Genomic DNA, 248,126 nt, shown 5'->3' with positions numbered 1-248,126 from the left:
TTCTTTCTTCTGCAGTGTTCAAACTCTGTTAATAACATTCAAGTGAATTTATTTCAGATAATGGAATTTTCAGTTCTAAAATTTCCTTTTGGTTCTTGTTTTATAGTTATCACTTCTATGCTGAGATATCCTATATTCCATTCATTTTAATAATATTTTCTATAAACCAAACATATATTTTAAAGCTCCCTAAAAGAGACTCTATTATGAATTAGAGTTAAGAACCACATAAATTTTACCTGGAAAGAAGAGATATGTAATGGGAAGTATCAGTAGCAGACAATGTGAAAATGTTTTTTAGCCCTGCATACTTAATTTTATAACTATTTATTGAGCATTGATTATGTACCAGACATAATGCATACAAAGATTAAAGTATGCAGTACCTCCTCCAAGAGACTTGCAATCTAGTAAGGAGACAGTAAAACAACTGTAATAAAGTGTGGTATTGACAGGACATATTAAAAATGTTCACATCACCAAGGACTTGTATTTTCACTTTGGAGGGAAAAAACCTTGGGATAATCAGGAGAAAGAAGGTAGAGGAGGAGAAGAGAAAGGAAGAAAAATGAATAGAGAAGGTATCACACCTTATTTACAAGGAAGGCTTAAGGGAAACCCAAAGATGACAGAGAATAGATAAACAAGCACAACAGACGAAATTTTAGCCTCTGACACCAACAGCTATGGCAAATAGTAAACACATTCTAACTCCTAGCCAGACAAAAATACAACCTCACACTAAAGGCCTACTTAGCTCAGTTCTTTTAACAGGTACATCATGCCCAGCTTTCAACAAAAAATTACATGGCATACTAAAAGAAAAAAAAAACAAAAAAAAACCCCATAGAGTTTTAAGAGATAGAGCCAGCACCAGAATGAGACACGGATATGGTGGAGATGTTGGAATTATCACACCAGGAATTTAAAACAACTATGAATAATATACTAATGATTCTAATAGAAAAGTGGACAACATGCAAGAACAGATAGGAAATATAAGCAAGGAGATGGAAACTTCAGGAAAAAATTAAAAAGCAATGCTAGAAACAAACAAACAAAAAACCCCACTATAACAGAAATGAAGAATGCTTTCCATGTGCTCATGAATAGACTGGGCATGACCAAGGAAAGAATCAGTGAGCTTGAATCAATGTCAACAGAAAGTTAGAAAACCAAAGTGCAAAGAGGAAAAAAAAGAATGAAAAGGGCAGAAGAGAATATTCAACAACAGTGGGACAATTAAAAAAAGGAGTAACATATACATAAGGGGAATACCGAAAGGAAAAGAAAAGGAAAAGGAAAAGAAGAAATATTTGAAGCAATAATGACTTCAAATTTCCCAAAATTAATGACAGACACCAAACTAGCAGAACACCGAGCAGGATAAATACCCCAAAAATTCTATACATAGGCATATCATACTCAAGCTGCAGAATACCAAAGAAAAATAGAAAACCTTAAAAGAGGCCTGAGGGAAAAAGTGCCTTACCTATAGAGGAGGAAGAATAAGAATTATATTGAGCTTTTCTTCAGTAACCATGAAAGCAAGAAGGAAGTGGGGTAAAATATTTAAAGTGTGAAAGGAAAAAACCCCACCAACCTAGATTTCTGTATCGAGCAAAATTATCCTTCAAAAGTAAAAGAGAAATAACAACTTTCTCAGACAAAAAAAAATTGAGGAAACTTGTTGCTAGTAGACCTGCCTTGCAATATATGTTTTAAAAAAGTTTTTTTTTTCAGAAAGAAGGAAAATGATATAGGTCAGAAACTCAGATTTGCATAAAGAGCTTTAGAGAAGGAATAAAAAAAGGCAAATTGAAATCTTTTCTTTTACTTCTTTTTTTGTATAAATACCTTTCAATTTATTTAGATCTTTGTTATTGTTTTAATATTTATTTATTTATTTGGTTGCTCTGGGTCTTAGTTGCAGCTCACGGGCTCCTTAGTTGTGGCATGTGAACTCTTAGTTGCGGCATACATGTGGGATCTAGTTCCCTGACCAGGGATCGAACCCAGGCCCCTGCCACTGGGAGCACGGAGTCTTAACCACTGTGCCACCAGGGAAGTCCCTACTTCTTATTTTTTTTTGAAAGAAAGTTCTACATTCAACTGTTCTTTATTGAACACTGACTATGGACCAGTAACTATTTAGACTCTGGACACCCAGGGCAAACAACAACAACAACAAAAGACTGTCATCATGCAGCTTACCCACTAGTAAATATAATCATAATACACTTTCTGATTCTGCAGTGACAACTGTTTTTTTTTTTTTTTAATTTTATTTATTTATTTATTTATTTTTGGCTGTGTTGGGTCTTCGTTTCTGTGCAAGGGCTCTCTCTAGTTGTGGCAAGCGGGGGCCACTCTTCATCGCGGTGCGCAGGCTTCTCACTATTGCGGCCTCTCTTGCTGCGGAGCACAGGCTCCAGACGCGCAGGCCCAGCAATTGTGGCTCATGGGCCTAGTCGCTCCGCGGCATGTGGGATCTTCCCAGGCCAGGGCTCGAACCCGTGTCCCCTGCATTGGCAGGCAGACTCTCAACCACTGCGCCACCAGGGACGCCCACAACTGTTTTTTAGTTATATTGCTATAAAATTTAATTGTCTCATTCAGATTAGAGACAAACTATATTCTAAGGTTACTTATTCTTATTTGATCTAACAGATAACAGTTTGTTCAAAATAATTCTAGCAAAAATGTATCTAGTGATTATAACTTCTTGATAAGTGAAATGAATGAAAGCAGTGTTATAAGGGATGGGAGGAAGGAATTGGGATGACACTGCTATAGTGTACTTGCACTACCTGTGAAGTGATATAGTGTTATTAGGAAAAGGACTTGGATTAGGTTTTTTTTTAAATTTTTACTGCATTGGGTCTTCGTTGCTGTGCTCGGGCTTTCTCTGGTTGCGGTGAGCGGGGGCTACTCTTCATTGTGGTGTGCGGGCTTCTCATTGCGGTGGCTTCTCTTGTTGCAAAGCATGGGTTCTAGGCCCACGGGCTTCAGTAGTTGCGGCGCTCAGGCTCAGTAGTTGTGGCTCGCGGGCTCTAGAGCGCAGGCTCAGTAGTTGTGGCGCACGGGCTTAGTTGCTCTGTGGCATGTGGGATCTTCCTGGACCAGGGCTTGAACCCGTGTCCCCTGCATTGGCAGGCGGATTCTTAACCACTGTGCCACCAGGGAAGTCCGGCTGGATTAGTTTTAAGTGCATATTGTAAACCAACAGACAACTACTCAGAAAGTTTAAAAAAAAAAAAAAAGAAGTAAAACTTATATGCTAACAGAGGTTAAAAATGAAATCATATAAAATGTTCAATTAAACCCATAGAAGCCAGAAAAAGTGGAAGTCAATACAAGAAACAAAGAACAAGGCAATGAATAGAGAATAGTAACAAATCTCATAGATATATAATTCAACTATATAAATAATAATTAAAAACATCAGTGGTCTAAATACCCCAACTAAAAGACAGAGACTGACAGAGTGGATAAAAACAAACAACACTCAACTGTATGATGTCTACAAAAAAAGAAAAGAAAAGAAAAAAAGCGATGCAGACACAGATAGACAAAAAGTAAAGCTGTAGAGAAAAATATACTAACACTAAAACTAGAACGGTGGAATGCCTATATTAATTTCAGACAAAGCAGACTTCAGAGGAAGGAAAATCATCAGGGATAAAGAGGGGTAACATGCAATGAAAAAAAAAAAGGTCAATTCTCCAAGAAAACTTCGCAATCCTTAATGTGAATGCACCTAACAACAGAGTGTCAAAATATACGTGAGGCAAAAATTGACAGAAATGCAAGGAGAAATAAATGAATCTACTATTAAAGCTGAAGACTTCAGCAGCCTCTATCAGTAATGGGCAGATCCATCAGGCAGAGAATCAGTAAGGACCTAGCTGAGCTCAACAACACCATTAATCAACTGCATCTAATTGACATCTATAGTCTACTTTATCCAACAGTAGCAGAATACACATTCTTATCAAGCTGACATGGAACATTCACCAAGATAGATCACATTCTGGACCATAAAACACCCCTTACCAAGTTTTAAGGAATAAAAATCCTACAATGTCTGCTCTCAAACCACAATGGAATAAAACTATAGAAATCTATAACAGAAACATCTAGAAAATCCCCAGATACTTGGAAATTAAACAATAATTGCTAAACCACACATGGTCGAATGAAAAAGGATTGAGAGAAATTAAATATTTTGAACTAAATGGAAATAAAAATAAAATTTATTAAACTTTGTGGGCTGCAGCACAAGCAGTGCATGGAAGGAAATTTATAGTAATGAATGCACATATCAGAAAAGAAGGAAGATCTAAAATCAATAATCTAAGATTCCACCTTAGAAAACTAGAAAAAAAAAAGAGCAAGTTAAATTCAAAGTAAGAGGAAGAAAAGAACAAATAAAAATTAGAGCAAAAATCAATACAACTGAAAACAGGAAATTAGTAAAGAATACCAACCAGACCAAGCTGTCTCTTTGAAAAGATCAGTAAAATTGAGAAATCTCTCGTGAGGTTGAGGGGACGGGGTGGGGGGGAAGAGAGAGAAACAGAGACCATAACTATTGATCCCAGGGATGCTGACAGAATAATAAAGGAATATTCTGAACAAGTCTATGCCTATAAATTTGATAACCCAGATAAAATGGACAAATTCCTTGAAAGAAACAATCTACAAAAACTTACACAAGAAGAAATAGACAATCTAAATTGGCCTATATCTATTAAAGAAATCAAATCAGTAATTAATAAACTACCCAAACAGGAAGCACCAAGCCCAGATGGGTTCACAGGTGAGTTCTACCAACCATTTAAAGAAGAAATTATTCCAATTCTCCATAATCTCTTCCAGAAGATAGAAGCAGAGAGAATACTTCCTAACTCATTCTATGAGGCCAGCATTACCCTAATATCAAAACCAGACAAAGACATTACAAGAAAAGACAACTACAGACCAATATCTCTCAAATATAGATGAAAAATCCCCAACAAAATATTAGCAAATCTAGCCAAGCATAAGAAGAATTATACACCATGACCAAGTGGGATTTATCCCAGGTATGCAAGGCTGGTTCAGTATTTGAAAATCATTCAATGTAATCCACCACATCAACAAGCTAAAGAAAAAAACTGTATGTTTATATCAAAAGATGCAGAAAAGCATTTGATAAGATCCAGCACCCATTCATGATAAAAACTCTCAGCAAACTAGGAAGAGCGGGGAAGTTCATCAACTTGATAAAGAACATCAACCAAAAAACATACAGCTAACATCATACTAAATGGTGAGAAACTAGAAGCTTTCCCCCTAAGATCAGGAACAAAACAAGCATGTCCCCTCTCACCACTCTTTTTCAACACCATGCTGGAAGTCATAGCTAATGCATTAAGAAATAAAAGGTATACAGATTGGGATGGAAGAAATAAAACTGTCTTTGTTTGCAGATGACATGATTGTTTATGTAGGAAATCCAGAAGACTCAAAAAAAAAAAAAAAACCCAAAAAACCCTCAATGGAACTAATGAGCATTTGTAGCAAGGTTGCAGGATACAACGTTAATGTATAAAAGTTAATTGCCTTCTTACATACCAGTAATGAACAAGTGGATTTTGAAATGGAAAACACAATACAATTTACATTAGCACCCCCAAAATTGAAATTCTTAGGCATAAATCTAACAAAATATATTCAAATCTGCATGAGGAAGACTACAAAGCACTGATGAAAGAAGAGCTAAATAAATGGAGAGATGTTCTATTTTCATGGATAGGAAGACTCAATATTGTCAAGATGTCAATTCTTCCCAAGTTGATCTACAGATTCAACATAATCCCAGTCAAAATCTTATTTTGTGGATATCAATTAACTGATTCTAAGGTTTATATCTTGGTATTTACCCCAAATGAGTTAAAAATGTATGTCCACACAAAAACATGCACATGGATGTTTACAGCAGCTTTATTCATAATTGCCAAAACCTGGAAGCAACCAAGATGTCCTTCAGTAGGTGAATGGGTAAATAAACCGTGGTACATTCAGATAAGAGAATGTTATTCAGCAATATGAAGAAATGAGCTGTCAAGACATGAAAAGACCCTGCTGATGAGACTCCCCCTCCCCCCCCCCCCCCCCAGTTCTCACATATCCAAAGACTGTACCGGCCAGTGTCATTTTATTTTTGCCTCTTGACAAATATTCTAGAGGCTGAGGTAGGACTGTATAGGTAGATCCATACTGGATGATATTATTTTAGGGGCTAAAGGGGAGAAACTAAAAGTGTTCTACTCTTTTTTCTACAGTGTTGACGTCTTTCTAATGTATCTATTTTTCTTGTTGCATCTTTTCTACTTCCGTACACTTGGTGCACTGGGTTAAATGGCTAGTACTGTTTTGGCTCTGTGAAAACACATTTGTGAGAAGAGTAAGTAGTGACTTCTTTCAAACTGTTAGATGCCGAAACTTTTAAATCCCAATTTTGTCCAGATCTTACCAGATGCTATTGTACTTGAATGGTTAATAAAACTGCATAGTGCTGGTGAAAAGAAAAAGTTTCTCTTGAAGGCAGGCCTTTAGAAAAATCTAACATTACTTCAAAATGATACTTTCCCCCTTTCCCTGCAGAAAGCAAGAGGTTTTTGTTTTTGTTTTTGTTTTTGTTTTAATCTTCACTGTGAGAACCTGGTAGAGCTCCTGGAAGTAAAACACAATAGTCTGGGGATTCCCTCTAAGACTGGCCTTCCCTGGTGTCTTTAATTTTCAGATTTATCCACACATACACTACTGGTTTTCCTACTTTGATACTGGTTCCCAAGGAGGATTTTGCCTGTAGGTTTCTGCTCTAGTAAGTTGTGATTCTCTGTATCTGCCTGTCTTTCTCTCCAATTTTTGTAGTAGAAGTTTGCCCTTTGATCTCAATTCTCTGATGGATCTAAGAGTTGTTAATTTATTGTTTTTTCAGCTCTTTTCTTGTTTGGACAAAGTGATGACTTCCAAGTTACTTACGTTCTGGACTGGAAATATAGAACAATTTAGAAGGAAAGAGTGGAAGAGAAGACAGTGAGATTAAAAAGGGATAATTTCTTTGGAGTAAAACTGAATAGTTTCACAAATGGTCACTGAGGCATTCTAGAAGATCATAGTTGTTAATGGGTAGATAGCAACAACCTCCTGTGGTTTGCAAGTTTTGAAGAAAGAAGAAAGGGGATTTCCCACATCTGTGATTGCTCTAACCCCTCTGTCTGAACATGCAGGCAATTAAATTTAGAGGCATTTCAGCCCCAAACAGCTAAGAAACAAATAGTCGTTCAAATAAATAAAAGATACAATTACTGTATTAGTACATTATATTTGGATAAATATTCTTATGCTGTAAAGGATAGGCCTTGATGAAATTGTTTCTTTACTCATAGTTTGATCAATTAAATTCATTCATTTATTCATTCAACAAACTGAGTCCTTAGGATGTGCCAGGCACTGTGCTCGAAACAAACATAATTAAGAACACAGTCCCTACCAGGAAGGCACTTAAGCTAGTCAGAGAGACAGGCACACAAACAGAAATTTAGAAAACAATGTGGCACATTAAATAATAGAGAGGTACACAGGTTATAGAAAAATAAGGAGGGACACCCAATCCAGCCTGGAGCAAGAAGGAAGGAAGAGGAAAGAAAGATCAGGGAAGTCTCCCATAACACAGCGGTGCCTGGCTTCTTCCCCTATAAACCTTGTAGGCTAAGAATAATGTATTTTCCTTCTCAGTCCTCTTTTAGCCAAGTCCTAATGGCTGTAAATCGTAGAGATAAGAACTAGAAATAACTGGATAATGCAACAGGGCATGCATATTTCTACAAGAATGATGAAGCATCCCCAATAAGCAGGTGAGATGACACGGAGCATCGTGCAGCACGGAGGCACTGTAGTAGCGTCTGCAGAGTTTGTGCTTTATGGCTGAAGTGAGGCTGCTTCGGTGTCCGGCCAAAAACATATTGGAGCATCAGTATCACTGCCATGATACGCTGATGTCTAGGTGGCATTTTGTTCTTCAGACTCCGCAGAACTAAAGAACTTCTGCAATCACACATCTACAGTAGATACTACATTTAGAAGCAGGAGGTGGGCGCTAGAAAAAAACTCAAGATCGTAACATAAAAACCTTTAATTCACAGAGGAGGAATCTGAGAGGAAACCTGCTTGTCTGAGGCCATGCAGCTCTTTACTAATAGAGATGAAACAAGAATGCAGGTCTAGGTGATTTATTTTTTTTAAAATTGAATAATATCTAAGTGTCGAGCAATGTGCTGCGTACAAAATATGAAATTTATACTCACTGATACTTCTCTACTGTCCTCCACTCAACCTCCTGCCACAAGTATCATACAGTCTCTCTCATAAATACTTTAGATGTATCTATAAGATATACTTTTAATAAAACATAATCACCATATCATTGCACTCAATTTGCTAATATCATCAAATACGCAGTTTAATACTGAAAGTATCTAATGATCATAGATGGGTTTTTATGATTGTTTGTGTAAATTGGACCCAAATCAGATCTAATAACAGTGCCCATTAAAACTCTCGTTGTTGCCATTATTTTTTTGAAAAAACAAGGTCATTATCTAGAATACCCCAGTCTGGATTTTGCTAATTGCAACCTCAGTTTTCACTAACATGTTCCTCTACCTTCTGAGTTTTTTTTTTTTTAACCTCCATCAACTAGTACTTAGATCTAATGCCTTGATCAGATTAAGGTTCAATTTTTTGACAAAAATACTTCATAGGTGGTTCTGTGTACTTTCCATCACATTACTTCGGGAGGCAAGTAATGTTGGGTTGTCTTTCCTTTTGTGATGTTAAGATTAACCAGCAGGTGTTGTCAAACTGACCCATCCATCCTAAAATGCCAAGGGTGCTATGTTAGATGGGGTGTTCAGACAAGGCCTTTCTGGTGAAGTGACCTTTAGGCTGTGACCTAAGGATGAAAAAGAGCCAGTCCTGCAGAGCAGAGGAAGAGTGTAGCAGTTGGAAGCCCGGCAGAGTGAAAGAGCTTGCCATATACCCAGCCGCCCCTCTCAGGATCAGCAGAGCTTTCTTTCCATTCTCCACCACTCCCAGTAGCTCTTCCAATCTCCAACAGGTGGAAGCAGAGAACTCTGCACCCAGAGGTGTCAGGAACCCAGTGGCACTTTGAGATACAGGTGGTCACAGGTATACAACTTTGCTCTCCTGAAAACGCTTAGGAGCAGGACTATTTTATCAGACTCAGAGACCTAAGGGAGAAAACAACCTGGTCTCTCTCATGACACAAACCAACCGGCCATTTTATAGGACATGAGAGCATGGTCAAAATATGGTTCTCAGGGCACAACTCATTTGCTCACATTACATACTATTCTTCGTTTCTGGAATGTTCTCCACCGGACTCAAAATAGTCGTGGTTCAAGTTTCTCTTCTGAAAAATGGAAAAAGTGCCAGAACATCTCACAGTGTTGTGTCAAAGTCTGGTCTTTGTTTACAAAGCCAAACACCAGTTAAAGTGCTCAGGATAGATTTTAATCAGTAATATACTATTGCAATAGAGAAAAGAGCCCAGGGTGATACTCAACTTTCATTTGTACAGAGGTGACTGGGCTCTTTAAAGGGAGAACAAGGGAATAGGGAAGAGGGTGAGGGTGTCTCAGTAGGGTCAGGGCAGTGAAAAATTACAAACCACTGTAAGGGAAGGTTGAGCCCTGTAAAACTCATTTGGGTTTGCTCACTAGGGCTTATCAAAGTAAGACTCCTCCCCTCCCACAGAGGCCAGGAGACAGGAGCTCTGTCTTCAGGTGTTGGCTGGAACATACAGTAAATTTTTTGACAACCTTGAGTTTTCTCAGGTAGCCATGTTAAGGGGGGCTAGGGTCATCCAAAGAATATGGCTTGAGCTGCCAGAAACCATGTTAGTGTTTGTTCATGTCTTTATGGGCCAAGGTGGGCAGGTATAGTTAAGAAGAGCCTTCAGAGGAACCTGTCCAGAGCGGGGTCGAGGAAAATTTCTGTCAGTTGTTACAAGTATTAAATGAGATACTGACTGTGAAAGTACTTGTAAGACTATAACACAACACATTAGTATCGATGGACACATTCATTCATGTAACCAATCATATCCCTTCCCTTCCTTCAAAATGCTTATTAAAATTCTTCCTTACACTGAGTCCCAACTACTAAACATCCTGCCACTCAGTGATAGCACCTACTACATTATGTGCTAGGTATTTTACATACATCATAACATTTCCTTCAAACAGCCCTATTAGGAAATATTATTTTACAGAAGAGACTCAGAAAGTTTAGGTACTTGATCAAGGTCACACAGCCAGTGAGAGGCAGAAGCCAAATTTACATTCAACTCTGATGATTGTTACCTGGTTCCATTAAACAAGAAACTCCTTTCACTCTTTTTTTTTTTTTTTTTTTTTGCATTTCATTACTTATTTAATGTTTAAGCTCTCACACTAGATTTTTACAAGCTGGTGAACAATGACAAATTATTTCTCCCACAGAACTATAACCACGTTCCCAGACAGTATAAATATATGGTTGAGCTAATGTTAATACACATCACCATTTTATCCATTACATAATAAAACAAATGGTCAAGTATCCAAATATTAAGTCACACAGCTCAAAAAGCGTATAAAATATTAAATGTCTGCTCAATTCATTAGCAGAGACCCACTTCTTTTTTTTTTTTTAGCAAGAGAGGTTGGGAATCACACTTCAAACAAAAATAAGTTGGTAAACAACTTCAGGTAAGTATGAAAAAAAATTACAAGAATTTCAGAAATTTTGCGATTAAGAATTGTTTTCGCTACAATAACAAAGTATTTCTACCCCCAAAGTGCAAACATTAAAATTAACTATAAGGCTTTTTTGCCTGGAGACCTTAAAAAACATGTGCTTCTGTACAGGCAGATTTTCAAAATGGAGGTGTTCTATAACAGCACAAAATGAGATTTATAGACAGACATTAAATAATCACTGTTTCTAACCACTCTTATGGGGGCATCTTTGTGGAGTATAATGAATTTCTACAGTTCACTTGTCTGCATAGAGGTCGTGCTGTGCCTGGCAGTAATCTCCACTGCCCTTCAGAAACTCCATACACGTGTGACCAAGAACACCACAGATCTGAGGAATACGTCTACTCATTGAAGACTGTGGCCTAATCATACCGCTGGTCCCGAGGCGGCGGCGGCAGGGCAGGGGCGGCGGTGGTCGTCGCGGGGCGGCGGCGGCTTCGCGGGCTTGGGCTGGGGCACCGGACTCGCTCCTGCAGCGAGCGGCTCCGAGAAGAGCGCGCAGCCTCGCCGCCCCACAGTCCCGAGAGCCAGTATGCGTGCGGAGGCCTCCTTTCGCCTTTTAAATGGTTCAGTTAAAAAGAAAACCAATTTATTCTTAACACACTGGACGTGTTTCTTGCTGAGATTTTTTTTTGTGAGACTCGAACAAGATCCTAAGATATTAGAAAGGCAAGACTCAAGTTACTCACCTTTCAGTTTATGAAATATTTCTACGGAACCACTATGCGTGGTAGATATTTAAGCCATTGCTTAAATATCAGGACACAGACTAGTAAATGCTAAATTGTTCAGTCCAGGAAAGAGATCATCAGGACAGTCGGAAACGGTTCCAAGGAAGATTGGGAGGGGGGGAGGGGGAGCGCCGCGAGGTATGTGGGATCTTAGTTCCCTCACCAGGGATGGAACCCATGCCCCCTGCAGTGGAATCGCGGAGTCTTAACCACTGGACCGCCAGGGAAGTCCCTCAAGGACGATCAGAATTGAGCTGGATCTTAAGGGATCCACAGGATACTGATTCTGAGAAGGAAACAGAGGGACACTCCAGAAGGTGGGGAGCAAGTAGAAGCTTATATATCCCTGAAATTCGGCGTATACACTGTCACAGAGCTTGAGTGACCAACAGTTTCGTTTATCCGCTGATATTACGGTAAACGGAAGCTAACTTGGAAGTTTAAATTAAACGTCCGAAGTAAGAACGCCTGGTCTAGGAGCACTAAACGGTGATCCACGCGGGCGATCCTGGTACCTCTGGCGCCCCTTAGCGGGACTCTCCAGTCCTACTACCTGAAACCACCGCAAGTCTGAGCATAATCGTTTGCCTCTCTACAACACTATGCCAAACTCCACGATTACCGAGAGGTCGCGACACGCACTTACCCGCCGCGCAAGCGCTACGTCCTCCTTTCCGCACAAAGGCTGCGGGAGGAGGGGTCGGCGCAAGCGCTCCGAGTTTCTCGGAAAATAGGGTCATCATCCCGCCTCCTGGCGCAAGCCGGTAGAGACACGCATGCGCTGTGAGGAAGCACGGGACTTATTTCACGCGGCGGTGACGTAATGACAGGGGAGGAGGCGGCCCAGGAACGGAAGCCGGGAAGGAACCAGGGCGGAAGAGGATCAGGGTCAGTGCTGTGTTCGGAGCCTCGGCTGGGCTGGGGTTCCAATGTGGTCCCCGGAGCGGGACGCCGAGGCCCCGGCCGGGGGAGACCCGGCGGGCCTACTGCCCCCCGAGTGGGAGGAGGATGAGGAGCGCTTGTCCTTCCTGTTCTCCGCTTTCAAAAGGAGTCGCGAAGTGAACAGCACCGACTGGGACAGCAAGATGGGCTTCTGGGCGCCGTTGGTGCTGAGCCACAGCCGCCGCCAGGGGGTGGTGCGCCTGCGTCTGCGGGACTTGCAGGAGGCCTTTCAGCGCAAGGGCAGCGTCCCGCTGGGGCTGGCCACCGTGCTGCAGGACCTGATGCGGTGAGGGCGGGCCCGTTCCGGGGGCGGGGCAGCTCCCCGCGGGCAGGGACCCAGGTCGTTCGCCCAGCCCGGGGTCTGGCCTCCAGGAGCCGTCTGTGTTTGCTCAGTGGGCGAAGAAGGAGGCCGGGTTAGGGGTGTTTGGAGGGAGAGGGAGGCGGGGTATGGGGGGAGATTGAGGGGCCAGGATAGCCTGATTAGATGAGATCCAGACGGTAAGAGGAGAAGCCAGCCTGGCGGAGGTGACAGTGATTTGTCTGGACTGGAATCCCGTTATGTAGTTATTTCATAGTGGCTTCCACATTTGAATAACCCCGGAACAGAAGGTCTGTGAGACAGGATTTATTGAACTAAGGAAGGGCAGAGCTAAGAAGAAGGTAGTGGTGGGGAAGAGGCCTGTACGGGTCTTGCCAGCAGCCTCCACCCCATCCGCGCCACAGGTCATGTGTCTGGCCTCTCTTGGTGACCCGAGAAGGTCCTGTAGGTGCTACCTGTGCGACAGGTGCAGGGTTTTGGAGGTTCCTGAGGCGGTAGCATGCACATCAAACAGACGTACTGCACTTTGTAGCGGGCAGGTATTATGCATACACCATCTGGCTCCCTCAGCAGTCCTGTGGGTGAGGTGACAGAATTATCCTCAGCAGACAGAAGAGGAAGCTGAGCCACAGAGAGATCGAGCGACTTGCTGGGGGTTACACAGCTGGATAGAGGTCATGCCGGGGCTGGACCCCTGGTCTTCTGATTCTAAAGCATTTGCACTTCACGTTGTATATGTCATACCCAGAGCAGCCTCGCTAGCACAGTGACTCCCTCCGTGACTGAAGACGAAAGTCAACTTTGATATGTTGCTTTTAGCTCTCTGCTCTTCCTGATTAAGAGATCTCCCTTCTCCCCAGCCCCCTTCCCTTGGCTGACATTGATGGGGCAAGCCATTTCTGGAACTTCACCTTTCTAGGAAAGTGTACTGTGGGCAGTTTCAGTTCATGCCCAACGTGGGGAGACAGTAGCTGAAAAAGTCAGTGAGGGGCAGGAAGAGTCTGGGCTTCCGTATTACAACAGGACCATCCTCTGCCACTTCCCACCCAGAGACCTTTAGTACCTCGATTTCTCCTCTCCTGACTGCTGGCACTCCACTGATGCCTCTTGGGGTTTGATGGGGTCTGGGACCTGAAGAATTTCTCAGGGAGATATTTTTCCATAGAAGCAGCATAGCAGAGTGGGTAACAGCTTTGCGTGAGGGCCAGATGGCCTGGGTGCAAATCTTGGCTCTGCCATGTGCTAAATTATGTGACAGAGGAAAAATTATATGCCCCTCCATAAGCCTCAGTTTGATCAGTTATAAAATGTGATGATAATTATACTTAGGTTTATTGAGTATTTGAAGAGATACTCCTTATGTAGCCCTTAGCATATTGACTGGCCCATGGGAAGCATTCAGTAAATTTAGCTACTTAACCCTAGTACCATGAAATGCTTATGTCTTATCTCCACCCAATTTAGGAATAGCAGAAAACCCTTTCTCTGAATGCCTTGGTATTCTTCGTCATGTCTTGCTCTTGATGTTAATCCATTATTGTTGTTTTCATTTTATCGTTTTGAGCTCCGTTTGTAACGGGAAGTCTCAGCATAGGCTGTGTGGCCTCCTGTGCCTCTCTGTAGTCTTAGTGGAGAGCTTGCATTTTGGAGCCAAATTATAGTTTAGCTTTGGCCTCTGTCATCTTCTCAGTCCCTCAGTTTTTTCTTGCAGAAAATTGTGAGGCTTAGAGCTGGAGCATAAACCGTACTGCTCCCAGTAGGTGGCACGGAGTAGGTGCCTGGTAAATGGTGTTTATGAGGATGATCAAGTTCCTCTTTGCGGGTAAGGAGGGAGGTGGGGACATTGCAGTAAGCCTACTACATGTCTTTTTCTTTCTTTGCCTGCAGTCGAGGGCAGCTGCAGCGGGAGTCAGACTTCATGGCCAGTGTAGACAGCAGCTGGATCTCCTGGGGGGTCGGAGTCTTCCTGCTGAAGCCCCTCAAGTGGACTCTTTCCAATATGCTAGGGGATAATAAGGTTCCTGCCGAGGAGGTGCTCGTGGCCCTGGAGCTTCTTAAGGTGGGTGTTCAGAAGCAAGAGGTCTGGGTGTCTTCTGGAGTGATGGCAGGACCCTCCACGTTCCTTGGGTTGCTTGGGTGAATGGTTAGAAAAAGAACAGATCTTTTTTACACAGTGACAGAGTTGATAACTGAGTTTATCTAACCTCCCTTTCGCTGTACTTTGTAGTATTTAGTTGTTAGTTGGACCTGTCCATTTCAAGGGTGAGCCTCTGTCTAGGAATTGTCAGTTAACACACAGTTGATTCTTTTCTGTATTTGTAGGGATTAATGATAAAAAGTTTAGAAAATGCTTTGCCTTCTGTAGTTTATGTGCAAAAATTTCTTTCTGAGGACCTTAGACTTTCAGCTTTGCCTTCCCCTAAATCAGGGAACTAGGCTCAGATGTCCTTCTTTTGTGCTTACTTACCTCCATCAAAGAAGCCACCAGGCCCTTGATCCCTTCATGCTCTCCTGGTCGGTCGGCTTCCTCCTGGCCTGCCTTCTGTCCGCAGCCCAGAGCATGCAGCTGATGCTTGACTGCTTCCCTTATCAACACCCTCGGGCGCCTCTGCAGCTCTCTCGGGCCACACCAGAGACACCAGCAAATCAGCCACCTTAGATCAGCCCCATGGTCCACCATCCCTGCCAGAGAACATCGCTGTATCGCCAAGCCTGGGGCCCCTTTCAAGGTCCCCAGCTTTAGGAGGGCCCTGGGAGCCACTCCGCAGGCCAGTGTTCTTGTCCCCTCCCCGGCCCTCCCACACACCTTGCATTCTCTGTAGTCTCCGCACTGAGAAGGTAGAACCCCTTAGTCGTGCCTTCGGCTGTCTGTCCGCCCACCTCCAGTTTGACTTCCTCTGAGCCCTGCTTTCTCCCCAAGCTCAGAGGATGAAGTGTCCTTCCTGTGTTCCACGTGTGCTCTCGAGTCTGTCCCTACCCTTTGTGGCGTCTGTGACCCTGCAGATCTGTATATTCCTTCCCCCTCTCTGTCGGTGCTCTCCTTCTTCAGCCTCTAAACCCACTCTGGTTCTCCCATCTCAGGATGACTCCTTGCGGGACCTGGGGCCCCTCCTAGTCACCGCTCTGTCTCTCCTTGTTGTCCCCACGTCCTCACCTCCACACACCCTTTAACCCAGGGCAGACCTGCTTCACCCCCATCATTCCACCCGATTGCTGTGGGCGAGGTTATAGTAGCCTTAAGTGTGTGCATGTGTGTGTTTATAAAGTTGACTGAACACCAGGTGGCAGAAGTAGACTCGGAGACTGGTTATTTTTGAAACTCACAGACCAAGCCCAACCTCAGGGCCCTTGCATAGCCCTGGAGGCTTCCACACCGCTGGACACAGGTCGGAATCCCCCGCCCCTGCCCCGTGAGAAGCTCCAGTTTCTCCTCACCTCCACAGACGTCCCCCCAGCACCACCCTTTGGCTTGGGGAGCAGGTCTCCAAAATCTACCAACTCTCTCTGTCCCCCCGGGAGTTTTGACTGAGCAGCATGCATTTTCTTCAGGGGAACACCTCTCCCCCTTTGCGCTGCACCCCCTCCCCGCCCAGGGCCCTGACCTCCAGGACCTCCGGGGCTCAACCAGGACCCCACAGAAACTGTGGGGTGTTTTAGGTGGTTCTGGGCCAGCTCCATCCCTCCTTGTGGTCTTTTACCTCCGGGGTCCTCCAGTCTGGAGCAAAGAGAGGTAGATCCATTTATCCCCACAGATGTGATTTTGGACTCAGTCTTTTGAGAGCAAACGCAGAGATGGGGGTGGGAGTGGAATTACATAGGTCTTCTAAGAACAAACAATACTTTTTGACAGCAAAGTAGTCTAATCCTATTTAGGTAGAAAAATAAATTTAGCTCTTCAGGGGCATGGACTGTTAAATCTGTACCCAGCTTACATCACTAAATAGAACACTTCACACTTATTCTCTTTCGGTGATATCTGCTATCAAATATATGGTGACCTCAAAGATGCAGTTTTCTCCTGGGTTAGAGACTTGTTTTCATGTGCGAAAATAAAGGGTCTTATCTGGATACTTTTATAAAGCAAAAAAGCCCGTTTCTGTGGTAAATTGATTTTCCCAAGTCTAAACACAGAAAGCAGCCAGCAACTTTTAATTTTATTTGAAAAAAATACCAAAAAGTAAAAATTGCCCATAGATTTTGCTATTTAAAAATTTAAAGAAAGAAGTTAAAGTTTCCATTCTATTCGTCCCATTTCCATCTCTTTGGGTCCATTCCCTTCCTGCTTGTGTCTGTAAAAACACATGCATCTTTTCTTATTGAGCCTATTATATTACTTTCCATTGTATCTTCTTGTTGGCATTTAATACTTCCTGGAAATCTTATTTACTTGTTTACTTATCTACTATATAAGCTGTCTCCCCTACCAGAAGGAGAAGTTCCATGGGTTCTGGGAACAGTGCCTGGTACATAGTAGAGAGTCAGTAAATATTAGTTAAGTAAATAAATGAATATACACATACATACATATCTATGTACATACACTCCATTTTTTTTCCAGAAATGGAATCTGCTTTCACCTAGTGGTCTGCAACCTCCTTTTTTTTTACTTTTCACCTTAGTATATCATGAGCATCTTTCCAGGTCCCTACTCAATATAGATCTACTTCATTCTTTTGGATGGCTGCAGAATAATCTATAAACACGCCACAATTTATGCAATAGTTACCAAATGGATATTTGAGTCATTCCAATTTCTCCCTACTACAAAAAGATACTTCTTTGACAGCCTTGTGCCTACATGTATGTACTTCTACTTTTATTTTTATGGAATTGATTTCTAGAAATGCATATGTACATTTTAAATTTTAACAGAAATTGCCAAATTACTTTTCAAAAGTTTGTATAAATTTACACTTTCATGAAGATTGCATTAAAGTGTCCAGTCTCTTCATATCCTTGCCAGCACTGGATACCAGCAATCTTTCAAATTTTGCCCATTTGATGAACAAAAATGATACTTCCTATTTGTGATTTGAGCATCTTTTCACCTATCTACCGGCCATTTACATATTCCTTTCTGTGAATTGCCTCTTTATATCCTTTGCCTGTTTTTATTTTGGATTCTTTGTCTTTTATATTAATTTGTAGGAGTTCTTTATTAGGGATAGATAGATATATAATATATTTAGTATTAGGGATGTTAATATTGTTTCCCAGTCTCTTGTTTGCTTTTTATTTTTATTTATGATGTCTTTTACTATATAAACGTTTTTATATTTCTGCAGTCAGAGTTCTCACATTTTCCTTTATGGCTCTTGAATTTCTGCTCTTGCTTAGGAAGGCATCCTCTACTTCAAGGTTACCAGATTTTTAAAATATTTTCTTTGAATTATTTTATACTTTCATTTTCTCAATTTAAGTTTTAGTAATTCGGTATGTATTTTTGTATATGTGGTAGAGAAAAACTGTTTTCTTCTAAATGGGTAGCCAGTTGTCTTAACATCATTTGTTACTTTTGTGTACCATTAATGTATGTGTGTGTGGACAGCACACCGTTCTTACTACAGTAGCTTTGTAGTAAATGTTTTTATCTGACAGCACAGTCAGATCTAATGAAAGCTCTAGTTTCTGTCTTATTAGACTCTTCTGCTGCCTTGGATACTGTTGACCACTCACTGCTTAAAATTTTCCATTACCTTGACTTTGTTGTCACTGCAACGCAGGTTCTCCTTGGTTCTCCCCAAGCAGTTTCTGCATCGCTTTTGTGAGTTCCTTCATCTCCTGAACGTTTTGAACGTTGGTCTTCCTTCAGCTTATTACTTTGCTCTCTGCATTTCCTTGGGTAACTCATTTATACTTGCGATTTTAACTACCTTCTGTATGCTGAGGACTTTCAGATTAATATATCTCCTGTCCTGGCGTCTCCTTCGAGCTTCAGATTTTTATATCCAATTATCTCTTGTACAATCTCAAGCACCCCAAACCAACATGTCCAAAATGGAATGTTTTGTCTTGCCTTTAAAGTATGCTTTTCCTCCTGAATTCTTCCTGTCAATCCACCCAGTCACTCAAGCCAGAGGCCAGGAGTCATCGTAGATTCCTCTTTCGCCTTTCCCCCCAGACCCAGTCACCATGGACTGCCAGTTTTATCTTTTAACTTTTGCTTGAATCCCTCCCTCTTTGTCCCTATTCCCATTGCCCTGTTAAGTCCCTCGTATTCTCTTGCATCAGTGGTCTCCCTGCCTCTGAGCCTAACTCCCACAATCCATCCTTTCCCCGTTGTCAGCTACATCTCTGTTAATCTAGCCATGGCCTTCCCTTCAGGGACTACCCACCATCTGCAGAGTAAAGGACAGCATAGAAGATACATTACACTTTGTATGAGGTAGAAGGGCTTCTGCTTTCTCAGCCCTTCCCACCCGCATCCATAAACACCACACTGACTCAGACTCCCTGCCGTTGAGGGACTCATGACCATCCCTCTTCCCACGATGCCCTTCTCACTGACTTCACCTAATGACTTATTCACCCTACAGGATTCTGCTCAACAATCTTTTTTTGTGTGTGAGCAATTTATGAACTCCTTGGGTATTCCTTCCCTGTATTTTCATAGCATTCTGTGCATACTTCAGTAAATATTTCTTGTTTACAGGAGACCGAGAGAGTAATTTCCATGAAAGAGGAAGACAGTGGCATTGTTTTTTGGAACTTGTATTTCTTAGACTTCTCACAAAAATCCTATCCCACCCATTTGTCACATAAGACTCTTTATAGACTCAATAATGTTCCAGTTTACAGGGTTGCCATTTGGCATAAAAATGGAGAGACCAGGATTGGCAGGGAATTTAAATATCATCTCATCCACCTTCTCCAGTTGGTGAGTGGGATGCTGAGGACCAGTGAGACTGACTGGTCCAGGGTCACACGGGCTAGGCCAGCCACCGGGCCTTGGCTCTCATTCCTGGCCATTGCACCCCACCACACCACCTCATTCTCCCCTTGGGGGACCACGGGCCAGGGAGCTGCAGAGACATGAAGTCCTAGATGGAAGGGCAAGCACACATCTGTCTCCCAATATATTACGTACCTCATTTCATCCGTGTTCCCCAGACTTTCCTCCGAGGTTTAAAAAAACACAAATCCTTTTTCCTTTTCCAAAGCTGAAGACAGGGTCGGTGCTCCCCTGCTCTTGCTTTGTGTGATCGTGGATCTGAAGCATGGGGTCAGGGCTCTCCGGGTTCCGTGGGCAGCGATCAGGGCCCGCAAGCACCTTTCACTTTCCCTGCAGGAGAAGGCTGAGGAGGTGTATCGTCTGTATCAGAACTCCCCTCTCTCCTCCCACCCCGTGGTGGCCCTGTCGGAGCTGAGCACCCTCTGTGCGGGCTCCTGTCTGGACGAGAGGACCTTCTACTTGGTGTTGCTGCAGCTGCAGAAAGAGAAGCGAGTCACCGTCCTTGAGCAGAATGGGGAGAAGGTATGGAAACTCGCTGCTCCTTCCCTGAGTCACCGAGGACTTGTTCAGTGTGTACTGACATGCCCGCCAGCACCCCTGCCTGGTGATTTCTCAGCATTTGGGGTCGGGGCAGCAGTAATTTGTCCCTGTCCCTCAGATTGTGAAGTTTGCCCGGGGCCCACACGCCAAGGTCTCTCCTGTCAACGACGTAGACGTCGGGGTTTACCAGCTGATGCAGAGCGAACAGCTGCTGTCGCGCAAGGTGGAGTCCTTATCCCAGGAAGCAGAGAGGTAACTCCCCCTGAGCTGAGCACCCTTGACCCCCACCCTGGCCCTTAGAGCTGGTGTCCGTGGGCGCTTAAAAAAAAAAGGTTTTTGTTTTTTTTTTTTTACTAATTGTGAAAGTACTGACTGTTCGGTGCAGCCATCATGGAAAGCACAGACTATCACAAAGGAGAAAAAAATGAATTCCTCCCCCAAAGAGTACAGCTTTTAACACTACGTTTATGCTCTTCCGTGCCAGTATCCATTTAACCAGTGTTTATTGAGCTAGGCCTTGTCTTGGGGACTTGGGGATACGGTGGTGAACGAGACAGGTCTCTGCCTTCCAGGGGTCTTGCTGAGGGACCTCTGCTCTTCCCCTCCAATGACTGTGCAAGGCGTCCCTGCTAAAGGCACATTACCACTTCTCCAAAAAGTAGGGTATGTAGACATGGAATTAGAATGTGCTTGTTCACGCCCTCTTACAGTGGGAGAAACCCCATGTTGTGGGAAGGCCAGCGTCATTGGTGGTGTTAGGAAGTCACTCCCTACCTCCTGGCTCCCAGGATGGGCATTTGTCTTCAGGGTGCCTCGTTCAGCATGTTTGCACACCCCCGCCCACCCGCCCCGCCCCCGCTGTGGGTTGAAACAGCTTTTCCTTGGTCCTTTGCCTTTCCCACGGGCAGACCCGCCCAGCCCGCATCTCAGCTTGCTGCAGGGGTTTGGCGGTGGGCTGTTGGGCATCGTTTTTCTGGCCATTGGGTGGAATGAATTTGATCTTCAGATCTGAAAGTACCTTCACTAAAAGTGCTACTCTTGGGGACACTTCAGGACCCTGCCACCCGCATCCTCTGGCCTCGTCGTCTTGAGCTGTCCCTTTGTTCGTAGGTATAAAGAAGAAGCCCGCCGGGCATGCCGAGCAGGAAAGAAGCAGCTGGTGAGTTCTCTCTCTTCCCCCCACAGCTGTGTACCTGTGCCCACAGCAAGAGGAGGCCCGGTTCAGGGAGCGACCTTCTCGGGGGGAACAGTCTGCGGGTGGCCCAGGCACCACAGCCTGTTTTACAAACCCGGGGTGGTCTTATCATCTGGGAAGTGCTCTCTTCCTCTAGCCCTTTGGCCTGCCCGGTCTGACCCTGACCATGACCATGTCTCCACACCCCCCCCCCCCCCAGGCCCTGAGGTCTCTCAAGGCCAAGCAGCGGACGGAGAAGCGCATCGAAGCCCTGCATGCCAAGCTGGACACTGTTCAAGGCATCCTGGACCGGATCTATGCCTCGCAGACAGATCAGATGGTAGCCACTGCCCCTCTGCCCCAGTGCTTGGCTGGTCTCTGCGGTGTCCACCGCTCGTCCCCTCCGCTGTGGCTGGCTTTGCTGTTTGGAGGAGGCCTGGGTTCTTTCAGGATATGCCTGGGACTGCCTTTGCCTCTCCCATTGGGCAGTTTTGGCCTCAGTGGACATGGGGTGAATCATGCATGGGTGGGGAAAAAAAAACACAAAGCTTTCTTTTGGAGATGAAACAATATTGTCTGTATTTTTCCCAGTGTTCTTTATCTGCACTGATAACTTTGCTTTCTCTTCAGGTTTTCAATGCGTATCAGGCCGGGGTAGGAGCACTGAAACTCTCCATGAAGGATGTCACAGTGGAGAAGGCAGAGAGCCTTGTGGATCAGATCCAAGAGGTACAGGAGGGGGTGGGAGGACACACCTACACAAGGCAGTTCCTGAGAACAGAAGTGACTTTGTCGTACCTCCTTCTTTCCCAAACTGCTTACCTTGTGAACTTGAGGGCGCTTTCCTTGATTCTCCAATGGGGCAGCATTACTTTGTAACCCTGAACACTGAGACCCAAAGACCATTCAGAGTTCAAGGCCTTGTGCTTTTCTCTTACAGCTGTGTGACACCCAGGACGAAGTTTCTCAGACTCTGGCTGGTGGGGTGACCAATGGCTTAGGTGAGTTGACATGGTGATTCCGTCTTCTTTCCTCTCTAAGATGACTTCAGCTCCTTGTGCTGTGATAGGTGCGGCCGTGGATCTGGTTTTTTTGGTGCAGGCAGGGCTGGCCCACCCTCCCCTCTCTGTGGGGCTTCTCCACAGGAGTAAGGAGAAGGAATTGGCATTTCCTCCTTGACAGGCTGTGCTAACGACCCCCTGGTGCTCCGGCGTCCCTTACTCCCTAGGCCTCTTCAAGGGCAAGGAGAAGCAGGGTCCATTCCGTGGTGTTAGCAAAATACACCTCCTTGATGACTCAGCTCTGTGTATGGAAAAAGCGTATCTGCTTGAAGGTGTCCTCTGCCTCCCAACTCACATGATTTTTTTAATAAACCTTCAAGGAGGCCTGGGCATCTTTTGTAAAGCCGAGCTGGGTTTGCAGTCCTCAATCCTTGACTCATTAATGCATTTCCTCCCTGGACTTTACGTGTCCTTATGTCGTCTTTTCTTTCCAGACTTTGACAGTGAGGAACTGGAGAAGGAATTGGACATCCTCCTTCAGGACACCACCAAAGAACCTTTGGATCTGCCCGACAACCCCCAGGAGATGTTTCATACCAACAGTGTGCCTACCCCTAGGATCTCGGACGCTGAACTTGAAGCTGAACTTGAGAAACTGTCCTTATCAGAGGGAGGTACGGAGCTGTATTCCCAGGGCTGCTGGTGGGCTTGTGGTCCTCTGGCTGACAGTAGCGAGGCTCGAGGTTAACGTTTCCCAGCCCCGTTGCCCAATCTGCCAGGGTACCGAAGTCGGGTGAGGGAGTTGTGGGCTTATTATTCAGACTCGGTCCCTTAAACACTGGGATGCTTTCATCTCAAAGATCTACCTGGTATAGAGTTCAGTCATTTCTTCTCCTTGCAGGTTTGGTCCCAAGCAGTAAATCTCCAAAAAGACAATTGGAACCGACTCTCTAAAGCCATTGTAGGACCCTCAAGTGAAGGACCCTCATGTCAAAGAGAGACCAGGCTTGTGTGTGTGTACATAGTTATTTAAACGAGAAACTCTCGGAATGTGTTGGAAAGAGGAGGAAGGACAACCATTCTGATGTATCTGGATACTACCACTTACTACGGGATAGAATTTCCGGAAGCGTGCTCCCGAGGCGTGCTGCCAGCTGGGCTCATGGCCCTGCCTTCTCGTCTTTATAGTGCCGCAGTTTATACAGTTCTGTGTTTGCCCTGTCGTCTCTCATAGCCTGCGGCTCCTGCCACGGGCTCAGTTAGGTTTGTCTTCCCCCACCAGCTTTGTTCCGGCCAGCGAAGGCGAAAGATTGGTGCAGCTTTGCCAAATCAAAATCTGTCCTCGTCCCCCACCCTCACTGTGTTTAGAGGAGTTTATTCTGTCGGTAGGTCCGTTACACAGCTCTTCCCAGCCCCACTCTGTTTCCATTGGTAGCGAGAAGAAGGAGAATCAAACAGCTGCCACGTTATGGAGAAACACGCAGTGTGAGAGGTTCTCCCCTGGGGTTCAGATTCTCCAGGTGTTCAGAAAGAGAGGTAACCCCTGAGTGGCTCAGAGTCGTGACAGTTGGAGAGGGGGCTTGTGGGGTTGGTGGCCACTGCCGCCTCTTCCATCTTATGCAAAAGAAGATCTGCTGACTGGAGAGATGGTTACTCTTGGTCTTTTGAACTTGACGAGGAGAAGCCCAGGTGACTACAGGGCCCCGGGTGTCCAAACCCCATATGCTTTCTTAAAAAGGCATCATCTTTGCCTTGCCCCCGTGGTGAATAAATTAAATATAACTTAAATACGTAAATCAGAAGAAGCCACACAACAGCACACCTCCCCTTCTTGAGCCTGGCAGACAACAGCAGGTTGTTTGAATTTCAGAAGCATTTTACGTTGTAGCCCACCACTCGGGGCAGGGGATCCGAGCCAGGATGTGCAATAGAAGCAGAGGACAGTGGCCTCGGCCACGTCTGCTGTGTGCTCCCCCGGTCCTGCTCTGCGCCCGGCCCCGCCTCCTGAAGGCCCGTCTTCCTACTTCCTTTGACGCGTGGGAGAGGATGGCGGAGGGGGACAGGCAGGAGGGGGCCTGAGTGCGCTGGCAGCAGGGAGAAGAAAAGACACCAGCCACACTGCCGCTCTGCCACGCAGTCCCAGACGCCTGCCTGGCGCTCGGCCCTGCCCTTCCTGCTTAGGGTGACGGAGAACAGAGGGGAGGAATGTGCTCCAGGCCAGGAGCACAAATCACTGTTCAACAAGTTTCTCTCCCACTCGGCCTTGGGAAACTGAAATGTTGGGGGTGAAGAGAAACAATCACTATTTTTTTCTTTTTTTATCTGGTAAATAATTAAAAGAAAAACCCTGAGCGCCTCGTCCTCGTCTCTTTTTTAGGTTGTACACAGTGCCTTGGTCCTTCCTGCATCCCCACCCTCACCTCCAGCATGCACACACGGGTTCTTTCACTGACGCCACAGGAGAAGGCTGACTGGCTTCCTAGCGGGAGTCCCCAGCTGCTGGGAAAGTGGTCAGCCTACCTGATGGCTCTCACGCCGACGCTGTTATTAAATGGCCTCTTTTGTTTAAGAACGTGTCATCATTTTCCTTACTCTTTTCCTTTCCCTCTTCCCTCTAAATGACCCACTTTCCTCGGCCCGTGTGATCGTACCATATTTTAGTCTGGCACCAGTATTTACTCAGCGCCTGTTACATGCGTGGGGTTTGCCATCCATGGCGGGAGACAGGTTTTGAGCCTGCGAGCAGAGCTAGAACAGGCTAGAAGATCTGCTGCAGCACTTGGTACGTTAGCAGGTGAACCAACCAGGAAAAGGCGTCCGGAGGAGCCAAGAGCAGAGACGGTTTGAACAGAACAGAGTGAAGACAGGCTGGGGGGGCGGCAGGGGGAGGGGCGGATGTAGTAGGGAACCCTCTCCGCCCCCAAAAGTGTAAGTGCCTAGACTTTGAGTCTCTTGTCTGCTCTCCTGTTACTCTTTCTCTTGCTGACCTGAGCCGATAAGGAGTCCTTGCTTCAATGTTTCATCCTGGTTCTTTGCTGTGCAACAGGAAGTTAAGAGAAGAGGTTGAGCCTGGGCTTGGGTCAGAGGGAAGACAAGGAGCCGCCGTCTGGTCGTGGCTGCATTTTCGGCATTGGATTCCCGTGGGGGGCCTGGGTCTGGCCTCAGGATTCTCTCCTCTTGAAGGAGTTGACTCGGTTTAATAAGGGAGCTGGTGAGTTTTCTTCTATGTGGAGAGAGATCAGGTCCAGATGAATCAGGTTCAGATGCTGTCCTATTGGGAGTGAAGTTCCCTATGGGGTCCAGATACACAGCAAGGACATTCAGGGAACAACTATTTCAAGTTAAGGGCTCGGGGGGGGGGGCCCAAGCTCTCATTTCCCTTGACTATTTCCTTGCGTTTTTAAAATCTTGTCAAGCAATCTACAAGTTTTAGAATATCATACATCCTTAATTCCACTGAGATCAAGTAGGGAGAGAAAATGTAGCTAATCAGGTAGGGACTGGTCCTGATGCGGATCGGGAAACTTGGCTCCAGTTCTCAACTCCGCCACTAACTGGTGGCTTTGGAAACACGGGGCCTCTCATTTCTCATTCATAAAGAGACGCAGACAGACAAGGTGATCCGGAAATTCTGATGGTCTTAGGGTCCTCTGAGCAGTCTGCTTCTCCCTTCTCTTGAATCCTTGCTGCCTCGTGACGAGAGTCAGGGCAGTGCCACAGCAAAGCCATGCCTGGAAAGGTGGCCGGAGAGTCCCCAGTCCCTGCCAGCTGGGGACATGAATGTGGTGTGCGGAGGGCAGGTGGGGGTGGGAGGAATGGGAAGGGCTCAGCCTCAGCGTCTGCTGGGCCTCCCAGAAAGCGGCTCTTAGCCAGAGCCCTGCGGCTGCGTGGGCTCCGAGGTCGGGCACCCTGTTGTGAGAGGGCCCAGGAAGGGTGAAACTGCTGTGATTATCGCTGCCTGCCCAAAGGGCAGAGAGAGTGTCCAAGGTTGAGCAGACCCCGGGAAGAGGAGGTCAGGATATTCCGGTTCAATCTGCTGGCAATGTCATCAAGGCCATCGGAAAAGAGAGAGAGCTACCAAAGCTGTTCAGAAGGACGAGGCCACTGACAGAGCTGCTGACGCACAGGAATCCAAAAGCAGCCTGGCTTTGGGGTTGACGGGGTAGCTTGGCAACTCTCTTTTCTTTTGAAGTATTTCACTGTTTTCTCCGCCAACATCTCATTTTACTCAAGTTGCAGCTACGCTTTGGGGAAAGCGTGGTTCCTTTTCTCCTGCACAGAAACAATAGACACCCGAGCATGAGCGCTGGAAGGGGTCTCAGCAACTGGTGGCAAAGCCTCCGTTCCACAGATGAAGACACGGAAGCTTTGGTGACTTGCCCAAGGCACAGAGTTCACAGGGGAACTTAGGACTGCTGACTTCCGGGTTGGTAGTCTCTCGGTACCCCAGGCTCCTCTTAAGGCAGGCTCTCAAAAACCATTTAACTCCAAAGTACGATACTTCCCGTGGTCGGTGGTGGGTGGGTGGTAGTCAGGTGTGTTAGTGCTTTGAGCTGGCAGCTCAGCTTCCTCTGGCTGTCAGTGCTGTGATTACACAGACTTCTGTGGGTAGAAAACCACCTCCTAAGTGGCTGGCCAGTTTCCAGTTTTTAGGGAAACCAGGACAGTCTTCACACTGTTCCTTTGCTGATATGCACCATAATGGTAATCGTTCTTGACTGGTATTTTGTAGCAGGCACATCAACTGTGCAGAAAAAATTTGCAGCTCTGGGCTGCCTTGCACTTCCTGAAGGAGCCAGACTTAGGGCCCTTGTGAGATAACCAGTGCTGTGATTAGATGACATGATACCCCCAAGGTACCCCCAAAGCATGTTGTGAACTGCAGAGCGGATCAAACCTCAGCTAGTGGATTCCCATCCCTCTGCACAGTGTAATGAGTGTAGGCCTGCTTATTGGGCTAGCCTAGGATAATAATGGTCTAGCTTAGGATAATAGAAATGTATTTAGATTATACATGTTGGAAGAGAATTCAGCCACACAAAAATACCATGCTGCAGTTCTCGACCCAGGAAAATTAAAAATTAATAAACTCAAGGGACTTGCGTGGTGGTGCAGTGGTTAAGACTCCTAGCTCCCAATGCAGGGGGCCCGGGTTCAATCCCTGGTCAGGGAACTAGATCCCACATGCATGCTGCAACTGAGAGTTCACATGCCACAACTAAGGAGCTGGTGAGCCGCAACTAAGGAGCCCGCCTGCTGCAACGTAAGACCAGCACAACCAAATAAATAAATAAATAAAATTTAAAAACAAAACACAAACTCAAGTGGTGTGCCTATTACATGTGAGCTAAGAAATCAGTGGAGGAAAGAAGGAAGCTTTAGTTTGGAGCCCTGCCTTTCAGGAACTTAAAGTCAGAGGAAGGGTGTCTTAGTCAGTGCAGGCTGCTATAACAAAATGCCATAGACTGAGTGACTTATAAGCAACAGCAATTTATTTCTTATAGTTCTGGACGCTGGAAGTCGGATATCAGAGTGCCAGCATGGTCTGGTTCTGGTGAGGGCCAGCCCTCTTGTGGGTTGCAAATGGCCCCCTTCTCATATCCTCACATGATGGAAAGAGGGCAAGGGAGCTGTCTGGCATCTCCTTTATAAGGGCACTAAGCCCATTCATGAGGGCTCTACCCTAACGGCCTGATTACTGCCCCCCAAAGGCCTTACCTCCTAATACCATTACACTGGGGGTTAGGATTTCAACATATGAATTTGGGGAAGACACAAACGTTCAGTCTATAGCAAAGGGTAATTCCAAGGTATTAGCACAATGAAGGATTAGTATAGCACTAGGAATTTGTAGAGCAGGGGTTGGATGGGTTGGGAAGAGAATGCCCAGTCTTGGACTCTGGTTCCTATTTTAATGCAATAATAAAAAAAAATGAACAGTGGCTAACATTTATCGGGTGCTTACTGTCTGCTGGACACTACAGGTTGGGCTCTTCAGAAGCAGGCCTGGAGACAGAGTTTGGGGTATCAGGGACACCACCTGTGAAGGAAAAGGGGAAGAAGCACGATTAGGGAGAAGAGGTCAAACTACCATGCAGGCCCCCTAAACTCTTGGTCACACTGGTGGAAAATTCTAGAGCAAGTATTGTCCATTAATGTCCCGTATCAAGCAGAAACAGCTAGGCCTTTATTCATCCCTACCCTTCTCCCTCAATCATCAGATACTCCTGGCAAGGGCGTGACCTCAGCTTGGTGGCTCTCTGCAGCTGGGGCAGCCTAGAAGGAGCTGACAGCTGGCTGGGAGGCTGTTGACCACACTCCCTGCAGCTGGGCAGCAAATCCTTGAAGGGCGCCCTAGACAGCGCATCTCCATGACTCTCTGGCTGTGCTAAGATCTTTGAATGTATTTAATCTTCCCAATGAGACAGGGACTGTTACTTCACAAATGAGTTAACAGAGGCTTAGAAATGGTAAATAATTTGTCCAGGGTTACCAGTGGATGATTGTGATTGTGATTTATAATACGAAATATATATGTGGTCTTTGTCCCTGTTTCTGGCACAGAGCTCCTAAAACCCTTGGAATTTCCTAAGCGATGAGAACAAAAAAGATGTCTTGATGTTTGTAAAAACTTCTTTCAACCATACCTGAGTTTATGTTAATGAGGTGACCAACCACGTGATAAGAGGTTGGAACATTCAGTCTCCCCCACCCCCGCCCCAACCCCCAGAGAAGGGAGAGGGGCCAGAGGTTGAGTTCAATCAGCAATGGCCAATGATCTAATCAATACTGCCTAGGTAATGAAGCCTCCATAAAATCCCAAAAAGATTCAGAGAGCTTCCAGGTTGGGTAACCAAAATGCTTTCACATGCCACCACATGGGGCCCCAAATTCCACAGGGATAGAAGCGCCTTTGTTTGAGACCTCACCCTATGTATCTCTCCATCTGGCTGTTGATTCATATTCTTTAATAGCCTTTTGTAATAAACCAGAGCAGGTTTCCTGAGTTCTGTGAGCTGCCCTAGCAAATTAATTGAACCCAAAGAGGGGGTGTGGGAATCTCTGATTTATAGCCAGTCTGTCAGAAGTATAGGTAACAACCTGGACTTGTGATTGGCATCTGAAGCTGGGTAGGGGAGGTCATTCTTGTGGGACTGAGCCCTTAACCTCTGGGATCTGATGCTATCTCCCAGTAGATACTATTAGCACAGAGTTGAATTGTAGGACACCCAGCAGGTGTCCAAGAATTGCTTGATGGTGTGGGGAAAACTCCCCACATCCCTACACAGTGCAGTTGGGTAAAGAACCCCTTCTAATGATGGAGAGAGGCTTTAGCTGGGTGAATCTAATTTTTGCATTCTTCTTCTCCTTTCCTCTTTTTCTGCTCTAGTCCCAATTAGGGCAAGAGTTGGCTGTGATTCTGATCATCCTACCAGATTTATGAAGCGCACACACGTACCATGTTGTTTCTTGAAAACTGCAGCTTTTCTGCAAGTTTCATATTAATAATTCCCTTTGATTGTAGGAGAGGACTGGAAGAGAAACTTCCAGAAACCAGAACCGAATTTGTTTTTGTTTTTGTTTACCAGGAGCACGAACTAGAGCTTCTGGGGGTGGGGCCCTTTATAGAATGGACCGAAATCTCAGCTGTCTTTACCAGTTTCCAGGATTAGAAGCGAGCTGCAGGCATCGTCCTGGGCATTAATGAGAGGATGACGGGGGAAGAGGTGAGATTTCTTAGCGCCCTGTTCTGATTCTCTGTCACTGATACTGCATACGGGGTTCTCTGGCGTCAGGTTCCCCGGGCCCCTCCCTCGTCTCCAAACACCGCTATAGCAAGAGGACATTTCTTCTGGTCCTCCGGAGTCCAGCGAGGAGCCATGGTGGGAAGAGGTGACCCTTCTAGAAAAAAAGCCTCCAAAGTCGGAGTTCATGTTCAGAGTCGCTCTTGTCCAGTCTCTACTCGGTGGGGTGCCCGTGAAGCTGGTAGGGGGCGGGCACTCGGGGAGGCGGGAAAGGGGCGGGGACTCGGGGAGGGGTCGCGGAGGGGCCTGGAGTGCGTGCCGTTCGACTTCTGGGAGAGCCGCTCCCGTCCCTACTGGCGCTTCTTCTGCGACGCAGGCTCGGCGCAGGAGCGGAGCGCAGCTCTGGGTCACCGGACCCCCGGGGAAGGAGGTGCGAGCGACTCCTGCGCTCCAGAGGAAGCGGGCGTGTGGGTACCCGGCCGCGGGGCTCTGGAGCGGGGCGCGTGTCTCGTTTTGCTGCGAACGGTGGGCGCCAGACGCGGGAAACCATCGGTCGGAAAAGTCTCCGGAGTCGGGTCTCCGGAGTCGGGTCCTCGGGGGAAGGCGGCCGAGCAAGACGGAAAGTCCGCTCTTATCGGATCCGTGCGCCCCCGGTCGGGCCCTGCCTGTCCCACATAACGCTTCCCTCTCCAGCCGTTTCTTGCGCCCAGGCCTTTCATGTCCCCACGTCGGCCCCTGGCGCAGACTCTGGGCCCTTACTGGGCCCGTAGTGGCGTCTTCCTCGACGTTGGGAGGAGTCCGGGAACCACGGACCAAGACCTCCCTGCTCCCTTCACCGGGTAAAATCCAGGACGTCCTATTCTTTGCGCTGTGCAAGGACCTCCTTCAACAGCGGGATCCTGCCAGGGGCACCTCTTCAGCACAGGGAGAAGGACCCCGCAGGAAGCCAGGGGTGCGTTTGGTTGATTTTAAGGGAGAAGGCTGGTGCCTCCGTCCTGGCCTCACGACCTGGCCTTTGTTCCAAATCTCGGCCCTGCTCGGAAGCCTCCAGAACTCCCAGCCAGGAGGCCTTCACGGCCGAACCGGAGGTGACCAAGGCCCTGGTCCAGAAGAGGGCAGAGCAGGGGTGAGGCAGGCCCGCTAGGCGTTGGCGTCAGTGCGGGGCTCCTCTGATTTCTCACCTGTACGCTGCTGAGAAAAGTGCTGGTGTGAGCTGGCGTCTTGCACTTTTGCCACCAGCGTGCACAAAAGGTCGTCTTGGACCTCCTGGTGGCTCTGCTGGTGATGCCTTGGAAAGTGGCAACCCAGGCATCTGGCTGCTAGCCCTTTGGGGACTTATGTGACATCTGAGTGGCCTTTGGCATCATGTGCTCCACTGCCTTTATCCTGCACTTGTGCCTCAGCAGACCAGCCCCTTCAACTACCAGCAGCATGTGACCCCCAGGGCTGCTTTGGTGGTCGTTGCGGTGACTGAAGGTGACACTTCAGTTTTCCTATCCTTCATCCCTGGCAAATGGAGCAGCTGGCATAGGGCTGAGCCCAGCCTAACAGTACAGAGCTCCTTATCTGGCTTCAAAGATGCACCCCCAGCCTCAGCTGCACCTGTGCAGTAGCCTGCTCAAGGGTGGTCATAGTGGTAGCAGGCTGAGGGCCCTCGGAGCCAGGCTGTGTGTGGACAGTGGGGGCCCATGCTCAGCGAGGACCCACGGTCACTTGATTAACATTGTGACATCCTCCCTTCCCCTCATAGGGTAGGGGTTGGGCAAGCAGGATGGAGTGGCCCTTTCTGATTTTGTCTGCAAATTGTGTTGGGTGGTAGAGAAAGGTCACCACCTAAGGCCGGCAGCAGGACCTGTGATTTTGTGGCCGTGGACCCTGGGGTCCGTGGCTAGAGGAGATCAGGAGAGCCTTTGATCTGGTTCTTTTGGAGCTGGAGTTCCTAGAATGCCTCACCTGTGTGCAGGGGGTCCCATCTCCACCAGCCTTATACGGTGCTAGGTGCTTTACATGGGTTACCTCATTATGGATTAATTCATCTTTGAGGCCTCAGTGAGGCCAGAGCTCTTATCCCCATTTCACAGATGAAGATACTAAAACAGATAGATGGTTAACCAATTTGCTCAGAGTCACACAGCTAACAAGTAGTCAAACCAGTATTCGAGTGGATAGTCTGACCCCAGTACTTGCCCTGATAAGCACTATGCTATATGCTAGGCTAATGGGAGGAGGGAGAGTTTGGGATGGAATGCCTATCTTTTTGGCTGTTTTAATAAATTACTTAGGACTTGCTTCCTTCTTACGTGTTTATGGAGGCATTTGCTCATTCTGTACAATAGACAGTCGTATGTGTCCTCAGTCTGGCTTTTCTGTTGTTCCACGGGCAGAGGTGCATGTTTGCTGTCACTGCGGTGGGTGGGTGTTTGGAGCCACCGTCATTCTCACTGGGGACAACTGTGGGCTGGCTTTCTGTGTGTGCAGGGATGGGCCAGCGTGACCCAGTGCAGGCAGGAGACGAGAGATCTGAGTTCTGGCTCCATCACTGCAGGGAGGTGTGACGTAAGGGAAGATCCAATGGAATAATTATTTCTGTTTAGCCTGCCTCAAAGGGAGGTGTTGCAAAGAAATGGGAACTTTGTAAATGCTTTTTGAAAGTATCAAGTGCTACATAAATGAAGGGTATCATGAAGGTGGGGTTCTCCAGACTTCCTCCTCTGGAATCAGGGCCACTTCCCCCAGGTGGCTGAGCCATTGTCTTACGAAACCTCAGTCTCAAACGCAAATCAGGCATCCGCCCTGCTGTGGCCTGACCCCCTCCCTACTTGGGCCTTTGAGCTGGGCTCTGGAAGGGGAGGAAAGGTTGAACTGGCTCTGCCATTTATTAGCTGTTTGAGCTTGGGCAAGTCACTTAACCTGTCTGTACTTTAATGTCTTCATCTATAAAATGAGGGTGACAGTTGTACCACCAATAGCACTGTTGTGAGCAATGAGTTAAATTATGCAAAGGGCATAGAGGGTACCTGGTACAGAGTAAGCCAATTCAACATGTGTTAGCTCTCAGACCCTTGTATAGGCCTTGTTGTCCTCCAGACAGGTCCATCCAGGGACCTTCTGAGTTCATTGTGGAGCTCTCCTCTCTTGCCGGTGGGCGACTGTGTGGGATGTCCTAAAAGATGTGTAAAGCAGAGTTTGTATGTTGTTTTGTTTTACGTAGTGCTTGTATCTGGATAAACCGTCACATGCTTTTCTATACCTCTCCGTGTCTGTGCCCCTCTGCAGTGTTTTGCTGATATACATTAGATTAAAAATAAACACTAAGATCCTCATAGTCAAATATTGACTAATAAATTATGTAAAGACATTTTAAAGAATTAAGCAAATAAGAGTCAGGATTTTCATTAGAAATTCTTAATTTTCACCCAGTTCTCTTAGGACAGATCATCTGCAATCTATTGCAAATTCACTTGTAAGGGTGGGTTGGGCTGGATCATGTGATTGTCCTTTAAAAAAATATTATACATTTTTCCTGTCTTTTTTTCCTTTTCTTTTTTTGCTTTATATCTTTATTAAGGCAAAAGAGACACAATTTTTCTTTTGCTATCCTTTACCTCTTTTTCTTTGTTTGTACTTTATGTTGGATAGAGTTTTCATATTATTATTATTTTCCTGTGATGATTTGAAAGCTACAGATTATATTTCTAGTCTTTCAGTGGTTACCTTCAAATTTTTAGCATATGGATTTAACTATACATTTTTCTAACAAATTCTAAAATTCTTCCTTATCTCTCTCTTTTCCCTTTCAAGAATTTGAAGATGTTCTAGCTATGCATTGAATACCACCCCCTGCCCATCTTTTTATTGTTGGCTTCAGTTTGGCTTGAGAAAAACAAATGTTTTATTATGGCAGATTTCAACCATACACAATAATGAGGAGAATAGTGTACCTATCACCCAGTTTCAAAAATGATCAGCATTTTGCCAATCTTGTTTCACCTGTAATTCCTCACTTCTCCCCTCCCCAACATATTTTAAAGCAAATCTAAGACATCATACCATTTCATCCATACACACTTTAGTATGAAAAAACAGATGAAAAACGTTAACTACAGTAACAATAAACACACCGGAAAAGTAAGAACAGTCCTTCATGTCGTCTAGTACCCAGCCTGTATTCAGATTTCCCTGACTTTATCAAACATGTCCAATAGTAGATTGGTTTGTCCGAATCTGGCTCTACAAAGGCCCATCTCTTGTATTTGATTGACAAGTCTTTTCTTAGCATTAGTAGTTCTTTTGTTTTCTTGGGGTTTTTTTTTTCCATGTATTAGAGTTTTGGTTTGTAAAGTTCTTTTGTGGGTGGTTTTTCCTCTTTCTTTGAGCTCACTCATCCTTGCCTGGTGTTTCTGTGCTTGCCTCCACCCCTGCCCCAGGACACCCAGTTAAGAACCAGGTTTTTTCTTGGCAGCTAAAAGCCATGTCGTTACTGGGGATACCATTGACCCAGTTGGCTAGCAGGTGGCTTGCGCAAGGAATTCTTCACAAGGCAACATCTTTGGTCTTTTACCTTCCGGAAAAAGCCATAGATAGCTCCTTGGGGTGGTCAAATGTAGCTTTATTCTGTGTAACTGCATAAATGGGGACACTCCCCCTCTATCCCTGGCTTTAAGCGGTTGGGTGGCTTTGATCGCCTCCTCGCATGGGGCGCTTTTATTCCTTTTTAATCCACATGGACTGGAGGCCTCTGCTGGTTTCTAGACCAGAGCCCAGCTGGCTCGCAGCCTCAGCCACGAGCACGAGCATTCGAGCATTCACTGCACGGTGTTTCCCAGGCACAGTGACCGTTTTTTGAGCACAGCTACGTCTTTTCCCATCTACATGCTTTTATAAAACAATACCAAGTTGCTTGGAAGTCCGCTCACGTGATGTTCCACCTTAGGGAACATCAGGTACTGGGAGATCTTTTTACTCATTCATTCATTCAGCAAATGATTATTGAATGCCCACCAGGTGCCAAGCATTGTGCTTCTCTTCCTGTACCTCCTCCTGGCTTCTGCCTCTCCACGAAGCTGCAAGCGCTTTTGTGCTCCTTGGCCTCAGGGAGGTTGGTCTTTCAAAGCCTGGGCAGATGTTGCCTGCTAATCACTGAGCTTCCTGAATTCTGTTCTCCTAGAGTTTGAGCGCCTTTAGAAGTTTCTACTAGGAGTCCTGGAGAGGAGAGGGGATCGTATTTGCAGGAGAAAGAGTAGAGGAAATCTGGGGACACAGAAAAGAGATGGGGTCTGTGGATCCTAGCATCAGTGAGGACCCATCCCCCAAGTCGTTGGCAAGACTTCAAAGGAAATGGGCTGTGTGTTTCACCGGGGGAGGCTGGATGCAGGCCCCAGGTCTCTAGTCTCAGCATAGATTCCTATGCCCCGTCCATGACACAGAAGCAGAGAGCCACCCAGAATCCACAGGACCACTATGGGCTTAGACAGTGAGGGTCTTAGAGGCAACCACTTCCAGTAGCTTCCATGTGAAAGTAACCAGAGTGAAAAATCTCAACTGGTTTTAGTTCTTAAACACAGACAAGACAGAGCAGCCAGAAAAGAGCCAGAGGAAGAGCATCGTAGGCAGAGGGAACAGCCATTGCCAAGCTCTTGAGTCAGGAAAGAACTTGTAATGGAGGAACAGAAAGGAGGCCAGCATGGCTGGGATGTAACGGACAAGGAGGAGGGTACCCGGTAGTGAGATGGAGTTATGCTAAGGTGAGACAGTTCAAGCACCCAGGGCACAAAGCTTAAGGAGGCACTTGCTCTCAGGTTCATGGCTCCCTGCCTCACCCTAGCCCAGGCCTGGAGAAGGCCAGATCACTTAGAGCCTGGTAATAAGTTATTGTAATACATTGGGGAGCCATTAAAGGATTTTATGCGGTGGAGAGGGTGATGTGATTGGGTTCACCTTTTGACGGATCGCTCTGGTAACTTGTTATGGGAGAGCTTCAAGACAATCCCACAGAAGGGGACTGAGGACCATGGCCCTGTCATTACCAAGTCTTAATATCCATTTTTCCTCCTGTCCCTCAGACCCCATTGTGGCAACAGGCTCTGATGTGTGGTGGTGCTTGGGCCTGGGGAAGAGAGATCTGGCTTTGGAGGTGGGTGTGTAAACATCTGCAAAGTCACGTCAGGTGAGGAGTCCCTGGCAGGAGCTTGGGGGCTGAGATGAGGACAGGCCTGAGCCCCGCAGCTCACGGGCCAGACTCCCCCACAATCCCAAACCCCATCTGGATTCCTGTTACTCTGGCCCTTTAAGAAAGGAGCTAGAACTCAGGCTAGCCTGAGGCTATGGTCTCCTGGGAACCAAAGGACAACAAAGGTATCAGAGATTTTGGGGGGTAGGGACAGATGCCAATCTGGTAGAGCAAGGACTGGGGGTGGATTTCTCACTTCTGTCTTCCTCTGGCCCCGCCATCACCTCTTCCAGCCCTGGCTCTTCTCCACACACTCTTGCTTACAGGAGTTTCTTAGTTGATTCTCTTGAATTTTTAGGTGAAAAAAAAAATCAAATATTCTGCAAACAATGATACTTCGGTCTCATCAAATTTCCAAACTTTCCAGTTTTTCTTTCATTCTTTCACCAAGTTGCTTTTGCTAGTCCCTCTAGAAAAGAGGGGGGGAAACAGGTATTAGTACATATCCCTGCCCTGTCCTGAAATTGATGTGGTATCTTTCCTGCCTCCCCAGTAAGTTGGATTTGGTGTTTTGACTATTTCATTCAGACCCTTAAATGAACTTGCATAGAGTTGTTCTAGGTGTAAATCTGTTAGAGTACATAATGATATTTTGCTTTTTGAATCAATTTTAATGTTTGTAATATAGTTGAGTCTATCCCATTTATGGTTTTGCTACAAAAGCTTTATTTAGTGTTACTTCCTTCGCCTCTTTTTTGTCTATTTTAAGCTTTTCCCCCCTGTATTATATTTTACTATATAGTCAGTGTTTCTTTATTAATCATTGTCCCCGGCCTCTGCCAGTTATTTGGAAAAATAGTTCTTACTGACTTTGCCGCAGGTATATGCCCTTCCTGCACACTTTATTATTTTTTAAAATTATTTTTTAAATTTATTTATTTTTGGCTGCGCTGCGTGGCTTGTGGGATCTTAGGTCCCTGACCAGGGATCGAAGCTGGGCCCCCGGCAGCGGAAGCTCGGAGTCCTAACCACTGGACCACCAGGAAATTTCCCTGCACATGTTAGAATGCATTCTGGGGTTCCTGTCCTAAGCTATAGTGATTTAAAAAATGCTTTTATTTTTACATTCCATAGCCCTCCTTTCAAGAATTATATTTGTATACCATTTTGTTGCTGGGATTATTTCAATTAATTGAATAGTTAAGCAAATTAAATATTCATCACAGAGTTTTTTTCTTAGGACATCCCAGTGTGTGAGTCAGTCATTTTAATTCATCCCTTGGTTGTCTGGATTATGCCTTCCAGTAGCTTCCCAAGAAGGATAATGAATGTCAAAGCATAACTTAGAAAGTTAGTGAGTTGAATAACTAACTCACCAGTACACCAAGGAGACAGTCATCAGATTCTTGTCAATGAACAAAGTAAAAAAAAAAAAGGGGGGGATGGTGAGGGAAGGAATTACATGAGAAAATGGGGAGAGGGGAAGAAGGAAAAAAAGGTGCCAGTCTAGGAAGAGTGAATTTTGTTTTTCTAATTCAGGCGATTAGCCGGAGGCTGTCAAAGACCCAGTCTGGGCAATCTGTTCTGGAATAGATTGACTAGGTCATTAGAGAAAACAATTTAATTTATTTGTGGATTTTCCAAAAAGTCTTGAGATTTAAGTTGTGGAGCTCAATGGGACAGGTTGTCTGTAAACACTGTCTGCCAGTGGCCTCTGGCATCTCCACTTGAGACAGGCCAGGATGGCTCCACCTCCCTCAGCAGAATTTCTATGAGAGACTCCAGAGTCATTGCAGGTTTAAAAACACCTTCCTGTTTCTGTCACAGTTTGTAGAATTTTCTGGTCTTAATATTTTCCCATTAAAAGTCTACAGGTAATGGGACTTCCCTGGCGGTACAGTGGTTAAGACTCCGCACTTCCACTGCAGGGGGAGTGGGTTCGACCCCTGGTCAGAGAACTAAGATCCCGCATGCCACGCAGCAGGTCCAAAAAAAAAAAGGTTTACAGGTATTGTTCCATTTTCTTCTAGCACATGAGTTGCTAGGGAAATCTGCAAGCCACTTGAATTTTTTCTTTGTATTCTACCTAAATAGAGTTTTTTTTTTCAATGCCCAGAGAAAATAATTTTACCACCAATAGTATCAGGCATCTAGCTATCTATCTATTTCTGGAATTCAGTAAACTAATCTGTAGATTCACATTTTCTTTGTTTCAACAAAATATTGTTGCATTTTTTTTTTCTTTTCCAATAGCTTTGTTTCCTTCCTCAGGTTTATTAATTAGCCATGTGTTGGATCTACAATGTAGGTTTCTGTATTTATATTTTCTGTAACTGTTTTAATCTCTCTGGTTTTTCTTGGAATTCCATGTAGTTTTGTGTAGAGTTTTCTATGTCTGAGACTGGCTTTTTATTCACAAAAGATTTCTTATAGTTATTTAGATTTTAAGTTATATTAGTTTATGAAAGTAACACATTTAAATATCTAGTTTTCATTAAGTTTTAAAATTTAATTTATAAATATTGTAATGTTATTAATGTATCTAATATACTTTATAGAAAATGAAAACAACTTTGATAAGCTCAAAATGACAGAACAAATTTATTTCTCTTATATATCTGGTTCCAGTTTTACTCATATTTATTAAGTTATTAAAAATTTAATTTGCATTTTCTAAATTTGATATATTTGATTTTCCTTTTTCATTAGTTGCAAACATCTTTTTAAATTTAAATTTTTATATTTTTTGGCCATGCCACGTGGCTTGCGGGATCTTAATTCCCTGACCAGGGATTGAACCCAGGCCCCGGCAGTGAAAGACCCGAGTCCTAACCACTGGACTGCCAGGGAATTCCCTAATTACAAATGCTTACTGAGCAAGTTGTAGAGTCACCTGCAATTATAAGAAATAATACAGGGAGGTCCCATGTACCCTTTGTCTAGTTTCATTCAATGGCAACAATTATAGTACAATATCACAACCAGAATACTGACATTGATAAAATCTACCTATCTTATTCATATTTTCTCAATTTTACTTATACTGGTGTGTGTGTACTTAGTTGTATATAACGGTATTATATGTGTGGGTTCCCATATCCAACACCACAGTCAAGATATAGAACACAAGGATTTCTCTTACAGTTCTTTTTAGTTACACTCATCTCCCTCCCACCTCCTCTCCCCTCCTCACCTTTTGTTCCCCACTTCAACTGCTAATCTGTTCTCTGTTTCTAAAATTGTGTCATTTCAAAAAGTTTATATAAATGAAATAGACTAAGTAACTTTTTAGGATTGGATTTTTTCACTAAGTTGTCAAGTATATGTGTGCAAAGTTGTTTATTGTATTTCTTTATTATATTCTTGATGTCTGTAGTGTCTGTAGTGATATCCTCTGTTTCATTTCTGATTTTAATAATTTGTGTTTTCTCTCTTTTGCTATATAATTTTTGTTAGAGGTTTATCAATTTTATTGATCTTTGTATTATTGATTTTCTCTATTTTTCTGTTTTCAATTTCATGGTGCTTATACGTTTAGGATTATTATGTCTTCTTGGTGAACTGACCCTTTTATCATTATATAATATTCCTCTCTGTCACAGGTAATTTTCTTTGCTCTGAAGTCTACCTGATCTGAAAATAATAAAGCCATACCTGCTTTCCTTTGAAGCATGATAGATCTTTTTTGACTTTTTTACTTTTAACCTGCCTATATTTTTATATTTGAAGTAAGCTGCTTGCAAATAGCATATAGTTGAGTCATGTTTTGAAACTGACATCTCTGTCTTTTAATTGGTATGTCTAGAACATTTACATTTAAGTATAATTATTGATATGTTAGTGTCTAAGTCTGCTGTTTTATTTTCTGTTTGTTCTCTCTGCTTTTCATTTCCCTGTTTTCTTTTTCCTGCCTACATGAGGGTTACCTGAACATTTTCTTTAGAATTCTATTTTGCTCTATCTGTAGTATTTTTTTTTTAAGACTCTCAATACAGCTATTTTTAGTGGTTGCTCTGGGTATTACATAACCCATGACAGTCTTCTGTTGTTATCATTTTACCATTTTGAGTGAAGCATAGAAACCTCACCTTCCTTTACATCTTTTTACCCTCCTCCATTTATAATTGTCTTAAATATTTTCTCTACATACGTTTAGAACATATCGGATAGTATTAGAGTTTGCTTCAGCCATCAAACATAATATAAAGGATTCAAGAGAAGAAAAGTCTATTGTGTTACTTACATCTTTGCTTACTGTATTCTTTCTTCCTTCCTGATGTTCCAAAATTCTTTCTTTCATTGTTTCCTCTCTGTGTAGAGAACTTCTTTTGGCCATTCTTTCAGGCTAGGTCTCCTGGCAACCAATCTCTTAATCTTCCTTCATCTGAGAGTGTCTTGATTTCTTCTTTATTCCTGAAGTATTTTTTCACTGGATATGTGATTCTGGATTCACAATTCTTTTCTTTCAGCACTTAAAAAAAGTTTTTTGTCCTTCTGTTTTCTGACAAGAAATCCACTGTCATTCAAATAATTTTCCCCCTTTAGGTAAGATAAAATTTTTCTTTTTTTCTGGCTGCTTTCAAAATTTCCTTTGTTTTTAGTTTTCAGAAATTTAATAATGTTATGTCTTGGCTTGGATTTCTGTGGTTTTGTTCTTTTTTTGTTGTTGTTGTTCCTTGGAACTGGAGGTCCATAGCTTGTCTCCTTCTTTTCTCCACCTTTCAGAATCTCCTCATGTTTGTTTTATATATAATGTCTAGGGATTTTAGTTGTATTTAGTGGAAGGAATTAGAAAAGTGTGTTTACTCTATCTTCCCGGAAGTCCTGATTTTCTTCTTACATATATCAAATGGGTGCTTCAGCAGGCTATGAAGCAAAACCTTCCTATGTGCTGTATCTAAACAACTCTTGTTGATCTTCAAATATTGTGACTCCAGTTCTCTTTAATATTATAATACTGTTTACAAACTTAGTTAAATACTCTTACATCTGCCCATTGAAAATTGTAAGTCTGAGATCCATTTCATTTTTTAAATTGGAATCACCACCTAATGTATTAGATTCTCTAATACATATGTCAAAACTATGTAAACATTACAAGGACTTTTGATAACAAACATAAACGGGATATTCTTAAACTTAACCTTAAACGTGGAGAGAATAGTTGGCTAGCTCATGCAAGCTGAGGTTACTGGTAGACAGTTTAATACCATCAAATACATTACACAGATGTAATACCATCTCAGGTTGCTTAGAGTGAGGAGATGTGAAATTGGGACGTAGACTCCAGAGCTGTGGGTGACCCCGGTGATCCTACCCATAGCAAGGAAAGGCGCACTGGATGGTAATTTAGGGTCACTATGGTAGCAGGGGACTCTAGGTCCTTCCCTTCAGATGGGACTGTTTGCAACCCCCTGTCCCCTGCATGCAGTCCTTTCATCATCACTCAATCATTCCTCCTGTTTGAGGTAAAACTCTACAGCACACACATAGCATGCTTTTCTAACTGATTGGATTCGTCTAGTTTGTTTAATGCCTGACTTCTGTGTCTGGCTATTGGCCACAGCATCAATTCTCATGACATTCTAAAGATGGAAGATCTTAGTCAGGGGGTGTTAAGGAGCATGGACGTGACAGTCAGGCTAGATCTGGATTAGAGTGAGTTCCAACTCTGCGCGTAGTAGCTGGTTCCTTGGCTAAACCTCAGGTTATTCCCCTGCAATAAGGGTAACAATCTCCATCTGAAGGGGCTGCTGCAAAGATTAAATTCATGCCATTTATATGGCAAACTTTGTGTAAATAGTCATTACCTTCATTTTCATAAGGCTTTACTCTTTGTCACTGATTTGTTTTCAACTTTGTTGACTCCAGTTTTTGCTGCTTCTGTGATGAACATGATTGCCTCTTTTATGTCTTTCCATGCCTCTGACAGTTCACTTTCATGTCATTGTTGGTTTATCCATTGTGACATGGAAATCAGACTTTCTTTGATTTCCTTGAGAATGTGAAGTAGTTATTAACTGAAATTTCTTCTCTTTTCTCAAGAGAACTTTCCAATATACCCTTGTCCTCTTTTTCCTATTATGCTTTCTTTGTTGTTGTTTGTTTTTGCTGTAGAAATTCTGCATATCCTGCTGCTTTTTGTTCTGCTTGTTTATCTCGGACTGGGCCCATTCAACGCTCACCTGGTATTTGTCCCCAAAGTGTGTGGGTAGATGTGCCTTGATTTCCTTCCCCATTTATCTTGGCATCTCTTGGTAACCTCCACCCACAAGTGGAGGCCTTCGTGCTGATACTTTTTTTTCTGTTCAGCCTCCAAGTTACCTGAAGAGGGTGTGGTGGAAACTGGGTTCATGGGCAGCCTTCCTCTGAGAGCTTTGTTTCTGAGCCTCTCTGAATGTGCTGAAGTCCTCTCTCACGGACCAGCAGCTCTCAAGAGGTGGAGGTATGGCTTGTGTCCTGGGTTTTTGGTTGGTTCCTTCATTTTGGGGAGAGATGGCCACTCTGCTGAGAAAGTTGGGCCTTTGTTTTCTAAGTAGCAAGCATATCCTTCCAGGTCGTGTGTGGTCCATAGCTGCTAGGTGGTCTTGCCTCTCAGCCTCACCCTAACCCTAACCGCCCATCATGGAAGCCTGGTCAGAGAAATGGTACCATTGTGTGGCCCCTAAGCGTTCTCTCGGGCCTAATTCCACTTCAGTTAAGCCAGTGTGGAGTGTGGGTGGGGCTGGTGGAGTCAGAATCCAAATGGGTGTCCCTATTCTTCCTGCTGCCTTTTGCCCTCTACATCCCCAGGGGCCGGATGCCCCGCCAGGCCGGAGGCTGGGGCAGGGGACCTGTTAGGCCTTCAGAATCTCTTCTTAACAACCAGGGCTGAAAAGGAGACCCATGACTCACCTCCCTGAGTTCTCTTTGCACTTGGTGCTGTCTTTATTCTAGATCCTTTTTGTTCTTGAAAAACTATCCAGAAAGATAGTTTTTGTAAATGTGATATAATACCACCATCCTTTTAAAGAAATACTCTGGAAGAAACTGCAAGAGAGCAAAATGCATCTTAATTTTTCTTCATTTTTCTGTTCCCAGCTTTTCCTACCTGGCCTTTTGAGGGACACTCTCCCTGTGACCTTGCCCATAGCCTACTGCAGGGCCCACTCAGACTGTCCTACCCCTGTACTAAAACCTGGGTCTTCAATGCTGTTAACTCAGGGGCCCGCTTGATTCAGAATGATCAAAGGCTTACATTTCAGCACCTTTCAGGGAAGAGGAGGATTTCAACCCTGGTCTCCTAGATTATAATAGCTCATCCTACACTGTCCGATGGGAAGAATTTCAAACCCTATTTAAGGTGGGTGCTGGAGTTATTTTTAGATGTAGCAAGATAGTATAATTTGATGGCCTGCAAATCACCATTCTAGTGTCTACCCCGCCCTGTTACCCAAAGGCTAGTACACCTTGTCAGTGGCCTTTTGGTGTGAGTTGGACCTCTTTGCAGGTTCCATCAGTAAGGGTCAAGGAAGGGCAGCGGTGGTCAAAGGGTGATGAAATTCTTGGTGTCCAGAAACTTCCTATTTATTCCTCTTTTACGTTCCTAGGGAGGGGAACAATGAACCGGAAAATCTGGTATCCCCACGACCTAGCATATAGGAGCCACCTCAAAGTATTTGCCAAACATAATTGATCCTAGGAGACAGTGTGCTCTCAGGGTCAAAACAATCAAGAACACGCCTCTGCCGTTGCTGCCATGCCTCCTCCGGGCCGCATGGTGGCGCTGCGGCTCCGCCGAGGCCCGGGTGGTTCTCGGGCTCCTAGGCGCGCAGGCTTCTGGGAACCCTCAGAGCTGCGGCGGCGACGCGCGGGGCGGCTGCGGTGAGTGCGGCGGGCGGGCCTAGGGGTGGGTCGCCCCGCTCGCTGGCTCGCGGCAGGCTTCGCGCTCCCCCCGGACCTCTCGCTTCCGGGCCGGGGAGTGTCGGTCGAGCCGGCTGAGCAGGCCCGAGGCGGCGGCGCGCGAGCCCGGGGACAGCGAAAGCGAGCGCAGCAGGGGCCGGGAGACCCCTTGCTGCCCCGCTACTGCCCTGCCTGGCGACCCTGGCCACGTCCCTTCCCCGCCTCGGAGCCCGGCTCCTCTCCGATCGGAGGAGAGACCTTGGCCTTGGTCGAGGGTGGGCCCGGGGCGCGTTCTGATCGCGGCCGTGTCCGTTGCCCCGCAGGTTCTCCCACCTGTCACCCTGGCCCTTCTCTGCTTGGACGGCGTCTTCCTCTCCTCAGCCGAGAATGACTTCGTGCACCGCATCCAGGAGGAGCTGGACCGCTTCCTGCTGCAGAAGCAGCTGTCAAAGTAAGCTGGTGTGATGGTGGCGTCGGGCCCTGGGCTGCCTGCGCCCACTCTGCTGCTGAAAAGGCCAGGGTTCGCCCGGAGCCTCTTGTGCCCCTTTGCCCAGTGGTGCATCCAAAGTAACGGGCTCGCAGCTGGTTCTGACCTTGGCCTTTAGGTTTAATAATCTGCTCTCAGGCCTCTCCCAGCTGCATCTTTCTTTTTCTTAAATTTTTTATTTATTTATTTTGTACATATTAGTGTATATATGTTAATCCCAATCTCCCAGTTCGTATCCCGCACCCCCCTCCCCCCTTGGTGTCCATACGTTTGTTCTCTACATCTGTGTCTCTATTTCTGCCTTGTAAACCGGTTCATCTGTACCATTTTTCTAGATTACACATATATACGTTAATATACGATATTTGTTTTTCTCTTTCTGACTTACTTAACTCTGTATGACAGTCTCTAGATCCATCCACGTCTCTACAAATGACCCAATTTCATTCCTTTTTATGGCTGAGTAATATTCCATTGCATATATGTACCACATCTTCTTTATACATTCGTCTGTCGATGGGCATTTAGGTTGCTTCCATGACCTGGTAAATGGTGCTGCAGTGAACGTTGGGGTGTACGTGTCTTTTTGAATTATGGTTTTCTCAGGGTATATGCCCAGTAGTGGGATTGCTGGGTCAAATGGTAATTCTATTTGTAGTTTTTTAAGGACCTTCCATACCGTTCTCCATAGTGGCTGTATCAATTTACATTCCCACCAACAGTGCAAGAGGGTTCCCTTTTCTCCACACCCTCTCCAGCATTTGCTGTTTGTAGATTTTCTGATGATGCCCATTCTAACTGGTGTGAGGTGATACCTCGTTGTAGTTTTGATTTGCATTTCTCTAATAATTAGTGATGTTGAGCAGCTTTTCATGTGTTTTTTGGGCATTTGTATGTCTTCTTTGGAGAAATGCCTGTTTAGGTCTTCTGCCCATTTTTTGATTGGGTTGTTTGTTTTTTTAATACTGAGCTGCATGAGCTGTTTATATATTTTGGAGATTAATCCTTTGTCAGTTGCTTCATTTGCAAATATTTTCTCCCATTCTGAGGGTTGTCTTTTCGTCTTGTTTATAGTTTCCTTTGCTTTGCAAAAGCTTTTAAGTTTCATTAGGTCCCATATGTATATTATTGTTCTTATTTCCATTACTCTAGGAGATGGGTCAAAAAAGATCTTGCTGTAATTTATGTCAAAGAGTGATCTGCCTATGTTTTCCTCTAAGAGTTTTATAGTGTCTGGTGTTACATTTAGGTCTTTAATCCATTTTGAGTTTATTTTTGTGTATGGTGTTAGGGAGTGTTCTAATTTCATTCTTTTACATGTAGCTGTCCAGTTTTCCCAGCACCACTTATTGAAGAGAGTGTCTTTTCTCCATTGTATATCCTTGCCTCCTTTGTCATAGATTAGTTGACCATAGGTGTGTGGATTTATGTCTGGGCTTCCTCTCCTGTTCCATTGATTTATATTTCTGTTTTTGTGCCAAGACACCAATATTGTCTGGATTACTGTAGCTTTGTAGTATAGTCTGAAGCCAGCTGCACCTTTCACTTGTAACCCTGAGCATCACCCGAGACCGAAGGGGCCCAGCACTGGAAGGGGAGTGGGGCCAGTAGCTCCCTGTCGTAACCTCTATTGGCAGGTCCTTTGCAGTCAGCCTGGGACCCGAGGGGGCAGAGGGAGCCTAGTGTTTAAGCCACCGTTAAACTGGGAGTGGACTCGGTGGGGCTCAGGCCTGGGGGCTGCACCTGGAGCCCCTGCTCAGCACCCCTTCCCGTTGCTCCCCAGGGTCCTTCTCTTCCCCCCACTCTCCAGTCGCCTCCGGTACTTGATTCACAGGACAGCAGAGAATTTTGATCTTTTGAGCAGCTTCTCTGTTGGGGAGGGCTGGAGGAGGAGGACAGTCATCTGTCACCTGGACATCAGGTGTGTATCCTGCCGCCTTGGAGGCCCCTCAGCAGTTCTTTGAGCGGGGGGCGGGGGGTTGGGGAGTGGTCGGGCGAGCTGGTCAGTGTCTGAGAGGGAACCAGGGCCGGGAGCCCCCAGGCCGCCACCTCTATCCCCAGCTGCAGTTGCTTAGAGTCAGTGCTGCTTTCTGCTCCAGCAGCGGAGTAGATGTGCCTTGTTTGTGGAATTCCTTTAGCAAATTCAGCTTATGCACGTCGGGCCAAAAGAGAGAAAGAGAGAGTGGTTTAAACAGTGAAGGTGTCTGCCCAGCCGTGCTCTCAGTGAGCTTGTGCCCCGCAGAGGCCACGGAACGCGAGAGTACATCTGGGCTTTCACTCACCTGTTTCCACGTGCATCTTGCAGGATCGTATCATGATGACTATGATCCTAGCTTTTAAAGTTACATATTTTTTTAATAACGCAGTTCCTAAGTGCTAGTACCCACCTTACCTGTGAGTAAGCGAAGACTCGGCGGTCTCACATTCGGTTTACAACGCTGGAGGGAGAGCTGACGGCTTTGGTCTTGTTCAGCGCATCCAGCCTCCACTCTGATGCCTCGTTAAGGTGTTTCGGAGGGTCATTTTGGCTTTGGTTTTTGCCCAAGGCCGACTTGAGAGCCTCATGCCTGAATGGCAGGTCGCTCCAGTAAACCATTTTCCTTGGGGCCCAGACACCACCCTGATGACCGCCTGCTCCTGCTCCAGGTTACCCGGTTCAGATGGGCCCTCTGGCCCCTGCCGCCCTCCTGCTTCCCACCCTAGCAAGTACCGCGGTCCGAGGTCCACCTCAAGCCAGGGAGCGGCTTCTGGTCCCCGAGGAGCGCGGGCCGGCTGGTGGCATCGTGGACGCAAGCCGGACCAGGCTTTGTATGTGCCCCGGGCGCTGCGCAGGCGAGAAGAATGGGCGCCCCTCCCGGCCCCAGGGCTTCAGGGAGGTGCTCCAGCTGGCGGGCTCCCAGAAGAGCCCGATGATATCCGTGCTGGGGACCCCACCTCCGATCAGGAACTTCCTGTGTTGGCGACGCAGGCAGCAGAGGTCCGAAAAGGCCGTAGCAAAAGTGAGAAAGAGTCACTGCCAGACCCAGTGGCCACTGAGTCCCCAGGGCCAGAGGATCACTCAGGGACGGGAGACAGGTCGGAGTCAGCCACACGGCCGGGGCCCGGTCTGCAGCCAGACTTGGAAGACGGGAGTGGGAGTGAGCTGGAGAGGAGCCTGGCGGCAGAGAAGGAAGAGGACGAGGTGGAAGAGGAGGGGCCGGGCAGCTGCTCCGAGGAGGACGATTACAGTGAGCTGCTGCAGGAGGTGATGAGGCTCTTAAGCCCGGAAAAGGGAGGGCGGAAGTGAGGTGGGTGTAGTCGAGGGTGGATGGGGGCCGAGGGTCATGGTGTGGAGGGGTGGGGGGCGGGTGCTGGCTGAGCAGGCCTGGGTGTTGGGTGATAGGGATCCCTTAGCAGATGTGCGGGGAGGGACACAGGGGCCTTGCCCCCAGGAGTCAGGACTGACACTGCAGAGGGCAGGAGGCTCAGGGTCTGGGATCAGGGGTGTGGATTTGGGTCCCAGCTCAATCATGTAGGAGCTGTTCGACTGTGGGCAAGTCATTTTCTTAGTCTCAGTTTCCTCATCTGAAAAAATAGCAGGTAATGATACGCACTGCCCAAGGTAACATAGATGTGCACATGCTTCAGAATGCACTGCAGATGTTGGTCATGAAAATCACTCTTCTGCCTGAAGCTTTGTCTTACAGATCTTGTACCCTTGGAACTGTGTGTCATGTGTCCGCCCCTGAGCCTGGCCGCAGTGTCAGTTGGGAGAGCGGGCATCCTGTATCGCTATTTTACAGATGAAGGATGGACGCCAGAAAGCCTTGCTTATTATCACATCATTAATGAGAGAAGGAAAGATCCTGGGCCTGCCCAGCTCTGTGACTTATTGATGGCAACTTGGGGCAAAATTACTTAATTCTTTTGACTGTTTACCCATCTGTAAAGTGGGCCTATAGAATAGGGTTTTCGGGATTCTGTGAAACATAATGTGTGTCCATGCCAGTCACCCAGTGGGGACTCCCCTAAAACTCATGCTTCTCCATCTTCTGGCCCAGTCCGCCATCCTGCTGTCTTTCCCAGACTCCTGCCCGGGATGCTCACCTCCCTATCTACCCAGAAGCCTGCAGGACTCTCAGCGTGTGATTTTGAGGGCAGTCATTTGGAGTCATGTGTGTCAGAGCTCCCCTCGCTAAAGGGTCTGATCTCTCCCAGATAACGGACAACCTGACCGAGAAGGAGATTCAGGTAGAGAAGATCCACGTGGACACATCCTCCTTCACAGAGGAGCTGCCTGGAGAGAAGGATTTTGCGCACGTGGTGGAGATCTACGACTTTGAGCCGGCGCTCAAGACCGAGGACCTGCTGGCAGCCTTTTCCGAGTTCCAGTGAGAGGCTTCGGGGAGGTGGGGAGGAGGGGGTGCCCAACTTCTGGAGAGGAGCTAGGACACCCCTTTGTTGTGGGGGACAGTTGCCTGCCCCTCCCCCGGTGCCCAGCGATCTAGAAAGAAAGGCAGAAAGTAGATGTGGTTGCTCTGGGCTCCATCCTCCTGGGCAGTTGGCTTGCTGGCTGTGACTTTGTGGAGGCGGAGAGCTGAGGTTTCGGTTGCAGACACTCTCCAGAGGCCCGAGACCTGGTCCTGCTGGCACCGGGCAGCAGATCTCCGTCCCGGCCCCCACACACCCACATGGTGGCCAGGACCCGGCGGGGCCCCTGCCTCCCCTGCTCCACGAGCAGCCACCCGTCGGTCAGTCAGCAGAATGGGGCCGTTTCCAAGCAGGAACTATTTCTGGGGTGAACTGGGCTTGAGTGGCCCTGGGGCAGGGTCTGGTGGAGATAGGAGATGGGGATTTAGTGAGAGAAAGATTTCTCTTGTTTCCCCAAATTCCTTGGATCCAAATCCAATCTTTTCTCCTTTTTTCTTTTTCTTTTTCCAAATGCTCATTTTCTTCTCTCCAGTCCCCCTTCTCTTTTCCTGCTTAGGCTTTGAAAACATCCCTTTCTTCAGGGCCCCCTTTCTGACCGCTTCCCGAGCAGCCTCCCCTTCCCTCCCCGAGCCTGAGCTGGTGGAAAGCTCGAGGGGCTCATTAGCTCTCCACCCGTGCGGGCGGAGCCAGACCGGGGCCACTGGTGGCTTCCTTGGCCGGCGTGGCAGTGCCACGGAGAAGCCGTGGGCCCCGGGACTGCTCTGGCTTCCCATGGGGCCCAGACTCGGAGTGCTTTCCTGAGCAGCAGAAAGAAAGTCGAACAGGGGCAGTTGCATTGACACGCTTGTATTAGGTCCTGTGCCCACCACACAAACCCTTTGCCTCCAGCCTCAGACCCCACGCCCTTGGCCTGGCGTGACGGCACCTGTGAGGAGCCCCCTTCGCCCTTGGCATCGTGTGCTACGAGCTTTGTGTCCTGGCTTCCTCAGTTCTAGGAGTGGGGGGCCCATCCAGCCACGGGGGTGGTGTCTCTTTCTGAGGCTGACTGGTCTTCAGAGAAAGTCTGCGCCCGATGGTCGTCTCCTTCCCAGAGGAGACGGAACTAGTCTTGGGCTCAGTGTTTGAGGGTTGGCGGTGGGAGGGGACTTCCTGTAGCAGGAGGGGTTTTGCCCATTTGCTCGCCTCGTCACTCTGTCTCTTCCCCGGCAGAGAGAAGGGGTTCAAGATCCAGTGGGTGGACGACACGCACGCGCTCGGGGTCTTTCCCTGCCTGGCTTCAGGTGAGGCGGCTGCACGGTGGGCTCGGCCCCCCCTCTGATCGCCGTTGGGGAGGGCGGGAGCCTAGGGTTCCCTGGGCGGGGGTCCCCCAGGTCAGGGTGCAGGCTACCTTGAGCCGGCGGACTGGCAGGGTGTCTCCCAGCCCCTCCAGAAGTCCTGGGGGTGCAGAGCAGGAGCCGGGCCAGGAAGCTCACGGCCTCGCCTGTTCATCTTCGTGCCTTCAGTTCAGAGGTTTCAGATTCAGGTGACCTTTACTGAGCACGTAGGGCCAAGCCCTACGGACTTCCACATACTAAATGAAAACATATGAAGGCACCATTTTTGTTTTATAAATTTATTTATTTTATTTATTTTATTTTTGGCTGTGTTGGGTCTTCGTTGCTGCGTGTGGGCTTTCTCTGGTTGCGGTGAGCGGGGGCTACTCTTTGTTGCGGTGCGTGGGCTTCTCACTGCGGTGGCTTCTCTTGTTGCGGAGCACGGGCTCTAGGCGCGTGGGCTTCAGTAGTTGTGGCGAGCGGGCTCAGTAGTTGTGGCTCGTGGGCTCTAGAGCGCAGGCTCAGTAGTTGTGGCGCACGGGCTTAGTTGCTCTGCGGCATGTGGGATCTTCCCGGACCAGGGCTCGAACCCATGTCCACTGCATTGGCAGGCGGATTCTTAACCACTGTGCCACCAGGGAAGTCCCGAAGGTGCCATTTTTATAGGTCAAAAGCATTCAAATACTGGCAGTTTCATACAGTTTGAGCAGATGCATCTCATTCTGTTTTCATTACAGTGCCAAGAAGTAGGTCAGGTGACCCCTATTTTACAGATGGGGAGACTGAGTTCCCTGGATGTCAGTGTCTGGTCAGGATTACTAAGACTCTTGGCGTCAGAGCTGGGGAGGCCAGCCAGCCTCCTGGCTGTAGCTCTGGACGGTGCCCATCCTCCATCTCGGCCACTTTCCTGAGCTGCCCCTGCCACCCCACTGCTCAGTTTGGGTGTATTTGTAAAGAGTTGGTACCCGGCTGCCCTTGGCTGGGCTTCTCACAACAAGAGCTTCTGAACACAGAGCTGGGAGTGACCGTGGCCGGGGTGGGCCCAGTTCTCAGGAGAGCCTGGGGTTTCAGGGACGGGGGGCAGTGTCTAGGCAGCAAGAGGACTGGGGCGAGGTAGGGGCTTCAACCCCAGGGAGGGAGCCACTGAAAGAGAGGCGGGGGCAGGGGGAGGCCCAGAGGCTTTCTGGTCCTCGGAAAGGAGGAACAGTGGGCTAGGCGTGGCCATGGCTGCCTTCCGGGCTCCACCTAGCTGTGTGGCACGGGCAGGCCACGTCCTGGCCCCAGTTTCCTCATCCGTACAGTGGCTTGGACCCGAAGCCCCTCCCAGCTCTGACGTGCCATGTCTGTTAAGTGGCCTGAGTGCTCCATGGCCTGGCACAGCTTGGGGCAGTGAGGGCACGTGCCCTGGGAGGGTCTTGAGTTGGGGAAGGGTGGCGTTTGTTTTAAGCTCCCGGGCTTTGGAAGGCGGGGGCCTGCCTCTCCTGACGTCAGAACCGTAGGCTCACGTGGCTCCCGACCAGCCCGGGGCAGGAACGTGGAAGCTGGGCTCTGAGCGGGCTCTGCATCTGAGAGCATGGGTGGCCCCGTGCAGGACTGCGGGCTCTGGGGGTGAGGCAAGCTCATGGGGCAGCCCTGTCCCTGAGCTCTGAATGGGAGTAAAAAGCAGCTGCGTGGGCCTCGGGGTGACACTCGTGCTCCTGGGTCCTGCGGAGGCCTCAGCAGGAGGAAGAGGGCATGGCTCCAGATCTGTTGTCTTTCCATAGCTGCTGAGGCCCTGACCAGGGATTTCTCCACGCTCAAGATCCGGCCCCTGACGCAGGGAACCAAGCAGTCCAAGCTGAAGGCCCTGCAGAGGCCAAGTAAGGGAGCCGGGGGTCTGGGTGGGAGGGCTGTGTGAGTGTTCGGTTGGGCGGGGCGGGGCCTTCCCTCCGATTCCCTCCCCTCTTCAGTTCTCTGCTTTAGGGCTCCTGGGCTGCTGCGGCCAGTGGGGTGCTTCTCCCCACCCCAGGGGGGCCCATCAGCAGTGCTGTCTGCCAGCTGCTACGGCCCAGGCTTGCCCTCCGCTCACACCTCTTGCGGTGTGGCTCAGGGGGAAGCTTGGTCTTTCTGTACGGCCGTGGAAGCCATGTTTTGCTGTAGGGTAAAAAGCTTGGGCTTCGGTGTGATCCTGGCTCTGGCACTTATTTAAGTTGGCCTTGAGCAAGTCACCTAACGTCTGTGAGTTGGTCTCTTTCTCTGTGAGATAAGCACTGGAGTGAATAAGAAAGCCTGGCACACATGCCCACAGCGGTGAGGGGCACACAAAAGATGCCGTATAAATGACATCTCCTCCCCTTTCCTCTCCTCCTTCCAGAAGGCACGAGGGGGGCTTTTAGAGGCCAGTTTTCCATGGCTGCAAAGCAGCGGCTGGCAAAACTGGCCTGGGAGAAGCCTGCTGAGGCGGTCCACATTCTTGTGGATTACGTGGTCTTTGTCCCAGACTTCTTGGGGACAATAAACATCCTGTCTGTTGATCCAAGAGCTCCAGGTGTCCCATCCTGATTTGCTTTTCCCTCTCAAAGGGCCCTACAAAGCAGGGGGTAGACAGGATTAACACTGCCGCCACAGAGAAACAGGGAGGGCGCAGAGGGGTGATAGGGTTAGTCAGGACCCCACGAGGGGCCTGGAGCCCTAGGTGGCCCCCTCTCACCAGCATCTGGCCGTGCGCTAATGGCCTCTGAGGCCGCTGTGTTGCTGGGAGGAGAGGCCATAGCCTTGAATTCAAGTCCCCACCCCATGGGGCTTTCCTTTTAGAGCTTCTGCGCCTGGCAAAGGAGAGGCCACAGACAAACACAGCCGTGGCCCGGAGGCTGGTGGCCCGGGCCCTGGGGCTCCAACACAGAAAGAAAGAGCGGCCTGCAGTGGAGCCTCCCCCGACCCTGGGGCCCTGAGAGGCCCAGGCGGCCTGGATCGGCGCCCCCCCCCCCCCCGACCCCGTCCTCAGCTGGGGCCCCAACACCGCAAGCCTTTACACACACCAGAGCAGCCCTGAGCCATCCTTGGAGCGTCACTGTGGGGCATGGGGGCTTTACCTTGGTCTAGTTCCAGAAGTTGAGAAAAAATAAAAATGTAAGAATTGTTAACGTGATTGCGTCAAAATGGGATGGTCTGCCGCGGGACACTAGGGGGCGCTGTTCGCCTCCCATTTGAGACCTGGGGCTGCTGAAGAAGCTCCCGTCACTCTAGTTGACTGGGCTCGAGGATCCAGCTGGGCCTCGGAGGCATTTCTGCGCAGAGCCTGCCGGTTTGGGGGTGCAGGGTACACCTGTTGTGTGACACCTGCCCAGTCTCCCGCAGAGCAGCTGGGGGCTGTTGGCAGTGCTGCAGGCCCCCCTCTTTGGACTGGTCCCAGTGTTACCAGTGGTGCGGGTTACACGGGGGGGTCCTTGCGGAAATAAACATGAACAAGCCAAGAGGCGAAATCTGAAATGCCCGCCGAGTTCTCCCCCCTCACAGGAACGGCGGGGAGGGCAGCTTTGTGCGGACAAGGTCCCAGCGCACTCATCTTTACGGTTTGGGCGGAGTTGGTGCCGAGTGGTCCTGCCTCGCGCTCTGAGGTCATCGTGGACCCCTCGATTTGCTGGGCCACAGTGTGCTGTGACACAGAGGGAGTCCCGCGCCTGTGGGGAGACTGGCTGGCTCGGGGTCCACCCTCACTGCACCCCGGGGACCCATGATCTTCACTGCCCTCCCCCAGAGCCTGAGACTTAAGTCTAGATGTCCCAATCTGGTCCTCACACAACCACTGTGCCCCTGGCACATTTCACTAAAAAACAAGAGCTGAAGAAAGGCTGAGGCCTGTGTTTCTGTTGATTTTCCTGACCTCCTTAGACTGCGGCTCTCGGCAGGAGTCGCCCCTCCTCTGTGGTGTGCGTTGAAGGAGGCCCCCGTGGCCACGCCGGACGGGAGGGGCCCAGGAGCTCACGTCTCTGCAGGAAAGCACATGTAAGGGTGCCAAGCTCCCTGACTGCCCACTAGGGAAAGGAGCCCTGCTGCTCAGGGGCTGCGTGCAGAGGCCCAAATGAAACACACATGCAGGTCATAAATCTTTTATTCCAAGTTTCAAGTATGTGTAAGTGTCCGTGGTGACACATGGCGATCGGTAAGTGTCCTCATCACCCAGGACCCTGGTTATAGCACCGTTGAATCAGTTACAGAACTGGAAGGACAGAAAGAGGAGTCACTTACACAGCGGGGCTGGTTTTTCTTTTCGAGCTATACTTTCAAAGGCCCAGATGCCCAATATGAAATGCCACTAAATTTGTGTTTCAAAGTCTATGAAAATAGAATATAATAATAGTATCTTGAAAAATAAGAGGACACGGGGGTGTGGGGGGGAGAGAAGCACCAGCTCTGAGCTCACTGAATCAGAAGACGTGTGGCAGCATTATTTATATGTGTGGATAGAAGAGGGTGGAGGCAGTTTGTTTAACTGGAAGAGAAGTCTAGATACTCCAGTTGGCTGGAAACGACCCAAGAGGAGGAGAAATGGGATTCAGCCAGACCTCCTCGGGTTGATCACTCACGTTGCCAGCATGTAACTTGAGAAGAAAATGGCCCCGTGTTATCTGTGCTGAGCCGAGCAGGTGGTGAGACTCGGACCGGACTGTGCTTGGGGTGGGACAAGCTGGTGACAACCTGTGCGCTGGGGTCCTGGTCAGGGTGGCTCTCTGTTGGAACTGCTCCCACAGCCCCGTGGACGAGCCCCAGCCCCAGAGGCCTTCCCAGCCTGCAGGTGTCAGGAACGTGCCTTCCTCGCCTTCCTCCTGAGCTTGGCCGGGGCTGCAGGGCATTGAGACAGGCGGGGCCAGGCTGGATGAGGGGGAGCAGGGCGATCCGATCGGTCGTTGGGGAAGACGCGCTGTGGCCCGAAGGCAGGAGGTGACCATGTCACTGCTTTACCGCGTGGAGAGCTGGTTATTTATGAGTCCGCTGAAGTGTTCAAACTTCTTTTCTGTCTCTTCACTGAAGGAACCACCTGAGGGGTGGGCATCAGGGAGACAGGGTTTGGCAAACCAGATGCACAGGTCACAGGGTCCCTGGAGCCACCACCCTCCTCAGGCGGCCACCTCTATGTGACACCCCCGGGGCAGCGACAGGTGCCGGCCATCTCTAGGGCCAGGCCCATGTCAGCTGCTCTGTTCAAAGTCGAGTGAAGGAGCGACTAAATCTAGTGCTTTTCGTTTTCTCCTCCACCGAGAGCGAGGCCATCACTTTTCCTGCGGAAGAGAAAGCTCAGCCTCCCCTTTTGGAACCCGGGTTGTATAACGCAAGGAAAAGCTTCTTTACTGGCAACCAGTAGCCACAGTGGTTGACTAGCTTCTAGCTCTCGACAGGAAAACGATACACAGAGCCCGCAAATTGCTGACGCCCCCATTTTTGAGGTCTCATGCGTAATGAGGTCGTGGCCTCAGCTCCGGCCCTGAAATAGCTTTGGGGTCTACGCTGGGCTGGCCCGGTTTCTGTCCCGTCCTTTCTCCTTAGCCAGAGCTGGCTGTGAAAACCCGGTCTCCATCCAGGCCTGTGGTGTCTACAGTGTCCTTCCTGTGTGTGGAAACGCGAGGCTGGCCCCATTCCCTGAAGTCTTTACCCAAGTTAGGAAGCTGCTCTGGTTCCTCGAGAAAGTGGGGCAGCTCTTGCCTGTCTCCTGGAGTTGGGCTGCGGCGTGGGGGGACCTGGCAGGCCTGAGGCGCTGTGCTCCCCAGGAGGGCCCGGGGGCCTTACCTATGTGGCAGTTGTACATCCAGATGCGGTGGCCGTCATAGCGGGTCCTGCACTTCATGACGTTATTGGTGTAGTCAGACTCTGCCACCTCGTAGTTGGGGTTGATGACGACCTGCGGGAGAGTCAGGTCGGAGGGGGTCCCGCCTCGGCCACCCTCCGTCCCAGGCCCAGCTGAGATGCTGAGACCAGGCCTGCCCCCAGAGCCGGGCTGACCTCACGAAAGGGAGCAAGCATGGCCGGTGCTGTGTTCCAAGAGCAGCTGGGTGGGCGCAGAGCTGGTCGGAGATGAGGTCGGGGAGGCAGAGGGGGGTGAGGCCTGGAGGAATGAGACCTCCGCGCACTCTGTCTCGGTGTAATTCACACACACACACACACACACAGGCACACACACACAATCGTACCCTCTCCTGGGTGCGCTGGGGGTTTGGTACAGAGGCAGGAGCTGGGGCCTGGGGAGGCCACGGAACGGCTGTTGAGGGCGCCAGAAGGGAGCCGGGGAGCAGGATGTGCTGGGAGGGGTGGGGGCAAGGCCCGGGCGCTGTGGGGAGTTGGAGGGGGGCTGCCCTGGGTGCTGGAGACGACACTGCTCCCGGCGGTGTGACATTGGACATGTCCCTTCCACTCTCCAGGCCTTGGTTTGCTCTAGGGGATCCCGAAGCCTTTCCTGCTCACCAGTGCAGGGCCTGGGCTCTGGGGGAGACTGGGCCCGCCTTGCACCCCTTTCCTCTGCATCATCCCAGGTAAGAGGGCATAGCCCAAAGGAGCAGGGGCAGGAAGACCATCATTCTGAGGGGGCTTCTGAGAGCGGACAGAAAAGGGAGATTTGGGGTGAGGAACCCAGAGGAGAAAGGGGAGGGAGGGGGAGGGGGAAGGGACAGAAGCTGGGCCTGGGGCTGTGGGCGAAGGTATGGAGGACACAAACGAGACTTTTCCCGAGGGCCCTGCCACATGTGGAAGGGCTGAGAGCCCAGGGAGACAAGGGGGGCAGAGCTGCCCTAGGTCAGTGTGATGGGGGAGGGGTAGCCTGCTAGTTAAGGCACATTCTGTAGGTTTGGGGCCCTCAGGACCTTTCCCTCCAGAAGGGCCTGGGCGTGACCCTTTAGTAGGCTGGTTGGGCCCTGCCAGAGCTGCTGTGGCAAACGGGCCAGTGGGGCCCCCAGCCCTGCATCCTGGCCAGTGCAGGCCATTCTGGGGGCCCTAGGCTACCACCGTGACTCTGTGTCTCTAGGTAAGGCAGGTCGATGTCCCACTCTGGGGTGACCTTACTTTTCTTTGATCTCTTTTCTACCCGACAACCTTAGCTGTCCCCTGCCCCAGCCCATGCATGGCTCATAGACCAGGACAGACAAACCCCCTGTACCAAGGCCCGGGCAGCCCCTTGCCCATGGACAGCCGTGCCCCGAGGGAGCCCACCCAGGTGTCCCTGCGGGGTGACCGTGTGGGCAGTAGGGGCTATCAGGGCCTGCTTGACCCACTTGGGTGCAGGGGTGGGGACTGAAAAGAATGGTCTCCACAATCCCATCAGACTCTCAGATGTATGGTTTCCAATCTCGTGAGGATCAGTGGGCAGTAGCTTTAGTTCCTTAGACAAAAGATCTGCTGTGGTTTACAACAGCGAAGATGTGGAAGCAACCTAAGTGTTCATCAACAGATGACTGGATAGAGATGCGATACATATATACACAATGGAATACTACTCTGCCAGAAAAAAGAATGAAATTTTGCAACTTTCAACAACATGGGTGGAGTTGGTGGGTATTATGCTTAGCGAAATAAGTCAGAGAAAGAAAAATACTGCATGTTATCACTTATACGTGGAATCTAAAAAAATGAAACAAACTAGTGAATGTAACAAAAAAGAAACAGACTCACAGATACAGACAGCAAGCTAGTGGTTACCAATAGGGAGAGGGAAAGGGAAAGATAGGGGTACAAACTACCATGTATGAAATAAATAAGCTACAAGGAAGGATACATTGTACAGCATGGGGAATCGAGCCAATATTTTCTAATAACTATAAATGGAGTATAAGCTAGAAAAATACTGAATCACTATGTTGGACACCTGAAACTAATATAATACGGTAAATCAACTATACCTCAATTTTTAAAAACTTGAAAAAAAAACCCACAAACAAACGAAAAATAAATAAATTGGCAGTGGCAGTGGCAGTGGCAACCTTGTGTTGAAAAAAAGTAAAAAGATCTGCTGTGGATCCAGGAACCTAGTAACGCAGTGAGCCCTGCCTCTGAGCCTCTGTGCACAGGCCCCTCCGGATGGGATGCCACCTCCTCCTCGGCCTGGCTTTCTCCCGCTGGTGCAGCATTACTGGTGCCTGAACTTGGGTCCACATGGGAATGGAGAGAACCGTTGACACAGGCCGGGGCTCTCACACATCTAAAGCTCCACGTCTATCACAAGGGACAGTCTTTTCCATGAACATGCCCCTAATGAGTTAATTTGCTACGTGTATAGTTTAGGAGTCGAGAACACAGAATATGGAGTCAATGTGACCTGGGTTGGCCTGGCTGTGAAATGCGGGTAATGGTAACACCCATCCCTGGGGGATTACATGAGACCATGGGTTCACAGGGCGTAGGCAGGTTCTGGCCCATCGCTGATCTTCAAGGAGCCGCAGTTATTAAATAGACATTGTCAGAATACACGATGCTACCCGTCCCCCAGGCAAAGGGATAGCAGACCTCAAACCTACACCACCACGCATGGAGTACGTGCCCAGAGACATGGATATTCAAGTTTTTAAATAAAGAGCTCTCTGCTCTTCGGTTGGTCCTCTCCAAGTCTGCGGTTCTGGGCTTGTGGGTGGAAAAGCGCTTGGCTGTCTGATTTTCAGTCTCTGAAATTGACCAGGGAAACTTTCAAAACCCCTCTGCGGTCACTTCCCTGCAGGTGTCGGTTCCTCCCAGGACTGTCTATAGGGTGGGGACCGTGACTGGGCCCTGCGCTGGCTGAACGCCCCCTCAGGAAAGCTTTCAGCACAGAATGACACATTTCTGGTCGCCCACCTGCCACCCAACCATCAAGCTTGAAAGCAAGACGGGTGGGGATGTGGGAAAAATGAGAAGGCGAAAGGAAGCCTCCACAGGCAGGAGTGCACCTGTGCACCAGAAGGGGAGACGGTGGGGATACAGTGCCCCTTGGCTCCTCCAGCAGTCAGGGCCCTGGCTGGAGCACGCAGCTATTTGCGGGAAGGTGGGAGGCCAAGCCCTCTTAGTTCCTCCTCAGGGCGGGCCTTCCCCCTGGACAGCGTATGTGGAAGTCCTGGGAAGTCTCCACACAATCAGTCACCGGAAAGGCTGTCTCTAGTCCCTAACAGCCTACCATTATAGATTCATTTCTTCACATTGAAAATTGCCCCCTCTGCAGATCCTCTTCTATGAGGCAAACGTTTCTGGGAGAGGCAAGTCACAAACACTTGGGAGTGAATGGCTCTTTGTGGGATTGCTTTTAGCCTTGACAGCACAGAGCAAGGCAGGGTGACGGCACTGGGAGAGATGGGGTGGAGGTGAAAGTATAGCTCCAAAGGACACAAGAGGTGTAGGTCGCCTTAGAGTCTGTGCACAAATTCCTGGCCTGAGGACCAAATCTGGCCTTCAGATGCATCTTGATTTGCAAGCACCAGGTGTTAACTGAATTGATGTCTCAGGAGGTCTGCAGTTCCCCAGGGGCCTGCATGTCTCACATACCTAGGTTATCTGGGTGACAGTGACAGCCTCCGGGTGTAGGACTCTGTGCACTTCAGGTGGCCTGGCCTCCATGCGTTTTCTGCCTGGGCACCATCAGAAGGAGGCTACCCACCCACTTGCTAAGGCAGAGACACCCACTCCCATCAGCGGGGGCCTGGAGCCCCTTCTCATGCCCCTCACCTGGAACAGGTAGTCTCCAGGGGGCACGTCGGTGATGTCAACCCACTGGCAGTCGATATCATGGCGGTACATGTCCCAGCAGCCCATGGTGATGCCCTGCTCGCCGAAGTTGGCACACTCATAACTCTTCTGAATGTCTGAAGGCAGGGGCAGAGGGAAGCCCAGTCACCACGCACCCACGACCCCTCTGCCGGAAGAGGCTTCCTCTGCCATCTGTGCCACCCTGCCCACAAAGGGCCCCGAGCAGCCCTGCTGGGTGCGTGACATCCCCAGACCCCACCCTCAGCATCTCTCCGTTCTCCCAAGCCGACAACCTTGGCTTCATCTGGGCTCGGCAGCCCATCCCTTCTGTGCTCTCCTTTTGATGGAATCCCTCCCTCTTTCCCTACCCACAACCCATTGCTCCCTCCTCCACGAAGCCTTCCCTGGCCACTCTGGCCCACCTTGGCCTTTCCAAGGAGTATCAGCCTAGGAATGAAGCGTGTGCTTATCTGGGTAAGTTTTTGGTGTTTATTGTTGAGCTTGATGCTGGGGTCACCTTGTCTCCCTCTGGGGAATCTGTACTTGGATGTGGACTCAGGTCTGGCTTGTTTCTCTGACCCTTCCTGGGTCGGTCCATTGTCTGGCATATGGTAGGTGCTCAAAACCCATCTGCTGTGTGATTTCCTGGCATGTCAGGGGCCACGTCAACCACTGACAATTCGCACCCATTTATCAAGAGGCTGCCTCGTCTGGGCGCTACTCTGAGCTCCGGCCATGCTGACAAGGGTCATCGAGTCTCCCCTGGGAGAGCCTGGTCGGGCCAGGATGGCAGGTGCGCGCACAGGTGGTCACGGTGCAGGTGTGGCAGCTGACTAGGGGTGTGAGCGCGGTGCTGCCTCTGCCTGGGGCAGTCGAGAGGGTCTGGGAACCTCCGAGTGAGGGTTTAACTTGAACCTGGAGGTAAGAACCAGTGTGGCGGGGGCACTTGTGTTGGGACCCAGGGAGAAGAGGCTGTGGCAGCCAGCGTGGGAGGGGACTGCGTGTCAGGTTCAAGGCTTTGGGCCTTACCCGGGAGGCCACGTGGACCCAGCCGTGCCCGTCAGCATAACTCTGGGGACCCAGGTGCCTCTATAGCCAGGCTTTGCCTACCCCCCAGCCCCAGGCTATAGTCATGGGATCCCCAGTGAGGACGGTCACGGGGAGAGTCAGCAGTGGCCGGGGTGACACAGAGACCTGCGCCAGGCCTGGGCTTCCAGCCGGGTGGGCGCACACGGGAGCACCTGAGTCCCTCCGGAGCTCCCCAGCACCACCTGCCCCGCCAGAGATACCTCCTTCACATTCCGTGTCCTCCAAGCAGAAGCTGGCCTTGTGGCCCTCTGCCACCTTGGTGCCATTGAGGTTCAGCAGGTCGTAGTGGGTGAACACCTCCATGCTGTGGTAGTGCCTGGGGGCGAGAGAGGGGGCCTGGATGTCAGTCTCTGGAGTGACGGCCGCCTGCCAGCGATGGCCCAGCTGGCGCTTTCCCACTGGGGACACCATGAGCAGAGCAGCGTGGTCCAAAGTGGTGGCCAGTGGGAGAGGAGTGGGCAGCGACAGGGCCTTAGGAACGGGGGGATGGAGCCAGTAACCGTGGTGCTTACGTGGGCTCCGGAGGGGCACAGCCCGCTCACCTCCCCAGGCCTCAGTTCTCCCATCACCTGAATGGGAATAATGATGCACATAATGCACAGGATGTTGTGGGGACGAGTAAGATAAACTGATGAGCAGAGGGCCCGGCGTCAATGATAAGCTCAGTACATTAGGACATTTTTAGTAAATGTGTGTAACATCTTCCTGGGTGCTAAAGTGGCTATCACAGCCCATGCCTACTTGACACATTTTCTGCAGACAAATGCAAGTCACTCTTCCATGTCTTTTGAAAACTTTTAAGGTGGGAGTGTGGTCGGGAGGGAGAGAGACCGCAGAGGGGGAGGAGGGGTGGGAAGGGCAGGCGCTGATGAGTGGGACCCACGCGTGTCCCGAACCAGGTGACGGAGGCAGAAGTCTGTGCTCCTGGCATGGAGTAAATAAAAAAGGAGGCGAAAAGAGGGCCCTTAGGCCCTGTGGGAGGGAGAGGATGGCAGGCACATCCTGAGGGCCCTGCAAAGGAGTAGAGGGGGAGAGAGCTTGTACACCCCCGTGGCTCTTCCCTCAGCTGAGTGTTTACCTAATGGTGTGCCATCCGGTCACTTGGGAGGAATTGAGAACAGATGCAGATTCTTGGAAAGGCCTGCGTTAGGTGCAGAATAAACAAGGGAAACACGACTGCCACGTGTTGCCGTGGGGCCTTCCTATAGCTCTTGGTGGCCAGGCCCGTCCTAAGCTGCTACACATGTATCACAAGCGGCTGCAACGCACTTATCTCTGTCATTACAGGGACATTTGGAAAATGGGGAAAAACTGAGGAACAAGGTACCAAGGCTTGGGGAACAGAATCACATGTTTCGTTGCCATGCGAGCTGAGTTCCCCCTGCAGGAAAGAGGGCATGATAGCATGACCCCCCTGTCAGGGGTTCTGTAAGGATGCAGTAGGAGAAATCAGAGAAATACCTAACGTGGGGCTTGGAACAGAGCAGCACTTAGTACCTGTCAACTCTCTGCTTACTGCTACTACTCCCAGGAGTGATGGAGTCGTGTTTTATTACTGCCACCACCACTACCATTGCTACGGTTATTCCCAGGCCCGGACAGCAGCTCCCCCGCCTCCCGGGCCTCAGGTGGTTGGCCTCAGGCTCCCTCCGCTGGATCAGGAGCAGAAGAGGGGAATTAAAAGGACAGGTTTTCAGAGAGGAAATCAGAGGCTCTTTTCCCTTCTTCCTGTGTTGGGCTTGTGCTAAAAAAAATGTCAGAAGTTCCTAAGTTGGGCTTTTCCCAGGTCACTCATGTTTCTGGGTAAAAGAATGCTGAGCCAGGGGCCCACAGGGAACAGTCACAAGGATGCATTCTGTGGCAGTTGAAGGGATGACTTTGAAAGAGTCTATTTTGGCTTCTTGAAGGAGCAAGATGAGACAGGAGGTCTGACTCATTGCCTAAAACATGTCTGCCTCTTTCAGAGCCGGGTTTATGTTGTCATGTTTACCGGCTGGAAAGACTGAAGAGGGATAGGTTTATGTTCCGTTGTCTAAACAAAATTCAGACAGAGTCCCCAGATGGACTCTTGTAAGGCTGACCTTCTCCCGCTCCCCCTGCTTCCTGCAGACTCGAGTTAAGAGTCTTTCTCAGTTTTTCCCCTGTGGATATCAGGAGGGAAGCAGCTGGTTGGAGCCTCCCAATGTTAGCTAGCTGAGGGCCGGGAGCCTCTGTGCTTTACCGCTGGGGCATACGTGGACATCAGCCCCGGGGCCACGTTTCCCTCTCAGCGGGTTGGCCGTGGAGCCCAGGGGCACCCACCTTCCACCACCCACACACGCATCCCAGGGGATATGGATCGTGGCTGCTGGGAAGGCCCCTGGTGATCAGGGGAAATTTCCTCTTTTCAGGCTGAGTGTCCTGAACTTTGGAAGTCTAAGAGGGGGCCTGATCCATGGGATAAAGATAGGGAAACTCCGATTCGCAAAGAAATTCCGGAAGTCTAAGGCGGGTACCTGACACTAGAGGGAGGTCACTGTAATCTGGATGAGAGGAAGGACAGTCTCCTACCGTGAGACTCCAGATCACAGTATTCTAGGACACGGTACTAGCCGAGGCAGGAGGTGCTGGGTGAACACGTGGATGACAGACAAAGCTAGTCCAGAGCAAGAAGGGAGGTTTGGGTATATTCTCTGTTACCCTAGGTCATCTCGGGCCCAGATAAAACTTTTGATCTAGCATCAGTGTGCGTTGTAGAGATGTTTCACTCTTTTTCGTTTCCCACACCAGCCACGAGTCCTCCGGTGCCTCCAGGATGGAGAGTCCTGGCCGGCACTCAGTCGTGGTTGGGAAAAGGCTCCCATCCCCATTTCAGAGAATTTGGGGGTGTGTTCCAGCCTCAGGAGGTGCGACCACAAAGGGCAGGGTCCCTCCTCCTTGCTCTTCCCTGCCCTCCTCATGTTCTAGGCAGCCCCTGGCTGGAACAAAGCCCCACGGATAGGATGAGGGCCTACAATTGGCTCACAGAGGCCGCACTGAATCTGTGGGGCTTTGACCTGATACGGGGGCTGCTCCGCACATGGTAGGGGCTGGGGCGGAATGAAGGAAAGTCCCCCCTTTGTACCCGGGCCATCCCTGACTGGAGGGCTGGCACCTGTGCTGGATGTAACCTCCCTGCCGCCCCAGCTCCCAGCTCTTCTCCCGGGCTTCCCCAAGGTGTGAGGGGCAGGGAGGCTGAGCCCTGGGACAGAGCAGGGGCTGAGAACCGGGAGAGGCCGGGTTGCTCTGTGCCCAGCCGTCAAAGCTGTGACATCACGTGCCAGGGGAGCAGGTGTGGTCCCACTCCCTGGGACACAAGAAGCAGGAGGGGGACCCCCATCAAGATCGTCAGCCAAGGGCCATGTACATGAGAGAGAATGGTGCAGGCCGTTTCCCTCTAGGGCTGGCTGGAGAGGAGACTCCTAAGGGGCCCGTTCTTCGTTTCATCTTAGGGCTTTCAAAGAACATACCTCTGTTCCTCATCATAGCATCAACTACACTGGGAGCTGTAGTTTCCCCCATACACACTGATCTGAGCCAGGGTTCTCAATTTTGGCTCCACAGATGGGCTTCAGTGTCTGTAAATCTGCTGAAATAGGACGTTAAATCTAGAAATAATTTTTTTGAGTGGAGGACGGGCCAGCTTTCATCACACTCCCAAAGGGACCCAGTGGAGATTCAGGCCAGGATTCCTGTTGAAAGGTCCTCCCACAGAGCCTGGAGAACGCCCCTGGAGCTCTGGAGGCCAGGGGTGGGGAGTTTCTTATACTCTCTGGGGTCTTATGGTCAGAGGTTCTCAGCCATGGTCCAGGAGGTCGAGGCCTGAAGGAACATATGCTTAGCCAGTATGTTCTTTCCCACCCATCCCTCCCAAACCATTGATTGCAACATCTATAAACAAAGAAAGAAAATAGAACACAGGAAAAGCTGGGGTAGGGGTGGGGAGGAGGGGGCCAGGGTCACTGGAACACCAGATCAGAAGAAACACTTCCATGATGTCGTCACGTGTATTCTTAGGAAAAAGACCATTCCTTCGAGGGCAAGCCTAGGTCACAGGGAGACTCCTACCGTGTGATGTCTGGGTGAAGTGCCACATGCAGGGCAGAGATGCAATTACCTTCTACTTGTAGGCCCACAGGGCACCACTTCCTCCATGTATTCTCCGAAGGAAATCAGGCACCCATATGTCATGGCTTTAATTTTACTCTCTGACTTCCTCCCTGCAGAAGACCTCCATGCTTCTATATAAAGACCAAAACTTCTTTGGCTAATTAGGGCTTTTAGGACATACGGATAGTAATTACAGTTGACCTTTGAACAATGGGGCACGGACCCCCGTGAAGCTGAAAATCCAAGTACTGCTATCGATGCCTCAGAAACAAAGGAGTTGATAAATGACTCACCCGAGGGCAGGAAGCGGAAACCGTTTGGGTAGATTTGGGACTCAAACTCTAATTCTTTTGATTCCACGTATTGTAATCTCTAATCAGACATAAACTTTTCCCCACACTGAGTTAATTTAAAAGCTGTATAGGACTTCCCTGGTGGCGCAGTGGTTAAGAACCTGCTTGCCAGCTCTGGGGACATGGGTTTGAGCCCGGTTCGGCAAGATCCCACATGTCGTGGAGCAACTAAGCCCATGCACCGCAACTACCGAGCCTGCGTTCTAGAGCCTGCAAGCCACAACTACTGAGCCCGCGTGCCACAACTACTGAAGCCCGCATGCCTAGAGCCCATGCTCTGCAATAAGAGAAGCCACCGCAGTGAGAAGCCTGCGCACCGCAACGAAGAGTAGCCCCTGCTCGCCGCAACTAGAGAAAGCCTGCGTGCAGCAATGAAGACCCAACGCAGCCAAAAATAAATAAATTAAATAAATTCTTTTAAAAAGCTGTAAAATGAAAATGCATATAGTGAGGTACAATATGTATTGAAAAAAATCCACGTATAAGTGGACCCGTGCAGTTCAAACCCATGTTGTTCAAGGGTCAAATATAAAGGAATATCAGCACCCCTGAGTTCTACCATACTCCTTTTATTTATTTATTTATTTGGCTGCACCTGGTCTTAGTTGCAGCGTGCGGGATCTTTAGTTGTGACATGCATGTGGGATCTTCCCCGACCAGGGATTGAACCCGGGCCCCCAGCATTGGGAGCACAGAGTCTTGGCCACTGGACCACCAGGGAAGTCCTCCACAGTCCTTTCTTTTGAAATGGGTTAAACAACTCTATCCCCAGACTTGAATGTGACTAGGCCGTAAGTTATGACATGAAAAAGCAGCACAACACAGATTTCTGATGAAGACTGGGCGGAGGTACCAGGAAGAAGGCACGCTTGGGAGTCAGAGAGGCCCCCAGTCGGGGTCCCTGCTCCACGACTTCACCTTGGGCTAGTCCCGTGAACGCAGAGCCGCTGTTTCCAGACTCAGGAAAACGAGGGTTCCCCGCTCTGGCACTTAGAAGGGGGTCAGTAAATGTTAGTTCATATGCCCCTAACTGTGATCATCACATTTTAGAGCTGGAAGGATGCCTGGTGGTCAGCCAGACTGGGGCCTCTCAGACTGCTGTGCACACAGTGTCCTGGTGACCTGTTAACACGCACATTCTGCTGTGAATCTGCCAAGGACCCTGGATTCAGCGCTAACTGCAGATGCTGCCAGCCCGTCGGCCCCTCTCTGAGAAGCAGGGACCTGGTGCAAAAGCTCCTGTGCGGATGGGATTCTGAGCATAGAGACCACACTCCCCGTGCCCAGGTCTGTGGCCCCTCACGGTGGGGGGTGGGGGGGGACTGCCGGGTTGAATGGCAGGGGTCTCCCTCCCTTCATTTGCAAAATTGTGCTCCCTCTACCTGCCCAGCTCAGGTCTGAGCAGGAAAATGAGAACCATCAGTGGCAGCCGGTTCAGGATTAGGGTAGGAATCAAGGCAAAGGGACAGAAAGAAGGGAGATGAACAGGGAGGCTTGTGTTGGCTCCAGCTAGGGCTGGCTCTGGGATTGCACTCTGTCCTTGTCCGTGATTTACACAGCACTGGGAACAGAGCCACAGACTGAGGGCTGGAAGGGGTATTAGCAGTCCTGGCTGATGTGGCCCAGCTGGTCTGACATCATGCAACTGGTTAGAGGCACAGCTGGGTCGAGAGACCAGGCCTCATGACTCCCGGGCCTTGAACTCTTGTCTCCACACCCACCGCCTTCGTAGAGATGTTTAAAACTTATACTGGTATTTAAAGTACATTCCTAAACGAACTCAGAATCCAACAACTGCAAAACCCCAAGCACCCTGCAGAGCACGAACTTGCTGTGGACACACTTGAAAACTGTCGACTGAAGGTCAATGGAAGGGCACTGGGTTCTCAAAACAAAGTTTGTCGACGTTGGAGCCAAGAAAGAGAATGGGCTCGGGGAAGAGAAGGTGGACCAGGGCCCCCTGGGAAGAGAGAATGGCGTCTGCAAATGTGGGAGGCCAGTGGGCCGTCCCTCCAGCTGGGGAGAACCCCGCCCCCGGGACCGTGTGGCCTCTCAGCTATCCCTAAGTGACCCTGCAATCCTGGACCCCATCTGGGTGCCTAGGGCTGGTGCAGCCTATGGCGCTGGCAGGGAGGGTTCACCTGTGGCAGTCATGCCAGATCCACGCGTGGCGGCCGTTCTTGGGTCGGAAGTCAGACTGGCCATTGTTGTGGATCTGGGAGGAGAAGCGCAAGAGCCGCCGGTAGCCCGTGGTGGGGTTGGTGTTGGCAGCCGAGGCCGCGAGGCAGTTCTCCTCCATGGCGCACTGAAGCATGAACATGGGTCGGTCCTCCAGGTAGGTGCTCTGCTGCACGATCTCTGCGTTGAGGACCAGGTCGGGGGCAGCTGGGAAGGCAGACACAGGATTCAGACAAGGCCAGAGACCCCTCACCCTTTCCCGAGTAGGTTCCTTCTGATTCCTGAGCTGGCACTAGCCTCCATCCCTGCCGAGCCTCACTGTCTAGAACCGGCTTGTGGTGTCCCCCCTCCAGGTCACCTTCCTTGTGGATCGCTGCCCCCAATTCCTCTCCCCCTTCTCTGAGAGTCCTCCTGGAGGCCTCTGCAGATCCCAGTGCATGTGCGCAAAATATTGACAGTTGTTCAACGTGGGTAATGGGTGCACGAGGCTTCGTTATATTATTTTCTCTCCTTTTGAGTGGCTTGAGATTTTCCATAATAAAAAGCATACAAAAACAATGAAATTGTGCTATGCAGAGAGAGAACACTCTTAATACCTTGGTCTTATTCTTCCGGGAATGATACAAATGTATTTTCCACCATGTGTAATATTGTACGTAGATTTATAGTCTGCTAATACTGTTTCCTTTAAAACATAACTTGACATATTCCTTTGTTAATAAATATCCATCACAACATCCATTTCATGGCTCCATAATATTTAATTCATAACCCTATCCCATACTTTTAGATACAAGGGTTGCCTGGAACCTTTCAGTTAAAGATGAAGCTGTGATAAACATCCTCTAGTAAATCTGTGTATGTAACTTTAATTATTTCTTTAGAATATATTTCTATAAATGAAACTGCTGGGGGGCAGGGTGCATACTTTCAAGGCTCTGATGTATATCAGGTTCTACCAGTTTCCACTCGCACTGTTGCTCTACATGAGAGTTCTCGCCCAGGTACCTCTTTTAAAACAAGCTGGGGACTTCCCTGGTGGCACAGTGGTTAAGAATCCACCTGCCAATGCAGGGGACACGGCTTTGATCCCTGGTCCGGGAACATCCCACACACCGCAGAGCAACTAAGCCCGTGTGCCACGACTACTGAGCCTGAGCTCTAGAGCCTGCGAGCCACAACTACTGAGCCCGTGCACCACAACTACTGAAGCCTGCGCGCCTAGAGCCTGTGCTCCGCAACAAGAGAAGCCACTGCAATGAGAAGCCCACGCACCGCAACGAACAGTAGCCCCCGCTCGCCGCAACTAGAGAAAGCCCGTGTGCAGCAACGAAGACCCAACGCAGCCAAAAATAAATAAATTAAATAAATAAATTTAAAAACAAAACAAAACAAGCCTGACTTACTCAATTAGTGCATTGCACATAGCAGGTGTTAAAAAAAAAATCACCAATGGCTATAATCTATGTTTGCTAAACAATTGTATTAGAAGGATTAGCTTCTTTACCAAAGGATTAACTGTAAATTTCCCTTTAAAAGTGAGACTGTATTGACCAAAGGATTAACTGTAAATTTCCCTTTAAAAGTGAGATTGCATTGAACATTTCTAGTGTACTTCAATTCACAAAAATGTTGTATGTGCATCATTTACAAGACCCATCCATCTTTTATTTCCTGACAGGTTGCTTGTAAATTTCTGAAGTGGGTGCCATCTGTGAGCTTTGCTTCGCTCAAGTTCACCAATGCCCGGAGCACTCCTTGCTTGTCTGCATCTCCTTCCCACGGTCCCCAGGCTGCACGTGGAGCCCAGTAGATTTTCAGTGATGGGGCCCCGCCGCCTCTAGAGAGCAAATCCACCTGCAGGGACTGGGTGTGGAACCGCAGGGGAGTGAAAGGGCACTCAAATGGGATGAGGGGTAGGGAGGCTCCCATCTGCTGAGAACGATTTCCTCTTGGAGAGCACAGACCGGGATGCAGCACTGCTGGCACTGAGCGTCCTGGGCACACCTTTTTTGAGGGTGCTGTGGTCTCTTATTCATTGTCTGTACACCAGTCAGTACTCACTGGACAGCCCCTCAGCTTCCCTCTGAGCTGGGCAGAGGGGTCTCCACCGGACCCTCCTCTTTCCGAGAGGAGGCCAGCCCTCCCTCCAGCTCAGGAGTCTTAAGGTAACACGGCCTGACTTAGCCGGTAGCTCGCCTTCAGCACCTGCCATGGAATGGGGCCTTGACCTCCCTAACATCCAAAACATCCCCCAGAATCTCATCCGAGGCACGCACTCATCCACCCGTCTATCAAGTATTACAATGAGCACCGCGCTAGCCTCTCTGGACAGTGCTAACAAGGAAGGTCCTATATTACGGCAGGAGAGACAGATAGAGCACATATTCATTACTTAATTATAATTGTGACCAGAGCTTGAGGGAGAAATATGCGGTGTTTTGGGAATTATAACAGGGGACCCAGTCTGGGGAGAGGGGTCAGGAAAGACTTCCTTGGAGGCAGTTGCATTTTAGTTGTTCCATGGAGGACGAGCAGAGGTTAGAGGGAACTGCTCTAAGATGCTAATCTCAGTGGCACATGCCGGGCCCCTGAGGCATGAAGGAGGACCAAGGCCTGCGTGTACTGAGGAGGGGTGGGCAGGGAAGGCGGCCTGATATGAGGCCGGACAACACGTGCCTGTGCAAGACCCTGCGTTCACTTAAGTCGGTGGGAAAGCTTGGACGGGATTGGAACATGAGGCAGCACAAGCGGGGCACCAGCACTGACCCTGGCTTCAGGGAAGGGAAGCAATGGGAGGTCCCAGGGAGGAGGCTCTGTGGTAACACGGTGTAGAGGATGGACGGTGGGATGGAAGAAGGTAAAGGGAGTTGAGAAGCTATGGAAAGGTAAAAATCCAGACGGCTTGACTCTGGGGGGTATGATGAGGAAGACAGAGTGATATCAGGGAGAACCTCCAGGTTTAGGATGTAATTGGTTGGATGAGAAAAAGTAATTACAAAGGGTTGCCTGAAGAATATACTTTCTCTTTCTGAATAAAGTATTAAGCCAGATCAGTGTTCCTGGCCCCAGTAAACTTTGCCCCCCTGCAGACTCTGACTGATACCTTCAGTCCAAGCTGAGGGGTTCTCTGAGCAATAGCCCCATGAAGGTCAAATTTTGTCTGCCGTGAGGGTATGACGGGCATTGTTGATCTCATAACTCTCAGTCCTCAAAATGAGAAGTTCCTTTTGATCTCAGTATCTAGAATAGTGGACTTCTCTTTGACTCATGGGTTTGTGTCTATTGCATACTGTGAATTATATTAATGACCAGGTTTCCCTCTTCCCTTTGGCTGCTAGGAAGCTCACTGTATGATTACAATAGTAAATGTATATGAGTCTATAGCAGTAAATGTATAGGACTGTATAGTACATATTTTTTATTAACCTCTCTTGGCTCCATTTTGAGCCACTACCTTTTTGCCAATACCTACTTTTTTTTTAATCTGCTTTAATCTTATGCTACCTTGAATTTTATTTAGGTTTACATTACCTTAATTTCCTTTTGGAAAAAATGATATATTATAAATATAAATAAATTATTAAGCTAAGAAAAGTCTCCTGATGAGGGTGAGACCACTTTGCTTGGATGCTCTCCCCTTGGAGGGCTGGTCATCTCGCTCTCTCCTCTCAGGCAGGATACGATAGCTTGTGATGTCTGCCCAGAGAAGCTCGCACTGGAGTTGAGAGTCCTGCCTTACAAGGGTTAGGAGATGCTGAGTGGGTCTAAAAGGGGTTGGTGGGAGAAGTGACTGAGTTCAAGTTTAATCTTCTCCCTAGTTCTCTGTGATGGTAAACAACAGTGCATCACTGTTTCTTAAGTGCTTGTGTGTATTTGTTGTCACATCTAATTTCCAGTTTCTAGGAAAAACAACAAAGGCTGTGGATTACAGCAGTTAACTAACTTTGCCAAGATCAGCTAATAGTGGCAGGCAGGGTCTGGTCTGGAGTTCTCTGGCCAGACTCCAGGCCTCTCCTACCTCCCAGGTTCACAAGGGAATCATATGATAAGGCAAGGACAGGGGGATCCAGAGAATAACACGCCTGCAGTGCTGTCAATGGGTCCTCTCAGCATGGAAGGGAACATACTGAGATGGTCATTCTGAATCCTGGCTGGGGTGGGGGAGGGGTGGGATGGGATTCCCTTCTATATTGTCAAGCTCTCTAGGATTCCCAGGGAGTCACCAGGAGGCTAAATCACCCCCAGGGTGTGAAAACAGACAGGAAATGATCTTTCTTTTTCTTTTTCTGTTTTTTTGGCCACACCGCACACAGCATGCGGGATCTTAGTTCCCCGACCAGGGATCGAACCCGTGCCCCTTGCATTGGGAGCATGGAGTCTTAACCACTGAACCGCCAGGGAAGTCCCAGGAAATGATGTATGGAGCAGGGCGGAAGGAAGGAAGCTGACACTCACCAAGCACTTAGCGTGTGCTTCACCTGTTAACCCAGAAGCATGCTCCCCAGAAGAACAAGTTCTTAGTCACTAAATTCGCCCTACGGCCACTTAAATAATCTACAGTGACCCGGCCTTTGAACCCAAGGCTCCCAGACTCCCAAGTCCTCCCTTCTGCCTTCCTCTCCACTGTCATCGGGCAAGATTCCAGGCTGCGGGTGCGGGTAGTTCCTCTTGCCCCCGACTCTTCCACTTAACACGAATCCATCTCTGCTTTCCTCTTTTGCTCGGCTCATAGCAGATGCCTCAGAGCCTTGCAAAGAATCATCAGTGAGACTCTGATCCCCTACTGGAGCCTGGCAGGGAGGGTGGGCTATGACACCCAGGAGCTCTCACTTTCTGAGCAGGCAACTCCAGCCCCGTGCTGCACCCCGCCCTCGGGGCAGGCCAAGTCCTCTCCGTCGTGGCGGCAGTGCGCCAGGGACAGCTCTGTTCCTGAGCACTTCACTCCGCTCATGACCACCTTGTTGGCGTTGATATTTCCGTGCCAATACCAGGTCTCCTGGATGAATCAACAACAGCAACAAAATGGGCAGTACGTCACCTAGAATCGTCATTTTCCCATAGTCTATCAAATTTCAGCCTCACAAAAGTCCCAAGCCTTTATGATCCCATTATTCAGATGGAGACAGCCAAGGCACAAAGAGTCACTTACCCAAGTCATGCAGTTTGTTGGTGGCAGTGCGAGTGAGACCCTCACGCTGGATTCTGCCCCTCCCCCTTCTGGAAAGCACAGCTAAGGGTGTGTTCAATGCTGTGTGTCGGGAATGGCAGCTAATACTGCCCACTCCCTCCCCGTGAGCCCAGGGCAGACATTACTAATCAATCACAGCACTCTCCTCTAAGCCTGACTGTGCTCTCGGAATCCTTCTCAACACAGTGCTCCAGGAATACACTGCCAATTGATCAGAACTGGCAGGAGAGAAGAAATCTATTCACATATGTCAATAGTTAGTTCCATGTTCATAAATCTCATTGGTTCTGTTTCTCTAAAGAACCTGACTACACACCCTGATCCTCTAGAGAGAAAACTGGGGCCTCGGGAAGGGATAGGGCTTGCAATCAGGGGCGGATTTGGGACTGATATCAGGGGCAGGCCCGTTCACAGCCTCAGCTGTGAGGCCCAGGTGTCTTAGGAACGAGCTGACGGGGAACAGAAATAGCCAAACAGCCACTCTGTTGTAATGAGCACTGTTTTTCGACTCTTCTTGAAGAACCAGAGAGCACCCTGGCTTGTCATAAGCAGTATTAGCAGAAACATTACATGGCCCTGCGAAGCCAGGCTCCCAGAGGGCCCCGGGTACCGGAGGCCTGCCCCTTCTGGATGCTGGGGGGGGGCGGGGAGCCACAGGGCAGTCCCTGCTCAGGACTCAGCACCTACCCTGGGCCCTGGGCGGCCCGCAGCCGGCAGTCAGGCTCAGCGAGGCTGCCTGAGTTCTCCCACGTCCGTTCCTAAGAAACCCCTTCCCCGAGCAGGCCACCTGGGCACAGGGGCTGAAGTCAGGGTTAGCAAAGCAAGATGGGGGAGCTTCAGACATTTTCTGGTTCTGGGAGAAGCTGAAGGAAAGCGTTTAGAGCCAGGATATTGAGGACCTGGGACTATTCATTCCACGTCATGGGGAGGCGTAGAAGGGTGGCTGCTTTGCCCCAGATCATTGGGCAGCCGGCTGGTAGGGCTCTGGTTGGGAATAGACCCGGAGCCTCCGGGCTCCCTCTCCTCCGGCTCCCAGCCTCTCTCTGACAATGTTCCCTCGTAGGATGGGGTCCAGAAAGCAATGACTTTTGAAGCCGAAGCGCTACTTGTCTTTCTTCTGACAGGGGCAGGAGCTTAACTGCCCTCAGCTGAGTCCCTCTCTTTAGGGAAGGGCCTGCGGGGAGGAGGGTGCAGCGGCTGTGAAGGGGCCCCGGACGAGGCTTGGGGATTTACCAGCCAACCAAGGAGAGGATGCGTGGATGTGGTCACCGTGGGGAAGCATGTTCTGGGTGAGCTAAGGCGTCTGGGGGGTTGGGCTGGGTGGGCTCCCCTGCCCCACAGGACTGAGTGGCTTCTGTCTGCAAGAGGCACATCAGGACGGCCCGGGAGGAGCCCTTGGCACAGTGCGAATCCCAGCGCGCAGAGCTGAGACCGTGAAACCAGCGTCCAGAGAGCACGTGACCCACCCAAGGACTCGGGGCTGTGGAGAGCGGCGTGGGAGCCAGGATGAGGCTCTTCCTCCGAGCCCATGGCTCTCTGTCTCCTGGGGTTCGTGGAAGATGGGGACTGACGAGAGATGGGCAGGATCAGACTGGATGGAGGGTTCAAGGCCCTCGGGGATTTCTCACCTGGAAGGCGTTGCTGGCAAACCCCAGGCCCAGCTGCCGGCAGACCACCATGGCCTCCACGATGCCCCAGTTCTCGCCGCACACTGTCCCCCACACGAGGGACCCGTTCCTCTCCACCAGCACCTCCACTCGGCCCTCGTAGGGGTTTCGGCCCCCGTTCAGGCGCAGCTGCGGAGAGAAAGGAAGGCAAGATCGCCACGAGGGGAAGGCAGGTTGACGCCCCGCCGTACTGCCCTCAGTCCCAGTTTCCCCAAGGCAGGGGGTCCTGCCTGCGACACAGATCCCGCAGCATCGCTGAGAGCCTACTGTGTGCCGCAGGCATCGTGCCCAGCGTGGTCTTCTGTATTCGGTCCCCCGCCCCCGCCCCACTGCAGGCATCCTGGGGCCCTAGAAGCCTGTGCAGCTGGGGAGGCCCACTCACCCCTCTGAGCAGCCAGCAGAGTCTGCTTCTGCTGCCCATGCGCCCACCAGGGGGGCTGCTCTTAGATCAGACACTTGGAAGGATGCAGCAAGAGGCCTTAAAATGGTAGAATCCCCTGACTCTTTCCTGGACCCTTTTCTCCTCGCCACACCTCCTGCCCCCAGGTTCCAGCTCCTGATCCCGTCTCCTCCCACAGCGTCCCCTGCTGTCCTCTCCCGCAGAACTCTCTTCTGAGACCCATACAGCCAACTGCCTGTCCCACCCGGCACCACGGAGACCCCAAATCTAACTTGTCCTCTTTTCTCTCTCCACCTAAAGCTGTGCTCTACCTCCCCCTCGTTCCCTATTTCAGCTAAAGCCACTACCATCTGTCCCAGGGGCAGCAAACCGTGTAGCGTGAAAGCAGGCATCACAATATGTAAATGATGGGGCACAGCTGTGTGTCCATAAACCCATATATACAAAAATAGGCAGAGGGATGGGTTTGGACTGCAAGCTGTAGTTTGCCGATCCCGAATCTATTCTGTTAGACAAGCCAGAAATCTGGGTGCAATCCTCAGCATCGTCTTCTCTCTCATCCCCCCACATCCCATCAAAATCTTCCTCCGTAGATTTTATCTCCCAAGTCTCTCTCCGACGCACCCTCCTCCCTCCAGCTCCATCCTTACCCTCTCGTCCCAGGCACCATCACCTCTTACCTGAACCAGCCCTCCTCACCTCCTGTTGCCTCTCCTCTTGCCTTCACTGACCCATTCTCCACGCAGAAGCCAGAGTCACATTTGAAAAACACCCAACCGCATTCCTCACCTAGAACAGGTCCATGGTTTCCCATTGCTCCACTACTCCCCTCCTCATCCTAATCACATGTCTCTCTCCTCCCTGTTCTCTGACCTCCAAGTGCATGGCCTTCTTTCAGTTTCCATGGCTACCTAACTTTCTTGACCATGTCACACAGTAAGTCTCATTTCACACTGAAGCCTATTATATACAGAGGCCCTTTTGCCTGGCTGGTCCCACTCATCTTTCCAATCCTATACCCAATGGCACTTCCCTGCGATGGGGGTCAGTGCCCACTTACACAGTCTATCACTCCCTCTACATCTCCTTCTTAGCATTCTTGACAATTATAATTAAGCTAATTCACAATTTAACATCTGTCTCCTCTGCTAGATTATAAGTGCCAAAGAGCAGAGCTGTATTTGTCTGGTTTACTGGATGATCAATAACTAAGACAGTGCCTCCCACATGTTAGGTATATGCCAAGACTATTTTTGGAATGAATGAATACACGATCAGTCTTACGGAATGAAAGCGTGGACCAACTTAAGTGAGCCCAAGCAGGGAGATCTGGAATTTGGGGAAGGGTTCTGAAACTGCAGCTTTAATCCAGATACCTTACCCTGCTTTCCTTTATGCTTCTCACAATTCATTCCTTTGAGATAAGGCATAACACTTCCAGGAATCCTCAGCTGTTTGTTTGCCAGTCCTTAGCAATGGCACGACCCCTAAGTCACAGGTCTTAATTCTTATGGACTTAGGGGCTGGGAGGGTCACTGAGGTCAGCCGACAAACAGACAAGCCGAGGGCAGACATGATGCTCGATCTACCTGCCACGGTTGTTGAGCGGATGCATAAATGAGGTAGTTCATGTAAAGTGTTCAAACAGGGCCTGGCACCAAGTGAGTGCCGAGAACTATCAGACATCCTCACAGCAATGATCATCGTTAGGGTGGGAGTCCCAGCAGAAAGCAAACCTCTCTTCAGAGGAGCTAGAAGAGGTCAGAGCAGGCAGGAAGAGGGCTGGCCTTCGGGAGGCTGACATTTGTCTTCCTGGGTGTCTCTGGGCTGAAGGAAACCCCGATGAAGCTGGACACTGGACACTGGATATGCATTGTACATCAGCCATGACTAACATATCTTTGGATCTATGTAAAAACACAAATAGATAAGATGGGCAGAGCCATCAAGAAAGTCCTAGAAGGGCCTGAACCTCAGCAGGAGGCGAGTCACCCAGCTCCAACATGCAGGGGAAGGCCAGCAGCCCTTGGGCAGGGTGCGCCTTCAACGCATCTGGGATGTCTCTAGAGGTAACTTCAAGCCATCCCCTCTGCTTATTTGAGACCTAATAAAGGCCTGTATTTTACCATATACTTCCTTTATGTGCTTACTGAACTCTGCCGGTAATGCTGGCACCTCCCGAGAGATGAAATGAATTGTGCATAATTCACAGGATCCATTCATTCATCCGGTATTTATTGAGCTTTTACTATATGACAGGCCCAATGCTCAGTGCTGGGAAATTCACAGGCAGACTTTCAGAGCACTTAACGTGTCTCAGGCCCTGCGCAAGCCCTTTATGGACATTCGTTCCTCACAGCACCCCTAGGAGGCAGCAGTACCATGTCATCCAAATTTCACAGATGAGAAAGTAGAGTCTCAGATACAGTAAGTGTCTCTTAACTACCATGCTAGACCACCTCCAAACCATGCACGTAAGCCCCCTTCTCCAGGGATGCTTTTGTCCCAAAGCAGGGACCACCAAGCCAGAACTGAGGACCGACTCACACTCAGGTTAGAGGATGGAGCACTCCTGCTGGGAGGTTGGGGGCCTGGAGCCTGGGCTTATGTTCTGAGGCTTTTCCTGTCCACTGGGGTCAGACTGAGCCCTAAGGTTTAGGATACTCACTAAGGCACCTAATTTTGTGCCTTGTGAAAACCAACTCCGGTCACCTCTGAGCGGCTACAGCCTTGGCAAGGAGCGGTCTGCCAGCCCCCCACGCATGTCCCCTCTCCCGACCCGCCTGGACCCCTGAGTCTCCAGCCTTCTGGCCCGAGGACACTCTGTGTCCTGGATAGACAGACAGTGGGGACGTGATGGCGACCGCAGGCCTCTCCTCTAGGCCTCGGGCTGAGCCCTCTAACAGCTTGTATCCTGATTTAGGAGCCTGGAGCCTCCCTTCTCTTTGGGAGGTCCAAGTCCTTTCCCCTTCCCCTCGGTGTGGTTTCTAGAATCTCACCGCAGAGCCTGGTGGAGCTGCAGGCCGGCACAGGGGCGCACCCTGGGGAGGTGGAGGCCGTGAGTGAGGACCCTTCCCGTGGGCCAGGTTGGCACTGAAGTTTGGAATGCCAGTGGGCGGTGATGATTAAAAGCAGAATGGCGATCGATTCAAGATGGCAGAGTAGAAGGACGTGCTCTCACTCCCTCTTCTGAGAGCACCGGAATCACAACTAACTGCTGAACAATCATCGACAGGAAGACGCTGTATCTCACCAAAAAAGATACCCCACATCCAAAGACAAAGGAGAAGCCCCATTGAGATGGTAGGAGGGGCGCAATCACAATAAAATCAAATCCCATAACTGCTGGATGGGTGACCACAAACTTGCGAACAATTATACCACAGAAGTCCACCCACTGGAGTTAAGGTTCTGAGCCCCACATCAGGCTTCCCAACCCGGGGGTCCGGTAACGGGAGGAGGAATTCTTAGGGATTCAGACTTCAAAGTCTAGCGGGACTTGATTGCAGGACTTTGACAGGACTGGGGGAAACAGAGACTTCACTCTTGGAGGGCACACACAAAGTAGTGTGCGCATCGGGACCCAGGGAAAGGAGCGGTGACCCCATAGGAGACTGAACCAGACCTAACTGCTAGAGTTAGAGGGTCTCCTGCAGAGGCAGGGGGGTGGCTGTGTCTCACTCTGAGGACAAGGACACTGGCAGCAGAAGTTCTGGGAAGTACTCCTTGGTGTAAGCCCTCCCAGAGTCCACCATTAGCCCCACCAAAGAGCTGTGTAGGCTCCAGTGTTGGGTCGCCTCAGGCCAAACAACAAACAGGGAGGGAACCCAGCCCCACGCATTAGCAGACAAGCAGATTAAAGTTTTACTGAGCTCTTCCCACCAGAGCAACAGTCAGCTCTACCCACCGCCAGTCCCTCCCATCAGCAAACTTGCACAAGCCTCTTAGATAGCCTCATCCACCAGAGGGCAGACAGCAGAAGCAAGAAGAACTACAATCCTGCAGACTGTGGAACAAAAACCACAACCACAGAAAGACAGACAAGATGAAAAGGCAGAGGGCTATGTACCAAATGAAGGAACAAGATAAAACCCCAGAAAAACAACTAAATGAAGCAGAGACAGGAAACCTTACAGAAAAAGAATTCAGAATAATGGTAGTGAAGATGATCCAGGACCTTGGAAAAAGCATGGAGGCAAAGATCGAGAAGATGCAAGAAATGTTTAACAAAGACCTAGAAGAATTAAAAAAACAAACACCTAGAAGAATTAAAGAACAAACAGAGATGAACAATACAATAACTGAAATGAAAAATACACTAGAAGGAATCAACAGCAGAATAACTGAGGCAGAAGAACGGATAAGTGACCTGGAGACAGAATGGTGGAATTCACTGCCGCGGAACAGAATAAAAAAAAAAAAGAATGAAAAGAAATGAAGACAGCCTAAGAGACCTCTGGGACAACATTAAACGCAACAACATTCACATTATAGGGGTCCCTTAAGGAGAAGAGAGAGAGAAAGGACGTGAGAAAATATTTGAAGAGATGATAGTCGAAAACTTCCCTAACATGGGAAAGGAAATAGCCACCCAAGTCCAGGAAGCGCAGAGAGTCCCATACAGAATAAACCCAAGGAGAAACACGCCGAGACACATAGTAATCAAATTGGCAAAAATTAAAGACAAAGAAAAATTATTGAAAGCAACAAGGGAAAAACAACAAATAACATACAAGGTAACTCCCTTAAGGTTAACAGCTGATTTCTCAGCAGAAACTCTACAAGCCAGAAGGGAGTGGCATGATATATTTAAAGTGATGAAAGGGAAGAACCTACAACCAAGATTACTCTACCCCACAAGGATCTCATTTAGATTCCACGGAGAAATCAAAAGCTTTACAGACAAGCAAAAGCTAAGAGAATTCAGCACCACCAAACGAGCTCTTCAACAAATGCAAAAGGAACTTCACCAAGTGGGAAACACAAGAGAACAAAAGGAGCGACAAAAACAAACCCATAACAATTAAGAAAACGGTAATAGGAACATACATATCGATAATTACCTTAAACGTGAATGGATTCAATGCTCCAACCAAAAGACACAGGCTCACTCAATGGATACAAAAACAAGACCCATCTATATGCTATCTACAAGAGACCCACTTCAGACCTAGGGGCACATAGTGTCTGAAAGTGAGGGGATGGAAAAAGATATTCCATGCAAATGGAAATCAAAAGAAAGCTGGAGTAGCAATACTCATATCAGATAAAATAGACTTTAAAATAAAGAATGTTACAAGAGACAAGGAAGGACACTACATAATGATCAAGGGATCAATCCAAGAAGAAGATATAACAATTATAAATATATATGCACCCAACATCGGAGCACCACAATACATAAGGCAAGTGCTAACAGCCATAAAAGGGGAAATCGACAGTAACACAATAATAGTGGGGGACTGTAACACCTCACTTACACCAATGGACAGATCATCCAGACAGAAAATTAATAAGAAAAAACAAGCTTTAAATGACACAATAGACCAGACAGATGTAATTGATATTTATAGGACATTCCATCCAAAAACAGCAGATTACACTTTCTTCTCAAGTGCGAATGGAACATTCTCCAGGATAGATCACATCTTGGGTCACAAATCAAGCCTCAGTAAATTTAAGAAAATTGAAATCATATCAAGCATCTTCTCTGACCACAATGCTATGAGATTAGAAATGAATTATAGGGAAAAATACGTAAAAAACATAAACACATGGAGGCTAAACAATACGTTACTAAATAACCAAGAGATCACTGAAGAAATCAAAGAGGAAATCAAAAAATACCTAGAGGGGCCTTCCCTGGTGGCGCAGTGGTTGGGAGTCTGCCTGCTAGTGCAGGGGACACGGGTTCGGGCCCTGGTCTGGGAAGATCCCACGTGCCGTGGAGTGGCTGGGCCCGTGAGCCACAATTGCTGAGCCTGCGCGTCTGGAGCCTGTGCTCCGCAATAAGAGAGGCCGCGATAGTGAGAGCCCCACGCACCGCGATGAGGAGTGGCCCCCGCTTGCCATGGCTAGAGAGAGCCCTCGCACGGAAACGAAGACCCAACACAGCCATAAATAAATAAATAAACAGAGCAGCCCTAAACTGTGGGGTGCCTGTGTCTTAAAAAAAAAAAACAAAAAAACCTAGAGACAAATGACAATGAAAACACGATGATCCAAAACCTATGGGATGCAGCAAAAGCAGTTCTAAGGGGAAGTTTACAGCAATACAAGCCTATCTCAAGAAACAAGAAAAATCTCAAATAAACAATCTAACCTTACACCTAAAGGAACTAGAGAAAGAAGAACAAACAAAACCCAAAGTTAGTAGAGGAAAAGTAATCATAAATATCAGAGCAGAAATAAATGAAATAAAAACAAAGAAAACAATAGCAAAGATCAATAAAACTAAAAGCTGGTTCTTTGAGAAGGTAAACAAAATTGATAAACCATTAGCCAGACTCATCAAGAAAAAGAGGGAGAGGACTCAAATCAATAAAATTAGAAATGAAAAAGGAGAAGTTAAAACAGACACTGCAGAAATACAAAGCATCCTAAGAGACTGCTACAAGCAACTCTATGCCAATAAAATCGACATCCTGGAAGAAACAGCAAATTCTTAGAAAGGTATAACCTTCCAAGACTGAACCAGGAAGAAACAGAAAATATGAACTGACCAATCACAAGTAATGAAATTGAAGCTGTGATTAAAAATCTTCCAGCAAACAAAACTCCAGGATCGGATGGCTTCACAGGTGAATTCTATCAAACGTTTAGAGAAGAGCTAACACCCATCCTTCTCAAATGCTTCCAAAAAATTGCAGAGGAAGGAAAACTCCCACACTCACTGTATGAGGCCACCATCACCCTGATACCAAAACCAGACAAAGATACTACAAAAAAAGAAAATTACAGACCAGTATCACTGATTAACAAAGATGCAAAAATCCTCACCAAAATACTAGCAAACAGGATCCAACAACACATTAAAAGGATCATACACCATGATCAAGTGGGATTTATCCCAGGGATGCAAGGATTCTTCAATATATGCAAATCAATCAATGTGATATACCATATTAACAAATGGAAGAATAAAACCCATATGATCATCTCAGTAGATGCAGAAAAAGCTTTTGACAAAATTCAACACCCATTTATGATAAAAACTCTCCAGAAAGTGGGCATAGAGGGAACCTACCTCAACATAATAAAGGCCATATATGACAAACCCACAGCAAACACCATTCTCAGTGGTGAAAAACTGGAAGCATTTCCTCGAAGCTCAGGAACCAGACAAGGATATCCATTCTAGCCACTATTATTCAACATAGTTTTGGAAGTCCTAGCCATGGCAATCAGAGAAGGAAAGAAATAAAAGGAATACAATTTGGAAAAGAAGAAGTAGAACTGTCACTGTGTGCAGATGACATGATACTATGTACAGAGAATCCTAAAGATGCCACCAGAAAACTACTAGAGCTAATCAATGAATTTGGTAAAGTTGCAGGATACAAAATTAATGCACAGAAATCTCTTGCATTCCTATACACTAATGATGAAAAATCTGAAAGAGAAATTAAGGAAACACTCCCACACTGCAACAAAAAGAATAAAATACCTAGGAATAAACCTACCTAGGGAGACAAAAGACTTGTATGCAGAAAACTATAAGACACTGATGAAAGAAATTAAAGATGATATAAACAGATGGAGAGATATACCATGTTCCTGGATTGGAAGAATCAATATTGTGAAAATGACTATACTATCCAAAGCAATCTACACATTCAATGCAATCCTTATCAAATTACCAATGACATTTTTTACAGAACTAGAACAAAAAATCTTGAAATTTGTATGGAGACACAAAAGACCCCAAATAGCCAAAGCAGCCTTGAGGGAAAAAAACGGAGCTGGAGGAATCAGACTCCCTGACTTCAGACTATACTACAAAACTACAGTAATCAAGACAATATGGTACTGGCACAAAAACAGAAATATAGATCAATGGAACAGGATAGAAAGCCCAGAGATAAACCCACACACCTATGGTCAACTAATCTATGACAAAGGAGGCAAGGATATACAATGGAGAAAAGACAGTCTCTTCAATAAGTGGTGCTGGGAAAACTGGACAGCTACATGTAAAAGAATGAAATTAGAACACTCCTTAACACCATACACAGAAATAAACTCAAAATGGATTAGAGACCTAAATGTAAGACTGGACACTATAAAACTCTTAGAGGAAAACATAGGAAGAACATTCTTTGACATAAATCACAGTAAGATCTTTTTTGATCCACCTCCTAGAGTAATGGAAGTAAAAACAAAAATAAACAAATGGGACCTAATGAAACTTAAAAGCTTTTGAAAAGCAAAGGAAACCGTAAAGAAGGCGAAAAGACAACCCTCAGAATGGGAGAAAATATTTGCAAACAAATCAACGGACAAAGGATTAATCTCCAAAATACATAAACAGCTCATGCAGCTCAATATTAAAAAACCAAACAACCCAATCCAAAAATGGGCAGAAGACCTAAATAGACATTTCTCTAAAGAAGACATACAGATGGCCAAGAAGCACATGAAAAGATGCTCAACATCACTAATTATTAGAGAAATACAAATCAAAACTACAATGAGGTATCACCTCACACCAGTTATTATGGGCATCGTTAGAAAATCTACAAACAACAAATGCTGGAGAGGATGTGGAGAAAAGGGAACCCTCTTGCACTGTTGGTGCAAATGTAAATTGATACAGCCACTATGGAGAACACTATGGAGGTTCCTTAAAAAACTAAAAATAGAACTACCATATGACCCAGCAATCCCATTACTGGGCATATACCCAGAGAAAACCATAATTCAAAAAGACACGTGCACCCCAATGTTCATTGCAGCACTATTTACAATAGCCAGGTCATGGAAGCAACCTAAATGCCCATCAACAGATGAATGGATAAAGAAGATGTGGTATATATATACAATGGAATATTACACAGCCATAAAAAGGAACGAAATTGGGTCATTTGTAGAGACGTGGATGGATCTAGAGACTGCCATACAGAATGAAGTAAGTCAGAAAGAGAAAAACAAATATCGTATACTAACGCATATATGTGGAACTCAGAAAAATGGTACAGATGAACCGGTTTGCAGGGCAGAAATAGAGGCACAGATGTAGAAAACAAACGTATGGACACCAAGGTGGGGGAATGGTGGGGCGGGGTGAGGAGATTGGGACTGACATATATACACTAATATGTATAAAATGGGTAACTAATAAGAACGTGCTGTCCAAAAAATAAAATAAAATTCAAAAATTCAAAAAAAAAAAAAAGAAGAATGACTTTTAATTGGGTTTATCTTTATTTTTTATCTCCCTATGGACTGTGCCCTGTCTTACTGACTGCACTGGGGGCTGATAGCTACCTCCGCTACCCCCTTCATAGGCCACTGCCCCCCAAAACTGACTTCATTTTGTTGCCCCAAGGTCAGTGAAAGATGAAGATGGGGGAGCCTAAAGAACCCACAGTTCACACTTTGTCCCACTACCAGAGAGCAGTGGGGCCCCAAGATTAAGTCTCAATGTGAAGGCTCCTGTCTCAAGTGCTCTCTCTGGGAGGGTCCCTGTCCTTTGTCCACCACTGCCTGTGCAGCCAAAGTGTGTTGGCCATGTGTTCCTGTCCTAGGTTCTAGAGCCAACACAAGTCTGAGAGGCTCTGGCTGAAGAATGTGCCTGCACACTGGCTCCGGGGCAAGGAAAACTGGGGGTCACCAGTGGGGAGCTGGGGCTTCTCCTTGAAGCACTTCCCAAAGCTCCAAGCTGTGGCCGTGCGTCCAAGGCTAAGCAAGCCTGGAGCAGCCTCCGTAACAGGGAGCAGGGTTCCATCACCCCGGGAGGAATCCAGGCACCTCAAGATGCATTGGGGGCCTTTTCTCATCTTCTAGAAAACTCTGGAGGGAACAAAAGAGGCCAACCATGAAGTTCAAACTCAGCCCAGGACATAGCTCTCTATTTCCAGGACCCCCCTCCTGGGTGTCTCATTCTGGAAGTCAGGCTCAATGCTCTGACTCTACCAGCATTGGTGGAACCCCAAGAGGCCTCGGGGTCAACCAGGAGCCTCTGGCCTGCACCCTCTCCACCTCATTACCCTTCAAGGATGCCAGGAGAGGTCAATCCTCCTCCGCTGTTTTTTTTAAAACAACCCAAGGCATTTCTTTTTTCCTATTCCTTTGATTCTCGGTGGCAGCAGTATGGGGTTTGAAAGAAGGGAGTGAAGTGCAGGCAGCTGAAGTTTTCTGAGCATGAATAGGGAAAACAAAACACCCACTTCCAGCCAGTGGAGCATGGCGAGGCCGCCCTGTGTTTTGATAACGTTGTGGTTCACCAATCCCACACCTATTTTTGGAGGTGGCGGGTAGGAAGCGAGGTAACACAACCCAGGTGTTAACATGAAAGCAAGCACGGGCATTCTCCAACTCACATTCCACATGTGGGCTTGGTCCTGGTACCCAGTCAGGGCCAGGCTCACAGTTCAGAGGGGAGCTAGAGGTCAGCAAAGGTGCCAGGGCCCCTGCATGGATTAGCTCGCTTGGTAAACCCACCTGCCAGTCCCAGAGCCTCCCTGCCTTGGCGTCTCACCCCAGCAATGTAAGAAACGCAGCTCTGCTGTGGCTGGATGGACAAAACCACCCGGTTCCAAGTCTCTGAGTTTTATTAGTCATTCAATAGAGAAGTCAATTTCCTAATGAACTGCGGGCTGGAAGGGAAGCTAGGAATCACCTCTCTCACCTCTTTATTTTCTAAGGAGTAACTGAAACCTTAAAGAGATTAATTAAGGAATCAGCTAGTGCATGATTGTTATGAACTGACTTGTGTCCCCCCAGAAATTCATATGCTGAAGCCCTAACCCCCATGTTAGTTCAAATGTGACTCACTTGGAGATAGGGCCTTTCAAGAGGTAGCTAAGGTGAAATGAGATCATATGGATGGGTCCTAATCCAATAGAACTGGTTTCCTTAGAAGAGAAAGAGACACCAGGGATGTGTGTGTACAGAGGAAAGGCCATGTGAGGACACAGTGAGAAGGCGGCCATCTGCAAGCCAAGGGGAGAGGCCTCAAGAGAAAACAACCCTGCCGACACCTTGATCTTGGACTTCCAGCCTCCAGACTATGAGAACATAAATTTTTATTGTTTAAGCCACCCAGTCTGTGGTATTTTGCTATGGCAGCCCCAGCAAACTAACACAGTGATAAAGCTTGGGAGTCTTGATTTTTCTGCTCAGCGGTGTTACCAATGCCCTTGGGAGCCCCAAGGCAGGCCCTGCAGAAGCCTGGCCCACTGCCATGGGAGACGGCTCATACAGCCCACAGGGATTTCTTTCAGAGGTGACATCCTTCTTTTCCTTCCCGGGGGATAGAAATGGCAGATCCAGGCGTAAAACTCTCCCACGCCCTATGCTTGAGCAAGGGCTCATCTTTTAGAGCCTAGAGGGCCCATGAAAGGGTGAGGGCTGTTTGTGCTGGGAGTGTGGTGCCCCCACTGGCATGACTGGGCACATGGGCAAGCTCAGCTCCACCCACCATAAAACCCTTCTGGAAAACTTCACTTTCTTTGGTGTAGGTCTTTCCTTTGGGTTGAAAACCCCATTCCACCCAAGTCCAATCTGTCTGAAGAGAATGGTGCCCCAGCATACTGGGACTCTTGGCACGTCAGCTTTGATAGCTCTGTTATGGCTTTCTTGGAAGGCTGCTCAGCAATTACAGATGGCAAGCCCTCCCTGCAGCTGTGGGGCTGTGGCCCACGCTCCTGCTCACCCCCAAGCAAATGCCTGGCTTGGCTGAGGGCTGTTGGGTTCACATTTTTGGCCCCATTGGGCGGTGAACTGTTGTGGCTGACCAGTTCAGTAGTGCCTTTGACATGCTGGTGCCAAGGTCAAGAATCACTGTCAGAGCAGGCACCTGGCTGGGGAGCCATTCTGTACCCTGATGTGTCTGCATTTGCTCATTTTAAAAATAAGCCTTCAAGAAGTTCTTCCAATGTGCCAGCCCTGTACCAAATTCACGGTTTAGTGAAGAGCATTAAATAGGGTTTACTGGGCCTTTTTGTAGGATTGGATAGATGACCTCCTGGCAAAGAGAAGTTCATCCTGTTGGCTACCCCGTGGGAAAGGTCACCCACACGAGGGGACACGATGCAGGTTTTTAGAGACCCCATCTCAGGAAGGGAGGGATGTGTCTCGGACATAACCCTGTAAAGGTTCCCTTTTCTTTCCCTCTGGAAGCCAAAATACAGTCTTCAGTCCCCAGATATTACCTGTATTGTGCTTAGATCTGTGTGATTTGCAGACCTGCTGTAATGTGGTTCCTCTGAGTTCTTGGAAAGGGCTTTTGCCAAGGGCACCACAGATGCTGTAGACTTTGAATCCCTCGCAGGAAGGATTGAGTTACAATCACCCTGTATGTCCAGCCCCAGTGCAGGGCGTGGCGCACAGTGGATCCCCAACATCTGCCAGTAAGGCCAGTAGAGCTTATCCATGTGTCTTTTCATTTGGCTCCTCCACCAAGGCCAGGTGACGGTCACCAACAGTGAGAGCAGCAGAGCCTGACAACTTTCTGAGCTCATCATCAGAGCACCCTACGACCACCTGTTGGAAAGCTTTAGCCTGAGGCCACCTGGTCTACATTTTCTGGGGCTTCAGTGACCAAAATAGAACACAGTTCCCTCTGGGCGTCCGGGCTCCTTACCCTTTTCTGGAAGCCCATGGCAGGGATGTTACATCTCACACCAGCATCTTCTTCATGGTTGCAGCCCTGAGACTCAGCATTGAACTTGCAATCTATGATGGACTTCTCGTTCCCGGTGCACTCGATTTCATTGAGGTGGATGGGTCCTATCCCTGGGGATGGAAAATGCACACAGGCTATGAAAGCTTCTCGGATGGGAAAGAAAGTTCCAGACAATAAGAACATGCCTCTCCCATCCTCAAAACCCTCCCAACCACCTCCTATAATCAGCTCGATGACCCAGGCCTCTTCTACCTGGAGAGAATTTTTTCTTGTCTTGGGAATCATTTCTTCCATGAGAAGAAACAAAAGTTGCTACTAACTTGTGTGACCTTGACCAACTCACTCAGCCTCTCTGAATATCGTTTTCTCACTGAAATAAAGGGGTTGGACTACAGGACAACATTCCAGGCACTGATGAATCTGAAAGGGGTGACTGTCGCTGTGTGGTCAGGCTCCCTGCAGGAAAGAGATGGCATTCTCAAATTGGATGATCTGAGTTAGAGAAAGAGATTTTAAAAATAAAGGTATGGACAGAGCGTGGGGAAATCACAAAATCACAGTGGACAGTCCAGTACTTGTGGGCTGATAACCCTGGGGCACAGAGGCCACGCCCAGACCTGCAGGCGTAAAGGGAGGGTGCCAATATCTGGCCCAGGAGAGCAAAAAAGCCATGTGGGGAGGCCACCTTTGAAGAGCCGTTACCCTCGGTGGAGGGACACAGTGGCCCACAAGGAGAATAAAGACCTGGCCCCTCCACTCTCCCCACCTCCAGTCTCCCCCAGGGCTCTCAGCTGGCCACACCCAAGCCTGCCTCCCAGGACCCTGGACCATGTGGGCAAGGTGGAGAGTGGAGCTGTAAGGGCAGACGGAAGACGTTCAGCAAGGACCTCTAGGGTGCATGCGGGAAGCTTCCCTTACAGGCACCGGGATGACAAGGGGGGAACCTCCCACTGCTGGGGAGAGGGAATTCCGTCTGTCCAGCATTCAGCTCAGCTCAGCTCACAGACCCACCTCTCCTCTGTCTTGCCCATCAAGATGGACCCAAGTCCAGTTCTTTCCGGGAGCTCCTGACTGCCTCGAAGCCCGCCTTGGACCCTGTCTTGCCCTGCGTTCCCCTTTCTCTCCTGATTCTCACCATCCCCCTCCGGTTCCGGTCGGTCCCTCAGCACCCAAACATGCTAAAATCTCCCATCTTTACAACGACCCTCCCCTGACCCTACACCTCCCTCTGGCCTGTCACTTTCCTCCCCTTCAGGGCAAACTTCTTGAAAGACTCATCTGCTTTTGTCCTTTCTAATTCCAGCAGGAGGGCCTTCTCCAATCTGTTTTTCCGCCCGCACCGCCCCATCTCAGGGAGTGGCACCTCCATCCACCTGGCTGTTCTCACCAGAACCTGGAAGCACCACCTCCTCCTCCTTTATCACAGGCAAGCAATCCTTCACCATGTTCTGTTCGCTCCCCCCAAATCTCAGTGCTTTTCACTTCTGCCACCACGACACTAGTCCAACCCTGTCATCTCCCAGTAGGACAAATGGAATAGTCTCTAGTCTCCCTCCGGCTTTCTTAGTCCAAAATATTTGCCACGCACAGCCCAAGAGATTTTTTAATGCACATTGAATCACGTCACCCCCTGTCTTAAATCCCTGTGATGGCTTCTCACTGCACTTCAGGGTAAAATCCACAGTCCCCAGATGGTCCAACCAGGGATAGGCCTCCACTTAGCGTTCCAGCTCTGCCTGCACCTCCCCAGCTCGGCCACACCAGTCTCCCTTTGGCTGTTCCACTGAGCCAAGCATTTCCCTCTGCCTGGACTTTCTTCCTCCCTCTCCTCAGCAGCGAACTCCTGCTCATCCTTCAGGGCTCAGCTTTGATGGCACAACCTTTCTGAGCCGCATCTAAGCTGGGTCCCCTCGGGTAGCCTCCACTGAGCGCTTTGCTTCACACTGCACTCAAGTGCCTCCCTGTTCAACGTCTGTCTGCTTCCCCACTGGGTTGGAGGTCCCATGAGGGCAGGCACTATGTCTGTGTGCCTTGTGAATTCCCAACAAGAGCCTGGCAAATAGGAAGTGTTGCAAGCAGCATCTGGATGGATGTCCTTGACTTCACTAAGTGCCTGCTGATGTCAGCCTCTGTGCCAGGTGTTGGGGACTCACAGAGGAATCAAGGCAGGCCCTGCCATGACAAGCTCACAGTTAGTGCCTGGGGGAGGCAGACACTTACTTACACAAAGACTTGTAATATCATGTGGTAAATGAGAAAGATGGAGGTGACTTCCTGTGCTTTGGAGTCCAAAGGAGGGACCCTTGGCTCTTGGTTTCTGGAGACACCTGGTATCTAGGCTCACTGAGCCCAAAAATTAACTTCCAGGAGCAACCCACTGTAATAGGTAAGAGCCAAGTTTCCGTTTCCTTGGAAATTCATAAATGATGAAGCTTCCAATTCCTTGGAATTTTATAAAACTTATAAAAACACATCAGTCACTATGGCTGGAAATATCCAAGGACTCAGAGCGGAAAGGCTATGCAAAATACAGATCCCAAACAGAGACTCTGAAGCAAGCAGGGCCACAGCTCATGAATTAAGATGGGCTCAGAAACACAGAGCAACCTTGGATTTGAGTATCCAGTTAGAGCAGTGGCTTGTTTGATGATTGTGAGAATAGTGATGATGGCGATAATGGCAATGATGACAGTGATGATGGTACTGGTGGTAAAGATGATGGTGTTGGTGGTGGTGGTGATGATGATGGTGGTGGTGATGATGATGATGATGATGATGATGGCAATGATGGTGATGATGGTGATAATGGCAATGATGACAGTGATGGTGGTACTGGTGGTAATGATGATGGTGTTGGTGGTGGTGGTGATGATGGTGGTGATGGTGATGGTGATAATGGCAATGATGATGGTACTGGTGGTAATGATGATGGTGTTGGTGGTGGTGGTGATGGTGATGATGATGATGATGATGATGGTGATGATGATGATTACGATGATTATGGTGGTGGAGATGGTACCTAATATTTATTGAGCACTCACTATGTGTTGGATTCTGTCCTAAACACATTGTTTATATTAACTCATTTAATCACCCCAACAAAATGGTCCCCACAGGGGACCAAAGATGAAGTAACTGGGCTGATGGAGGAACCAGTATTCAAACCAGACAGTCTGACCCCACAGCATGATCTTCCTGAGTTTCTGAAGCTCATTCAGGAGAGTCAGGAGGAAACCCTAGGCTGGAAAAGAGCAGAAGTTTGCTCTGGGAAAGAGCTGAGCTGTTGGAAGCACCTATGTTCCCCTTCATCTAGGGGTGCTGCCTCTGCCTCCTGCCCCCTGAAACCCCTCCTCCTTTCTGCCCATTTAGCAGAGGCCTGCCTTCAAGGATCACTGTGAGTCCTTCCTCCTTTGTGGCTCAGCTTGAACAACCTCACCCTCGTCTGCAGCATTTACTTTTTACGCCCCTCCCTGGCTCACAAGGCAATGGAGCTGGGCGCTCAGCCTGAGAGTGGATGCAGCCTGTGTCTCCTTGGGCAGTGATGGAACCTTTAGGAACTCCACTTTCCTCATCTGTAAAGGGCAATGACAATATCTATCTTGCACGGTTGGGATTATTAGGACTGAATGAGACCAAGTATGTCAAGTTACCAGGGACTCAGTAAATAGTAAGAATTATTATCAGGATTATTTCTTATATACCATCACCTACTTGTTAGTGTAAAAGTGCTTTGATTGGGGTTATTTCTTATTTCTCTCACTTGATGTGACCTCCTGGAGAGCAGAAACCATTACTATAAATGTTTGTGGAATAAATGAATTCTCTGTTCCAGGCTCCAGCCCAAACAGTACTCAATGAACGCGTACGGATTGCTAGACTACAGGACTGGACAGGAGAAAAAAGATTCACGCAAGAGCCTAACACGCTTTAGACTCCAACTAACAACTGGTTAGTCTCCTTCTGGCCTAACTTATGTAAACCAACATCTGTGGCTGTCTCAGACATCTGGGGATGAGGCCCCAGAGGGCAGGGCCCACTTTCCTGAAGCATGCACATTCGTGGCACACCAGGGCAGAGCACAGAGGTGGGAGGACCAGGGTTTCTTACCCTCTTCCCCACACCACCCAGTTCTGCGGTGGGTTGGGCAGGGTGTGAGGTGTCGCTGAAGGACACTGGCCTGGGTGTCCAGCCCAGCCCTCGTCCAGTGGTGTCTCTGGGCTCTTGGCTCCTTTTGTCAAGCTGGGTTTGACCTGCTGCATCCTGACTCCAGCTTTCCCCTCCTCCTGGGTTCTGTACTGTCCTCTGAATTCCTCCCAGTCATGATGCCTCCCCCACCTTCACCTTGGCCTTGCTCTTCCCTCATGTGCAAACCCTGGCCCTGGTGACCACAGGCCTGGGGCAGGAGCAGGATGTTGGGGAGAAGCCCAATGCTAGAACAATGTTATGGACTTGGGACCCACAAACAACTCTGCAGGTTGCCATCAGATTTTGAAGATCACAGTAGAATAGACTAGGACAACGCACAGTGTTTTGCATGTTATAAAGGTAAGCATTGTTTCCAGAGACTTATGTTTCGGCTTTACTTGCATGTGCTGTCAGTATTTCTGATGGGCGGTTTCAAGCAAAAGGGTCTGAAAGGCACTGCTCTGGAGCTGCCCCATCCAGCGCAGCAGCTGCCACCTCGCCGAGCACTTGGCATGTGGCCAGTCCAGACCCAGATGGGCTGTAAGTGCAAAACGCATCCTGCATTTCAGAGAGTCAGTACCCTACCTGTGAACTATCTCATCAAGAGCATTTATATTGATTACATGTTGAAATCATAATATTTTGGAAATATTATATATAATATTAAGGAAAATAGATTATTAAAATGAAGTTCACCTGTTTCTTTTTATTTGTTCTTTACGTGGCTACTAGAAAATGTTAACATTACATATGTGGCTCACATTATATGTCTGTTGGACAGCGTGGGTCTGGAGTGCTGGCACTTCTTTACCAAGTGTTTGTTCAGCTCACACTACTTATGCAACTGGAACTAATTCATTCATTCATTCCTTTTTTTTGTTGTTGGCCACACCGCGAGGCTTGTGGGATCTTTTAGTTCCCCGACCAGGGATCCAACCCGTGCCCCCTGCAGTGGAAGCGTGGAGTCCTAACCCCTGGACTGCCAGGGAAGTCCCTCATTCATTCATTCTTGATAAAACGAATGTCTCCAGAGCACTATGAGGCAGGCGTGGTGGGAGCCAGGTGTGTGGACAGCTGGAGTTCAGATGTGTACAGGGGATCTCAGCACACAAAGCACAGTGCCTGACTCTGACCTAACATCCATGCTGGTGATAAGAGCAGGTCTCAGAATCCCAGGAGGCTGGACAGACAGAACCTCAGACACCGTGAATCCAGTGAAGGATCTGAGACCCAGAAGGTTGGTTGCTCAAGCTCACCGAGCATGTAGGTGGCAGGGCCAGGGCCAGGACGCAGACTGCCCGCCCCTCAGCCCTTGCCCTTTCACTACCCTCGCTGTGGGTGTGGTCACTTGGTCCACCAGCTAGAGGCAGGGCTGAGGATGGACCCTGGCTGCTCGGTGGCTTGACAGCAAATGTGGACTTTTCCCTTTCTGCCTACCAGAGTTGACCTGGCCAACGTGGCAGAAGATGATAAATCATCCAATGGTTCTTTCAAGGACAGCACTGAAAATGCCAAATGTCTCTTTCTCCCAGAGTCCCGTGGGCCCTGGGAAAACTTTGGCTGCTCTGGGCAGTGAAATAATTAGGTCAAATAGCACACGCCCATGATAAATGGAATGTTTATGTCATCCAGTGCTTGTTTCTTCCTCAGGATGAGTGGTCTTTGTCCTGTAGGCCTGGGGAGACCACAAGCCAACACATTAGCCAATTAGTACAATGGACTGTGGGAATATTCGAGATCCAAGGGAACCGCAAAGAGCTCACCACAACAGGGGAGGAGAAAGATCGTCACTGGGGTCACTGACAGCTGGCACGAAGCAACGTTCTAGCCCACGCTAGGCCCTCAAACTTCAGGAGACCCCAGGACGCTTGCAGGGATTGGAGGTCGAGATACTCTGAATGTGAGCGGGCTGAGACGGGTGGGTAGAAGGGAGAAGCCCACAGCTGAGAGTTAGAAGAATTGAGTTTCAATCTTTCTCTGCCACTAACTATAGGTGTGACCTCCGGATCGCTCTCCAGAGCCTCAGATTCCTCATCTGTTGGACGAGATGACCTCTGAGTTCTTCTGTAGCAGCGCCATCTATGATTCCAAGACTGTCTCTCGGGTCCACTGGGCTATTATTCCCTCCAGGTTGTGGCCAATGACCTCACCACACTCCTTTCTGTGGGGCGGTGGTGTTATTTCTGACAGTGTGGAAGCATCCTCTCCTCATGGGATAGGACAGCCCACCCTCGTCTGCAGCCCACTCTCCTCCCTCCCCACCCCTCCCCACCACGGCAGCCCCCGGTCTGCAGCAGCCTCCCCGGGGGTCGACACTGAAAAGATTCCTGCAGATGACTGGTTTCCTTTGCTCAACACACAAAGTCCCCCTGGGGCGGGGGGGCTGGACGCTCGCTGGGCTGCAGAGTCTGTTTGGGGCAAAGACTCCACCCTCTGCAGGACCAGGGCTGGCCCAGAGCAGTGGTCTTCATGGGGGTCAGGAGGGGAAGTTATCTGTTGTGTTGCCATGTCATGTTTACAACACTCCTCTCAACAGGGTGACCTGCTTGAAAGCCTCCTATACTCTTGTGCTTTGCTCAAAGGAAAGATTTGTTTGAGACACTTAATAAAAACCAGGCCTCTTCTTTTGTTAGCATCTCATGACACTGGGAGCAGCGCATCCTGTTCCCAGTCTCCGGCGGCAGGGACAGAATGTTTGTGGTGCTAACTCAGGGTGGAAAAGTAAGATGACATTCAGGATTCTTTTGTGCCCGGGGTGGTCCATAGCCTCATGAATTCTGAGGTCTTCTCCTGGGGGAAGGACCTGGAAATTCCAGTTTTCTCAGTGGGGCTGTGGGAAGCACTGGGTTAGGAGTTGGGTAGACCTCCATTAGAATATCCATTGGGTGCTAATATGTTGTCTCATCTTGGTCGTTTACTTCCTTCTCTGGGTCTCAGCTTCCAAATCCATAAAATGGGCACTCAGTATTCCCTAAGGCCCTTCCAGCTCCAACTGCCTGGGGAGAGGCCTGGGATTGTCTAATAGAGCAGCAGCTGCTGGAGGGAGGAGGCAAAGCAAGAAGAGCCTGGAAAGGATGAGGCCAGCCAGCCCCGGCTGGGCTCCCTTATGTGACACTTTCCGTGAAGAGAGGCCACAGAACCTCCTCCCCATGCCTTACCTTGCCCCAGCCGGGAGCCTGTGATGGCCTCTTTGGCGCTCCCGAAGCCCAGCTCTCTGCAGACCACGCTGGCGGACACCAGGTCCCACTTGTCGTCGCAGACGGTACCCCATTCTCCGTTCTTGAGCACCTCCACGCGGCCCTCCCCGACGTTGGCACCTCCTCTCAACCGCACCAGGGGTTGCTGAAGAGACACATGGTCCTGCTGAGTGCAGCTCACTCCCCTCCTTTCCCAACCCCTCCCCGCTCCAAACCCGGGCACCAAGCTAGGAGCTGACAGCGCTTGATCTGTGCGTGCGCCCCCCGAGGGGTGGGGAGGCACGCATGCTCACTCTGCATGGTCGGCTCTGCCGCGCGCTCCCTTTGCAGCCTTCTCGTGGACCTTTCGTCCTGGACCACTGGGGAGCCCATCAGGGACCCTCATCAGCCCAGCACCCCACCCCATACTTGCTCGAGGGCCTTAACGCCAACACTTCCCTCCACCCCCTCACTCCAGAACCTCAAGCTTCAGAGCTACAGAAAGAAGCTCCTACCCCCAAAGTCTGCAGATTCCAAATGGATCATAATTCTATCCTGCTCGTAACAGAGTGCTGTGGTCTAGCCCCGGGGGAGATTCCAGGGCGCTAAACGGACCACACCGCAAGGATCCTGCTCCGCAGGCAGATGAGAGGCAGGAGAGAGAAGACAGAGTGAGAGGGCGGGGACCCCCTGAGGCGGCCAAGACTTGGAGATCGGCCGTGGCAAGGGGATGGGGAGCCTCCCACTGGTTATGTCCGACATCGGTCCTGCAGCTGGGCTCATGACCAGTCACCACTCCAGCTCCTGCCACCCCGATTCTACTCCACGTCCAGATCAGCCCAACTCTTCAGAAGACGCAGCCCCACCAGATATGCAGAGAGAGTAGGTGGTTATAGTTTAGTTACGCCTACTTGCTCACTGACAGCCTGGAAGCCTTAATCACCTTATGGGGCTTATTTAATTGCACAGGAGTAAGACCTACTCTCCACCAGGATCTTAATCCCGTTGGATTACACCTTTCAAGATGGGAGACGGGTCGTTTGACTCCATCTGCCCACATACCCTGCTTTGCATCCGTTTCTGTGCATGTGTGTGTGTGTGCGTGCGTGTGTGTATGTGTGTGTGTGTGTGTGTGCTGGGGTGGGGAACTCAGAAGGCTGTGAGGCTCTGAGTTATTGCTGATGCCATTTGATTCAACACAGAAGGAGTAAGGGGTGACTGTGCAGCCCTTCTATGTGTGCTGGATCAGACCAGAGTCATTGTTCTACTCTGGCCTGTGCAGTCCTCAGCCCCGGACTCCCTTCCTCCCACCCACTGATGGTCTGAACGAGGTAGCTCTGGTTGGAGGTGGTGTTTTTCAAGCATTAACATACAGCAGTCATCTCGGGGGCCAAGGCATCCAACAAGAGCTTGTGTCTCCATCCTCCAGCCAAGGTCCCCACCCAGATTTACAGACCTCAGGGACAGACCCTGGCATGAGAGGGAGAAGAAAAGAGGGACAGGGAGGGGTGCAAAACCCACACTGGCTTCAAGAAACTTTAGTCTAGGTTTAGAAAACATGACAAATACAACTGCTGGCCCCAGCCCCTGACAGTTGTAGAACCGTGACCTCTCCCTTCCCCCATTTCCTTTCCCAAGCTCTCTAGCTGGATGTCAGGGTCCCCTTCCCATGGAGCGGACCATCCGTGACTCAAGCGTAAGGCAGAGTCCCAGATAACCCTACCCTATCTGGCAGAGGCCAGGCAGAGTCAGCTGGCCCTGGAGGAAAGAAAGAAACCAAGGGAAAATGTGATGTAAGCCTTGCTTGCTCTTTTTTTTTGAATTGGTTTGGTATGAACTTGATTCCTTTGCTTTCAACCACACAGAGGAATTCCAGAACAGTAGGACCTGGTATTCTGGATGACACATGAGGAAAGCTCAGAGGCTCAGGCTGAGGCTGTAGAAAGGATGTGGCTGTCAAGTCACGCGGCAGAGGCGGGGAGTGAGGGGCTGCAGGCGTGCCTGTGTGGCCTTGCTGCACACGTGTGATGTGCGGTCAGGTCTGTGCAGCTTGGTGGCCCTGGTGGGGATGGAGGGGGACAGGGCTGGCTGCCAGCCGGAAGTGCCAGGAAGACACCCCAAAGAGTTCCCACACCCTCCGGTTGATGCCTGGGCTTGCTGTGTTCACTTCACTCCTTTTGTTTAAGGGTTCTTCTTTTGTCCAAATATGCCACCCCAGCCTGGGAGGGGGCACCCAGTGTGGCTTATCGGCTCCTGCCCAGGTTTCTCGTTTCCAGTGGATGAGTGTTATCAGCCCCTGTCCAAGAGCAGGTCATTAGATGTTGACGGAGAGGAGAGATTGGAGAGGGCAGAGGGGGTAGATAGGGGGAGAGACATGGAGAAGGGACAGTAGACACAGAATGAGGCTGCCTCAGCTTGGGGAGGGGTTGCGACTCCTGCCCTCCACTTCACCCCCCCCACCCGGACCCGCCTGACACACCATCTGCCCCCATCAGAGTTTACTCTCTCGTCTTACCCCTAATGCGATCAGAGCTGACTTGGAACCTGTCCTGGCCCAGGGGACCGATTCCCAAGTAATTAGGTTTCATCTGATACAGGGAATCAATCCCTACTAAGTGATTAGCTCTCTTTCCTACCCATCCCTCTCCTCTTCCCAGGCGCTCTTCCCACCCACCGGGCCCGTATTAGCAGTTTCCAGAGTATGCAAATCACAGAGACCTTTTGTGGATATATGAAAAGAGGAGCGTAGGAAATAGAAACGCTGCCTAATGATTTTCAAGGGAAGACAGAAGAGTGCACTTTCTCGTCTTCAGAGGAAGTGTCAAGCCTGCCAATGGTTGGGATAGTTCGCTTGTCCTAAGGAATCAGTCAGTTGAAGTGGGGATGTAATTGACGTGAACAGACGTACATTGACATCTCTTGAATACACCCACACGCACACACACTGGCTGGTTCACAAACGTATAACGTGATAACGGGTACAGATAACACAGACGTGGTGATGGCACGTTTCCATTTACTATCACGGTGACAGCTTTTAAAAATTGTTACCCTTTCTGTTGCAGAATAAACCAAAACTTGTTGGAAAGTTGCTGATCTCACGTGCTTTTGATGGTTGGATTGTGTTTCCAAAGGGTCCAGGATGCTTGATTCCTCTAGGAATTGTGCAGGAGCCCCAGGTGGCCACTCCCACCCTTCATACTGGTCCACAGATAGCACACGGAGCCTGTGACGTCAGTAATGAGGCATGTTCCTCTCCAGTGTATCTGTCCCCCGCAAAGGGGACACTGGCCTCAGAACAGAGCAGCAGTGGAAGGACAGGTAGGGGTGCTAATGATTAGGGGCAGGGGCTCAGCTTCTTGTCACACCCTAGAGGTGGCATCTATCGGAGAGGCTGGCCCTGACAGGTGTCCTCTGCCTTCCTGCCCTCTAGAAAAGTGGTCTGCGTTTCCTTGCTTTCTCTTGGGGGTCCCTCTCTGCTCCCTTAACCACCAGCCCTCCCCCTCAGGTGCCAAGTGGCCAAATCACCTGCCCCATCCTCACCTCTGGCTTGTAGGCTTTCCGGAATCTTGAAGGTCCATCAGGGCTGAAGACCTGGCCAGGCACGCAACTCACCACGGCCGGCAGCCCATTCTCACAGGTGACATTCTTTACGGGGTCCAGCGACACCTGAGGGCCCAGCTTGCAGCTGGAGATGTGGGCCTCCATGCCTGTGCACTCCATGGAGAATGGCCAATAGCGCTGCTTCTTGCGGGCGGCAAACATTCTGCAGAAGGTAAGACGGGGCAGGTGACCAAGGCATCATGGTGCCCACCCCTCCCTCTTCCACAAGTGGGCATTGGACCCCTGCCCGGGGTCAGCCATTGTGCCAGCTGCTGGGGATCTGGTGGTGGAACCAGAGAGGCACGGTCCCTGCTCTTAGGGTTCAGTCCTACTCCAGACAGAGCTCTGCAGGGTGCATCTGCCAGCACTCACTGAGCCCTTGGTCATGCTGGGCCTGTGATGGGCACTGGGGAGCAGGACCCGGAAGGGCAGTGGTGGCCTCCTGCCCCCAGGAAGCTCACATTCTAGAAGACAAGGGACTAACTGAGTGTAGTGAGATAATACTAAAGCCTACAAATACAAAATGCAGAAAGGGATCTAAGAGAGACAAATACAATGGAATATGAGCCATAAAAAAAGAATGAAATATTGCCATTTGCAGCAACATGGATGGACCTAGAGATTATCACACTAAGTGAAGTAAGTCAGACAGAAAAAGACAAGATGTTATGGAAAAACCCAAACGAAATTTTTGGCCAACCCAATATTATATGGTATCACTTATATGTGGAATCTAAAAAAATAATACAAATGAACTCATATACAAGACAGAAACAGACTCAACAGACATAGAAAACAAACTTATGGTTACCGAAGGGGAAAGGGGGGGAGGGATAAATTACGATTTGGGATTAACAGATACACACGACTATATATAAAGTAGGTAAAGAACATGGACCTACTGTATAGCACAGGGAACTATATTCAATATGCTGTAATAACCTATAATGGAAAATAATCTTCAGTTTTATATGTATATATGAAGAAAAGAAAAGTTATATATAAATATATATAAAAGTATATATAACTGAACCACTTTGTTGTATACCTGAAACTAACACAATTTTGTAAATCAACTATACTTCAGTAGATAAATAAATAAATAAATAAATAAATAAATAAATAAATAAAAGAGATGGGACCCCTGGTCCCAGGAAACCCCTCAGTCCTGGGCAATCAGCATGGTTGGTCACCCAAACTCTTCAGATATCTTCAACATGCTGTCTTGTTTCCCTTTGTTTCCCTGCCTTTATTTCCCTTTGTCAATGAGCAGGACAAGTTGAGTGTAAAACTCTCTCCCATTGATAGACAAAATTAAAGATGTGAATCCAATGAGAAGCAATGAGAACAGACTTAAATTACCCCCCTCTGCTGAATCAAAGTAGACTTGGTTTCGTCATGGAAATTATAATGGTGATGAAACTCAGCTACAGACCACATCAAATCTTCACCCAGTTTGATCTGCTCTTCTTTTTCTAGTTTCTTAGAGTGAAAGCTGATGTCATTGATTTGATACCTTTCTTCTTTTCCGATATAGGAGTATAAATTTCCCTCTAAGTACTACTTTAGCTATATTCCACATATTTTGAGATACTGTGTTTTCATTTTAATTCAGGCCAAAATACTTTTTAATTTACCTTTTGATTATTTTTATGACAGAAGGGTTATTTAGAACTGGGTATACAGTTTCCAGTACTTGGGAATTTTCTAGATATCTTTCTGTTATTGATTTCTAACATAATTCCATCATGTTCACAGAATATGCTTTGTATGACTTTAATTATTTTAAATTTATTGAGACATAATTTATGGTCCAGGCATATTTTATGTTCTAGCTAGGTTATGTTTTGTTTTAATGTGTACTGGAAAAAATTTTGCATAGTGCTGTTGTTGAGTGGGGTGTTCTCTAAAAGCCAAATAGGTCAAATTGGGTGATAGCGTCGTTCAAGTCTTCTATATCCTTACTTGTTCTATAAATTATTGAGAGAGTAGAACTGAAATCACCAGCTATAATTGTGGATTTGTCTATTTCTCCTTGCAGTTCTGTCAGTTTTTACTTCATGTATTTTGAAGATCTGTTATTTGGTGCATAAACATTTCAGATTGTTATGTCCTCTTGATGAGTTAACCCCTTTATCATTATTAAATTACCATCTTTATCCTTTAAAAAAAAATTCTTCACCCAGGAGTCCGTGAGGCTGAGGTTGTCTCCATACCATATCCTAGGTAAGCTCTTAGCCTGTCTTGTGTGTTTTTATGTTTTTTTTTTTGGAAGGCAGAATATGGATCAAGGTGAGTCAAAGTTTTTTCTAAAATGATAACCAACCAGTAAGTAATGAATTGTTTAACAGAAAGGTCACTGTGCCTCAGTTTCCCCATCTCCAGATCAGATGTAGCAATGGGATCTACCTCATCAGATTGTTAGGATAGTTAAATGAGTTTATTCTTATAAAGCGCTTAACCACAGTGCCCAGCACTTGGAAGGGCTACCTAAGTGTCTGTAAAATAAATAAATAAAAACTGTACTGGTTAAAGGAAAAAAAGAAAGATGAGAGGAGAGAGATGGTGGATGACTTCAAGGAAGAGTAGGTTTGAACTGGGTCTTGAATGATGGCGGGATTCGAAAAGGAGGAGGGCGGGGAGGACACCCTGTCCTCTCATGCTGTCCCAGGTCTTTGGGGTCTATGTGCTCATCCCTGATTGGCGGAATCCAGTGAGATGCCAGGGAGAGCCGGACAGCATCACTGCCGGACTGCTCAGAGGAGGGGCCGCCCAGGGCAAGTTGGCCCCAGATGGGCAGAAGCAGGGTCCTGTCCCTGCTGGTCCAGCAGCCCTGGAAGTTTCTGCTTTGTCTCAGAGTGAATGGGATATGAACAGAGAGGAAGGAAAAACCCTACAGATGCTGCTGATATCTTTCCTTAATCAAAAATTGCTACTGGTAGTAATTCTACTGTACCTGTGGGGGCAATGACACAGAATCTTTGAAAAAAAAAAAAAAAAAAGGACTATCTTGGGAGTTCCCTGGTGGTCCAGTGGTTAGGACTCGGTGCTTTCACTTCCGTGGCCCAGGTTCAATCCCTGGTTAGGGAACTAAGATCCCGCAAGCCACACGGAGAGGCCCCCCCCCCCAATTTTTCTTTTTCAAAAAAGGACTGTCTTGGAAAATTCAGGATGTGTGCTCAACATAGCTACGGACAGAGCACAGGACTACGCAGGAGGACTGTTAATAATTCCAAGAGCCACTGCCCCTCCCCACTCCCTGGAAGGCCCCTGCACTTGGAAACACAGCCTCCAGCTTCTTTTCCATGACACTCCCACATCAGACTGGAGAACGTGCTCGGTGGGGGGAGGTTACAGCTTGCTATGACACCCCTACCATCGGGCGAGCAAATACACCCAGGGGATATCAGCTGCACAAGGAGTGGGCAGATCCCACTGGACTGGAACATCTTCTAGCTCCCAGCTTTCCATGACCACCAGCTTCTCCCAGGAACAGATGTACTGAGCTCTTAATATAGAGCGAAGCACCCTCGGCAGACACAGAGCTGCTCCTCTGTCCCCAGACAGCCCCACTGCCCTCTTACATCAGCTCACAGGAACTTGCCCGTGATCCTCCACAGGCTTCCACCACCAGAGCCCACCCCGCCCCCATGATTCACTCCCACAGGCCCCCCGGGACGCAGATAGGGGGATGCAGATATGAGGCGCTGGGGAGGATGCATGGACAGCTCACTCCAGGCCTGCTGATTGGTGGGCGACTGGAGTTACAGGACAGAGCCGTTGGCCAAGCGGGAAGTCTACTTAAGAAAGAGGTATCTAGCCCGATGGCTGGGTGGCTAGAAAAACACTGAGCTGAACTGATTCAACTAAAAAATGAGAAGTCCTCCTCGCTCTCCCCCAGCCAAGGAGGAAGCCAGACTTCGTAGAGATTCTGCCTGCTATGTGGTTATGTCTATTCCAACTGTGCATTCTGGACCTAGGGAAATAACCACCGGATGGGTTCAGGGGCCCACTGGGCTCACTATGAGTGGACCTGAGCCTAAACTCCATTGATCACCCGACATCCTTACTCTGACTGTGGGCCACAGGGATGTTTGGGCCCCTGGAATCAGTGTCAGTTCAGAGCCCGTGTCCAGTGGTTCCTGAAAGTTCTGATTATTTCCTTGTGCCCAACATACAGTGATCTTCTCCTTCTGAGAAGGCTGGGCCAATGATTAACAGTACACATTTTTGTCAGTATGCCACAGTCCTTCTTCAAGGGGACCTGGCCTCCTCTTCATTCAAGGGCTTCTGGGTCTGTAAACTGGCTCAAGTCTGGATATTGATTGAGAGGCCGGGACTGTTTCTATGATTCAGGTTAGATTTTTGTTCTCTTGACCTAGAACTTTTCTGCTTTTACAGATCAAGAATTGAGTAGGGAATTCCCTGGCAGTCTAGTGGTTAGGACTCCGTGCTCTCACTGCCGAGGGCCAGGGTTCAATCCCTGGCCAGGGAAATAAAATTCCACAAGACTCACAGTGTGCCCCCCGCCCAAAGAATGGAATTGAGGAGGCTTCCTATTTCACTTCTAGGAACACCACGATCCACCCAACTAGATCAACTGGTCAATACCACAGGTCTGCAGGAGTCAGAGTATTCTGATCTGCTGGCCATTCAGTAGCCACGCCCACCTTGCTTTTGGCGTTGAATGCTGTCCCTTGGCCCCTGCCACCCCCGATCCAATTACCCCCATTGCATTTAGGTTTCCCAACCTGTGGTGACTGTAGCTCCCACCCAGAGGTCTGGCTGACAGAGAAGAGCAATCAGGGAGCTCTTAAGAACGCCAGGGCTCCCCTCACAAACATTCCTCACAGTCATGGTGAGAAGTCTGTCTTCTGGACCCTCCCGGGTTGGAGAGTAGGTCTTTTAGATGTCAAATCCACTCCAACATTCCAGTCTCCCCAAGCCTCTGAACCCCTTTCTCTACATGAAACCAAAGTGGATCCGGCATTTCTATAATTTGCTGTGGAGGGCCTCCTTTTGGTCCCTGCTTCAGCCAACTCACCAAAGCCTTAGAGCTCTTCCTAACTCGCAGGATGCAACATTAGATGCAGAATCTCTGCTCAGTAAGCTTGTATCAATAAATCAATAACAATATTGCGATCCTGCTTTAAGAAAGAGAAAATGACTACAAAATGTTCCTGGCCCCAGGGATGGGGCCCTGAAGCTTCAGCTTTATCAATTTTGAGGTATATGCACGGCTTCCCAGTCCAGCATAGAAGTCAGCCCACGGCAAAGCAGCCCTTGGTGGGAGCCCCTGACTTCCCTCTGGGGAGAGCCTGTGAGGGCAGAGGCCTCCGGGGGACCTGCAGGCAACCCCGCCAGACTCTTCTGACTTGGCCAGGGGTGTCGAGGCTGGATGGCCAGCAGAGGTTCTGATGAAGAGCTGCAGTCCCGGCCTTGGGGATAATTCTAAGGCCACCAGACCTGCAGGTTAGCAGAGGAAGGCAGGGTGGAGAGGCCATAGATGCTGCCCAGGTGAATTTCCAAGGCTGCAAAGTCCCTTAGGGGCCTGGTGGATGCCTGGAGATTACTAACCCCACCCCAGATAGAATTACTTTGAGAACAATTTCCTTCCTGGGGTGAAGGGCCACCTTCACCTGCCTTGGGGGTGTGGTCAGCAACAGCAGTGACAGACAGGCTGCTGCAGGAAAGGTGAAAGGGAGGTGGGGAAAGATGCTACCAGAAGGCCCAGATGCAGGGACCGTGCAGGGTGTGGCCCTTACTCTGGCTCCCAGGCCTCTGTTGTCCTCAGTCTCTGAGCAGGGCTCACAGATAGCCCTGTGTCCAGGCCAGTGCTGCCCCAGCTCTCAGACTTACCAGCCCGCCGGTGGTGGCGGCCTGTGCAGCGTGGCCAGGCCCCGCCTCTAGGGTGGAGCAAAGCAGGAGCAGGTCTGAGGGTGGAGGCAGCAGTGTGGAGAGCTCCCCTGGGCTGTCCTGCATCTCTGGCAGGAGTGGCTTTGTGACCCCCGACTCCACCGCCCTTCAGGCCTGGGTCTCCTCCTGTGCAGCCCGAGGGCTTGGGCCGGGTGACCTCTGAGGACCCCACATGCCCTGGGACGCCCCGTTTTTCGCTAACAGCTTCCTCCCACCAGCTACCATCTCAACCCCTAACAGCACCACCGAAGCACGGAAACTCTCCCCAACACGCTTTTCTCTTTTGGGGCCCAAATGTCAGCTGCGTCCCAGGGACTAACATACCACGTCAGATACAAGCTGGGACGGAGAAGGTTTTAGCCTAGCCGCCCTCCCATCCCCCAGCCCCGCCCCTCTATACCATCTCCAGCGAGAGGGCTGGACCAGGAGCAGGTTTCCAGTGTCTGCTAATCATCTCCCATCTGGGCTGAGACTACTACTCACCTCCCACCACCTTGGAAGCCTCCCAGACTTAGCAGCCTTTTTCCTGCCCGCATTTGAAAAAGCAAAGCCACAGACACAGAGTAGGAGGAGCAGGGAGGGGGTTTTCAAACCCAGCTCGTGAGAGGATCATGTGCGGCCCAGCTGCCAAAACAGATCTGAGATCTGAGATCCTTCCTCAAAAGCCAGAAGAGGACTCCGGTCCATCCGCAGTTGAGGAGGTGGCTTTCAAATGCCCTCTGAACAAGCCACGTGTTGCCTGGCCTCAGGCACCCCATCCTGCTCCGGGCGGGGCTCATGGCAGCCTTCCGGCTCCCGGGACTGGACTCAGACCTACGACAGGCTGGGCGCTCTGGTGGGTCCAGCAGGTAGGAGGCCTCTCAGGGGAGGGGATTTGCTTTTCTTGGCTCCAGTTGGAAGGAAAAGCTGAGAAGGTGTCTCCAGGGAAGGAGATGGCCAGCTGGAGGGACTTCTCCAAACTGTTTAGAAGATGGGGACCACCCTGCATGCCCCCATCCCACCCTGTGCAAACAGGAAGGTCTGGGCCGTGTCTGAGGGCCGCTGGGGGTGGGAATCACCACCATGCTCACCCGCCCAGCCGGGCAGCTCGCCTCCAGCACTCACCCTCCTGGTGGACCGGGGGCTCTGACCGGAGGTGGCCAGGACGAGCCCAGGGAGGGACGCAGCCTACACTGACCCTAGGGATCTGGAAGAAGAGCTGGGGCTGGGACCCCTGTCTCCTGGCTTGGAAGCCACCTCTCTCCTTGGCTTGAAAGGAAAGAGGTAGTGAGTCCACACTCTTGAGGAGTGTGGACCTGTCGCTGGAGACCTGGGTTTGGATCCTGGATCTGCCACTTCCTAGGTTTTTTTTTTTTTTTGGCCACGCCGCACGGCATGTGGGATCTTAGTTTCCGGACCAGGGATCGAATCCGTGCCCCCTGCGGTGGAAGCGGGGAGTCTTAACCACTGGACCGCCAGGGAAGTCCCATCCACTTCCGAGATTTATCACCCCTCTCTGACTTCATTCCCTTAACTCTGAAACAGACCCCTGCTTCCTAGTGTTGTGAAGCTTAAGAGGCTAAGAACAGAGCTGCGTGGCATGTAGTAAGCACTCAGTAAAGCCGATTATTATCCTTATTAGAGGAACTAGGAAGACCCCACGACCAGCCAGTACAACAGCCTGCCCTGAGCTGAAAACCCTTCACTGGACACCCCCTTGGGCAAATTATTCTGAGTCTCCTTATGATCCACTCCTTTTCCCCCTGGGAGATATTAACTTTGGAAATCCTAACAGCATTGCAAGATTTACTCGGGATGGATATAACCGAATCGAAGCGATCGGTTTCTCAATTTCCTAACAGTTGCTGCAAGGTCCAGATTTCTCAGAATGATCACCTGCTGGGGAGACAGCAGCGGCCCAGGCCACTGCAGAGCTAACTCTACAGCAAGGCAGGGCCAGAGCCCAGCCAGCTGCACTCCCCGCAGCCTCCTTACTTGTACACTTTGGCGTTGTAGCTCCTCTCCCCAGGGAAGCCAAACATGCCGCAGACCACGCGGGAGTTCTTGGCTGTCCAGTGCCTGTCGCAGATCTGCTTCCATGTCTTGCCCTCCTTCACCTCCACGTAGCCCTCCGTCACCGGGGTGCGCTTGCGGTAGGCGGAGAGGATGGCTCGGATCCGGATGTCCTCCACCTGGATATGCATGTTCTGGGAGGGAGGAGGCGTGGAAGGAGAGGGGTTACTTTCCTGGTCTGGCCGTGGAGAGGTGACGGCAGACTGGGCACTCTGCTGGAACCCCTGCCTCTCCCCTCGGGCCCCCGGGGGCCCCTGGGTGCTCTCCGCGAGCACACAGCACGTGTGCATGGGAGATGGTCTGGCCGAGGGGACTGAAGGAGGGGGAGCAGGTGTGACCTGGGCAATCAGAGACTTGGAGGATCCCAACGCTCCTCCTCTGTCTTATCAAAATCAGCAGAGGGCGGCAGCCCCCTCCTGCAGGGGTCTCAAAATGAGAGCAGAAGAGAGACCGTGTTCCTTGAATTTCATGCTCTATAGTAAAAATAATTTGGATGCGTGCATTGTACTCCAAAGCATATGTGTTCATGCGTGGGAGTGAGTGTGTGTGTCTCCCCACTAATGTTTCAGTAAAACTGAAGTTTCAGGCAGATAAGCCTCAGATACCCTGAGGCTGGTGGGGCCATCTTGCACACTACCTCACAGCCCCCAGGCTGGCAGCCTTTAGGGCGAAAATCCCAGGAGAGAAGGGGAGGGCTTGCAGAGAAGAGGGGAGGGGAGGGAGGAGTGGTGGGCAGAGACCCAGGCCGGCCAAGCAGGGAGGAGCATCCTGGGGCCCGGGAGGTAGGGACCACGCAGTCATTCACTGTGCAAAGGAAAGGAAAGGGAAGATTCTGAACGTCTTGAGGCCCTTGGAAAGCCCCCTCCTCAGCCCTCTGCCCACCCTGTTTCTGTGGCAGTGAGAAAAAAGGCAGGACCCTGCTGGGAGGACATGGAGGAGGCTGCGGGTCCAGGGTGGGCTCCCCTCCCCAACCCCTGACACTGAGCTGCAGTGTCCCTGCCCCAAGCCCACACCCGAGCCCCGGGGATTTGGTTGGATAGGGGGCCCCGAGAAGTCAGGGTGGGTGGAGGAGCACGGGCCTACCTGGGATTTCCAGTGATACCTCTTATGTTTTTCCAAGGCTCACGCAATCTGCCCCCAAACACTATGGAATCTCCAGAATCTCTCACTTCCAGCCCCTCTTCTTTCTGCCCCAATAGAATGAGGTCGTTACAGCTACTGTCATCCCCATTTTCCAGATAAGAAAGTTGGTTGACTCCAGTGATCTCCCCAAGACCACGTAGAGGCAGGGAGCGTCCGAGGTGCAGTGTGAGATGCTCTCTGAGCTAGGCCAGGTGGGGCTGGGCAGGGGTGCTGGCAGAGAGGAACCCGGCGCCCCGAGTGCCCAAACCCCCGTCCAGCCAGGATGCAAATGAACCACCAGTTTGAACAGGACCATTATTTGGGTGCCCAGGGATTCAGGTCTCCTTGCCACTGGCTTCAGGGTGCAAAGCCAGGCCCTGCTTGCCCAGTCCTGCGAGACAGCAGAAAGTATGTGGGCCGGGAGTGGTGGCATTTGGCCCTGGTTCCTTTCCATGCAGAGTGGAAGGCCGCCAGTGGCAGGATTATGTTTGCCTGCCTGCATCCTGGATCCTTTACAGCCCCCATTCAGGCCACAGGACCCGTGCCACCAAGACACATGGATGGGGGTGAGCAAGAAAGGGCCTGAGGTCTACACTGGCCCGTGGGCCAGCTCCCTCCTCTGTCCTCCCACCTCGGGAGGCCAGGCTGGAATTCCAGCATGTAAGGAACACGTGACGCCCAGAAGGAAAGTTACCGCGGTGGCACCAGCCCTGCGGGCTTCACGGGGCAAGCAGGCTAGGCTGACTTTATTAAATTCACAGATCCTCCACCCGCCCCTGCCCTCCTCCACTTCCCCCGACCCCTGACCTCTCTCCCCGCCCCCGCCCGGCCCCCGTAGAGCATCAGTGCAGCCTCACTAAGGGGAGATATGGAGCGTGAACCCAGAGGGAGGAAGGCCTGGGGGCGGGGGGCGCTCAGCAGACCCTTGTCTTGATACAGGTCAGCATCCCCTCAGCAGAAGTATGACAGGTGGGCAAGCCCGGTGGGCTCTCGGATGTGGGAAATGAGGCTCAAAGAAGAGAAAGCGCTAGAACTGATGTCCCTGTCCTTGCTCTCCCACTGACTCACTGCATGTGCGTGCGTGTGTACGAGCGTGTGTGTCTGAGTGTCACGGGTATGTCTGTGTGTGTGTGTCTCTGCACGTGTCTGTGCGCCTGTCTACGTGTCCCTGTGGGAGTGCACTGCTCGTGTGTGTCCGCGTGCAGGATGCTGTGCCAGTGACAGGCCTGTGTGTCTGTGCGCTGTGTGGAGTGTATGTCTGTGCACCTATGTGGCAGAGGAGGATGCAGAGAGTTTTCCTCCAAAGCCCTGGGAGAGCAGTCAGGCAAGCTTCCCATCTGTCATTCCTTCTCCTCTTCTCCCTCCACAGAACCAATTCCTTCCCATCCTCTTGGGCTCAGATCCACCTCATTCATTCATTCATTCCAGAAAATACGGTCTCTCACCTCCATGGGCCCTGCCAGCCTCCTCCTTACACCCCAATCCTGGGGCCCTCTGCTCTAGAATCATAACGACTATGAGGGCTCTCATTTATCAAATATGAGCCAATTACACGTCAGGCTCTGCACTCAGAACTTTACTTTCACTCCCTTCCTCAATTCCCATGACAACCGGTGAGAGGGCCAATGGTGTGCCCGTGCTACAGGTGAAAAACGAGAAAACTTGGTGAGGTTTTGCACCTTCTCCAAGCTCACACAGCCAATAAGTAGATAAACAAGGATGAAAACCAAATTCTGACTCCAAGCCTGTGCCCCAGGCTCGTAACCCCGGGCCTCTGAACGGTCCACACCCTCCCACCCTCGCCCCATCCCTTGCCCGGTATTGAGTTGCCCCACAAGGGGCAGGGCCTGGGGCCCAGCCTTCTGGGGGGGGTCCCTTCGGGCTCTGCCCATTCGAAGTCCATATGTGAAGTCCACCCTGCGACCCGCCCGGAGGAGCCGTGAGTCAGGCCAGGGTGTACGTGAGGGGAGAGAGCCACCTCCCAGCTGCCCCTGGACTCAGGCCAGGGGGCGGCAGGGAAACCCTCGTTGGCACGCATTCAGGGCTTGCTGCTGGCTCAGGAGCTCACTGGGACTGCTCAGAGACCTCTGTGTAGGAAAACACACACGTACACACAGAACGGCCCTCCTGACCTCACTGCTGTGGGATCCCTTCCACAACCACAAGGGTTAGGACTTTTTTTCCCCCAGAAGTTCAACTTCAAAAGAGAAGTGAAGATTTGAAACCCTAAAACACATACACATTCTTCTTTTCTAACAAAAGTCTCTCTACACTTGTGGGGTTTACATTAAGCCCAATAGCCCAGAAGCCAGCGATGCACCTGGCACTTTTTAAAATTCAAAGGGAAGTCTGAATGCTGGTCCTCTTGCCTCCCTCCAAGGAATTCACAGAACCTTCTTGACTTGTCCTACTCAAAACTCATCATATCCCCCGGGAGTGATTATCACCGGCTTCCAAGGGGGAAAATAAAGGTGCCTTGAGGCCATGCCCTGCCCTCCCTTAACTAGTGGGTTGGTGGAAAGAAGGGCTAGTGAAGAAGCACCAGGGCTGGTCTCCCAGTCTTGTGCTTGAATGGCATTTCACATTTGCCGCATCTGTGAATGACCTGCAAATTCCACAATGTGACAGCCTGGGGCTGTCGCCAATGAGGAAAAATCACCAGTTTTGAAAGTCTCGTTGGAGATTGCATCAGGGAAAGATACAGGGGGAGGCAAGGCAAGCAAGCCTCTGAGAGTGCACTTCACAGTTTCTCTGAAAGTCGGCACTAAGCTCATGGCCTCCCCGGGGAGGGCACATTTGCAAGGGCCAGATCTTAGCCCAACTATCCCCCTTCCTTCCCTCTAGAAGTCGTAATTTAGTTACATAATTAACTACATAATTTATCAGCCCAGGCCTTCCCACCTGAGAAGTCATCCTTGGAGTGGTGTCGGGTGGGGGCACCGTGATGGAGATATACTAGTCTGCCATCATCCCAACTAGACACGTGGCTGGTTAGCACTGCACGATTGCTGCTCACTTAGCAAGCTCCTTCCCTCTACAGCTAACAGGTTCCTGCATCTTGCTCTCAAAGCCCTTAGCTTTCTTTATTTGGCTGTTTTTAAAAACTGGCCTTCCCGATAGAGATCCGTTTTCCCAGGTGCCATCTTGGCACCTTCCTCAGCACCTCAAACCAAACGCACCCAGGATGCCCTCAGTCTTTCCTTCTTGCAAGTTGGAAGGTGACGCCCTTCCAGCTTGCAGCCCTCAAGCCTCGCATGCCTCCTGCTCCCTCTCTCTTCCTCACTCTTATGGCCCATTCTGCCCCAGAATTGCTTTTCCTACCCTTCAGTCACCTTCTCATTCCCACTTCTATTGTCCAGGCAGGTATGTAGTGGAAGTAAGAGAACAGCATCACAATTCTGTCATTTCACGGGACCCTGTATCTCTCCCCGGTCCGGATGAATGGCTGACCCAGTCCATCTCACACATGGCTGGCATATCCATCCAACTGACCGCTGTGCCTTCGTGGGTTTGGCTCAAAACCTTCCCGTGGCTCCCCCAGGTCTTATGCTCCTAGTCAAGAGCCTTCCTGATAGGACCCACCTCATCCCCTCCTTGCCCTTTTTCCAGTCTCAAGATGCCAGGCTGACATCACTTTTTTAACCCCAGCATCAAGCTGCTCCCTGCAATCCTTTTTTCCTTCCTCTCTACCGGTCAGAATTCTCCTGACCTTCAGGAACAACCTTGTTCATTCAATCGTTTGAAAAATACCTGTTGAGGGCTATGACGTCCTAGGACGTCCCTCCCCCAGATATCTCATCCACATAGATACGACTTCTTTATTCCTCTAGCATTTGCTTTCTGGGTCCCTCAATTCATTCTTGGCTTATACTGACTATCTTGTACTATCTATCTTTTCATTTTGCCTCCTCATCGGACTGTGAGTCTCTCAAGGACAGAACTGTGCTTTATTCATTCTTGCATTCCCCACGGCAACGAGTGCCAGACACGAGACATCGTGGGTCCTCACATATTCTTGGAACAAACTAATAATCATTTTAAAAAATCCAGTTACAGGAATTCAGCTTAACTAGAAATGTTGGGCTCTCCAGCCAAAAATGTAATAAAGACTCCCTTTATTCTTGGTTTAATGCAAAATAAACAGAGAGGCTTGCTTTTTTTCACAGCATAAGCACTACTTGTGTGACTTACCGATGGACAAGATTGCACTTTATCCATGCGATCTCTTGTCATCTGAGCTATTTAACACCCTCCCCTTTCCCCTTGAAATCTGAGGCTAATAAATAAACTGAATTAAAAGCTGTTCTGACCCTCAGCACACATTTAGATGGTTTAGCTACGTGGGTATCATCTGTAAACAGTACAAGACATGTTGTACTGGAAGAAGCTGGCTACACTGTAATTATCCCCTTTTGATGATCAAATCAGAAATTCACAGCCTAAGAAACTGCTGGGAATATTCTCTGGCCGGTGATTCCTACTGGGCTACACAGACGAAAGGGAAGTGGGAAGGCAGTGCGGCGATCCCTGTTGCTCAGCTCTACGTGATGGAGACCAGTCTGGGCGGAGGGGGTCGGGGTGGGAGTGGTTTGAGAACTGAGGTCATGCTGAGGCACCAGAGGAAAAAGCCGGCAGTCAGTCTGGGCCCTCCTCCTATAAACCAAGAGCTTTGCAACGCTGCTGGAGAATCAAACGCTCTGTGTTTCATTTTCCAACCTGAAAGCAGTGGGGTGGGTAACAGAGGCTGCTTCTTTGGAGAACAGTCAAGACCTGCGGTCTGCAGGAAGCTGGCAGGACACCTGCCCCAGCAACCAGTCCCTCTGGCCCAGCAGGGGTGCTGAGGCCACAAACCAGGCAAGTCCGTGGGCCTGGCCAAACGGTCCACCACGCTCCCAGGTAGGGCACCTGACCTGATGCTTCTCCTCCCAGCAACCATCACCATGGTGACAAAGTAATGACTTGGGAAATCGTCTTTCTCCACTACGGGACAGCAAATTTCGGGAGGGCAAGACTGTCCTTTCATTTCATCGATCCCTTGATTCCCAGTGCCCAGCATAGAGTCTGGTGCCCGATTAAAATGTAGTGGATGAACGAACGAACAGACACAGCATCCAGTTGCCTTAGCAACAGCCTCATGGGGATGGGGCCGGGGGGAGTCGTTGTCGCTGACCCCTCCAGCATGGCTGAGGTGACTCGAATGAACCACCTGGGCCCTTTGCCACCACCTTCACCCCAGTCACATCAGGAGCCCCACCCTACAGAACAGATCTGCCCAACCAGGGCAGAGAGAGGCTTTCTCCAGCCCAGCTCAAGCCCCTACTTCCTCCATAGAGCCTCCTTCCCACTGATCTCTCCCCACGAACCTCTCCCTTTCCAAACTGCCACAGAATTTACTATCCAATCCACACTGTTCAACGTTGGAGTACATACTGCCATTTATTTATTTCTTCTATAACAAATTATAAGGCTACTTATTTGTTGATTTCATCTAATGAGTGAGTATAACATTACTTATTTCTTCCAACTCACAAACAATTATAATATTTATAATTTTCAGAGGGTTGTGTGTACAGCACCTCGGCCAGGGATAGGGTTCCCAGATCTGCCAGGATGTGCACAATTTCAAATATTCTGTTCTGTTAGCTGCGTAAATGCCCTTTTGCTTTTCAGATGCTGTGACCTATTTTTCGTTGGGAAAACAGGTCACCCTAGAACTACTTCTCTTGTTCCCCTTAGGGTTGGTGGCTGGTGAACCCAGACCACATAGAGGCTCTCAATAAATAGAATCATGGAATGTTAGCACCGGACAGGATCTAATACCTCTTCTTGCCCAAGCTCTCTGTAGGCTGGGAGAGAAAACCCAGGAGAGCTACATGCGATGGCCCAGCTTGACAGTTCGGCAAGTCTGGGGACTGAGATGCTGTGGGCTCCCATTGTGGCCCTTTACTCCCTTGCTGAAGGGTCCGACACAAACTGCCCACTTGCTACCATCTCTCCTCCTGCCACAGAGGGAAGCCGGCCAGCTACCCTGTGGCCTTCGGGGCAAGCAGGGCTATATTTAGCTTGGAGGGACCACCGCCTTCCGAACTCCACAGAGATGAAAACAGGCCCCCTTTCTTTAAACCACCCAGTGTAACACACTGAACATCCTCTTGGGGGGTGTGGTTGTCGAAACTCCTGGCCGGGAAGTGTTAGGACCTTTCTAGAGTTAATTACTCCCTTTCAGGCTCCATGCCTCCACCCCTAAGAGCCCCCCCAGATGCTGGGGCGATAAGGCTGCTGCTGAGGGGAAAACCTTGAAGCATTTGGCAGCTAACTGTGGCTAATAAAAACCTGGACTTCTGGAATTTAAAAAATTCACAGCAGCCTCCATCCCTGTGGTTAAGAGGAGAAGAAAGAGCTTTTTCAGGTCTCAGCGCCCCTCCAGAAGGAGGTGAGAGAGCAGAGGGGAGGGGTACCGGATTCTCCCCACCGTTGGAAGTGAATACCCTTCTCCTGGCTCCACCCTCATCTTCCCTCTCCTGGTCTCTCCAGACTGCCTGGGCTGCCTGCTGTCACAAAGGAGAAATTGGGGCTCCGGGGCCCCTCGGGGGATAGGCCACCCCTAAATCTCACAGCCGGGGGATTTCCAATCAAGTCTGGGAACCTAACTGCTTTTGCAAAAGAGCCTTTAAAAAAATGGGTAGAGTAGAAGGTGACGGGAGAAGGTGAAGAAAGGAAAAGACCCATATGTTCCCTGACCTGACAGTACACGGCCTCAGCCACGAGCCTTTCTATGAGCACATGACTTAGCAATGTGCAAAAGAGCCAGTGCAGAGAGGGCTGTTCACAGGGGCATCTGGATTTGTAATCTCTCCTTATCTAATGCTTTTTCCAACTTGTCCACCGCCACAGACAGGAAACAAAGTCTCTTGATTTAAGAGCCTCTGAACTCCTGGGAGGTTTGGTTGGAGCTCTGTTTTCTAGGTTTAAAAAAGATCTATTCACTTGAAACTAACAATATTTTACATTTTATTATTTGCTCCTGTTTCCCTCTTTTGAAGAAGGTTTTGAGAATTGGCCCAAGACTCATTTTCCTGCGGAAAATGCTGTTCTACAGTGAGGTGTCCAGAGACCCAAGAAGGGTCAGTCCCTCTGGACATACAGCTGCAAGTCTCAGGCTCCGAGGGGACCAGAACTCAGGGGTCCCGCCTTCCACTCTGGGGTCTAAAACTTAGACCACAGAAAAGGGGAGAAAGGAGACCCTGCTCGGTTAATTTTCTGGATGAAATGAACCCAGGTTGGTGAATCAGCGGTAAGGCGAATCTCTTGTAACACTTTATAGTCTGCAAAGCACTTTTCCAGAAATCGTCTGATTTTCCCCCTTACAGAATGAGTGTGTGCCGTGCCATTCTGATGGAGAAACCACTGCCACTCTGGATTACAGACTTCATAGCTGGAAGGGATTGAATTCAACCCACTCATCTTAAAGAAAAGAGTGGACTCCCTCTGTGCTCTGGCCAACGGGGAGCTCAGGGGCCAAACCTGTGAACTCTTCTTTGGTGGGGTCATTCATCTGAAGAAGAGGCACTTTTTCCCTCCTCTAGAAGGGAATTTATGAAGTGTCAAGGGGCCCCCGAGGATGCCCCAAGCAGATGTAGGAGTCCACAGAAGCACAGTTACCTCATCCAGTGAAATTCCATCATTCAGGCCCCAGGGTTTAGTGACTCATGCCTCTGGCATCCCAGAGTGGGATGAACTTGGTCTAGACGGATGCAGTTTTCTTCCACTCTCTGCTTGGGGAATTCCAGTGTGCTCCGGAGAAGGCACAAGCCTGTGAGGGTCATCTATAATGGTCTGTGATCTGTTCCCAGTCTCCAGGCGTCAACGAGGGTGGATATTATAGAACCCGGCTTCACCTTTTCAAAATAAGGGTGAGAAGAGATGGGGTGTCTCTTCATGACCTTCATTAGCCTAATTGTTTATATCTGGGGTCACAAGACACAGAGAAGGTATTAACTGACACTTCACTCTTGGCTGCTTTTGAATTTATGGGCCCCCAACCAGGGGAAGTTGAGAGGAGTGGGGCTTGAATTTTCACTTTGATGTGGAAGAGTGCGGGTGAAAAGTGTCTTCTTTCAAGGCCAAAGTCATGACGGGCCAGAGACGCGGTAGAGAGAGATCCCGAGCACACACACTAGCTGGCATCCCTTCTGTGTGTGTGTGTGTGTGTGTGTGTGTGTGTGTAAGATGCATGACCCCAATTCACACAATGGTGGGCACTGCCAATAGTCAGCTAGTGTGCACCCCCTGTGTGGGCTGGGTGCGTTTTCATAGATGCAGAGAAACAAGGGATCTTAGAACTATGGTAATCACCTCGTCCTGTGTCCTTCCCATGTTGGGATCTGGCTGTGATATTCCTGGCAGGAGGTCATCCAGTTCCTGCTTGAGCTACTCCAGTGACGAGGAGCTCACCTCTAACAGGTAAGCCCCATCCCCTGTGTTATAGAGTCTTCGGACTGTGTTGAAATGTGTAGCCCCATCACTCAACCTTAAAGAGTTTTCACACGGAGCTGAAATCTACATCCCAATCCCTCCCCATCCATCTTAGTTCTGGAAGTTAGCATTAATCACACTCTTCTCCATGGCAGCACTTCAATAGTTGAAGAGAACGGACATGTCTCCCCCCACCCCCATATCTCTTTTCTTGACACAGTATCTTCATTTCTTCATATGATGTGGCTTCCAGACCTGTCTCCACTCAGCTTGTCCCTCCTCTGGGAGACACAGTTAAGAGATGACCCCAGAACTGCACTTAGTTCTTGGTCCAAAAAGCAAGGAGTTTAGGGAAATAAGTCTTCCCCCAGTGTATCAGTTTACATTCACTTTTCTAGCAGCCATACCATACCTTTGGCTTATACTGAGCTTTTAGGCAACCAGTTCCCTTCAGGGATCTTTTAAATATAATCAGTGTTTTCAGTCACTTTCCCTGGCTTTTACTCTTTAGCTATTCCCCGCTCCTGCCCCCCACCCCCCCATGAACCTTGATATAGGACCTTATATTCATCCCTAACATGTACCAGTTTGGGTCTATTATTTCAACCTCCTGAGGTTTTTCTGAATCTCACTCCATGATGTTTTATCCCAGCAATCCCTCCTAGTTTTGTGTCTCCTATAAATATTATCAGTATACATTTTAATCTCCACGCAAATTTCTGATACATGGTGGAAAGGCAGAGCGGAGCCCTGGGCTACACCAGTAGAGACCATCCACTGTGTTCACGCGAATTAATCAGCAGTTCTGGGTATCATGAGTCACGACTCCCCCCCTAGCTGCATGTCCACCAAACCTACATGTCTTCCTGTGGTCCACACACATCTAACAGGGGACATTTCTCTAGCCAAGACGAGTGATTCCATGACTTAAGCTACTGACACGGCTATTACACGAGGTATTTCGGAGAAACTTCTCACATCCCACAAATATTCCTGGTAGGTGGTCTGGGTGGTTCCCTACGCATCGGGCCAACCCTGCCCGTACGCATGCGCTTGAGCCACAAAGTCCTGGATGGAAGAATCTTCTGGCAACTCTCCGAGGTTCTCATCAGACACCCTGAGATCTAGGCCTGTTGATGACCTACTTTTAGCAGATACCAAAGGGCAGAGATTACAGGGCACTACTCATCAATTGAAAAATTTCCACAGCATCCCTGGCTAGACAGGAAAGCTTCTAGTCTGGTCCATGGTAACCAGTCTGATTCGTATGACAGCAAGAGGGAGGCCTTCTAGGAAAATACAAAGCTTAGAGGCTGCGGAAGTTATCCAGCCCTTTAAACCAGACTCCCCTCAGCTAGCCCTCTCTGGGCTACTGTAATCTCATTTAGGACCTAGGCTCCTTGCCTTGGAATGATCTTCCAACTTTCCCCGAGGCATGCATCTTGTCTTCTTGGGTTATAAGGGTTAGAGGACAAGGGTCATGTTTACTTTCCCCAGTGGTGTCCCAGACCATGATGTGTGTACAGCAGGCCTCCAACAAATGTCCAGAATAAAGGTAGATACTAAGCTTTCCTATCACAGAATCTCAGCCCTTCCAGAATAAGAAAGTTCTCGCCAACATATTTTTTTCCAGTCATTTTTCTGCCTATTCCACCCAATTAAGGTTCTGCTTTCTCTATGACCCATCTTATTTCCCCTTTAAATGCTAAGCAGTAGAACTGGCCCATAGAGCTATTCCATAAATATTTCTCTGTTGAGGTGCCCTTCACAGAGTCCTTTGCCAGAACCTTTTTTTTTTTTTTTTCTAGTGACAGATGAACCTTTTCATTTTCCCAATCCAAAACCCACAAACATTTTGGCCCACCTTCCTTTGATTCAAGCTATCAGTGACTTTCTGATGCCCAGAAGCCTGGATCTTTGCTTGACAATCCATGTGGATTATCCTGAGGTTGTAGGATGAGCAAAAGCCCATTAACAATGACACACATTTGGCCCTGAATCAAGGCCAGCAGTTTGCTGAAGCTGTTGGTTTCAAGCAGGAGCCTAAAGAAGTGTCTTTCTATGGTCTGTTGGCCGTTTCAGAACTTTGGAAATGTAATGGTCAATTCATTAGAGAGAAACATCTCAGTCATTGGTGATAGATATGGGCTAATATTTATTTGTAGTTGATTAATACTGGGATTCCAAAATTTAGAGATCCCTGATTTAACTTGTTCAGTAGAATTATAATACTGTTAGATCCAATTACTACTAAAAAATTTCTGTGGACCCCCCCCCGCCAAAAAAAAAACTCAAAGATGTCACACATATGTTCATTAGGCAGGGCAATACTATGAAGGAATGATTTGCTTCTACGCATTTCTCATCACTGTTTAGTTTGATATTCTATCCTAGGATGTTCTTCACCCAAGTAGAGAATGATCTTTGGTTTTGATTTCTGGGAAGAAGAAAATTTGGGAATTGGAGATATTGTTCCCATTAGACACCCAGCATTATTTTTATTGGATACGATGGTGAATTAGATGTAAGCCCTGCCCTTTGGAGCTTCCAACATTGGAAAGATGAGATACCTATGAGTGGGTGCTAATTATTTCATATGAGGTTATAAAGAGTGGCGATGGAAGGTGTGAAACTGGACTGGATAAGGCTACCCTCCAAATTATAAGCTTCATGGTAAAGCAAAGTTGTCATCAGGAACTGGAAGACTAAATAAAGTACATCAACTCTGTAACCATCTCTTGTAGTTATCCCAAATAAAATAGCAGCATTTGAAGAGTGTCAACTAGAGGTGGTCTCATGCTGCCAGCTGAGAGAAGGCTGGGAATCCTTTTCCACACTATCATGCAGGCTTGGATCAGTTCCCAGCATACTCAGTGTGCTCTTGGAGCATATGAGAAAGACTGGGACAGAGTGAGTCATGGGAGGAAAATGTAAAGACCACAGTCTGGGGAGAACTTCCTCTGGAGCCCAAATAGGGCAATTTCAAGAGTCACCTCTCCTCAGCATTAGTCCTGAGGTCAGCTGGAGGCTAAAGAACAGTGAAGGCTCCTTGGCCTGGATTCATGGCAGATCCAACATCCCCTTGGGGCTTGGAGTCCCCTTGAGGAGGGAGTCTTGGTTGCCTCATCTCCCTGTCCTAAGCCCCACATATGCTGCACACAAGAGGAGTGCATTATATGTTTGTTCATTTTGTTCTCTGGCTGGAGAACTTGTTGAAAAGATCAATCTGAAATTTAGCCATAAATGTACGAGGGTCACAAGTCCTTTTGCCATTCCCAAATGCTGACTTGGGTCAGGCTGGCAACATCAGAATCATCTGAGAGAGCTTAAAAAAAATAACCTGGTCCCAGAGTGGGAGACTCTCATTCAGGAGGTCTGGGACGAGGTGCCAGTGCATTTTAAAAGTGATTCTGGAGACTTCTCTGGTGGCGTAGTGGTTAAGAATCTGCCTGCAAATGCAGGGGACACAGGTTTGTTCCCTAGTCCAGGAAGATCCCACATGCTGCAGAGCAACTAAGCCCGTGTGCCACAAGTACTGAGCCTGCGCCCTAGAGCCCACGAGCCACAAGTACTGAAGCCTGCGCGCCTAGAGCCCGTGCTCTGCAACAAGTGAAGCCACTGCAATGAGAAGTCTGCGCACCGCAACAAAGAGTAGCCCCTACTCACTGCAACTAGAGAAAAGCCCGCATACAGCAACGAAGACCCAACACGGCCATAAATAAATAAATAAAAATAAATAAATAAATAAATAATTAATTAATTAAAAAAAAATAAAAGTGATTCTGATCCCCAGCTAGATCTGGGACAACTGTCCTATGGCAGCCAGTCCCCAGGATGAACCCAAATGACCACTACCTTCTGTAGTCACACCTCTGGGTAATCTCCTCCCACAATGGATACTGTTTGTCTGAGTGACCAATAGAATACAGCAGAAATGATGGCCCATCACTTCCGAGATGAGGTTATGAAAGATGCAGCTTCCATGTTTTGCTCCCTCTCTCTTTCTCTTTTGAATCACTCACTCTAGAGAAAGACAACTGCCATGTCTTAAGGACACTCAAGCAGCCTATTGGGAGGTTGTGTGGAGAGGACCAGAGGCCTCCAGCTGACAGCCAGAAGGAAGCAAAAACCTGCCGACAACCACAGGAGTCAACTTGGGAGAGGAGTCCCCAGCTCCAGTTGACAGCATGACTGCAACCTCATAAGATGTTCTGAGCAGAGTGAACTGGCTGACCACTCCTGGATTCCTGACCCTCAGAAGCTATTCAAGATAATCCATGTTTGTTGCAAAATATGAGGGGAGTGGGATAATTTGTTACACTGCCGCTGCTAGCTGATACACCTTCCTAGTCCAAAGGGCAAGCTCCTGTACATAGCACAGGCCTTTCTAGCTTCATTTCATACTATTTCCACATTCATAGTTTACAGTCTTGAGTGGTACCGACCTGCTCATCCCCAGTTCACACCTCCGTGCCTTTGTGTCTTTGTCCAAGTCGTTCTCTGTGTCTGGAATGCCCTTTCCCCACTGATAGCAGCCTCTTCTCCAGAAATCCTTCCTCAACTGCCCTGGCACCAAATGAAATTGGTTTAGGTCCCCCCACCTGCCACAAAAGTGATCACACACACTTCTCGGAATCATAGGTGAGAAGTGAGATACATGGAAGAAGGAAAACATTCACATGAAGGAGTCATCAAGAGCACATGAACTTGTCAGAAGAGAAAGATAAGTACCACATGATATCACTTATATGTGGAATCTAAAATATGACACAAATGAACCTACCTACGAAACAGAAACAGACTCACAGACTTGTGGTTGCCAAGGGAGAGGGAGGGTGAGGGAGGGATGGAGTGGGAGTTTGGGATTAGCAGATGCAGACTGTTACATATGGGATGGATAAGCAACAAGGTCCTACTGTATAGCACAGGGAACTATATTCAATATCCTGTGATAAACCATATGGAAAAGAATATACAAAAGAATGTATATATGTATAACTGAATCACTTTGCTGTACAGCAGGAATTAATACAACACTGTAAATCAACTACACTTCAATTAAAAAAAAAAAAGAGCACATGACTTGCCTCTATGTTGTTGATCAGCGAATTATCAAACTTGAACCCAGGAATTCTTTTGTCACTGCACACCACACCCACATCTTCCGTGTGCTTGCAGTCAGTGACACCCCAGCCATTGGAGGAGCAGGCTGCGAGGGTCCCCTCATTGCCGGTGCAGTAGACGTTGTCCAACCAGATGGGCCCTAAGGAAGCAGAGAAGAGAGAAGCCAAGCTCCATGTCAGAGTAGGTTTGAGTCTTTGGGGGCACCAAGGGCGTACACAGAAAGAGAGTTTTTCCCTAATTTTGGCAGCTGTGTGTGGTCATCAATTGGTCAGTGTGCTGAGATATTGCATACAGTTCTAGACCATCTGGATTCCCTTGCCAGAGGGATGTGATTTAGGGATGTGGCAGATGGAACACGATTAGAGTAGAAATCAGATTTAAGCCCGGAAGGCACGTGGTATAATGGGAAGAACAGGGACTTTGGATACTAAGCTGTTTGATACGAATTCTGGCTCAGCCACTTAGCTGTATGACCCTGATCAAAGCTCCCTTTTCTCATCGGTAAAATGGGGGATAATAATGACACTCGAATGACAGGGGCGTGTGCAGATTAGAGATAATACATGACATGTGCCTAATTTATCATTGGTCCATAGTTACTCAAAAAATGGTAACGATGATGATGATGGTGATGATTTTACTTATGTTGACTATGGCACACGCTCAGAGAAGGCAACTCATCGTGCAAGGCCACCTTCCTGAACCCAGAACCCTGGTCCTTTCAGCGCTCCTTCCACTTCCTGATGTCTCCCATCCACTGATTCAGAGATGGCCCAGCTAGGCTAACCCACAGAGCCTCCTCCTCACGTTTCAGAAGTCAGGTGAAGGCAGGGCTGGTTTCTAGCTGGGCAATCTGCCTGGGAGGCCACGGGACTCTGCTCACCTCCTGTGCATTTACCTGATTTGCAGTAAGTGGGGAATTCTGAGTGCAAAGTGCTAGAGGGTTAACCACAATGAGACACGATCTCACACCCATTAGGATGGCTACTATCAAAACAGAAACAACAACAGAAAATAGTAAGTGTTGGCAAGGATGTGGAGAAATTGGAACCCTTGTGCACTGTTGGCAGGAATGTAACACTGAAACCACAGACCACGTCTCAGGGCTCGGTGGAGCTCAGGTTCTTTATGTCTTGGCACAGAAGGAATTCAGCAAGAGGCAAAGTGATAGGTAAGAGGTGGATTTAATAATATAGGACGCTTGTGAGACATACAAGCAGGTAGGCAAGGCAGCGCTGCCCCAAGAGCTGGGTGAACTACATTTTTATAATCAAAGGAAAAGTGGGGAGGGGTAGAAGACCACCTTCTTCCTCATTCTCGAGTAGACATTAGGCTTCCATCATCAGCTCCTCCTCCCCATCGGGGGGTTGGGGGGAGTTTTTTGTCCCTCTGTGGCCCAACCAGGACTGTCATGGCGCTATGGAAATTAGCAAAAAAGGTGGCAATCTATGCTAAAATAAGGTAAATCATCTCAGGTTTCAGTATAATGAGGGTCTTCTACTTTGGAATGTCATCTTTCTCCTGTATTTTTGTTTTTAGTTGAGTGCAGAGGAACATGTCCTAGGAATCGTTAACTTACTGACCTCAATGGCAGGATACAGGTGTCATTTTCCTACCATTGTTTTATTGTCTTGAGGCCTGTCTCATGCTTCTATTGCGTGGTTTTATTGCTAAGCGAGCCTGCTTTCTTGAGTGATCATTAACTTACAGGGGTCTCCCAAAGTTCTCTCTCTGTCCATGATCTCTTAGCGGGATTTTTAAACTATTGGATTATCTTACTCTATCCCTATCAAAATGGTGCAGCCCCTGTAGAACACAGTAGGGTGGTTCCTCAAAAAATTAAAAATAGAATTACCATATGACCCAGCAATTCCCACTTCTGGGTATATATCCAAAAGAATTGAAAGCAGGGTCTCAAAGAGATATCAGTACACCCATATGCATTACAGCATCATTCACAATAGCCAAAATGTAGAAGCAACCTAGGTGTCCATTGACTAATTGTGGTCTATACATACACTGGAATATTATTCAGCCTTAAATAGGAATGGCATTCTGACACATGCTACAACACGGATGAAACTTGAGTTCACTATGCTAAGTGAAATAGTCCCGAAAAGGCAAATACTGTATGAATCCACATATATAAAGTACTGAGAGTAGTCAAAATCATAGAGACGGAGAGTAGAATGATGTTTACCAGGGGCTGGGGGAGGGGGAGTTGGGGAGCGGTTATTTAATGGGTATAGAGTTTTAGATCTGCAAGATGGAAACGTGTTCTGGAGATGGGTTGCCCAACAGTGTGAATGTACTTAACATTACTGAACTCTACACTGAAAAATGGTTAAGATGGCACACTTTATGTTACGTGTATTTTACCACAATTAAAAATTTTTTTAAATGTTAAGTGCTAGAGGGTTTTCAAGTAGTGAGTTTTATTAGTATTACTACACAATGAAAGGAAACAAAGTCAAAGCTCTCCTTTTCCTCAGGACTCCAGGAGGACTCTAGTACTGCGGTCCCCAACCTTCTTGGCAACAGGGACTGGTTTCGTGGAAGACAATTTTTCCGGGGGGGGGGGATGGTTCAGGCGGTAATGCAAGTGATGGGGAGCACACGTAGCAGCGGATGAAGCTTCACTCGCGCACCTGCCGCTCACCTCCTGCTGTGTGGCCCGGTTCCTAAGAGGCCATGGACCAGTACCAGTGCATGGCCTGGGGGTTGGGGACCCCTGCTCTATAGTATAATGGAGTCAGAAAACCTAGGTTCAAATTCTGTCTGCCTCAGGCTTGGGCACCACGTGACTGGGTCAACTACTTCACCAAGCCCATTCTCAAGTGAAAATAATGATACCAACAAATAGGTCGCCATGGAGATTCAATGAGATAACATATGTGCCTAGTATGTGCTCACCTTCCCTTTCTCCTTCCTCCTTCCAGTAAGTCAGAAAAACAATGAATTCTGTCGTTTCCATGATGCAAGGAAAAAGCAGATAAAAACACTCCCATTGTAAAGATGAGAAAAACCAAGGAGAATCTGAGGTTCTTCAAGGTCAGAGGGGACCCGGGGCCAGTCTCCTGACTTCGAGGCCCCACTGAGACATGTCTGCTGCAACAGATGGCTGCTCAGGGCTCAAAGGAGAGCATCTCAGACGCACTGAGGGGAACAAAGGGCTTATTGAAAACATCTGGGCTGAGGTTTTCCAACTGGTTTCTCAGTTTGGCCTCGTTTCCAAGCCATCAAGCTCCACTGAAACATATGCTCCCTAATCGATTGCTGTTTCAACAACAAACCAATGTTTGTCTTGCTAAGTACTAGCAACGGAAAAGACCCTTCACGTTTGAAGCGGGGCCTCTTCTTTGGAACATTCTGTAGCAAAGCTGCTGAATGGACAGAGATGGTGAAAAGAAACAGAGCCCTATTTCCATCTGCAGTGAGAGAAACCACCCTGGCTAAGGAGATGGCAAACAGGACAGCACACAGCTAAAAGCAGCAGGGAGAGCTGCAAAACAGATGCCCCAGGGCCTGCTTTGCTTTCTGACAAGGAAGATTTGAAATTAGCACCCTGGAGCGCTAATGGGAACTATTCTCCCAAAGAAGTGCTTTCTTAAGAAGCTTCAATTCACCCCCAATAATTCTACCCTCTAGGCATTCCCACCAGTTACTTTCTTAGATAGTGGAAATGTAAATTTCTACTTAGCCCCAGATGCAGGCATGATACACTAACTTGGCCCGATTTTGTGACATTTTTTTTTTCCTGTATGCTTAATGCCTAACAACTAGATGGTTCTGATTCCAAAGCAACCAGCTCTTATTCTGCTGTTGGAATGCAGGGTGGTTCTGGACACAGTTCAGTACATGCCGTTTCAGAGCTGCTAGGAAAGTTGCACTAGGGACACAGATGGGGCTCAAACTTTGGATGCAATATGCCAATCCGAAGCAAAACTTCATTTTTACTCTTTCCACTCATTTAGTCCAAGAAATGCTTCCCCTGATGAAAGGAGAAGAGATGTACAAACAAGTTAACAGGCCATTTGGAGGATAAACATCATAAATAAAATTCTATTTGAATGCCAGTATTCCCCAGGGCTGTTGGGGCAATGGAAATCATTCAACTTAGGAGCTTCAGGACCCCACTGTGGTCATCTGCTGGCTTTGTCACTCTGATCTGAAGAACGAGGGGGTGAGGGGGAATCACATCTAACCTCAGATCTGAGGACAGGCAAAGGAGAGCAACCATCTGAGGTTCGGGTGCCCGTGAGGCCATCCAGAAGGTGAGAAATGGGGCAGCTGTCCCCTCTAGAATCTTCTAAAAGGGCCCATGACTTCTCTGAGCTCAGAGATGTTTTGGGAGAAAAGATCTATTGAAAGGCTAGGCTGGAAAACCTAGAAGGTCCATGGATGTTCTCCCTAGCTTCATTACTACAGCCTGAACTTCAGAGGAGTTGATGACGGTGGCACTCCTGGGCGGGTGGCCTCTCACAGGTTCACCTCCAGTGTTTCCAGTTCAGCCACAGAGCTGACTAAACCCCATCGGAGCACACCCCAGGGCACTGGTCACTATGCCAACTGTTTTTAATATTCTTCAAAGTCAAACTGAATCAGCGTCGGTGGTATCGTGGTGAGCATAGCTGCCTTCCAAATCAAACTGAATCAGTTGACTAACATTTACCGAGGGCCCCCCTTGTACCCAGTGTTAAGAATCCTAAACTGATGCTGATGAGATTCAAATACATTTTACATTTAAAGGGTCTCTCATGATAAACCAAGTACCACTTTACATAGACAGCATAATCCTTAAAGTCCTAGAGACATGACAGTTAAAATTTTTAGCATCAGTTTCTCCCTTCCTCTCTTTGGTACTTATTCTCTCCTAAGTCTCGATGGTCTCAATAGCCCCAGAGGGGACCCTTCCAATACTCTAAGTTACTATACCTCCTCCCTCCAATGACTCTCCTCCACCCTACATCAGCTAGCATCCCATGGTCATAGCTTAGACCTTGACATTACAAACAATTGCACTCCCTCCCCAATCTCCATTTCAACACTTCTGCTGTGCATCTGCACCTACAACTCCATCTTTCTAGCACATTCATTCTAGTACTGCAATCTCAACCCACAATCCATCGATCCTAGCAGCTTTCCCCAGTCCTTCAACGGCTCCATGGAGTACCTTCCTACTTACCCAGTGTGGACTTCATGGACGGCGATTTTAATCATTCCCTTGAAAATTCCCTCTACTCCTGTGAACTTTTCTCCCTTCATCATCCTTGGATGGCAACGTTTGAGCCAGGCTAACTCACCTCTCCAGCCCCCCCATGCCTGCTCCTGAGCAGGTGAACCTGGGATGGGGAAAAACCATATCCATCTTACCTGATGACAGGTAAATTTTAAGTTTGGGTGGAAAGAAAATAAAGATGTCACTAGAAAAACCCCAAAGTCATTGGGAAAAACTTGTTATAAAATAATTAGGCTTAGAGAGCCTGGAATAGAAAACATAAATCTGATGTTACCCCCAGAACACTCAGCTAGCAGAATAAAGGAAGATGTGAAAGGATGGAGAAGTGTCCAGAGTTTTTGTAACAAAGACAGCAAATGGGTTTTAAAACAGCGTATGCTAACTCATCTGTGCTGCTTTTACTCATGTCATAGTAAGGAACCCAGAGCCAGCTTCAGAGAACATTTTACTTTAACTGCCGTGTCTTGATCCTGTTATTCCAAAAAGACGTATTCAATTACACAGAGGTGAGACATGTATGAGATGCTATTTCCTTCTCCTATAATTTCTAGAATAACTGAAAGCAAGGGTTGGAAGGGACCATAATAATGATCTATTTCAGTGACTCCCAAACCTGGCTACATGTACAACCACTTGGGAGGCTTCCAAAAGTTACAGAGTCCTAGATTCCAGCACAGACCTTAATTCTGAACATCATGGGATAGCACCCCAGGGGATTCTATGCCGTTGGTGTGGTACTAATCCGTTTATCCAGGATGAGAGTTTGGGCACCTCTGCTTGATTCCAGCAGCCAGGCCCACGCTGACACCTGTGCAGCTGCTTGGCCAGGTGGAAGAGCTGCTTTTGCTTTACTAACCCAAGGAGGGGCACTCCAGCTGGAGATTTTATTTTATTTTTTATTTTATTTTATTTTATTTTATTTATTTATTTATGGCTGCATTGGGTCTTTGTTGCTGCGCACAGGCTTTCTCTAGTTGTGGCGACTGGGGGCTACTCTTCATTGTGGTGCGTGGGCTTCTCATTGCGGTGGCTTCTCCTGTTGCGGAGCACGGACTCTAGGCACCGGGGCTTCAGCAGTTGTGGCATGCGTGCTTCAGTTGTTGCGGCTCGCGGGGTCTAGAGTGCAGGCTCAGTAGTTGTGGCGCATGAGCTCAGTTGCTCCGCGGCATATGGGATCTTCCCGGACCAGGGATCGAACCCATGTCCCCTGCATTGGCAGGCAGATTCTTAACCACTGCACCACCAGGGAAGTCCAGATTTTATTTTTAAATAATGTCCTTGACCCTTATCTACTTTCTCATTTAAAACCACAGACTATGACAGTTTCAAGAGTTCTTAGAGAGCCTAATTTCCAGATTAGGAAACTGAGGGCAAGGAGGATAAATGTATTCCCACAAAGCATATAGTTAGGTTAACACAGGACTAAGCCCAAGGTTCTGGGCTCCAACACCTGCCCTCCCTCAAAATTACCACCCCCCCAATTTTTTTTCAGTGTATTGACTTAAAAAAGGAGGAAAGAAGAAGCCAATCAAAGTGAAAAACCCAAAGCAACTCGGTTCCTGTCCTGGCCAAGCCTGGAACAGCATGTTGGTATTAAAAGCGTGAACTCTACCGGGACAGAAGGGTGGAAGAGTCAGGGGACACTAGCCTCTGGGCAGCCTTTGTGACAAAGAGCAAAAGGCACTCCTTCCAGGAGGCGGAAGAAAGGCACCGTCTCCCTCTGGCTGACGCAGCCCCAGGCAGGGCACAGGGCTCAAGAGGTGACCACAGACTGACTTCAGCCGCTCCCAAGGGTCACTAACCAGCCTGGTTTCCCAGGACGAGGAGCTTCCCAGGCTGCCAGGCTTTGTGTGCTAAAACCAGGAGAGTCCTGGGCAATGCAGGACCGGTGGTCACTGCCCCCCTCCCTGGCACCCCTCCGCTCCCACCTTCCAGCACAGGCACGGAGGCTGCCCAGGTGACGTATGATCAGGAATTGCCACTTGACAGTAACTGCAGCTCCGTTTGCCAGGCTATCCCCCTAGAAGCCTGTGCCCGGGCTCTCCAGGTGACCCCAGTGCTCCGTTCCCGAGCGCAGAGCGGTTTACCTTCCCCTTTGCCGTAGGAAGAGCTGGCGGTCCAGGACTTGGCTTCCACGTAGCCCAGCTCCCGGCAGACGACGTGGGCAGCGTGGATGGAGAAGTCGTCGTCACACACGGTGCCCCACTGCCCGTCGTAGTACACCTCCACCCGGCCCTCGCTGTGCTTCCTCTTCTGGCCCGCCAGGCGCAGCTGGATCTTGACCACGTCGGAGGGCACCTGAGGCCGGTGGTACTCCGGGGCGGGCTGCTGGAAGTACTCGGGGTAGTGGGGCCAGCTCTCGTACTGTGCCAGGCTCAGGGCGGGCAGGAGGGCGAGCACAGACAGACAGCGGCAAAGGCGGGAGCCTCCGTGTCTCCCCATCCCTGTCCTCGGGCTGGAAGACCTGATGGAGGGGGCCACTTGGCGCTCAGGAGGGACGGCAGGAGTTTCCTGGAAGAGAGGAGAGGTTCGGGTTACAGACATCTGGGAATCGGCCAGTGATTTCGTACTCTTTTGCTTAGGATTGAAAGCTCATTCTGGATTCCAACCTCTTCTCTTCTCTCATCTTATGCTTTAGCTAGACAGGTCTGGGAAGTTCTACCTCTTTGCCCACCACCTTCCCAGATCTTTGAAATGCTTTTTTCCAGGATGACTCCTGGCAGGAAACAGAGCACACTTAGACTTCATCTGAGTAGAGTTTTTTTGTTTGTTTGTTTTGTTTTGTTAAATATTTATTTATTTATTTGGCTGTGCTGGGTCTTAGTTGTGGCACATGGGATCTAGGCTGCAGTATGTGGGGCCTTTAGTTGCGGCATGTGGGATCTAGTTCCCTGACCAGGGATTGAACCCGGGCCTCCTGCATTGGGAGCACGGAGTCTTAGCCACTGTACCACCAGGGAAGCCCCCATTTGAGCAGAGTTTTTTAAAAAAAGACTATGTACATTAATGGATAAAGAAGATGTGGTACATATATACAATGGAGTATTACTCAGCCCTAAAAAATAACGGAATAATGCCATTTGCAGCAACATGGATGGACCTAGAGATTGCCCTCTGGTGGGCTACTGAAGCAGCCCCCAGGGACTTCCTTCCAAGGCGGGCTTATTATCTAGACCTTCTCCTCACCCCTCCCAGACACCTTCATATCCCCAAAGAGGTTACAAACTGCTTAGGGGCAGGACTTGTTTCTCATCCTTCTTTGGTTCCTCCAGAGTAAGCATGATAGGTTGGAAGACATGTTTATGGAATGAAAAGGTGATTTGGTTCCAGGTACCAAGTGGCTGGAGAAATGCAGATGTGACAGTGTATGTTGAGGAGGGCTCGGGTACTCCCAGGTAAGGTGGCCTTCCTCCCTCTGGACGTTAGTTGACCTGGATGGAAACGGCATCTCTGGGTGCTGAGAATAACACCTCGAGGCTTTGAGTCTCCACCTTTACTTGCTCACGGGCTGCGCACATACCTGAACCTTCCTATAGCTCTGCTTTCAGGCTCCAGGCCTCCAGACACCCCGACATGCTGCCCACCCACACCCCAGATCTCATTATGTTTTATACTCTGGACCTCAAGACGGCTGAGACCACTGAACGAGGAGGTCAGAGGTAAAGCCCCTTAAACAGCTCTTACGCAGGGCCTGTCCTTAGTTGAACTGTGGAGTAGCCCCAGAGAGCAGTCCTGAGGCACTGCTCTAGCGCTTGGGGAAGCCAAGGATACCCAGGCGACAATTCCATCCCTTTATATAGTTTATGTTCTTGAGGGCTGCTGGTGGCTGAGTCCCGCCTGCTCTGTGCACAGAGGGGAGGCATAAAGCTCTGTGTACCAAACAGGAGAGGGGCTGAGTGGCCCATATCAGGCAAGGGAGAGCAGGACAGCAGAGTGAGGGGGAGGGGACCACAGGCTCTGGAGCCAGACAGTCTGGGTTTGCATTTTCATTCTCATACTGACTAGCTGTGTGACCTTGGGCAAAATACTTAACTTCTCTCTTCTGTTTGATGTTTCGTATCTATAAAATGGGTATGATAATTATATCTAGCTCACAGAATTGTTATGAGGATTAAATGAATGGTACATCATAAGCCCTACAGGAGCATTTGCTAAATAAATTTTTTTAATTTTTCTATTTTCAAGATTGTGGTCACCGTAGCCAGGTGGAGCCTACCTCTAAGAATTCCAGGATGAGGTCCTAGCGCGGGAAATAAAGACTTAGTTCATGTACCTCGATCCTTCCATAATTTAGAGAGCTAGGAAGACTGTCTTAAAGGACTGCAGGTGTGTTTCATGGAAGAGGAAGTGGACTTGGAAGACGGGGCCCCCAAAGGAAACCAGGACCAGGAGGTGAAAGCTACAGCAGCGCATCATACATTCTCTATTAACCAGGTACAGAGGGTTAGGCCAATTGTATGCCTCAGTTCATGGCACAACACCAACAAGGAAGGACCAGGTAAGTGCCCAGAACACCTGGGAGGGATGATCTAACTTGGACAGAGGCAGTTCCACATCTGTCGGGATGGCCAGGCAGTGCCTGGTCCCATCCTGGGTTTTGGGGCAGAGATGCCACAGCTTTGGGGGGCAGTCAGGACCGAGGACTTCGGAAGGCCCTCTGGTTCACTGGAGATCCAGCCATCCTCATCCTGTGACTCACAAACAAGGCCAGAAAGTTGTGAGGTTCCTGCAACGGCCCTCTTCAGACCACAGCCTGACAGGCTAGTACGTGGCTCTGAAGGGACCCCTCATCGCCTCCTCCGCCCTGGCCACGTTTCATTCCTGTCCCAGCACATTGGTGTCCACGAGCTCATCTATGCCTCACTAGAACCTTGAGACATGGGTGGAGTAGCCAGGGATGAGGATTGTTACTCTACGAGGGAGAAGTTCAAGAAGCAGAGAGAGAGGACTTTTCTGCTAGACTTCACCGGGGTTGCACAGTTCGTGCAGGCAGAGCCAGAAGTAGTCAACCCCAAGCTACCAAAACATCAATGATCCACTATCACATATTAAAAATGTCCAAATTCCACCTGGGACACAGATGCCTTTATAAGGTGGAACATACCTACGTTCCTGGCTTCAGTTCCAACACTTCTCTCCTTGCCCTCACTCCAGCCCTTCACGTGTCACCCATCCAACCGTATCAGCCTAGACTGGCTTAAGTTTTCCCACCTCGATCAATGTGCTCCATCCCCACGCCTCCCCTTCCCTCCAAAAAGTGTATGTCACAATCCTTCCTGTTCTTCAAGGAAAGCTTCCCAGATGCTCCTAATCAGAATCAATGTCTTCTCTGATTCTCTTTAAAATAGCATCCTGCTTGTGCTTTACACCAGTGTCATATCAGGCTTCAATGGACCCTCAGTCCCAGGGGCAGAAGTCATCTCTTGTCATTTCCACACAGTACCATGTGTTTTTGGTTACAGCAGGCTAGCTTGTAACAGATAAACCTTCCCACCAAGGACAACTGGAAAAGGTAGGTAAAACACTAAAAGCATGTACTTGAAGACACTGGAGAGCTATCGAGGCAGCAAGGACGCAAGAATCCAGAGAGATGGGAAGTACAGCGAGGTGAGCCTGACACTTGTGTCTCCTTTTCCCCTTAAGCCACTTGCCAATTCCAAGGCAGTTGCCAACAGGCTGGGAAGCTAAGCAAAACTTCAGGCATCCTCCCAGGATTGAGGACACAAAAATTGTAGTTCAGAGCCTGCGAAGGAGGAAGGGTCCTGTTAAATAGCCCCAGGCTTTCAGATAGGGGTCCCTGAAGGGCTAAGCTCTAGAAGTTAGGACAGAGTTACGTTCTACGTGTTAGAAAGATCTAACATCTGTATAATTGAAATTCCAAAAGAGGAGAGAGGGAATGTCTGGAAGAAATATTTGAAAAGATAATGGCCAAGAATTATATGAAACTGATGAAAGATATCAAGCCCAAGAAGTACAGTTTACAAAAAAAACCATACCAGGGCACATCAAAATCAGACCATGGAAAATCCAAGACAAAGAGGAAAGCTTACAAGCAGCCAGAGTATAAAAGGAGCATTACCTTCAAAGGAGCAGCAATAAGGTTAACAGTTGGCCTCTCAACAAAAAACAAGGAAACAAAGAAGATAATCACATGACAGTTTCAAAGGGTTGAAAAAAAAAGTCAGCCTAGAATTCTGTACCCCCTGGAGAGAATAAAGGTTTTCACAAAAGTGGAGAGAGGACTTCCCTGGTGGTGTAGTGGTTAAGAATCTGCCTGCCAATGCAGGGGACAGAGGTTTGAGCCCCGGTCAGGGAAGATCCCACATGCCGCGGAGCAACTAAGCCCGTGCACCACAACTACTGAGCCTGCGCTCTAGAGCCTGCAAGTCACAACTGCTGAGCCCACGTGCCGCAACTACTGAGCCCACGCGCCTAGAGCCCGTGCTCCACAACAAGAGAAGCCACCGCAATGAGAAGCCCGCACACCGCAACGAAGAGTAGCCCCTGCTCGCCACAACTAGGGAAAGCTCATGCGCAGCAACGAAGACCCAACGCAGCCAAAAATAAATAAATAAATACATAAATTTATTAAAAAAAAAAAGTGGATAGACTTTGTCATCAGAGTTCTCCAAGATGAAAATACTAAAGGGAGTTCTTCAGACCACAGGACAAATCATCCTAGATGTGGAATGAAGGAAATGGAAGGGGGAGCTATGCAGGTAAATCTGAATGAAGATCAACTGTGTAAAATAATAATGTCTTATGGGGTTTAAAATACATGTGTCATTAAAATACCATGGTGAGGGCTTCCCTGGTGGCACAGTGGTTGAGAATCTGCCTGCCAATGCAGGGGACACGGGTTCGAGCCCTGGTCCGGGAAGATCCCACGTACCGCGGAGCAGCTGGGCCCGTGAGCCAAAATTACTGAGCCTGCGCGTCTGGAGCCTGTGCTCCGCAACAAGAGAGGCCGCGATAGTGAGAGGCCCGCGCACCGCGATGAAGAGTGGCCCCCGCTCGCCACAACTAGAGAAAGCCCTAGCACGGAAATGAAGACCCAACACAGCCGTAAATAAATAAATAAATAAAAATACCATGGTGAAAACAGCACAAAAGGTAGAAGGGGATTAAATGGAAGTGTTCCAAGGTTTTTGCACTATCTGGGAAGTGATGAAAGTACTCTTTTCTATTAGACTTCAGCAAATCGTAATAGTCTTAGCTAGAGGCATACTGTAGTTGTTATATAATCAGCATAAGAAGAGAAAAAAAGTAGAATGAACATGGCAATAAAGGGGAGAAATGATGGAAGTATTTTTTTTAAAAACCCTGATTAATCCAAAGTTAGAGCAATAAAGCAGAGAAAAAGTAACATAGAAGAGCTGTCACAAACAGAAAAAATAGTAAGATGGTGGATTTAAAACCAGATATATCAGTAATTTCATTAGATGAAAAAAAATACTGCAATGAAAAGACAAAGATTGTCATAATGGATTTAACAAAACAATATTTTCTATTTCCTATGGAAGACCAAGAGGTTTAAAGTAAAAGGATGGAAAACGATTTACCACACACACATTCATCCAAAAAAAGTTGGTACAAAGTAAGATAAAGTCAACTTTAAGACAAAAAATGTTACTGAAGACAAAAACTTATGATGATCAAAGAGTCAGTCCATCAGGAAGATATTAACTAACTCTTCTCAGTTTGTATGTGCAGACTCCACATGTATGAAATAAATATTGACAGAACTAATAGGAAAAAAATGACAAATCTGTAATCAGAGTGGGAGATATTACACACTGTTCATCAGGAGAAGCAGACAAAAAATCCTTGTACTAAAGAAGTGAACAATATGATAAACAAATATGACCTAATTGACAAGTTTCTATCAAGTGGACTCAGAAGACAGACTTGCTTCAAGTCCACATGCAAGATTTACCCAAATGGACCCTAAGCTGGGTCATAAAGCAAGTCTCACCACATCTAATGAAATCACACACAATGTGTTCCCTGACTACAGTAGAACTAAGCTATACACCAATCATAAAAGAATAACCAGAAAATCCCCCAATATTTGGAAATGATGTAAAAGGAAAAAAAGTCTATTTCTATTAATTTCCATTGAGGTCACAGAATCAAACTGATTTACTCATTCAACAAACATTCACTGAGCTGCTGCTACACATTAGGCCTCATGTGGGTAAAGCAGACATGCTCTTGCTGTTGTTCTAATAGGAACTGACAGGGCATTCATGTTCTAGCTGTGGTTTGCCTACGGGAAATCAGTGAATATTCATGGATTGAACCACCTGAGCCAGGTGGCCTGACTTTGAACTTAGGAAAGTTTTTCCTCTTGTAGCCAGTGTCTATATCCTCATCTGGCAGAAGTTTAAGACAGAAAGTCCATGACTTGCCAAAGGTCCCACAGAGTGACAGAGCTACAACCAATATGAAGCTAACATTATAAAGTGCCTCCTCTGTGCAGGCACTGTGTATGAATCATGCCTTTTTATTTTCTGTATTTCTGCTGTTTTGATATCTGGGGTCTATGCTGACTCTGGAGAAAGACTACTCAGAAACTATGCTACCCACCTTCTGGTTAATTCTTAGAGATGATAAAGGACTCACCCACAACTGTACTCTGCATGTGCAAACCAATCAGTCCAGAGCTATACATTCCCAACTACTTCCATTCTCAAGATCTCACACTCTGGGCCACTAACCCCCAGCCCTAATCACTCTAAGACCAGGTACCAGATAAGTAGAGATGGTCCCTATGCCCCAGAGAGGGGTGAAATTATTCAACTAACCAATCCTTAACCTGATTAGCCTGCTGACTGTGACAGTCATAGTAGATGCTCTTGCCCACATTTTCCTCTCACTCCTGCCTCTGACCAACCCTGGTGCTTCTTCATGTGGCCCTGCATGATGTGCCAGACCTCCTTGTTTCTAGGGATCTGTGACTATAATCTGCTTCCTCCATGACAGTCATTTCTGTGTCTGTGTCTTTCCACACCTGATTAAAACAAATCTTGGGTACATTTTTAAATGTACACATGATTTAATGTTTAAACACATGATTCTCAACATTCTGCTGTATTAATTCACTTAATGGGGCAAACACCATTATTATCAAGGCACAGAGAGTTTCAGCAAGTTGCCTCAGGTTGCACTCTTGGTTAAGTGGCAAGGCAGGCTCTGAACGAGGGCAGCAGGCTGACCTGTGTCCTTCACCTTCACCTCTGTGCTCTAACAGCCCCAGTGCAGCATTTTCTTACCATGTCCCAAGCTCCCCCTCACGCGAGAGCTTACAGAGGCCTGCAGATTGTCTATTCACATCTCAAAAAGAAATGGAAAAAGTATGTGGTTCTGTAATTTTTTAAGAAGAAATCGTAATCTCTGGATTTGCATATCTATAAACTGCTCCACCCATCTTCTTGGACTCTCCAATCTGTGGGAATGGCTAGTGTTCAACTCTTAAATCTTTCCTACAAAAGTGCTCCTGAATTTTTGCTTCCTTTGTGGGGCTTCTACTGCTCTCTACTCTGGGGAATTGTAAAATATTAGACCCAGATGCTTCTCTTTTCTTTTTAAAAATAACTTTTATGGTTTTTTCTTTCTTATTGCAAAAGTTATACAACCTGGTGATACAAATCTGGAGAACACAAACAAGTGAAAAGTAGAAAAGAATGTGCAAGACCCCTATTGGAGAGAATGATTGTCAACACTCTGGTGTACACCCCCCTTCCAGCCTTTTTTCTGTACATATATATTTCCTCTTAAAACTTAGAATAATGTTCTACATACTGCTCTGTAAACTGCTTTTCACATTTACCAGTGTATTGCAAACATCATGCCTCACTGACTTTTACAAGATTTTTATTACATAGTATTCAATCTTATGTATGCACCATAAGATTGAATAATCTTACCAGAAAATTTTTTACTGCTATTCACATAGTTGAAATGAATATCCTTGTAGCTAAAATTTTCCACAGTCTTGGGATAAATTCCTAAAGGCAAAATTGCTGGGTCAAAGGGCTGGTAAAAAGTGAACGCTTCTGCAAAACTACATTAACTGCCTCCAGAAGGACTGTGCTAGGGTACAGGTCAGGCTGAAGTATGTAGATTTCCCCACAACCTCAAAATTCTAGCTATGACCATGCTTTCAGACCTTTCTCCATCTGATAAGCAGGGGGGAAAAGAGGTATTCTGTTTTAACCAACGTTTCTTTTGCTACTAGTGAGGTTGACCTTTTTTTTCTTCAGGCTCTATTGGCCACCTGTATTTCTTTTTTTTGGAAATTATCTCTACATGTTTTGTTTTGTTTTGTTTTGTTTTTTAATTTTCATCTCCTTTTATTGAAGGAAATAAAACTTGTGCTGCAGAGGCAGTAGTACCTCAAAGTATGACAAGGTAGCCATTGGGGCTGACATGACAAGCCATAATGCTGGCCAGGGATCCTACCATAATGGGAGGACCAAAATCACAAAAATAGCAGGAGGTAGCAAACATCCCCAACACCCAGTGCAGGCATTTCCATTTGCAGAGAGCTTGGCCATGTATTGTAAAAACGGGGTCCCCTCACAGGTGGCAGACTATCATCTCAGGCCAACAAATCCATCCAAAACTAACACGTAGTCTCAGATTTGGAGATCGTTCCCTCTGACCCAAAGATTCAGGCCATCAGAAGATCTGAGTTAAACTTTTAGCTCCTTATTACAGATGGAAAAAGAGGCTGAGTTCTTGAAACATCACATAGGTATAGCTGGACAGGTGCTGATGCCCAGCCTTGTTCTAAAAGCAGCTAAAGTTTTTTGTCCTGACTTTTCACACTGCTCTCACCCAGCATGTGCCCTAGGAAACCTCTCAATGTTCTAAACAAGGACAGAATGAGGGCAGCAGCCTAGGGGGATTTAGGGAGTCGAAAGCTGCTACATAGCCAAGACCATTTCACAAGAAATAGCGTGGGGAACACTATTGGGTCAAGATCCTCCCAAACAGCTGCTAGAAGCATACACAAAGAAAAATGTGGTAGCTCTCCCTCCCATATCAGGATCAGCTGTGCCAAAGTCATGGTCCAGAAAAAAGAGTCATTTCATGTCCCTGGAAGAATATCAACCCCCATGGCATTCCTCAAGCTATTCCAATTTTCAAGTACAACAGTGTGTTTGGGCAGTTTTGAAATAGAAAAGCAGGTGCTAAAGAAAAAGGAAAAATCTCAACCGACTGCAAATTGGATAATGTTATAAAGCCAAAAATTTATACAGTCAAGAACTGATTGGTGGGCGGAAGGATTTTGCTACGTAGAATAGCATTTTTCACATTGGCATCCATCCAGCCCTCAGGAGGGAAAAATTGCCAACGTCCAAAGCAGAGCTGCGGAGGATGGAGAGCAAAATGCCCTGCGGCTCCACCCACCGCCGACCCCCTGACCCGAGGCGGGCTGCCACCCCCTGCAGACCAGAGGCCTCGCCCGCTCCTCCCAGGCGCCGGTTTCCGTTCTGCACTTGAACTCGAGTTCAACCCTTTCTCCGCAGGAGACTCTAGCTGCTGGGGGCGAGGGTGGCCTGGAGGGGAATCCGTCCAGGGTGGTCCCCCTGCTTGTGGCCCCCGCTGCAGCGCGTCCCGTGACAAGACTGTCGGCAGCCTGGTGATCCGGTTTAGAACCGAGCCCCACCGGGCGTCCCCAGTTGCGGGGACGGGGACCGGCGCCCCTCCCGGGAGCAGGCAAGTGACTCCGGGCTGGCGGTCCCTTCGCGATCCGGCCGCCGCCGCGCTCTGCGGCCCCGCTCCCCGCCCTTCCCAGCGCCGGCGGCCGCGGAGCCGGGGTGTCCTCAAGCCCAGGCGGCGGCCGCACGCGGCCCGGGGTGGGGTGGGCGGCACACGTGAGCCCGCGAGGGCGTTTCGGGTGACCAGGGTCCCTGAGCGGGGACCGTGCGCTGACTCGGCCGCCTAGGCTTCCCGGCCCCGCTGCAGCGGCGCTGGAGCCGGCGCCTGGGGCCCCGCGGCCTCCCCTTGAAGCAGGCCAGGCTCCGTAGGAGCGGATGTCCCCTCTCTGCTCACATCGCTCACGCGGAGCCGGTGCTGTCGGTGATGGGGGTCTCGGCTGGGCCCCGGGCCTAGCACGGTGCCTGGCACATGTTGGGCGCTTATTAAAAACCGGTTGGACAATAACAAGGTAGGATAGCTCAAAGTACACCCATCCTCTCAGGATGGTTTAAAATAAGCTCTACTGCTTGATCACAGGTCAAAGGGCTATTAAAAGAGAAGTGGATGGATGGAGGAGGCCCTTGGCTTCCTCATCTTCCATTGTACAGGTCTTCTTGCCTCTCAGCAACCCTTCCTCCGGGTACCTATTGGCACCATTGGTTCCCTGGAGAGATGATGTTGGGTATCTTGGAGTCAGAACATAAGGGCCTGAATCCTGACTTCACCACTTCCAAGCTCTACAGATTTGGGGGTACTTTTGGAGCCTGGATTTCCTCTTCTGATCATGGAAATAGCCTTCCTTGCAGATGTATATGTGATGATTAAATGAGATAACGTGGAAATCCCTGGCACACAGCACGGCTTCCTTCACATTCGTTTTCTTCTTTCCTTCCTGCCACTTCTGAACCCCTGAGCCCTGTTCTCAGTAGGTACTCAGCAAATATTAATTGAATGAATAAATATAAATTCCTATTCAAATCATCACACCTTCTCAAAACTGCCTTTTCTTTCTGACCTAATTGCATAAGAAAGCGAGCTGAGGGCTTCCCTGGTGGCGCAGTGGTTGAGAATCTGCCTGCCAATGCAGGGGACACGGGTTCGAGCCCTGGTCTGGGAAGATCCCACATGCCGCGGAGCAACTAGGCCCGTGAGCACAATTGCTGAGCCTGCGCGTCTGGAGCCTGTGCTCCGCAACAAGAGAGGCCACGATAGTGAGAGGCCCGCGCACCGCGATGAAGAGTGGCCCCCGCGTGCCACAACTAGAGAAAGCCCTCGCACAGAGACGAAGACCCAACACAGCCATAAATAAATAAATAAATAAATAAATAATTAAAAAAAAAAAAAAGAAAGCGAGCTGATAAATCCATTCCTTATTAATTTATTGTATTAAGAAATTTAACACATGAAGGAGTAAACTTGTGACTTTTCTATGAAGAGGGAACTTTTATGTTTTAGCAGGGAAATTCCTAGATATGAACTTTAATAGTTGAATTTTACATATTGTGCAATGTTGGAAGTAAGGGCAATAGGGTTTTGGTGAGTAGGTGGACCTTCCACATGCCCTTCAACTCTGCTGACCTGGGTGCCTCTGAAATGCACTCTGTGTTGTAAAGGGGGTAGGCAGAAACTGGGGTACTTTATGGGAAGTGAAGATCCCCTGGGATCATAAAATCTCACCCCAACACAGAATCAATGCTTGTGTCTAGACAAGAGTCATGGGTTATAAGGTTGGACCTAGTAGGGGCAGAGTGAGGCATGATCCCAGCCCAACACAGCTGATTTCCTGGGAGATGCGCCATCTCGCGACACACGCCAGTGTGTGCCCAAAAGGATGAGCCCCTAAACCGGGGCTGGACACTGCCTAAGGGCCCATCAAGGCCCAAGGCAGTGAGCACTGCTGCTACTCAGGGGGGAGAATGGGGGCCCTGCGGTGTCTGCAGGGTCCACAGGGCAAACCCACAGGGAACAGGGGTTCCTCAAGTCCCACTTCCTCTGAGAAGCCCGATCCAGCGACTTCTGCCCTCTCGGCTCCCCTCCGACAATGCCTGCAGCTGTGCTCAGGAGGCTACAGGGGCTGGTCATCTCCTCCTGCTGCAGGTGCACAGGCAGCCTCGGCATACTCCACTGCCCCTCTGAGGCCATTTCCAAACAGACACCGGCCGCAGGAGGGCAGAAGGAAGGCTTGCGGCTTAAGAGGCTCCATCTTTCAGCAGAACAGTATCTCAGAAGGTGCTGGGAGGCAAATGTGCTTTACTTTTGGGGGTCTGGTAGTTTTATGATGCGAGAACTGTGGTGAGCCCTTCCACATAATTCCCCCCACCTAGGACGTATAGACTTTCTTATTCTATACCTAATTTATGTATTCAACTCCCCTCCCCTCCCCCATTCTAAAAGGATGACCTGTGCTTTTATGCCACAGCCTGGATACCACATGAGCTGGCCATGAAGGTGGGATTCTGTTCATGAGAAAGTTAGATTTTTTAAAAATCCTATATTTATTGATTACTCATTCTGTATCAATGACTGTGTGAAAAGTGCTTTACAGGTATGAACTCGTTTAATCCTCTAGTCTAGAGTAGCGTTTCCCAATAGAAACATAATTCAAGCCACATATGTAATTTAAACTTTTCTGATAGCCACATTAAAAAAGTAAAATGAAATGGGAGAAACTAAGGCTAAAGATATATTTTGTTTAACCCAATATATCCCAAATATTATCATTTCAGTATGTAATCGATTTAAAATTATGAATGAGATATTTTGCATTCTTGTACGAAATCTTTGCAATCTGGGGTGTACTTTACACTGACGGCATATCTCAATTTGGACTAACACATTTCAAGTGCTCAGTGGCCCCATGTGGTCGTGGCTGCCATACTGGATGGTAACAGCTCCAGGCAACCCTCTGAGAGAGGTACTATCAGCATCTGTATTTCCCTGAGGGAAACCCAAGGGACAGAAAAGCTATAGCTAAAAAGTAATCAAGCTGGGATTTGCACCCAGGCAGCCAGATACCAGAACTGCTACCTTTATTGACTAATTGTTCTTATCTCTGTCGCTGAGCAAGCACACTCTGGTATATCAAGTGTTGCCCAGGACCAATTTCCTTGAGAAAACTGCTTTGGGTCAAAGGATTTGAGTTTCATTAAGATATGTACTAGGATCCAAAAGATTAAAAACAAAAGCAAAGAAAAGCTTGAATCTTAATTTGAATAAAACAAAAAAAAACCAAAACAAACAAACAGAAGTGTGCTATGTCTCTTATCTTTTTTGGTGCCTATTCATAAACAAATATGGTAAATTCTCCCTCTACTCTTCGGGACATTTGATGACATTTGGATTGATGGAAGTCACATTTCCCCTCTTCACACCTGCTCTATCAGTTCTCAGTCAGCGATTTTCATTTCACTAAAGAAATCAAAAATTCTGGTGGAGACATCTAACTGATACCATAGTTGGGAGAGTTTTTAGATGATGGGGAGATCTAGTCTCAGCTTTCACCTATGAACACCTCCAAGGTCATCAACAGCCCAAGAGTCTACGCCAGTGAGGTTGCATCACCATCCAACACAGAAACTCTGGGAACATCCTCTACCCTGAACACAAGCCAACTGGGTCAGCAGAACATTTCTGTAGCTGGTTCACACATACCAAACGAAGCCCAGGTTTCACCAACCCTCTGCAGGCATGCAGAGTTCCACAAGAGGATGACCAATCTTGCAGAGTCTTCTGTTAAAACTGCATGTCAGTGAAGTCCAGGAAGGACTGCGGCAGATGGACTTAATCCTTCACATGGTTTAGCTGAGGAGTGGGTCATGATTACAGGGGTCAAGGCAAGATGCCCAAGGACCTCAGTATTTGACTAACAAGAATAAGAGTGCTAGAAGAAATCAGCTGTGACCGTGGCTTATCAGAAAGTGGTAAGTTATCTCTCCTGATATTTTCTCACTGGGCTCTTGCTAAGCAGTTGAGGACATTCTTACGTTCAATTCAATCCATTTAAGGATACAAGTTCACACAGTTGATATTAGTGTAAGCTTTGCCGACAAGAAGCCCTGTGGCACCCAGGGGGTGTCTGGGAGACATGGGGAAAGAATTCCTTCACATCCCCAGGACTTAAATCCCAGGCATTCCTGAAAACCATCAGCCAGAATCAGCTCACCTTCCCCAAGGTCCTCGAGCACCCCCTATATTCAGCGTCCCCTTCAGGCAGCTTGCACATTCATCCTCTACAAAGAATGGGCTGGACGTGCCATCACCTCCCATTGCCACTAAGCAGCGTGGCTCAGTGGTTTAGAGTCACACAGAACTGGGTTCAGGTCCCTCTTCTATCACCTATTAGCTCTGTGACCTCAGGCACACTTAGATTTTCTAAGTATCAGTATTTCATCTATAAAATGGAAACGATACGTACTTAAAAGCAACTTTTTAAAGGAAAAAACAAGAAACACCTTCATTTCAGGACTCTTTCAAAAATCGAAGATCATGTTTCTTAAGTTCCTGAACCACAGCAGGTGGTCCCCCCAAAATCAGGTAAAATATTTGGGTTCCAACAGGTGCTGCCTGCTAGATTTGAGTCAGGCTGTTCAAGTGCCAACTGCAGTTCTGGTTGATGCTAAGCTGTATAATGTAAGTGGTTGTATTTAATTTTGTACTTCGGATTTCCCCAAGTGTTACTTGGGGAACTGGGAACTCCCGAGGATGAGCTTAGGTACTTCTTCCTGGATCTAGCTCTTGCAAGAACTTACTTGAAAACTAGAGATAGATATTTGCTCCAAAGAATATACAATATTGGAGAAAAGTTTAGTTACCTAAATCTAAAAGTGTGTTCACATGTGCTATGTAAACTATGTAGGTGCTAAATTGTGCCAAGTTCCATGGGAGGGTGGGCTCCAGGGAGTCTGCAATGCCTGCAAATAAGACTTTTAAGCAGGGCTGATGTCAATTCTCTTGGTCTTGCTGGGAGTTGGGGCTGAGGGTGTGGTCAGAGGGAGAGAAAGAGTTCTAAGCCTGGATCTTGCTCGAGTTTCTCAGTTCATCATGAACAGTGCTCCTTCAATTGTCTGATAAACCTCATTTGTTGGAGGACATCTTTAACTCCAAAACATATGTCACCCCTGAAACTTTCCAGTATATTCTAGAAACACTGATTTTTATATTTTATTGAAATATAGTTGACTTACAATGTTGTGTTAATTTCTGCTGTATAGCAAAGTGACTCAGTTATACACACACATACACATTCTTTTTTATATTATTTTCCATTATGGTTTATCCCAAGATATTAAATATAGTTCCCTGTGCTATACCATAGGACCTTGTTGTTTAGCCACTCTATATGTAATAGTTTGCATCTATTAACCCCAAACTCCCACTCCATACTTCCCCCATCCCCTCTCCCCCTTGGTGACCATAAGTTTGTAGAAACACTGATTTCTATGATTCCAGGCATGGCATTGTACTGATGATGGATGAATATTTGAAAATACTTTACTTAATTTTGACCCAACAGGGCTCCAAAAGGAAAAGGAGAAAATCTATAAGTAGAATTTCCAGGGCCCTTTTCTTTCTTTCTTTCTTTTTTTTTTTTTTAAATATTTTGCCTTCTCTTCTTTTTTAATAAATTTACTTATTTATTTTTGGCTGCGTTGGGTCTTCGTTGCTGCGCGTGGGCTTTCTCTAGTTGTGGCGAGCGGGGGCTACTCTTCATTGCGGTGCACGGGCTTCCCATTGCGGTGGCTTCTCTTGCTGCGGAGCACGGGCTCTAGGCACGCGGGCTTTGGTAGTTGTGGCATACGGGCTCAGTAGTTGTGGCACACGGGCTTAGTTGCTCCGCGGCATGTGGGATCTTCCTGGACCAAGGCTCGAACCCGTGTCCTCTGCATTGGCAGGCGGATTCCTAACCACTGCGCCACCAGGGAAGTCCCCAGGGCCCTTTTCTTAAGCTGCTCTTTTGACAGCTGAATTATTCTGCTTGGGAAAGAACATCAAAGGCCTACTCCAGAAAAATCTTTGAGTCTCAAAATTCCTTGGGGCTACTTAAATGTTTCTCTTCCCCCCAAAGCAATCCCATTCGAATGACTTCATCGTCTACCTGAGAAAAGGCATTCTGTGTTGTAGAACTTGCCGGTGCAACAATATTTTCTGAAAAGCCAAGTGGCTTTGGACTACCCCAATGCATTCTTAAAGAATATGACAGACCTCGGCCTCTTACCACTGACACCTGAGTGTCAAAAAATGCCCAATATGACCAACTATTTCCTAGTCAATAACAAAGACATGCATAAGGGGGGGAAAACACATTGTAAAAATTGTACACTATTTGTGCATTTAGCGCCTTTAGCAAAAAGCACTGCTCTGGCCAAAAGCTGATCTCCTTAACTCCTCCCATCCACCCGCCAACATGACTGTCCCGAGCACAGAACCTCCTAAAGCGGGCCTCCCTCAGGCTCCAGCTTTGTGTGACTGGCCTCACCCTTTCTGAGGGCGCTGGTAGGTAGGGAAATGATTCCTTCTGCCCAGAACTTGCTCCACATCTTGTGCTCTGGAGCCCCCAGTAACTGGCCTGCTGACCCAAATGAGAAGCATCACATCAGCGACCATGCGGCTCCCCAGCCAGGAGCAGTGGCCCTGGATGCAAAAGCCACTCGCTTAGTGTCATAGAACCGTGGAGCGTAGAATTCAGCTGGATTCTTTCACCCAGACAGAATGATCCCCTTGATGTCTCTGCCAGATGTCAGCATTCACCTATGGGGTCAGGGGAGGGATGAGGGCTCTCTCCTCCATCAGACGCTCCCCCTGCCGCCTGCCAGGGGATTCCTGCTCGACCAGCAGGAGTGATGAATGGTCCTCATTCACGGCCCAGAGCACACGGGAGAGGCTACCCCAGCTGTGGTTGGACGCTGCTTGTGGCCGCACACGGAACACATTCCTTTTTGGAGGAAGGCTGTCTTGGGTGGATGGGTTTGGTGCTCAGAGAATGAGGGAAACGGGTGGAGACAAGGGGGCCCTTCTGAACCACCTCAGACAAGAATGCAGACTCTGACACCACACTTGGCCAGGGCTGGTCCATTTGGCCCCTGGGCAAAGATTCCACCTTGGTCCTGTCTATTTCTGGCCACAGAGTGGGAATGTTCAGGGCACGGTGAAATGGCCAGAGGTAGGCATACAAAACTGAATTTTTTTCAGCCTCCAGAAAGAGACCTTTGTCAGGCATAATTTGTTGTGACCGATTGGGGTTCCCCACGGTCCATCGCTGCCTCTGGGTGGAATCTCATTCTGACCAGGCTGTTTCCTGGGGAGGATGAAGGTACAATTTCAAACACTTTAAAATGTGCCACTGGAGACTCTCAGATTGAATGGGAAAGCAAAAGCCAAATAAATATATAGTGTCTGTAAGAGACACATCTTTTTTTTTTTTTAATTTTATTTATTTATTTATTTATTTTTGGTTGCATTGGGTCTTCGTTGCTGTGCGCGGGCTTTCTCCAGTTGTGGTGAGCGGGGGCTACTCTTTGTGGCGGTGCACGGGCTTCTCATTGCAGTGGCTTCTCTTGTTGTGGAGCATGGGCTCTAGGCACGCGGACTTCGGTAGTTGTGGCATACGGGCTCAGTAGTTGTGACTCGTGGGCTCCAGAGCGCAGGCTCAGTAGTTGTGGTGCACAGGCTTCATTGCTCCGCGGCATGTGGGATCTTCCCGGACCAGGGCTTGAACCCCTGTCCCCTGCATTGGCAGGCGGATTCTTAACCACTACACCACCAGGGAAGTTCCCAGGGCCCCCAAGAGACACATCTTATCTCTACAGCTTGTAGCCCATAAAAAAGGGGCAGGGGAAATCCAAAATCAGTGCTACTGCTTGAAGGCAGAGGAAGCACAGTGAGGCAGGGATGCCCATCGGGTTCAAATTAGCCACCCCCCCCCCCAACGCCCTAAAAAAATGGAGCTATGGTTTGACTACAGGATAACATACAGTAATTGAAAGAACATGGTGCTGGCATCTGAGCGTGGTCCCAGGTTCAAATCTGGCTTCTGCAAATACAGAAGGGTCTCAGGGTTTTAGAGCAGCAGTCCCCAACCTTTTTGGCACCAGGCACCAGTTTCATGGAAGACAATTTCTCCACAGACCGGGAGTGTGGGGGATGACTTCAGGATGATTCAAGCGCATTACATTTATTGTGCACTTTATTTCTATTATTATTACATTGTAATATATAATGAAATAATTATACAACTCACCATAATGCAGAGTCAGTGGGAGCCCTGAGCTTGTTTTCACTTGCCACTCACTGATAGGGTTTTGATATAAGTCTGCAAGCAACTGATTTATTACGGTCTCTGTGCAGTCAAACCTCTCTGCTAATGATAATCTGTATTTGCAGCCACTCCCCAGCACTAGCCTCACGACCTCAGCCCCACCTCAGATCATCAGGCATTAAAGTCTCATAAGGAGCGTGCAACCTAGATCCCTTGCATGCGCCGTTCACGGTAGGGCTCGTGCTCCTATGAGATTCTAATGCCACTGCTGATCTGACAGGAGGTGGAGCTCAGGTGGTAATGCGAGCGATGGGGAGTGGCTGTAAATACAGATGAAGCTTCGCTCACTCGCCTGCCGCTCACCTCCTGCTGTGCAGCCTGGTTCCTAACAGGTACCAGTCGGTGGCCCAGGGGTTGGGGACCCCTGTTTTAGTGGGTTCCATAAAATGTATCAAGTGCCCAGGACAGTCAGTGACTGGCTCAGCTGTGTTCAATGAGTGGTAAGTATTATAGTTATAAAATCCACAACAACCTGGAAAAATTCCAGGAGGAGTGTCACTTAACCCATCAACCACTCTTCAACCACTCTTTTTTTTTTTTTTGGCCACACCAGGAGGCTTGTGGGATCCCCAACCAGGGATCGAACCCTAGGCCCCCTGCAATGGAAACTTGGAGTCCTAACCAGTGGCCCACCAGGGAATTCCCACCCATCGACCACTCTTACCACGGCACTTGGGTAACAGGTTTTAACCATCCTCCCACCCCTCCCTGACCCCCAACACATACACAGTCTCAGACACACTGTTTCTCAGAGCTAACAGTCGGTAGCCAAATTGGTCCGAATTTCTGTGCCACTTTGAAGGCGATATTAAAATTCATAAAAGGCAGGCAGGGGAGGAGAACAGAAGTCAGGGCCAGAATGGTGTGCAAATCTGTCAAGTAATCCAATCATTGCATTGTCTTGTTTCCAGGGGAGGAACTGTACTTGGGGATGGGGCCACTGCATGCAAGTCTCTGGAGCGGGGGAGTGTTGAGGGCTGGTCCAGGCACAGACACTGAGGTAGAGAGGGGCTCAGACAGTTGGGGGTAAGAGGAGCATACGAGGGGGGGGGGAGTGGGGGGAGTCCTGGGATGGAGGGAATGTACAAACCAGCTTTTCTTTAAATTTTTTTTTTTTTTTGGCTATGCGGCGTGGCTTGTGGGATCTTAGTTCCCAAACCAGGGATTGTACCTGCAGAGTGGAAGCACAGAATCCTAACCACTGGGCCACCAGGGAGTTCCCCAAACTAGCTGTTCTAAGAGATGGATCCTCAAAACGGCCAAGGAGCTCAGTTCTTAAGTGACATCCTCCCCAAGCCCTCCCTATTTAGCTTCCTTCATGCCTCAGGGAGCGCTAGTCACAGCAGGACTCAACCATGGCTTTAAACACCTTCTGTATCTCCAGAAGCTTCCAGGCCAAGCTCCCATCCAAGCGATGCGACCTGAACCAACAGCCAGTTCTTCAGGCCTGAACCCCTTCAATGAGAAATAGACCTCAGTGAATAGGGCCCAGTGAAGGAAGGAGCAGCTGGTACAGAGGCCACGGCCATATCTTTGGCTTGTCTAGAAATGTCTGGTGACCCAGGGGAGGGGGCAGGCGTGCTGTTCTAAAGTTTGTTAAGAGCCTATGATCTGGGGTTCAGCTGTCCATAGAAGCACTGGAAGCCCTTCCAGAAGCCCAGTGAGTAATAGCAGCAGGTAACAACTGCCACCTCACCAACACTGGCCAGGCTCAGCTCACAGTGCCAGCTGGTACTGTGTCAAGATACTGACATCCAGGGGCTTCCCTGGTGGTGCAGTGGTTAAGAATCCGCCTGCCAATGCAGGGGACACGGGTTCAAGCCCTGGTCTGGGAAGATCCCACATGCCGCAGAGCAACTAAGCCTGTGCGCCACAACTACTGAGCCTGCGTGCCACAACTACTGAAGCCAGCGCACCTAGAGCCCATGCTCCACAACAAGAGAAGCCACCGCAATGAGAAGCCCGCGCACTGCAATGAAGAGTAGCCCCTGCTCGCTGCAACTAGAGAAAGCCCGCGCGCAGCAACGAAGACCCAACACAGCCAAAAGTAAAAATAAATAAAATAAATAAATTTTTTAAAAAAGATACTGACATCCACAGAGTAGTGGCATATACACAGAGAGCTTAAGTTCTTGCTCTTACTGAGGAGGCAGACTTTCTCAGCTACATTTGGAGCTGATCCATGTCATTGGTGCTGATCGCAAGCCTTTTCTGGACCTCCTTCTAGAATGATTCTAATATTTTATTGCATCTCCAAACACGGCATGGCTCCCACTGGCAATTACAGGGTGCCTCCACTTTCCTTATCATGACATCCACTAGCTTCAAACCTGTGTTTAAGCATCTACTCATATGTATATATAAAAAATCCTAAGGAATATATTAAAAGACTATTAGAACTGATAAAAGAATTCAGCAAGGTTATAGGATACCAGATCAATATACAAAGATTAACTGTGTGGACACACCTTCAAAGAACAATCCAAAAATTAAATTAAGAAAATAATGCCATTCACGATAGCATCAAAAAGAATAAAATACTTAGGAATAAACTTAACAAAAGACATGCAAAATTTATACTCAGTGAATGATAAAACATTGTTGAAAGAAATTAAAGAGGATTTAAATAAATTTTTCAAATTCCATGTTCATGGATTGGAAGACTTAATATTGTTAAGATGAGAATACAAATTGATCTACAGATTCATCACAATCCTTATCAGAATCCCAACTGACTTTGCCATGGAAATTGACAAGCTGATTCTAAAATTCATACGGAATTGTAAGGGACCCAGAACAGCCAAGACAATTCTGAGAAAGGAGAACAAAGTGGGAGGACTCACGCTTCCCGATTTCAAAAGGTACTACAAAGCAATGGTAATCAAGACAGGGTGATACTGGCACAAAAACAGGCATATAGATCAATGGAATAGAATTGAGAGTCCAGTAATAAACTCATATATCTACGATCAATTGATTTGGACATGGGTACCAAGACCATTAAATGGGGAAAGAACAGTCTTTTCAAAAAATAATGCTGGAGTAACTGCATAGCCACATGTAAAAGAAAGAAGTTAGACCCTTACCTCCCACCATTTACAAAAATTAATTCAAAATGGACCAAAGACCTAAATATAAAAGCTAAAATTGTAAAACTCTTAGAATAAAACACAGGGGTAAATAGTCATGATGTTGGGTTTGGCAATGGCTTCTAAGATATGACACCAAAAGCACAGGCAACAAATTGAAAAATACCTATATTGGACTTCATACAAATTACAAACTTTTGTGCATCAAAGGACACTATCAAGATGCTTCATGAACTAGAGCAGCAGCAGTGGAGGGCAGATACATCTCTGGATCCCCTGAGCCCAGCACAGAATAAATGTTGAGTAAATGTGATGTGAACCGAGAAAAAAAAAATATCAAGAAAGTGAAAAGACCACCCATAGATGGGACAAAATATTTGTAAATCGTATATCTGACAAAAGTCTAGTATCCAGGATATATAAAAACTCTTAAAATTCAATAACAAAAGACAAGCAGTCCAATTTAAAAATGGGCATAAGACTTGAATAGACATTTCCCCAAAGAAGACATACAAATAACTGACAAGCACATGAAAACATGCTTAAAATCATTAGTCATTAGGGAAATGCAAATTAAAACCACAATGAGATACCTCTTCACACACACTAGGATGGCTATAATTTTTTTTTTTAAGTTGGTGAAGATGTGGAGAAATTGGCAGCCTCATATACAGTGCTGGATGGAATATAAAATGGTGCAGCCACTGTGGAAAACAGTTTGGCAGTTCCTCAAAAAGTTAAACAAAGTATTATCATATGATCCAGCAATTCCACTCCTACTTACATACCCAAGAGAAGTGAAAACAAATGTTCAACCAGAAATTTGTACACAAGTATTCATAACAGTGCTGTTCATTATCACCAAAAGGTAGAAACAACCCACATGTCCATCAACAGTGAACAGATAAACAAAATGTGGTGTATCCTCACAATGGAATATTATCGGGTCATAAAAGGGAATGCAGTGTGGATACATGCCACTACATGGGTGAAACTTCAAAACATCATATGAATTAAAGAAGCGAGACAAAAAAGACCATATATCATATAGTTCCTTTATATAAAATATCCAGAATTGGCAATGTAGAGACAGAAAGTAGATCAGTGGCTGTTTAGGGGTGGGAGTAGGGGGAGGGGAGGAGGAAGAGGCAATGGCTAAAGTATACAGGTTTCTCTTTGTGATGGTTGCATATATCTGTGAATATACCAACATCCATTGACTTGAACACTTTAAATGGGTGAACTGTATAGTATGTGAATTATATCTCAATTAAGCTATTAAAAAAAGAATCTATTTAACTGACACTTCAGTTTAGTAGTATCTACTTACTAAGCATCTGTTACATGGCAAGCATTGTATTAGGCACTGGAATTCAAAGATGAATTTGACATGGGTTCTGCCCTCCAGGAGTTCACAGTATATTTAGAGAAGCAAAAAGAGTACAGAAATAGGTACAGAAATAGAACTGGGAAGGCAGTGATTACAATTAGAGATGAGGAACAGGGAAAGCTTTAGAGAGTTGACACCTGGGCAGGTTTCGAAGGGAAGTAGGAGTTTGACAGGTCACTGGTGGGGAAGGGAGATCATTCCAGGCAGGTCTGAAATAACACAGGATGTTCTGAGACCTGTGTGGGGTTCAGAGTTGCAAGATGAAAAGTGGAAGGGCTGGCAGAGTGGGTGGGGTGAGGAGAGGTGGAAGAGGTGAGCTTGGAGAAGCAAGGAGAGGGCCATGAGGAAACTTGAATACCATGCCAACAAATGTTGAGTTTTCATTTTGGGGATGAGGAGCCAACAATAGGTAAGTGGGAGGGCAAGGGGGGAAGATTTGTGATTGAAAGCAGGAGTCAGTGAACTACAGCCCTTGGGCCAAATCTGTGAAGTTTTTAGAAATAAACTTTTATTGGAACACAGCCATGCTCATTTCTTGTTGTCTATGGCTGCTTTCCCACTAAAACAGCCAAGTTGAGAAAAAGATCGTATGGACCCATTAAGTCTGAAATATTGGCTATCTGGCTCTTAGAGAAAAAAGTTTACCAACCTCTGCACTAGAAAGATCACTGTGCCTATTGGATAAAGGATGGCCTCCCATGGGTTAAGACCAAGGGAAAAGAGTCCAGATAGGAAACTAGCAACTCTCCAGGCAAAGAAGATGCTGGGGTACCATGACGTTGCAACATCATGACGTTGGGGTAACAGATGACATAGGGGGTTGATAGTGGGGTGGGGAGGTGGGCGTGGCTTTGAGAGCCTCCTGAAGAAAAAACACCTGGGGAATATCAATTTAAGAAAATTAACAGTGAAAAGGATAAGAGAACTCACGGGGTTTCATGGACGTCTGAATTTTAGTTTTTTCTTCTTAAATCATTAAAATGGTCCCTAAACCTCACGTTTAGTTGAGGGCTCTCAGACAGAGCATCTGAACTCAAGGCAGCTTACAAGTTTTAAAAAATTATTCTTACAATTTGGTTATGGGCATGCTAGAGCAATTCCAGATCACCTGATGGGCTGTCTTCCCCGCTTTGTGTGTTGCAACAAGCCCAAACTCCACACATTCTTTGGCTATGCTCTGAGGCTGCTGTTGGCACCAGGTAGGCACCATGGAGTTGGTTGCCAGGAATCAGAATATCATTCTTGACTGATGATTTATTTGTAAATGCACATGTCAAATATCATGTCTTACTCATTTTTGTCTCTTACAGAGACTGGCAGAGTGTCTGGCAACTAGAAAGTCACCCATAAATCATTTTAGTTAAGAGAGAGCACCAGGTGGGAAGGGAAGGAGGAAGGAAGGAAAGGAGGGCAGGAAGGCAGGACGTGGCCACAGAATTTTTCACTCATGGATTGAAACTTGTGATCCACGGAGTTCCCTGGTGGCTTAGTGGTTAGGATCCCAGGCTTTCACTGCTGTGGCCCGGGTTCAATCCCTAGTCGGGGAACTGAGATCCCACAAGCCATGTGGCAAGGCCAAAAGAAAAGAAAAAAAGAAACTCATGATCCAGCAGAAGCTGACGAAAGAGTAGGAGTTCTCCAGGTGGATGCAAACCTCTTCAGCCCAGGGAGAGCCTGGAAGAATAATACTTAGTGGTGATGTCCTAATATAGCTGCAACTGCAAACCCCAAATATGTTGTATTATCTTCCCTAGACATTTTAAGGAAAGAGGTTGCTTAAATCTCACAACTAATCTTGCTGCCTCTCAGATTATAAATTGTGTTTTTCAAAAATCTCTTCTAAACCATCTCACGGTAGACAAAATGAACATCCACTCCCAAGACCCTGAGGTGTAGTGGAAGCAGCCACATGCAGGCATGAAAGGTATTTGTAATCTCCTGCTTTGCCTTTAATTCCGTGCCCTCTAGGTAATGTCCTATTCTTGATCTAGGTGCTTGTTACAAGGGCATGTTCATCTTGTAAAAGTTCATCCAGAACAGGTATTTGTACACCTACGTTCATAGCAACGTATTTCCAATAGCCAAAAGTGGAAGCAACCCAAGTGGACAGATGAACGAATAAACAAAATGTGGTATATACACACAATGGGATATCATTCAGCCTTAAAAAGGAAGAAAATTCGGACACATGCTACAACACAAAGTTGAAGACGATATGTTAAGTGAAATAAGCAAGTCACAAAAAGACAAACAGTGTATGATTCCATTTATATGAGGTATTTAGAGTTATCCAAATCATAGAGACAGACAGTAGAATGGGGCTTGCCAAGGTGGTGGGAGAATGGAGGGTCAGTGTTTAATGGGTGCAGAGTTTCATTTTTGGAAGATGAAAAAATTCTGGAACAGACAGTGGTGATGGTTGCACAACAATGTGAATGTATGTAACACCCCTGAACTGTGCACTTAAAAATGGTTAAAACGGTGAGTGTTATGTTACGTATATTTTACCACAATAAAGCGAAACGAAAGTTCATCCAGTGTCGTATACTTAGGCTTGGTGCCATTTTACTTACGTCTGTTATTCTGGGGAGAGGGGTACTTTAAAAAGGTACTTTACTCAAATTTATCTTTGTGTTTGTTTTAGAAGAGTTTTACGTTTATGTTTAGAAAAATATCCTCCTTACTAGGTCATGAGTCATGCAGGCACTCTGGAAAGCTGTGCTATGTTTATCTCGGGACATCCGTGGTGCCCCAGGGACAAGGCTGGGGGTGGGGGATGTTCATGGACCCAAGTTCAAGAAGAACAAAGAAACGGAGCAAATTAGAGCTGTCCGCAAGTCGTCGACAAAAGTTATCTTCTCATAAAGCATATGCTATATAGGAAAGTGGCATTATTTTTTCAGAAGATGCTCTTAGCATCATGTTGGCGACGCATCAAAAAAGACATATGGGAGCCATTGCCATGGGACAGCCCTGGGTGCAGCTGCGTCTGCTTGTCTATCAAGTTCCGACACGAAAAAACTAAAAAGAAAATGTTATCATCATTCGCGTACCATATTATAATACTATAGGTGTTTCAAGTGAAGGGATCAAAAAGCCTTGGGCAAGGAGAACTTAGTAACTGTGATTCTAATCACATCATCATCTGCTGACTTCGTTCTCACTCTACACCCATATGTACCACACACACTTATCTGGGTATACTCTTTCTGCCAAGGGAAGTGCAAAAGAGTTTTTAAAACTCTGGATGGACGTCTTATCTGAACTGTCCCCATCATGCTTTATCACCCTTGAACAAGTGCCTATTCTGAAAGGCTGGTTCTGGTGCCTAAAGACATCTCTGATGCTGGTGGCGGGGGGAAGATGGGCCAGCACACCTGGCTGGGCTGGGCTCCTGGCGGGTCACACACACCTCCTGCAGGAGGACAGCTCGAATGACTAGGAATGAGAAGGTCTGAAGACTCGCTTCAACCTAGACAGGGCAGAGGCTTAGAAGGTAAGTAGTGCATTGCTGCGGATCTGTCTCTCTGGGCATCGAGTTGGCTCTCCTTTTGCTGGCCCACGATTGCCATTCCTGCTGGTTCTATGGGTCTGGAGCAGGACAGGCTGCGGCTGCTTCATCTGAGGTCTCATGGCCCCCGGGTCTGGAGTACAGGTGGGACTGTGTGACACTGACATGCAGACTGACCACAATGCCCTTCTCCAGAGGGAAATGAACAATAGTCATTACAAGCTGTCCTTCTGAACCCAGGCAACCCCAGGAGAGGGAAACTATACCTCCTAAAGCTCCCAAAACTGTAAAAGGAAGAAAGCCACAGCAGCTGCTGACATGGAATCACCTAGAAATTCTACCCCCATGGAGACAGCCTTTTAGCTGTGGGGGAAGAGAATTCATGGATGCCAGAGGATGGTGTGGTTAAAGGGTAATGCTTTGTCCCTTTGGAGTTCCTACGGTTGAATAATGGGTTTGGAGCAAACAGTTTCTCTCTCCCTAACTGGCTGTTTTGTGGAAGGTCTGTTTATTCAATGTCTGTTTCAGGGCAATGAACATGAGAGCAGAAAATCTAGGCATCAAGAAATAAGAGATTCCTTTTTCCCACACAGCCAGCCAAGGAAGGAGAATTCCAATTCATGAGTCTCATTAATAAGATGTAAAAACGACTTCGTTATCACCCCTTTCCAAAGCAAATAAACACAAGTAGTAAAAATGCTAAAAGTAAAAAGTTCTGGTGTCCTATATCCTCATCAGACAACAGCAGAATAAACAAAGTTGTCCATAAATGAAGAACCTCAGAGGGGAGCCTCTCCTCTGCTATAGAATTTAGCTGCCTCCAACTAAAGATGCCAGCTGCCAGAATACTTGGGCAATGATCAGTGAGGGGTAATTGTTCTCAGTGAGATTTCTTTCTGGGCCCTTTGTCTCTTCCAGGAATTCCAACTCCAGTCATTTGGCTCACCCTACTTTCAGAACTAGGAGCCAGAGAATGGAGAAGGATGACGGCTCCTAGTTCAGAGAGGGGCACCCTGAGTTCTCGAGAGGTGAGTTGCTTTCCTACAGTTTTACAAGAAGCTGGGAAATAAGCCCAGGTTTCCTGACTTTGCAGCTGATTTACCTCCAGCACCAAATGGCCAATTACTCAGTATTTACACTGGGATTTCTGATAGCAGGTGTATAGGAAGTGATAAGCCCAGGATGAAGCCAGAGCCAGGATGAATGCGTCAGAGCACAGCTTATATTCCATGACAGCACCGAGAAACAGAACCACCACTGCCCAGGAATAAGGCTGCTGGGTCAAGTCCTGGCTAGGCCAGTCACCAACTGTGCCATCTGGACAGCTTATCTGTTGGCCAGTTTACTCAACTGTAAAATGAATTCAACAAAACCCACCTCGCTCTTTAGTGGGAAGTTGTAAGAATCAAATAACACAGTGACAGAAAAGTGGTTTGAGGGGCTTCCCTGGTGGCGCAGTGGTTGAGAATCTGCCTGCCAATGCAGGGGACACGGGTTCGAGCCCTGGTCTGGGAAGATGCCACATGCCGCGGAGCAACTAGGCCCGTGAACCACAACTACTGAGCGTGCGCGTCTGGAGCCTGTGCTCCGCAACAAGAGAGGCCACGATAGTGAGAGGCTCGTGCACCGCGATGAAGAGTGGCCCCCGCTCGCCGCAACTGGAGAAAGCCCTCGCGCAGAAACGAAGACCCAACACAGCCAAAAATAAATAAATAAATAAATAAATTTATTTTAAAAAAAAAAAAAAAAAAAGAAAAGAAAAGTGGTTTGAAAAGAATAACATACAATGAACATAAATTATACAAATCAACAGAACTCCGGTCAACTGTAAAAAGACATTTGGGGGAAAATTGGGAAAAAAAATTTGAATATGGACTAGGTATTAGATGATACCAAAGAATTATTGTTTATTTTCTTAAGTATATTAATGGCATAATGGTTATTTAATATTTTTAGAGGTCACACTGAAATATGTAAGAATGAAATGATTTTATGTCTCGGATTTGCTTTAAAATACTTCCCTGAAAAAGAAATAAGAAAGGGGTAGATGAAGCAAGTGTGGCAAAATGTCAATAACTGTTGAAGCTGAGTGAGAAGTATATGGGGGCCTTCTCCCTACTATTGTTTATATTTGAAATTTTTCCGAATAAAAAAATGTTTAAATAAACAGTGTAGAATTTTCTAGGACACTAGAAAGCTTCACTAATGGTCACCGCCAGAAGCACAGAAAATCTGTCTCGTTCACAAGGCCCTTGTACATTGGTCATCCAGGGGTCAGAGGACAAGAATTTGGGAAAAGGCCAGGAGAGGCCAGGCAAGGAGCACAGCTGTAAAGGAGGTAGATGAAAACATCTTCGTAGACTCTCCCGTCTGCCATGCACCAAAATGTCAGCCAACCTGTACGTCAAGTGGATGCTTTGTCTTCAGGCTTAAGTTTCCTATTCAGCTTTGCCACTTAATGGCTAAGTGGCCTTAGACCAAATCACTTTTTAGCACAAAGTCACGGAGAGGCACACACATGGGTTTGATGGTCACTCCAGGGACAGATACTAGGGACCAGGAAGGAGAACAGGACAAAGGGGGGGCGGGAGATGAATAATTTAGCTAAGGGAGAGTCCAGGGAGTCAGTCGTTCATCTGGGAACTGATCAGGGAAATGAGCACTTCGACTTCGTCCTAAGCCCCATCCCTGACCATTAAGTACACAATACACCATAAATAACGAAATAATTCCACCAATGGTGAAGAACGGCCTTTTGGGGGTCCGGGACAGACAGGCTAGCGGTGGGGTAGGAGCGGGGCCTGGAGGAGGGGATACGGATTCGAATCTCCACCCCGACTAACCTAGAAGCCTTGAGCTTCAGCACTTTTCCCTTTTCGCAAAAAGAATCCCTTGGACCGATTTGAAGATCTCCGCAGTTCTAAGATTTCAGGCGACGAAATTAATTTGGGGCATGTTTCTTTCATTCCTCTCTCTCCTCTCATCAAGACTCGAGGTTTCCTAGCCAGGAGTTCAGTCCCCTCCCCCGTGGTGTTTCGCCGCGTCCCCTCGCCCCACCCTCGCTGGCTTTTGGTGGTCTTTCCCGGGCTGGGTGAGGGATGACGAAGTAGGAATCTCGCCTGTTTCTTCCAATCATTTCTATTCCGGCGCTGATTTACAGCGACACCTCTGGCAGGCAGCTACTCCAGAGGGCTCCAGATGGGGGGTTGGCTGGGCGGCGGGTTGGGGGGTGGGGCGGGGCGGAAGCGCGGTGTTCAAAGCGCCTGCGTAAAAGTTGCGGGCACTGAAGACAGAAGGAGTATCTGCGTAAAACCAGGATTAGCCCCGGGGCGATCCTGCGTGGACAATCCATGGGTTCGCCTTTGCTGGCTCTTTTCTACTCCAGGACCTCCCCTTGATAATCGGCGGGAGAGGTTTCCTGGTACCCTGACCAGCCAGGAATGAATACCTGAGGTGCGGACCGCGCCTCTCCGCCCACCGGACTCAGGGCGCTCCTACATTCACTAGCCCCCATTCCCCACCCCCACCCCCAGCCCCGTGCGCTCCACATCCCCAAAGCCACAGCTCCGGAGATACCCCAATGCGCCCTCGTCCCCCGCGCGCTCCGCATCCTCAAAAGCCAGAACTCCTGGCACCAGCGCAGCCCCCGGTGTCCGTGGCTCCACGCTGTACCCTCCTAGGCACCTAGCACGCACCGGGTCTCGTCTGACTCTGTCTTGTCTGGTCGCAGGCGTCCCTGGCGAGCCACGAACTGAGCGCCCAGCTCCCGGGGGCGCCCCTGCTCCGTGCGCTCTCCGGATTCAGGCGAGGTGGGGCTGGGTGGGTCCGCCCGAGTCGGGAGCGGGACCCGTTAGCCTGCACGTCCTCGCGTCTCCGAGCAAGGAGCCTTCGCTCTGTATGCCCGCCTCTCAGCTCCCGGGAACCCCAAGCACTGCTGAGAGGCGACGCGCGGGGAGCGGAGCCTGGAGAGCCCACCGGGACCCCCGCTTTCCCGCGAACCGCCGTGGGGAGGGGGAGGCGCAGGCATTGCTCTTACTTGTCAGCAGGTGTGCGCACTCGTTCGGCTGGGGCCAGGCTCTCCACGGTGGCCCCTCTCTGCGCCCGTCGCCGCGGAGCCCCTTTCCCGAGCAGAGGGGGGCGAGCCGACTTCTCCGGCCGTTGGAGAAATCTGTCTCCAAGTTTAGGAAGCCGCCGGCTGGAGTCGCTCCCCAACCCTTTTCCCGGCACTTTTAACCAGCGTCGGACCGCAAACCCCTCCCCGGACCCACCCCCTTCCCTGAAGGCGGCCACCGCAGCAGGCCCGGCCTCCTGCCCCTTTTGTTGTAATTCGAGAGCGGCAGCTCCCCTGCCCGGGGGGGCTGTGCGGGGGAGGCTGCGTGCCTGCGGGGCAGCCCTTCCCAGGCTTTTCTCGCCCAGGTTTCCGGCGCCTGAGAAGCTACGGAGAGGGCTTTTCCTCTGAGAGATTCCTCTACACGCCCCCCCACCCCCAACCACCATTCCCGCCCCGCCGCCGAGCTCCCGGAATTTAACCCTTCGGTGTCCTTATCCACCAGCAATAGGGTTCGTGCCTAACCCATCTCCGTATCCAGAGAGCCCAGCACTGCCTGGCACGTAGTAGACGCTCAATAAAAACTGATGACTGAAAGAGTTCAGATACTTTCATCTACCTCTCCTGGGTTTCTCCTCTACGGGCAAAGCATTTTCTGGAGGCGACTACAAACAGCCCCCTTTCTTCCAGCAGATCGAGCCTCTCTCTCTGAGAATCCGTTTTCTCCTTTGTAAATTAAAGGCTTTGGATTCAGTGACCTCTAAGGTCCTTCCCCACCTGGCAGGGCCGGGGTTAGCAAGCCCTGCGATCAGGGGCCTGAACCCGATACAGCTAAGGGTGCATGTCGTGCAGAAGGACATTCCATGCCTGGCTCTGAGGCTCACACTGGGGGCAAAGTGAGGGGGTCATGCGGGCTGGGGGAGCCCTCTAAGGAGATTCCCAGGGCTTCCTAAGCAAGAGCAAGGTTTGGCCGGGCAGGAGGCAGCCAGCTGTAAAACAAGGCACCCGTCTGTGGGCCTTTGGGCAGGCAGAACCCTGAAGAGGACTTACGTTAAGGATGGCGATCCTCCTCCGGGTCCTTCCTCAGTGCCCTCCTCCCACTCCGCTCCCTTCCTACAAACCGGCAGCTCCAGCCCTGATAGGTGGGGACTCCCAGTCTCAGCCTCCAGCTCAGACTTCTCTCCTCATCCCTGGGCTTGTAAATCCATTGGTCTCTAGGACGTTCCCATAGCCACAGCTAACCTAGCGAGCCCCAAACTTGGCACCCCAACCCCTGGGACCCCTCTTCAGCCCTCCTCCCTACCCTCCACACTGAATCAGTCCCCTGGTCTGGTAGGCAGTGGAGGGAAGGGCCAGGAGGGAGGTGGGTGTGATTCTAAAAGGGCAACAGGAGGGATCCCTGTGGTGTGGAACTGTTCAGTATCTTGACTGCGATGGTGGATACAAGAAGCTACACAGGTGATAAAATTGTATAGAACTTAATATACACAAGCACACACACACTACACACACACAAAGTATAAGTAAAACTGAGGAAATCTGAATAAGATCAGAGGATTGCATCAATGTCTCCTTGTGATATTGTCCTAGAGTTTTGCAAAATGTTGTGGGAAACTGTGCAAAGTGAATGAGGGCTCTCTATTATTTTTTACAATGACATGTGAATCTACAATTACTTCAATAAAACTTTCAACTGAAAATAAAAGCTCAAAGTAACTCCAGGGCCCTCAGGATGCGGCCTGAACCCCTTGATACAGCTGACAGGGCCCCTCTCAAGGGCATTTCCAGCCTTCCCATCTCCCAGCCACACTCTCCCCTCTCCCCCATAGACCTTACTAACTGTTCTCCATGACTGTTTCTCGCCCCAGGGCCTTTGCACATGCCATTCCCTTGCCTGTCTGCTCAGCAACACCTAGTTCTTTGAGATCTCACTTAGCTCTCACAGTGAGCACCCTACACAGTGCCTGCACACAGCAGATGCTCAATAAATGCCAGTGGAACTGAGCTCTCTCCTCTTCCCCTCACACTTTCTCTGATCCTTCTTCTTCGAATCCTACCCTTCCTATAAAGAATTAACCAATAAGGTATAAAATGAAACACTTCATAAATGCTGTTTTGCCTGATTATGAAAATAATGCAACCTCCCTGTGGAACATTCAGAAAATATGAGAAAGTATAATGAAAAAAACTTTCACCCTGGTGTCCTCTCACCCACAGAGAAACGTTTAACATTTTGGACTATTTCTTTCATCATATCTTTTAAAACCAAATTGTGCAAGAATTTTTGTATCCAGCTTTTTTTTTTGTTAACTATATTATTTTGTGCACATTTTTCAATGTCCTTCTAAATGGCTTTAGACTATTTCAGTCTCTAAAACGACCATGTCCCCAGTGTCATTTCTTTACTCTTAGACATCAAGGTGTTTACGATTGTTACTAGCGTGAATTACACCAAGACAATATTGAGCAGCTACTATGCGGTTCCTGCTAATTGTTACAAATGAGAAGGCCAAGGCTCAGAGAGGCTAGGTGATTTCCCCAGAGTCACAGAGCTGATAAGTGGTCAGGCTGGGATCACTAAAGGGTACATGACCCCCCTTGAAAGTTCTAAGTGGCTGCACACCAGAGGCTTCAACAAATCCACCTGTGCTTCACTCACCAACCCACATTCCCAAGAGAAAGTGAGTATTTGAAGCTTGCACAGAGTAGTTCACTGATGCACTTCTGTTGAATTGGACCAAAGACCTGGGAGGCCACTTCAGGAAGAGAGTAGACCCTTGCTCTAGATGAAATATGAAGGCTATGTGCTTTATGGCTCTAAGTCTGTATGTGCCACCCTCATGTCTCTGGCTCTGTGCTGCCCCACAGGCAGAGCCACCCAACAGATTCTGAGTGCGTTTCTGCAGTCAGAGGACCTGGGTTCCAATCCTGACTCCGCCACTTCCTGCCCTGGACGGGTGACTCCTTTGCTTCGCTTACCTCATTTGTAGGAAACACTTCACTCAACACCTCCTAGAGGAATGAAAGGTCTGGATGCACAGTGGGTGCAGAACAGTCCCTGCCGCGTGACGCTGCACCACAAGTCGCTGTGCGCCACGCACTCCCGCCGGGCTGCAAGGCTGCAGGCGGGAGGGCACCGCACTGCGCAGACTCCCTGCCTGAGCCAATCTGTGAGGCAGCGCCTCCCGCCAGACCGCACCCCGCAGGCGCCACGGGAATCACGTTCCCAGGGCGTGATGAGGAGTCCAAGGGCGTGGACTGTTTTCTCTTTTTTGTTGGCTCTCGAGTTCTGTTGCCAAATCACCTTCCTAATCATCTGGGCGTGTCCCATCCCGGAAGCACAGCCTGAGACTCAGTGGAGGCCCGGCTGATGTGCTGGCCAGTGCGGGGAGGCTGGCAAGACACACACTGATACATCGAAACAATGAAATATGGGAGTCAGGAGGTGGCCAATGCTCCGGAGAAAACCGAAGCTGAGTAAGGAGGAGAGAATGTGAGGGAAGCACGGGTGCTCTTTCCGCCCAGGGCGGGGGAGAGGGGGGCCGGGGGGCCCAGGAAGACGCTGCCCTGCGAGGTGGCACAGGCAGAGGTTCAGAGGCCGGAACGAGGAGCCCTGTGGGGTGGAAAACTCGCATTCCTCTGGGCTCGATAGCACTTAACTTGCATCATTCCTGTGCTATGCATCACTTCCTATTTGTGTTATAGTTATTTGTATATTCCATTTATCTCTCTTAGAAGACTGTTACAAGCACAGATACCTTGTGCACAGATACCACGGGTCCGTGTCCTCTTAACCTCTGTGATCAGCAGCGCATATCACGGGCCATCACTGATTGTTGAAGTGAATCAGATTGAACCGAAACCACCTGAAAACCTATAAGGCATAATTAAAGTAGAAATAATTTTAGTGGATATTATTCATGATTACCCATACTAGTAAGAATGGAGAAACCAGTAGTTTTAATCTATAGAACTGAAGAGGCTCCACCTTGCCTATTTGTTAAGTCAAAAGGGAAGCCAGCAATCAATCAGGCAAACACTGGTCCAGCCATTTGAGAAAGTGATTTGGAATGTGTGTCAAGGGGCCAGGATGTGGGTCTGGGTCTGGCCCTCCAGGAGGAGATTGTGGTTAAAGTAGTCAGGTTGGTCAAATATTTCACGTATTCCAGTGGTCCTATGTTGGCCAGATATCTATCAGGCCCTCCTATCTGGCTTTCTCAGATTCGGAAATCCGCAGTGTTCTATCACAACCACTTTTGTTTTATTTTATTTTTTTAAATTAAGGTATGGTATAGGAAATTCCCTGGCAGTCCAGTGGTTAGGACTCTGCGCTTTCACTGCCAAGGGCACAGGTTCGATTCCTGGTCGGTAAACTAAGATCCCCGCAAGCCCCCATGGCATGGCTGAAAAATAAGTAAATAAATTAGTTAATTAATTAAGGTATGGTTGATTAACAATATTATATAAGTTTCAGGTGTACAACATACTGACTCACAATTTTTAAAGATTATACTCCACCTATAGTTAGTATAAAAGACTGGCTATATTCCCTGTGCTGTACAATATATCCTTGTAGCTTATTTTATACGTAGTAGTTTGTACCTCTTAATCCCCTACCCCTATCTTGCCCCTCCCCCCTTTCCTCTCCCCACTGGTAACCACTAGTTTGCTCTCTACATCTGTGAGTCTGTTTCTTTTTCGTTATTTCACTAGTTTGTTTTATTTTTTAGATTCCACATATAAGTGATATCACACAGTATTTGTTTTTCTCTGTCTGACTTATTTCACTAAGCATAATACCTTCCAAGTTTATCCTTGCTGTTGCAAATGGCAAAATTTTGTTCTGTTTTTTGGCTGAGTAGTATTCCATTATATGTAGTAGTATTCCATATATATATATCTACATATAGAGAGAGATATATATAGATAGATAGATAGATATTTATTTATATATGCCACATCTTCTCTATCCATTCATTCATCTGCGGATGGACACTTAGGTTGCTTCCGTATCTTGGCAGTTGTAAATAATGCTGCTATGAACATTGGGATGCATGTATCTTTTTAAATTAGTGTTTTTGTTTTCTTCATATATATACCCAGGAGTGGAACTGCTGGATCATATGGTAGTTCTATTTTTAGTTTTTGGAGGAACCTCCATACTGTTTTCCACAGTGGTTGTACCAATTTACATTCCCATCGACAGTGTACAAGGGTTCCCTTTTCTCCCCATCCTAGCCAATATTTGTTATTTGTGTTCTTTTTGATGATAGCCGTTCTGACAGGTGATATCTCATTGTGGTTTTGATTTGCATTTCCCTGATGATTAGGGATGTTGAGTATCTTTTCATGTGCCTGTCGGCCATCTGTATGTCTTCTTTGGAACAATGTGTCTTCGGGTCTTCTGATCATTTTTTAATCAGGTTGTTTGTTTGTTTGATTTTGAGTTTGTATGAGCTGTTTATATATTTTGGATATTCATTCTTTATCAGTCATATTTGCAAATATTTTCTCTCATTCAGTAGGTTGTCTTTCAGTTTTGTGGGTGGTTTCCTTTGCTCTACAAAAGATTTTAAGTTTAATTGGGTCCCATTTATTTATTTTTTTGCCTTTGTTTCCTTTGCCTTAGGAGAAAGATCCAAAGAAATATTGCTACTATTTATGTCAAAGAGTGTTCCACCTATGTTTTCTTCTAGGAGTTTAATGGTTTATGGTCTTACATTTAGGTCTTTAATCAATTTTGAGTTTATTTTTGTATATGGTATGAGAAAGTGTTCGAATTTCATTCTTTTACACGTAGTTGTCCAGTTTTCCCAGCATCATTTGTTGAAGAGACTGTCTTCTATCCGTTGTATATTCTTGCCTCCTTTGTCATAGATAATAGATCATAAGTGCATGGGTTTATTTCTAGGTTCTCTATTCTGTTCCACTGATCTGTGTATCACCACCACTTTTCATGAATGTGGACACTTTATAGGCAAGAAGGTGGGGAACACCTTCTGCTTCCTCCTAGGAGGCAGCGCCCCCTAGTGGTTCACATCTCGCACCGCCTTGAGCGTTTGCAGTCTCCAGCGCCAAGTTGTAAAGCCAAAGGGTTTTAGGGAACATCTGGCCCAAGCATCTTGATTTCAGACATGGAACCAAAAACCCAGAGAGCTGTCAATGGGATCACCGTCCCTCGGCAGGTTAGTAGCAGTGCTGAAACCGGATCCAGATTGAGGTCTTCTGAGCCCTAGAGTCACAAATCTGCTCAGAAAGCACAATTGTCAGGAGTGGCTGGGATACTTCTGCCTTTTCTCCAGGGTGCACATATTCACATATTCCGGTGGTCCTGTGTTGGCTGGATATCTATCAGGCCCTCCTATCCTGGCTTTCTCAGATCCAGTAGTTTTCTATCCATATACTGGTTTTATATTTTAAAAGTATAATTTCATTCATATAATCTATTTTCTAGGATGAATAATCATTCTTTGTCCCACGCTATGGGCTAATCCCTCCCTCTCCTCTAACCCCTGGCAACCACTGATCTTTTTACTGTCTCTATGGTTTCTCCTTCTTCAGAATGTCCTATAGCTGGAATCAGATAATATGTAACCTCTTCAGATTGGCTTCTTTCATGTAGTAATATGCATTGAACATTTCCCCGTGTCTTTTCATGGCTCGATAGCTCATTTTTCTTTTATTGCTGAATAATATTCCATTGTCTGGATGTATCACAGTTTATTTATCCATTCATCTGTTGAAGGACATCTTGGCTGCTTCCAAGTTTTGGCATCTATGAATAAAGCTGCCGTAAACGTGTGTGTGCAGGTTTTTGTGTGGACATAAGTTTCCAGCTCATTTGGGTAAATACCAAGGAGCACAATTGCTGGATCACGTGGTAATAGTATGTTTAGTTTAATTGGTTTATACTTACAGTGGAATATTACTCTGTCTTAAAAGAAAGGAAATTCTCGCATATGCTACAACATGGATGAATCTTGAGGACGTTATGCTAAATGAATAAGCTAGTCACAAAAAGACAAATACTATATGATTCTACTGTATGAGATACTTAGAGTGGTCAAAATCATAAAAACAGAGTCTAGAATGGTGGTTGCCAGGGGCTTGGAGGATGGGGAACAGGAGTCATTGTTTAAAGGGTATAGAATTTCAGCTTTACAAGATGAAGGAGATGGAGTTATGAGATCTTATAAGGGAGTTATGAAGATGGATGGTGGTGAAGGTTGTACAACATTATGAATATATTTAATACCACTGGACCGTACACTTCAATGTAAGTGTAAATTTTGTGTTAGATGGTAAATTTTGTGTTATGTGTATTTTACCACAGTAAAACACAATTGGGGGAAAAAGTCACATAAAGCACAGTAATTGTGGGGAAAAAAAAGAGTACGTTTAGTTTTGTAAGAAACTGCCAAACTGTCTTCCAAAGTGGCTGTACTATTTCACATTCCCTCAGGCAATGATGAATGGGAGTTCCTGTTGCTTCACACCCTCACCAGCATTTGGTGTCAGTGTTCCAGATTTTGGCCATTTAAATAAGTATGCAGTGGTGTCTCATTGTTGTTTTAATTTTTATTTTTCTGATGACTTATGATGTGGAGCATCTTTTCATGGGCTTATTTGCCATCTGCCTATCTTTTTTGGTGGGGCGTCTTTTCAGGTATTTCCTCCACTTTTTAATTGGGTTGTTTGTTTTCTTATTGTTGAATTTTGAGTTTTTTGTATATTCTGGAAACAGTCCTTTATCAGATATGTGTTTTGCAAAGATTTTTCTCCCAGTCTATGGCTTGTCTTTTTATTTTCTGAACAGTTTTCATAAAGCACCTAGAGTTCCATCATACCTTCCTATCTCATGTGTGTGTGTGTGTGTGTGTGTGTGTGTGTGTGTATGTGTGTAAAATGGCTAGGATTTGGAAGAGGGATGGTTACTAGGAATAAATAACATTCGATGCAGTTCTTGTACTGGGCTTATATTGTGATTTGGAGCTTATGTTGTGATTTGGGAGTGAAAATCACATAAACATTAAATAACCAGACAAAACAGTATGAGATTCAGGTCAAAATGCCTGGCACTATGCAGTGAGCAGAGATCAGAGAGATTGGAGAGTCCCAGGCAGGGTGGGGGCATGGAGTCTGGAGGGGCTGCACAGGTGGGGCAGGGGCATAGGAAGAGAGTAAGGACTAGACAGGCAGGGAAGAGGCTGGTCCAGGTGGGAGTGGCAAGAGAAAGACACAGACCTGGGAAACCAGCTTAATCCTTGTTCAGGGAGGAGCCTCGGGACATCTGGGAACAGGTGGGGTAGGGCTGGGCATAGACTGGACCCTGGGAATTTGGCAAAGCCACAGAACATGGGGTGACAGGTTCTGAAGACCAGCTTCTCCCACATTATAGTTTTGCTGCTCCGCTCACTTCCCACATGCCCCCTCCACCCGAAAGTCTCCTACTGAGAGAAGATGGAGACTTTCACCTCACCCAGTCATTTAGAGGAAAAAAAAGTTAAAAAAAAAAAAATTGGTCCAAAACTCATTCCCAGACACCTGGCTTCTGCCAGCTCAGACCACCTTGTCTCAAAGATGCAGCTAAAACAGGGAGCGGAAGGGCCAGACAGAAATGGGAGCTCTTCTGCCCCACGATGGGCTGGCATCTGGCAGGGCCCATCCTCTGGCCCCAGCCCAGCAAAGCCCTGCCAGCTCCCGGAGAGCTCGGAGTGGCCTGCCCAGGTTGCTCAGGGTTGGTTGAGGACACAGCCTGACTCCGTTCCATTCCAGCCACTGGTATTTATAAGGCTCTTGCATGCCCAGACCCAGTTCAGCACCCCAGGGGAGGGAGAGGAGGTGAGAATCCAGCTGTCGCCAGCCCCCCACCCCTGGGGAGAAGGTCCCCACGAGCCCGCAAGGGCAGTTGCTTATTTGAAATATCTGGGGAGGGTGGGAAGTCATGGTTCAGAAAAAAGGCCCAAACCCCAAGGGCTAGCTTGTCACCACGATGGCAGGAACACTGCTGCGGACTGAACTACATCCCCCTAAACTCATATGTTGAAACCTAACACCCAGTGTGATTGTATTTGGAGATGGGCTTTGGGAGGTGATGAGGGTTCAATAAGGTCACAAGGGCGGAGCCCTCAGGGTGGGGTTCATGGCTTGATGAGAAAAGGAAGACCAAAGCCCTCTCTTTTTCTCCTCTCACCGAGTTAAGGACAGCAAGAAGGCTGCCGTCTGCAAGCCAGGACGGGGGTTCTCACCAGGAACGGAATCTGCCAGCACCTTGAGCTTGGACTTCCAGCCTCCAGAACTCTGAGAGGTAAATACCTGTTGTTTAAGACCCCAGTCTGTGGTATTTTGTTACAGCAGCCTGAGCTGACTAAGACAGCCTCCTGGCCGCAGCTGGCATTGGTAACACCGTGACCCTGGGGGTTTTGTCTCCATCCTCTCCGCTGCAGTTACATTCCACATGTTACTCTGAGCCCCCGCTGCCCTCCCACCAAAGGGATCTGCCCAGTAAATCGAGGCACCCTAAAGATGTGGGAAGAGTGTTGTGTCTCCCCAACACCACCTTCCCCAGGTCACTGCCCTGCCTTTCCTCCAGGTGACACCCATCCCCCACTTGGCCACTAGTGCTCTAGGCTAGCTGTGTTTCTCAGAGTGTGGGCTGGGGACCCCTGGGGGTTCCCAAGACCCTTTCAGGGGGTCCACGAGGTCAAACTATTTTCATAATAAAACTAAGATCTTATTTTCCTTTTTATTCTTATTCTCTGGAGCTGGCGATGTGCCAGCAGCAGCCAGAGCACTTCCTCCAGGCTGATGGACATGTACGGTGGAGACCTCCAGGAACATCAGGCAACTTGGACCCCAGCCCCAGGTTTTCTCCTCAGAAAACGAGGGGTTGAATTAGATAACAAAGGCTACTTGTTCTTTTTTCTCTGAATCTTGGTGGAGGAGCAACACAGGGAAAATCAGTGCAGTCAGAGGCCCGTCTCCCGCTACTGCCCTCCTTGGTTGCTAAGAGACCATAGCAGAGATGCTTAAGCCAGTGCAGCACCAGTCTTTGAACATGGCCCCTCGCTCCTTGCAGTTTCTACCTTGGGAATTGGAATTATTTTCCTTTAAAGGATCCCTCTAGCTCCTGAGCTGTTGTAAGAAAAGAAAAAAAAAAGAAAAAAGAAAATGCAGCTCCCTATGGCTCAATATAAATAATTTATGGCCATTCAGTCTCATTCTCCTAGTTTTTCCTTATTAGTCCAATATCTATCTGCCTACCTATATATCTATTTATCTATCTATCTATCATCTGAAAACTTTTCAAATTATGGAATATAACCTAGTTAAAAATTTATATTTTATACACAAAAGTACATAAAATATAAATATGAGCATAATAACTAATACAAAGCAAACACCCATATAATTACCATCCAACTCAAGAACTGGAATATTACTGGCATCCCAGAAACATCCCCACAACCCACAGGCTCCTTCCCCAAACTGCCTCCCTGCCCTGAAGGTAAACGCTACCCCCCCACCCTTTTAATGGTAATGACTTGCCTGCTTGTCTCTCTCCGACCTCTTAATGCTTAATGTCATTGGAGGGCTCCAGGGCTCAGATTTGGGGGATCCCATCCAGGCTCCTCGCCTTAACTACTTCTATGTGCTGCCCATTCTAGAATGTATATCAGTAGCCTGCCCCTCTCCAAAACTCATCAGACTCCTGTGTACAACTCACCACTGGGTATCCAAGTGACACCTCAACTGGGTTGTGTCCCAAACTATGCCCCTGATCGTCTCCCCAAATCTGCCCATGTCTCTTTTCCTTTTAACCCCCAAATTCACTCCAAGTCCTGTTGTCTGCCTTCTCTGGATCTCCAGAAGCTGATCACTCTTCACCTCCTCTACTTGTCACTTCTCATTTAGATGATTGAAATAGCCCAGCTGATCACTTTGCTTCTACCTTGGCCCCAACAGGCAATTTTTGAGCCCACAGGCCAAGTAATGCTTTTAAAATATCATTCAGATCCTGTCACTCCTCTGTTCAGCATCTTGCAGTGGCTTCCTGTCACCTCGAGGGTGAAAGCCAAAGTTCTTACAACAGCCCAGGAGCTGAGGCACACAGAGGTTATTTGGCAGAGACTTAAATATGTATACTCCCTTTCTCAAATTAACAGAAACCATCCTTTTTAGGTGGTAGAACGCTACCTGGCGAAAATACTACATTTCCCACCTTCCTTTGCAGATAAGCACAGCCACACAACTAAGTTCTGGCCAATGAGATGAAAGCAGAAGTTTGCAAGGCATTTCCTTTGGAAGTCTCCTTAAAAGGAAAGGAGAGTGTCCTTCTTCATTTTCTCCATTCTGCAGCTTGGGATCTGGATGTGAAGGCTGGAGCTCTAGCAACCATTTTGGATCATAGAGATGAGGGCCACACTCTAGGAATGGTGGAGGAGACAACCTGAAGGAAGCAACCTAGGCTGCTCACCTCCAAACTGCTTTTAAGTGTGAGAGAAATACACTTCGATTTTGTTTAAGCAAAGACTTAGGGGGTGTCTGTTAGTGGTAGCTGTATTGGGTCATTGCTGATACAAGTAAACTATTCAAAGTCAAATAGCTCAGAAATGGCTGAGTCAGAATAAACCTGGTGGTTTAAGTCTGGAGCCTGGGGTCTTTACCACTCTGCACCCCTCTGGTGAGCACTTGAGAAACATGAGATGATATCATTACCATCATCATTACATAGTAGCAGAGAAGGCTCCTTCTTAGGTTACCATATGTTAATTGGTCATAAAATCAATTTAGTGTGTCATAACTATCATTAAAAAAAAAAGAAATCTAGTAGAATGAAACAGAAAATACTAGGGTGAAAACTCTAAGACATTGATGAAAGAAACTGAAAATGACACAAATAAATGGAAAGATATTCCATGGTCATGAATTGAAGAATTAATATTGTTAAAATTTCCATACTACCCAAAGCAATCTACAGATTCAATGCAATCCCTATCAAAATTCCAATGGAATTTTTCACAGAAACAGGACAATCCTAAAATTTGTGTGGAACCACAACAAACCCCCAATAGCCAAAGCAATCTTGAGAAAGAATAACAAAGCTGGAGTCATCATGTTCCCTAAATTCAAACCACAAAGCTATAGGAATCAAAACAGTATGGTACTGGCATAAAAACAGACCCTCTGCCCACCAACCCCATGCCTCTCTGACCTTGTCTCCCCTTTGATCTCTCTGCTCCAGTCCCACTGCTGTTCCTCAAATGCCCCAGACCTGCTCCTACCCCAGGGCCTTTGCACAGGTTTCCTTGTGCTAGAACTGTCTTTCCCTGGATCTCCTTGCCTCCTTTTAGACTTTGCTCCAATGCCATCTTCTCTGGGAGAACTTTCTTGACTGTAATATTTTCACTTCCATCCCCCACCCCTCTGGCATTTCCTATTCACCTTCTCCATGTTTTATTTCTACATTTAGCCTTTAAACCTTGGAGCATACTGTGGTACATTATTCATTTGTTTTCTTCTCCACTGGAATGTAAGCTCCACAGCAGCAGAGCTTGCTTTTTTATTTTCCTTGTTTTTTTCCACTGCTATTTCAATACCTTTGTTTAATAAATATTTGTGGAATGAATGGCTGGATCTCTCTGAGGCCAGAGAGTCCTGAGAGCAGGCACAAAGCTGGCCCTGCTGCCCTGCGTGGCTCCCCAACCCAGCATTCTCTCTCACCGTCAGTTCCTGACTTCTCTCCTTTTGGAAAATCAGAAGTTCATACCTCTCTCAGTTTTCACATTTTTACAAACACATTCACTTGTTCCCTACGAAGTCAGGGAAAGTTCTGTCAGTTTAGTTGAGGAGCAGAGAGAGTAGAGAGAGTACAGATGCTATTCAGGGATTGGCTGTATTGCGGTAACTGCAGATTTTTTTTTTTTTTTCAGAGTCTGTGTGTCAGGGGTTGCTTCAGAAAGAATTTGTCTGGTCTTTGTCCCTGGTTCTGGACAGGAAGCCTCTAAACCCTTGGAATCTCCCCAGTGATAGGAGTGTCTTTGTTGTTTATAGTCGGTCCCTCGGCCACACCTGAGTATGCTAATAAAGTGACTCATGGTTTGCCCCTGGCTAGTTTCAGGATGGGGGCTGGCCATGCCAGAAAGACCAGTTATGTGATTAGAAGATTGGGGTTTGGGGCTACATGATATCAGTCTGACTTCCCAACCTCTGGAGAAAGGGGCTGGAGATTGAGTCCAGTTATGTAGCCAACGATTCAACCAATCATGCTGATATAATGAAACCCCGATAAAAACTCTGGACACCAAGAGTTGGTGGCACTTCCTTGTTAGTGATGCACATCTAGTTGCCTGGAGGGTGGCGTGTCCTGAGGACATGAAAGCTGCTTGTTTAGGACCTTCCCAGACATTGCCTTATGTGTTTCTTCATTTGGCTGGTCCTGATGTGTATCCTTTATAATAAAACTGTAATTGTAAGTATTGTGCTTTCCTTAGTTCTTTGAGTCATTCCAGAGAATTACTGAACCTGAGGGTATTGTGAGAAGCCCAGAATTTGTAGCCAGTTGGTCAGAAATGCAGGGGCCTGGGGACTTCAGAACTTGCAGCTGGTGTTTGAAGTGAGGGTAGTCTTGTGAGGGGGACTGTGCCCTCAACCTGTGACATGTGGCCTAATTCTGGGGAGGTAGAATCAGAATTGCATTGCAGGGACTTCCCTGGCGGTGCAGTGGTTAGGACTCCACACTTCCACTGCAGGGGGCACGGGTTCGATCCCTGGTCGGGTAACTAAGATCCCGCATACCAAGTGGCACGGCCAAAATGAAAACAAAACAAACTTTTTTTTTAAATAAAAAAATTAAAAAAAAAAAGAATTGCATTGCAAGGGGGAAACTATAGTCATCAGTGCTCTTTTAATTGCAAGTGGAAATGGCAAGCTCATCAACTTGAGCTCTCTTAGGCACAAAAGGAAGCATCATGGCTCATGAAATGGGGGGAGTCCAAGGGTAGAGTGAATTGAAGCCCGGATGGATCCAGGGACCCAGATGGTCAGGCAGGGCTCCTTCTCACTGAGGCTCTTCTCTACAGCCTTAGTGGGGAGCCTGGCCCTGCCGACTCCTTTGGACTTCTGGCCTCCAGAACACTGAGGCCAACAAACAAATGTCTGTTGTTTTAAGCTACCCAGATGTGTGGTAATTTGCTATGGCAGCCACAGGAAACTCATCTACCTGCGATTCCAATGTGTGGGTTTGAAGGGAATTTCTCCCTACCTGCCACTCACGCCTCACCACCCCAGCTTAGGACCCACGTGTGAGAGTGAGGGGTGAGTCTGCCCTGCTAGACCTCAGCTCTCCAGGCCTCAGGCCACCCTCTGCTCTGGCGAGCGGGCAGTGGAGACGCCCAGAGGAGGCGCCCGGGGAGACACAGGTGTGTCCTCCAGGGAGCACCTCTGGTTTCCCACTAACAGTGGACTTAGGTCTCTCTCACTTTGTACAGTTCACATGACATTTCTGGACTTACACGGATAAAATGACTCCTTTTAGCTGTGATTCTGTTGCAAAGGATACATTGCTTCTTCAGACGGGCAGTTCAGGTCCTGAGAGAGCAAAAGAGAGAGAGAGAGAGCGAGAGAGAGAGGGCGAGAGAGAGAGGGCGAGAGAGAGAGAGAGAGCGAGCGAGAAAGAGAGCGAGAGCGAGAGAGAGCGAGCGAGAGAGAGAGAGAGAGAGAGAGAGAGATGAGGGTTAGAGCATCCACCAGGTGGCGACATCTCTTTCCGCAGCGGGACAGCAGGTGGACTTCAGCTCCTGCTGGGGCGGGGGGGTGGGGGGGGGATGCCCGATGCCCCAGACCTGCCAGTGGGGCCCCTGATCGAGCTCGCAGGGGAAGCTATCAAGATAGGATGACCGAGGCTGCGCCTGGAAACATATCCAAGAAAAATGATGAGTCTGATACTTGACTGGTGAATATTATATGGAGAGAGAGGGTGATAAGAAAGAAGTCTAGAATGCCACGCAGGGTTCTGGCCTGAGTTACCAGGTAGTGCTCAGAGGAAGGAGGTCTGGGGGAGGGTGCTATGGGGCATCTAAGTAGCAGCTGCTAGGACGCGGAAATGATGGTAACTCTTGAGCGGAAGGAAATGAAAGGCGGAGGATGGTATCTGGAGGCCGGACGACCCTCCCTAACATGAGGCCCAGCACAGTGTAGTGGTCTAGAGGAGGGGCTCGCAGACACTGCCCATGGAATTGGCCTGCCACCCACCTTCTGCAAAGAAAAATTGTTTTATCGGAACAAAGCCACACCTCTGCATTTACGTGTTGTCTATGACTCATTGCACACTGCAAAAGCAGAGCAAAGTCAGTTTTGGACAGAAGTCATATGGGCTGTGAAGCTAAAATATTTCCTATCTGGCCCTTTGGAGAACAATTCTGCTGATTCCTGGTCTAGAGCAGCACTGCTTAACTTTCAGTGTGAATTATGACTGACCTGGAGATGGTGTGAGATGAAGAATCTGCTTCAGGAGGTCTGAGACCAGTCCTGAGATTCAGAGCTTCCATCGGGCCCCGGTGCTACTCACGCTGCTGGTCCAGGGACCACACTTTGAGAAGCAAGGACTTAGAGCAGCGCTGTCCAGTGGAAATAAAATGTGAGCACACAAGTAATTTGCAAGTTTCTAGTGTCCACGTCAAAGAGGTAAAAAGAAACATATGACATTTAAATCTACTATTTTATTTAACTCAATATAGCCCAAATATATTATGTCTTATGTAACCAATACAAATTGAGATATTTTATTTATTTTGTGGGGGATACAAAGTCTTTGAAATCTGGTGTGTACTTTGCAGCCCATCTCACTTAGGACTGGCCACATTTCCTGTGGCCGGCAGCTGCCATACTGGACAGCCAGCTCTGGAGTAGACTGGGGCCAGGCTGCCCGACGCCAAGTCCCAGCCCCACCGCTGACTAGCTGTGTAGTTGTGGGCAAGTGATATCACCTCTCCATGTGTGTTTCCCCACCCTATAAAGTGAGAATAATAAATGCATCTCCTCAAGATGTTGTCTTCAGGATTACGCGAGGTGATAAAGTGCAGCCTGCCTTGCACGTCATGATCTGTTCCTATCAGGATGATTCTGTCCAGGAGGTACTTTCCATCCAGTAAAGGAAGTCCTCTGAGCCTGCTTTCCCTCCCCCATGCCCCAGGGACAGAGGGTAGAGTTAAGCATACACACTTCTCAGTTCTTAGCCCAACCCCTTCCTGCAGGGATCTTCTTTTCCTTCATCCCACAAATGTTTATTGAGCCTTTTTTGTGTATTAGACCCTGTGCCGGACACTGGGGATCCAGCACTGCAAGAAACACATGAGACCCTCCTGCCCCTGTGGATTACATTCCAGTAGAGGCCTCACAAAGAACATAATGAATAAAGAATATGCTAGGAGGTAGTACCTTGGGGAGAAATTAGAGCAGGGTAAGGGGCACGGAGAGTGCTGAGGAGGGGTAGACGTGTCAGCTTTAAGTAGGTGGCCAGGTGGACATCCACAGGACAGGAAGTCAGGGAAGGTCCTGAGGCCAGTGGGGCTGGAGCAGAGTGAGTGGGGAGAGAAACAGATGTGGTTAGAGAGGTCTGGAGTCGGCGGAGGCATATTGCGTAGGGCCTTACAGGCCATTTTAAACACTTTGGTTCTTCCTTGGAGTGAAATAGCCAACTGGATGGGTTTTGCCAAACAAATGTCATGATATGAATTGCATTTTTCACGGCTGTCATGTTGAAGAGAGACTGGGTAGGGATGGGGCAAGAACGATCCGTGCGGGCCCGGAACTGAGGCTTCACTGGGATGTGAGAACCAGGGCAGACCTGGGCGAGTGGGTGTGGTTGGTCAGCCTAAAACCAGAAGACCAGTTTTTCTTTTTTTAATTTTTATTTTCGATTGGAATGCAGCTGATTAGCAGTGTGGTGTTAGTTTCAGGTGTACAGCAAAGTGATTCAGATATACGTATACCTGTATCTATTCTTTTTCAAATTCTTGTCCCATTTAGGTTGTTACAGAATATTGAGCAGAGTTCCCTGTGCTCTACAGTAGGTCCTCGTTGGTTTTCTGTTTTAAATATAGCGGTGTGTATGTGTCAATCCCAAACTCCCAATCTATCCCTCCCCCCGCTTCTCCCCTGCTAACCATAAGTTCATTCTCTAGGTCTGTGAGTCTGTTTCTGTTTTGTAAACAAGTTCATTTGTATCACTTTTTTTTTTTTTTTTTCCAACGTTTTTTGTTTTTTGTTTTTAATTTATTTATTTTTGGCTGTGTTCGGTCTTCGTTTCTGTGCGAGGGCTTTCTCTAGTTGCGGCAAGCGGGGGCTACTCTTCATCGCGGTGCGCGGGCCTCTCACTATCGCGGCCTCTCTTGTTGCGGAGCACAGGCTCCAGACACGCAGGCTCAGTAGTTGTGGCTCACGGGCCCAGTTGCTCCGTGGAATGTGGGATCTTCCCAGACCAGGGCTCGAACCCGTGTCCCCTGCATTGGCAGGCAGATTCTCAACCACTGCGCCACCAGGGAAGCCCAGTATCACTTTTTTTAAGATTCCGCATATAAGCAATATCGTATGATATTTGTCTTTGTCTGACTTACTTCCCTTAGTATGATAATCTCCAGGTCCATCCATGTTGGTGTAAACGGCATTATTTCATTCTTTTTAATGGCTGGGTAATATTCCATTGTATATATACCACATCTTCTTCATCCATTCATCTGTCGATGGGCATTTAGGTTGCTTCCATGTCTTGGCTATTGTAAAGAGTGCTGCAATGAACACTGAGGTTCATGTATCCTTTCAAACCATGTTTTTCTCCAGATATACGCCCAGGAGAGGGATTGCTGGATCATATGGTAGTTCTATTTTTAGTTTTTTAAGGACCTCCATACTGTTCTCCATAGTGGCTGCACCAACTTACATTCCCACCAACAGTGTAGGAGGGTCCCCTTTTCTCCACACCCTCTCCAGCATTTATTATTTGTAGACTTTTTGATGATGGCCATTCTGACAGGTGTGAGGTGATACTTCATTGTAGTTTTGATTTGCATTTGTCTAATAATTAGCGATATTGAGCATCTTTTCATGTGCCTCTTGGCCATCTGTATGTCTTCTTTGGAAAAATGTCTATTTAGGTCTTCTGCCCGTTATTTTTTTTTTAACTTTTTATTTTATATTGGGGTATTGTTGCTTAAAATGATGTGTTAGTTTCAGGTGCATAGCAAAGTGATTCAGTTATACATATGCATGTATCTATTCTTTTTCAAATTCTTTTCCCATTTAGGTTGTTACAGAATATTGAGCAGAATTCCCTGTGCTATACAGTAGGTCCCTGTTGGTTATCCATTTTAAATATAGCAGTGTGTACATGTCAATCCCAAACTCCCTAACTATCCTTCCCCTCCACCCTTCCCCCTGGTAACCATTTTTTGATTGGGTTGTTTGTTTTTTTTTGATATTGAGCCACATGAGCTGTTTGTAAATTTGGGGGATTAATCCCTTGTCAGTCTCATCGTTTGCAAATATTTTCTCCCATTCTGTGGGTTGTCTTTTAGTTTTGTTTGTGGTTTCCTTTGCTGTGCAAAAGTTTTTGAGTTTAATTAGGTACCATTTGTTTATTTTTGTTTTAATTTCCATTACTCTAGGAGATGGATCGAAAAAGATATTGCTGCAATTTATGTCAAAGAGTGTTCTGCCTATGTTTTCCTCTAAGAGTTTTTATAGTATCTGGTTTTACATTTAGGTCTTTAATCCATCTTGATTTTATTTTTGTGTATGGTGTTAAAGAATGTTCTAATTTCATTCTTTTTACATGTAGCTGTCCAGTTTTCCCAGCACCATTTATTGAAGAGACAGTCTTTCCTCCATTGTATAGTCTTGCCTCACAAGGAGACCAGTTTTATCTGCTGTCCTCCTTTCGTAGCCCATCTGTGTCCCCCATCACATCCATTTCAATGTATAATAGTCGAAACATGCACACCCTCGTAAGACATATAGTGTTGTGGGCCTCCCATTTCCGTAAATGGCGTTATGCTACCAATCTCGTATCTTTCTTCAGTATTCAGCACTGTCTTTAAGATCCATCCACCCTGCTGTACTTACCTCGAGTTGTTCCTAACGGCTGCACAGTGCTCACGGCACACACCTGCCACCTTGTACTTAAATAACACTGCTGAGAGCGTCCTCCTGGAGTTCCCTCGTGGACCCAGGTAGGAATGTCTCTGGGGAACGCTGGGTCTTGGACGCGTGCACAGCTAACTTTAAAGTGCTGCCAGCTTGCTTCCCAGAGCGCCTGAAGTAGTTTCCACCACTACCAGCAATACTGAAGCGACTGTCCCCACGTCACTGCCGACACTTGAAGTTTGTCAATTCCAGGGGCGCAAGGTAGCAGCTCTTTATTTCCATTTGCACATCTCTGGCTCCTTCAGTTTCTTCCTTGTTAGTCATTCAGGTTCACCCTTCTGTGGATCACCCATAAACCATTTTTCTTTTTTTTGTTTGCACCGCTTGGCTTGCGGGAGCTTAGTTCCCTGACCAGGGATTGACTGAACCTGGGGCCCCGGCAGTGAAAGAGCCGAGTCCTAACCCCTGGACCGCCAGGGAACTCCCCCCATAGCCCATTTTTCTTTTGGATTTCCTTTTTCTTGCTGATTTACGAGAAACCTTGCATAACATATATTAATTCCTTTTCAATTTTAGTCACTGCAAATACCGTCTTGGTCTGCCGCCTGTTAGCTTTGACTGTGATGGCTGTTAACAGAAATTGTTACTTTTGATGCAGCTAAATCCATCCTTCCCCTCTCCTTGCATTTGGTGGGGTTGGGGTTTAAAAGGTGACTAACTTTAGGACGATTTAGAAGGAAAAACAATTCTAAAGCTATGCTTGAATAAGATCATATACAGAGATGATTATTTTCTCCAAGCTGGGCTTGGAGAAAATCCCCATCTTATTTTGCCTCTACACATCAATACCTAATTTGGGGGGTTCTTTTTCCTTTTTTTCCCCCAGACTAAATGGTTAAGAAGTAAGGAAACCACTTGAAGTAAATTTGGTTCTCCTAAGTTTTTCTACATAAAGCTTTAAAATGCTTCACTCCCTTAACAAACTTTACGGTGAGAGGGAAGAGAGAGAGAGGCCTGGGATTCCACCTCACCCTTCACACCACACTGCACGTGGTTTTAAATCTGCACAAAGCTCTGCCATCTGGAAAGAAGAAAGAAGATTGAGAATAAACGATTTGTAAAATATGTGTTTCCCAAACCCTCGGGACCTAAAGAGTTAGTGACTTGACAAAGCAACTAGCTTTTTTTTTATTAGACTACAGATATTTATGAAACACTGGGCGCTATGTGGTGTTTTCTTTGTTGGATTAGTTATAAATGTCGTGATCCATGTTCAAAGGGATTCAGGGATGGAACAGACAGACCGATGGACAACAGGGCCACAGAAGGTTGAAGAGGATTTTAAAATGTAATTTGAACGTTATGGAGAATGGTCATGAGCTTCCAGAAAATTCTGTTTCGCTGCCATGACCCAAATAAAGAACTTTACAAGGCTGGGTGGAGCCCATTGAACGTTGAAGTGACTCAATCTTTTTGAATCTAAAATCTAGGTAATAAATCAAGCTTGTGCCAGGTGGAGAAGATGGACTCTTAGGAGGAGAAAGTGCTTGAGTCTGGTTCCTGGAGTTTAAGTCATGTGCAATCACAGGCAAGAAGAGGATGATTAATCCTTCCAAAATGGCCCACTTCAAACTCTGATTATCAGGAAAAGGGTGGAAGGTGGTATCAAAATTATCAATTATAAACCTGGGAGGACAGCGAGAAGAGCCAGCCTGGGACTTTTACAGAAATAATACAGTGAAAGAGTACGTCCCACACTGGGAATTAGGAATGCACTCTGTCTTCTGGTGACCTGGCCACAGAGCAACTTTTCCCCCTTCTCCTTTTTTCAGGAGAAAAAAAAAAAATCTCCTTTTCCTTCCCTCGAGTTGAGTTTCTGTGTTTATACAAGAAGCCCGTCTTCTGTGCTCATCACCACCACGTTCTGTGAGAAGCTTTCAGCAGTTTTCTCAGGGTGGAAATCTTAAGGCCGGCCTTTCTTGTTTGGGCTTCTTGTTTGGGTCTCTGACACACAACGGGGCTGTTGACAGAACTGGTTAAGTGGCCGTGAAGTCTGGAGCCCAGATGCAATCCACCTGCCAAACAGGATCAAGGGTGATGGCGGAGATGGAAGGCCAAGCAAGCTCTTCGGCCTCAATGGAAGTGTTAACAGAAAGCAGGAGGGGGAGCTAAGCTTGCTGAGGACAAAGGAAAACGCAACAGATCAATCAACTCTCCTTTGTTAAGAGGCAGCAGATCACAGGCTGAGGCCGTCAGGCTCCCAGACCAGACGGGGCTGGGAGGACCCTTCGGGGTGTAGCGTTTCCTCGGGTGGGACGCGCAGCTCCAGGCAAATCCCCAATCTGCACGTTGGGCTTTGTAAAGGGTGCTCCTGTGTCTTTGATGACTTTCCATGAGAAGACAGTCTGTCTCGGCCAGAGACGACGTTCACTTCCCTGCTCCCAGGCCAGTGAGAGCACCGCAAACCCCTCTGTGCAAACTATTAGCATTTCAGGATCTCAGGGAAAAAAAAAAAAGAAAAAAAGATCCACTTGTGCATTCCAGACTCATGGCGCAAACGGAAACAGATGAAAAACAAACCAAAACCCAGAACTGCTGCCTTGCGGATCTGTTAACAGGGGCAACCACTGAAAGCAGGTACTTAACGTCTTCTCTAAGAAATGGAATAAAATGTAGACATCTTTAGATGCCTTTGGTATATTTTAATGTATTTACCCTTAGACACAGAGGCCTATATATTTATTGCATTGCCTCAAAAATTATTTAAGCAGGTTTTCTTTTAACATTATTATTCTTTCCTTCCCGTGGTCACAGGCTGGGGCTCCGCGCTCCTGCGCTCACCACACACCCACATTCCCATTTGGTTCTGCCTCCCCCGAACCTCCCCTGCTTTTATTTTTGTTGTTCTTAACAGCCAGTCCCCTTCGCTTTCCATCTGTCTCTATCATCTATTTTCAGGTTATGGCTCAGGCCCTTCCTCCTGCAGGAAAAGCTCTATTTATATATTCTCAAATAGCTGAAGAAGAGGGGCAGCGTCTAACGGTTGCTAGCAACACGAACAACGGGATTCATGTTTCTCTAGAAATAAGCCAACGGCTTTAAGCTTAGATCTAATTGCAAAACTGGCAGCAATGATTTTACTATTTATAAGACAAAATACATAAGGTTGGATAATTTCTTTTCTTTTCCTTGTACATATATATATAGTTAACGGGTACTTTAAAATGATAACCTTATAAACAATAGTCTCAGAATGCCCTTTATTGTTGATGAAGGGGTTGCTATTACACCATGGTATATATTTCTCCTTGTGAGATACTTGGTTTCCCTGCTGCAGGACGCCTGGACCCCTCCTTCCGCCCCACACACAGCAGAGTTTCACTACACACACGCCAGATACAGCAAAGGCATGGAGTGCGCAGACTCAGACAATTTATTTGACTGAATGTAGATTCAAGTTCAACTAAGCATTCTAACAGGTAACACGATTCAAACATCAGAGAAAAAAATCTCTTTAAATCCCAAGAAAGCGAGCTCACACAGAGTCTGTGGGCCACCGAATGAACTTTTTATTCTCGACACTCATCCGTGTGGAGTGTGGCAATGTGAGGTTGCCAAATATAGAAAGTGATAGACACCACAACCATCTCCCGAAGACAATTATTCTTTGAATGGAAAACATCATTTAAATAAAAAACATTTAAAGATGCTCCCTTAGTTTGTATAATTCCTAAACGCAAAATATAATCTCAGTAACAGAACAAAGAATTCTCCTTGGTTGGTCACATCATTCATTACGGAAGGGGAAAATCAATAAAAATCATAAAAAACAAAACCCTGAAATAGAAATAAATAACTAAATAATTTACTCCTAGGTAGTTTTGCTGCATTGCACGTTACCACACAAAATTCTAAAGCTGACTTTTTTAAAAAGCTTGGAAAACACATTTGCCTGTTGGAGTTTCTTGCTAAGTGGTGCATGCTTCTCAGAAGGAAAAGTATTCTATGTAGGCCTGAGTTTCAAATTTAAACACTGGGTAATCTAGAGCTTGCCTTCCTGGGTGCACAGCTGTGATGATGGGAGAGCAAGCGTCTCCCCAGCCCCTGAGGTGGGGAGTGCTGCAGAAAGCCAGCAGTTTAGGGTGAAAATGGGCGGAAACCATCGGTACAGATCAGTCTGTTTGTACTTTTAAATGGATTGTAAAATCTTCGAGAACGTCCTCTGGAGGTTCAGAAAAGAGCAGCACAGATCTGACGATGGAACAGAAGCGTTTACTGGAGGAGTCTTGCCACCAAGAGTTAACACAGAACACTGTTCTTTGTGAGGCTTTTAGCAAGTTCCCACCAGTCCAATTTCTCTTGCTTTCTGTTGCTAAAAGTGTTCAGAGTTTACCGCCTTCTTGGCCAGCCCTTAATTGATATTCTTTGCTTCCTGAGCTAAGCCCCTCCGGTGCTTGCCTCTCACCCCAGCCTGCGCCTGCATCGCTGAGAGAAAGTTCCTGGCCGTCTTCTCGGCCCTGGTGCAGGGCGGGGAGAAGCTACTGAGCCCTCCTCAGGACTGCAGACATCTCAGCACAACACTGGGAGCCCTCCTGAACAGCACGTTTTAAACTTGGGCGGGGGGAAGGAGAAGTATGTTACTTGGTTTATTAGAAAACCGATCTTGAAAAGAATCCAGAGGCAAAGATAAGCGAAATTCTGGTGCATAAACAGCTATTTTGAGATTGAAGTTTGGTCACTTCTCTTGCCCCTCTTTTCGTGCTCACGGGTGGTAACTACCTTCCTGAATGAAGAGGACAGGGCTGTATATCTGTTCTGGAACGGGACTCTCCATGCAGGGTCAGCAGACGTCTTCTGTAAAGGGACACTTAGTAAATATTTGAGGCTCTACAGGCCACATGCAGTCTCTGTTGTGTATCCGTCACTTTTTTTTCTTTAATGGCCCTTTAAAAATTGAAAAACCATTCTTAGCTCGAGTGTCTCCTAGATTTTCCCTGTGGGCAAGTTTGCCAGGCCTGCTCCGGGAGTTCTTTGGCAGGGGACACGGCACTAAACTGTGCAAAGTACAAGGCCACTGGGCCTTGGAACCCTAATTTGGGGACTTCTTTTGGAGAGTGAGTTAGGTCCTTGCAGATGGATGCTCCGGCTTGGATCCTCCATGCTGGTCTGTACTGCGCTCCCCAAATGGTACAGAGCTGGACCACGTTAGCATTCTTTATTTAAAAAGTGGCTATTTATCGTAGGAGGTCTTAATTTAGGCCTATTTAGATCTGTGCCTATGCTAGCTTATCCTTGCCTTGATTTGAAAGGCCAAATCACATATTACAGGCATTGGAAAATTTTCATTCTGCAGGTTAGGGCCTTACTACTCCAAATGGCTGGCGGTAGAAAAGCTAACATGTAAACTTACTTCTTCTTCACCACTAATGCCACCCACAGTCCACAAGGTAAACCTCCTTTAAGAAGTCAAGGAGAAGCACGCCAGCTCACTATGCCCCTGGGGTACCCATGACACAGCTCGTGTGTGGCTGCGTCTTGAAAAGGAACAGTGTTTACCAGGGACCAAGCATTTAAATAGCTGGAGACCAGCATTTCAGAAGCTGGATTTTTCAAGAGACATCTGTCTCCATCCTCTCTGAAACAAGTCTCTCTACACATCAGATGCTATACCACCATACAGCTCCTCTCACCTTCTTTATATTTGAGAGGCAAACTTTCTACCAATAATTTTTCCGTTGTTAGAATATTCACTTTGAAGAGCAGAATCACAGGATTTGCATTTCTTTCATAAATTTGTAATTTTAAGTCATCAATATACTGTATGCCACGTTTTTAAGTAATAGACGAGATGAAAATCTAAAAATTTTTTCTAAATTAAATAAGGGCTTCAGAACCTGAATTCTTTCTCTCATCACTGATTTTTTAAAAAAGTAGCTGATGATTCTCGAAATATACGTTTGTTACCAACTAGACGAATTTAGCTGTTCTGGAGTTAAGAAACAGCTTGTTTGTGCGCACACACACACACAAAGAACATCGCCTAAAAAACTATGTATGAGAATTCCCAAAGCTTCTAAACTAAACGAATAGGTGAAAAACCACTAATCTCATACATGCCAATCCAGCTGTCCTTTTTAGGTTTTTGTGTAAAACGTCAAACTTGTTTTCTTCAAAATGTGAGTTGATTTCCTGTGTTCAGTTCTTCTCTTCATTTGGATTTACAGCGGCCCTGCCAGCACCGCCTCAACCGCGACAGTCAAGCTAGGTCTCTAAAATACGAGGGCAGGGGGATACCAGCTTGAAGATGGAAGAAACCGGAGCACGATTAAACAAGCACAAACGAACTACTGAGAAATAAGGACGTGCCTGTCGACAAGCACCAGCTCCAGTTCTAACAACACCGAAACCAGTGAACTATGAATTTTCCAACTCAAAAACGTAGTGTTCTAAGGCCGCTGAAAGATGGCATGAAGAAAGTAACGACCTGTGGTCAGAAGAAGTAACGGTAACGGGGAATGATTTTTCTAAATGAAATGAAACAGTGCATTCTGAAGTGTGTGCTTTTAAAAGTGAAAGCCCTGCACTCCCTCCCTCTCTCCCATCAGTGGTTTTCATACACACACGCGCACACGCACTCTCACCCTCACACACACAAAGCACTCTGGTCATCATTTCACATTTTTCAGGTCTCTTCACTGTCAATTTTAAAAACTGTTACCTCCTGGTGCCTATACCTCTCTATTTTGGATATAAACAGTTTTGATTTTCTAAACCTGCAAAGAAAACAAACAGCAACAGCCCTGAACAATAAATAAAACTGAACATCTCCCTCTTTAGGTTAGTGCTTTCAAGACAGAGAGAAAAAGGGGATGATCAGTCCAGTCGGTATGTGTTCTGGTTCTTCGAACGCGTCACCCCTCGGTCCCACCTCCCCTGACAGAGAACAGCCTGCCGTTTCCCTCCAATATTAAAGTGCATCTGTTTAAAATCAAATATACCTTAGAGAACAACCAAAAACCTTAGTAATTTTTGGCAGATATCCTATGCAGCAAAAATGAAGTGATGTTCCCTTTTCCCTATTCCGCAACTTAAAGCTGGACACAGAACGGCTAAATGCATTGCTTCTAGGACAGCAGAGTTCACGAACAGTGGATTTTGGTTTTGTTTCAAGGAACAAAAAGGGAAAGGAAAAACAAAACAAATGAGAATGAAGAGGAGAAACCCTGAGGCAAAAATGGCTTTTCCTTTAGAGTCTTTCTGGGGCTCGAACTCCGGTTCATAAGGTACCGGCGATCTTCTGGGACGGAAGGCCGTCCTCCAGCCAGACGGCGGGGGCGGAGCCACTGCGCAGGGCCCGCCGGTGAATGCGCCGCAGCCGCAGCAGGTAGAGGAGGATGGCGAGCAGGACCACCAGGAAGCAGCCCGAGAACAGGTAGTGGTTGTACACAAAGGAGAAGCCCCGCCAGTGCGCGTGGCTGGCCCGGAAGGTCTCCTGCTGGATGTCTCTGCCCACGCGGGGAACAAGAGCAAACGTGAGAACTAGGCAGGCGGGAAGCGTGATGTAATGATGCGCAGGGCCGGGTGGGAGGGACTCAGCTCTGCAGACAGAAGCTGTAACCTCAGTCTCCCAGACTCAGTTTCCCCTCCTCTAAAACGTAGGGTAATGTGGCCCAGCAGAGGGTGGTTGTAAGTATGAACACGATAACGTGTGAAAGGGCATTCTTAAGTCTGTAGCTGTTACCAGCATTATAATTTGGGTAACAAAAGTCAGAGAAAGTGAGCACTGTGAGTGTTTCACTAATACACAGAAGCTAATGTGGAATCAAAGCACATGTTTATGATCAGTAACACCCACTACTCACAAGTTTTGCAGTTAACCCAGCTAAATGTGCTGCTGGGAGATGCTTAATTAAATGAAGGGAAAAAACAAAAACAAAAACAGCTAATACCTCATTTGTTAGTGAACCAGGGTTCTTATGGGGGGGTCAGCTGACAGCTAAGTCTGTGAACTTGAGTGGGAAAAAAGGCGCATCCTTATGTTACCAATCTCTGGTTGTAATGCAGTATTTTCACTGAACGTGAATGCAGACAAAAAAACTATTGCTACTATAGTATCAGCAGAACTAGTGACTCTGCTCCTAGTGAAACTCACAGATCTTTTACGTCACATTGTGGTGTTTTGCAGATGCCTCAAAATATCATCAACAGGCATCATTACACTGAACTTACAGGAAGTACGAATTCTGCTGCCAGGTCTTGCTAGTTAAGGTGCTAATAAAGAAGAACGTGTATCACTATATCACAAATTTGTCTTCTGTAATATTTTGATAAATGTACTGCAATACAATGGTTTCCTCTATAGCCTATGTGTTTATATTATGCATTAAAAACAAGATTTTGAGAAGGGGTCCAAGGCCATAAAGGTTAAGGGCCCTGGAATGGACCCTTCTGTGCAGGGGCTAGGGAACAGGCAGCTGAGAATAAGCACTTCTGTGACGCCTCTGCTGGGATGGTGGGCTGGGAAGGGAGGAGGCTTCGGTGGGGAGACCAAGTCAGACCTCCCCGACTCTCCCACTCTGCCCACGGCCAGCGCTAACAGCGCCCCAAACACCCACTGCCACCGCCCACCATGCCTCGGGCGCAGGGAAGCATCTCCTGTTGGGCTCTCGTTACCAAATGCCCAGCCATACCTTAAGGGTAAAAAGCGGGTCCTGTAGAGGATTGCTCCGAGGGTCCACTGAACCTCCTTGTCGTAAACTTGCAAAGCTGTCTTTAAATTTCTGTAGCTGACGGGAAACGAGAAGCCCCTGTGGAACACCTCAAACATCCAGGCGGATTTGAAGCACTGATACCTACAAACAGCACAAACGTGTGAGTGGGACTGAGTCACTGGGTGGGTCCAAAGGCACGTTCGCGGAGTCGGCCTTGCCCTCTGTGAACAATGGGGGTGCACAGGCTTCATGAGGCCTGTGCTCCGAGGGCGAAACCATCCGTACGCATCTCCAGCTGATGTGCTTGCTTTACGCCCTCTGTCCCACACCATTCACCTGTTAAAATCAATTTGCTCATGAAGCTTGGCCTCCGTGTCAGTTAATACGTGGCCGCGGGAGATTTTTCCCCTCAGGCCTTCCATCACTTACTCAATTCAGTTCTGAATAAATACTGAGCAAGTTCCACCTTCTCCGGACCTCAGTTTCTTTATTATAAAATGACAAGATAGGCGGGTCCTTTTCAGCTCTCATAATCTATGATTCTAAATATTTATCAGAGGGTTGCTTTTTGCAAAGCACTGGGTTAAGCAAGTAATGAGACATCATAATAAATAACGAGATAGCCAATGTGCTTAAATGACTTATAATGAAAGAGGATTTTTAAAAAGCTACAGATAACTATAAAAACAGAATATGATAAACGCCGCAAGAGGGACATAACGAGTGCTCTGGAGACTCGCAGAGAGGGATGGAGCCTAGCTAAGTGCACAGAGGAAGACTCGGAAGGGACAGCATCTGACCTCTGATGTCTGGGCAGGACGTCAACGAGGAGAGGGTGCACAGGGGAATTCCAGGTGGAAGGAAGAGCAAAACTGAGCCCAAAACTGCAAGATACGTTTGAGCACGAGTATTTGCCGTCCATCTGAAAGGAGCCTGGAGGAGATGAGGAGGAGTAGGGACTGATGAGGACGAAAAGGTAGACTGGGGCCATGGTATGGCCAAGACTGGACACACACTTTCTTCAACACACCCTGGGCTCAGCTGTCTACGACTTACTTGAGCCTGTGGAGGTCGGCGTGAGAAGCATACAGTCCTCGGTCAAAGCGTTCCCGCAAGATCGACCACTTTGTTGCGCAATAATCCTGAAAGAAATTTCACCCCAAATAAATCACTAGGAAAGGTTTATTAAATTTTTTTCATTTTAAAAGTTTTTACCAAATTCATATTCATAACAAACATATCCTTCCAATTAGGAAACACAAGCTTGTGTCTGTGTCCCATGAGGACGAGACACACAAACACTCTGTGAATGCTTACTGATGAGCTGAGACAATGCTTGTTCTTTGTCTTAAAATTCAGCCAAAGTTATCGTTAAAGAGAATCTCACTGCCCACAACCGACCTCTTCAAAGCCGCTAAGTTTCTCCCCCGCATGACTGCATGTGACAGGCACAGACTTTTAGAAAAGAGAAGCGGTCCTTCAGCCAGTTCAGACTGAAAACCTATGTCTGTGGCTATACGGTGCAAGGTTCTGGGAACACAAAGATGATTACGAAAGGCTTTGTCTTTAAGAGAAGGGAAAGAGGTGCCACCTTTTCCTGAAGTTATTTGTAATGTTTATGTTAACAGCTAACACTTACTGAACCCTGTGTTGGCACTTTTTCTAAATGTAATGCTTCAAACAACTCCTTGACATAGCTGCTATTCCAACCTCTATTTAAAGGATGAAGAAACTGAGGCTCACAGAGGCAGTGAAACTCACAACAGGGGATACAGAGAATGGCACTCAGCCTGGGGTGAGAGGGTGGGGATGCATGTCAGGCAGAGGAAACACGACGGACGAAGACAGGATGGGAGGGAAACGAACAGCTGTCTGATACGATTAGAGTATCAAGTGCTAGGTGGGGAGATGAGGCTACAGGGTGGGAAGGACACACTAAGGTGTTTGAAATTCATCCTGGAAGCAAGAGAAAGCCACTGAAGACTTGCAGTAGGAGAGCAGGTGGCTGCACTTGGGTTTCAGACAGAACACCTGGGAGTGGTGCGGAGGATGAACTCCAGAAGGGGGACCAGACGCAGGAGGACCACTGGGAGGCTCCTGCATAGTGCAGGCGACAGGGAGAGGCCAGCACTGCGGCAGAGAGGGTAGGACAGAAAGCAGGGAGGGCAGGGCTCTGGGAAAATTCATGACATACAATAACACGCTTGATGACTGCTATTATGGGGTGTACAGCGAGGGATGGATGAGTGACAGGGAGAAGTCTGTAACTCCTGGGTTTGGGGGAGGTTTAGTGATGCCATGACCGAGACACCATAGCAGAACAGAACGGGGAGAAAGGGCAGTTGTCTGGAGTCGTGAAATCTAGCAGGCGCTGGGCAGGCAGATGCAGAGCCTCCTCCTGAGAGGCAGCAGCAAACCACGAACACGGATGAGACCATCCAAGAACCTGAAGGTCACAGGACCAAGGGAGGAAGTCCGGGATCACCAAGGCTGAGAGCCTAGGAAAGTGTCAGGAAGGCAGGGAGAACAAGAGAAAAGGCGTCCTGAAAACAAAGGGTCGGAAGCTGCGAGGAACTGTCAGATCAGAATTACACTCTTACACATAAAAGACTGTCATCTGGGAGCCACTGATGGCCAGTGCAGTCTCACAGGGGACTTTCTGCTTCTGCTGTGACTATTCCTCTGGCCCAACCAAGGGAGCAGGGTTGCCCAGGTGCCGCAAACAGCCTTCGCCCTCCCCCCTTGCCCTGCTCTGGACTTGGGCCCGTCGCCATCTACCCTGGCTTCCTGGGTGGTTACCTTCGCAGCTCTCGTAAACGCGGCAGCGCTGTAGTCTCCCCCCATCCGTAGCACATCCTCAGTGCAGTAGTAGAATTCAGAAAAGCCGTAGAATTCACTGTTCTGGAAGTGAATCGGGGGCTGGTAGACCCCATTGAGGGAGGTCTGCGTCTCGTTCGTTTTGTTCATGAAAGGCTGGATGGTCTCTCGGCACAGGTCAAAGTCTCCCATCCCCCGCAGGTACAGTGTCTGTCCATTCTGCTGGATTTCATCTTTAATGTCCAGGGGTAGGCAGGGGTCCAGGTACGGAGTATCAGGAGTCAGCCCAGTCTGTTTCCCCAGGAGCCTACAGGACAAAGAGAAACTTCGTCATGAGACCAACAGAAAACTGTGTGAAGAAGAAAGTGGCTGCAAGTCAGTGTTTCTCAAACTCTGCCCTATGGAACACAAAAGGGTTCCGGAAAAATTAAGTTGGGAAAACACGGACTCAAGCCCCTCCTGGAGATTCATGATACACACATGCGTACAGCAGACGGCTGAACGGGGTCCAGTGAAACTATGACTTGGTCAGATTACTGGCGCTTTCCGCGCCCTGTGACACAGCCCGGTGCCCATGGCTGCTGAGGGTCCACGGTTAATAAGCACCTGCCGGTCTCCTTCTCACTGCAGCCCAACGCCACCCACTGTGTTGTCCCCAGCCCCGTTTCTGCCACTAGTGCTGGTGATTTTTATTATATACAGATGAAATGCGACTGTGAAAAGAAGTCACTGGTCCAGTTAAAGCTAAGGTTAGATGGCTTAGAAAAATATGATAAAGGCAGATCGCTAGAAAACCAGTGTCAAATTAGGTGTTAGCAAGAGTAAAAGAAAAAAAAAGTTGGGAAAAATTAATAAAAATCTAGACGAAATTGGTATCAAATTGTTTCACAGATGTCTTTAAGGCCTTGGTATCCTTTAAAGAAAGCCAAAATGACATCAAGATGAGTGGGTACAGTGCCTGCCAGAGAAATAGCCTAAGAAATAGCGTAAGAAAAGCCTTTAGTCCAGAGCAAGAGATTCGCAAATGAATACGTAAGTTAAAACAAAAGGCTTGGGGTTGATTCTATTTTTATGATTCTCTGTTTTAACTGAATTTTTAAGTTAACCAACTATTGATCCCAACTGCAGCAAATAACAGTTTCTATTGTACTACAGGCTCTGAGAAGTCCTGTAGAAATCTTAACTTGTTCACTGAAATGCCCTATGCTTACTACCTGCCGATGAAACGTCCAGATCTGTCATCCTACTACGTGTCCTCACCATTAAGCAACTGAGAAGTAGAAAAGAGCATACAACAGCTGGAGTTATGTTACTGTTTGATACCAGGAAATCCCATGGGCCTAAAAGGTGTTTAACCATTAGGAAGGCGCCTGAATTTGATATTCAGTCACTGACATTGAGTCAAGTTTTTACCTGCCACTCAACTGACAAGTTGTTTATTCCTAAGATCAGGGCAACTCAAAATGCACTGAAAATGTTTAAATAATTTAAAAAAATCAATCATCATTACTAATGGCAAAGGGATAAATATGCATTTCAAGGCTCAATTCATGACATATGTAAAAAGTGATGACTAACATTTATAATTATTATAAAAGTCCAAGATAAGTCAAATGTATACTTCATGTTACAGTTTTTAGTTGCTCTACATCTAAATTAAAAAGTACCACTGCAGGGCTTCCCTGGTGGCGCAGTGGTTGAGAATCCGCCTGCCAATGCAGGGGACGTGGGTTCGAGCCCTGGTCTGGGAAGATCCCACATGCCGTGGAGCAACTAGGCCCGTGAGCCACAATTACTGAACCTGCGCATCTGGAGCCTGTGCTCCGCAACAAGAGAGGCCACGATAGTGAGAGGCCCGCGCACCGCGATGAAGAGTGGCCCCCGCTTGCCACAACTAGAGAAAGCCCTGGCAAAGAAACGAAGACCCAACACAGCCATAAATAAATAAATAAATAAATAAATAAATATTAAAAAAAAAAAAAAAGTACCACTGCAATGTCCATTATATAACCTTCTTGACATTAAAACCAATTAGTAAAAATTAGGGTTGCAGAAGAAGTTGTTTCTCCAAACTTCTAATTTAAACATCACTTATAAAATATTTCTATTTTAAGACTATTACTAAAAATAATTATACTAAAGTGTGCTATATAACATACTATTTTTAAAAAGAAACGGGGACTAGTTAATCTCTCTTAACTAACGCTATTGAGTTAACGTCTGGAGCAGACAAAGAACAAGTTTTTATTGCTTCTCCTATTCACACGTGTGAGTTTCTGGAAAATGAGGTATTGAATGGCTCTGACTTGGCCTTTCTTAAAGTTCAGGCCTCCACAGGTTTATTAAGATTAAATTGTAGCCATTATTTTATAATAACTATAAATGGAATATAACCTTTAAAAACTGTGAATCACTATGTTGTACACCTGCAACTTATATAATATTGTACATCAACTATACCTCAACAACAAAAAAGATTAAAATGGATCCAGGAAATACACTATCATTTATTTCTATGAATCAGGATTTTTCTCCTCAAAATTGTTTCGTCAAAACAAAACAAAGGGGCTTCCCTGGTGGCGCAGTGGTTGGGAGCCCGCCTGCCAACGCAGGGGACGCGGGTTCCAGCCCTGGTCCGGGAGGATCCCACGTGCTGCAGAGCAACTGGGCCCGTGAGCCACAACTGCTGAGCCTGCGCTCTGGAGCCTGCGAGCCACAACTACGGAGCCCGCGCGCCTAGAGCCCGTGCTCTGAAGCAAGAGAAGTCACCGCAATGAGAAGACCATGCACCGCAATGAAGAGTAGCCCCCGCTCACTGCAACTAGAGAAAGCCCACGTGCAGCAACAAAGACCCAGCGCAGTCAAAAACAAAACAAAATAAAACAAAGCACAGTAATTAATAACATTTTACAGAACCCCAGATTTCAGATTTTTTATTCATCCATATGGCTTTTCTGTTCTTATGGACTAATTTCAAATAAATAACTGGTATACACTTAAACTTATAAAATAAATTTAAACTGTTAAAGTGTTTTTGCATATTTTCTATACCAGAATTCTTCATGAACTCATTTTTTAAAAGTTTCACTGCTAAAGAGGTTTAAAATCACTAACTTTGACTTCTAGATCATTTCTTTCTCATGAATAACTTCCTTCACTATGGTCTTATTCACTAAATAACTGCCAGGCTGGTTTCCCACGACACCGCCAGGACATCCCGTAACTCAATGCTATCAGCGCTTCCTGGGGGCCTCCAGGACATCTGAGTGGCCCAGGTGCTGAGTTTCCGCAGGACTTTGCAATCTGGAATAGCATCACCCAGGGTTCAAAAGTATTTTAATATCCTGAAAGTGAAACCTCTAATCCAGCAGGGGAGCCATGGGTCTGAGAGAAGGAGCCTTCTTTGGAGGCTGGTGAGCTTGCGGCCAAAGGCAGGACCCTGCTGCCCTTTCATTTCTTCTTCAGCTCAGCGGGCGGGGCAATAAACAGCTAACCGTGCTGATATGCTTCTGCTGACTGAGGTCTCCCTGCTTGGCCTGGATACGTCCCTCTGTGAGGACAAACCGTGGTTTCAAAGCGACGGCCGAGTGATGGAAGGTGCTTTACCTGTTCTTTTGAACTGTGCTGGCAAATATTCTGTCCTCGTATCTCTGTCGAGCAGCATTACCACCAAACCCAAGAAACGTGGCCACGTAGACACGGTACACGTGCTCAGTTTGGTGAACGTCACATCCCAAGTTAAATTCGGCCAATAAGTTCTTAGCTACTTCTTCCTACAGACGTAAGGATCACAAACTTTAGTATTTTAAGCAATACAAAAACAATTACCTCCTGTTAAAAAGAGGGATCTACAAAAATTTTCATCAAAAAGGAGCAAAAATTTCTGCATCTGCATTTCCCAAGGGTCCTTCTAAGCCTCCCTCCTAATTCAATACGACAATCCTGACTTACGAAATTTCAGATGGGCTGCACATTTGTGATACTGATATGACTTTTTGAAAAGGGACGTTAGCAATGTGGTTTCATATCCTCTGATCTAGTAAATCTACTTATGGAATCCTGTGCTTTGAAAATAATCCTAAACATTGAAAAGTCTCTATACACAAAGATGTCCTTTGCAATTCTGTGACAGAAAAAACTGGATGTCATCTATACATACAATTCCAAGTAGGGGTTAGTTAATAATGGTAATAAAGTTTATGGAGGAATATGCTTATGCACTGCTAAATAAAGGACAAAAACTGTACAAACAGGAAGATTATAACAACCATATTTTTAAACACTATAAACAGATAAAAAAGAATGAAAAGAAATATGCCAAAATGCTAACAATCATTTTTTTGGATGATGCATCCATGGGAAATTTTTATTCCTGATTTTTCAGTATTTTTTTTCCAAACTTACTTTTCTATGAGTTTCTTACTTTATTTGAGGGGAAAACATGACTTTGTACAAAGAGTGTAATAGTTTCTAGAGGCATGTCTGGATGGGAAGCAGGAAACACAAATTGTAATACTCGAATTTACAAAGCATTGTCTAAGGAGCTTAATAAATACTTCAATAATGTTTACTGAGCTGACACGAGGTGCCCAGCAGGCCATTAGATATACTATACGCACTACCTCAATCAGCCTTATGCTAACCCTCTGTTGGAGGCACTTGCAGTCACACTTATAGCTGAAGAGGCTTGCTCAAAAAAGCTAAGTGACTTGCATAAGGTCCCAGAACTAGTGAGGGCAGGGTGACGATGCAGCTCGGGCTTGTCCAGCTCCACTCTTTTCTAACCACTCACTCCGCTAGGTATTAATCTAGAGCTGAATGGAAACAGTAATAAAGACACAGAGCAATTCAGGAATGCATCTGGACACCCTCTACAGAAGGCCACCCAGTCTACTGGGCAACTACAGTACCGAGGGGATGTGCAGAAATGACAGAGTAAACCATGAGTTCAGAAACGTGGAAGCAGTGGATACAAACCTCTATCCTTTCCAGAAAAATCAAAAGCTGTCCGAGCCACACACAAGAGTATTTCTCCCAATTATAACTTAAGAAATCTGATACTATTATATTGAGTTTTACAATACCTGTTGAGAAAAGAAGTGACCGGAAACAGAAACAAAAACTCAAGTGTGTGGCTGACATATACACCAAAGGAAAATTCTAGGTAAGTTCAGAAAACAAACCAGCTGACTTCAATGAACAAACACAAACGGCTTAGTGGAGGTTTGCCTTGGTTTCCTCCTGTCTCCTTTCTCCTGGGCTGAGAAGGTGGTACCCTCAGCAAGCACAGTAAAGACGCGTTCAGACTCAGAAAACAAAACAAAAATGGATGGAGACATGTTAAATGAAAATCAAACCAAACAGAAGGAAATTTGTACAGATAATAACCTGCTGTGAGGAGGCAAAGCTTACAGTTTTGGGGACTTCGTATGCTATCTGGGTTGAGACGCCTCCCATGTCGAGAATACCAGCTGTTCTTTTACGGAGAATGGCTTTGCTGCTTTCGCTACCAGGGATGTTAACTTCCACAACTGCCTCATCATCTGGAAAGAACAAGAAACAGCCACTGGAATGGAACAAATGCAGAGAAGCAGGATCTTGTGAAGAGTCACCCTGCTTTGATGGTGGGTTCAAGGCTGTCTAGGCAGACCCAGCTTGCTCCTCCCCACTAAGATCAAGTTTACTGTGTGACACAGCAGCACCTCCCACTCTGCTCCTACACACCCAGCTGTGTCACAACACTCAGTTCCTTTTTTATGCTTTGCATGAAATAGGAAAAGCCATAATTTCCACTTAGATACATCTGTTGGAAACACGATACTTACCATCTTCAATGTGCTCGAATCGTCCAAGGACAAAATTAATGCCGATCCAAGCATACACACCTAGAGACGTTGTAAGAAGAGTAAAGTTTTAAAATATTCTATATAATCCCAGTCATTGCAGTCAGTGCAAACATTTACTTCATTTCCTGATAAGCTGTGAAAACATTATCTGAAAAACTACATTTCTATTGATGTATTACCTTTTCCTAGTGGTTTTCCAAGAACTCTCAGCTTTTAATTTTGTAGTTTCATACCATTTGCGTGGGTTGAAAATATAATTCCCTAGGCACTCCTGTTCCTTTGAAATTTATAGGTTGTTTTGAAATACCGGAGTTTTCACTTTTTATGAGGTTAAACCTATCAAGTACAAGGTTTTAAAGACAAGTGAACTCTCACCCTTCCATTCTTTTATCTCACACTTTCACCCAGTTCCCAAGTCTGATTCTCTTTTTACAACATTTTCTACATCAGATCTTCACCCATTTTCATTACTGTCTTGATTTAAGCTGGTACAGAGATCTAATTGACTTTCCTGCCGCTACTCTCCCACTCCAACCCATGCTATCCTCTGCTGGGCTGATCCACAGAGCAAAGTCCAAACTCCAAAGCCCGCCGATTCAAGACCTGTCCAACTTGTTTTTAATTGAATAAATTTGGCATGTAACATTGTGTAAATTAAGGGATACAGTGTGTTACTTTGATACGTTTATATATCGTAATATGATTGCCCTTGTAGCGATATTATTATCACATTACATCATTATAGTACAGTATTATTGTCTATATTCACTACGCTGTGCATTAACTCTCTATGGCTTATTTACCCACTGTTACAAGTTTCTACCCTTGAACACCATCAATCTTATCTCCTGACCCCATCCCCTAGTAACCAACATTTTACTGTCTTTTTACACGTTGGACTTTTTCAGATTCCACAAATAAGTGATATCATACAGTACTTGTCTTTCTCTGACTTATCTCGCTCAGCATAATGTGCTCAAGGTCCATCCATGTTGTCAAAAATAGCAGGATATCCTTCCTCCTTTCTCATGGTTGAATAAGATTCCATTGTGTATATCTACCACATCTTTTTTTATCCATCTGTCTGTTGATGAACATTTGGGTTGTTTCCGTATCTTGGCTATTGTGAATAATGCTTCAATAAACATGGGAGTACATGCATCTTGTCAAAATTCTATTTTCATTCCCTTTGGGCATATACCCAGAAATGGAATTGCTGGATCGTATGGTAGCCCTATTTTTATTGAGAACTTATTTTATTGAGGAACCTCCATACTGTTTTCCATAGTGTTGGACAAATTTTCATTCCCACCAACAATGTATAAGGTTCCCTTTTCATCACATTCTCACCAGCACCTGTTGTCTCTTATCTTCTTAAGGATAGCCATTCTAACAGGTGTGAGGTGATAGCTCACTGTGGTTTTGATTTGTGTTTCCCTGATGATTAGTGATGTTAAGCATCTTTTCATGTGCCTGTTGGCCATTTTGACATCCTCTTTTGAAAATGTCTTAGTTCTTCTGCCCATTTTTAAATCAGATTTTTGGGGTTGTTGTTATTAAATTGTATAAGTTCTCTATATATTTTGGATATTAACCACTTACATGATAGATGGTTTGTAAAAAGTTTCTATTCTGTAGGTTGTCTTTTCATTTTGTTAATTATTTCTTTTGCTGTACAGAAGTTTCTGAGTTTGATGTAGTCCATTTGTTGATTTTTGCTTTTGTTGTTTGTGCTTTTGGTGTCATATCCAAAAAAACATTGCCATGACCAACTGATGAGCTTCCTCCTTTCTTATTGAAGTTGTATGGTATTGAGTCTTATGTTTAAGTCTTTGATCCATTTTGGGTTAATTTTTGTGAATGGTGTGAGACAGGGGTCCAATTTCATTGCTCTGCATGTGTTTCTCCAGTTTTCCCAGCATCATCTGTTGAAGAGACTGTCTTTTATCCATTGAGCTTTATTGGCTCCCTTGTCAAATATTAGTTGACCATATATGCCAGAGTTTAATTCCAGGCTCTGTACTGTTCCATTGGTTGCTATGTCTATTTTTGTGCCAGCACCATACTATTTTTATTACTATGTCTTTGTAGTATAGTTTGAAACCCCGATGCCTGATCGGCTTTGTTCTTTTTTCTCAGGATTGCTTTGGCTATTCGGGGTCCTTTGTGGTTCCACACAAATTTTAGGATTGTTTCTTCTATTTCTGTGAAGAATGTCTTTGGTATTTTCATGGGGATTGCACTCAATCTGTGGACGGCTTTGAGTAGTATGGCCATTTTAACAATACCAATTCTTCTGATCCATGAACACGGGACATCTTTCCATTTGTTTATGGCTTTGATTTCTTTCAGCAAAGTCTTGTAGTTTTCATTGTACAGATCTTTCACTTCCTTGGTTAAATTTATTCCTAAGTATTTTACATTTTTAGTGCTTCTGTGAGTGCGATCATCTTCTAGATTTCTTTTTTAGATGTTTCATCACTGGCATAAAGGAATGCAACTAATTTCTGTATGTTGATTTTGCATCCTGCCACTTTATTGAAATAGTTGATTAATGCAACAATTAATCAATATTTTTGACTGAGTCTTTAGGATTTTCTTTATATATGAACATATCATCAGCAAATAGTGATGATTTTACTTCTTTCCTAATTTAGATGTATTTCTTTGCTTTGCCTAACTGCTGTAGCTAGGACTTCCAATATTATATTGAATAGGAGTAATGAGAGTGGGCATCTTTGTCTTATTCCTGATCTTGGAGGAAATACTTTTGGTTTTTCTCCATTGAGTATAATGTTAGCTGTGAGTTTGTCATATATGGCCCTTATTATGTTGAGGTATGTTCCTTCTACACCCAATTTATTAAGGGTTTTTGCTTGTTTGTTTGTTTTACCATGAAAGGATGCTGTATTTTGTCAAATGCTTTTTCTGCATCTGTTGAGATGAAGTGATTTTTATCTTTCATTTTATTGATGTATTAACATTTATTGATTTGCATATGTTGAATCATCCTTGTATCCCAGGGATAAATCCCACTTGGTCGTGGTGTATAATCCTTTTAAGGTGTTCTTGAATTCAGTTTGCTAATATTTTGTTGATTTGTTGAGAATTTTTGCAGCTGTATTTATCAGGATGTTCGTCTATAGTTTTCTTTTCTTGTGGTATCTTTATGTGGTTTTGGTGTCAAGGTAATGCTGGCTTTGTAGAATGAGTTTGGAGTGTTCCCTGCTCCTTTCTGGAAGAGTTTGAGGAGGATTGATGTTTTCTTTAAATGCTTGGTAGAATTTTCCAGTGAAGCCATCTGGTCCTGGAATGTCTTCTCTTTCATTTCTAACTTGGAGTCTTTTTTTTTTCTTAGTCTGGCTAAAGGTTTGTCAATTTTGTTTATCTTTTCAAAGAACCAGCTCTTAGTTTCGTTAATCCTTTCTATTGTTTCTCTGGTCTCTGTTTCACTTATTTCTGCTCTAACCTTTATTATTTCTTTCCTTCTGCTAACTTCGGGCTTAATTTGGTCTTCATTTTCTAGTTCCTTAAGGTGCAAAGTTAGGTTGTTTGAACTCTAATTTCTTAATATATGCATTTATCGCTATAAATTCTCCTCTTAGAACTGCCTTTGCTGCATCCCACAATATTTGATACGTTGTATTTCCATTTTCATTTGTTTTGAGATACAGTAAGTCCCCTACCTACAAACCTTCAAGTTGTGAACTTTCAAAGATGCGAGCATGCGTTCGCACGTCCAATCACATAAGTTAATTCACATGTCTGGCATACACTGCCACCTGTGTGCGTCCTTTACAAGTAGCTGTGCTTTTGTGCACTTTACTGTACAGTACTGTATGGAATACAGTAGTGCAGTATCTTTATTTCAAGCCCAGAACCTGTGCCATCAATGTCAGATGTGAGTGAAATTGTAGCTTGCCCTCCGTCTCCTACTGCTGACGATCCTTCAGCTCTACCATCTCCCACCTCCTCTCCCTCCTCCAGTCAGTAACTCTTCTTGCCTGTTCACTCCATGCCAGCCCCTGGATGCCAGCTGTTGTACCATACTACTGCTTTTCAAGGTACTATATTGTAAGATTAAAAATGTTCTTTATTTTTTGTTTGTTTTTTATGTATTATTTGTGTGAAAAGTATTATAAACCTATTACAGTACAGTACTATATAGCTGATTGTGTTAGTTGGGTACCTGTGCTAACTTCGTTGGACTTATGAACAAACTGGACTTACGAACATGCTCTCGGAATGGAACTCGTTCATATGTAGGGGACTTACTGTAATTTTTAAATTTCTCTTTTGATTTTGATTTCTTCTTTGACACACTGGTTGTTGAGAAGTATGCTGTTTAGTTTTCACATATTTGTAGATTTTCCAGCTTTCTTCATGTTGTCGATTTTTTGTTTCATACCATTGTGGTCAGAAAAGATAGTTGGTATGATTTCAATCTTCTTAAGTTTGCTAACATTTGTTTTGTGTCCTATCACATGATCTATCCTGGAGAATGTTCCATGTGCACTTGAGAAGAATGTGTATTCAGTTGCTGTTGGATGGATTGTTTTGTGTATGTCTGTTAAGTTTGCTTGTCCTGGTTCAATTCCAATGTTTCCTTGTTGATTTTCTGTGTGGACAATCTATCCATTGATGATAGCAAGGTACTGAAGCCCTTACTACTGTTGTATTTTTGTCGACTTCTCCCCTAAGACCTGTCAGTATTTGCTTAATATATTTCAGTGCTCAGGTGTTGGGAGCATATACATTTACAATTGTTATATCTCCTTGATGTATTGACCTCTTTGTCATAATATAAGGATCTTCTTTGATCCTTGTTATCCTTTTTGTCTAGAAGTCTATTTTGTCTGATATAACTATGTCAGCTTTCTTTTGGTTTCTATTTGCTTGGAATATCATAGTTTATCCTTCCACTTTGAGCCTGTGTGTGTCTGTAGAGATGAAATGAGTCTCCTGTAGACACTGTATAGTTGGGTCATTTTTTTTTTTTTGATCCATCCAGTCATTCTGTGCCTTTTAATAGGTGAGCCCAATCTATTTACATTTAGAGTAACTACTTATGTGTAAGGATTTACTACTGCCATTTAATCTTTTGCTTTCTGGTTGTCTCTCCATTGTTTCTTTTTCCTTCTGTTTCTGTCTACTTTTGAAAGTTCATGGTTTTCCATGGTGATTTGCTTAGTTTCCCCCTTTTTTATGTTACTTATCTCTGTTTGGCTTTTTACTCTGTGGTTACCAAGAGGTTTACATAAAGTATCTCACAAATAGTCCTTTTTCTGCTGATAACAATTTTCATTCGCCTGTAAAGGTCCCATCCTTTTACTTTTCCCCTTTTATATTTTTCATGTCACAAATTCTCTCTTTTTATGCTGCAATTTTGTTACCAAGTTGTAGTACCTATAGTTATTCTTAATGCTCTTTTCCTTTAACCTTTATGCTATAATTGTTTAATACACTATTCTAAAAAAGATTTAGTTTTCTAATTCCATTTATCACCTTAATCAGAGTTTTGTGTACTTTCATCTTTTCACTTCAGCTTGAAGAGCTCCTTTCCACATTTTTTGTAGTCTAGTGGTGGTGAACTCCCTCAACTTTCGTTTATCTGGAAAAGCCTTTACTTCTCCTTCATATCTGAAGGATAACTTTACTGGATAGAGTATTCTTGGTTGGCAATTTTTATCTTTCAATACTTTGAATATGTCATTCCACTCCTGGCCTATGGCGTTTCTCCAGAGAACTCTGGTGATAGCCTAATGGGGTTTTTTTGTAGGTTATTGTCTTTTTTTCCCTGGCTGCATCTAAAATTTTTTCATCACTGGCTTTGGACAGTTTTAATATAATGTGTCTTGGATAAGGTCTTTTGTGTTGAAATAACGAAGTGTTCCATTAGCTTTTGGACTTGTATATCCAGTTTCTTCCTCAGGTTTGGGAAGTTCTCAGCTATTATATCTCTGAATTCTCTCTGCTCCCTTCTCTCTCTCTTCTCCTTCTAGGATATCCATTCATCTTACATTGGCTTTTCTAATGAAGCCTGATAGTTCTCATAGGGTTTCTCCACTTTTTAAAAATCTTAGTTCTCTCTCCTCTTCCACCTGAAACGTTTCTATATTCCTACCCTTGAGCTCACTTATTCTCTCTTCATCTGATATGCTCTACTTTCAATGCTTTTTAATGCATTCTTCATCTCATTTATTGAGTTCTTCAGCTCTAGAATTTCTGTTTGGTTCTTTCTTAGAATTTCAATCTCTTTGCTAAATTATTCTGTTTGATAATTTTATTCCTGAGATCACTGTACTGCCTTTCTGAGTTTTCTCATACCTCGTTGAATTTCTTCCTAATAGCTATTTTGAATTCTTTACCAGTTAGATTGCAATATTCCACGTCTTTAAGTTCAGTTGCTAGAAAAGTGTTTTTCTTCTTTTTGTGATACCACATTGCTTTGATTTTTCATAGTGTTTGATGAAAAGTGCCTCTGTCACTGCATTTGAAGTAGCAAATGACTTTCCTATTTAAGTAAAGCTTCGTTTACTATCATTCTAACAATTCAACACACTGGTCACTAGAAGCCTTTGTTTTGTTTTCTAGAAGGTGGCGCTACAGCACAAGTTTTTGGTTTTTCTTACCTGAGCTGACTCATCACTAAGGTTGGGAGTATGAACATAAAAAAAGCCAGTGGAAAGGGAAAAAAATGGATGGTGACAGAGTTGGGGAGATGTGTGCTTAGCACCTGGGGCTTTGGGTGTGCCATAGTCCAGAAGAGGATCCTTGAGTGGAAGAGGGGGAGTCCCAGAGGTCTGTGGGCTGTCCTCTTGCTAGAATCCCAGGGCAGACAGCAAGAAACTCATTCCTTCAGCTCTCTCTGCCTTCTTCTCTTTTCTTTCTCTGCCCCCAGTTTCTGTGGTCTCTCCTCACAGAGTCCTCCAGCTGCACTACTCAGCCAGGTAAACTCCCCACCCCAGCTTACCACCTTCACCCTCCACTTCTTCTGCCAGAGGTCGTGCTGGCCCACTGCCACCCCTGCTGCTCCTGGCCTGGCTCTGTAGCCTCCTCTGAGGTCCAATCCACCCACTTTCTTGGGCACTGATGAGTTGATCTGTTGGGTGTCCTAGTGTGCTGTGCAGAGGCACTTTTTTTTGGTTATGGGTGTCCAATTAGTTGTAAATCAAAGGGGAGAGAGAAAAGGAACCATGCACGCCACCATGATGCTGACATCACCAAGACCTGTCCAACTTTTAATATTACCACAACCTTTTGAAAGGGCCATCATTCCACCAAATTAAAATACTTTTATTCCTCTGTCCATAGTGCAGCTTTTCCGACCTGTGTTGACTCAAATCATTTCTTCTGCCTAGAATGAGCTTCCTATCCCTCTCTCAGAGTCCTAGCCTTACCATGATTTGGCATGCTGTGTTTATAATTATCCCTTGAGGCCCAGTTCAAACATCACTTTCTCCATGATGCCCCTAGTTAGGAAAAAAAAAGTCTCCTTCTTTCAAATTTCCATGATAGTTTTTCCTTGTCTTCCTTATGGCATCTAAAACTCTGCCTTATATAAGCAGCTAACTGTGTACCTTACTTGTCTATAAACAGCTTGATGGCAATATGTGAATTTTGCCCAATTTTTGGCAAAATGATAGATGATTTTGAAATAAATGCTTTTTGGTCTCCATTTCCAGCAAGCTATTCCCCAAATAATTTCAGTGACTTGCCCTTTCATTCTCAAGTAGAATTATTTCTTTGAAAACAGAACATTTCTTCAGTGTATCAAAGTCAAGAATAATTTCCCCTTCCTAACAAGTAAATCAGTAGAAGGTTCCAACAGTTCAGTCATTATCATAATTCCAGAAAGCTGTATAACTTAGGCAAGGAACACAAAGCTTTTCTATCAAAACAAGTCCAAAATATACTTCCTAAATGTGATGAAGACAAACCAAGTTATTTTTTAATGGCTTAACGTCTGGATTATAAAGACCAGTCAGGTAAGAAACTGATTTTTCCATTTAAAAATTATAATATTTGAAGCCATGGTTTCCCAAATTTTAAGATGTTAAGAGTAATTTAATAAAGTGTACATGAGGAAGATTGGGAGGACTTAAAGGAATAGCTTCCCAAATTTCAAGTTGAAGACTAACATACCAACCTTCTTGTTTCCCTGAAATTACTTCTGCATGAGAGTCAGAAAACAGAAAGTCGAAATGCACGGGGATGTCGGTCAGAAGGTCTTCTAGAATGGCTTTCTGTTGACTGTAAGACAATTCAAAAATTTACATATCAATAAATTATATCCTGAATTTTTCTGTTTTACAAAGAAAAAAAAAAACCCTACGGCTCTGGTATATCTTATGTGAAAAAAATAAATTTTAAAACCAAAGCAGTTCATTGAAAAGACTGTTAATTTTAAGAAGGAATATTCATGTAAAATAGACAGCTAGTGGGAAGCAGCCGCACAGCACAGGGAGATCAGCTCAGTGCTTTGTGACCACCTAGAGGGGTGGGATAGGGAGGGTAGGAGGGAGACGCAAGAGGGAGGAGATATGGGGATATATGTATACATATAGCTGATTCACTTTGTTATACAGCAGAAACTAACACAACACCATAAAGCAATTATACTCCAATAAAGATGTTTAAAAAAAAAGGAATTTTCAGAAGTTGTGTAAATTATGTGATTCCGAGATGTAAAACTACAACTGCAAACAATCCTTAAACTAATAAAATAGAAAATCAGTTTTTTTTATGACAACTTTACAGTTTACTATTTATAGTCATAAATACGTACATTAAAAGATATTTGGTGAGTTCTGACTAAGGGAATAGGTCTGGTACTACCCCAGATTTGAAAAAAGAATTTTTAATGTCTTCCTTTTGATGATGATGATGGAAGAGGAAGACAAGGAGGAGGGAGATGAGGGGGATGAAGAGGGAGAAAACCCACCACAGCCAATACCACCACCAGGCTGGCTGGCCCTGCCCTCGTGGGAAGGATCACCTTTCGGGGAGGATTCTCATTCCAGCTGTGCAGAGAATGTAGAGAGGGGTCTCTTTGTGTTTTGCCCGTGGTACATGCTCTGCAGCGAAGTTCAACAGCGGAGAAATGTAATCACTGACTTTCTCTGGAGAGGTAGCAAACTCCGAAATGCCTACAGAAAAAGGACACTCATGTTAACAAGTAGATACTTTAGCTTATAAGGTATGCTTCTTCATAAACTGTCACTGTTTGCAGATGACATGATACTACACATAGAAAATCCTAAAGACGCCACCAAAAAACTACTAGAGCTCATCAATGAATTTGATAAAGTTGCCGGATACAAAATAAACATACAGAAATCCGTTGCATTTCTATACACTAACAACGAACTATCAGGAAGAGAAATTAAGGAAACAATTCCATTTACCATCACATCAAAAAGAACAAAATACCTAGGAATGAACCTACTTAAGGAGGTAAAAGACCTGTATTCTGAAAACTGTAAGACACTGATGAAAGAAACTGAAGACAACACAAACAGATGGAAAGATATACTGTGTTCTTGGACTGGAAGAATTAATACTGTTAAAATGACCATACTGCCTAAGGCAATCTACAGATTCAATGCAATTCCTATCATTTTTCACAGAACTAGAACAAGTAATTTAAAAATTGGTATGGAAACACAAAAGAATCTGAACAGCCAAAACAAACCTGAGAAAGAAAAGAACTGGTGGTATTACACTCCCTGACTTCAGACTATATTACAAAGCTACAATAATCAAAACAGCATGGTACCGGCACAAAAACAGACATATAGATCAATGGAACAGAATAGAGAGCTCAGAAATAAACCCACGCACTTACAGTCACCTAATCTACAACAAAGGAGGCAAGAATATACAATGGAGAAAAGACAGTCTCGTCAGTGAATGGTGCTGGGAAAACTGGACAGCTACATGTAAAAGAATGAAATTAGAACATTTTCTCACACCATATACAAAAATAAACTCAAAATTGATTAAAGACCTAAATGTCAGACCAGAAACCATAAAACTCCTAGAGAAAACATAGGCAGAACACTCTTTGACATAAAAAGTAGCAATATTTTTTTGGATCTGTCTCCTAAGGCAGAGGAAAGGAAAGCAAAAATAAACAAATGCAACCTAATTAAACATAAAAGCTCTTGCACAGAAAAGGAAACCATCGACAAAACAAAAAAGACAACCTACTGAATGGGAGAAAATATTTGCAAGTGATATGACCAATAAGGAGTTAATATCCAACATATATAAACAGCTCATACAACTCAATATCAAAAAAAGCAAACAACCCGATTAACAAATGGTCAGAAGACCTGAAGAGACATTTTTCCAAAGAAGACATACAGATAGATGGCCAACAGACACATGAAAAGATGATCAACAACCCTAATCATCAGGGAAATGCAAATCAAAACCACAATGAGATATCACCTCACACCTGTCAGAATGGATATCATCAAAAAGACCATAAATAAAAAATACTGGCAAGGATTTGGAGATAAGAGAACCCTTGTACACTGTTGGTGGGAATGTAAATTGGTGTCGCCACTGCGGAAAACAGTATGGAGGTTCCTCAAAAAACTAGAAACAGAACTACCATATGATCCAGCAATTCCACTCCTGGGTATATATCGGAAGGAAACAAAAACACTATTAGAAAAGGTACATGCACCCCAATTTGTCACAGCAGCATTATTTACAATTGCCAAGATACGGAAGCAACCTAAGTGTCCATCAACAGATAAAGATGTGGTATGTGTATGCAATGGAATACTACTCAGCCAGAAAAAAGAATAAAAATTTGCCATTTGCAACAACATGGGTGCACCTGTAGGGTATCATGCTTAGTGAAATAAGTCAGACAGAGAAAGACAAATACTGTTTATTATCACTTATATGTGGAATCTAAAAAATACAACAAACTAGTGAATATAAAAAAAAAGAAACAGACTCACAGATATAGAGAACAAACTAGTGGTTACCAGTGGGGAGAGGGGAGGGGGAGGGGCAAGATAAGGGTAGGGGATTAAGAGGTACAAAAGAAAAAAAAGTTTTGCTTCTTCAATGAGGCTAATTTGAGAGCAATTCACACTACACACCATACACTCCTAGTTTTTCCCTATCCCTCTGGCAACTCCTTCCACAGTGTCTCGGCTGTAAGTGATGGTGGTGCTACCTGTTCAGTCCTATGCTCTCTTCTCAGTCATCACAGACCTAATTGAGCAACTACTGTGTGTCAGACACTTGGGGTCAACTGCACATGAGCTCGTCCCTGCCCTTGAGAAACATGCCCCCACTGTCCTCAGCAAGTTCACTCACTCCTATGGCGGCCATCACCATCTATGCCTCAGATCTCCAAATCTTAATCGCAGCCATCCAGCTCTCTTCCCCAACCTCCAGATCAGTAGGTAGTAACTGTCCACTGGACACAGCCATGTGCTTGTCCTCCCAGCAACATATGCAAACCCACACTCAGCTTCCACTATAAACCTGGCTCTTACTGCTCGTGACCTACCTTAGCAGCCCCAGCCAGTATCCCGGGTAAAGTCCCTCTCCCTCACCCCACATGTGTTCTGGGTTTCACCGATCGCCCATCCTTGGTTCTGCTCACATTATTTCACTTCTCATCTCTGCTGGACACCACCGGCCTCTGCCAGCCTGCTGCAGCACATCCTACTCTCCAGTCCTGGCAACCCCCAACCACTCTCTGTGAAGAGGGTGTCTCTTCCTGGCCTGAGATCCTCTGGTGGCTCCTCAATGCCCCCGAGATAAAGCTCAGCTCTAGAACAGCATAACGTGCCCTGAGCACTCACCTATCCCATCTCTTGCCACATGCCTTCCATTTGGCTTCAACTAGACCGCATAAAATTTCTGTAAGGCATCATACTCTGGCCTTAGGGCCCCTGCAGCTCCACCAGGAAGAGGCTTCTCTTTGACTGCCTCCCTGCCCCCACTCCCTTCACCTGGCTGACTCCCGCTCACCCACTGAGCTATGCTCTCTCTGGAAGTCCTCCCTAACAGGACCCTGAAGGCGAGCTCTCATTACATTCCATGCTTACCCTACCTCTCGGTGGAGCACTCATTCCACCTCATCGAAACTACCTATTTACTTGCCTGTCTCATTTCAACTGGAAGTTTCTTGAGGGCACAAACTGTGTCTTGTTCAAATTTATTCTCAGCACCTGACACAGTCTCTTGGCAAATAGCAGGTGCTCAACAAATATTTGTTGAATGAGTACATAAGTGCATAAGTGAATGACTATTTCCAGCTGTCATTTAGCCTACAACACTAAAGCTGAGGGGGATTTTAGAAGTCCAAAATTTATTTCACAGATTAGGAAACTGTGGACTCAGAAAGATTAAGCGATCTGTCAAAGCAATCAGCATCAAGCAAACTAAAAGCCACATTTTGTGGACTCCACATACAATGCCACTTCAATGGACACCAAGCCCAAAACTATACAGAATCTATTAAGTAAGGAAATTTCTAGAGCTTTGCTATAATGCGATACACAAGAGCCCATGCTTCAGGACAGAGAAGTACTATAAAAAGGTACCTGAATTTCCACTTCAAACATTTCCTGTAGCATCAAAGAGAATGATATTCAGCCTGATTTTAATGAGATTCTGGTGTGTACCCTGGGATGCTGTCGTAGCTGCCCCTTGTTCTCAGGGGACAACTCCAAGGCGTGAAAGTTTTCACCTTATTCCATGAGAGCAGGTAATCACTGATGGAACCTGGGACGTGAAGCCAGATGAAATGCAAAGTGCTTTACAGAGTTTTATTTTTTAATTTTCTGGTGAATTTATTTGGTCAATATTGCTTTAACTCTGAAAATGTTTCTAGATTTAGAGACACATAAAAATGTAGGAAATGGGAAAATAGAAAACTAAAACTTAAAAGTCATTCACTAAGACTTACAGAGAAAATGATCTTCTATGAATAACTTTTAAAAAATGTTCACGGGGGCTTCCCTGGTGGCGCAGTGGTTAAGAATCCGTCTGCCAATGCAGGGGACACAGGTTCAAGCCCTGGTCCCGGAAGATCCCACATGCCACGGAGCAACTAAGCCTGTGCACCACAACTAGTGAGCCTGCGCTCTAGAGCCCGCGCGCCACAACTACTGAAGTCTGTGCACCCTAGAGCCCGTGCTCCGCAACAAGAGAAGCCACCGCAATGAGAAGCCCGCGCACCGCAACGAAGAGAAGCCCCCGCTCGCCGCAGCTAGAGAAAGCCCGCACGCATCAACAAAGACCCAACTCAGCCAAATATAAATTAATTAATTAAAAAAAAATGTTCATGGAAATGCACTCTGGTATCAAAATAATGCTTATACAAGAGACTCAGAGTAAGTTCCCTCTCTTTAACCTGAAAAATGAGGTAGAGATTTTGAATTTTCTGAGCTATATGCTGGTGCCAAGCTGCCCAAACCTCAAAGAACAGTCAACCTGTCGAGTGTTGCCTGAAGAAAGAAGTGGGACTGACTTATTCACTGAAGAATGAGTAGGATGCAAAAGGTCTACAGTCCTGGTAGACCGTTTTATGAGGACAGGTTTTCTTATCAGTTAAAACTAATCTCTTTTTCACTTATATTTTTGAAATGGGAGATAATAAGCTATGACAGCTATTTTTTGTCAACATTCTCTAATATATTCAAAGATAAATTCTTCAGATTTTTTATTTAATATTTTACTATTTAACACGTTAACTAAATGAAATAAAAGTGCTGAAACTCCATTAAGATCTATGGTCCAATCACATCAGTGATTATCAACCATCAAGACATAAGATGCCTATTTCAAGGTACTCCTGAGATCTTCCATTCCTAACACTCCTGACAGAAGGGTGCTGCCCGTGGAAATGATACAGATAGAGAAAAAGGTTGAGAACCACTGATTTAAATTGTCTAATGAGGAAGGCAAATCCCAATTTTTACATAACACACTGACTTAGAAATTACAGTATCTTTAAAACTAAACATAGTGATATCAGCTCTTCTAAGTTCTATTGTCACTCTTCTTAAATAACCTAGGTGATTAGAAATGCACTGGGGTAGCAATTTTTAAAAATAACAAATACATACCAATGTATTCAAGTACAGACATCCATGAGTTACCTGAAATTACCTTGTCATTAAGGATAGAGACCAACGGCTACCAACTAGAAAACAATCCCTCCATAATTAACGTCAACTAGCAAACATTTGAGCAGACACCATAAGTAAAGGCGCTATGGTAAATGCTGCAGGAGACAAAAAAGACAGACAAGGGTTTAGGCTATTTTATGAAGGTATTAGTCAGCTTATGCAAGATGAACAGAAAAGGGAAAACAGAGGGAAACAAGGAGACCAACTGGGTCCTGGTGTGAGCTCTGAATGAGGGTGGTGACTGCAAGGAGAGCAGGGGAAGGACGTGAAAGCCAGTACAGAGAACGAAAAGGCAGAACCTGGTTACCAATCAGACACTTATCCTTTACATACCGGGTTTTATTTTCATCACCACAGGCTTGCGGTTTTTATCCCGCATCTGCCTGATATCCAGCAGATCATGAGGATTGCCATTGTGCCTTGGCCAGCAATAGACAAATATCCGAGACCCGCTGCTGCCGCAGTCCACCACGATACCATAGTGCACGTTGGGGTTGTTGGTGTCTGTAGCTTCAGTGTCAGTAACGCGTGCCAAGTACCTTGTTTGGAGAAACAAACATATACTTTTAATGAGACAGAGACTATCAATCAGTGATCTCTAAGCTGTGTGGTAGCACCACCGTTAACACTTTTACAACTGCCAAATGATTAAAAAGTCAAAAGAAAACAAAAAAGTGATCGTGATAAAAGTAATCCAGAGCAGATACACATTCATCATTCCTTTAAATAAGTTCAAATAAGCTCTGAAAAGCAAAACTCTATTTCCAAACTATCAACATTAACTGAAAAATCAGCTTAAAAGATATCACCGGAGAAGCTTATGCTTAAATCCTCTTATGATGTGGATTTGGTGGCTAATGACTAAACCATTTCAAACAGTTCAATTTTTCATGCTATGCTGTATTCGGTACAAAATCTGTTTCCTCCAGCCACCTGCTCCTTAAATTCCATCCAAATCCCCAAAGTCTGGAAGTCAGAACATGAAGGTATGGCATCCCGTCTAGAAAACAAATGTTTTTTCCTCCTACCTTTGAAACTTCTTATCTCTGGAGAGCCGCCCATACTTATTTCGGATTATGACAACAGAAAAGTATAAAAGTGAAACAGCAGCAGCCAGAATGCTAATGACGATAATTTGGCGTAAGTTGGTGTTCAGAATTCGGGGACACCCCACTGGAGAGATGCTGAAATGCCAGGACGCCGGAAAAAGACAGGAGATGCCGATCCTGAAATTTCAAAAGACAGCTTTAGCTAAAGCAGTCTGCTCCAGAGAGGCCTCCCCTCACCTCCACTGATCTGAAAGTTAAGACATTCAGCTTGAGCTGCCCCTACTTCCCTGCCGGTAGGTTATCGGTATACCGGCATCTTCCACATTGCTATTTTGCTATGTAACTCGTTATTATAAAATTACATGAATGAGAATTAAGCCCTGATGACACTTCTGTGTTCCCCCTTTCTGGAGAGTATTAAGTAGTTTTATTTGTGTCCTGCTTTGTTCCAAAAATAGAATTATAGACAGCTTATAAGAATAAGTTCAATAAGATAAATAAGTAAATCTATAATGAAACCAGGTTTAAGGATGCTGAATTTAGAGCCCAGAAACACATGTAATAAGGGAAGCCTGCAAAGGTGGCTGAGCATGACCGCGACCAAAACCCCGCCTGTTACGGCAGAAACATACAAACAGCCCAGGAGGAATGAGACTTTCTAACACTGAATCCCAAGGCCAACCTCTCCCGTGCTGACTGCGTGAGAAAAAGGGAAAAAACAGTATCTTTAACAACATCCCCGCAACAGTCAATAAATACGTTTTGTATATCCTGTGTTTTTAGAAATATTCCTGAGATATTTTTGCAAATAAACTTTCTTCTCAGTCTGTCAGGAATGAGAGACTATTATTAGGCTTAAAAAACAAAACAAAACAAACCTTGCTGCCTCTGGGATAAATTCTATTGTTTACTGTTAATTTCTACACTCTTCTCTTTAAAGAGTGTTTCATGGACTAAAACATCTCGCAGAAGGGGGAGGTATCCCGCTAACCCAATGGGATTTTCTATGTAGTTTCTGGTCTCCGTGTGGGTTCTTGGGCCACGCCATGGAGTTTATCACCCTTCCCACACCTCCGAGGCTTACAGACGGTTATCCTGTGCTTAATACAACTCCTCCCAGATTCCAACATGTGTGCCCCTTTCAGTAAACTACATGAACCCCTGTAGAATCCGCCTGGCATTACCACTTTCCTTCTGTGACAGGCACCCCACTGGGGCCCTGGAAGAACAAAGGTGTTAAACAGAAGTGTAGCACAACTTTGAACACTTTTCACTTGGGATTTAGATTCCTCCCCCCTCTCGAGACCCGCTTCTGTGGCACCAAATCTCGGGTTTTACAGTGCCGGTGATTCGGCACCATCACTCACCTCCCCATGCTGGCAGGTCAGAGGTCAGGCGAGGCTCTGGGAGTCAGTCCTCACACACCATTACAGAAGGCCTCCCGGTGCCAGAGCCCTCCTGTTCCAGGAAGCGACAAAAGTCACAAAGACAGCACAAGCCAAGGAGATGCTATGTTCTTTATCAAGTGCCTGCTTAAATCCAAGCACACATAATCTGGTCTGTGATCCTTGCAGCGGAGCTCTTAGCTCGGTTTATTTTGAGCAACACACTTCAAAGTTAATTTCGTGCTATCAGAGACATAGGCCTAAATCAAAAGAGATAATAACAGTCTGGCATTTTACCTAAATGCGAATCAGTGACGCCAAAATACAGGTCACCAAATAGGTCTTAACCACCTTGCGGTGCTGAATGTTAAGGAAGATTGGGGGTGGGAGTAGGAGGCAGGCAGAATGAATAACCGAATGGGAATGTGAACTCTCCGTTCACCTGATAAATACCTACTAGACCGCTCTTTTATGTACAAAGTACCATGTAAGGCACCATGTCCCTAGTGAGCTCTGTCACCTTCACAGTGGCTGCCACTCCTCCAGCTCCCAGACCTCAAATCACAGGAGAAGAGGAGGCCGGGGCCTCCTTCCAACCTGCCGGATCCGAAGGACGCGTGATCCTGGGTCTCTTTCTCGGTCTTGTGGCACCGCTGTACCTCTTCCAGGCCTCTCAGGACAGCTGTCTCCCCTAGTCTGCTTCTTAGCTCTTGAGTGACTCCTTCTCAGGACCCTCCACGTCTCGGCGTTTCTGCACATCCTGTCTGCTCTGTTCCCCAGGTTCCCTGTCTTGGCTCCAATCTCTTCTAACTCTAATCTCTGTTCCTGGTCAACTTCACTTACTGCTTCAATGATCCGATAGCTCAAACTTTCTTTCTCCACCCCAGGCTTCTCCTCTGAGCTACAGACACGTATCTCCAAGCACCTACCAACACCCCCATCTGAACATCGCACGGGCCCACGAGAAACACTTCTAAAGCTGAACCCTTCCACTGTAAGCCTCACCCTGCTCCTACCACGCTCCTCCTCTCAATCTCAATCCCACCGACTGCTCAAGCAGAAACTAGGGAGTCGTGCCTGACCCCTCCCTCCTCTTCATCCTCCCCCTCCCTCCTCTTCATCCTCCAGAGCCAATTTCTTACCGAGTCCTTCCATTTCTTCAACCTCCGTTTCTCTAAAGTCTGTCCCTTTTCTTATCACTTTTGCCTGAGGTGAGCTTCTTATCTCTTACTCTTACCTGGCCTATCAGGACAGCAGCCTAACTCGTCAGTCTCCCACCTGCAGTCTCAAACCAGCAGCTCTCCAGTTCCTCACCCCATAGCTTCAGGCAGATTCTTCAACAGAAACTGACATCCACCCTATCCCTGCTCAGGTCCAGGATCCTGTTAATCTTGTGCTGGAAATCCTCCAACGGCTCCCCTCGCAAGTAAGTAAAGGCCAAAGGCTGTACCGTGAACTCCCCGTCCTACGGGATCCGGACACCTGTTACTGCTCTGACCTCACCGTCCCTCTCCCTTTCTCACTTCACTCCAGCCACACTGGTGTCCACACTGTCTTCACACACGCCAGGCACTGTCCGGTCTCAGAGCCTCTGAATGTGCTGCTCCCTCTGCTTGGAAATAATCCACATGGCTTATTTTTTCACTCCCTTCAGATCTTTACTCAATGTCACCTTCTCAGGGAGGCCTGCCCTGGCCACGCAATCTATAACTGCAAGCTCTCCCCTCCATCCAGCTCCCTTCCCTGGGTTATTTCTTCTCCTTAGCATTTATGTATTTATTAACTTCTTTTTTTTTGCCACGCCACATGCATGCAGGTTCCCAGTTCCCCAACCAGGGATCGAACCCATGCCCTCTGCAGTGGAAGCTCGGAGTCTTAACCGCTGGACCACCAGAGAAGTCCCTTTCTGAACTTCTTATATAGTGCTTATTATGTGCCAGGCCCTGCTCAAATGCTTTACAAATACTAATCTATTCCTCCTATCAACCACCAAGGTTGGTACTATTTGCATAATATTTTATAGATGAAGCAGAGAGGCTAAGCAATGTGCCTGAGGTCACACAGCTAATAAAACGTGACTAAATAAAAGAGCTGGGATTCAAGCATGTGAATCCATACTCCTATCCTGTCCTCTGACACACTCTGTGTGTGTGTGTGTGTGTGTGTGTGTGTGTGTTTGCATTTCTCTTGCTCATGTGTCTCCTCCTCCAGAATGCCAGCCCCACAAGGGGTCAGATTTAGGTCTGCTTGGCTGCATTCCCAGCGTGGCAGCCCCTAGGAAAGGGCCTGGCAAGAAGTCAAGTTTCAGAGTTCTGGGACCCAAAAGGGTTACAAACTTATACACTAGCGTAATCTTTCCAAAACAAACAGTAATCATGACACCTCCCCACCTCCCAATTTTTTGCTCTCACTCAGGAAAAAAGTCCTAACTCCTTAGGATGGTAAAGGAGGTTCTTCTTGATCTAGTCTTGCGCTATTCCATACGGTAGCCATTGCCACGTGCGGCTAAAGTAAATAAAATTAAAAATTCAGTTTCTCCAGACTCACAGATATAGAGAACAAACTAAGTGGTTACCAGTGGGGAGAGGAAAGGACAGAGGGGCAAGTGAGGGGTAGGGAATTAAGAGGTACAAACTAAATATGTATAAATTAGATAAGCTACAAGGATATATTGTACAGCACAAGGAATGTAGCCAATATCTTATAACTATAAATGGAGTGTAATCTTTAGAAACTGTGAATCACTATGTTGCACACCTGAAACTTATATAATTGTAAATCAACTATACCTCAATAAAAAAAAGAACTGTGTACTGGATAAATAATGATTCTTGTATGTATGTAACAATCTTTATGTATACAGATGTTGTTTTAATGAATGAAATAAAATTTATTTAAAAGGGAGGGAAAAAGTTCAGTCTGTCAGTTGCACAAGCATTTCAAGTGCTCCAGGGCCACACGCAGCTTCTGCATCAGACAGGATTGATCTGGCCCCTGTCAATCTTTCTAGTCTTATCCCCTGACAGACAGACTAGACAGGTCTGTACCCTATACCCCAGCCGTACTAAACACGAGCTGCAAGTCACTGGAATGCCCCACATCCCTCCTCATTTGTAGAATGGCTCTCTCACTTGGGTCCATCTGTTGGCGCGCCTATGTGTTCCTCATGATGTAAGGCCAGCATGATCCCTCTGGGAGGACTTCCCTAACCTCATGTCGCCAGAGTATTGGCTCAGCACAGTAGTCAGCTATAGGTTACGCTTGTGCTTGACTTTGTCATTACATGGCAAGCCCCTCACTGGCAGGGACAGCCTCTTATCCTTCTGTTTCCCCAGTGACTAGTGCCTGTCACACAAGTGACAAGCAGTTATTGTTGGTTTCATGGGTGGCTGGGAACACGAGATATAAAGATGAGTCAAATATGGACCCAGCCCTTAAAGAATTTACAATGAGGTAGAAGGGACAAAACACACATACACACACAAAGATGTTATTAAGTAAAAAGGATTACCAATGCCTACCTGACAATGGGGAAAAAAATCGCTGTAATTAGTTCAGGTTTTAATATGGTGTACATATTGTACCATGTACCCCAAACTTAGGACAAACAATATTTGTGATTTAAAAGTTCACACAAAAAGGAAAAAAATGTCAATTACCTAGATGTTTAAATATATTTTAATATGTTTTAATTTCTACCTTTCTTAAGAGAAACACTGGAACAGAGAAATGAGCAAGGATAATTGGAGATTAACAGAATAAGAAATTCGAATGGCTGATAAAATCTAACTTCATTGGTATTCAGAGAAATATAAATAAAAACAAGACTTCACCACTATCAGTTGGCAGAGACTAAAGTCTGACAATACTTTGCTAACCAGTGGGAGGGAAAAGGTCAAGAGCACCGCTGGAGAGAATGTAAATATGTACTAACCCTCTGGGAGCATATGGGTAACACATATGAAAATTTTAAACACGCTTACCCTCTGCTCTACCCATCACACTTCCAGCAATTCGTCCTTAGGAAATAATAAGATAAATTCACTAAATCACATATAAAGATGTTCATCATAGTATTATGTATAATAGCAAAACACTGTTCTAAACTAATGTGCCTTATAGGGGGGTGGGTTAAATTAAACATGGTCCATGTATGCAGTGGACTACGGTGTGACTGTTAAAGGTGCTGACACAGATCTACATTTATTGGCATGGAAAGATACTCATGATAGGTTAAGTAAAAAAACTAACATCATGCGTAGAGAGGAGAAAAACCAAAATGTTAACAGTGGTTAGTTATTTCTGAGTAGTGAGATAACGGATCATCTCTATTCTCTTCCCTAGGCTTGCCTAGATTGCTTAAAGGGCATATATTAATTTTATCATCAGAAGAAACAACAGAACTGTCTTTAACAAGCTACCTTTGACTGATATCTCCAGTTTCGGCATCTAATCCTCTTCTGGATATATCAAGAAAGCCTATCTTCAAAACCCTTCATGGCACAGGAATTCCAGTCTGAACATTTTAAAAAATCGATAATTATGTGATAGCTGAACTAAGAACAAAAGAAAAGAATGTTTAATTAACAGCTTGAAGTCAAGGTCCTTGGGGGAAGAAAGGCCTTTCATGATTCAACGATTTGTATTACAAAGTGACATGAAGGGCACAGAGGAGTAATAAGACTGACTCCAATCTCAAGGCTTTTGCAGATTGGTAATGGAGAAAATACCAATACCCAAGAAATAATCAAGAGAGTAACAGAAGGCAATGTTAAATTATCTGGACTCTTGCTGTACCAGTTCAAAGAGCACGGTGAAGCCTACATGTTAACAGAAAGATTCCTGCAGGTGGGAAGTAGGCTTTGGATGGGGGAGGAGAAAAGAGAGTACCTTTCAAAGAAGAGGCACTGTTGGGGTGCACCATAGCAAACTTAGTAAATGTTATTTAATCTGGTGTTTGTCTTTTTTTTTTTTTTTTTTTTTTTTGAGATATGAGATGACTTTGACAATGAGGATAAATAGATATTTTTGTAAGTTACAAAATTTGTGTTTAAAGACAGACAGAAGATAGGACAGCTTGTAAGTTGCTAAAATAATTACTTTCATTTAGGACAAAAGTATGGCTGAATATCACCCAGCAGACAACAATACGGTAATTTGATCTTAAAATGTAAACTCCAGCTGTATTTGCAGCTGAGAGTCTTGGCACCAGGGTTTAGGGTGGCAAACTCTTAGCAATATTACATAAAACTGCCATGTTGGACTTCCCAGGTGGCGCAGTGGTTAAGAATCTGCCTGCCAATGCAGGGGACACGGGTTCAATCCCCCGTCCGGGAAGATCCCACATGCCGCGGAGCAACTAAGCCCATGCGCCACAACTACTGAGCCTGCGCTCTAAAGCCTGCGAGCCACAACTACTGAGCCCACGTGCCGCAACTACTGAAGCCCGCGTGCCTAGAGCCCGTGCTCCACAACAAGAGAAGCCACCGCAATGAGAAGCCCACGCACCACATGAAGAGTAGCCCCCGCTTGTCGCAACTAGAGAAAGCCCGCGCGCAGCAACGAAGACCCAATGCAGCCAAAAATAAATTAATTAAAAAAAAAAAAAAAACCTGCCATGTTTTTAAAAGGCCTAAGTTGTGTGAGGCCCATCACCAGAGAGATGCATTAACTCGAATTCTTTCAGCTGATGGGGCCCCCCTCAGCTGAACATTCTTTAGCAGTGTGAGGTCCACTGGGTCCTGAGTTAAAGTCTTTTCAGTCAGTTTCTCATTGACAGTCCTAAGGAAAACAGTGAAAACAACACAAGTCAACTGCAAACTGAAATGGCTCCCACGGTGAAAAATGCAGGATGCAGTGATACAGACATTAGCAAATTCTGAAATTACAGGCAAACCAAATCACAGACAAATGAGACTCTGCAAGGGCTAGACCTGAGTAAGGACAGGCAAGATGCCACGAAGGGTGCTTCAAAAAAGAACAATATGAATATCGAAAGATTACAAGAGAACCTGGAAAAATCAAAAGAAGCCCACAAGCAGGCAGAATTCTGCAAGAAATGACCGTCGTGGTGAGAGTGAGAGGCCAAAGTGAAGTGAAGGATGCTGTGTGGCACTCAGTTGTGGGAAAAATACATCAGAACAACTTGATTCGTTTGTTGTTTTAAGAAGAATGCATGGTAACACGTGTTGGCAAGGATGTGGAAAAAGAGGAGCCTTGAGCATTGTTGGTGGGAATGTAAACTGGTGCAGCCACTAAGGAAGACATTATGGAGGTTCCTCAAAAAATTAAAAATGGATCTACCATATGATCCAGCAATTCCATTTCTGGGTATTGTTCTGAAGAAAACAAAAACGTTAATTTGAAGAGATATATGCACCCCTGTGTTCATAGCAGGATTATTTGCAATAGCCAAGATATGGAAGCAACCAAAGTGCCCAGCAACAGATGGATAAAAAAATTGTGGTGTATGTATACAATGAAATATTACTCAGCCACAAGAAAAGAATGAAATCTTGCCATTTGTGACAACATGGATGGGCCTGGAGGGCATTATGCTAAGTGGAATAAGTTGACAGAGAAAGACAAATACTGTATGATTTCACTTATATGTGAAGTCTAAAAAACAAATGAGCAAACATAACAAAACAGAAACAGACACAAACATACAGAGAACAAACTGGTGGTTGCCAGAGGGGTAGGAAATGGGAGGAGGAGAGAAATAGGTGAGAGAGATTAAGAGGTACAAAATTCCAGTTACAAAATAAATGAGTCACAGGGATGAAATTTACATATGGAATATAGTCAATATTGTAATAACTTTGTATGGTGACAGATGGTAACTAGACTTATGGTGGTGATCTTTTTCGTAATGTACAGGATTAACGAATCCCTATGTTGTGTACCTGGAACTAACATAGTGTTGTAGGTCAATTACGTGTCAATTTTTTAAAATAAGAGAAAAAAGAAGAATGCATGTAGTTGCACTTATGATCAACATTTTCTTAATATTTAAATTTTTAAAATTTTATTTATTTATTTATTTAAATTAATTTATTAATTTATTAATTTTTTGGCTGTGTTGGGTCTTCATTGCTGTGTGCGGGCTTTCTCTAGTTGCAGCGAGTGGGGGCTACTCTGTTGTGGTGGCTTCTCTTGTTGCGGAGCACGGGCTCTAGGCACGCGGGCTTCAGTAGCTGTGGCTCGCGGGCTCTAGAGCACAGGCTCAGCAGTTGTGGCACACGGGCTTAGATGCTCCGCGGCATATGGGATCTTCCCGGACCAGGGCTCGAACCCGTGTCTCCTGCATTGGCAGGCGGATTCTTAACCACTGCGCCAGCAGGGAAGTCTCTAAATTTTATTTTTCAATAGCAAGTCCTAATCAAACCTCTTCCCCACCTCTCACTGTTCATTTGCAAACTTTTGGTCCCCATTTTAAATGATCTTTTTCTGGTCACACTTTTCCCTGCATCCCCTCTGTAGTTTCCCAGATCTCCAACTCTGACTTCCCTCAAGTTTCAGTTCCACATCCTGAGCTTACCCAGTTACCACAAGCTCATTTAGTCTAAGATTGGGCTCCCAAATCTTTTGACACAAACTAATACCAACTTCCAAACTCCCCAGGTCTAAGAGGAGTACCACCATGGACTGGGGTCACCTGGTTCTTAACCTTGATTCCCAATTATCTGTGTGTTGCTACTTTATGTCATTCATCAGGTCCTGTCAATTCTTCCTCAAACAGTCCACACATCTAAAATGACCACAGCAGACATCCTTACCTCAGGATAGGTCTCTAGGCGGGTCACTGACCTTCCGCCTTCACCATGAACACCATTCTTTGGAAACATTTCTTTGTAAAACGTTACCTTCACAATACAACCAGCTCAAGAAAAAATCTAGAAACAATAAATGCTGGAGAGAGTGTGGAGAAAAGGAAACCCTCTTGCACTGTTGGTGGTAATGTAAATTGATACAGTCACTATGGAGAGCAGTATGGAGGTTCCTTAAAAAACTAAAAATAGAACTACCATACGATCCAGCAATCCCGTTACTGGGCATATACCCTGAGAAAACCATAATTCAAAAAGAGTCATGTACCACAATGTTCATTGCAGCTCTATTTACAATAGTCAGGACATGGAAGCAACCTAAGTGTCCATCGACAGATGAATGGATAAAGAAGACATGGCACATGTATACAATGGAATACTACTCAGCCATACAAAGAAACAAAATTGAGTTATTTGTAGTAAGGTGGATGGACCTAGAGTCTGTCATACAGAGTGAAGTAAGTCAGAAAGAGAAAAACAAATACTGTATGCTAACGCATATATATGGAATCTAAAAAAAAAAAAAATGGTACTGATGAACCTAGTTGCAGGGCAGGAATAAAGTTGTAGACATAGAGGATGGACTTGAGGACACAGGGTGGGAGGTGGAAGCTGGGTCGAAGTGAGAGTAGCATCGACATATATACACTACGGAATGTAAAATAGTTAGCTAGTGGGAAGCACCAGCATAGCACAGGGAGATCAGCTCGGTGCTTTGCATTGACCTAGATGGGGGGATAGGGAGGATGGGAGGAAGGCTCTAGAGGGAGGGGATATGGGGACATATGTATGCACATGGCTGATTCATTTTGTTGTACAACAAAAACTAACACAGTATTGTGAATCAATTATACTCCAATAAAGATCTATTGGGGCTTCCCTGGTGGCGCAGTGGTTAAGAATCCGCCTGCCAACGCAGGGGACACGGGTTCAAGCCCTGGTCTGGGAAGATCCCATATGCCGTGGAGCAACTAAGCCTGTGCGCCACAACTACTGAGCCTGTGCTCTAGAGCATGTGAGCCACAACTACTTAGCCCGTGTGCCGCAACTGAAGCCCGCGCACCTAGAGCCTGTGCTCCGCAACAAGAGAAGCCACCGCAATGAGAAGCCCGCGCACCGCAACGAAGAGTAGCCTCCGCTCGCCACAACTAGAGAAAACCCGCGTGCAGCAACGAAGACCCAACACAGCCAAAAAATTAGAAAAAAAAAAAAAGATCTATTAAAAAAAAAAAAGAACCTTCCAGAGCCTACGGGTCAACAACAGTGTCCCTGTGTGGCATCTGAGAACGTCCATCCGTCAAACGGTCCCATCTTATTTTACTAAACTGTTCTCTGCTCAGCCCCAGATAACATCTCTCTGCTCTAGTGAGGTGGGTCTCTCCTCTCCCACACAAGCTGTTCTCGTTCTTGTCTTGGGCCATTACTTAAGTCACTTCCTACTAAGTAATATGTCCTGTTCACAATATTACACTTCTTTCAAGGCACAGGTCAATATTTTTCTTTGCCAAGATTTAACTTGTTATATTTCCCAATGTTTCTCCACACTCTGAATCTTCTCTTTATTCATGTGTAGTTGATTTAAAATAAACATGCTGAATAAATATGTAGAGAATATAAATACCTAGATAACTTTCATTTTGTTTCTTCTTTCTAGACTATATACATAAGGGTTGAGATCATGCATTCCTATTAGGCCTGGAAGGATGTAAACCACAGATTCAATATGCAACAAATAAATCAATGTTAAGGTTAACAATGGAATAAACAAACTACTTACACAAATTAATACTCCATTTTATAATTCTGCTAATGTGTCAAACAGAATGAACAGACCTGATACAAAGACACAATAACATCAAATATAACATAATACAAAGAATATAATTCTTTTAGGCCTCTCCAAGGCTGGAAAATTATTTTCATTACACAAAGCGGAACACAGTAAAGGCTGTAATGTGAAATTAAACTAGGGATTTGAGTCTCTAATTTAGAATCCTTTAATAATCTAGTTTATCTTTCAGCATGGAAGCATTTCTTTTCTTTCCTAAACAGTCTACACCAACGTTCGTCTAACTGGGGTCTGAGAAACCCTGCGGGTTCTGAGTCAAATTCCAGAGAATGAGCGAACTGTCCCTTTAAGAGTGTCCACGCATTACTCGAGTTTGTGAAACACTGCTCTAACCATCACTTTATTGCCCAACTAGCTCTATTTTTCCAATGGAGCTAATCAGATTTAGATCTTAGAGAAACCTAAACCATGAAACTTGGTAAAAGCAGAGTAAAGCAAAAACGATGCTGACTTGTAAATGTCACGACAAGGTGGCAGGTAAGATCCGCAAGGTCCTCGGTGCAGCATCCTTCTCCCCGGCCAGGTCCCTCCCCATGCGGTCCAGACCCGCGCCCACTACGTGTCAGAGGGGAAATCCAATGCGGTCACCGGAGCGGGCGCGACAGCACGACTGCCAGCTTTCTCCCGCCAGGGGCTGGGGGACAGCACCTGCCGCCCGGGGTCACGGGCGCTGACGGCGGGCGCCCGGATGCGGCCACGCGGCCCGGGCGGCGGGGAGGCAACGGCGCGGGAAGGGCCCCCGGGGCAGAGCGGCTCGTCCGCGGCCTCGCTGCGCCGTCGGGCCCCGTCGGGCCCCGCTCCAACCGTCCCCGCTTCGGCCGCCCACCCTCCCCTCGTCCGCGCCGGAAAGGCCGCCTCACCTGCTCGGCAGCGTCCGACTCGGCGGTCGGGGTTCCCGGGAGCGGGGACCCGCGAGCGGAGCGCATCACGGCCACCGCGGCGAGGCGGCGCCGGCAACGCAGTCGCGGCTTCCCGGCAGCAGCTTCCCAGTAGCTCCGCTCCTTTCCCGCAGCCGTACCGCCAAAACACCACCCCGTAGCCACCCGCGTCGCGTCACCGGGAGCGGCGGGAGCGCGCACGCCGAGGGGCGGGGCCTGCGCCGCCGTGACTGGCATCCGAGCGCAGCGCTGTTCCGCGGAGCCACGCGGGTGCAGCTGCGCTCAGTGAATGCCGAAAGTGAAAGTGGCATCACGGAAATAACCAGTACTGTGGCGTGGTTACCGCCGATCCTAGGCTGTCCCGCTGGCAGCGAGGCGCAAAGTGCTTAGGACACCGCAGTTCATCTTTTATTTGTGTTCTTTAGTATTATGGAAAACAGCACTTGAAAACTTAAGAAGAACTAGGCATTTGTGCTCGACTCGACATTTCATTTTGCAACTTTGCCAGTAGCTATCCCTATTTTACAAGCGGGGAAACGAAGCTCAAACTCATTCAGTGACTCTCTTAAGGTCCACATAATTAGTAAAAGCCAGGATTTCATCCTTACCAAAAGTTACATGTTTCAGAGCCTACTCTGGGTTAGAGCACCTCCAACACAGGCAATGGTTACGAGAAGAAATAGTGAGGTGAACAGCACTAGTTCCGGAGAGTGACCCCAAGACCTGATACTTAGCTCAAAGCCCCACTCTAGCTTGACAAAAAAAAGTGCCTTGAAGTCACAGAGCTGGAAGAGATCTTGAGAATCACAGCTTTTTATCCTTTTTTCTTTTCTTTTCTTTTTTTCTAAACAGGTGAATACACTGCTTCCCAGAGATAGAAAGTGACCAGCCAGCCTAGCCAGTTTAAAATATTTTTAAAAATGAGAGTCCTGGAAACGCCTACTCCATTACTTGTGTCAAGTAAAACAAGCTTGGACAAAACTAGTAGTTATAAATTTTAAGCAGAATCCTTGGTCCAGCACCAGCTTGGGTTAAATTTCCTTGTGGTAGCATTTCATCCTTGGATTCAGATACTGTTCATGGAAGAAGGCTAGCAGTGACTAAGGAGTCTTGTGCTTTAGAAGTAAATACTGTCTTTTAACTATTGCTTCATACTAGAATCATAAAGCCACAGAATGTTCGAACAAAGAGACCATAGTTACTATCTAGACCAAACCATGTCCTTTGACTGTTAAGGAACCTGGAAGGAGGAGAGACTGAATGTCTTGCCCAAATGCCCTAGAGGCAGAAGGGGAAGCAGAACCTCTGGTTCTGACTCCTACTTGAGTGCCCTTTTATGGCAATCTGTTGCTATTTTTAAAAAATGACCAGTTTGGATAGCTTACACATTAGAAACCTCTGTGACTTATACCTAAGGTTAGCTTTGAGAAGCTGAAGTAGTTGGCCACTGACATGCTATGATTTTTAGGGCCAGGACCCCTCAAAATTACGTGTGTTTCAAAGTCCTTACCATCTGTGATACTGGTTCATATTATGGTAGTCTCTCTCTCAAGGAGGCCTCTACCAAAATGCCAGACTAGAATTATCACACCATCAGTGTTTCCTGATAATTCATATACAACAATTTTCTGATAAGAGCTACGGAAAAAAAGTATAAAGTATGAAAGCACGGAATATGCTGCATTAGTTTCCTAGAACTGTCATAACAAATTACCCCAAACTGGGTGGCTTAAAACAACAGAAATTTATTCTTTCACAGAATGGGAGGCTCGAAGTCTGAAATCAAGGTGTTGGCAGGGCCATGCTCTCTCCAAAGAGTCTAGGAGATGATTCTTCCTTGCCTGTCAGTTTCTGGTTGTTGCTGGCAATCTTTGGCATTTCTTGGTTTGTAGATGCATCACTCCAATCTCTGCCTTTATTGTCACATGGTGTTCTCCTGTGTGTCTCTGTGTCCAAATTCACCTCTTCTTAAAAGGACAGCAGCATATTGGATTTAGCCACACCCCCTCCCCTCCCAACCAATACAATATGATTTCTTCTTAACATGATTATATCTGTAAAGACCCTGTTTCCTAATAAGGTCACATTCACAGGTTCTGGGTGGACATGAATTTTGGGGGGACACTATTCAACCCAGTACATGAGAGGACCAGCCCGGTTTTGGTCATCAGGGAAGGCTTCTCTGAAGAAGTGATGTTTGAGGTCACACCCGCAAGATGAATAGGAATTAACCAGAAGATAGATGAAGTCTGGGCCTATATGAAGGAGTAGCGCTTCAGGCAGTGGAAACAGCAAAGAGGCTCTGAAGTGGGTAGAAACACAACTGTCAGAGTGAGCCATCAACTTATTCTCCCTTATTAACAGGAGAAATTTAAAAACTAAGCTAATAGGAGACAACACTTACTGCATACTTTATGCCAGGCACAGTTCTAAAAGCATTAGAAAACATTTCAAATAGAATGGTAATGAAAATACGTCAAAATTCATGGAATGCAGCCAAAGCGGTACTTACTGAGAAATTTATAGCTCTAAAAGCTTATTTTTGTGAAGAAAAAAAGTTTGAAATCAAAGTTTCCACCTTAAGAAGTTAGGATAAGAAAAGAAAATTAAAACCAAAGCAAATGGAAGGAAGTAATTTTTAAAAATAAGTCGGACAAAATTAACAAAACCACAAGTTGGTTCTTTGAAAATATTAATAAAATTGATCAATTCGTAGTGAGACTGATCGGGAAAAAAGAAAGAAAACACAAATAATCAAAATCAAGACTAAAGGAAGAACATCCTTACAGATCCTACAAAAATTAAAAAAAATAATAAGAAAACATAATGAACAACTGTATGCTGGTTTCAACAATTTAGATGAAATGGAAAAATTCTTGGAAAAATACAATATCCCAAAATTGACAGAAGAAAAAATCATCTGAATGGCCCTATATCTTTTATGGTCCCCAGAAGAAAATTCCAGGCCCAGATGGTTTCACCGGTAAATTTTATCAACTGTTTAAGAAAGAAATCATACCAATCTTATATAAACTCTTTCAAAGAAATAGAGAAGGAGGGAATATTTCCTAGCTCACGAGGTCAGAATAATCCTGATTCCAAGAGATAAAAAAGAAAGAAAATTACATACACATCAATATCCTTTATGAACATAAACACAAAAATTCTAACAAAACATTGGCAATTCAAATCCAGCAATATCTATCTAAAGAGAGTAAGACAGCTTAACCAAATGAGATTTTTTTCAAGAAATGCAAGGTTGGTTCAACATTTTAAAATAATCTGTATTATTCACTACATAAACAGAATAAAGGAGACAATTCATATGATCCCAATCAGTGTAGAAAAAACATTTGACAAAGTTCAACACTCATTCATGATTTAAACCAAAAAGCTTTCATCAACTATAAAGGGAATGATCTTCCTTAGTTTGTTAGCATATTTACAAAAGAACTACAGCTAACGTGGTTGCAAGGTCAAAGTACGACGTTATCGCAAGTCTGTGTTTTGAAAGTATTAAATCATTAGAGAAATGCAGGTCAAAACTACAATGAGGTATCACCTCACACCAGTCAGAATGGTCATCATCAAAAAAATCTACAAACAATAACAGCTGGAGAGGGTGTGGAGAAAAGGGAACCCTCTTGCACTGTTGGTGGGAATGTAAATAGATACAGCCACTATGGAGAACAGTATGGAGGTTCCTTAAAAAACGAAAAATAGAACTACCATACGACCCAGCAATCCCACTACTGGGCATATACCCTGAGAAAACCATAATTCAAAAAGAGTCATGTACCACAATGTTCATTGCAGCACTATTTACAATAGCCAGGACATGGAAGCAACCTAAGTGTCCATCGACAGATGAATGGATAAAGAAGATGTGTCACATATATACGATGGGATATTACTCAGCCAGAAGAAGAAACGAAACTGAGTTATTTGTAGTGAGGTGGATGAACCTAGAGTCTGTTATACAGAGCGAAGTAAGTCAGAAAGAGAAAAACAAATACCGTATACTAACACATATATATGGAATCCAAAGAAAAAAGGTTATGAAGAACCTAGGGACAGGACAGGAATAGAGACGCAGATGTAGAGAATGGACTTGAGGACACAGGAAGGGGGAAGGGTAAGCTGGGAAGAAGTAAGAGAGTGGCATGGACATATATACACTATCAAATGTAAAATAGATAGCTAGTGGGAAGCAGCCACATAGCACAGGCAGATCAGCTCGGGGCTTTGTGACCACCTAGAGGGATGGGATAAGGAGGGTGGGAGGGAGATGCAAGAGGGAGGAGATATGGGGATATATGTATATGTATGGCTGATTCACTTTGTTATAAAGCGGAAACTAACACACCACTGTAAAGCAATTATACTCCAATAAAGATGTTAAAAAAAAGAAAGTATTAAATCAGAGTTTCAAAAAGGGATGTGATGTCTGGACTGCAGAAGCCATCCTGTAACCATGAGGCAACAGTGATGCAGATAAGAAGCCAATACTAAATATATTGAAATAGGAAGAGAGACTTGCCTAGGTCCATCATGGCATCACTAAATCACTAAAATAATACTAGCCACTGATGTACATCTTACTCTTTGTTATGAAAGGAGAATAAAGCCTTTGTTTGTTTAAATTACTTCTGGCTGGATATTCCATTACTTGCCATTAGGTCTCAGAGGCAACATGACTTGTTCAAGTTCCTAAAACTGGAAGGGACGCAGGATGATTGAATGTGAAGCTAACTAAACTGGAAGGTGGAAACCTGGATCCCAGTCCCTGCTATGCTATTAATTGACTGCATAAGCTTAGAAAAATTTAGTTTACCTCACTGGTTCTCACCATCCATATGTAACTTTAAAAAGGGAGTGGAGAGGTGGCTAGGTTGACCTCTAAGGTCTGAAATCCGTGATTTCTAAGAGGCAAAAGAGGAGACCAGAAACAAGGTCCTCCCTTCCTCCTTCCCCTCTCTCCCTCCTTCTCCACCTCTGCTTCCTCCTTATTATGAAATCTAACATAAGATAGAAGAGCTCTTTCCTTTTTAAATTGAACTCCAGATTCTTTTAAAACTGTGCATGCGGGAATCTTAATGAATGGATTAGGGCCAGTGAAAACCATCAGTATTTAGAACCCAAACAGGATTTCCTTTTAGTTGTCCTTCTGGAAAAACTTCCAACATGGCCATAGCTTAGCATTCTGTTGGCTTTGCTCTCCAGATGTTTTAACCCGTCATTCCAGGGAGACTAAATTGGCAAACGGGCCCTCCTGGCAGTCTGTAAGTGTTGGGATGAGGTGACTGTGAGGCACTGGATGTCATGGAAACAAAGGAATCAAGTGACCCTTGGAAACAATGAGTCCTATTGCCCTCCTCCGTTCCTGTTTGCCTTCCAATGCACGCATGCACAGACTGGTTTTTGAGCGACTTGGCTAATAATCCTATATATTTATACAGCATTTGTCTTCAAGAAGATCATAGCACTCTACAGACATGACCTCATTTATGAGCCCAGCATTCCTAAGGCAGGGAATGGGCCAGGAGAATTCTTATTTTATGGTGTTTTGTTATGGAGTGAAAGCACTTGAGATTCAGAAAGAGAAAGGGACTTGGTCAAAGCAGCATCAAAATTCACAGGGTTGGGCTTCCCTGGTGGCGCAGTGGTTGAGAGTCTGCCTGCCAATGCAGGGGACACGGGTTCGAGCCCCGGTCTGGGAAGATCCCACATGCCGCGAAGCAACTGAGCCCGTGAGCCACAACTGCTGAGCCTGCGCGTCTGGAGCCTGTGCTCCGCAACAAGAGAGGCCGCGACAGTGAGAGGCCCGCGCACCGCGATGAAGAGTGGCCCCCACTCTCCGCAACTGGAGAAAGCCCTCGCACAGAAACGAAGATCCAACACAGCCAAAAATAAATAAATAAATAAATTTAAATTAAAAAAAAAAAATTCACAGGGTTTCCTTCAAACTTTTCTCATCACAGCATGTGACCAACTGTACCATAAAGGGGTCTAGTGGGATGTGGATCATTACACGTACATAAACATACACACACACAAAACAGGGAGTGGACATGGTTGCTTTTGCTGCCTACAACCATCCTTCTCTTTTTGGTAACAGTACCTTGAATTTCTGAAGCAGTATGCCTGTCTCGCACTCAGTCCATTTGGGTCAGGACATATGACCCTGGCCTGGTTAAGCAGAGTAATTTCATTTCCTGACCCTGTGAGTGACACGTGAGTCATGCTGTTCTGATCAGATATAAGCTACATTCTTCAATATCAGCTTCATCTGCAAAAAGATGATATTTTCATTTTTGTACAGTTTTTGTTTCATTTCTCAAATCGTTCAGACTTGGGCAGGAAGCAGCAGGTTATTTACTGGCTCCCTTGAATCTCAACATTTCTGTGTTCCTTCCTCACCCCAGCTAACATATCATTCTCCTTCCCAGCATCCTTTGTTAATTCCTCATCCCCTCTAGGTTAGAGTTGAAATTCCTAGCAAATCAACTCTGGGAATCAGTGGGGTGATTAGACTTCTATTGACAGGTTGGCCTACTACCCATCTCCTTAGCATGACACCCCAAGACTGTCAGCTTTTTAAGCCTCATGTCATATATTCCCTGTGTTCTTACATGCTTAACTACTTGCTTGCTCCTAAATTGTTCCCTATTTTCATGCCTCTGGGTCTTTACACACATTTCCTATGGCTGGAATACTTTCCTCTTCCTTGACTGACTGGAAAAAAACCCTCCTACTCATCCTTCAATTTGCCCCTTGAAATTGTGTGTTGTCATGTGGTCCCTGACCTCCCCAGGCAAGAAAGTCTTTCTCCTTTATCGCTCAGCACCATTGTTTGGTGTAACTGCTGTTGGTCTTTGCTGCCATCTTATTCCTCTGTGTATTCCTAGCCTGGAGCAAACATGAATTCAATTCAAAAACACATGCTGTGTGCCCACATGTGTCTCTCCCGTTCCCTGCAGAACTGAGAAGGTTCTAGCTACCTTGCCTTCGGTAGAAAGAAATCGATTTCACCCCCCATCCTACTGCAATGGACTTTTGCCCTAGCTCCAAATTCATCCCTGTTTGAAATCCATGCTGCATTTTTTAGGGTAGGTGCTCAGTAATGTCTACTGGAACTTAATTGAAGATTTCATCTTGCTCAACTCAGGCTAAGCTTCATCTGCCAGAAACTTTGGAATTCCTATTTTGTTATCCAACTCACTCATTGTACTTCTTAGCTTTTTTTTTTCCCCTTCATTCCTGACACCTCCCTAAGGAATGTCTTTTTAAATTTTATTTTAATTAATTAATTTACTTATTTATTTGGCCGTGCTGCACAGCTTTTGGGCTCTTAGTTCCCCAACCAGGGATCGAACCCAGGCCCCCTGCAGTGGAAGTGCGGAGTCCTAACCACTGGACCGCCAGGGAAGTCCCTGTCCTTCTTAGCATTGAATAATACTTATTTGCCTAGACACATCCTGTCTCCCATATCCTCTCCCATTAAACTGTGATCTCTTTGAAGACAGGGACTGTCTTAGTACAGAGCGAGGCACTTAGGAGGTGCTCAAAACATGTTTGCTAAGCAATTAGTGAAAGAATGAATGATATTACTTTCCGTCTTGATCAAAGGGAGACATAGATGAAGATAGATAGAGCTTGGCAAAAGAGGTCTCTTCTCTGCTTACCACCTTTCAAATTCACTGAAGAGAGGGGACAGAAAAGGGAGAAAAAGCAGTGGGTGATCCAGAGATGAGCTTTTATCTTTCCTTACAATATTCTGATCCTACTTGCCTTGTGTGCCTAGCAGGAAGTTCTGGAGAATTTCTGGACTTGGATGGTGAATTTTCCACTTGTATGATGCAGGTTGAGCCCTATTTTTACATTTTCTCATCATTTTAGTTGGAATTGGGGATGAGGAGTCAGATGTGTATTTTCAGCCCGGCATCCTTCTCTGGGATGCCTCCTCTGACCCCCATTAACAATGGCAAGCCGTCCCCCTTGGACTCCACACCCTCTACACACACCCCCTGCTTTACTTTTTCTCTGTAGCTTGTATCTATCTGACGTACTACAGATTTTCTTATTTTGTTAGTTTACTCTTTGTCTCCCTGTATCAGTCAGGAGGCAGAAAGAATATAAGCTATTTAAACAGGAAAAATTTAACATAAAGAGCTGTTAACTAGTAGAAGGCGGTTAATTACTAAAAGGTGTAAAAGAAGAAGTTTCATGAAGGGATGCAGAAGAAGCAGGTGCAGAAAAGCAGCTACTACCTCTGGGCTGGGGCAAGGAGTGGACAGAAAGGAACTGAGGGCCCAGGGGGACATCCCCCAGCCCCCTTTCCATCCCCATCCCAAGGCTGTGGTTCAGAACTTTTGCAGGAGGGTGTGACTACCTAGGATTGCTACATACCACGGAGACTCAGGGAAAAACGAAAATACAAGGCTCTTTGTTCCAAGGTTATTAAGAATTTCAACACAGTGGCAGCAGAACATGAAATCTATCAAAGGCAGGGCTTTCCTGAGTGCCAGGGCCCACGGCTGACTGCGGAATTGTGCAGCTCTGTGGCTACTGCAGGAATGCATAGCCTGCTGGTGGCACAGAAATTTGCCGGAAGGTATAGGCTGGCCTGGATCTGTGGAAGCCGCTGCTGTGGCCTGAGCGTGTGGACTGGCCTGGGCCCCTCTGCTGTGCAGAAATGGGCTGGTGGAGTGGGGAGAGCGTGGCTTAAGGAGAGAGTCAGGTCTTGATAGTTTACTGATTTTCAGTGTTATAGAAACCATAGCTTCATACCCTTGGCCATTTTGTTGTCACAAAGATATATTTTCAAGTTAGAACAATACCACATTCTATTTACTCGTGTGTTATCTGGATTTATAATCTTGAACATCCCTAAACAATACATGTACTCTTACCCCCAGTCCTACAAATGTCTGTGGCGATTCTGGAGGGGAGAAAAGAGAAGGACCAGGCCCCTGGAAAGGGCGACACGAGATAAGATTGCAGATGCAAAGAGAAAAATTAGTGAGGCAGAGGAAAGACTTTTCTTTTTAATTTTATTTAATTTATTTTTTTATACAGCAGGTTCTTATTAATTATCTATTTTATACATATTAGTGTATATATGTCAATCCCAATCTCCCAATTCATCCCACCACCACCACCCCCCCGCCACTTTCCCCCCTTGGTGTCCATACGTTTGTTCTCTACATCTGTGTCTCTATTTCTGCCCTGCAAACCGGTTCATCTGTACCATTTTTCTAGGTTCCACATATATACGTTAATATACGATATTTGTTTTTCTCTTTCTGACTTACTTCACTCTGTATGACAGTCTCTAGATCCATCCACGTCTCTACAAATGACTCAATTTCGTTCCTTTTTATGGCTGAGTAATGTTCCATTGTATATATGTACCACATCTTCTTTATCCATTCGTCTGTCGATGAGCATTTAGGTTGCTTCCATGACCTGGCTATTGTAAATAGTGCTGCAATGAACACTGGGGTGCATGTGTCTCTTTGAATTATGGTTTTCTTTGTGTATATGCCCAGGAGCGGGATTGCTGGGTCATATGGTAATTCTATTTTTAGTTTTTTAAGGAACCTTCATACTGTTCTCCATAGTGTCTGTATCAATTTACATTCCCACCAACAGTGCGAGAGGGTTCCCTTTTCTCCACACCCTCTCCAGCATTTGTTGTTTGTAGATTTTCTGATGATGGTCATCCTGACTGGTGTGAGGTGATACCTCATTGTAGTTTTGATTTGCATTTCTCTAATAATTAGTGATGTCGAGCAGCTTTTCATGTGCTTCTTGGCCATCTGTATGTCTTCTTTGGAGAAATGTCTATTTAGGTCTTCTGCCCATTTTTGGATTGGGTTGTTTGTTTTTTTAATATTGAGCTGCATGAGCTGTTTATATATTTTGGAGATTAATCCTTTGTCCGATGATTCATTTGCAAATATTTTCTCCCATTCTGAGGGTTGTCTTTTCGTCTTGTCTATAGTTTCCTTTGCTGTGCAAAAGCTTTGAAGTTTCATTAGGTCCCAATTGTTTATTTTTGTTTTTATTTCCATTACTCTAGGAGGTGGATCAAAAAAGATCTTGCTGTGATTTATGTCAAAGAGTGTTCTTCCTACGTTCTCCTCTAAGAGTTTTATAATGTCCGGTCTTACATTTAGGTCTCTAATCTATTTTGAGTTTATTTTTGTGTTTGGTGTTAGGGAGTGTTCTTATTTCATTCTTTTACATGTAGCTGTCCAGTTTTCCCAGCACCACTTATTGAAGAGATTGTCTTTTCTCCATTGTATATCCTTGCCGAGACTTTTTTTTTTTATTATGGAAAAGTAGACATAAACGTAAAATTTACCATCTTAACCATTTTGAAGTGTAAAGTTCAAACCTGGGAAATCTTCAATCTCCAGAACTTTTTCTTTTGCAAAACTGAAGCTTTGTACCCATCTCCCGTTTCCCCTCCCCTCAGCCTCCTTCAACCAGCCTTCTACTTTCTGTTTCTGTGAATGTGACCACTCTAAATACCACCTATAAGTGGAATCATACAGTATTTTATCTTTTGTGACTGGCTTTTTTCACTTAGCATAATGTCTTCAAGGTTCATCCATATTGTAGCATGTGCCAGGATTTCCTTCCTTTTTCAGGCTGAACAATATTCCCTTGTTTGTACATACCACATTTTGTTTATGCATTCATCTGTTGATGGATACTTGGGTTGCTTCCACGTTTTAGCTACCGGGAATAATGCTGCAATGGGCCTAAGTGTACAGATATCTCTTTGAGACTCTGCTTTCAGTTCTTTGGGGTATATACTCAGAAGCTGGATTGTTGCATCATACAGTAGTTCTATTTTTAATGTTTTGAGGAACCACCACACTGGCTTTTTATAAGGGCGGCACCATTTCGCATTCCCATCAACGATGCACAAAGGTTCCGTTTTCTCCAAATTTTCACCAACACTTGTTATTTTCTCGGTTTTTGTTTTTGTTTTGATAGTAGCCATCTTAATGGGTGTGAGGTGGTATCTCACTGTGGTTTTTGAAAACTCCTCTTGTTTTGAACTAGGAGGGAAGGAGGGCAGGATGAGTGAAGAGGCAGAGCTAATCTGAAGTAAATCAGAGGGACGCTGAGGTAGCTCATAGCTGATCTCCATTTTGGTGGCAAGAGAGAGAGGAAGGTGTGGAGCATGTAAAGGCTGGAGGGGACTGGCAAGGGGTAAAATAGGAGCCAGCGGTGGGGATGAGACAGGTGAGTCAGCTGGTGATGGTTATAAAGATAACTGAGCAGTTGTGGGGGTCCATCTGAGGGCAGGAGCCTTGAATACATCATGGGCCCAATCCCAGTTCTGTGACTGTCTCCCGCAGCCCAGAAGATGGGAAGGGGCAAACAGACTTGGTGGGGCTGCCTAGACTGGTGGCTGAAAATCCCCTTCTTGTCTGTGATGGGGCGGGCGTGGGGTGGAGCTGGAGACCTAACCATGCTTGCCTTGGGTGTTTGGTGTGGAAATGGCTATTGGAGTTGGAAGAATAAAGAAATTGTGAGATGAGGGTGTTAGAAGTGCCAGTGAGAACCAGGCTTCCTTGTCTTGTGATCAGGGATCTAGGAAAAAAAAAAAACAAACCTGGGTAGAGGGCCTTCCACAGAAAGCCAGGTTTCCTCATGTAAGACATTGGGAAGAGTTTGTTTATGGAGACGTTCAGGGGCTTCCCTGGTGGCGCAGTGGTTAAGAATCTGCCTGCCAGTGTAGGGGATGCGGGTTCGAGCCCTGGTCCGGGAAGATCCCACATGCCCAACTAAGCCCGTGCGCCACAACTACTGAGCCTGCGCTCTAGAGCCCATGAGCCACAACTCCTCAAGCCCGCGCGTCTAGAGCCCGTGCTCCGCAGCAAGAGAAGCCACCGCAATGAGAAGCCCGCGCACCACAACGGAGAGTAGCCCCCGCTCGCCGCAACTAGAGAAAGCCCGTGTACAGCAATGAAGACCCAACGTAGCCAAAAATAAATAAATAAAATAAAGAAATTTATAAAAAAAAGAAGTTCAGCAACACAGGAAAATATAGTAGAATGCAGGGTCCCCAGAGCAAGGACGCTCAAAGTGTGATGCCAGGACCAACAACATCAGCTGCATCTGGAATCTTGTGAGAAATGCAAATTCTCTGTCCCACCCAGGCCCACTGCATCAGAAACTCTGGGGATGAGGCCCAGTAATCTGTGTTTTAATAAGCCCTCCATGTGATTTCGATACATGCTCAAGTTTGCATCCTATATCCCAAGATATAGTATAATATCCTAGTAGAGGGTCAGACAGGGTAAAGTGAAGAAGAGAAGGAGTAGAACAGAAGTGCATTCAAATTGAGAGCTTGAGAGGAGGAAACAGAAGTCAGGGACATCAGATGGGCAGCAACTACAGCCTGTAGAGCCACAAAGCCCAGGAGGTTGGGAGATTGGTTGGAGGTGGCACAGTGGGGAGGCCAGAGAAGGCTGTTTTATTGGCTGGATTTGGAAGAATGAGTAGAATTAGTCAAACACAAGATTCCAATGGCAGTGATAATCCACAGGCGAGAAGCCTCAACCAGGATTTCCAAGTCCTGGACCACTTATGAGTTATGAGACCTTGGACAAGTCATTCACTTGCTTAAGCTCCTCTTTTCTCAAAGGCAAAATGGAGATCCTATTCCCACTTAATTTGGGTCGTTGTGAGGATTAAATGAAATAATCCAAATGAAGGGCTAAGCACGGGCCTGGCATGTAATAAGAGTTGATAAAATCAGCTGTTAATGCTTTATAAAGTAACTTCTTGTTTGGTAGGAGAAGGTAAATCGAGAGAGAAATGAGATCTCTATAAATGCCTTTCCTAACCACACCCTACCCTACACATACATGTTGGACAATTAATGTTCATTGATAATGAGCCTCACCTTCACTTTTGTCATGTGCTTAGTAGTTGTTCAGTCGTCATAATTTTCTTCATATCGGTACCATCATAAAAGTGTCTTTGGATGGGAAACTAGTGGTCGGGGCTGTGCCTTCTTAGGACTTAGCTCGCTCGGCCTAGAGCCCAGCACAGCTCCCACGGCTGCAGCCTTTAGGAGGCGCTTTAGAAATTAACAAGCCCTGACTTTCCTCGTTCACACAGGGAAACCGAGGCAGGCCCAGGGGATGTGGCTTGCCCGACACAGACGGTAGCATAAAAATGATGAGTAATGTGGCATCTGCTTCCCCAGTTAACCTCTCAGAGGCTGGGGAGACAGGTAGAGACAGGTGTCGCCAACCCTCAGGGCCCAGCCTAGTGCAGTGAAAATTTCCCAGATACACAGAGGGTGTCAGGTCAGGCTCAAATGTGGCCCCCTGGGAACCAACCTCACTGGAAAGGACCTGTGTGTACAGCTGGATTCCTGCTCCCCTGCTGGGGAAGAGCCTGGCCTCCTGACCTGCCAGGCTGTTGCTTGTTGTGTTTCTAAACAGTATATTCCAACCCTGCTTCCTCAACCAGGAGCCTGCTGCAATTCCTACTCTGCTTCGGGACTTAGGTCTAGAGGTTTATGTTTCTTCCTGGCCTATCCTTTAATATAATGATTATAATTGAAGACATAATTTAAGAAGGTTAAGGAGAATATTTACCACACCCTACCATTGCTTCATTTTTGGGTACATCTCCTTCCATGTGTATAGATCATTTTACATTTTTGCAATCATGGCACACCTCGGTCCATAAGAACAGTAAGTATACATCTACTGTGGCTCCCATTAATTACTTGGTGCTTGGTACACATAGCATGTGGTCAATAAAGGATTATTGAATGAACACCATCATATAATATGCTGCTTCCATTTAGCATAATAAGAATATTTCCCATAGTATGAATCCTTGTAATTTTTAATGGTTGCCTAATGCCATGGAATAGTAATGTATTCAAGGTTTCCTTCCATTGGAATTTTGACTCTTTGCTTTATCATCGTTGTTGTTTTTACTGGTACAATTGTATTGTAAAAAATTTCATGCGTATTTTATTTAACTTCTTTGGAATTAGTTTCAAATAAAAAATTCCCAAGAAGAGTATGATTGCCTTAAGGAGGTTTGGATAACTTCATGATTCAATGAGTAATTTCTTAAGGGGACCATGCTTCCTGGTAGAGACAATCCATTTGTGCCCTCTCAACAGTATGTACTCATGTATCTATTTCCAGAGTGTGTCCTAGTCAATGATGAGAGGCACGGAGGCCATCCCCAAGAGCCCCTTAATTCAGAACTCTGCTGAGGAGTCTGAAGACATTCATCAGAGGCTCACTTGGTGGGACAGAGTAGATCTTTCGGTTTCTGAGTAATAAAAGAGATTATTAATAGACATGGTGCTTTTCCCACAGGTCCTGAAACAAAAATCCAAAAAATATGGCTCTGATCAGAGCAAAGTCTCTAAAGGCAACACAGCTCCGGGTGGTCCTTGCTTTGACGTGGAGTGAGACTTTGAGATCTCAAAACCTAAAAAAGGCCCGTATGAGCTTTTCTTTCTCCTCTAACAAGTCCCCATAAATTTAGTGGCTTAAAACAATGCAGATTATCTTACAGCTCTGCAGAAGTCTGACACGGTCCTTGCTGGGCTAAAATCCACAGGGCTGCATTCTTGTCTGGAGACTCTATGGGAAAATCCTTTTCCTCGCCTTTGCCATCTTCTACAGGTTGCCCACATTCCTTGGTTCGGGCATGGCCTCCTTTCTCCATCTCCAAAGCCAGCAACATCACATCTCTCTCAGGTCCTTCTCCCGTTGTCATCTCTCTCTCTCTGACTGTAGGCTGGAAAGGTTCTCTGCTTTTTATTTTTCTTTCAAGGGTTGATAGTGATTTTATTCTGCTACAAGCCACTTTCTGTAAATTTGACTCTTATCCCCATTGTGACACTTATGCCACTGGCAAAATTATTTCCAGGTTATCCATCTGCTTTTAAAGAGCTAATGTGATTAGATTGGGCCTGCCTGGATAATCCAGGACAATCTCCCCATCCCAAGGTCCTTAACCTCAATCACATCTGTAAAGTCTCTTTGGCCATGCAAGGATGAAAGGTAACGTATTCACAGGTTTTGGGGATTAAGAGGTGGACATTTTTGGAGGGAGGGATGATTCTGCCGACCACAAGATCTAAAGTGGACATATATTTTAAAATTAAGAATATATGCATTCACAGAACATATAACATTATTCATTCACTTGTATAATGAATGATTAAATTGGGTGAATCAAGTACAAAAGTATGAGCTCGGAGAACCCTTCGTCACCCAGTGGTGCTCAGAGAAAATCCTCTGGGACGCCTCTCCCTCACCTCTGACACCAAGGTTACGCCCGCATCTCTGGACCACTGAAACTGCCAGTCTCCTTTCCTGTCCAGATCCAGGCCCTGCACAACTGCCTGCCCTGTTGGGGGGTGGGGGGGTGTGTGGCTGAGGGGTGGGATACCAGTCAAAGAGAAGGGGCAGGGGAGCATGAGGGAGACCCTGAAGGTGGCCCAGTGCCTTGAGAGCCTGCTGAGGATGCCCGTTTTCAAAGCTCTGTTTATGGGGATTCCTTTCGCAAAAACAGCATTTTCTTCCTTGGTGGTCCTCATCCTTTTGCCTTCCCAAGCTGCTGCATTCTCCCCACCTGGATCTTGTGTTTAGGAAAAGTTCCCCTGGAGAGGCTCTCTGATGAATGACCCTGCCAACAGGTGGGGTGTGTGTGTGTGTAGCTGAAAGACTAGATTAACTGAGTTTTTTTTTTCTTTCTCCATTTGTGACTAACATGAATGGAAATACAAGGGAGAGTGTAGAAGGGCATTTCAATTTCTTTTTTTTTTTTTAAGGAATTCCTTTATTTTTATTATTTATTTATTTATATTTGGCTGTGTTGGGTCTTCGTTTCTGTGTGAGGGTTTTCTCCAGTTGCAGCGAGCGCGGGCCACTCTTCATCGCGGTGCGCGGGCCTCTCACTATCGCGCGCGGCCTCTCTTGTTGCGGAGCACAGGCTCCAGACGCACAGGCTCAGTAGTTGTGGCTCACGGGCCTAGTTGTTCCGCGGCATGTGGGATCTTCCCAGACCAGGGCTCGAACCCGTGTCCCCTGCATTGGCAGGCAGATTCTCAACCACTGCGCCACCAGGGAAGCCCAGGGCATTCCAATTTCTTTCCAGAAAGCCTGGAAGGTGAAGGTGTGAGCTGAGAGAGGCCTCTGAGTTCAGGGCTATGCATCTGATGGCAAGCGGGCAGCAAATGAATTTCTCTGGGGATGCTACGGTGGTTCTGGACCCACCTGTTACAGCGAACTCTGAATCTTAGCTCTGCAGGGATCCTGAAGCTATGTCGGTCCCAGAGCCTTTTCGGAGCCCTAGAGTGAGGCTTCCGACTCACCACTAGATGGCGCCCGAGCTGTGGCTCACCGCCGCCGCGCCGGAACAGGGGCCAGAACCGGGTTGGTCTGAGGCTCCTCTGAGGAGCTGGGTGATCGATCCCTGGGCTGCAAACGGTCGCTGACGGAGATCCACCTGGTAAGACACAGCCACTCCTGTCCCTGCATCTATGAATTTCATTTTAGCATTCCCCCAGGAATAACCTAGGCAGTTTTTGCTCTATTCTGTGGATCCCATCACAGATTAAAAAATGGTCTTTTTCTTCCTGGGGCTCCAGAGAGAAAAATGAAAATTGAAAACCGATTTGTTTAGTAATCATATTTTGTTTAGTTGTTTATGGACAACATGCAGCCAGAGTGACTTGGGTTTAAGTTTTGGCTCTCATTTTCTGGACAGTCCTTTCTGGGCCTGTTTTCTTACATCTAAAAGGGAAATAGCCGTCCCTGCCTGATGGGGTTGTGTACGAGTCAAATGCGACAAGGATGCAGAGTGTCTAGCACAGCGCCCTGTGCTTAGTAGGCACTTTGCAGGGGGCCCACCCCACTCACCTTAAGACCCCCTCAGCTATCTCAGTGCCTGGGGTGTAGATGGTAGGCGTTGTGAGCAAGTGAAAAAACTAGCTCATGATGAGAGTTTACTCACCTTGATTTTACTCCACGAACCTCCTATTACTGAAATATGAAGTTTTGTCCAGGGTTCAGAAGATTATATCACAAAACTCCTGCCTGCAGATTCTAGCAATCTGATTAAAGGAGACAAGATTAACCAAAACACATTTAAGAGAGAACACAGAAGCTGATAAATGAAAAATTATTCAGAATGTATGATACAGACTGGTTACAATTAAATTTGTAGTTCCTCCAACAGGGCTCAGTTTCTCAAATTCTGACGTTCATGCTAGTTTACATCTGCATTGTTTGTCAATAGTAGGCTGTTTGTCAGATCCCGGATATTTTGCTGGGAAAGAAGAGGACTCATTTTGCAGCAGGGATATTATGTCTAGAAGGCAGACCTGCCTGGGAATCCAGGAGGTGTCATGAGAGCGGCAGGTTCCTGGGGATGGGATGGAGGTGCCTGGAGACAGAAAAAAGGAGCAAGAAAAGGGAAGTGAAAGAGTATCAGAGGCAACATTTAGCCACTGTACTATTTGGCTGACGATTTCTTCCTCCTTCCGAGTATGAATCAAGTCATAGAGTTTAAATCTGGAAGCTACCTTAAAAATGTTCTGTCTAGATCTCCAAAATAGGAGGCTTTATATAATATCTCTGACTAGAAGCATTCAAATCACTGCTTAAACACTTTTAGGGACAGGGAACTCACTGCCTTGGAAGAAAACAACTTTTTAAACAAATTTTAATTTAATTTATTTTTTATACAGCAGGTTCTTATTAGTTATCTATTTTATATGTATTAGTGTATATATGTCGATCCCAATCTCCCAATTATCCCACCTCCACACCCCCCCGCCCCGCTTCCCTTCCTTTGTGTCCATACATCTGTGTCTCTATTTCTGCCTTGCAAACCAGTTCATCTGTACCATTTTTCTAGATTCCACATATACGTATTAATATACGATATTTGTTTTTCTCTTTCTGACTTACTTCACTCTGTATGACAGTCTCTAGGTCCATCCACATCTCTACAAATGACCCAGTTTGTTCCTTTTCATGGCTGAGTAATATTCCATTGTATATATGTACCACATCTTCTTTATCCGTTCGTCTGTCGATGGGCATTTAGGTTGCTTCTGTGACCTGGCTATTGTAAATAGTGCTGCAACGAACATAGGGGTGCATGTGTCTTTTAGAAAGCCACTTCTTCATTAGACAGTTCTATTTGTAATTATTAGCTCAAAACTTTCCTCCAGCTTTTACGCATTGGTGCTGATTCGGCTCTGGAGCCACGTAGATTACGTCTCCTCCCTCTTCCAGAGGTCAGTTCTTCAAATTGCCAAGAGCCGCTGTCAATCACATGGTCCTTAACTTTTTCTCCCCAAACTTCCCCACATCCTTCAGACATTTGCAAATGACCCCTTGCGTCTCCTAGACCACAAACTATACGGAGCTGAAGGAGTGAGCCATCACAGGGAAACCATCTTGTGCCTTGGCTTCCCCTGCTATGCCGTGACACAGCACTAGATGGCGCCGTGGCCAAGGCCCCATTCTGGTGCTCTGGGTATTCAGGACCAACATGAAGATTGCCCACTTCCTCTAAGAGCTATCAGTGCCAACCTCATCATGCCTCATATCCTTGTTTTCCTCAGCGACCACCAGAATCCAAAATGCCAGCCTCTGCAGTTATGCAACATCGCCCTGACCCTCATCCCCATCCTGCTCTGTATGTACCCAATGTGGACATCGTATGTTTGCCTCTCCAGTACCCTGCCCTCCTGCTCTTGATGACAGCATCGCAGTTTTCCTCCGAAGAACCATTCCATTACTTGCCAGCGTGAGGTTCTGGTGGGTTCTGTCCACCAGGGGTGGGCAGTGGACCCAGGACCATGGCCACTTAGAGACACCACCACACTAACCACAGTGGATGGGTCAGGTTGGGATTTCACTGGGGTGGAAGGGAAGAAGCAGGCACTGAGGACCATATCCACCTCTAGCTGTTGGGCAGCCATCTGATGTTGGGTGGGGAGAGGCTGCCTGAGAGTACAGCCAAGAGAGAGGAGAGAGGAGCAGAGAGATGGAAAGGGAGCGCCACACTCGCCTAAGACAGCGAACTTAATCCATAAGTGCTGAGTGTGTTTTCACTGCTCCACCGACTGGCTGTTCCCCTGTATCTCTCTCCTTCTTCTCTTCTCTTTTCTTCTTCTTCTTCTCCTTCTCCTTTCCCTTCCCCTCCTCCTCCTTCTCCCCCTTCCCCCTTCTTCTTCTTCTTTTCCTTCTTCTCCTTCTTCTCCTTCTCCTTCTTCTTCTTTCTTCTTCTTCTTCTTCTTCTTCTTCTTCTTCTTCTTCTTCTTCTTCTTCTTCTTCTTCTTCTTCTTCTTCTTCTTCTTCTTCTTCTTCTTCTTCTTCTTCTTCTTCTTCTTCTTCTTCTTCTTCTTCTTCTTCTTCTTCTTCTCCTTCTCCTTCTCCTTCTCCTTCTTCTTCTTCTTCTCCTTCTTCTCTCTCCCCCCACCCCCCCAGGCCTTCCTATTCCCTGAGACACAACTATATTGAAATTAGGCCAATTGGTAACCCTACAGTGGCCTCTAAGTGTTGAAGGGAAAGGAGGAGTCGCATGTCTCTTTAAATAAAAAGCTAGAAATGAGCAAGCATAGTGAGGAAGGCATATTGAAAGCCGAGATAGGAAAAAAGCTAGGCCTCTCTGACAAACAGTTAGCCAAGTTGTGAATGCAAAGGAAAAGTTCTTGAAGGAAATTAAAGGGGCTATTCCAGTGAACATACGAATAAGAGAGCAAAACAGCCTTACTGCTGATATGGAGAAAGTTTCAGTGGTCTGGATAGAAGATCAAACAAACCATGACATTCACTTAAGCCAGAGACTAATCTAGAGCAAGGCCCTAATTCTCTATAATTCGATGAAGGCTGAGAGAAGTAAGGAAGCTGCAGAAGAAAAGTTTGAATCTAGCAGAGGTTGGCTCATGAGGTTTAAGGAAAGAAGCCACCTCCATAACATAAAAGTGCAAGGTGAAGCAGCAAGTGCTGATCTAGAAGCTGCAGCAAGTTCTCCAGAAGATCTAGCTCAGATAATTCATGAAGGCGGCTACGCTAGACAACAGCTTTTCAGTGTTGATGAAGCAGCCTCATATTGGGAGAAGGTGTCATCTAGGACTTTCATAGCTAGAGAGGAGAAGTCAATACCTGGCTTCTAAGCTTCAAAGGACAGGCTGACTCTCTTGTCAGGGGCTAATGCAGCTAGTGACTTTAAGCTGAAGCCAATGCTCATTTACCATTCCAAAAAAATTTGCTAAATCTGCTCTGCCTGTGCTCTTTGAATGGAACAAGAAAGCCTGGATGACAGCATATCTGTTTACAACATGGTTTACTGAATACTTTAAGCCCTCTGTTGAGACCTACTGCTCAGAAAAATATTACTGCTCATTGACAATGCACCTCGTCACCCAAGAGCTTTGATGGAGATGTACAACAAGATTAGTGTTGTTTTCACTCCCGCTAACACAACATTCATTGTTCAGCCCATGGATCAAGGAGTCATGTTGACTTTCAAGTCCTGTTATTTAAGGAATACATTTGTAAGGCTATAGCTGCCATAGATAATGATTCCTCTGATGGATATGGGCAAAGGCAATTGAAAACCTTCTAGAAAGGATTTGCCACTCTAGATGCCATTAAGAACATCACGATTCATGGAAAGAGGTCAAAGTATCAACAGTAACAGGAGTTTGGAAGAAGCTGATGCCAAACCTCATGGATGACTTTGAGGGGTTCAAGACTTCAGTGGAGGAAGTAACTGCAGTTGTGGTGGAAATAGCAAGAGAACTAGAATTAGAAGTGGAGCCTGAAGCTGTGACTGAATTGCTGCAGTCTCAGGATAAAACTCTAATGGATGAGGAGTTGCTTCTTATGGATGAGCAAAGAAAGTGGTTTCTTGAGGTGGAATCTCCTCCTGGGGAAGATGCTGTGAAGATGGTTGAAATGACAACAAGGAACTGAGAATATGACATAAACTTAGTTGATTAAGCAACAGCAGGGTTTGAGAGGATTGACTCCAATTTTACAAGAATTGTGGGGAAATGCTATCCAACAGCATTGCCTGCTACAGAGAAATTGCTTGTGAAAGGAAGAGTCAATTGATGTGGCAAACTTCATCGTGGTCTTATTTTAAGAAATCGTCACAGCCACCCCACCCTTCAGTAATTACCACCCTGATCAGTGAGTAGCCATCAACATCGAAGCAAGCCCCTCCACCAGCAAAAAGATGATGACTCAGATGATGGTTAGTATTTTTTAGTAATAAAGTATTTTTAATTGAAGTGTGTACATTTTTTAGACAATATTATTGCACACTGAGACTACAGTAGTGTATAAATACTGTACACTATACAGTTTAAACACAACTGTATAAACACAACTTTTATACACCCTGGAAACCAAAAAATTCATGTGACTTGCAATATTCACTTTACTGCAGTGGTCTGGAATGGAATCCGTAATATCTCTGAGGTAAGCCTGTATATGAGCAAGTAAATTCTCTTTACTTCTGTTTAATCTGGTTTGAGTTGGATCTCTGACATTTGCAGCTGCAAAGTCCTAATACAATCTCTAACCTGACTCACCCTCCCACCTCTCCCCTCTGGGGGGACATTTCATTGCGCCCTCTAGGAACACATGTTGAGTGGTCGGCACATTCCCCTGGATTCTCACCTCTTCCTTGAATGCACCTCCCAACTCCTTTCATTGGGTGAAATCTGGCGCTCCCTCGGGTCCCTGGTCCCCCCGAACACCCACAGTGCTCTCAGAAGACATTGAGGGGCTTCCTTGGTGGCAAAGTGGTTGGGAATCCACCTGCCAATGCAGGGGACACAGGTTCGAGCCCTGGTTCGGGAAGATCCCGTATGCTGTGGAGCAACTAAGCCCGTGCACCACAACTACTGAGCCTGTGCTCTGGAGCCCATGAGCCACAACTACTGAGGCCCACGTGCCTAGAGCCCATGCTCCGCAAGAAGAGAAGCCACCGCAATGAGAAACTCACGCACCGCAACGAAGAGTAGCCCCCGCTCGCCACAACTAGAGAAGGCCTGCGCGCAGCAATGAAGACACAACACAGCCAAAAAAAAAAAAAAAAAAAAAAAGACAGTTGATTTTCCCCCCTCCCCTTCAGGTAGCTCAAGGCATGAAGTGAGTAGGAGCCCTCCTTGATCTCTGTTGCCATTTTAAAACCACTTCTCTTCCTTCTACTTCAAACTCTTCAGTTCTTTGAAGCTCGGTCTCCACCTGTCCAAACTGCTGTACCTGACAAGCTGCTGGTCACTGCCGCGCACTCACTGGGACTTCAGCTCCAGCCTCATGGACTTTCTCTTTGGTCCCCTCCTGGCCACCATTCTCTCAGCAACCTCAGCATCCACATGAATGATTCTTCCAACTCATGGGTCTCCGTCACCGCAGCTGCCTGAGACCTCCTAATCACCGGTAATCAGAACTCATCCCAAACCTCAGACTCATATCCCACTTTCTATCATCTTTTATCCTTACTGCTCGCTTACTCTTGTACCTCCAGTCAAAAATTCTTTGACCTTCTCACTGCCAGTTCATGTGATGTGCATATTCTGGATTCTATGGTCCATCATGATAGTCACTCCCCTCGAAATACCCTAAATCCCTTTATCTGTCTAGTTTTCTGTTATCCTTATCATGCTGTATTTTTATATTGACGATTCATTTACACTGGGAACTGTGTTTCCCAGAATCCCTTTCTCTGAATAGTCCAGGGTTCGAGTTGGCCAAAAGCAAAGTCGTGTAAGATTTGGGAGGCAGAGGGAAACAGCAGTCATAACACCCTGAAGGTGGTTGTTTAGAGTCAGACACAAAAGTGTCGGAGGTTCTCTCTGGGTCTCTCTTCCCAACTGCTGGCCCTGCTGTCCAACAGTGACCCCAAGCCCGCCCCAGACACTTTGGTGTGAACTCATAGAGGCAGTAGCCATGGGGAACCAACAACCGTGCACGGACTTCTCTCCTAGCCCGCTTTGTGATCCTCTTGGCAGCAGCTGGATGTGGCTAGCTTACCGCATTCCTGCAAATCCCTATGTTCACCAGTGCCAGAGCTGGTTGGTGGTTTTTCTCTGATCCTTCAGCTCCAAATTTGGACTTTTCTTTCCCAGCTCCTCCTATGATTGTGTAAGGTCTAACTACTATAATAAGCTCCTATCCCACAATGTTTACTTAGCTCAATCCTAATGGCCCACTTGCTTTGAGCTCGCCCCAAAGAGGCTGAATGTTGCTAGAGAAAACACACAGTCCTACCTACTGGTTTCACTTGAATTCATGACCACATGGTAGTCCTCTGGTTTTTGTCTGTCCAGTATCCTTTCCCTCTTCTTTGGGTAATAACGTCACAGATTTGCTGGATGAAGTATCCCTCACGGAACACGGTCCTGGTGACACTTTCAATTAAACCATTGTTCTTCGCCTCCATCTGGCCAATCAGATGCTGTCTCCTTGGAATTTCAACGTGGAGGGGATGGAACTTATTCATTCCAACAGCTGCATTCTAGAACTGCCGTCCATGTCTTCCTGCTATAGAGATCCCCAGGGCTAAGCTAGTCCCTGGTACTCTGGTCCTTCAGCTTTTCCTACAGCCATGTGAACTCTCTCCATTCTTCCAATAGATTTGTCACTTAACGTAGCCAGAGCCGATGGCTGAGGCTCACACAAACCTCAGATGAGCACTCTATTCTGCCCAGCAACCCTGCTACGCTCCCCCAGTCAATATGAATCCTCACTTTCCAAGGCAGTTATTCCGTATCTTTCCTCTCTTCCCAAATCTGCGTTCTGCTCCGCCCAACTTTGGTCTCATACTTTGTTAGGGAAGTGGAGGCATTTGACATCTTCCCGTCACCAAGTCTACAAACCTACCAGGAGTTGAACTCATATTTTCTGTTTTCTTTCCAGTTACAATGCTGCCCTTATAAGCATTTTAAATCTCTCTGCTCCAATCAAAGGCCAAGTCCTCCACCTGTGCTCTGGACCCATCTCCACTGGCCATCTCAAAGATTATATGCCTGCGTTTATCAACCTTCCCTCTCTCCTGATCATCACCTTCCCTTCCCCTATTGGATCCCTCCCATCAGCACATAACTGTGTCCTAATACCTCCCATCTTTTAAAATACAGTTGACCCTTGAGCAACATGGGGGTTAGGGGTGTGGACCATCTTTGCATTAAAAAATCTGAGTATAACTTAAAATCCGTGCTTGATATCCTCAGTTCCTCCATATCTGTGGTTCCACATGCACAGATTCAACCAACTGTGTATTGTGTAGTACTGTAATATTTACTATTGAAAAGTAACCTGTATAATTGGACCCGCACAGTTCAAACCCATGTTGTTCAAGGGTCAACTGTATATCCTTCCTTGACTCTGTGTATATATCATTCCATTCTCTGCTCCATGTTCATGGCAAAACTTGTGGGTTTCCATTTTCAGCACTCCGGTGAAAGCTGCTCTTGTGTTCTGGTAACGAATGACATCCATCTTGCCGAATTTTGTGGTTACTTCTCTGTTCTCATCTTCCTTTTCCTCCCAGCGGCCACCACACAGTCAACCTTTCCCCTCTGTTTCTGTGACACCCCAAACTCTTGATTTTCCTCTACCTCGCTAATTGCTCTTGAGATTATATCCAGCTTTTCACCCTCCCCCCTTTATTTCAGTGTTTATCGTACTATAATTATCTTGCTTATTTTTTTTTATATACTAGCTTATTTTCAGTCTTTTTTAACATTCACAACAGAATGTAAAGTTCTTTGAGACAGGAATTTAGTTTTTGTTGTCTGTACTGTTCAATGGGCACATAGTAGGTACTCAATAAATGTCTTTTGAAAGATAATCGTGACATGTTTCCCAGACTTTTTATCATCCAGGTCACCTTTCTCCCAGTGCCCTCAAGTTGGTCACTATCCCTCTAAAAATATGGCCCCGTTTGGAGGCCCATATGAGCGTAATGACTTTGGACCCTGACAAAGATTCACTCCTTGATCTAATTCTATTCTGGCTCCTCTGAACCCTCTTCTCAACCAGGCCCTGACTTTTGGGCTTCCGTGTTCATCTCTGCTTAGTCTAGTTTTAGCAAGAACTCTGCTGTGTCAGTTTAGCGACAATCCCCCATCCTTGATTTCTGAGCAAATTCCTTATCCCCCCCACACTCAATATCTTACCACCTTGGCCTGCCTTTAGCAAAAATTTTGTCAAGTTGGTTTAGCCAGAATCCCCCTTACCCCTGATGTTCCTTCTTAGTAATTTTCCATCCTCTGACCCTGCTCCTTGGCTATAAATTGCCACTTATTGTATTCAGAGTTGAGCCCAATCTCTCTCCCCCTCACTACAAAACCCCATTGTATTAGTCCCCCTTACATAAAGTCTGCCTT

General features: G+C 46.7%; 4 protein-coding genes, 1 long non-coding RNA gene and 1 other non-coding gene across 11 annotated transcripts; 4 read left to right on the top strand and 2 right to left on the bottom strand.

Moving 5' to 3' along the window:
* Positions 1-12,468: 12,468 nt before the first annotated feature.
* On the top strand, positions 12,469-24,884 carry CHMP7 (charged multivesicular body protein 7). 2 transcript variants are annotated; one of them, XM_059926873.1, is made up of 10 exons: positions 12,469-12,833; positions 14,754-14,925; positions 20,155-20,340; positions 20,477-20,610; positions 21,469-21,517; positions 21,753-21,872; positions 22,163-22,261; positions 22,473-22,533; positions 23,028-23,207; positions 23,435-24,884. In XM_059926873.1, exons 1-10 carry the CDS (start codon positions 12,535-12,537, stop codon positions 23,485-23,487), a joined length of 1,353 nt encoding a protein of 450 aa, XP_059782856.1. In that variant the 5' UTR covers positions 12,469-12,534; the 3' UTR covers positions 23,488-24,884. The 2 variants fall into 2 exon arrangements, with proteins under 2 accessions (XP_059782856.1, XP_059782857.1); XM_059926874.1 differs by lacking the exon at positions 22,473-22,533.
* A 5,361-nt stretch (positions 24,885-30,245) lies between these two features.
* R3HCC1 (R3H domain and coiled-coil containing 1) lies at positions 30,246-53,660 on the top strand. The gene is made up of 14 exons (XM_059926292.1): positions 30,246-30,260; positions 30,370-30,499; positions 30,655-30,901; positions 30,989-31,117; positions 31,330-31,404; positions 42,874-42,892; positions 43,145-43,258; positions 44,334-44,779; positions 46,599-46,736; positions 47,462-48,059; positions 49,013-49,185; positions 50,435-50,505; positions 52,302-52,397; positions 53,332-53,660. The coding sequence occupies exons 1-14, from the start codon at positions 30,246-30,248 to the stop codon at positions 53,466-53,468; spliced, it is 2,388 nt and encodes a 795-aa protein (XP_059782275.1). The 3' UTR covers positions 53,469-53,660.
* A 952-nt stretch (positions 53,661-54,612) lies between these two features.
* Positions 54,613-159,187, bottom strand: LOXL2 (lysyl oxidase like 2). Its single transcript, XM_059926872.1, has 14 exons — positions 159,005-159,187; positions 129,043-129,466; positions 121,680-121,855; positions 106,918-107,129; positions 98,968-99,190; positions 95,407-95,590; positions 88,022-88,173; positions 74,778-74,945; positions 72,792-72,957; positions 67,922-68,165; positions 61,500-61,615; positions 60,190-60,326; positions 56,302-56,413; positions 54,613-55,555 (listed from the first exon to the last, which is right to left on the bottom strand). The coding sequence occupies exons 2-14, from the start codon at positions 129,395-129,397 to the stop codon at positions 55,476-55,478; spliced, it is 2,325 nt and encodes a 774-aa protein (XP_059782855.1). The 5' UTR covers positions 129,398-129,466; positions 159,005-159,187; the 3' UTR covers positions 54,613-55,475.
* LOC132368284 (small nucleolar RNA SNORA2/SNORA34 family) lies at positions 118,581-118,717 on the top strand. Its single transcript, XR_009504024.1, has one exon. It is a non-coding gene; the product is annotated as a small nucleolar RNA SNORA2/SNORA34 family (small nucleolar RNA).
* Positions 159,188-162,403: 3,216 nt separating the features above from the next.
* LOC132368202 (uncharacterized) lies at positions 162,404-184,848 on the top strand. Of its 2 annotated transcripts, none has more exons than XR_009503967.1 (3): positions 162,404-162,493; positions 168,214-168,323; positions 184,381-184,848. It is a non-coding gene; the product is annotated as an uncharacterized LOC132368202 (long non-coding RNA). The 2 variants fall into 2 exon arrangements; XR_009503968.1 differs by lacking the exon at positions 184,381-184,848 and adding an exon at positions 170,250-170,669.
* On the bottom strand, positions 181,572-222,865 carry ENTPD4 (ectonucleoside triphosphate diphosphohydrolase 4). 4 transcript variants are annotated; one of them, XM_059926868.1, is made up of 13 exons: positions 222,674-222,865; positions 212,118-212,208; positions 210,730-210,927; positions 210,035-210,240; positions 204,529-204,679; positions 203,680-203,783; positions 195,510-195,569; positions 195,073-195,227; positions 193,291-193,457; positions 189,667-189,991; positions 187,924-188,009; positions 186,847-187,008; positions 181,572-185,661 (listed from the first exon to the last, which is right to left on the bottom strand). In XM_059926868.1, exons 2-13 carry the CDS (start codon positions 212,123-212,125, stop codon positions 185,433-185,435), a joined length of 1,851 nt encoding a protein of 616 aa, XP_059782851.1. In that variant the 5' UTR covers positions 212,126-212,208; positions 222,674-222,865; the 3' UTR covers positions 181,572-185,432. The 4 variants fall into 4 exon arrangements, with proteins under 4 accessions (XP_059782851.1, XP_059782854.1, XP_059782852.1 ...); XM_059926871.1 differs by having other exon boundaries at positions 195,097-195,227; XM_059926869.1 differs by lacking the exon at positions 222,674-222,865 and adding an exon at positions 212,733-213,165.
* Between the last annotated feature and the right edge of the window lie 25,261 nt (positions 222,866-248,126).

Source organism: Balaenoptera ricei, chromosome 6 (genome assembly GCF_028023285.1).
Source record: "Balaenoptera ricei isolate mBalRic1 chromosome 6, mBalRic1.hap2, whole genome shotgun sequence".
Classification (NCBI taxonomy): domain Eukaryota; kingdom Metazoa; phylum Chordata; class Mammalia; order Artiodactyla; family Balaenopteridae; genus Balaenoptera; species Balaenoptera ricei.
Note: the sequence above shows the minus strand (reverse complement) of the source record. Positions and strands in the feature narration are given on the sequence as shown.

Coding starts and splice junctions, on each gene's coding strand:
- R3HCC1 (XM_059926292.1), top strand. Junction 43,259..44,333: donor GGGGCCGGATGCCCCGCCAG/GCCGGAGGCTGG, acceptor GGGCGGGCCTAG/GGGTGGGTCGCCCCGCTCGC. Junction 49,186..50,434: donor GCAGCCTTTTCCGAGTTCCA/GTGAGAGGCTTC, acceptor CTTCCCCGGCAG/AGAGAAGGGGTTCAAGATCC.
- CHMP7 (XM_059926874.1), top strand. CDS start 12,535: ATGTGGTCCCCGGAGCGGGACGCCGAGGCCCCGGCCGGGGGAGACCCG. Junction 22,262..23,027: donor TTGTGGATCAGATCCAAGAG/GTACAGGAGGGG, acceptor TTTTCTTTCCAG/ACTTTGACAGTGAGGAACTG. Junction 23,208..23,434: donor ACTGTCCTTATCAGAGGGAG/GTACGGAGCTGT, acceptor TTCTCCTTGCAG/GTTTGGTCCCAAGCAGTAAA.
- LOXL2 (XM_059926872.1), bottom strand. CDS start 129,397: ATGGGGAGACACGGAGGCTCCCGCCTTTGCCGCTGTCTGTCTGTGCTC. Junction 107,130..121,679: donor CGCTGATCAACAACATAGAG/GCAAGTCATGTG, acceptor CCTCCCTCCCAG/AACATGCATATCCAGGTGGA. Junction 99,191..106,917: donor TACAACGCCAAAGTGTACAA/GTAAGGAGGCTG, acceptor TACCTTCTGCAG/AATGTTTGCCGCCCGCAAGA.
- ENTPD4 (XM_059926868.1), bottom strand. Junction 188,010..189,666: donor CGTTTACGAGAGCTGCGAAG/GTAACCACCCAG, acceptor AATTTCTTTCAG/GATTATTGCGCAACAAAGTG. Junction 187,009..187,923: donor GCCGACCTCCACAGGCTCAA/GTAAGTCGTAGA, acceptor TGCTGTTTGTAG/GTATCAGTGCTTCAAATCCG.